Source organism: Zootoca vivipara, chromosome 2 (genome assembly GCF_963506605.1).
Source record: "Zootoca vivipara chromosome 2, rZooViv1.1, whole genome shotgun sequence".
NCBI lineage: Eukaryota > Metazoa > Chordata > Lepidosauria > Squamata > Lacertidae > Zootoca > Zootoca vivipara.
The window spans coordinates 90,099,696-90,355,834 of record NC_083277.1 but is presented as its reverse complement, the minus strand read 5'-3'; the positions used below and the strand labels follow the sequence as shown (position 1 = coordinate 90,355,834).

The 256,139-nt window shown below is 44.3% G+C and overlaps 8 protein-coding genes and 1 non-coding gene across 19 annotated transcripts; 3 read left to right on the top strand and 6 right to left on the bottom strand.

The window, feature by feature from the left end:
• Window positions 1-13,750: 13,750 nt before the first annotated feature.
• Window positions 13,751-13,831, top strand: LOC118081633 (small nucleolar RNA R38). The gene has a single exon (XR_004692100.1). It is a non-coding gene; the product is annotated as a small nucleolar RNA R38 (small nucleolar RNA).
• A 25,351-nt stretch (window positions 13,832-39,182) lies between these two features.
• ST6GALNAC2 (ST6 N-acetylgalactosaminide alpha-2,6-sialyltransferase 2) lies at window positions 39,183-71,421 on the bottom strand. The gene is made up of 10 exons (XM_035104555.2): window positions 70,799-71,421; window positions 54,040-54,132; window positions 52,599-52,656; window positions 48,837-49,038; window positions 44,879-45,044; window positions 44,425-44,563; window positions 44,110-44,213; window positions 42,542-42,625; window positions 41,054-41,153; window positions 39,183-40,423 (listed from the first exon to the last, which is right to left on the bottom strand). Exons 1-10 carry the CDS (start codon window positions 70,900-70,902, stop codon window positions 40,256-40,258), a joined length of 1,218 nt encoding a protein of 405 aa, XP_034960446.1. The 5' UTR covers window positions 70,903-71,421; the 3' UTR covers window positions 39,183-40,255.
• Window positions 71,422-77,695: 6,274 nt separating this feature from the next.
• Window positions 77,696-110,798, bottom strand: ST6GALNAC1 (ST6 N-acetylgalactosaminide alpha-2,6-sialyltransferase 1). Its single transcript, XM_035104556.2, has 9 exons — window positions 110,210-110,798; window positions 97,670-98,465; window positions 96,127-96,295; window positions 92,541-92,712; window positions 90,650-90,788; window positions 89,745-89,848; window positions 88,625-88,714; window positions 87,902-88,001; window positions 77,696-86,719 (listed from the first exon to the last, which is right to left on the bottom strand). The coding sequence occupies exons 1-9, from the start codon at window positions 110,323-110,325 to the stop codon at window positions 86,549-86,551; spliced, it is 1,857 nt and encodes a 618-aa protein (XP_034960447.1). The 5' UTR covers window positions 110,326-110,798; the 3' UTR covers window positions 77,696-86,548.
• Window positions 110,799-125,142: 14,344 nt separating this feature from the next.
• Window positions 125,143-134,464, bottom strand: LOC118079870 (uncharacterized). Its single transcript, XM_035104558.2, has 2 exons — window positions 132,968-134,464; window positions 125,143-129,280 (listed from the first exon to the last, which is right to left on the bottom strand). Exons 1-2 carry the CDS (start codon window positions 133,317-133,319, stop codon window positions 128,685-128,687), a joined length of 948 nt encoding a protein of 315 aa, XP_034960449.1. The 5' UTR covers window positions 133,320-134,464; the 3' UTR covers window positions 125,143-128,684.
• A 511-nt stretch (window positions 134,465-134,975) lies between these two features.
• MXRA7 (matrix remodeling associated 7) lies at window positions 134,976-200,325 on the bottom strand. 3 transcript variants are annotated; one of them, XM_035104560.2, is made up of 4 exons: window positions 196,529-200,324; window positions 169,903-169,963; window positions 157,852-157,948; window positions 134,976-136,697 (listed from the first exon to the last, which is right to left on the bottom strand). In XM_035104560.2, the coding sequence occupies exons 1-4, from the start codon at window positions 197,090-197,092 to the stop codon at window positions 136,583-136,585; spliced, it is 837 nt and encodes a 278-aa protein (XP_034960451.1). In that variant the 5' UTR covers window positions 197,093-200,324; the 3' UTR covers window positions 134,976-136,582. The 3 variants fall into 3 exon arrangements, with proteins under 3 accessions (XP_034960451.1, XP_034960452.1, XP_060127809.1); XM_035104561.2 differs by lacking the exon at window positions 134,976-136,697 and adding an exon at window positions 144,590-145,736 and having other exon boundaries at window positions 196,529-197,551; XM_060271826.1 differs by lacking the exon at window positions 134,976-136,697 and adding an exon at window positions 145,744-152,934 and having other exon boundaries at window positions 196,529-200,325.
• Window positions 200,326-205,776: 5,451 nt separating this feature from the next.
• JMJD6 (jumonji domain containing 6, arginine demethylase and lysine hydroxylase) lies at window positions 205,777-220,359 on the bottom strand. The gene is made up of 7 exons (XM_035104559.2): window positions 220,030-220,359; window positions 216,810-217,198; window positions 216,013-216,299; window positions 213,476-213,611; window positions 212,376-212,514; window positions 211,488-211,615; window positions 205,777-210,508 (listed from the first exon to the last, which is right to left on the bottom strand). The coding sequence occupies exons 1-7, from the start codon at window positions 220,156-220,158 to the stop codon at window positions 210,472-210,474; spliced, it is 1,245 nt and encodes a 414-aa protein (XP_034960450.1). The 5' UTR covers window positions 220,159-220,359; the 3' UTR covers window positions 205,777-210,471.
• Window positions 220,360-220,541: 182 nt separating this feature from the next.
• Window positions 220,542-229,148, top strand: METTL23 (methyltransferase 23, arginine). 2 transcript variants are annotated; one of them, XM_035104564.2, is made up of 5 exons: window positions 220,542-221,377; window positions 224,027-224,131; window positions 225,147-225,384; window positions 226,771-226,855; window positions 227,078-229,148. In XM_035104564.2, exons 1-5 carry the CDS (start codon window positions 221,372-221,374, stop codon window positions 227,259-227,261), a joined length of 618 nt encoding a protein of 205 aa, XP_034960455.1. In that variant the 5' UTR covers window positions 220,542-221,371; the 3' UTR covers window positions 227,262-229,148. The 2 variants fall into 2 exon arrangements, with proteins under 2 accessions (XP_034960455.1, XP_034960454.1); XM_035104563.2 differs by lacking the exon at window positions 220,542-221,377 and adding an exon at window positions 221,597-222,021.
• SRSF2 (serine and arginine rich splicing factor 2) lies at window positions 227,812-231,106 on the bottom strand. 8 transcript variants are annotated; one of them, XR_009557191.1, is made up of 4 exons: window positions 230,484-231,106; window positions 229,785-230,098; window positions 229,384-229,487; window positions 227,812-228,819 (listed from the first exon to the last, which is right to left on the bottom strand). XR_009557191.1 is itself a non-coding variant. In XM_060271828.1 (3 exons), the coding sequence occupies exons 1-2, from the start codon at window positions 230,843-230,845 to the stop codon at window positions 229,792-229,794; spliced, it is 669 nt and encodes a 222-aa protein (XP_060127811.1). In that variant the 5' UTR covers window positions 230,846-231,106; the 3' UTR covers window positions 227,812-229,487; window positions 229,785-229,791. The 8 variants fall into 8 exon arrangements, 3 of the variants coding, with proteins under 3 accessions (XP_060127811.1, XP_034960458.1, XP_034960456.1); XR_004691909.2 differs by having other exon boundaries at window positions 227,812-228,249; window positions 228,707-228,819; window positions 229,384-230,098; window positions 230,484-231,105; XR_004691908.2 differs by lacking the exon at window positions 229,384-229,487 and having other exon boundaries at window positions 227,812-228,249; window positions 228,707-228,819; window positions 230,484-231,104.
• A 2,578-nt stretch (window positions 231,107-233,684) lies between these two features.
• MFSD11 (major facilitator superfamily domain containing 11) lies at window positions 233,685-255,892 on the top strand. Its single transcript, XM_035104568.2, has 14 exons — window positions 233,685-233,890; window positions 234,050-234,222; window positions 236,022-236,077; window positions 237,795-237,902; window positions 238,928-239,007; window positions 241,649-241,745; window positions 244,267-244,325; window positions 245,273-245,417; window positions 246,708-246,748; window positions 247,552-247,617; window positions 249,028-249,153; window positions 251,145-251,319; window positions 251,892-252,027; window positions 253,001-255,892. The coding sequence occupies exons 2-14, from the start codon at window positions 234,127-234,129 to the stop codon at window positions 253,163-253,165; spliced, it is 1,350 nt and encodes a 449-aa protein (XP_034960459.1). The 5' UTR covers window positions 233,685-233,890; window positions 234,050-234,126; the 3' UTR covers window positions 253,166-255,892.
• The last annotated feature ends 247 nt before the right edge of the window (window positions 255,893-256,139 follow it).

Here is a 256,139-nt window from a genome sequence, read left to right as displayed (position 1 = left end):
TACATGATAAGACTATGCCAGATAGTTTTTAAAGATCGAAAGCTGGAATCTGGGGGTTGTGGTTCATCCTGTGGGACCAAGTGTGCCCTTGGTTCCCAGAGTCCCTGAGTCTCAGTGTAGGAGCAGCCAAGAGCTCTCAGTTCTCATCTGAAAGCAGGTGGCTAGAGAAGTCAGGACTGAAAATCCTTCCTTCATCCCACTCACCAACGTACAGGTTCTATATCTGAACAAATAAGCAAATAATAATTCGTCTACTCATCCTCCAGTTTATCTCTCCCTTTCCTTCAGAAGCACTAAAAAGAAAAGACAAGGAGCCCAAAGCCCAGAGCTGCCACGTTGTGAACCTGCCTTTCATGTTCCCTGACAATGTCAAGACATTCCCTTTATTTTTGTTTTCCCCGAACTGTCACGGGTTGTCGCATTCCTCTGCTCATGCCCTTGATCGAAAAACTTTTCTGAGCCTGAAGAAAGAATATGCAGGTTGTTATTGTGTTTATTTATTGCTTTTGCTTCTTCTCCTGCTGCTTGTTATTGTGTTTATTTGTTGCTTTCCCTTTCCCTCTTGAGAGCATCAGGAATTACAATGTATGCTCATATAAACATAGCAATGTATGCCTCTGCCCAATCCACTCCCAGCATATAGCCCATGAGGGAAGGCAGTTTGTGGGTTGACCACAGAGCAATCCCACGTGCAAAAGCAATTTTTTAAACAGCTCTCGTCCTCTCCCCCCCCCCGCCCCGGGCCTAGTGTGGGCCTAGCAGCCTGGCAGGGGCCTAGGGGTCTGATAATGGCCGCCTTGGTGGTTTCAGTTGCTTGGTTGATGATGTCATTTGGTTTGTGGGTGTGGCTTAGATTTCACAGGAAGGGAGGGGGTGGAGGAGGGTATAACGCCACTTGAGGGCGCTATTTGACTTGGTGGAAAACCAGGTTTCTACCTGCCGAGATGTGAGATGTCAGGGATTTTTGTCCCCAACAACGCTCGGGGAGTGGCCTGGATCGTTGTGTCAAAATTTCAGGACTATCGGTCAAGCGGTTACGGAGAAAAGTGCGGCCAACACTTTCAAGATTTTTACATTTTTATATATATATAGATAAGATAATGAATAACTGCAAGCAGACCACACTTCTTTCCAGGTTGCCTTGTTTGGAGGCGGGGGGTTGGGCAACCTGTAGAAAATTTTATGCAGCCCTTGCACTGGTTGATGAGAGACAATGAACTCTATTCACTTGGTAAGATTTGCTGAGTGTCTATGCATAATTTTTATTTTGCATACATATATTTTAAAAAACGCCATGTTTTCTTTTGCATGTTGTACATGCAGTGCAGCCAAATCATAGCTGCCAAGTCTCCCGTTTTTCTCGGGAAACCCCCGTATTTTAAACCGTTTCACGCTGGCAGCCCGGATTGGTAAAAATCCTGTAAATCCCCCAGATTTCCTACCTGCCAGGAAGGCTCCATTTTGGGTGCTGGCGCCGCCCGATTTCCAGTGCCCAGACATGGGTAGTTAGCACCGGAAGTCGCTTCTACGCATGTCTGGACATGTGTAGAAGCAACTTCCGGTGCCACTCTGCCCATGCCTGGGCACCAAAAATCGGGCAGAGCGGCACCAGAAGTTGCTTCCACGCATGTCCAGACATGCGTAGAAGCGATTTCCAGTGCCGTGCTACCCATGTCTGGGCACCAGAAATTGGGCGGCGCCGACACCGGAAGTTGCTTCTACGCATGTCCAGACATGCGTAGAAGCAACTTCTGGTGCCGCGCCGCTGCTGATCCCGCATTTTTCAGTGGGAGACTTGGCAGCTATGACCCAAATAGTTCCCAGAATTCCAATGGGATGGGGAGGGAGAGAGACATGTGTTTTAAACATATGGTGTGGATGTGACCTATGGCAGGGTAACAATGCCACAGAGTGAATGCTTACATTTTAAAGATTTTAAGAATCTTTGGAGGGTTACTAAAGGCCCGCCGTTCACGGCCCTATAGTTATGCCCCACTCTAGGGAGAGGAAGGATGGGAAGTGCATTCTTATGAGTGGGCTGCTGGCAGCCGTCAGCTTGTGTTTACAGGCGCCTCAGCCAAGTGCTTTCTCTTGGTGACCCTTTTATCCCGAGTAAGCCTGGTTTCCTGTATACATGCTGCACATTTATCCTCTCCCTCTCTCTTTCTTAGCCCCCACCCCCTCTCACTCACCTTCTTGCAGGGCATACTGCATCCTTCTCATTTTTTCCAACTCTACCTGTCAATCAGGCTTAGCAGCACTTTTGATTATTGAACTGTAAGGTGTTGGACTGAAAGCTCACCCTGCCTTCCCTCGCTTATACCACACAGAGGGCCAAGCAAGGCATTCTGGGTAAACATGTCATGCTGGCCTGACGTTCCTGTTTTAAAAGGAAAAAGCTCCTTCAGGAGAACATAGGAAGGCAGCAATAGATTTATAGTTAAGCATAGAAGTAGGGCCCCCACGCAGATGACGGTTCCCCCCTTTCCCCAAGTTCTTAGGATGCACCATTAAATTAGAGAATACCTTTGAAACAGGACTATAAGCAATGCCACTGCCATTGTTGAATTCTAGTGTTTTAGTTTGTTGCATTGTTCCTGCTCTTCATTTCTCCTGCTCCCTTATTAAACAGTAGCGGCCATGACAATGCATTTAATCAGGGCAGGTTTCCACAGCACAGCCAGCGGCACACAAAGGTTTTCATTAGACAGAAACGGGTCAGTATCGCACAGAACTTCATTCCTGCCATCAAGGTCAGATAGGATGCAAGTCTTTTATATGGCTCGCCACAAGATGCTGGTGACGCTACGGGAAGGAGTAGGATCTTGCAAGTTTACAGAGAATTGCTTTGCTGATGAACATTGCTTTGCCACTTAATTCCCCCTTAAATATCCCCTACAGGATCTGGGAAGTCTCCATTGCGACTGACCACTCTTCTTATGTATAAAGGTAAAGGTACACCTGACCATTAGGTCCAATCGTGGACGACTCTGGGGTTGCGGCGCCAGAACCGTCTTTAGCAGATGTGGCGCCGGGGTGCAAATATCCGCTCAGTGCCCCCAAATTGCCATGGATAGTAGGGGGGGGGGCGAAGTTGTGCACTGCCAGCCATTGGGGGGGGGGTGTGCACAACTCTCCCCCATGCTGCTGCAGGAGAGCAATCCCCGAAGAGGCTTGGGAGGAAAGCTGTGTGCCCACCAGCCATATGGTTGACAGGGCGCAGCTGGCAGGCGTGCAGGGAAAGTGGAGGCCGCTGGCAAAGCCACACAGCTCCCCCACTCGATGGGGCACCCCTGAGAGGCCTGCACCCTGGTGCAACACACCACTACGCCCTATGGGAAAGACGGCTCTGTGCAGCGCTCATCTCGCTCTATAGGCCAAGGGAGCCAGTGTTTGTCCACAGAAAGCTTCCAGGTCTTGTGGCAAGCATGACTAAGCCGCTTCTGGTGAACCAGAGCAGCGCACGGAAACACCATTTACCTTTCCACCGGAGCGGTACCTATTTATCTACTTGCCCTTTGACGTGCTTTCGAACTGCTAGGTTGCCAGGAGCTGGGACCAAACAACGGGAGCTCACCCCGTCGCAGGGATTCGAACCACCGACCTTCTGATCGGCAAGCCCTAGGCTCTGTGGTTTAGACCACAGCGCCACCCGTGTCCCTCTTCTTATGTATACAGAGCTATTAAATTGAGCTCATGCAGTAATACAAAATCTCCAGTGCCACCAGTGTTCTGAGGACACCCTGTCTTCATTCCCTCCCTTTCATTTATTTACTTTAGAAAATTTTCCTAATGGTTTAATATTCAAAATAATCTCAAAGTGATATATAAAGTAGAAATCAAATGCAATGCAAAAGAACTCAAAATGATATACAAAATAGAACTCAAATACGAATGAAAAAACCTATTGAAGTAACAGCCATATCCCTCAAGAAAATATCCCAGCCCATCACTTTCATATGATCCAGGTCCTGTAATTTCAGTGCTTCCCCAATATCTGGACACTATTTATTTTCTTACATTTATATCCCTCCTTTTCTTCCCCACTCAAGGTCTTCTAACCAAATCAGTCCAGAACTGCTTAGCTTCTCCAAGGTGGTGGCCTCATGCAGCCCGGCCTACTTAAACTGAATCTGGAGAAGACTGAAGCAAGGATTACCTTTACACCATGCAACTTGTTAGGACCCCATCATTGATGTGGTTCGGTCACCTCTAGACACTCAGCCATCTGAGTCTGAGTGTGCTCATGAATGCACTGCCAATTCTCAACACCCAGATTGTATCTATGTGCATGAAAAGTAGACTGCATCCTTTTCTTGCCATGTCATATACACAAGCAAATATCATTGGTAACTTTAGGGCTCGTCTACTGCAGGGCTCTCCATGGGGATGTCCTTGATGAGGTTGCAGCCTACCCTCTGAAAGGCATGCTGGGAATGCATGACACCAGCCTCTGGTACCATCTTCTTATGGCTCATGGTCTCTCCAGGCTTCAACGTCACTCACTAGGACAGCGGCTCTCCAATATTTCTATGGCAGATTGCTAGCGATAAAATGTTTGCTTTTCCTCAAAACCCGGCCATGGGTCCCTTGGCATTGTGGCTGTACATGATGGCCCCAATAGACCCACTGCTGGAAGATCAGCTGTCCATCTGTAAAGCACTGTCCGCATGACCCAGAGCTGAGGCTTGTCCACCCTTGGACAGGTGGGCTTGGAATCAATGCGCTAGCAAAGGGTTAAGTAGGACTCTTCACTCTCGTTTTCTTGTTTCTAATGATAGGGAAACAGAAGACAAAGATGTGGATTCTCCAAAGCTGAGCACCCAGCCAGAAGCCGGATTTTCTTATTCAAATCCTTGAGAGCATTTCTTGGAACAAACAGCATGAATGCGCAGTGCTGTTATTCCCCCAAAATGGCTATGCTGAGTGATAATTGTCAGGGCATTATTGGAGGGGGAGGGGGGAGAGAAAGAGAGGGGGAGAGAGAGGAGAGGAGAGGAAGGAGGATGCCACTTGTGAGTTATCCCCCTCTCCTTCACAAATAAACACAGATGCCAGAAAAGATCAGCCATCTCTTCACAATGCACATCTTTCCCTCCCTCCCACTCGTCTTCTGCAGGGAGACTTGCTTTAGATGACAGCTGTGGGAAACGAAAGGGGAAACGCTTGAATATATGGAAGGCCAGGAGCAGCTGGAGATATTTAGACCCTCTAAAGCTACACACAGCACTGTCTATTGCCGGATTTGTTTTTGTTTAAAAAGGAGAGACGTGGGGAAGTCTGACATTGGTTGCCCAGGGTGCTTGAAGTTAGGTTGTTGTTGTTTTTTGCAAAGCAAGCTAGAGAGGTCTTTTGCTAAACTCACACCTCCTGGATTCCATGAATGCCACTGGGAAGCCTGTCCATAGCCCTTTAGGTTAGTCAAAGTGGTTGTCTGCAAACCAGTGCTGGTCCGTGAGCCATTGGCTGCTGGTCCACGGTGACTCCACCAAACCCCAAGTTGAGTGGGATGCTTCAGGGACTAAATATGCAACTTGTCCCTGGCATGTTTGGAAAATTACCTGTCTACCACACCAGATCAGATAGTTTGAGAAGCACTGTGCTAGGTTTCTTGTGATGGAGCTGCTAAGCACTCCAGTTTATCAAGAAGATTAATCCTCTTGTTATAAGCAAAAATCTGCCCTTATTCCCTTATGGGGTACACAAGAGCCCTTATTGGGTTCTCCATCGGTCGGAGAATATAACAGAGGCCAACCAGAGAATTTTGAGAAGCAAAACCTTTATTTTTGCTGTTGCAACAGGGTCCTTCCCCTCACGCAGGAGAACAAGGAAGGAACCCAGAACAAAAGAGAACCTCCACTTTTATCAGTTTTCCCATCACCAAGAAACACCCCCAAAATACATCATTCCTACATCACAGCTACATAATCAATACCTCACAAAAAAGGAGGGTTCAAGGTAGAAATCTGAGCACCTTTGACACCTCTCCTAGTCCTCCTCTCATCCCTCCCAGGTGTGAATTCCTAAAGGCAAAGAGAAATTAACAGTTTCCTAAAAGTTGATCACTATCTTTTGTTGGAGGAGTCTTCCATTGTGAATGAGATGGCTAGCAGTCAGTCTGGCACCATTGATGGGGAAATGTCCAGTTGGCAGAGCCTCCGGCTTACAGGATTATGACTCCCAAGTTGATAGTCATGTGGAAATGTGTGTGTGATTCTGGTCAGAGAAAGTCAAAATGGTGTCAGTCAGGCCTGTCTTCCTGTGCTGCTTCAGGCATGTGCCTGTACATTCATGTACATGTTTATGAACAATTATTATATATATATATAACCTTAAAATTCTTATAACACTCTCTCCCCAGGGAACCCTGGGAACTGTAGTTCTTTGAGGGGGCTCAAAATCCTTGGTAGACAATTCCCAGCCTCCTCAACAAATTCCACTTTGCACGATTCTTTGGAGGAAACCATGACAAATTAGCTGGTATAAAGTCCATTTAAGGGTGTATTGTTGATCTGTCTGTATGAGTTTACTCTGTGGCATTTAGTTGTTTTTCCTTAGAAAAAAATTGCTTCAGATATATTGCCTTTTAAAAGTAGTGTCCTGGAAAGACCTCTTCCATGACCGTTTGCATAACCTTACAGAACAAATAATGTTAAATAGAGACCAACCTGCAAAAAAATCCACATCATATTTTGTACAGATTGTATGACAAGACTGGACAGGACTTTGGAATTGTTATCCAGACATTCAGTCCAAATGGCTGTTTCCGTGAAGTTGCTAATTCCTTAGCGATGAGCTATGGTGCATTCATTCATCCATCCATCCATTCATCCATCCATTACAGAATGCCTTGGGGATCTCAGTTATCCACAACCAATCCCACGAGCAATTATTCAGGAAATTGCTTATTAGGCTTCATGTCCACACCAGAATATGCTCTTGCAGAAAGTGAGGTCCAAGGCCCTTTGCAAGAACATATTGCCCTCCTTAGATGGTGAAGTGTCTGACTTCACTTATTTCCAAATGTGATAAGTCGGCTCTGCTACATGGGGGGGGGGGTGTCCTCCTGCTCATTCTGTTCAGATGCATGAAGCAGGAACTCCATGTGGAGTCTCTTTGTGATGACATCATTTGACACCACTTCCCCTGGTTCTCAAAGCCTAGTTAGCGTCTGCATCTGAGACCACCACCCTTTCTGTGCATCCAGGATAGAGCAGGCACCCCTAAACTCGGCCCCCCAGATGTTTTGGGACTACAATTCCCATCATCCCTGACCACTGGTCCTGTTAGCTAGGGATAATGGGAGTTGTAGTCCCAAAACATCTGGAGGGCCGAGTTTGGGGATGCCTGACGTAGAGCAATGGAGAACAGGAAAGTGTGTGAAAGAGGAAGGAAAACACAAGCACCATCTTCAAAAAAAAAAGCAGCCTTTTTTCTTGTCTGTTTTCCCTTCCTCCTTCAAGGAGAGGAAGGAGAAACGCACCGTTATTTCAGAATGACAACTTATCTAACTGCCTGCACGCCTATCAGCTACTGGTTTGTTTGCTCATTTGTTTGTTTTGTGCGTTTGAAATCTTTCCCAGCCTCACACATAAAAGGATTTCTGTGCAGCTGAGATAAAGAAGCTCGAGATGGTGGTGGTTGGGTTCCAGCTGGAATAATCCAGCCGGCAAGCCCAAATGGCTCATCTCCTGGAGTTATTGATTCTATCCCGGACTCAGCACTGCTTGCATGACCATTGGCAGATGTTGTTGGGCTCCAACTCCCACCAGCCTCAGTGAACATGGCCAATAGCTTGGGCTGATGGGAGTTGGAGTCCGACAACAGCTGGAGAGCCACATCACCTTGGTGCAGGCATGTCAAACCTGCGGCCCTCCAGATGTTTTGGACTACAATTCCCATCTTCCCCAACCACTGGTCCTGCTAGCTAGGGATCATGGGAGTTGTAGGCCAAAACATCTGGAGGGCCGCAGGTTTGACATGCCTGCCTTGGTGCTATTCAAGTGTGTGTGTGAGAGAGAGAGAGAGAGAGAAAGAGAAAGAGAGAGAGAGAGAGAGGAAGGAAGGAATAGTTATGGTGGAGAAGGACAAGGGCTCCATTACAGTGCTACCCTGGCCTAAACTGGTTTAGCTTTCAAGGTTTCCAAAAAGGGACCAATGGAAACTTTATTTTTGGAGTATACTCAGGAATCTCAAACAAGTCTACCCAGTTATCTGCTGGAGCTGTAATTCCCAGAATTCCCTGAGGAAATAACCTAAGGGTGCTTCCAGACTGTCATTATTTTCTGGTGGGATTCAGTCATATATTGGTAAATCCAGGTTGCACAGCTGAAGTGCATTGGGAGCTCTTGTGCAACATACTTGCTTTCTTCCCCCTGCCCAAGCAGCTGTCATCGTGGAGGCGCTGAGCTCTTCACAACCCATTTACCCACTTTGGCCATATGTTTAAAGAGATGGTCACTGCAGGAAGGCTGTCCTGGAATACTGCAATACAATTCCAAGGCTCCAAGTAAGCCTTCTCCATTTTTTAAAAAATAAATAAACTGCAAGAGGCAGCACTCTGCAAAGGAGCAGGCGTTATACGATTCTGTCGGCTTCTCCTTTAGAAGGTCCCAAATCCAATTCCCAGCATGTCCAGATAGTGGTATGAAAGACTCCCTGTCCAAAACTCTAGAGAGCCACTGCTGCTGTAGGTGATATTGAGCCTATTTTCTTCTTCAGTTGACCAACTGACGGGCGGAGGCAAAAACTAGGGGAAAGGAAATTGAATGGCGTTTCCAGAGAAAGGGTGTGGCTGGCAGGCATCCACAATGCAATCTTTTGCTTCTGATACTCCTGGTACAGGGCTGAACATGAAAGAGAAATCAAATATGCCATTGTAGGTGTAACTTTCGCATTGCAGACCTATTTGAGAAAAAGCCAATTCAAGCCCTAACCCTGAGTATTATCTTGGGCTCTGTGGCACTAAAATCATTTCTGTGTTTTCTCAGGCTTAAGGAACATCCTCAAGGCTGATATGAGGCGACTTTGGTTGCTTGTTAAAAGTAATGGCTGCCTGTCAAGTGATGATGAGCAGAATAAATATTCGTATGTCAAAACATTGTTATCTTCCACCCTTGCTTCAGTTTTTTAAACATAAGCACCCGTCCAGATGACCTGTTTATTGAGCAATCGTTCTGATTTGCTTGGCCAAAGCTTATGCAGAGCTTAGATTACATCAAGCCTTTATTGAGCATTCATGCTGGTTTGTTTGTGGGGAGGTTATATGACATTGAGCAGCCACCCTGCAACCACCCTGATTTGTTTGTGAGGTGTTTACACATCCTCCTGATCGTCTTTTGGTCCAAATCCAAAGCTGCGTCTGTGTTAGATGCAGCTGTAGTTGTTTTGTTATTATTTAATGCATTTCTAGTCTGCCAGAGAAACACAGAAAGACATGTGCACAATCACACACCCAGTCCCACAAAGACACATTTTACACACACACACACACACACAGGCATCGCAAGGTTAAAGGACGTGGCAGGGTAGGGACAGGGGGCAGGGAACAAACAAGGCTGTGGGCTGGGAGAGGGAGGAAGGTGGAGGTTAAGGGGAGGGTAGAAATTGTTAGGCCAGGTGCTGGGAACAGGGAGAATTTGTGAGATTTAGGGATGAGAAGGGGAGAAAAACCATGCCTCTAACACAGCATCTTTAGCAGTCTTGCAAAAACTTGTCATCTGCCTCCAGCCACAGCTTGCATGAGAGGGCAGGGTTAGCCCACCCAACCTAATGGTTTCTCTGCAGACTTGCTTGACCTATCAGTCTATTAAGCACTGGATAAAATGGTGTACTCAGACAAGCTGCAAAATGACACCCCCCCCACACACTTTCCTGAGGGGCCTCTGGTGGTTCTCACTGCAAGAAGTGAAATTACAGGGAACCAGGCAAAGGGCTTTCTCGGTAGTCACACCCACTCTATGGAATGCCCTCCTGGCAGAGGTCAAAGAGTTAAACAACCATATAACTTTTCATAGACATCTGGGAAGCTTTTAATGCTTAATGGTCCCCACCCCCTTTCTTTCCCTTTGTATTTTTGTAGGAAACTGCCCAGAGTGGCTGGGGCAACCTAGTCAGATGGGCAGGATATAAGAAATATTACTGCTGCTGCTACTACTACTACTACTACTAATAATAATAATAATAAATAGAGCATCAAGGTCCAAGTATGGGATGGGGGGCATATTTTATCAGTGTCCAGAGAGAATGTGGTGCAAGCACATGACCTTGTAGGAAAAAAAATCCCTCAACCCCCAAGTTGAAGGTTTGTAGATCAGCGGCAGACCACCTGCTTGAGATGCAGAAGGTCGCAGGTTCAATCCCAGTCATCTCCAGGTGGGGCTGAGAAAGATTCCTTTTCACAAGGCATAATGCATAAAAGTACCATTAAAATGTAACTGTGTACCAATTTTCCCTCAGTGTTGCTACATTTTGGGGCTATGCTATGCAAAATCCCTTTCCATATATACAGTAATGTAGAATAGCCAAGTTTATACCTTTCTCTCGTTTGGTCAGATATGGATGAGTTGGTAAAGAGTCCTGCTTACAGGAGACTTTTTATTTTTTATTTTTTTAAAAGCTCAATCTATATTTTATTTGCTTGTGATGTCCTTCAGCTGGACTGTAGTAAGACCGTTCATTTCATTTCCCCTTGAAATGTTAGCCAAGGGCTGCTGCTAAAAGTTTGTGTGTGGCTGGAGCACCCCCTAGTGGAAAAGTGTTCTCAGCATGCAAACAGCAGAATTTGCACATTTTCCAGAATCAGGAAAAAGTGCATTTCCAAATGGATGCACTGTCTATTCTGAGGGGCCTGATTTGCTTGCTGGTTCATCATTTAACGCTGTCAGTGGTCTTCTTAACAGGATGCCTCAAATAGTTTCACCTTCCACCACTGCCATCTCTGCCTTACTGAGTCACTTACCATATCCCTACCTACCTTTAGATTGGACCAAGGCACACCTCACTATCCCCATGGGGATGCTGCTGGGAGAGTGGGGAACAGCCTACCTATGGCAAGGGATTCCTGTCCCGGATGCAATATATTATTTCACTTGGATCTCCACTCATCATGAATCTCTACATCCCAATTCCATTGCTGCAGGAAAGTTAGAGGCATGGAGATGCAGAGCAATAATAATAATAATGATAATAATAATAATAATAATAATAATAATAATAATAATAATAATAATATCAAGCCATAGAATAAGCAATACATGCTTTATCTGGGATGAGGAACACCCAGCCCTGCCCAAGTGTCTCTTTTAACCAATACCCTCGTGGAAAACGCAGTATGTGCTCCAGCCTTAAAATTCTGTGTTCACAGTGCAGGAGCTAAAGCAAGCCAGCAAGGTGGATTGAATACTTGTGACCTGTATGCTGTTGGGCTCCATCTCTCATCATTCCTGGTCATTGGCCCCACGGGCTAGGGCTGCTGGGAGCTGGCAGGCCACACATTCCATCCCTGAGCTTAAGAAATGCAAAATGGTACAACTAGGCAGTGTGAATTAATGGTTAGAGTGCTGGTCTCTGAATACCAGTTTCTGGAAACGACAGGAGGGGAGAATGCTCTTGTGCTTGTGAGTTTCTGACTGGCCTCTTTGAGAACTAGAAGGATGCTGGACTAGAAGGGTCTTTAGTCTGATCCAGTAGAACTCTATTTGTGAACGTTCCTTTCCATCAACTTGAAAATGAAACAAAGGCTACCCTGGCCAAACAGCAGAACCTAGTGCCCATTCACTGGAGAGGGTGCCCCCTCCACACTCAGAAGCATTTTCTTTCGAGTAAATATTCAAGGATTGCATTTAACTCCACATTGCAATCACTGGGACGCACTCTGAATAAGCATGATTCATTGATTTGTGTAGTAAGGACGTCTGTGCCTATACAAAATAACAATTATACAAAATAATAATTATACAAAATAGTAATTGTGCAATTATGAATACTTAGTTTTTGCTAAAGGGAAAAGCAAACTCGACTCTGATGAATCACACATGTTGTTCCTGTCAGTTGCACCGCGGTATTTGCTTAGACAGGATCATAAACGCTCTTACTCAGAAGTAAGCCTCAATGATCTTCTTAAAACAGGTCTTTCTCTTTCGTTTTCAGTGCATTTAGGGTCTGCCCAAAGGAGGTGGCAAGTTCTGAAACGACGGAGAGGCTGTTTTTCTGCAGGCTGCATTAATTAAACTACAGTTCAGTGAAAAGTATTCCAGAGTATTTGCATTCTGTACTGAAGCGGAGGATTTAAGTTCTAAAAAAACAACATTTCCCGAAAAAGCTTTCAGTCTCGCGAGATGAGCTCTTCCCCTGCCCGCACCCCCGGGGGCGGGGAAACCTCGGTCAAAGTTTGCGCAGGCGCTTCTGCTCTCTCCTTCCTCGCTACCTGCTTCAGAGGTGCAGTAATGGTGAGTAACGCGGACTCTTTACGTAGGATCCCTTGTAATCCTCTACGGCTGCCGCTCCTAAGAAGAAGTGAGCTTGTGATATGTGTCCCGGGGGCGCTTGTGCACAGCCAGGAGCATTTATTTATTTATTGGTTGGCTCCTTTCTGTCTTGGCTTTTTTGTGATTTTAACTGCCTCCCCCGACTCTACACGGGTTGTTGGTGCGTAGCAGGCCTGTTTCTACCAGTGAAGCGAGCCTCTTCCCTGAAGGTTGAGAAAGACGAGTGTATTGATGAGTTGCACAGCCTTAAGCGTTTTGAATCGCATCCTTTATTTATTTATTTTTTGCAGGAGAAGAACACTCCGGCCTGTGCTTTACGAGCCTCTGGTCCCAATTGGAGCAAGTTGGTTGATTTAAAGGGGTGTGTATTTTGGGGCGCATATTGTACTGGTTGCAAAAAGTTAAGGGGAAAGAACAGGGAATCGCAAAAGGTAACGATGGATTTGTTTGCATTCCTGCGTGAAATATGCATAAGGTTTTTTTGTATGGGTAAGGTTTGCCGAGCATTCTTTTAAGTACAGTACACCAGGAAGTTACAGGTCCTATAAGTTCCTCTTCACTCCCTGCCCTCATGTATTTTGTGTGAAGGGTGTGGAGCCCCTTGTCTACATTCCTGCCCATCTGGCCCCCATTTCATGTGGTTGGCAAGGAGAGTAGAAAAGAGGATGCAGAGAGAGAAGGGGATTGCCAACTCTTGGCTCCAGCTTGCTTGTTTTTGATTGCCAATATGTGGTCCCCAACAAATTACCCCTGAGGAAAAGCAGCCTTTTGGTTTATTTGTAAGATTTATTTGCAAGATTAATATTCTGCCCTCCCTTCTAAAGGAGCTCAGGGGAGAAAGCAACAAGTGATAAAACTTGTTCAAAACAGATGGAGCCAGTAGGTGGTGAAAAAACCACAGAGAGGGCACCTGTCTAATTTTCAAGTGAAGGGAATTTCAAAGAGAAGGTGCCACCACACTAAATGCCCATGGCAGCAGATCTCCTGATAAGATGGGATTTGCAGAGAGCAGTGATCCATTGGGTATAGAAGGGGAGACAATCTGGTCTGATACAGTGTAGACACACTGAAATGAATGGAGCCAACTTAGTCATGTGTCTTATTTTCTGTGGGTCTACTCTGTATCTGGCCAGCACTGGATACCTACCACCCTTTGAAATGCCCACCCCAAGTAGGTTTTGTGCGTTGTCCGCTAGATGTCGCCACTAGGAAGAGAAATGAAGTTGCTTTTACCATTTGCATTTTGCCAGAGTTGTCTAGAGCTGAGCTTGTGATGATATAAAGTTATCCCTGTCTGAAAAGGAAATCTTTCTCATTGTGGAGTTGTGAATTCTGAAGCTCAGCTCCAGAGAAATCTGAGAGCCGCAGAATAGCTGAATTGTACAGCTGTCCCTAACCTTGCATTTCTCCTGTTCTCAGGCTGCATGTGACTTTTCAAGCAAACCAGTCAAGAAGACACAAAGTTTCTTTGTGTTGAGATGTAAACACCTGAGACCACTTCCCTTGAAAAGAAGTGAAGCCTGTGTTAGCCACTGTGTGGTTATCTGAGTCATATGCACAATGGTAAGCATGTGCCTGCAGTCTCGTCGGTTGCTTGATTCACTTCTTTATGGTTGCAGGTATAAAATCCCATGAGCCTGACTGATCCGATATGAGACTTTGTCTGAGTTCTGTCTACTACTGCATGTGACTTCCTCAGAAGAGTGTGTACACTGTTAGAATAGAATCGTAGAGTTGGAAGAGACCACAAGGGCCATCCAGTCCAACCCCCTGCCAAGCAGGAAACACCATCAAAGCATTCTTGACATATGCCTGTCAAGCCTCTGCTTAAAGACCTCCAAAGAAGGAGACTCCACCACACTCCTTGGGAGCAAATTCCACTGCCGAACAGCTCTTACTGTCAGGAAGTTCTTTCTAATGTTTAGGTGGAATCTTCTTTCTTGTAGTTTGAATCCATTGCTCCGTGTCCGCTTCTCTGGAGCAGCAGAAAACAACCTTTCTCCCTCCACTATATGACATCCTTTTATATATTTGAACATGGCTATCATATCACCCCTTAACCTTCTGTTCTCCAGGGGTGATATGATATGTTGCTATTGTGGAATCCAAATTAGTGCTTTTGCACACAGAAGGTCCCAAGTTCAAGCCACTTAAAAGGACATTGTTTAATAAATAATGAAATAATAATAAAGTCTCGCAATGTGCTAAAACGAGGAAGGCTACTAGAATGCACAGATTCCCATAGGGTTATGGTGAATTTACGAATGGCAATTGGAATGAATTAATCAAATGTGATTAGTTGTTTACACACTGACTATTTTTTATTATTTTGGGGTGGGTGGAGGACCATCTTTAAATGTCAAAAGATTGCCCTTCAAAATGGTCACTGGCATAGGATGTATCTTGTTAAATCTCTCCTACCCTTGGTTGCATAAAATACCAAGTGCATTGTCAAGTAGGGGTGAGTGGGAGACTTTGACACACCTATCACCAATTTGGAACTCTTGATTGCAGGTAAGGGTAGAAATGACTGGAGGTGATTGGGCAGCATACAACCTTTGCCCAATGCCTTGCTGTGGCCATTTGGAAGGGCAGTAGTTTTCTGCTTGGTCATTTTGGCCCCTGAAAATCACTACATAGGCAACACATCCCTCTTGCCTTGATGCATTGTGGTAGTCATTCAGAAATTCAGTATGTTCCTATGGCCAATAGCGTTCATTCAGAAATTCAGCATGTCCCTAAAATCTGCCCAACACCAGTTGGAGTAAACAATGCTGGGCTAGATGTACTGATGATCTGATTCAATATACGGTAAGATAGCTTCATGTTGAAATAGTTGTCTTTCATCTGCATGATACTGGTTGTGCAAAGTTGGGAGCATCTCTAGGACATGTAAAATACTTTCTGGGCTGCATGTTTCTTGCAGTGTTAAGTATGCACCCCAAAAAAAAGTAGGGGATTTTTTTCCCCTGTAAAAGAAGGTGTGCTTTGTCTGCTCGACCACATTGTTTGAATGCTCTGAAGCAAGTAAATGAATTCGCTAATATAGTGGTAATTTGATGCTGCTCCTCACGTGCAGATGAACACAATGGCAGCAGTTTGGTATGCTGCAGCTAGCAGATTATCATCTAGGGTCATTCCTTGGGAAGAGTGAGGGTCAAACTAAACGTGATTTAGAGCACTTTTTACAAAAATTCAGGGTTTTTTTTGCGGCAGCCAACTCCTTTTTGTTGACAAAGCAGCCAGGGGCTGCAGAGGAATCCAGATGAGGATTGGGAAAGAGGTTTAACCTTTTTCACCTTGCACTGTTTCTCCAACTTTAAATATTTTTAAAATTCTGACATAATAGCTTTGTGTATAGGGGGGTTGGGAGGGGAATTTTCACTTGGAAAATGACATTGGAGGAAAGCATTAACCATCCATGGCCCTGCAGTTGTTTTTGTAAACAAAGATGTTGACAGTTGCAGGCGCATGATGCAAAAATGTGCTTAAAGTCACGTCTACTTTCATCTGGAACTGGACAGACATGCCAGTGATGAATCCAGTTGGGGAAAGCAGATGGTAGGTTAACTGTCAGAGTACTGCTGTTTTTTAAATGCTCAAATATGTTTTGGAAGACAAGCTTTAGGCCTGATTCAGACACAGCAGTAATCTATGACTTGCTGCTGTCCCATGTGAAGATGAGCTGTGGGTTTGCACACTTCCCCTCCCACCCCCAGTCTTTTGTGGCTGTGTGGTTATCTGCACCATCTCTTTTAAAGGAAGCACACCTTCCCAACTTTGAACATAATGGGAACTGTGGTTAGTTTAAAAGTAGATGCATCTGACCTCCTTTCAGCTGCAAAAAGAAGAGGGAGGGAGAAGTGTGCAAGGCCAAGACTTGCCATGGATTGTTTGTGTCACTGCATTCCTGTGCAATATGTTGTAGAAATGGAAGTGGGCTTATTGGGTGAGTAGATTGCAATAAGAAATATATGATTTTGAAATGTCCTGTTATGTGAACCTTAGTAAGCCAGAAATCCCAGTTACCTGAAGTCATGTCTACAACACCACCCCAACAGATGTTGAACAGAATAACTTTGTGCCACGAGCTGTAATGTCTGGTTTTCCAAATGTCCGGTTTATCCCAGGAATGAAATGAGGCTGCTGAATTCACTAGAATTAAATGTGGGTCTTGATTTAATTCCGCATTGTCCTTATTTTGCACAGAACAGATGAACTCTCAAAGGCAAGATAATATTTTTTATCTAGTAACAAGATGATACCCTTTCCCTCTAAACTGGACTCTTGTTCCTTTTGTATAATAAATTGTCATGGTGATTGTGATTCAGTTGTTATTCAAGAAAATTGTCTGAAAGCAGTGTGCAAGTTTTGAAAGCAAAATGAAGAAATAAAATCGATATGTTTGGCTCCACAGGATGCAGACCATTTGCCTCTGGACTCAGAAGTACAGTTTGGAAACGGCTGCTCAGGGTAAGGAGCTCAGGGTAATGCTTATTCATTTGTTTGGCTTCTGACAAATTTGCTAATCCCTTCATGTCAGTGGGATGTGAGTTGCCAAGGACCAGACTCCCTCATTTCAGTGCAGCCTGAGAAGTTGTGACTGGAAGGGGTTTAGGTTTTGGCCTCAAAATCATGTGTAAGTGCTTATTTGTGACATTTAAAGCAATGCAGGTGGTTGGAAATAATCCCACCCTTCTTCCGAAAGTTCTGGGGCAATTTCATTTTAGCAGAGATTTACCTATACTTGGGTCTTACTAGTCAAAGTCCACCATTCTGTCCACAACAACACATGACTGAAAAATCCTGGGCAGGACTTGCTTGTTTGATAGAAATGGCAAGGGCTTAAAGGTTACCCTGATTTAACACCTCAACATTAAGCCAGAGGCCTCCATATTTTAAACACTGTTCCATATTCAGATTACAATGAGACCCAAGAAAAGAATAGGGGAGGTGGCCTTGAGGGTGCTGGCCTGGTGTATAATTGGTTGTGTCCGGCAGCTCACATAAATGGAGGAATCTCCATGCTACCGGGCAAGGAGAAAACTCCCGGAGAGTCTGGAAAGTATCTCTTTGAAACACAGCAATCAAATCCTCATCAAGGGGGCAAAATCCATCCATCAGCCAACACCAAAGAAACGTTTCCAATTTAAGACCCTTTCTAATTCTTTGGAGAATATGGAAAAATCCTGAACTCTTAAATGGAGGCGGAAGATATAATTTCATGATTTCAACAGGCGGTCGCTGAGAAACCAAGTGAACCAACTCATCACTCCCTAAACTTTGCATATTTCAGAATTGGCGTGGTGTAATGGCCAAGGTGCCAAACTAGAACTGGGATGACCAAAAGTTTCAGGTCCTCAACCTGGCCACAAAACTGCCTGGGTTACCTTGGACTTAGTCTCTTTCCCACCTCACAGGGTTGTTATGAGAACAAAAAGGCCATGTATGTAGCCTTGAATTCCTTGGAAGAAAGATTGAATATATTTTAGCCACCACAGGAAAATAGTTGAAGAACTTACAGCAGGCATCCCCAAACTTCGGCCCTCCAGATGTTTTGGACTACAATTCCCATCTTCCCTGACCACTGATCCTGTTAGCTAGGGATCATGGGTGTTGTAGGCCAAAACATCTGGAGGGCCACAGTTTGGGGATGCCTGACTTACAGCTTTTTTGGATCAGTCCTGATGTTGGCTTTTTCGTCTGTCACACTCCTCCTAAAAGCCTGTGATGTGATGTTATCCCTGTCTGAAAATTCAGCTATGAGGGAAAATAAATATCCACTGAGGCTTGCCCACTTTGACACCTCACAGTTGTCTTCAGTAGGAGTGATTTCTTTTGAGATAGGTGTGACCGCTGTATCCTTCCCTCAGCATCATGACTTAGCATTCAGCTGTTGGGCTACATTTTTCAGTATTTTCTTTCTCTGGCATTGATTTGAGATGGAAGGGTTTCTGAAAGCGGGCCTTTTGCAACACCGATTCCCTTCTGGAGGTTATTACAGCAGCCACAAGGTATTCCAAAGATGCCAGTCAAAGAGAGAACTATCTGTCATCTAGTTTTAAAGTTTCTTGAATCTGTTAGAGATTCAAAAATCCGAAGCTGGTATCAGAGGCAAAGAGCTAATGTATGCTTAGCTGGGAACAGGATAGACAAAACTGAATGTTCCTTGGGCCAGTATTTTGACATGGATGGAGGAGCTGCCTGGCCTCCTTGCCACACTAAAGTCATTGGAGCAAAAGAAAACGCCATTTTTCTACTGCCACTTTTATTGCGTTGTTGACTGGAAGGAAAGGCCTTGGCTGAGCAGCATGACAAATGTCCTGTGTTTGAGAACTCTGGAGAGTTGTTGCCAGTCAAAACACACAACCCTGGGCTTGATAAAAGACAGCTTCATATTCAATACGTTTGTCCTGAAAACAAAGTTGATCGGCTTTACAACGTCGTATCTTCAGGGTCACAGAGGCCTTTTCTGCATCTGCTTGTCTGCCATAAAACTCTTGAGCATTGTGGGGGGTTCTGGAGCATAAACTCTTCACATGGGGTGCTGGTCTAACAGTTGGGCCTCTGTGCCACCCTGAACAAACCACATGCACAAACACCCAACATTCCCCTGTGGCTGCACAGGCCGGTAATGATGATGAGCAAATTGTTTTCCTGCGTAGGCATTCCACCATCACTGATCCTCTCCCTGTGAACCTTCTGATAAGTTGTCAGGGTGCCACAGGGTGTCCTGAACATAGTTTGCGTCCTTTATGCCTGGGGGAGGGTGGTAGGGGTGGCATTGGTGGGTGGGCACGACACTTAAGTATGGAGCGCTCTTTCCACAGTTATGCATATAGCAAGCGGTTGTTGCTTTCTCATTGGCGAAGGGGCCTTGTTGATCACCTAATTCCCTCTGGTCTTTTAGAGTTACAGCTAAGAGGCGAAAAAATGGTGGAGAGAACATAGACCAGTTTTTCCATCATGCAATGATGTCTTTTCCTGCAAGAGGGTGAAGCTTCCTTGGAATCATACAAGCCCTTCAGCCATAATATTATAGGACAGAAGTAGAGGGATATCTTGTTTTGCCTTGGAACGTTGCCTCTCCATTAACTGCAAATGCCCTGGTAAGCAGTGTGTTCCTGGTTTTTTTGCTTCTTAAAAAACTTCCCTCTTGGGATATGATTGCTGTTGTTTCTTTTCTCTCTCTGTCCCCCACCCACCCACTTATGTGAAAAAGGAGCAGTGAACATTTGCCTGGGGAATAACAAAAGCCCATCAGCCCAGGATACAAAGCAGAACAGCCAAGCTTTCTGTTAGGACTCTCACCCAGCAGTAGGCGGGCGAGTAGAAGCCTCTGTGTGCACATCTTTGCAGAGGGAAGAGCGACAGTTTTGTTAACGCAAATGCCATGCCTGATGCAAACGCCTTGCAATGATGCCCTGAACATAGTTGCTCTTGTTGTCCCATGTGTAGGTGTCTTAAATGTCACATTATTGGCATATTCTCAGGGCTGTTTATACTAGAGGGTGTAATTGGTTCAGGGGTATAAAGCCTAACACTGTTAACTCTTTATAGACCACATGCACCATACAAGTGGAGACATACTTTTGTAAGGTGCAAGAAGAGCTGGTGCCAAGTTAGTAAGGGAGTTTTGGATCGCTCTTTACAGCATCAAAGCAATAGCATGTCACACTCAGGTTGGCGCAGAGAGGGTGACAAAACATCTGTCAAAGAGTGACAGATGAAGGTCTGTGGGCAACATGGATGCCGAAGAATTTCTATATGACATAAACATAGTTTGAGGGAAGTAACAAGCAAATAGTTTGAGGATGAAACGGTTTTTTATTTTAAAAAAAGAGCAACACGTTCCTTGAGGCCATTTAGCTCTGGTTTTGCTGTTAATGTTTAGTGCTTTTTTTATGGTTTTACTGCCTGCTTTGAGAAACTGCTGGGTTTTGGCGTTCTTTCACATTGAGCATGAAAAACCTGAGGAGCAAGGTAAAAATGAAAATATGAATGTAAAGGGGAAAAAATGTATTTCCAGTCCAAGCCCCATTTAGTGATTTTGGAAGGGTAGAGTTGACTTCTTTTAAAAACAAAACAAAGAACACCCCCAAACCTTTTGCTATTTTGCTGCAGGCGCAACTGTAAGAAGAATGCATTTCAAGAATGGAGAAGTTATATTTTTTTTATGGGTAAGTAAGCTGGACTAATTCTGTTTTCATGACCGAAAATAACTGGTTGAAGGACTCCATTTCATAGCTAACATTTGTTGCAGCTCTTAGTCCTTGGCTGTGTTGCCCATTCAGATTTCAATACAGTGGTACCTCGGTTTACGAACGCCGCGGACCCGGAAGTGTTTACATCCAAGTTCCGCGGCGTCGGATGCGCAGACGCAATCTGCACACATGCGCAGAAGCGTGCCTTCGGGGAGCGAACGCCTCCGTGGAACAGATCGCGTTCGTAAACCGAGGTTCCACTGTACTAGACTTTTGTGTGGGTCTCTGAAAATACCATTAGCTTTCTTTGCAGCAGTCCTTGATCTCTGGCAGCTCCCCTGTCCCCCTACCTGGGGAGCCTTTCTGGTTTCCTTTTCGACCTGAAATCATGTAGTGCTTGACCAAGTGCTGCTAGTAACACAATGTACTCAAGTAGTCTGTTGTAGAAATTAAACGGCCTGTTGTGATAAGCAGTTTTCAGCGGGGATGCCTTGCTTTGTCCCACCACTCCAATTTTACTAGGAGCAAAGCATTTGGTTACATCTCCAGCCCTTGCATGAGCAGCCCATAAGGATGGTGCTGGCTGCTCCACCTGTTTTCTCTTTCCCCCAACTGAAGAGGCGGAACAGTGCGGCTGCAGCAACATTAACACTTGCAGTAGCAGCAGAGGTTGGACTGGGGTACGAACATAAGAAGCAACCTTGCTGGGTCAGAACCGAGGGCCCATCTAGTCTACCAGCAGCCAGTGAGATGCTTCAAGAGGCTCATGGCAGATGTGGGTAGCCTTCCTCTGTCCTCTGCAAGCTATTGCTTTGCTGCCTGTTCACATTTGAATTAGTTTTCCTGGCAAACAACTGCTGCTAGTCCTAGCCTCCTTGAACGTGTCTAAATCAAACTAACGTAAGTCAGTCAACATTGAGGGAGAGTGTATTACACCATGTGTCGAAGAAGGCTGCCTTTTTGTTTGCCCTGAACATAATACATAAGGGCTTTGTTGGCTGCCAAGGAAGGAAGGAACCCAGCCACAGAGATACGGGGTGAATCATTTCTGCCCAGCTGCCCATGGGCCCTCTATGTCTCACCTTGCAAGCTGCTGGAGGTCATGAGATCAAGTGGTTCCAACACAGCTATTCTGGCCTCGTTCTCTTTTGCCAGCCTTATTCTTTCAGAGCCATCAATTTTTGATTCGTGTCCTCTGCCATCGTTTTATACCAGGGGTATGCAACCTAGGGGCCGGATGTGGCCCAATCGCCTTCTCAATATGGCCCGTAGACGGTCTGGGAATCAGCGTGTTTTTACATGAGTAGAATGTGTCCTTTTATTTAAAATGCATCTCTGGGTTATTTCTGGGGCATAGGAATTTGTTCATTTTTTTCCCCCTTCAAAATATAGTCCGGCCCACCACATGGTCTGAGGGATGGTGGACCAGCTCACAGCTGAAAAAGGTTGCTGACCCCTGTTTTATACCTTTTATAGGTGCTGGCTTTTAAGCAGAAGGGCCTGGAAGTGCCGAGCCACCCAGAAGGGGTTTCCCTGCGTTGAACAAGAAAGCAAACTTGATAATCAGTGGTGGAAAAGTGTAGTCTGCCTTGGTAGTGAACCAGGCCTTAAAGGAGGAAGCAATGGATTCTAAAGTAGCGTATCCAGCGTAACTGAGCACTTAGAAGTTTGGACTAGTCCATGAAGCTCACCAGGTGACCTTGGGCCAGTCACTGCCTCTCAAGTTAAGCTACCTCACAGGGATGTTGTGAGGATAAAATGGGGGAAGGGATAACCATGCACTTTTCCCACATCCTTGTAAAAAGAGAAGTATTCTGGGTTAGCGGAGTTTGTAACCTGAAGCATTTGTAACCCGGGGTTGCACTGTAAAATAAGAACAATAATAAAAACTCCCCCCCCCAACAAAAAACAACCTCATGGGGTGTGATGCTTGTGGGGAAAAGTGAGAAAGGTAATGTTTGTTTTTCAACCCTGAAGTTCTTCCCCCTCTAAAGCAAGCTTTGCATGTTTACTCAAAAGTAAGTCCTACTGTTCTCAATAGTGCTCGCTTCCAGGTGAATATGCATAGGAATTCAACCTTAATAACTTAACACTGATAGCAAGGTAGGCATCAGAACTGTTAACGTGGCAAGTGATCTTCAGGCTTCCTCGCCAGAGGGAATCCACATCAAACCTGTACATTGCAGAGGGCTCTGGGGCACTTTCCCACTGTGCCCACTGTTTGGATCAAGCCCTTAGCCAAAGTGCTCCCAAGAAAATACCCCACACTCCTCTGTGGCTGCACGATGCTGGGGAAGATGGATATGGGCAGACAAGTGAGCTTAAGGGAACTTTATCCACTTATTACAGTGCAGTCAGACCTCGGTTTAAGTACGCTTCGGTTTGAATACTTTCAGTTTAAGTACTCCGCGGACCCGTCTGGAACGGATTAATCCACTTTCCATTACTTTCAATGGGAAAGTACGCTTCAGGTTAAGTACAGACTTCCGGAACCAATTGTGTACTTAAACCGAGGTACCTCTAATGAATAGAAGAACATTGATAGACCCTCCTAGGAACACAGAAGACCACTGTTTTGAACCCTAAAATCACTCAGTTTTGGGCACAAGGAGCGGTCAGGAAAGTGATACTCCCTGTTACATGTGAACAAAATATGTTTGCCAGACTCAAGCCACCCACTTGCCCCTGCTTTTGATAGCAAGAGATTATGTGGAACAGTTAACACTTCCTAGAGTTTATACTTACATTTTACAGTCTTCATCTGCTTCTGCTGGTTTAACATTCATACAGTGCCAACAGTTTGTCAAGAATGCTATATCTGGTTGCTTTATCAAAGAAGGAAGTTCAGGCTGTCAACTCTTTCTGGATCAGTTCCTCCTAGTTTGATGCAGGCAAGAACCACTGATGAGAGACAGAACAAATGTTTGGTCTTGCACCTTGCCAGAAGGCAAGGCTTGTTTCCCACTACTCTATGGTGGGAAGGCCATACTAGATCCCCTTCTTCCTAGGACAGCCTAAAGTAGAGCCATTTTTTTCTGGAACAATAGAATTATGAAGTTGGAAGGGACCACAAGGATCCTCTAGTCCAACCCCCCTGCAATGCAGGAATCTTTTGCCCAATGTGGGGCTCGAACCCACGATTCTGGGGTTAAGTCTCAAACTCTTAAGGCATGAGCTATATTTCTAATTGCAGGGGAGCAGGAAGTAGGATAGTTGGTAACAAAGTTGTTTTGTGATGGGAAAGGGTGTCTCCTAACAATTTTGAGCACCCTTCACAAACTACAGGCCCCAGGATTCACTGGGGGAAGGCATGACTTTTGGAAGTTGCACAATGCTTGCTTTAAACAGTGCCGATTGGGGAAGTAGGCATTCTTTACAAAGCTGCATCCTACAAAACAGGTTTTTTTAAAAGGGTTTTGCAGGATATGTACAAAGCATATCTGTGAACATCTGCTCAAAGTTGTCAGTATTGCCTCATACATTTTTTGATGGTTTACTGTCTTTTCATAAAACTCCATAAAGGCAGTGCCATTCTGCTTCTTAGATTCAAAAGGAGCTGCCCCACCAAAGCCCTATAGGACTGCTAGGACAAGCTTTGGATCATTTGAAACTGTTCGTGTGGTCCAGTGTCCCAGTGGTCAGATGTTTGACAGGAGGTTGCAGCCTTCTTTCCTCCTAGATAATTTTACTAAAACTGCTTAATGCACAAGAGTCAACATAGCCAGTTTTTGCAAATTTACCATATTTGTAGCCTAAAGAAGTGTAACTTGTATCATCTATGTGATAAATCGGAGATGCATTTGAAGAGGTCATTGCTCAGGGTGTGAGCCTGACTGCATCCCCATTTGTTTCTCAAACAGATGCATGGATTCTGTTAATGGGCAACAGGGTACACAACTGACATGGGGTGCTTCCCGATAGGTATTTAATACTGCAACAAGGTCATTCAGATATTGCAAATAATACTGCAATTCTAGGATTCTATAAATACATTGTTGGCAACAGTTTGCCATTTTGATGCAGTGCTAGGTGGATGCTGTAGAAGTGCATGTGTTAGCAGTAAAGGTAAAGGGACCCCTGACCATTAGGTCCAGTTGCGGATGACTCTGGGGTTGCGGTGCTCATCTCGTGTTATTGGCCGAGGGAGTCGGCGTACAGCTTCCAGGTCATGTGGCCAGCATGACAAAGCCGCTCCTGGGGAACCAGAGCAGTGCACGGAAACACCGTTTACCTTCCTGCTGTAGCGGTACCTATTTATCTACTTGCACTTTGACGTGCTTTTGAACTGCTATGTTGGCAGGAGCTGGGACCAAGCAACGGGAGCTCACCCCGTCATGGGGATTTGAACCGCCGACCTTCTGATCGGCAAGCCCTAGGCTCTGTGGCTTAACCCATAGCGCCACCTGCGTCCCTTGTGTTAGCAGTACCCGTACTTAAATAGGCATCCATCTGGAAGCACCCTGTGTAGCCTCCCAGCTGGGAGGTATCTTGTAGACGGTGCAGAGTGTCCCAGAAATACACATGGGAACATAGGAAGCTGCCCTTTGCTGAGTCAAACCATTGGTCTATCTAGCCCCGCATTGTAGCTCTCAGATGAAGTCATCTCAAGTCCTTCCTGGAGATGGAAGGGATTGAACCCTGGACCTTCTGCATGCAAGGCTCTGTCACTGAGCCCCAGCCCAGCCTGTTATAAGCATTGTGTATCTTGCTGGTTTGTTGCTGTCAGAGCCTGCTTTTTATTTGACTAAACACAATGGTCAAACACACCTGTCAAGAAATTATTTGGATTTCAACATGGAACAAGAGAAACCTTAATCGGGATGGTGTGTTTTGCCATGAAGCATAACCAGCATCATCCTTTGCTTCTGTTCCTTGATTGTAAAGAGGGAGGGTAGTTGGCAAAAGAACTTGGGCTTCAGCTGTGTCGTGGAGTTTCCCTTATTCACATGAAAGATAAATGTTAGTCACGTAACCATGAAGGCTACTTGTTTCCTCCGATCTAGAACTGCTTCCCTATGATGGGCCAATTTCTACATTTAAAAAGACCTTGATTTTGGAAACCACAGAAGATTCAGTAAACATGGCCATGGTCAGCAAACTGCTTCCAAGTGCTGTGATCCTGTGTGTACACTTTCTTGGGAGTCAGTGCTGTTGAACACAGGGAATTGCTTCGGAGTCAGGGTGGGCCTAATGGTTGGGGGGTCCCTTTACATTTACCAGGGTATACAGGGTTGCACTGATGGTTGGGTGCCGTCAGGTTTCCTACAGTATGAAGGAAATATTCAGATACTCTTAGCACTGCCAAAGGTTCAGTTTGGGACTTACTGGCCCATTACAAAATCTCCACAAAGCATGTCCCCCCCCCCAAAAAAAGAAAACACACGTGTCTGATGGAAAAAAGTTCTGACTTCCTATTGTGGCGGAATTGGACCACACACTTCAGCATCCATTTGAAGAGTTGCTTTGATGTGGCAGCAGTATAATGGGGTGAGGTCCCACTGGCAACACTTAAATTTGGTACAGGTGTATTTGTTGAGTTCAGCTGACCCAAACTGCCCTGCGGTGTTCGCTTGCAATTCCAGCTTTGGCTGAAAACCTGGATTTGTGTCTTGCCTGGGTCACCTCCTGTCACCTGTGTACAAAGTCTGCACAGGTAGGGGTTTTCCTCTTCCTTAATGGTTACTTCTGACATTTCCTCTCAGGTATTTCTTCCTTCTCGACCTTCCATTTCACCTGTGTTTATACATACCCACTCTCAACTTTCACCTTAAGAGTTGCTCATTATATTTTGTTTGGTGTACACAAAACATGCTGTAAAAGCAGCACGCGAATGCCTCTGGAAAGGGTACTGCAGCGTTGGCTGTGGCTCCATGGTAAAGGACCCCTGGATGATTAAGTCCAGTCAAAGGTGACTATGGGGTTGTGGCACTCATCTTGCTTTGCAGGCCGAGGGAGCCAGTGTTTGTCCGCAGACAGCTTTCTGGGTCGTGGCCAGCAGGACTAAACTGCTTCTGGTGCAACGGAACACCGTGACGCAAACCAGAGCACACGGAAACGCCGTTTACCTTCCTGCTGCAGCAGTACCTATTTATCTACTTGCCCTGCTTTGCTTTCAAAATGCTAGGTTGGCAGGAGCTGAGGTAGAGCAATGGGAGCTCATCCCGTCACGGGGATCAAATCAAATCAAACTTTATTTGCATACATTACAAATATGGTTACCAATAAAACCTATTAAACCTGTTAAAACCCAAGGTAAAAGCTGTCGTCACGGGGATCCCAACCGCCAACCTTCTGTTCGGCAAGCCCAAGAAGCGCTGTGTTTTAGACCACAATGCCACCTGCATCCTTACCTTCGGTGTATACCTGTTCAATGGCAAGTGTGGGCTTGCTGTTGCATCCTGTGCAAGAGGCCCTTCAACTCTCCAAGCAGATTTTGGGTCTTGCTAACTGGGCTAGTTCCAATGTAAACTCTTGAAGTATTACGTCATATTTGGGCTACAGCCCTATTAAAGAAATCTTATGTGGTTGAAGGTAGGAAACTGAATGTTTAAGTTACACTACAATGCTAAGTGGGCCGTGGGTGGCACTGTGGGTTAAACCACAGAGCCTAGGGCTTGCTGATCAGAAGGTCAGCGGTTCGAATCCCCATGACGGGGTGAGCTCCTGTTGCTCAGTCCCAGCTCCTGCCAACCTAGCAGTTCGAAAGCACCTCAAAGTGCAAGTGGATAAATAGGTACCGCTACAGTGGGAAGGTAAACGGTATTTCCATGTGATGACCTGGAAGCTGTACGCCAGCTCCCTCGGCTAATAACGCGAGATGAGCGCCACAACCCCAGAGTCGGTCACGACTGGACCTAATAGTCAAGGGTCCCTTTACCTTTACAAGGCTAAATGACTACTTAGAAGTCCTATTGAATGGCTTACTCCCAGAATAGTGGGGTTAATCAGATTTGCAGACTACTAAAGCAATAGTTCTGAATATTTGTTTTGTTTTTGGAACATTGGTAACTTACTACCTTTTAAAAAACAAAACAAAAAACAACAAAAGCACCATTGCCTTAGCTAACCAGAGGCACCAATTTCATTTATGAATTGGCTCGATGCTGGAAATCCTGCTTCACATACCATCTGACCTATAGGGACACAGTGTGCAGCATTAACTGGGGTTTCAGTTTGCAGTGCTGCACCAAATATGATTCCGTAAAGCAGAGGAAGTGGAAATGAGAACAAGGCTCTTGGGAGAAAAAGGTGCTACCTCTGCTGCTGATCCTGTTGATAACTGCTGCTACGGTACTTCTACTCAGCACTTCACATTCCATCCTATATGTGAAGCGTTGGGGCATTTTACATAAATCTATCTCTTCTTCTTCTTCTTTGGCGATCACTCGTATCCAAGTAAGATTGTCTTCCATAAACACGGTTTTAACAATGAGTCCGTAAGTGACTGTGGAGATCAATTCTGGATCTGCACATTCTTCCACAGTGGGGACATTGGTTACCGGGCGGGAGTTGATCACGGTGTGGATTTGCCAAGCGTGCCTTCCTCTTGGCATGTTTCTCCCTTGCGTCCTGAGATCGAGTGTCTTCAAAGCCCATGACACCTTTGGTAAAGGCTGTTCTCCAACTGGAGTGCTCGCAGGCCAGGGTTTCCCAGTTGTCAGTGTTTATACTACATTTCTTAAATATTTGCCTTGAGACAGTCTTTAAACCTCTTTCGTTGGCCACCAGCATTACGCTTTCCGTTTTTAAGTTTGGAATAGAGTAGTTGCTTTGGAAGACGATCATCAAGCATCCGCACAACATGACCAGTCCAACGAATCTAGAATCCTTACAACAAGCATTCAAGTGAGCTCAGTTGCATCGCAGGGGAGTGACTTGCCTTTGGCAAATGGTGTGTCCATAACAAGCAAGATTTGAACCTGGAAATTTCTGGTCCATAGGCTGGTCACTTATCAGCTGTTGTTATGCTCTCAGGAGTGCATGAGGGCCTCTATTACACCTATGAGGAGAGTATTTGCTGCACAGTTGAGGTAGTCTGTCAAAAGCACTGGGGTGTTTATCTGTCTTTTCATGGAATCTCATGGAACAGGTGGCATGTCATCATGACGCCTCTTCTGCCGAGGCTGCCACTCATTCCCCAAATGCACACGGTTTAAAACAGTTTGTTCTCTTCTCCCATCCCCACCCATCCTCTGCACCAGCTTGGTCCTGCTTTTTACGCAACCAGCATCACTTGCTCCATTTCTCCCCCTACTGCTATTTCCCCCCACCTCACGCCCACACGACAAAAGGAAGACACAAAGGAGAAAAGATCATTCAACATTTATGCAATTATACAAAGTGGGAAAATGTTTCGGATTACACTCCACCTTCCCCCCATTGTGCGCCTGCAACCCTCCGTCTGTCACTAGCCACTGTAACTTTCCCCGCAGAACAAAACTGACCCGATGCTGATCTCTTGGTTGCTATTTACACTTAATTATCTTACAAACACCAGTGGGAGGCCTGCAAGGTTAACTGGTGTCAATAAGCCCGCTTTCTTTGCTTCTTGGTTGCTAATTGTGGCTTAATTAGCTGGAGAGGGAATCTTACCCCATTGTGCCAGAGGGACGGGAAGTCAAAGGGTCAAGGCGCCCCCTTTCTAGAAGGGCTGCATCCTCAGTTGCTGCCTCTGGCGTCACTGGCCTTCCTTAGTGCTAAGCAAGGCCACTGACCAAGCTGGCAAATGCCAGCATGAGAACAGCAGGTCGTCCTACACAAATGTTGTGGATGCCCGAAAACTCAAGAGGTGTGCTGCTGGCGTGTTGCTGGTTACCTGAATGTGACTTGTCATCAACAGGAAGGGATATGTACAGTCATACCTCGGTTTAAATACGCCTCGGTTTGAGTATTTTCAGTTTAAGTACTCCGCGGACCCATCTGGAATGGATTAATCCACTTTCCATTACTTTCAATGGGAAAGTTCGCTTCAGGTTAAGTACGCTTCAGGTTAAGTACGGACTTCCGGAACCAATTACACTCATACCTCGGGTTAAGTATGCTTCAGGTTGAGTACTCCGTGGACCCGTCTGGAACAGATTAATCCCCTTTCCATTACTTTCAATGGAAAATTTCGCTTCAGGTCAAGTACGCTTCAAGTTAAGTACAGATTTCCGGAACCAATTGTGTTTGTAAACCGAGGTACCACTGTATTGAAAAAGTGAGGCAATGCACGTTTTCACTTACAAAATTCATCTGGTGGTGTCGGCATTCCCATGAGACAAGATTTGAGCATTCCCTGTTAACACATGTATACTGAAGGCGAGTGTGCAGCTCTGCGTATGAAATTAATGGAACACCTTAGAAGCACTGTTGGCTTTTTAAACCATTTATCACACATCCGCTCTCTTTCATTCCAGTCCTCAAACCTGCCTTCTCTGATGGCATCAACAAGTGACCCAAGGAACTAAGCACACTTTTGTCGTGAAATTGTCCCAAGTTTGCTTTCTTTTTTTTTTAGATAATAATCTTTATTTACTTTACATATTTACAGCTGAATACATTTCACTTGTGTCAAATTTTCCATAACATTATTTTCCAGCAGTAAATAAAAGGAGAAAAAAGGGGAGAGGGAAAGGGGAAAAGAAAGGGGAAAAAAAGAAAAAGGAAAAAGAAGATAAAAAGGGGGGGAAAGGGGGGAAAAGGGAGGGAAAAAAAAAACCACATTAACTGTAAATCACATAATAATACATAAATTAAAATATGACTTCCACTCTGCCTTTGTTTGCCTTTTTTATAGACTACTTTACATTTGCGCGGTTTGTCTTTCTTTATGTTTATGATCCTAGTTCCATTATTATTAATTTCTTCACATCTGTACTCAATTTTCTTTCCATGTTTGTGTCAATCCAGTTTATATACTCTATGCATTTGTAAGTTTGTCTTATTGTCCAATACATTGTATTTATTATTCTACCTGAGTGCCAATAAAGAAATTTAAGCCATGGTTATGAGATTATGTTCATTTTGCTGAGCTCCTTATGATGTTAATATCCTATCCATATATTTCAAAAAATTTCCCCATTCTCTTTCATACGTTTCGTTATCTTGATGTCTTATTTTTGATGTTAGTCTAGCTACTTGCATGTACTCCACCATCTTTTTACGCCAATCCTCTATTGTAGGGATTTTGTCCTGCTTCCATACCTGGGCTAAGATCATTCTCGCTCCAGTTGTTGCGTAGAGGAAAAGTTTTATGTCATTTTTCTCTACATCTTCTCCCACCATTCCTAAGAGAAAGGCCTCTGGCTTCTTCTTTATTGTATATCTTAAGATCTTTTTTATTTCGTTATATATGTTCTCCCAATAATTCTTTACCTTTTGGCATTTCCACCACATATGTATAAAATCGCCCTCTTGGGTACCACACTTCCAGCATTTTTTATCCCCAGTTTTAAACAATTTGAACAATTTCATTGGTGTGAAATACCACCTGTACATCATTTTGTATAGATTTTCTTTCAATGATGTACAGGCTGTAAATTTTATTCTCACATTCCATAATTTCTGCCATTCTACATAGTTGATGTTGTATCCTAAGTCTATAGCCCATTTAATCATTACGGATTTGGTTTGTTCATCCTTGGTCTTCCACTCAAGTAAAAATTCGTAGATTTTTGATAGCTTTTTCGTATTATTATCCATAGCTAATTCCTCCAATATTGTCTTTGATTGCTCAAACCCTTTTACTCTTCTATCCTTTACAAATGAGCTATAGATCTGTTGGTATTCCCACCATCCTTGTAGTTTGTCTTTTAACTCTTCGTATGTCCTCATCTTAAAAGTATCGTCCTCTGCTGTTATTATGTCCCTGTATTTCAACCAAGTCCTCTCCATATTTAACTTCTTCACCGATAGGGCCTCTTGCATCGATAACCACCCTGGAGTCTTCCTTTCAAACCACTCCCTATACCTCAGCCAGACTTCCAGCAGTGGTTTCTTTATGGTATGTTGTGAAAAGCCTCTATGAACTTGTGCCTTGTCGCACCACAAGTATGCGTGCCAGCCAAATCGGTTTTGAAAGCCTTCAAGATCGAGTAGTTCTACATTCTCTAGTTTTATCCAGTCCATTAACCATAAAATACAGGCTGATTCATAATACAGACCAAGATCCGGTAAGGAGAAGCCGCCCCTTTCTTTTTTGTCCGTTAGTATTTTAAATTTTACCCTGGGCTTCTTCCCCTGCCATATGAACCTTGAGATTATCCTTTGCCATTCCTTAAATTGTATTGTGCCTGAGATAATGGGGATTGTTTGGAACAGGAAAAGTAATTTTGGCAAGATTGACATCTTTACGGCTGCCATTCTGCCACACCATGATAGATTCAATTTATTCCACGTTTCCAAACTAGATTTCACTTCCTTCCATGTTGGTATATAATTGTCTATAAAAAGAGTTGAGTTTTTTGGTGACAACCAGATACCTAGATATTTTGCTTTTTTAACTGCCGTTATTCCTGTTTCTAGTTGCAACTGGTCTGTTTGTGTACTACTCAAATTTTTTACCATCATTTTTGTCTTATTTCTATTCAGTTTCAAACCCGCTAGCGCCCCATACTCTTCTATTACTCTTAAGGCCTCCTTTAATGAAGTTTGTGGATCTTGCAACGTTAAGACTATATCGTCAGCGAAGGCCTTTAATTTGTATTCTCTTATTCCGTGCTTAATTCCTATTATATTTTCTGTTTTTCTTATTTTCTGTAATAGAACTTCTAGTGTGGCTATAAATAGTAGGGGCGAGAGCGGGCAGCCCTGCCTCGTACCTTTCGAGATACAGAATGCTTCAGTCAAATCGTTATTTATAATAATTTTGGCTTGTTGTTCTTTATATATTGCCTCCACACAGTTCATAAAACTCTTTCCTATCCCCATCACCTCCAAGTTCTTTTTCATAAAGCACCATATGACATTATCGAATGCCTTCTCGGCATCGATGAAAATAAGGGCTGCGTGTTTATTAATTTTGACGTCCAAGTAATCTATTATGTTTAGGACGTTTCTCATGTTCTCTCTAAGTTGTCGTCCGGGTAGGAAACCTTGTTGATCTAAGTGGATTTGTTGGTTCAATATTCTTTTAAGTCTCTGTGCCAGTATATTTGCAAAAATTTTATAGTCTGTGTTCAACAGAGATATTGGCCTGTAATTTTTAACATTGGATGGATCTGTCCCTTCTTTATGAATTAGTGTAATATAGGCCTCTTGCCATGTTTTAGGTAATTGGCTCTCTTTCATTATATTATTCATTATTTCTTTCATAGGTGGTACAATTTGTTGTTGGAGTTTTTTATAGTATTTTATTGTCAAGCCATCAGGCCCTGGGGCCTTCCCCTCCTTACCTTTTTTAATAGCTTCTAAAATTTCCTCTTCATCTATTGGTTTTTCTAGTTGAGCTGCCAATTCCTGCGGGATCTTATTTAATTTATGATCTTCTAAATAAGCTGTGATCTTCCCCATGTCTGGTTTCGGTGCTTTATATAATTCCCTAAAGAATTTAAGAAATGCCTTTTTTATCTCCTTCTGACTGTCTAATGTTTTGTCGTTTTGGGTAATTTTGTTTATGATGTTTTGCGATCTTCTTTTTTTCAATTGCCAGGCGAGCCACTTTCCAGTCTTATTGCCAAATTCAAAACTCTTCTGTTTTAAAATGTTTATTTTCCATTCTATCTCTTGACTAATTAGCCCCTCGAATTGTGTTTGCAGCATATTATATATTTCTTTTAATTTCTCGTCCTGCGGTTTTTTTGCCAATTTCTTTTCAGTCTCCTTGATTTTTGTTAGGATGATTTCTTTATTCCTTTCTTTTTCTCTCTTACGGATACAATTTTGTTGTATTAGGAGACCCCGCATGAACGCCTTACTGGCGTCCCACACTACTTTGATGTCTGTACCTTTGTTCCATCTAAATGCTTTTATTTCTTTAATCTTCCATTCTAATAGTACTGCTCTATGGTCTGATATAGTTTTTGGCATTATTTCCGTTTTAATTACCTTAGTTGTTAGCTCTTTTGGTACCCAAATGTGATCTATCCTGCTCCAACTCTGAAACTGTTGCGAGAAGAATGTAAAGTCTTTTTCTTTCGGATTTTTCCACCTCCATATGTCCACCAGCTCATTATTTTTTATTAGTGAATCAAATGAGGTTGGCAATTTCCCCTGTCTAATATTTGTTTTCTTTTTGGTTGATTTGTCCAGCTCTATGGATGTTACTCCATTAAAGTCTCCAGCTAAAATGATCTTATGTTCCATATATTCCTCCAAGATTTTATCTAGTTTCTTATAAAAATCTACTTTTGCGTCGTTAGGGGCGTACACCCCCACAACCATCAGTTTCTGCCCTTCTATTTCAATCTGTACTCCTAGAATCCTGCCTTCATTGTCTTTAAAAATTTGTTTTGCTTCATACTTGTCTTTTACGTAGATAACTACCCCTCTCTTTTTCTGGGTGTCTGAGGATGTAAATTCTTTCCCCAACTTCTTGTTTTTCAATACCCTATTATGTCTTTTAACTATGTGAGTTTCTTGTAGGCAGATTATATCTGCATTTTGTTTCTCTAATATATGGGCGATTTTATGTCTTTTAGATTTCTCGTTCATACCATTAATATTCCACGAAATTAATTTAAGAGTCATTTTGTTTATTAAATTAAATATCTTTATTATATATCCTCCAATTTAGTATTCCTCCTGGTTTAACTCTTGATCCTGATCTTGCTCCTGGTTTTCTTCCTCTGGTTCCTCTTCCACTCCTGTGATCTTCCCCAGTTCCTTATATTTCCTCCCAAATTTTAACATTTCATGTGCTGTCTCAATAGTAAACTTCTTCTCTTTATAGTAAAAGGTCACCCCCACTGGATATTCCCATCTAAACCTAATATTATTTTCTGTCAGGTTTCTCGTCAGTTCCTTAAAGGCATTCCTTTTGCGCAACAGCCGGTTTGGGATGTCTCTAAAGACGATTACTGGTTTTCCCTCTATGTTCCATTTACTCTCTCTACTTTTTCTCATTATTTCATCTCTGGCCTGTATCGAGTTCACAGTGATCAAACAGTCCCCGGGGTATTTTTTGGACCTTCCTTGCATTTGCTTGTTTCTAATTCTAAAAGCATTTGTTATCAAGTATTCTGCCTCTTCTTCTTCCTTAATGTCTAATAATGTAGCTATTTCCTTAGTCAATTTTCCTCTTAGGTTTTCTCCTTTTGTTTCAACCATGCCTCGTATTTTTAAATTATTCGCCCTCTGCGCTAGTTCTAGCATTGCCAAATTATCCAGCAAGGCTTCTTGTTTTTCTTCCATCTGTTCAAATTTAGTCTTCATTTGCTCCCCCTCTCTCTTATTCTCCCTCACCTCTTTTTGAACCCGCTTTGTCTGTTCTTCCACTGTATTAATCTTGTTATTCATTTCTTTCATTTGGCCTGATATTTCTGATATTTCTGTTACTATTCCTTCCAGTTTCCCTTCGATATTTTTCTCACTTTCTCTCATTTCCTTCCTAATTTCCCGTAACTCTATTAATATTTTAGCTAAGTCTCCTTCCCCTTCTACTTCTGGCTTTGAACCTCTTCTTTCACTAGTTGTTAGTGTTTTTCCTCCTCTGTTCGGCATTTTTGAGTCCAATTTAATTTTAACCTCTATTTCTTGATGCACAGTGACTAATGTTTCTCTAAATATGTTTACGTTACGTTTCTCTGCCACTGATGGTCCTTGGTTCTAAACCGGCATATATGTCTCCTTTTGCCACTAGGTGTCTCTTACATCTAATCCAAAAACACAATATTCACAATTCACAACTCCAGCCACAGCCCCGTCAATGAAGAAATAGAAATGAAATGAAAATCAATCCCCTTCAAATCTTAATTCCCCTTTGTTATATATCCCTCTAAACCCACTTCCCTCAAACTTGCTGATCTGCCCTCCCGTTTCCAATGAGTCGGCCAGTCCGAGCTTTCTCTCAGTGGTCAATTCAGAGCTTTAGTTCAATTGCCACCCAGCAGTTCAAAGTAGCAGTTCAAAGTAGCAGTTCAGAGAAGCAGTTCTGGCTTGGTGGAGTGCCTTTTAGGGTCTGTTTGTAGCTTGTTTCCTGTGGCAGGTTTCAATTTGTAGCAATTTGTAGCAAAGTTTGTAACCAGGATTTGTAGCCAATATTGAAAGGGCCACTTAGAGTCTTAAACTTGCCCCTTATCCGCCCAGTCACTTTATTAGGATGTTTCTAGCACCAAGTCTTTCCACTCAATAATAATTCGCCTCTGTGACAGTCTATAACAGCCTTAACCCACTGGTCTCTCTCTAATAGTTACTTTCAGGGTCCATTACCTCTCCTTTTCGATCTCAAATTAGATACAGTGTACTCACAGTCATCTCTATTACAGGAGTCTACTTCCCAGTATCAGTCTTATGTTAATATGTATCCCAAATTGTTAGCGCTCCGGTTTGAGAGTGTGTCATACCCTTTTGCCTTATCCACGCTCAGTGTCGTCCCAACTGCATTCGCCCCGCTCATTCCAACCCCAAAGGAAGCTGGAAAGGGCTAGAAAGGATGGGTTCCTCCGCTTAATAGATGCAAGGAGAGATAAACTTAATAAAAGTAAGTCCCTCTGTTTAGTAAAGTTCAGGATGGGGATATTTACTGGGGATTTCCCCCCTTTTATATTCTAGACTTTAATCTTCTCCTGTGGCAACCCACGAAACGTGTTTTTCACTCCCGTCGCCGTTGGCTTGTAAAAAACTGCTCCGCTGATTCTATCTCTCTTTACCTCCCTCGTAACTCCACGCCCAGCGCCATTTTAGCTAGCAGCCTCCGGTAGATCCCCTTTGAGCTTGTACCTTTGTTTCCCTTGGAGGGGGGGGTTGGTTTGCCCCTTCTCGTGTCTGTCTGTTCGTCTCTTTGCCCCAACCTTAGGAAACTCCGGGTTTGGGGGTGCTTCTCCGCTCTTCCGTGGAGCTTGTGGCAGCGCTTTGCAAGGCACGATGAATCTCGGCGTTCGCGACTTCAATCCCGCTCCCTCCAACTCCTGCAAAAAAGGAGCTGGTTTTCGAGCCGGAGAGTCGCTAGAACGCTGTAAGACTCTTAGACCCCAAGGATTTTATCCCTGGGTTTGGAGGTTTGCACAGCCCTAGCAAAAACCTCTTTTTTTGCCTTTGCAAAGCTCGGGGTTTCTCCGCAGAGCTTACCCGCGCTCCTTCCCGGTCAGCGGAGGAAACAGGAAGACCGGAGGAAACAGGAAGTCCCAAGTTTGCTTTCATGCTACACGTTGCCGTGACAATTTCCTATGAAACACCATTTAAAGCGCAAAGAGGCTGCATTCCCCTCTGCTGTTCTCATCCATCAGTAGTTACTGCCAGTCTTGGAGATCCTTGAGGAAAAACAGCTAGGGAGGAACTGTTTAGTTTGAGGTGATGGAGAGGATTCAGGCTCATGCAGTACTTTGAACAACACCTCTGGCCCCACTTTATATCTGCAACATCTGATTTGGCCCGGAATTGCCCTGGTGTGAAATCTTATGTTGCTCTGTGTACCAACACAGTAATCCTTAATGAATATGCTGGGCATCATGCTTTACAGCACGATTTCCCAAACCTGGGGTCTCCAGCTGTTTTTGGACTACAGTCCCCATCATCCCTGACCACTGGTCCTGCTAGCTGGGGATTGATGGGAGTTGTAGTCCAACAACAGCTGGAGACCCAAGTTTGCGAAACCCTACATTACAGCAAGGGTGGATACCCCTTGGTTCTCCACATGCTGCTGAACTACAAGTCCCAACCCCTTCCCTGATGGAAGTTGTGGTTCAGCACCATGTGGCGGGCCAAAAGGTTCCTGACACCTGATTTACAGGTTAAGAAATTTAGCATTCCCTATCTTGATCATCTGTCCTGTTCTCCGCTTCATGGACTCCTCCAGCTTCATAGTTCAGGTAGGAGGTGTTCTTTTTGAATGTTCTCTTGCACAGTATTTTATTTACTGGTATTTATTTATTTGACTTGTATAAGTGTCTCCCTATCAGTAGAAAACTAGGGGGAACGGTTCTAAGACAGGCCTCCTTCCTCCTTCCTTCTAAAAATGTGTTTCTTGCCAATGCTACAGTAAACGTGGCTCTGGTGAAATTTCAGAAGCCAAAGTTGGAGCATAATGGAAGCTCCTTGGTAAGAAGAAGCACAATTTACGCAAAGGTTAGCAATTCGTGAATTACGCAATTTTTTTCAAAATAAATTTTTAGCAGATGTAACCCTATGCCAAAACAAATTAACAATATAATATTGTTCCTTAAGCTTCAAAGAAGGAGAAGAACACTGGAGCAGAACTTTCCCACCACCTGCAACATTTTCTGAACCAAGCTGCAGCCACAAAGAGGTTTTCTTTGACACTTTGATAGGGCCTGAACAACTTGATTCAGGTCAGCAGTAAAGTAAAAGACAGATTGTTGGTAGTTATGCAATGTTGCCGTCAGACCTCTTTCGTTATCTTTGTAGCCGGATTTTCCTTGATTGACAGCATTGCAAAGACTTCCCTGCTTGGACTTCTTCACCCCACATAAGGAATCTTACACCACACAGACACAGAAATATCAATGGATTGTGGCTTTATTACGAGGATCATCTTGCCTCTGTCATCGTATGTGCACGCCTTTGTATTTACATTTAAATACAACACGTTAATAAGCAGTCTCTACTCTGTTAGACATTTTTGCGTGTACAGTGGTACCTCGGTTTATGAACACAATTGGTTCCGGAAGTCTGTTCATAAACTGAAGCATTCATAAACTGAAGCGAACTTTCCCATTGAAAGTAATGGAAAGTGGATTAATCTGTTCCAGACGGTCCGCGGAGTACTTCAACTGAAGCATTCATAATCTGAAGCAAACTTTCCCATTGAAAGTAATGGAAAGTGGATTAATCCGTTCCAGACGGGTCCGCGGAGTACTCAACCTTAAGCGTACTTAACCCGAAGCGTGGGTGTAATTGGTTCCGGAAGTCTGTTCATAAACTGAAGCGTTCATAAACTGAAGCGAACTTTCCCATTGAAAGTAATGGAAAGTGAATTAATCCATTCCAGATGGGTCCACGGCGTTCGTAAACCGAAAATTCGTAAACCGAGGCGTTCATAAACCGAGGTTCCACTGTATTGTTGCCTTTACAGTTGTCTTCACTGTCAGTCCCTGAGAGAAACCCAGCTTACAGAAACAGTCCCAAATGCACTGAATTAAACTTTTCTTGGCACAGCATTATTCATTTATTTTAACCGGAGAGTTAGACATGCAGCCTTGCACCTTACCCACAGGGGAGGGACGGCTCCATAGCAATGCTATAATTTCCCTGCTTATCCCTGCTTCCGCACAAAACCAGGGGGAACTCTTGCGAGGCAGCTAACTAGGCCAGCCCTGGCCCACTTGAAAGGGGTCCAAGAGACAGAGCTGGTGCTCAGGAGTGTGGGTGGTTGAGCTGTAGCATTTCACCGTGATGGAGATCTTCCTGTAAACACAAAAACGCTGCCTGGCTCTTTTGTCCAGTGCTGACTTTGGGACGAATTTACCAGTGACAGCTCTTCCCATCTCTTCAACTAACAGAGGAGATTTTTTGCGTGATCTGCCCGGAACGTAAAATAAACAGCCAGACTGGAGGAGGAAATTTGGAAGCAGGCTTTAGGAAAGGGAGTTGGGCTGTGTCACTGAGGAAAAGAGAGAATATAATAAAACAAGACACTGGCGAGTGGAGTGTGTATGCTCAGCACCCACATGAAGAACGTAGCTGGTAGCCTGAGCAGTGCAAGAACACTACCCTGTGTGAAAGGGGGAAGATCCAATCATTCTTGCCCGCAACTGCTTCTTAAAAAATCCCCTTGCAGGTTCCTATTTCACAGTACTGTCCGTTAATGTAGGCCAATAACATTGCATGAACTCAATGCCTGTTGTGTAGGGCTTTTTTTTCCTGAACAGGAGAGCTGTTCTGAGTGCCACGGGCTCCCACCGCGTTACGGAGCAAAGATTTGTGGCTTCACCGAGGCCATGGCAAACACAAGTGTGCTCCAGCCCTTGTGCCCCATTTCACAGTGAGTATTGCCAGGCAGCTCCTAACAGGAAGAGGCAAAGAGTGGGGCGACTTCAAGAACAGCCATTTTGTAAGGTGGGGCCAGTGTTCCAGGAAGACCAAGCCGCGCCTTGCCTCTGAGCAGAAGCCGCAGCAGAATGCCGGACGGAAACATCACCGGAAGTGTGAGAGGCGCTTGCAGAGCTGGGGATTGTTGCCGCATTGTCACAGCAGGATTGTGACTGTGCTGTCGCAGCTCCCAACTTCGCTGGGCCTTCCTTCTCGAACGGATTAGTACAGTGCAATTTGCTCTTTGTCATATCCCATGGAGATGATTTCTCCCCTGGCTGGCTGGTGCAGGACTTCCTTTGGCACATTTGGAAGCTGCGGCTTTTCAGTTTCGCTGCTGACCTAAAATAGAGGAAGGGCTGCCCAGGATCCACCTGAAGGATGGAGATCAGGTGGAGCTGCCCTCTCCCTTTCCATGCCCATGCGCCCAAGCTGCCTTCACCGTTGATACAGCTTCATGATGCCAGTCCGGTGCAGACTCTTCCACAGCTCAGCTTCCAGCAGCATATCGTGGTTGGCATAGAAGACCAATGGCTTCTTCTCCTGCTCAAAGTAGTGGTCGGAGAATGCCCTGTAGTTGTCGGTGATGAAACCATAGGCACTGACCTGTGGGAGGGGGAGAAGCAGAGGAGGACGACGACTTAGGGATGGGTGTGGACCTGAGGCCCAACCTCCCAGGCTCTGTCTGCCACCCCACCCTTGCCACGCACAGCGCCTTCTGGTGGTTCCCTCACTGCGAGAAGTGAGTTGACAGGGAGCCAAGCACAGGGTCTTCTGGGTAGTCGCTCTCCCATCAGATGTCAAGGAGATAAAGAACTACACAACTTCTGAAGGCAGCCCTGAATCAGGAAGTTTTTACGGTTTGGCATTTTATGTTTTTATATTCTGCTGGACGCTGCCCAGATTGCTTGGGGCAAACCAGTCAAATGGGTAAATAATAAAATAATAATAATTATTATTACTTGGCACCTAACAGTGTGCTTGCACTTTCAGAAGACCCATGAAAGTTGCCCCCTTTCTCCAGGCAGAGATACAGAGGTTCTAGCTGCAAGAGGAACAAGCACATCTTGTTGGGAGGAAAATGGATTGTGTTCCCCGTTGGCGCTAGGTGTGCGAGAATCACCTTCGCCACTTTCCACACAGTGTGAAGTCACTGTCACAACTAGTCTTTGATCTCCACCCCTTGATGCTGAGTTTATCAGGTGCCGGAAAAGTTAACAGTATAAAGACTCTTACCTGATCACAGGTATGAAGAGCTGTTAGAAGCATCAGGGCTCCAGTGCTGGGCATGTAGAGATGTCCAAACTGACTGTTTATTATTTCTGACCTTAAAAACCTGTAAATAGAATAGGGGCACAGGAGGGAAGTTTATGGGCTATTAACAAAAAAGAAGAAGTCTTTAACCAACTGGCTGTGTCAGGTGTGAATAATGGGCCATATAAGAATCTGGCAATCAGAAAGGTTTCAAATGTCCAGCCTGTTCTTCTCCCTGACATGCTAGCATTCCACACACAGGGAATTTTTGCCCGTTGGTACTGGCTCTCACATGATACAAAATGGAATGAAAGGCAAGATTCCTTCACAAATCCCCAGAAATTGTGTATCAGTCTTCCACTCAAATTACTCAGTGATTCATGGTTCCCTCTGTCCTTTCCGACAGCCAGAGATTCAAACACCACCAACAAAGAAGGGCAATCAGAATTCTACTACATATGTATGTACAAGTGTAGGGGAAGAGGACTGTTATTGTTACGATTATTTTACTTTTAGGCTGTCTGTCAGTATGCTTCTTACTATGTTTTTATTATATTTTTATCATTGATGTTTGGTAATTTGTTTCTAATGTTGTACAACCCCCTCCCCTGAGATCTTTTGATAAAGGGAGGTATATATATTGAATAATAATAAAAACATGCAAACAAACAGATGGTCAGTGGTGGGGGAATCTCTGGCCTGCTTGCCTAGTTAGGCCTGGCAGGGTCCTAATTTGGCCTAATTTCCCCAAAGCTACACCCACCCGCAGATGACGTCAGCTGCTGGGCCAGTAAAGGAACGAGTGCAAAGGAGTTGGTTCAGGAGCCTTCAAGTGCAAGTTCAATTGCTCCCTGATAAGTGGGGAATTGTACCCACGTCTTTTCAATTTGGTTCCAAACGCAACCCCCACTGGGATTCTTCCCACTCAGAAACTCCCAATCTGCACTCCAGAGTGAAGCCAATCCCTGCCAAAGGCAGGCACGATGGTGATTAGCTGACTGAAGGTGACTTCAAGCCAAGCTAGAATCGGCTACATTCCCGAGTTTCCACTCAGGATCTCTGGAATGTGGCCAATCCCTGCTGAAAGTGGGGCTTGCAGACAGCTCAGGATCTAGCCCACTGAGCTGAAAAGGTTCCCACCCCGGATGTGTTTTATGTGATAAAATGTGGGTTCCCCTTACTCCCACTGACATGATACAAGTAATACTCAGAGTGGACCCACTGAAATCAATGTGCTTATGTCTACTGATTTCAAGGGACCTACTCTTAGCATGACTTAAGTTAGATATCGCCCACTGAATATATTAAGGGTGGGAAAGCCATAGATCTCCAGATGTTGCTGGACTCCAGCCCCCATCAACCCCAGCTCCAACATGGCCAGTACACAAGGATAATGGGATTTGTGCTCCACCAACAGTGCTAAAAAAAAAACCAGGCTTTGCTGTGGTGTTCAAAGTCTCAAAACATTACCTCTCTGTTAGGTAGTGCACAAATTCAGGGTGCAGCAACTTGAACTTTCCGTCAGATGCCTCAGATCCAAAATATTGTTGTGGCCTGTGGAAGTAGATCAAATAGAAATAGTTTTGTTGCATGACAACAATTAGACAGCTCTCAACTGATCCCGTGACCGGGGGAGAAAAACAATACGGCACATGAAGCAGAAAAATTGTACCATTTGTGAAGCACCACGATGCCCAATAAAAATACTAAAAATGGATGGCGTAAAATTAAATAACTCTCCAGAAATCTGGAACAGGAAATCCAAATGCACCTGCTGCTGGAGGAGGTCCAGGAGAAGGGATTTCTGCGTATACCTCCTTCCCCCTGCCATTCCACCTGCTGTCCAGAGGTTGAGCTACTTAAATGGTGCTGAAAACCTTCCATCTCCCTGCATGCCTCAAGCTTCCAGCCTACCCAGTGCTTGCCCCTCTTAGATCACGAAGAGTTCAGGGAACGTGGGAGGGATTAAGCTTGCAATATTGGCAGTCAGAGCTTTTAAAGCAATCAAGGGATATTTTTGTGTGTGAGAGAAACACAGAGAGAGATGAGAGAGAGGTTAGAAAATTGCAGGCAATTGCAGAAAAGGAACCGGAAAGGTAAAATAAAAGGTAAGCTCCAGCCACAGGCTTGCAATCCATGCTTGTGCAAAGGAAGACCTCGTGCTTCTCGTTTGGAGGCAAGCATCTCGCCATGTGTCCTTGCACCCCCTAGACACATGACTCTTACAAAGCATCGAAAGAGAAAGCATGAGATCACTCGAGCTTCCTCCCAACAGTTTCCATGAAACTTCAAAAGATTCTTCAGTGCTTATGAGAACTCTGCAAGACCAGTGTCACACCACTGACTTGGGACTTCCACATGACATAGAATAAAATCTCATGATACAATAGCTCTGGTTGGGTGTTCTGGAAGTGAGGCTGCGTTGGGTAGCACCTCCCACTGTCATCTACACATATTGTGCAAACATCTGAAAGGAGGGAGCTATCATGTGTCTACAGGCTTCCATGTGACCTGGAACCCCACCCTCACACAATCAGGAACCATGAGCAACTGAGGTTCTACATTATGTAGAATCCTGTACCTGCAACAACTCCCTCCCCACTTCGCTGGATGCGAAGATACCTAATTCAGTGCAGCCTTGATTCCTGCTTGCAAATTCCCTTCAACTGTGAGTCGAATGCCTGAAAAATAGGCCTGGCATCACTGAAGACTGAAGGACTGGAGGAAGCACATCTACAGTTGCAGGGAGATGCGTTACAACTGCACTACGATCCCCAGAAGTGTGATTTTGCGAGAACAAGATAAAGCGATCATTTTTAGCAATGGGGTCTGGTAGCTTGCCAGCCTGAGCTGCCTCAGTAGGAACTGGAAGCACAGAGATATTAAGGCTGAACAGAAAGCAGAGTGCAAAAATGTGACCAAAGGGATGTCAACACTAAGAACTGACAGCGGCTGATGTTCCTAGCTGAATCTGCTCTGGGTGTCTCCAGGAGAACTGAATGCAAGGACAGAGAAGCACACAAGGAGCATCTACTTACTCATCGCCCTTGTCATACCCCTCTGGGACCGGGGTGCCCAATATGGCGGATTTCAGCATGATATAATCTCGTAGATCCGAGGGGATGAAAATGTAGCGGATGTCCTGAAGCAAAAACAGGGGAGGAATGCAAAACACAGAAGAGAAATTTAAGAATTACACGTGGCACCTACAACAAAATGTTGCTGTATGGGTTCCAGGGTGTCAGCCAGTCATATATAGAATCTTTTCCAGATGCTCCATCCATTCCTGGCTCCTGGTTTTCCATTCCCACTCTTCCCCTTTGAAGAACAGATAAGATTACTGATGTATGTACCTTGCCCTGTGGTATCTGCGTGAAGCCATATTCTGCATAAGCAATGAGGGAATTCTTCATGGTGTTTACTGTGAAACCATAGAAGGAGATTTTCGTCCCAACATCTTCCTCGAAGCCTTTGATCACGGCCCCATTAAGCCTGTAAGGGGAAAAGATCTTTTCAGACATACATAGGTGTTAACCAGAAGAAATAACCGATTCAATATTTTATTTTTGTTTGGCAAGCTCTCCGACAGGGGTTTGGGGGAAGCTTTTAACATCTATACCAGGCATCCCCAGACTCGGCCCTCCAGATGATTTGGGACTACAATTCCCATCATCCCTGACCACTAGTCCTGTTAGCTAGGGATGATGGGAGTTGTAGTCCCCAAACATCTGGAGGGCTGAGTTTGGGGATGCCTGATCTATACCCATCCGCAAATTGGATTTGGAGGGAATGCTGACCCCATTGTACCTGAAGACGAAGTCATGAGCATCTATCTCCTTGCCTTGACGAGAGCCATTCAGAATCCCACCGTTCCCAACCACAGCACAGCGGCTGCAGCCATCTGGTAGCCCGGTCTTGCTGAAGAGCCTACTGCTGGTGGAGTCATTGAGGAGCTGCACGGTGGATGCAATTGCTGCCAATCAGAACACATAGATGCACATCAGGCTGATGGATGTGTTCCTTCTCTGCCACCCCAATGTCTGCTTGTTTCATTCTTTGCTGCCAACCACTTTGGGCAAAGTGGATACAGAAGTAACTATGAATCTCAAAAACCAACTAGTTCAAAACAGATGATACGAGCTAGTTTGTTTAGCGTGCACTACATCAGGGAATTGAACATAAGGAGCTTCTGATCTGTTTGACTTCCACAGAGCCCTGAAGCATCCATGAATTGAATTTTGGAACAGCTTAATATACATAGTATGTTGAGGATGTCTTAACGCTATCTCCCCCAAATAAAACATTGCTTACTTATTTCCCCAGCATAAAGCAGCTTTTGGGGTGGGGGTTCTTTTGTTCAAAATCGGTGAGTTCATGATGAATCAATTGAGAACTGCAGCAAGTTGATTAATGGCTTTTTGAGTCATTGTTTTGAATAACTCATTTTGTGGTAGCTCGAACTCCTGCAGATAATAGAGATGAAGCGTTTGTTTGAGGTGTTTGAGGTGCCTTTGTTCCTTCTCTTCCCCCTTCTTCCAGATGGAGCTCCCCACTCTTTCCTCACAGTGGTACTGTCAGGGCAGGACTATGTGGGCAGAAGGCACAGGGCCCCACTTAGCAGGAGAAGCCTTCAAATGCATCATAGTGGGTGTCCATTTTGAAGTAATACACACCACCATCTAAGGCAAGGGTGGGGAACCCACATAAAATGTGGGTTCCTCTCACTACCACCTGTCCCACCAACATGAAACACGAAAGTAGGACATAAAGTGGGTCTCACCCTAGTAGAGCCAGGACACCGAGGTCCGGCTCCGAGGGCCTTCTGGCGGTTCCCTCACTGCGAGAAGCGAGGTTACAGGGAACCAGGCAGAGGGCCTTCTTGGTAGTGGCTCCCTCCCTGTGGAACACCCTCCCATCAGATGTCCAGGAAATAAACAAGAATCTGACTTTTAGAAGACATCTGAAAGCAGCCCGGTTTAGGGAAGTTTTTAATGTGTGATGTTCTATCATGTTTTTAATATTCTATTGGGAGCTGTCCAGGGTGGCTGGGGAAGCCCAGTCAGATGGGTGGGGTATAATAGTAATAATAGTAATAGTAATAGTAATAGTAATAGTAATAGTAATAATAATAATAATAATAATAATAATAATAATAATAATATACACAGAGTGGACCCACTGAACTAAATGAACTAAGTTGACTGATTTTGGTGCGTCAGCTCTGAGCATGACTTAAATTGAATGACATCCATTGAACAGCTGCAACCCTCCAGATGTTGCTGCACTCCAACTCTCAATACCCCCACCCAGAGTCCAAAATTGCTTAAATGCACCACAGTTCCCCATGCGACCGGTTACAGAGTGGGGTGCAGGGAGCTGGGGAACCCCAGAAAATGTCCTTTGCCAACATGTGGCTTCTGTGCTGAACTCATCTCAAGGCAGAAGCTTTCACACTTCCAAAAACTCTCTGCAGCCAGTTTCCCCACTACGCTGCTTCTTTGATTTGAAGCATGTCCCACATTCGCTTCCAGTCAAGAGATTCAGTACATCAGCTGGCCAGGCAGACAGCGTGCCTGGCAAGAAAAGGAAGAGTGGGCAATGCAGTAGGAAGTGAGATAATTCCCAAAAGCCAATGGCCACAAGCAGCAGCAGCAGCAGCGACAACAATGGAGTGGGTTGTGCCAGACCCTTTTGGTTCAAGTTAATCATCACAAAGACACTGGAACCTTTTATACGGGCAAATGTCACAAGGCGTTGATACCAGCGTTTTCAAAGGCTTCCTCTCCCTTCAGATCTAAGTCTTTAAAGAGATACCAGAGGCTGTGTGAAGCCCGCTGTCGAAATGACGGCACTTGCGCAAACGCTGGGACATTGCTGAGAAAGTAGAACGTTGAAAATTCATTTGGGTTTGAGCGGCTGATAGATGAAGAAAGACTTTCTTTTCCTTTTCTTCCGCTACCCTTCAGTTGTTGCTGGTTCAGAGAAGGCACCTTTTCTTATATAGGATGCTCAGTGAATACATGCAGAACGAGCTGAGAGGAAGGATGCCTCCTTTGGGTCACAGACATTGTTAACAACGTCACTCCTCACATCTGATCAGGGGAGGTATATCATTCCTGATAAGGATCAGTCCCCCCCTTCCCCATCACCTCAATCTGGATCAGGCAACCTGGATATGTGATGTACTCCACTGGCTGCGGGGCAGCTGCCATGTGGGAAGCACCAAGAAGTAGCAGTGGCATGTGGGCATAAAGGAGGAAAAAAGATTCTGGGCGCAGCTGCAGATAAGATGTGCGGAAACTACAGGCAACAACACTGATCCTGGGCTTTAGAGCCTTTAGGTGGGGAATGTTTGGCATGGCTCTGCCCTCTTTCTCCAAGCCAACAACAGCGATTCAGCTGCCTGGAAGCCAGGGAAGCACTGCTAACTTGCCCCGCTGTCCGTTACTGCAGTGTTTCCCAACCTTGTGCCTCCAGCTGTTTTTGGACTACAACTCCCATCATCCCTAGCTAGCAAGACCAGTGGTCAGGAATGATGGGAATTGTAGTCCGAAAACAGCTGGAGGCACAAGGTTGGGAAACACTGCGTTACTGGACTGGGTTACATGAGAAATCAGGGATAGGGGTCCATTTCAGCCCAATGGACCAGATCTTTATCTCTCAGGGCCAACTTTGACAGCTGGGTTGAGGAGAGGGGACTGTTTTCTTTTGGGGCAGGAATGTGTTTGGTTTTTTTAGGAGCCCACCTATGTCATCAAATCGTTCAGCACATGGGAATTCTCGGCATTATCACTGGTTGTGATCCACGGAAATAAACACAGATCAAAACGTAAAAATGTATGATTAGGCAGAAAGGGGATGTGCACACTGTGTTAAGGCACAAGCCATGGCTGATTGCACATGAGCAGCGCATGTGAGCAGCACACCCTGCCTTATCACTCTTCCCTTAGTGCAAGTGGAGCGAGGAATCTATGCCATGCAAACTTAATGCTCGTGGTTGGTTTATTTCTCTAAATAAAACAAACCATGACCGGGAAGCAAAAGAACAAAACATTGGCTTCAGATACAGTGGTACCTCGGGTTACAGACGCTTCAGGTTACAGACGCTGCTAACCCAGAAATAGTACCTCGGGTTAAGAACTTTGCTTCAGGATGAGAACAGAAATTGTGTGGTGGCGGCGGCAACAGCAGGAGGCCCCATTAGCTAAAGTGGTACCTTAGGTTAAGAACAGTTTCAGGTTAAGAACGGACCTCTGGAAAGAATTAAGTTCTTAACCCGAGGTACCACTGTACTGGTTTGTTTGGAGACAAACACCTGGCTTAGAGGTCCCAGCAAGGCAAGGGTCACGATGTGTTGGTCACGCTAGGGGATGAGTGAAGCGGGAGTGATTTGGCAGCAAGCTTTTATGGCTTACCATGTTATCCAAACATGGCTGCTGAGGTTATGAATACCAGCATCAATTAATGGAGTGTGCCAAGCACAAGGCCCCAAGAAAGGATGTATTCTTCCTTCATGTGTTCTGTTACCATCTGGCAGGCACCGGGTGGTATGAAGTTCCCTGGGCATTACAAAAAATTCCCATGGGCAATTGCTTGCTCTCACCAAGATTGCCTCATGTGTATTTATGGCACCAACACCTCCTGGAGCAGAGCAATGTGAGCCCAGTTTAGAGCTAGGGTAATTAGATCATAATGCATGCATCCGATGTAGCCCACCATACAACAGAGTAGCCCTCTAGACTGAGCTATGTCCCCAGTCCATTACCTGAATGTGACAAGCCACGCCAGCCGTAGGGGACCTTGTGCTCTTTTAGCTTCTCCCAGGTCTCTGGGGTGAAGTGCTGCTTCCCCATCAGCACCGGGATGCCAAAATCAAACTGCTTCCTCATCGTTGGGTCTACCTTTACTTTGGACTTCAGTGAGTGGGGACACAGACCGGACTGAGAAAGGTTTGGCGTGAGCAAATCCTAAAGCGGTAGAAGTTAATATCAATCAATACTTCTTTGGAATGTCTACTTAGGTAGGTCACAGAGAAGACTGGCAAAGAACATATAACAACCTTAACAAAACCCCAAATTATATACAGCAGTTCTCAATTACAACATTGTGTTCATTGATGAAAACGTTGCAATGCTGCAAACATTTCTGCACTCGGAAAACTCAAATGCTGAGATCGGGGGCAATTTTGCCAAATCAAGCAAAGAAGCAAGACTTGAAAGAGCCTGTTGACATCTTTGGTTCTTGCCCAATGGCAGTGATGGAACCACAACATACCACTGAACCCAAAGGGGAGGAAACGGTAGTCAGAGCAATGTTGTACAGGGGTTTGGGCTACACCCTCTGGGCTTGCTTAGCCTGACCAAGCTGTGTTAAACATAGTGTGGGATGAAGCCACGCAAGAGACTGGAACAGCCCCGGTGGGACAGGTGGGAAGTCAGGTGTGCTGAATCAGTGCATCTGATCTCTTAACGGTTTTTCTGTGTCCTGAGATTTCCGTTGCTGGATTTCAGTTGTCTGTTAAAGCTTCCAGTGGGCAGCAGCTACCAGGTCACTAGTCCAGGGAATTATGCCTGTACTGCAGGTACTGTACATTGTTTAATTAGTTGACTGTTAAGGGTTGATGCTGCTCAGGACTAAAGAAATATTCCACCCACACAGACACAATCCACGTGTGTAGCAGTTTTGCTTTGCTTTGCCCTTTCTCTGGGCTCAGCTCTTTCCTGCATCCCATAATACTTGATGGTACAGGAAGGAAGGGACCGTATGACTATTTTCAAGCTGCACTGAATATTGAACAAAGAAATGGTGGAGGAGTATTGCCAACACCAGAGTGGGGTGGGGGCAAGAATCAGGGTTTAGGGAACTGTTTTTCTTTCCTCCTTGTGGGCCAGAGGAGAAAGCCAAAGGTTTGTGGTTCTCCCTCCTTTGTTATGACTCATGAGAGGGGGAAAATACATGTTCTGGGATGTGGGGTTGGAGATTAATGCTTTGCCACTTCTTGATGACACTGTAAAATAGCTTTGCATACCGTCGTACAAGTCAGATAATTTAGTGCACTAAACGAAGCATTCAAAATTTACTTCTATGGATCGACATGAGCTTAAAGTCAGATGTTAAACAGCAGCGAAGAATCGTATTCTTAGCTCCCACTGTTTGATGCATTTGCACTGGCTATGTAAATACACTGCCCCTGATTAAAAGCCTGCCAGTAGCATCAAAAGCAGATTCACACGGGCTAGACGGATGATTTGAATGTCAAAATTTGAATTCCAATTTTGGGGGCCAAATACCCATTTTAAAAGTCAAATATGGATGGTATTTGAGTTCTGATGAGAACATCCAAGGCAAGCATCAGAATCCAAATATTGTGCAGCAGAGTCAACCTAAGCACACTTGTGGCTGGCTTTTTTTTTAAAATCAACTCATAGCCAAAAACATTTGCAGAAATTTATTTTGACGGAATACCTTTTCAGATGCCGCTCTTGCACAATGACCCTCAAAGTGGCCTACAATAAAAATAAAGTGAAGCAGCAGCCAAATTCTCTGATAATTTCTGTGATTGCAAGGAATGGGGCGAGGATAAGGATACTGCTGGCTGTCGGTCAGAGTGAAAAAAGCATTAACCAGGGAAAGTGATATCCCCCTTAGGAAAGGATCCGACAGATGGGAGGAATGGGTTCTTTTCAGACAAAGTTACTGGACAATACAGTTGTTCTCCATTTGCTGTGCACATTTCAAGGCTCCCTGTCTCTGGAGCTCTCTCCCCAAGGAAGTACACAAGGCCCCACCTTTGTTACCTTTGCAATATACCTTTTTTTTTAAAAAAAAAAAGGTTGCAGACTGTGTTTACTAAGCAGTGTTGTGTTGGGCTTTTAAACAGCTGTTGTGTGTATTTAGTTCTTTCACTGATTTGTTTCATAAATCTTTTTTTTTAAGCATGAAGGGCCTTGAAAGGCAGAATGTAGATTTGTAGGTAAATAAGATACATGAAATAGACATCCCTGCAGATTTTGCATCAGTCCTCGGAAATGGCCTTTTCCTTGCAAATTATAATCCTGAATTGACCAGGAAAATGTGAGATCTACGTTCAAAATCTACTTAAAGCATACTAGGAGATTTGGGGCATGTCACTGATCCCTTGCAGTAAGATGGGACTAGTAACCCTTTCTTCTTCTTCTTTTCTTTGTTTTTGTGTGTGTGTGTGTGTGTGTGTGTGTGTGTGTGAGAGAGAGAGAGAGAGAGAGAGAGAGAGAGAGAGAGAGAGAGAGAGAGAGAGAGAGAGAGAGAGAGAGAGAAGGGGCGTAGGAAGATAGGGGCAGTGGGGGCGGGCCGTCCCGAGCAGCGGGCTCCAAGGGGCGCCATCACGGGTGCCCGCCCCGCCTCAAAACGCGTGCCCCACCCCCGGAACGTGTGTCACGCCCCTCCGGGAGGCGCGCCCCGCCCCCAGAACAGGCGCCAGCCCCGCCCCGGAGCATGAAGCTCCGACACTGTGTGTGTGTGTGTGTGTGTGTGTGAGAGAGAGAGAGAGAGAGAGAGAGAGAGAGAGAGCAAAACATCCTAAAGTATTTTGTTTATTATGTTGAATCCACACTTAAGTCTTATTCAGAGTAGAACCGTTAGATCCCTTGAATTCAATGGCATTTAAATTAGTCACAACTAAGTCTAGCTCTAAGCAATTATTAATATATTTTTTCATTATAAATTCTAAACTATATATCTACTATATATTTCTCTGTTTTGTCTTAAGATATCATAACCAAATTCTGCATGATGGTTCCTGAGATCAAGGAAAAGGTTTTCATTTACTGTATTGTCTGGGGACATCAGGATGCCATTTTGAATTAAGCTGGCAGACTGAGCCTTTCAAAGCTTCACTGATTTTAACCAATGATTGCAAACCTGTGCTGGTTTGTTGTTGCTGTTGCTCTTTAGAATCCCCAAGGATTGCCAGGCATGAGGTATTCCGGCCCTGTGGATTTCAGTGGGTCTGCTCTAAACGTTATTTGAGTGAGACCATCAACTGATACGGTAAATTTTCACAGCACGACACCCTTTTCCACTAAGCACACATGACACTAAGGCACTCTGTGGCTTAGAAGTACAGAATTTCCTTTTCAGAGCTTGTTCCTCTTGATTGTGAACTAGCAAGCAAGAAAGTAAGGGAAATACCTGTGTTTGTGCCATGCCTGTTCCAGAGATATGTGGTCAACCTCTCTAACTCTGAATTAGAAACAAGTGTTGTGGAAGAATAACTCTTACGATGTGAGCCTTGAATAGTAAATAGCTTTATCTTTTTATTTTTATTTTTTGATGTTTTGCTATGTTTTTATGTGTGTTGTAAGCCGCCCAGAGTGGCTGGTGAAACCCAGCCAGATGGGTGGGGTATAAATAATAAAATTATTTATTATTATTATTATTATTATTATTATTATTATTATTATTATTATTATTATCTGGGTGCTGAACTGCTTTTGGGAAGGGGACAAAGGGCAAAGGAAGTCCTTAGAATGAAGGGTGGACTTGTTACCTTCTCCTTGGGATGATTAAGAATTCTTCTCTCAGGTGAATCTTTGGTTGGGTTCCCCCTAGAACGAAAACAACAGGAAAAGGAGACTGACTTTCACACACAAACATTTGTTCACTGTATACTGAGATGCATTCACTGTCCAACAACCCTTTCTGAGGGTTTGCTCAAATTGCTCAAATTCCAGTGATTTATATATGAAATCTAGACCCTTTTATAGCCATTGGACAGTTGCAGATTGATGAACCTGCCGTACTGGTTCTGTCCCATTGCCATCTAGCCCACAGGAAGCATTAAAGAGCACATATCAACATTGCAGTGCACTTATGAAGATGAAACCTGTGATACTGTTTGCTTGGTGTGACGATCAGAATGTTCAGTTGCGCAAGGAACTGAACACTTGGTAGTTGTACTTCTATGAGGAAAGGGGAAATTGTCAGCATGGCTGGAATTAAAAGGTCAGGCCAGAAGAACAATGGATTTCAAATATATCTTCACAAGGTTTTATTTGTGTGATGAAGAGTTCAAATAGGAATCAATCCCAGCATAGTAGGCAAATAAAAATAAATTCCAGTAAAAATCAGGGCAAGGCCCTGTTTCGACAGTTCTTCGTCAGCAAAGATTCACAGGTCAGAGTGTACCAAGTCTGTTTGCCTGACTCACTCAGACTTGGTACACTCTGACCTGTGAATCTTTGCTGACGAAGAATTGTCGAAACAGGGCCTTGCCCTGATTTTTACTGGAATTTATTTTTATTTGCCTACTATACTGGGATTGATTCCTATTTGAACTCTTCATCACACAAATAAAACCTTGTGAAGATATATTTGAAATCCATTGTTCTTCTGGCCTGAGTTCTTGCAATTTACTGTTTATTTCTGGACTTTACCAAGAACTCCAATTTCTACTGGAATTAAAAGGCTGTGTGTGGCAGGTTAGGAATTGAGAAGGAAACCTGGATGTTGGGAAGTCAAGGGCGAGGGAGTCCAAAGACAAGAAAGCTGAAGGAAGGAAAGGTGCAGGGCAAACAAATGGACTAAGAAAGGAATATGAAAGACAAAACTGGGAAGGGGGGGCTAGGGCTGCAAACTATTGTTGGAAGGGAAGTGGGCAAGCCTAGGATGCTGGGGAACTGTGGGTCAGGGAATCAAGAGGGAATTGGAATCAAGGGAATCAAGAGGGAATCAGGGAATCAAGAGGGTTATTAGCCAACATGGTGCCCTCAGAACCCTCTGGGCTACAACCCCCAGAAGCTCCAGCCTAAATCCTGACAGCGCAAATTGGCTGTCTGTGACTTATCTCAGCCCTGACGTCCCTCTGGGACCCAGAAGAAGTGGCTGGCTGAATTGAATGCATTGATTTTAAGTAACCATCTGGCATATTCCATTTCTGGAATACTCTGGCAACATTTCTGTGAGGAAGGGTCCACTCCAGCCTCGCTCACCTCTTTATGATGCTTTCTCTGGGCAGACTATGGTTCCTGACATCTCGGGGAAGTTCTGCTTGCGCTGGCCCCAGTGTCTCCTGCTGCAGCAGTCTGGAATACAGGAACCAAGCAGGTGGAGAAGTTATGCATGGAGTTCTCATTTCATGCCAGCGTTCCTATAGGTTTTGCCTCCAGAGACATTCATTTTATTCCACATTCATGATTATTTGTGCCCGTGACACTACTGGATCAGTCACACACAATCCCAGTATCAATACAGTTTGCATTTCTAAATGTTTTGGGATGGTTTGCCTGAAATAGTCCATGCATATCCCATAACCTCCTGCTGAAATCCCATAACCTATTGTCCCACAAATGTTCTGGATTAATTTTGTCCTAGGTTTGTTGTACCGTAGCCCCTACAGACAGCAATGACCACCTCCTAGTGGTGCAGCAATAAAACTGCTACCCTGTTTCTCATATTTTAAGACATACCCATAAAATAAGCCATAGCAGGATTTTTAAGCATTCAAGGAATATAAGCCATACCCCGAAAATAAGACATAGTGATAGGCGCAGCAGCAATGCCGGCCGCGGCAGGAGGAGGAGGAAAAAAATAAGACATCCCTTGAAAATAAGCCATAGTGTGTTTTTTTGAGGAAAAAATAAATATAAGACATGTCTTATAATATGAGAAACACGGTAGCACACTTGCAAAGCTAAGCAGGGTCCAGTATGGGTTTCAAATTGGATGGGCTACCATGTGTAGAGATTGCTGAATAGCAGGGGGTTGGGCTAGAAGACCCTCAGGGTCCCTTCCAATTCTATGATAGCACTGGGGAAGTATCACAGAAGAAACTCAAGCAAGATAAATCCACCACTAATGCGCTTATTATTGTGTCAAGAACGCGTTGCAAAGCGTGCCTGCAATAAAACACCAGTCTGGAGAGGCCCTCAATCTAAGCTGCCACATAGCTCAGCTCTTAGATCTTGCAAACTTTGTGTGACTTTAGCTCTGAGGTATGTAGCTGCCAGTGTTTAGCAAAACTCCTTAATTAACTCATAAATTAGATACTGAGGAATAATGTGTTCCACCATAACGCATGGCATCATGAAGCAATTCACACACACACACACACACACACACACACACACCAGTCTTTGCACAATGATACACTGAATTTAGATCTTAGAACACCAGTGCTGGTTTCCTTGTTTTTACATTGCAGGTGAAGTAGAAACAAGTATGCAGAATGTGGAGTTCAAATATAGGCACATTTTTTAAAAAAAACCTTCTCTGCTGGACTTCCCAGTGCTTGTAGGGATCCCAGTTTCCTCAAACTTGGTCTGAGTTGGTAAAAGGATCCACAAAGAAGGAGCAAAAGGAATTTGCAAGGGCATAAGGACGCGTTCCAACTTGCAACGACAGAGTCTTGTGGTAAAACTGAAACCGGCCCATCCACATTTTCCTAGCTTGAACTGGTATGATTTGGTAATCTCTTGCTTGGCGCAGTGCAGTTTCTCCACCATGCCTTTTGCAGAGGTAAGGTGGTTAGAGCGCCTGTCTATGGCTCCAATCCCCACTTCAGCAATGAAGCACACCGGGCTATTGAGAGGATAAAAAAGGAGGGGGTGAGGACAAAATGGGGAAGAGAATCAGAAATGTTGCCTTGAACTCCCTGGGAGTAAGGCAGAATATATCTGTGTAATGAATGAGCCAATGAATAAACAAATGCTATGAGAAAGATGTGTGGCAAACCTACATCTAATCAAACTTCTCTGCGCTGCCCAACTGCCTCTTATTATTAGGCAAGGCAGGAACGTTGTTGACTTGAATGGCAAGCCAGACTTCTTCCTGTTCCTACAAGGCTTAGTGGTCCAGAGACAAATGAGACATGCTGGCCCTGATTCAGGGACATCCCTGCACAACAGCAGGCTGCGTGCCTGAGGCTGTGCAGGATGATCCCCCTCCTTCTCCCCATCAAAGAGATGATTAATGCTGTCAGCTTAGATTGGAGCAGCCCTTAGACTTAGCCACACACAATCCGCGCATGGGAGATGCGAGCTGGCAGCTCTCACCCTCTGTCTGGCATTGCATCTGTGGCGAAGGAACACAACACCTGCACAACGCCTGGTCCAGGTGCTGGATCTAGGGATTTTGCATGCAGATCCGCTCCTCTGGACCTGAGTTCCCATACTTTGCCTTCAGCAGAATTCCAAACTCCAAGGAGTGTGAGTTTTTATGTCCAGCTGCTTAATATTGGTATTAAGTATTCAAAGCCTCCTTTGTGGGTCTGGGCCATTAACAACGGGTGAGAATTTATGGCTCAGATCAGTGCAGCAGCCATTTGGATCATGATGGATGTCTGTTGAGGGCTACTAGCCATGATGGCTATGTTCCCCCTCCACTGTCAGAGGCATTATGCCTCCAAAGGCCAGTTGCTGAATACCAACCCTATCCATGCTTCCCAATATCTGCAAATCACCGATTGGGAGAGTACTAATGCACGCAGGTCCTGCCTGTGGTTTTCCATGGGCCTCTGGTTGACCACAGGGGGGGAAAGATGGCGGACTAGAAGGGCCATGGGCCTGATCCAGCAGGGTGGCTCTTATGATCTTATCAGTGTTGGTGGCAGGGGTCAGCGCTCTTCTGCAGGGCCCCCACTTCCAATCTCTGGAACCCATCGGCCCCGCTTCTCCTCCCCTGTTCACCTACCTACCCCCTTTGACAATGCAAGTGGTGACTTGAGTGAGGAGACAGAGCAGCATGCTGTCCCTTGGGGTGGTTGTGAGGCTGCAGCCCAGAGAAAGAGGGCAAGCAAATGGAGGCACCAGTGAGGAAGACATGCCTCCCCCCGCAAACCTGGAACTGACGCTGACTTGGATGGTCAGCTCGTATCAACCTGCAGGATAGGAGCAGGTTGAATGGGATGAGGAGGGAGGGAGAGCTGCTGCGAGAAATTGTTTTGTTTTGCCATGGAGACCGCCCCACCAACCTCAGTCTCCCCTCAGTCAGCCCCTCACCCCATACCCCTGGTGGCATTGCTTGTAACCCTCCTCCTCCCTAGGTTGTGTACATACATTCAAAGCACATTCTTTCCCTCAAAGAATTCTGGGCACTGTGGTTTGTTAAGGGTTGCTATGAATTGTAATTCTGTGAGGGGTAAACTACACTACCCATAATTCTTTGAGGGGAAGAACGTGCTTTAAGAGTGTTGTGTGTACACAAGCTTAGTCTCAGTGTTGCCCTTGAGGATGGGGACAAAAACTAGAATTACCTGTCTCCACCTGTCTCTCATGGGCTGCGGTTGCATGCCCACTGTTGGTCACCCTGCCACTCTCAATGGGCATCAGCCCCCGCTGCTTATTTTAAATGTGCTATAGTTGCCTCAGAGATCTCTAGAGAAACCATATTTGCATTTTTGAACATTACTGTTTGTTACTACTGTATTTAAGGACTAATGTTGCTGCAACAGAAGTTAATCCTACTGTATTCAACAGGGCTTACCACAAGTAAACGTGGGATTGCAGCCACACAACCCCTAGCTATTTTGTTCCTACTTCTTCTTTTCCAGCTGCCTGTTTTGTCTTGGATCTTACCCAGCCACTGGTAAACCTGAGGTCAGGCAACTTGGCTAAACCCTTCTCAGTCAACAGCTCCACCTCCCTACATGGGTCATCTTGGCAGAAGAAGAAGAAGAAAGAGGCCCATTCATTGGGAAACAGAAGGTTGACTTCAAAGCAACTCTCACAGCAGCCTGCCCAAGTTCAGGTGGGTGGGGAAATCAATATTGCCATCGTGTATCTATGAAAAATGCTTTATTGTGGATTAGACAAGGCACATGTTGTTGAAGAGGCATTTACTGAAATACGAGCTCTTGCTGATAGTATACTCGCCATCCTGGCTTGAACTTTCTGCAAGGCGTCGCTCCAAACCTGGACTGGCTTTAGGGTTGAGTTTTGATGCGGCTCTGCCTAGTTAACACCTGCTTCCTGCTTAACAGAGCCCATCGAAACTAAACATGGGCACAACTGGAAGACAGAGATATGTACCTCCTTGCGGTAATCTGGAGCTGCCACATTCACTGCAAATGAAGCTCCAAGCACAGACTGCCTTGTTCATTGCAACAGAGACAGCCAACCTACATGTACAAAGAATGGAAGCACAGATTTTCTCCCTTCGGCAAAATGAATGGATTGGCTCTCTGTGTGAGGTGATTGTGTAGACCAGAGCTCCCACAACAATCAGGCATTGGGGAGCATGGCAAAATAATTTCGCTCTCCTTACCCCTGTCATAGGACGTAGAAATGTAGAGTTGGAAGGGACCACGAGGATCATCTAGTCCAGGCATCCCCAAACTTCGGCCCTCCAGATGTTTTGGACTACAGTTCCCATCTTCCCCGACCACTGGTCCTGTTAGCTAGGGATCATGGGAGTTGTAGGCCAAAACATCTGGAGGGCCGCAGTTTGGGGATGCCTGATCTAGTCCAACCCCCTGCAATGCAAGTATCTTCCACCCAGTGCGTGACTCGAACCCACGACCCTGAGATTAACAGTCTCATACTTTGCCAATTTAGCTATCGCTCAGATGCCCCTTCTCCAAAAATGGATTCTAGGGCTGTACAGTATATAAAAAGAAATGTAGAATTACAAAAATAAATAATGCAATAAAATGAAGAGGAATAAAACTATCCAACCAATGTGTGTGTGTTTTGGGTAAATAATAAAGTTGCAACCTGGCACCGAAAATAATAAACTGTTGGCATTGAGGTGCCAACCCAGTGAAAGTCATTTCTTTTGGACATACAGTACATACAATGTACTTTTCCTGCAGATGAAACAGACTTCCTCTGATGACCTGGGTGCACAGGCATTAAGAATTTAAGCCATTTCCCCCCACAATTGAAGTCAATGGGGCTTGATGGATTTACAACCCCGTCCATCTAGATGGACAGGTTGTGGCTTGGCCTTAATGAAAGGACTCCTACCCTTTGCACAATAAGCCTTTCCAGGAAGGTCTCCAGTATGCACAACCTTTCTCACAACAGAAATCACTTCTTTATGTGCATAATTCCACATCTAGTTCACCAGACCTTGCTCCGCTTGAATTCCAGGCCTCTGAGGCATGGCTTCAGAGGGATGTCTGCCACAGGCTACGCACATGCAGAAGTGAAGAAACACGACCTGCTTGCTCCTCTGTGTGAAAATCACCACTTGGGTGTCACAAAGGTTTCCTTGGCGGTTAGGCATTGGAATATGGAGTTGTCTGGTGTGTTTGAGGACTGGTTGTGGCCCTCATCCAGCCCTCCTCTTATAGGGGTATCCCCTTAAGGGATCCGGCGGTCGTGGATCCCGTCCGATGCCCTGCTGGGGCTGGGGCCATGGCACGACCCCCGGTGACACCAGGGGGAGCTTTCAGTTGTATTTGCATCAACAGGCTCCTCCCTCGGGGTGTTAACCTTATATGACCCCCTGCTGAGCGGGGTGGAGTCATGCTTGCTAGGGTGTCCAATGCCTAAGCCAATACCTCTCACTTGCTCTAACCAATAAAGTTGTGGCCTTATTTTACCCATTAACTCAAATCCATGTGTCACTGTGTCTTTATTTCTTGCGGGGGGCGGGTCCTCGAAGCGCAATCACCATTTGGGTGTCACAAAGGTTTCCTTGTCTCTCTCTCTGCTCCTTCAGACTGGCCCTGGCCAGAAGGTCAACCCCTTGAACTGCAACTATTGGAATGGATTCGAAAACATCCCCCCTCAGAGGTATCAGTCTCCACATGCTCAGAAATATAAACCTGAGACTTTTTCAAAGCAAAGGGGGTGGTTAAAACTTATCTGTGAACTGGAGCAGCCCTGTTTGTTTTTGCTCCGGTGTACAAGTCCAGAGATCCGGGTTCAAATCTCCACTCAGCCCTAAAGCTCACTAAAGTGACCTTGGGCCAGTAGCTTTCTCTCGGCCTAACCTACCTCACAGGGCTGTTGTGAGGATAAAATGAAGAAGCGGAGAAACTTATATGCTACCTCGAGCTCTTCGGATGAACATTTGAATCCTCAATAACCAGTATGCACAACCCTTCTCAACCTGTACACTTCATAGGCGTCAACTTCCAGATAGGAAAATAAGGGAAAATAAGGGATCAGCGGCGGCACGGCACCGGAAGTCGCTTCTGTGCATGTCCAGACATGCGCAGAAGCAACTTCCGGTGCCAGGCTGCCCGTGTCCGCATGTCTGGGCACCAGAAATCGCTTCTGCGCATGCTTGGGCATGCGCAGAGGCGATTTCCGAAGCCAAGTGAGCGAGCAGCCAGCCGGGAGCTGGGACATGGCTGCCGACGCCAGCAAGAGCTGCAAATCCGGGGGATTTACAGGATATTTTTCAATTCGGGAGACCAGCGGGAAATGGATTTAAATCCGGGGGTTTCCCGTGAAAAACGGGAGACTTGACAGCTATGGTACACTTATGTGTTTTGCAACATATGTATTTCTATGAATGGCTGGTTTTTGTTCTGCTACTGTTCTGCTTGTGAAAAGATACATTACTTCTGGTAAAGGACCCACCATAGCTGCTAGAGGGCCGTGAAAAATTGTGTTGTTTACAGCCAGTGTAAACAACGGCAACAGGGGCAAATGTGAGGCTCTGCCTAAGCTACTGGTGGGGCTAGAAAGGAGAAACACTAAGAAGGGAACCTCATGCAGAAGGGAGGAAAATCAACATAAGAGTTATGAGTTTGCTTATGAAGCCTGGAGGAGTAGGATATTGTGAGTGGTTTACCCAATGATTTCTAAACAGTGGCTTCGTACGATTGCAACCTTTTCTTCTAGGACTCCCAGGTCTTTCACTGCTGCATGGTAGGCAGCTCTTTTGGACATCTTTCTTACATGCCTAGACCAGGGGTGGCCAACCTGTGTGGCCCTCCAGATGTTGCTGGACACCTCCTGTCATACCTGATCAATGGCCATTGCTCGCTGGGGCTGATGGGAGTTGGAGTCCTACAACATCTGGAGGGTCACAGGTTAGCTATCCCTGGTCTAGACATTCACCAGACTCTTATTATGACTGCCGTGGGACTTCAGGAAGTCCATTTCAACAATTACCAAATAAAGGGGTTGAGAGGTAACAGCTACCCCATACCATCCAACATTTCTCCGATGAAAATAGGGACATCCTATTCTATTATTGTGGGATGCGGGTGGCGCTGTGGGTTAAGCCACAGAGCCTAGGGCTTGCCAATCAGAAGGTCGGAGGTTCAAATCCCCGCGATGGGGTGAGCTCCTGTTGCTCGGTCCCTGCTCCTGCCCACCTAGCAGTTCGAAAGCATGCAGTGCAAGTACAGTAGAGAAATAGGTACCGCTCCGGCAGGAAGGTAAACGGCATTTCCGTGCGCTGCTCTGGTTCGCCAGAAGCGTCTTAGTCATGCTGGCCACATGACCTGGAAGATGTACGCCAGCTCCCTTGGCCAGTATAGCGAGATGAGTGTCGCAACCCCAGAGTCGTCCACGACCGGACCTAATGGTCAGGGGTCCCTTTACCTTTATTATTCTATTATTATTATTATTATTATTATTATTATTATTATTATTATTATTATTATTCTATTTATACACAGCCCATCTGACTGGGTTGCCCCAGCCACTCATGGCTTCCAACATATATAAAAACATAATAAAACATTAAACATTAAAGAACTTCTCCATATAGGGCTGCCTTCAGATAGCTCGGGGGTTGGATAACTCCATACCCTCCAACATTTCTCCGATGAAAACAGGGACATCCAAAGGGAAAGCGGGACATTCCGGGATCAAATCAGAAACCAGGATGACTTCTGTAAATCTGGGACTGTCTCTGGAAAATAGGGAAACTTGGAGGGTCTGATACACTGAGCCTGAAAATAGCTATCCTGAGTGTCCCAGTTTGAACCTATGGTTTGCCTATTCTAGCCCATGAATGTGAAAGGTCACCCAAAGTAGTGACACAGCTACAAGGGAGATGCCACCCAGAATTGTCTCCAGCACTTAGCGGAGGAGACGTTCACATTTGGAGTTAATGATTTCAGATATCACAAAAATAAATGCAATATGTCCATCTGTTACAACTTGGCAGGCACCATCTTTATGCAAATGATGTGCAAAACCTGTTAATTACAATTAGCTCAAATATACAAATTAGATGCCGGCACCTGGATATCATATGTTGCCAATGCGGTTCTCAGAGCTGTTCACCCCTGATCTAAAGGGACCTGCAGCAGAAGTTTATACAACTGATGGAAACATGTATTTGGATTTAGCCTTGCAAAAATGACTTCTAACAAATCTGTCTCACTCAGACATGCCTTTCTCTTCCCCATCATCTCCCCTGCAAGCTTCTTTCGGACGTCAAATCCAACGAGAGCCAAAGCATCAATCAGATTTTCGCTGGAGCTGTCGCCAGGAAAGAATGTCTACTGATGTGGGTATTGTTATAGCTAACCTATATCTGTTTTCTTAAAATAAAAAACAGCAACAGCATTTTCACATTTAGAAAATGAGATACAAACCCATTGCAATAATGCATTTATTATTAAAAGGCTAAGAAAGGTAAAAACTATTATATTGCTTGACTTCCAGATTATGGATTAATTAAATTAAATTGATTTAATTAATTTCTTAAATTCTTATGGAGCAGCTAAATCATCAAATCAACCCTATGGTCCTTAATCTGTAACTACACACACACTCTGGACTTGACAATTTAAACATCCCTTATTTTCTTGCTTTCTCAACATCGTTGTTCATTTTATAATCCCAACCTCCTGCTATAACTTCCTTATCAGGTCTGTTTTACTTGGTCTTGCACTCTCCCCCCCCCAAAAAAAGTTTTTAGCATATCATATCGTGACCATGATGGGAATGCATAATACCAGCACTTGGTGGGTCGTTAGGATGCTATATTTTACATAATTAAATGAACAAAGCAAAGTGTCCATCTGAAATGCATCTTTAAGCATATTAATCACCATATGCTAAAAGCTCGCAGCCTTCTGGCATCTCCATCCAATTTGATATAAATCTTCCCTGACCAAGTGCGTTGCCTTGAGGTCAGATTCTAAGTTGGCTTTGTTGTTGTTGTTGTTGTTTAGTCGTTTAGTCGTGTCCGACTCTTCGTGACCCCATGGACCAGAGCACGCCAGGCACTCCTGTCTTGCACTGCCTCCCGCAGTTTGGTCAAACTCATGTTTGTAGCTTCAAGAACACTGTCCAGCCATCTCGTCCTCTGTCGTCCCCTTTTCCTAGTGCCCTCAATCTTTCCCAACATCAGGGTCTTTTCCAAGGATTCTTCTTTTCTCATGAGGTGGCCAAAGTATTGGAGCCTAAGCTTCAGGATCTGTCCTTCCAGTGAGCTCTCAGGGCCGATTTCCTTCAGAATGGATAGGTTCAATCTTCTTGCAGTCCATGGGACTCTCAAGAGTCTCCTCCAGCACCATAATTCAAAAGCATCAATTCTTCGGTGATCAGCCTTCTTTATGGTCCAGCTCTCACTTCCATACATCACTACTGGGGAAACCATAGCTTTAACTATATGGACCTTTGTCGGCAAGGTGATGTCTCTGCTTTTTAAGATGCTGTCTGGCTTCACCAAAAGTAAATTACTTGCATTTACAACTACCCTCCACATTCTACTTTTATTATGACACCATGTAATTCCGTTTTCATCTGTAAACTTGTTAAAAGCACACAATTAACTCAATTGCAAAACTCTGAACAAGTGGCTAATGTGTGGGGCAATTGAAGTTTTGTTGTGGTTACCTCTGTGGCGGTTCACAGTTACCATAGTTCCTTGAATTACAAAGCAATAAGGGCAGGTTTCGGCCCAGGTCATTTGTGTGAAAGACTTGTGCCAACAACAGTCTTTTTTTATGACTAGAAGAAAACAGGATTAGGAGCTGCATGTTAGATCTAGGGAGGGTTAGGAATAGTAGTCTAATTAAATGTATCAGGCAAAGACCCTAGAAATTACTGGTACATCCTGATTTCTGCCTGTGGAGATACTGGGTGATCTGTATGCAGAGCTGGGAATCCTGCAAAGACTGGAATCAGGCAGCAAATAAAAGAAGAAGTGGAAGCTAGAGGCATCTAAATCAGTAGGTTTTGAGCTGTGTTTTGAGATCTTTTGGGGGGCAGCTACAGATAGGCTCCTTGCCAAATGTTGTGGTGCTCTATTTAGACCAAGGTTCCCCAAACTTGGGTCTCCAGCCGCTTTTGGACTACAATTTCCAACATCCCTGACCAGAGGTCCTGCCAGCTAGGGATGATGGGAGCTGTAGTCCAAAAACAGCTGGAGAGACCCAAGTCTGGGAACCAAGTTTGTGAACCAAGTTTGTCCAAGGTACTGGACAGTCAGCATCAGGAAACATAGCAAAAACCAGTGTCTTATTTAGCAGATATTCAAAGGATCTGACCTGATTTCAGCTTCTGGACGTGGTCCCAGGAATGGCTGAGTGATGAGGGCAGCTGCCGCCAGGGGTGGGCTTTGATAACATGGTGCCCTGAGCGAGGACAAAAATTGCCCCCTACTTTAATATTTCTTATTTCCACAATAATTCCTTGTGGTACAGTTGCATTTTTATGGCTCTTCTCAGTAGGTGCCCGTATTAATAGAGGTATATTATTATTATTATTATTTTGCTCCCCTTTGGTTCAGCACCTTGTGCAGGGGAGACACCCACACTGCCCTAAATCTGGCGCAGCTCTTACACAGTTCCTCAAATATGACCCAGTGTCTGGTGAAAATTATTATTTTTGGTGTTATTTTTGGTTAAGTAGAATGTTAGCTAGGTCTACAAGGGAGCAAGGTGGCTGTTACCAAGCATCCTCAAAGGAAGTCTTTATTTCCTCCTGTCTTCTCCCCTAAGGCCTTGTGCCTCTGAAGGCATGGCTTCATTCCGAGAAAGGAGCTTCCACCTACAATTTATTGCTATTAGGGGCACAGTAAATGTTACATACAAATGTGTGTAATAAATCTTTCTTTCTGACAAACAACTGGCGGGGGGAGGCTGCTTAATCCTTTCCCCACAAGCCATTTCCCTGCTGAAAATAGTATCTCTCTCTCACCCCTCCCACCCACCAGCTTCTTTCTCATGGACTCATATAATTTTAGGATGAGAAGAGACCCCTGTGAGGTTCCATACACAAGCAAATGTGCACATAACTCTACAGGTGAACACCTTCCCCTTCACAGCTCATCTAATACAAATCCCAGCCTCCAAAGGCTGTGTTTCCCCAGGGCCGGCCCTCAGGCAAGGCTGGGTGGCGCAATGCGCCAGGGCGCCGGGCCGCTAGGGGGCGCCGCACTGCGCCCGCCAGACAGCCACGCTGGGAAACCGGAGGGATCTTCGCATCGCCGGAGGGATCTTCGCCAGATATGCTTAAGATGGCCCTGTGTTTCCCTGATGAAAAGCTCTAGTTTTCATTAGGAGCATTTAGCTTGCCCTTTGATGTATAAAAAGAAAGGGTTTATACACTTTGATGTATAAAAGGAAAGGGAGGGAAAAGAAGGAATGAGACCCGAATGTTTATTTTGCAACTAGAGTATATACCAGCAGGACAATGGTGTGGGAAATGGAAAGTTCTGCTAGTTGAGATGAAAAATTGAACTTTCCATCTCAATAAAGATAGGACACGGTATTACCTCCTATCAATCTGAAAAATGCTGGGGCAATTGCCATCCATCTTTCAATTGGAATGGTTGTGGGGTGGGGAGGGGAGGTTGGATAAGAGATATCAGAACTTCGACCCTCACAGACCCGACAAAATGTGTTGTTTGCTCAATTGAAAGGAAGAAGTTGGAAAACAGGCTGGGCCATTATGTCTCCTAAACTCCAAGGAGCTGCCCTGAAGGACAGGAACAGTAAAGAATTGCCCACAAACTCTAACTTTAGGGTTGCCATATTTCAATCAGTGAAAATCCAGACAGTTGTTGAGCTTTTTTTACCGTAGTTTTGCCCAAAGTGGTTGAGCTTTTTGGGCAAAATCGCTAAAAAAGAATGCCATTTTTGAACTACTTTTATTTTAAAAGGGCACTGCCGAAATCGGCTGCCATACGTCCGGATTTTCCAGGACATCAGCCGCGATTTCTGCCCGGACACTGCTGCTGACTGGAGTATTCTGGATATATCTGGCAAAATCTGGATGTATGGCAATTCTATAACTTAGAACTTTTCTGTTTTACAACAACGATAAATATGTCCATTTCACTGTGAACTTAGTCATGCTGAGAAGGTTGGGCCATAGCAGAAAAGCTGAGGAGGAGGAGAGAGCTCTTAAACCATACATAGCTTGGATATGGAATGCCTTTCAAGTTCTTGAGATAATGGGCAGTATTCAACTAAACAAGTTTGTGAGCAGAATGACTTTTCCTCATTGGTGGATGGGACTTTCCCTCCCCCCCCCCCCGTGCACGCCATGCCATCTCCTAATCTGCTCTGGAGGATTGGAGGAAACCATCCAATCCTAGCCCCGTTCATAGACTCATAGGAGTTGGAAGGGACCATGAGGGTCATCTAGTCCAACCCCCTGCAGTGCAGGAATCTCACCCAACATGGGGCTCGAACCCATGATCCTGGAATTAAGAGTTTCGTGCTCTGTCAACTGAGCTATCACGCCTGGCCATTGTGCAAGCAAAAGTTGTTCTGCGACTTAGCATTACATTGAATATGGCCCATTCAGTTCAGGAATGTCCCTCCTCCTATTGTATGCCTCAAAACATTTGGGGGTAAGGCTCCTCCATCAGCAGAGGCCAGCAGAGGTGGCTAAGGCTGCTTGGAGGGGACATCTGCACCCCCAAGACAAATACTGCCTCTGGCACAGGTGATCAGAGGTTTGGATTGCTCTGCAAGGAAAGGGGTACCTTTTTTTGCAGGCATTCCCATTTTCACTATGCCATGTCCCAGGCTTGCTCAGCAAAGGGGCCCAGCAGGGCCAGTTCTGGAGGGCCAGCTCAGGATCCAGTGGGTCCTTTACTGGCCTAGCTCAGCCACCTCTCCAGCGTGCAAGATGCTGTCTTTTGGGGGCTCCAGCGACTACCAGTGGTAACTTCCATCCACCTATTGGGGTCAGGATTCAGATTCAGGGTTTTGTGGTTAAAACCACAAACTGTGGGTGTCATTCAACATAAAGCCAATTAGGGTATCTGTGTGTGGAACAAGGTCTGCTCATACAGCAAGTCTTTTCCACCCTCTCCTTCCCCCAGGAGTGCTCTAGACCTGCTCTGGGGATTCCCCCAACCTGCCATCACAGATTTAGAGGTGCAAGGGGAAATCCCTGTTGCAGGAGTGGATCTCATTCCATGCACACAACAACTTAATTGAGTCCCACTCAAGTAAGAGTAACCCTTAGTTAGTGGGTTACACTCAACTAACTTATAAACTAACTCATAGTGGACCCAATGAATTTAAAGGAGCAAAGTTAGTCATAAGGGATGCGGGTGGCGCTGTGGTCTAAACCACTGAGCCTCTTGGGCTTGCCGATCGGAAGGTCGGCAGTTCAACGGGGTGAGCTCCCAGTGCTCGGTCCCTGCTCCTGCCCACCTAGCAGTTCAAAAGCACGTCAAGTGCAAGTAGATAAATAGGTACCACTCCGGCAGGATGGTAAACGGTGTTACCGTGCACTGCTCTGGTTTGCCAGAAGTGGCTTTGTCATGCTGGCCACTTGACCCGGAAGCTGTCTGTGGACGAACAGCGGCTCCCTCGGCCTATAGAGCGAGATGAGTGCCGCAACTCCAGTCATCCGTGACTGGACCTAACGGTCAGGGGTATCTTTACCTTTACATTTTTAAGTTGATCATGGTGATTAATTTTAATGAGTCTTTTTTCTTTTTTTAATTTCTAGTTTTCAAGTTTATACAGTTCACTAATTTTACCATCATTTTGACATTTCAAAGCTTGACTTCCTTCCCCCTCCTTCTGCGGTTCCTTAAATTTATTTTAAATATCTTCTGCATATCCAAATTAACTTAATTTGCTCATTTATTCATCTTCTTTAAATATAAACTCTTATGAAGCTGCAGGTTATTACAATAATCCTGCCAATATTCTTATCTGTTTACTATTTACAGTCATACCTCATGTTGCATCCGCTTCTGGTTACATACTTTCATGTTGCGTCCTGCGGCAACCCAGAAGTACCGGAACCGGTTACTTCCAGGTTTCGCCACATGCGCAGAAGCGCTAAATCACACCGCATGTGTGCGTAGGCACAGCGCTTCGCCTCGCGTCAGTTCTGTGTTACGGACAGGCCTCCAGAACAGATCCCGTCCGTAACAAGAGGTTCCACTGTACAGTGGTACCTTGGGTTACAAACGCTTCGGGTTACAAACACAAAAGTAGTACCTCGGGTTGCGAACTTTGCCCCAGGATGAGAACAGAAATGGCGCGCCAGCGGCACGGCGGCAGTGGGAGGCCCCACTAGCGAAAGCGCACCTCAGGTTAAGAACGGTTTCGGGTTAAGAACGGACCTCCAGAACGAATTAAGTTCATAACCCAAGATCTGTATCTGTAAATATTCAATAAACCATTTCCATTCTTTTATTTTAAAAGTTATCTTGATGAGTTTATTCTGAGAAAACATTTGTACAAAACAACCCCTATGCTCTGGCCACCCCTAACTCAAAGCTAAACTATGAACCTGCTGGGTGAAGTTAAGGAATTCACTATGTCTCACCTCCTGCAAGTATAATATGGAGATAGTCCTGGCCAACCCATCTAGAGCTTTAAAGATTATTGATGTATACAAAACACTTTATGGACTACATTTGGTATGGGGAACTTTTGGCCCTCTCGATGTAGCTGAACTACAACTCCCATCAGCCCCAGAAAGTATGGCAATAATGACAGGAGTTGTAGTTCAGCAACATCCAGACGGCCAAAGATATACACAACTAGACCTGAAATTCATAGAATATACTGCTACATTCAAAACTACTGAACACAAAGTGAAAATACAAAAAGGAAGGGAGGGTCTCACACTCAGATCTATGGGTCGTTGCGGGACGGGTGCCGTGTGAAACTTCATCCTTCTCCTTTCAAACATGGATGGGAGGACAGTATAAAGTAAAAGCTGAACTTCAGGATGAAATGAAGTGTGGAGCCTAAAGCAAGCTTGCCAAATGGTTTCGGATATCTGGGATCTGAGTTTTGGGTCCCAACCTGTTCCGAGAGAATCATCCCTTCTGAGCCCCTCATCCATCTCTTAGGCAGCAATGAAAGCAGATGACATCTGTATCTACTGCAGGAGCCCATGAGCTGTAGGGCAAGTGCTTTAAGCTTAGTGAACTTAATCTTGCAGGCACTTCACAGCATAGGCTTCGTCAAACTGGCGCCTGGCAGATGCTCTGAACTACAACTCCCACCAGCTGGCTGGGCCTGAGGGGAGCTATAGTCCAAAGCATCCGCAGGGTACCAGCTTGACAAGGGCTGCCGTAACATCTTTCCAGCCCCCTGTACTTCTCTGTTCCAACTTTCACACCACTGCTCTTAGCATAGATTACACAGCTTCACCGGCTTGCAAATGGGGGGCTTTAGTCTGCCACAAGCAGAGTAGGAAGCCTCTGAAGCAAAGGTAAGGGCAGTATATGTTCCCTGGGATCTGAAACTCATCACAGGACATAGCAGCTAAATGAATGGCAAAATCTGAGCTGCACTTTGCTCTCTTGTCCGTCTGTGTGTGTGTGTGTGACAACAGCACCCTGTATGTCTACAAACATGAAGACAGGACGTCTTGCAACCATGCACAGCACCCCATCTTCAAACTTGAAGCCATCTAGTGGCACCCTCCGAAGAACCCTGCATTCGCCTGCTTGGGCTTCCTGACCCCACTGTGTGGGAATGTGCCCTCATGGCTAGGAACCCTTGAACGCACAGGCGTCTGGAAGCCTCAACTCTCCGCTTCGCATGAATTACTCACTCCGCTGAACTTAATTAGCATGCCTGGCCTGCTTTTTATTCCTAGCCTTTTGGGAGCTGGGAGTACAATACCCTTCTTCTCTCCCAACACTCGCCTGCCCTTCCTCGCTCTCCAGGAGAGGTAGCGTTGTTGCTGTGTGCTTTGTTTCTGTAAATGCACACATATCTGCCTTCGCCTTGGAGGGCGTGTGTTCCATTGTAAAGCAACATGTGCAGTCACATCTCCGAAAGCAAGCTTTTAGGTTCTTCCAGGTTTAAAACTCCCCGCCCCCCCCCGCCGCCGCTTTAAAAATAAACGAGCTTGCACGATTTTTAGAGACAGCTGCGGTTTGGGTCGCGCAACCCCATCGGATCAAAACAAATCCCACGCAAACAAAAGAATATGAAGCAAGAGTCTTCGATTCCGAGGCTGGGTACACACACCATACCCTGAAAGCACATTTCTCTCCCCACCCCCAACCCAAAGAAGAATGGGAACTGTAGCTTGTTTAAGGGTATTGGGAACTATTGCCCTGCGAGATGTAAACTACAGTTCCCATGATTCTTTTTTTTCGGGAGCAAAGAAAACGCGCTTGGAATGTGCTTGAAAAGTGCGGTGTGCACGCCGCTCTTTCCTGTTCTGTTTCCAACACGATTGCCCGGTTCCCCTGGTTTTGATTTCTTTGGGGGGATTGCGCCTTTCCCCCAAACACCCTCGCACAACACACAAGGGATGCCCCTCATTTCTGAGCAGCCAGCTGCTAAGCATGCTAGGCAGGGCTGTGTTTTTCTCTCGCGACGCTGCTTTTGGGAACATTTCAATCTCCCCCCCCCACCGCGCCCCGCCCCCCCCCCCGACTTACCTGGATGAATCCGTCGTGGTGTAGTAGTGCCCGTAGAAGATGACCGAGAACGTTATCCCTATCAGGAACAAAAGGCAGAGCCTCTTCCACCGGGCAGACCCCATCCAGGAAAGTTTGGAGCACGCCAGCAGTAGCAGGAGGAGGAGGAAGAAGCCTTCCCCCAAAAAGGGTGGCCTCCCAATGCGCACTATCCTGGGCTCCGCCAAATGAAATCAGAGCCACCTTCGCTTCCCAAGCGATGCCGCCCTCCCTTGCAAAAAAGCAAAAGGGGGGAAAAGTGGGGAACTCTACAGTGGCTCTTTCAAGCTCTTTTGAAAAGTTCCCGAGTTGCTCTCCTGCCTGACTTTACCCTCTTGAGCCCAGCTGGAAGAGGTCCCCCAGGGCTTGGGTATTGTGCGGCGCGTAATAAAGACCTCCTTCTCTCTCTAGCGTCTCCTCCCTCTCCCTGCCCTTCCATCTGTTGATAGCTGCCAATGCACCTTCCCAGGGTAGCTAACTAAGGAGAGGGAGAAAGGCTGTGTAAAACAGTTGGGGAGGGGGGGTGGTAGGGTACTTTTCCCCTAACTGGTTTAGACTCGCTCGCTGGTGGAGGGGGCGACGGGAGGCGTCGGGAGGCGTGTGAGTTCCTACTCCTAAAACAGCTACTAATTCGCAGCTGGAGATTAAACATTTACTCGGGCAGGAAAGGAGCATGCTTGGAAGTTGATCATTCTTTAGCCTTGACCTAGGAACGTGGTTTATTTTGTTTTCTTATTTTTTTTCGTTTGGGGGGAGCAGGGAGCGGGTGGCGGAATTCATAAACGCTTATTTCAGATGAAACAGGAGCTTTTACGCACCAACGGAAGCGCGCGCACACCCCCATTTCACAGATATGTGAGAGGTTTCGGGCTGGGTTGGCGTTGGCAGGGTGGGGAGGGGTTGTTAGCGCGGATCCAAATCCGGAGTTACTCCTGCTGTGTTGTTGGGTAAACAGAAGAGCCCTGAAAGAGCGGCTGGGCTGCTGGGCTAAGTAAAGACCCTCCCACCTCCGCTGAAGAATGTATGGAAAAGATCCACGTCCCGCCCCCTCCAACCATTGCAGGTGCTACTCACTGAATTTCCATGGGGATTTGTCTCTCCTCTGCCCTTCCCTGAAGAAATCAGACCCCCACCCCACCCCTTGCAACTTCACTGGGCGAAGGCCGGCTCCAGAGGGTGACCGGGTTGGGCATTTTCCAGGGCTCCAAGACCAACTTTGCACAGAGAATACAACAAGATGCAATGTAGCCTAGGGCAGTTTGTGTGTCTTGTCTTCTCCATGGGGTGCTGTAGGTGGGGGCCCAAAATCCATGAATGCCTGATAAATTTGCATGGGATGGGGGTTGATTTAGTTTGGTTTTATTGTACAGTACTGTGTTATCTTTTCTAGAAGTAACCACCCTGGTTACTGGTTATGGCAACAAATACAATAAAGCAGGTTCTCCCCATAGAGGAGAACATGGGTTGCGGAAGGGTTAACAAGACATCCCAGGGTTGGAGAGGCGGGTCAGTTTGGATGGCCACATGTGTGATTGGTGGGTGTGCTGTTGCTGGGGAAATTTGCATGTAGCAAATGATTGATTGACAGCCTTGCCCTATATATGTTTAGCGAGCAGCGTTCAGTCCCACTTTTGCTGCTCGCAACGAATTTCCCGCCTGCCCTCCTCTAATTTTAGGCACAGGGGCCTGGTAGGAATTTTGCCACTTGGCTGATTGGCTGGTGCCAGGTGGTTTTTTCCTACTACGCTGCAATAAGTCACAACTTGTAAGGTTGGCGGTTAGGCATTGGTTCAAATTGGGTGGTGGAGGGGTACGAATTTTGGTTGGGCCTGCCCCTCATGGTTGCTGCTGCCTTTAGGGGTATTCCTTTAAAGGAATCCTGGGGCTCTACATGTTTGTTCATTTATTCCCGTTAGGGGCCAGGACTGCGCATGAGCCTCGGGGAGCATCTGCGGGATGAGGTCAAGGGCGTGGGCCCCTGCCCTGATCTCTCCCAGAGGGTGCTTACCTACTGGCTCCCCTACTAGGCTAATGGGAGTCAGATCTGTCCCAGGCGGGGGACAGATGGCAAGAACCAATGCCTAAACAACCACTCACATTCAGTTGTATTTAAATAAAGTTGTGGCCAAATTAATGCCAAAAACCTTAAACTTAAAATATTGTGTGAAGTGTGAGTTATTGGGGGGATGTCTTGGAACAAAAATAAAAATAATGGTGATAAAAATAATGGTGATAATAACAAACCCCCACGTCTGGGGTTTAAGGGGAGGGTTTACACTCAAAAGATATTTGCTTTCTGGTAAGCTTGAGTCCTAGCAATGCACTAAATAATCACTGGCTGAACTCTAAATAAATACATTATTAAGAAATGACTTGCAGTTAATGCAATGATGGTGCAGCCAAGGTCTGAATATGCCTCTGTGCAGCCATCCTATTCATGTGCTCACAATCAACATGACGCTTGGTCTTATGCACATTCACACCTAAAAACCTAGTTGTGGAATTGCAAATGAAAACCCTGGCAGCTTCCTAAATCCCTGTCAGTGGAGTTAGGTGAGCAAAAATTGCCTCCCGTAGAGTGGTACCTTGGTTTACGAACTTAATCCGTTCCGGAAGTCCGTTCTTGAACTGAAACCATTCTTAAACTGAGGCACGCTTTCCCTAATGAGGCCTCCTGCCACCGGTGCCCTTCCACTGTTCATATTCCGTTCTTAGACCGAGGTAAAGTTCTCAAACTGAGACACTACTTCCGGTTTTGCAGAGTTTGTAAACCGAATAGTTTGTAAATAGGGCTGTTCTTAAACTGAGGTACCACTGTATTCAACTTCCCAATAGCTTCATTCACGTTTACCCCCACTTGTGTCAAAACCGAGAGGTTTGCAGACATGATTTTTCTTACCACATCCATGTTGTCACATAAACTTGCTCTGAAAATACAAAGGACTGGATTAGCTATCAGACTAAATGATGCTGTTTTGTAGGAGGCTGTGTGTGTGTGTGTGTTTGTTTATTTCATAAAAAGTATATGTCGCTTGGTTTATAAAAAAGGATAAAACAATAAAATTATCACTAAAACTTTTTACAGCAATAATGTAAAACATAAAAAGTTACAACAATAGACTGAAACTAAAGAAAATTCACATCAGCTTTCTAAACATCTCTGTGGGCTTGTCTAAACCATGATGTTTTTAGCAGGCACCGAAAAGAATACAGCAGAGCAGGATCTGAATCCAGACCATCAGCTGCTGGCATATGAACCACCAACACTACTGGGATGTAAAATAAAGTGCTTTCATGTGACAGGACGTGTTCAGGTTACAAACCTGACTGAAATCCCTTTTGGGGGCCTTCATGAATGCCACTGTCTGCCAGTGGCACCGTGTCCCAGCTTAGCACTGTTAGCATTCTTCCATACGGAAGGAACACTTTGTATGAAGGACAGAAACTCAACAAATGCCATTTTCTCCCACTACATCTAATCCAATTGCTTGCATATAGCAAGAATATTCTTCAACCAGGCATTGGCTTGTCCACGATCCTGGCTACAACAGTCCATTACCCGCAAGTGGCGCTCACACCAGATGTCAAGGAGATAAATAACTACCGTATATAACTTTTAGAAGACATCTGAAGGCAGCCCTGTATAGGGAAGCTTTTAATGTTTGATGTTTTATTATGAGTGTTGGAAGCTGCCTAGAGTGGCTGGGGCAACCCAGTCAGATGGGTGGGGTACAAATAATAAAATTATTATTATTATTATTATTATTATTAGCAGATGAGGTGCACTGCAGGAAGCTGTTTAACTGGGCAGATAGCTTAAGGAAGAGAGGGATTTTCAAGGTGGATACCTGGGGTTCCTTGAAAGCTCATAAAAGGATCTTCAAGAGCAGTAATGGCAGTTCAGGTTCCACAAAGAAAGAAAAAACATTGTGATTCCTGTTTGATGTTTGAGGGGTCAGTCTGGATGTTACACAGGAATCCCTCCCAAACCTGTGACCCTGTATCTATTTAAGGGGAAACCAGCCAAACCACTTCCTTTGTTTGGGTAATGGCTTGAGCTAGCCATTTACATATCCAAAGAGGTTGCCCTGTTGCCATAGAAACAAATGGGTGGCCTTTTCCCAGCTAACCTGGCTGGCTGGCACATCATCCTAGGATGCAGAACAATAGGCAAAGAGTGCGTGTGTAAGTTTTGGATGATGCTGGAAGCTGGAGACACAGGCTTGTCTTGCTCTGTACTGGATCCAAAGTTTGGGGCTCCCCAGGAAACCTAGTGTTAATGCTGTGATCCCCTCCATCTTTAACTCAGGTTGTATATATGTGTACAGAAAATTATATAACCTGAAGACACCAGTGTCTCTTCATTTCAAGGAAACCAAACCCTGGGTAAATACTGGAACTCCTCGAGTCTCTAACCACTCGTATATTGGGGTGCATGATGCAGCATGACTATTACTGCTATAATAATAATAATAATAATAATAATAATAATAATAATAATAAATTTATTATTTATACCCTGCCCATCTGGCTGGGTTTCCTCAGGTTTAAAGACTGTCTCAAGGCAAATCTTTAAAAATGTAGTATAAACACTGACAACTGGGAAACATTGGCCTGCGACCGCTCCAGTTGGAGAACAGCCTTTACCAAAGGTGTCATGGGCTTTGAAGACACTCGATCTCAGGACGCAAGGGAGAAACGTGCTAAGAGGAAGGCACGCTTGGCAAATCCACACCATGATTAACTCCCTCCCGGAAACCAATGTCCCCACTGTGGAAGGATGTGTGGATTCAGAATTGACCTCCACAGTCTCTTACGGACTCATTGTGAAAACCGTGTTTATGGAAGACAATCTTACTTGGATACGAATGATCACCAAAGATGTTTGTACGAAGAGAGTTAGGCCCATCAGGCATGGCCCACAACCTGCTTGCACGGGCCTAGATTAGAATATACTGTACTAAATTCCTTTTGATGTAGAAAGGATTCCCTCGGTAGAGCATGAAACTCTTAATCTCGGGGCCGTGGGTTCGAGCCCCATGTTACATTGCAGGAGGTTGGACTAGATGACTCTCGTGGTCCCTTCCAACTCTGTGATTCTATGACCTCCATGTTTTAAGTCAGAAAGTTTTAAAACCACTTTTGTAGATATTTCAAACAGCCACGTTACATGCAATTTGGGTTTGCAAATCTTTGGATGTGGCCACAGCTCAAATATTTAGAATGCATATATGTTACCAGGAGTGAAAATGCATTGTGTGAAGGTACTATGGAATATTTGAGGGCTCTGCATCCTTTATCAGCTGAGGAATGGAAAAGAGAGAAGTTTGAGTACACTGACAATTCTCCTTTTCTCCCAGTGCCTCCTTTTGCTCCTCCATAGCTCTGCAAACGCCCCCTTTAACCACATCCACTTCCATCTGCCCTCTTTCCAATATCTCCTGACCCGCTTTTTCTCTGTGACCAGAACCCTTAAATTACCCCCTCTCTCACACATACCCTCCCTATCTCCCATATTTCCCCTCATTCTATGAAATGCCGTCTTTATCCCCACCCAACTGCACCTGACCCTTTTCTAGTTCCTCCTTCTCTTCCCCTTGTCACCAGAGGACTAAAACTGTCACACTGATTTAAAGGGCTTGAAATGCTCCCAATGATCAAATCTGGGGAAGGACACATGACCTCCCACCTTCCCTGGCCTTTTAAGCTTTGGGATCCTGGTGTTGCCCCCATGTCTCCAGACTTTTATGCTTCCCCAGCAAAACCAGCAGTGCCGGGAGAACTGCTCAAAACTCCACTATAATCAGGCCTATTACCTCCTAGATTTATTAACTCTGGAATGGATTTAATCCCGTTAGTTTAATTTGGTTGAGTTGGGCCAATTTCCTAATGTGAGAAAACAGCTGGACAAGCTGAGGAAAATTAATACCATGTAATATGTACGAATACTTGCATACTGAGCGAATAATTCTCTGTTTTGCCACAAAAGATAGCTCTGGTATCAATATAAGAGCTCGTCCACACTTTCCTTTGACTCGTATTTTGATTGTATTGTGTACCAATTAATCTATCCAGGTCCGAGAGTTTTTGTTGTTGTTTCACAGGGAAAATCTGATCTTACCTGCTGAATCGGATCTTATCAGATGTGTGGAAAATCTGGAGAGATTTTGCTTAACCAAATTTCAATTTAGTGGGTAGGATCAGTTTTCTCAAGGCACAGCCGTGGAACAATGAGAAAAGCTCTCCAACCCATGAGAATTAATCGGTACGCAATACGAACAAAATACAGGCCGAGCAAAAGTGTGTGGATGAGCCCTAAAACTGAACAGGGCCCAGTTTCCTGTGGTGGCAGTGCCAGTACAGTCGCGGAGGGTTTCTAGAAGCTGCTGTGGACACAGGAGGAAGAAGCGTAGAAGACCGATGAGAGGCAAATAAGAGTCTGACTAGTTCACCTCAAGTCTTGGACACAAATTGCAATGGCTAGTGGCTATTGCAAATAATAAATACCTACTGTCAGGGACTGGTCCGAAGAGGAGGAATAGTGGAGTCCGTTCCCCGCCTCCTCCTGCACTTCCCGGAGAAGAGGGAGACAGTATGGATTTAGAACAGTGGTTTGCAGAAGGTCATAGTTCAGAGACTGCAGAGGGGAGAAGCTGGGAAATATTGGGGGGTGATCAGGAGCAGGAAGCAGCAGCACCAGGGGAGAGACAGCTAACAGACTCAGTGTCTCTTGAAAGCATTCCCGACCCACCCACCCCCTTGCCCAGGACCATGGGTAGGCTGGGTGGTGGGGGGCGGCAGGGGGGCGCCGTGTGGCAAAGCCGTGCTGTGCGCTGCGCCCACCAGGGCGGGGGCGCCGGAGCGATCTCCGCACCACGGCGTCAGGGCGCCCGACATGCTTGAGATGGCCCTGACCAGGTGTGTCTTGAGTAGTAGAGCTCAGAGGCAGAGAGCACAGATCAGCCAGTGTAGGGGTGATGTAGAAAAGGAGGGACTGAGGGGGTGGGACTTTACATGGAGCAACGCCATTGAGAAACCACATTCCTTCATCTCTGTCTGTGAATATTGAATAAACTACTTGGTAAGAACTCTTCTCGTTTTTCTGCTTCTTGGCATCCCACTGTGGGAGGGATAGGATTCCCTGAAGTCTTGAAACCTACCATCTCAAGTCTCTGGAGAAGCTTACATCACCACAGTGGGCCCTGAGAATGGGAGGATATTAGTACTGTTACTTCAATTCCCTCTCCTGCACTCTGTACTGGCCACTGCCTTAGGCAGCATGGTGAGGGATGGCGAGAGCTGCAGTTCACCAACATCTGGAGGACCTTGTTTCCCTCTCCAGCGATAAAAAGTCTCCAGGCACATTTATGGACATGTTTAGAGCAGGACACATTTCTTCTCCATCTCTAGCAATCTAGTCCTGGCAGGAGAACCTTCCAGCACTTGCAAATATAGTGGATCATGCTGACCGTGTCCTTCCATCCAGCCAGATGTTTCTGCTTGAAATTAGATTATCTGAGTGAGATGACAATGCGCCATGTAGATTCAGGAAACATGAAGGCAAGAGGCAGTAATGAGATGATGGAGGCAAGTAATTAAATTTGTTCCGCTGGAAGCCCGGGGGGGCGGGGGGCAGATGTAACCACATGCCTGCTGTGCTGCCTTGATCAAACACCCTGAAATTGGTCCGAGGAGGCTGTTGTGTTTTTTTTAAAAGGAGTGCAGTGGTTTCCAGCGTTTCATGGGTATCAGCTCTTTGCCCTTGGCTTTGGATATGGATATGGCCTCAGGAAGTAACTCACCGTTGGGTACAACGGATGATCAGACGAGTCTCCTCTTCGTTAATACTTCTAAGCTAAGATGATGCATGTCAACGAGGCACATGCAAGGGTGAAATCCAGAAGCCCTGGCTCATAAGAGTGAATTTGTCAATTACAATCTTGGAGGAAGGCAAGATTAAGACAGCCAACAGGGGAGCATCCTTTAAATAAATATATAAATATATTTTTGGAATCAGAGCACGAAAGACCCACAGTATACAGGCGAAACTCGGAAAGTTAGAATATCGTCGAAAAGTGCATTTATTTCAGTATTTTTCTTGTAATTTTTTACAAATGCTTCCTTTTGGAAATTCCACAGTAATAAAACAAATAGTTGCAATAGTACAAAAATAAACATCGCTGTTACATTTCATTAATCACATTCCATTATAATTGACCCGCCTAATGACAAATAATGACAATTACAACAAATAAAGGCTTGATGTATCTTGCTTTGCATGTCATGCATCTATCTCGTATATTGGTTTCACCTTTTAAGCTGCATTACTGAAATAAATGCACATCTCAACGATATTCTAATTTTCCGAGTTTCACCTGTACATTTATAGCACACCCACCCCACACATTTAAAGCACATGGTTTTCCCCTCCCCCTCCCCTCTAGTTTTAAGGGGTCTCCTGGGAACTGTAGCTCTGTGAGAGGGAAAACTACAGATCCTGTGATTCTTTGAGCAGGAAACTCACGTGCTTTAAGTGTGCATTGGAAGTGCTTTAATTGCAGGAAGTGCATCTGCCTCATGTTTGCAAGTAGCCTTCTGCACACATTGCTGATACTTTATTAAATTAGTAGGATCTATGTGCAGCTTCATCTGAAAACAATGTCCTGAGGTTTGCATTAAATAGTATAAAATATTTGTTTAAAATAGCAATAAAAAGAGACTTTAAAAAACTGATAGGGGTGTTCATCTGGATGCCTGACATCCCTGCCAATATTGAGGTCCCAATGGAGTCTTATAAGCTTTCAGCCTCAGCGGACAACCTACTCGTACACCCAGCCTTTTGTGACGGAATCTGTGTCACTGTCCTTTGTTATTTGAAGGGGTGTTTGCTCTCTCTCTAGTTGTCCTGTTTTAATGTTTACTGACAGAATGTGTTTTTTTATATACTGTATTTTATTGGTACCATATCCTGCTTTCGGGTTACAGTATTTCCTAATGAAAAGTGGGCAACAACTTTTATATATAAATACGTCAATACCCTCAGCTCAGTTTGCAGCTTCCCCCTTATAAGCTGCAACTTGCAGCACATCCTGGGGCCAAGTTCAGCACCTCGGAGCCCTCTGCCAAAGCGCCACCCTGGCACCTTTGCCAAGCAAGCGTGGGCCGCCATCCCCAGAACAGGCACTCCAGCTACCCGGTGCTGAGAGTGGGCAGCTGCAGGAACAATTGGCCGAGAGAGGCTGCCATACGGTAGCTGCCCAGCCCAGCACTGAGCCCTTGAAATAAAAAACACACACCATACGCTGGCAGGGGGTGTAATCATTATACTGATCCCTAAGCTTACGGAGTGGGGAACATGTTTTCGGGAGGCAGGCACAGGCTCTGGCACAGCTTTTTGTTTTTCCTTTTAAGGATTCAGCTCCGAAAAAGGAATTCCAGGTCAGGCAGCTGCAGTGATGACCATCTTTGCTCCCCCCACAATGCCTTGGGGCCCAGAAGCTTTGGGTGGCTGGGTGTGATGTGTTGGTTTTTGTATTTTGGGTCATGGGGGGGGGAACCACTAGGTAAAATAAAAGAACTCCCTGGATGCTATAGATCAGGCATCCCCAAACTGCGGCCCTCCAGATGTTTTGGCCTACAACTCCTATTGATCCCTAGCTAACAGGACCAGTGGTTGGGGAAGATGGAAATTGTAGTCCAAAACATCTGGAGGGCCGAAGTTTGGGGATGCCTGCTATAGATGGAGGTTTGGATAAAGTACTCTTTGGTGAGAGAGAACTCCAACTAAAATTTAAAATCACAAAAATGCAGCAGAATAAAGTGTGGAAATCTAGTTGTTGGACCCTTACAATATCCCCTTCTAAGTTTCTTCCAAAGCTCCCCACTTCTTTTAGCACCAAAAGAGACCAAACATTTTGTAAGTTATAAATGGTTTACTTACAAACTCTTCAAAGGTCAGATTCATGTGCTTTTCCACACAGCATCAAGAAAAGACTTAAGCTCCCAAAATGGCAAACGTTTCTAAATTATTTGTCTAGGAACACAAAGATTGCTTACTTAAGCCCCACGGTCTAAGCTTGGAGGTTCCAGCTTTGTCCTCCTTACGGGTAGGGTTCACATGGTGAAAGAAAACGAACAAGAGTTTGGTAACCCGTCCTTCCAAGATCATGGGCAGGACTGCTTACTCTATGATCTTAACCCCTGCATGCATTTTATTATGTTTTTATACAGTATTTTGCTGGAAGCTGCCCAGAGTGGCTGGGGAAACTCAGCCAGATTGCATAATTAAATTATGATGGTGGTGGTGGTGATTCATTAGTTAAGCATGTTTGTTATATGAGGCTGGATAGCCCACATGATGGTTCCCCGCTTGATACTTCTCCTTTCAGTGCTGGGCCCTTTATGTATGAAAACAAATCAATCCTGGAAACAGCCCCAGTTTGCCCATTGAGGCCCATGGGTCATTGCCTTTGCCCCACTATGCTGGGTGCTGACGTCTATCCTGTTCTGGGGAAGGGGGTCTTCTCAGGCACTGAACTGCCCCACCCACCTAAATTAACCATTGGGGCCTTATAGGAGAGACTATAAGAGACTTCCTGTGTAGGCTTTGCCTGAGCAATTGTCTTCCTGCCCCTGGAGTGTTTCTGGGTCGTTGGCAACCAACTTCTTTCTCTGTTGCCTGTGGCTCACTTAGCCCTGATAATTGCAATGCTCATCCAAGCCCACTGACCTGGCTTTCAATAATATTTTTTATTAGAGAGGAAGGTGCACACCACACCTGTGTCAACCAGTTGCCACATCCACAGCTTTAGCTTTTCATCAATGGCTCGATCTTCGTTTGCAGCCAGAGCAGAAAATCCAAGCATGAGAAGTATACATTTCCCCATAAAGATCCCCGAGATGGTCTACAAAGCCTGTCATTCATCAACCCTGCCGAAGAACATGGAGCATATGGCAGTCTGGGAATCTGCAGCACATGGGCAGAGTAGATGCCTGGCATATGTCTCAGGAGACTTCACAAAATCCTTCCACAGTGAACACGATATGCTTAGGAGCAAAAGCAAATGTGCCTATATCTACTGTGGTACATGTCAAACTTTAGATGCCCATGGATTTAGGAGGAGGACCAGGAAAGAGCAGACTCGAGGGTGAGCTTATGGGAAGGAGGAAGCAATCTTGAGGTGCGATTCAAAGCAGAATTCAGGAACATCGGAACATGGAAAGTTGCCCTGAAACTGAGCCAAACTCAGCCGCTGGCAGCATCTCTCTAGGTTTGAGACACTTCCTTTCATAGGAGCTGCTGGAAGGCTGGAGTCAAAGACAGTTAGGGAGCTCGAGTAGCTTCAAGTGCATTCCAACAGCTCCTTGGTGATGGAAGAATCTCTCCACCCCTCAGAGAGGCCATACTTTTCTTCTTCTTCAAATGCTTCTTTTTATCCATTAAACAAATATCTAAGGTAAAGGTAAAGGGACCCCTGACCATTAGGTCCAGTCGTGACCGACTCTGGGCGCTCATCTCGCATTATTGGCCGAGGGAGCCGGCATACAGCTTCCAGGTCATGTGGCCAGGTCATGGCGAACGAGAGCAGCACACAGAAATGCCGTTTACCTTCCCACTGTAAAGGTAAAGGTAAAGGGGCCCCTGACCATCAGGTCCAGTCATGTCCGACTCTGGGGTTGTGGCACTCATCTCGCTCTATAGGCCGAGGGAGTTGGCATTTGTCCGCAGACAGCTTCCGGGTCATGTGGCCAGCATGACAAAGCTGCTTCTGGTGAACCAGAGCAGCGCACGGAAACGCTGTTTACCTTCCCACTGGAGTAGTCCCTATTTATCTACTTGCACTTTTGATGTGCTTTCGAACTGCTAGGTGGGCAGGAGCTGGGACCGAGCAACGGGAGCTTACCCCGTTGCAGGGATTTGAACTGCTGACCTTCTGATCAGCAAGCCCTAGACTCTGTGGTTTAACCCATAGCGCCACCTGGGTCCCTTTTAAAGGTAAAGGAGCACACGGCAAGCCCTAGGCTCTGTGGTTTAACCCACAGCGCCATCTGCGTCCCAAACAAATATCTATCTTTATACAAAACAACAACATGAATCTCATATGGCGAAAACAAAAATATCCAGAACATTAAAAATAATTTGCATAAAAATATAGAGAGGACGATTTGGGCCCAGTTGGCAAAAATATACAGTTTAAGTTTAACCAAAATGAAGTCTAGAGAAGAGGAACGCTTCATGCAGAGAGAGTCACAGATCTTAAGGCATGCTTGAAGCCAAATTGGTGGAAGACCTGTGGTTGATTCTCCTAACAACTTTTTCTTTACTTCACAGTGGCTGGTGCTTTCAGCAGAAAAGCCACTATTTATTTATTTCCTCAACTGAAATATCTGGAGTCAATCTACCTCAGGCACTGACTTTCAAATGCGCTTTCAAATGGCCACACTAGTTTCCTCTACTTTTATTATGTGGCATGGTGAAAACAGCAATGGACACAATGAGAGAGAGAGACCACAAACCATCCCCTTTTGTCTTGCTTTGTTATTCTAATGATATTGAAAGCAGACTGGATGTGCTAAATTAGGGATCACCAACCTTTCTGGGTCAAGGAGCAGAAGACCAGAGCATTGTCTGAGTGGCACAGGGCTTCCTCCTCCTGTTCTGATTCCCCCCCTGATTCCCTAATGCACTCGGAGAAAAGATTTGCATATGAGCAGAGCTTGGCTATTCTCTTTCCACTGCAGCACAAGTCAGATTGGATCACACACGCACTCCAACACACTTACAGTGTGACTGACAGCTGTACGAAAGATGGCACACCATAGTTCATATTGTGGCACTTTTGCAACATCACATATTGCAATGCTCTTTTGTGAAAAGAGTGCATTAAAAATAATAATCTATGAACACAGTTCTATATTGCTTTTCATAAACAACAGCCAGAAGTGTACAAAACCAAGACGTGAAACAAAACTACAATTGAGAATAAAATGTAGCTGCCAGGCAAACAGAAAGTTAAGTTAAAAAGAAACTACTGTAGCTGCTATTGGTGGCCAACAATGACCTCAGACAACAGAGGGGTTTGCAGCACATGCCAAAATTGCAACAGTGTGGGCAATTACTGCAATTCAGAGGGGAGGTGATTCTACAGAGCGGGTGCCACCACTAATAAGGCCTTTCCTCTTGTCACCTCTAAAAAAGCATTTGTAGGACACAGCATAGCCAGGAGGGATTCATCCAATGATCTTAGTGACTGGACAGACTGACAAAGGCACTCCTTTGAGTAAGCTGGTCACTAGTTTAGGGCTTTGCAGTGCAAAACTAAAACCTTAAACCTGGCCAGGTTTAAGAGTGGTATAACAGCTACATAATAGAATGCCTGGCTCAAGTACCTTAGCCCCTGGATTTTGGACCTGCTGCGGCTTTCAGACTGGTCCCTAAGGGCAGCCTCACACAGAACGCATTACTTTGGGCTTTGCTGTCAATAAATCATACAGCAACCTAAAGAGATGCTGCCACCTGATGGGCCAAAGCAGCATTGCAATTATGCAGGGAGAACATGGACATTCTTGCGCAGGTTCTTGGGACACCCTCATCCCATACATTGGTGTCCACACCACAGAGGTGGAAGAAAGTTTAGTCCCCCCACTTGAATGGGGAAAACCTCTTTCCTCTATCACTGTGGTTCACCTCACATGTGTGTCTGGTAGGTTTTGTGGAATATATAACCTTCTTTGACAAACAAACTTCCTGCCATATTGATGATGGGCATTTCACTAATGACTTGCTCATTGTAAGGGTCATAGTGGAATAGGCGAAAAGTCAGAACAAGCCAGTATCCTGCCTTTGGAAAGGAGATGTTTGAGGAATGATAGTAGATAGCAGATGAAACTCTCTGCAAAGATCTGCAAATGTAAAAAGAACGTTTCCCTGCTTTCTCCTTGTCAAGACGCCCATTCCTGTGCTGGCTAACCTAGGTATTTTTATATTTACATACATTCTGATCACGTTCTTGTATAAGCAAAAGCATTCAGGCTGCAGTGCTAAGTAGTAAGCTCAGTAGGCCTTTTTCTGAGTATTGCATTTAATAAGGTGTAAGTGTAAACATAGGTCTGTTTTTTTAAATAAAAAAAATGCACTATTTTTATATTGAGATATTAACTTACTCTGCCAGCTCCTGAAAAGTTTGTCTTGTAATTCTTACCTTACACTGCAATCCTATGCAGGTGTGTTCAGAAGAAAGTTACATTGAGTTTATTGAGGCTTACTGCCAGGTAAGAAATGCAACTTTAACTTCTTATAACACTGATTAAGAAATATCACTTAAGAAACAAGTACATGGTAGTACTTTGGGATAAGAGCAAACTACGTAGCAACAGACGCCAAGAACAATGGAGTGGCCATAGGAATGCTGTACAAGTAGATTTCCAGTACAACTGGGTAAACCAGCAATAAAAAGTACTTCACTTTCGTAACTTTTATTTTCTTTCCTCCATCTACTCCGGCTTTTCATAAATCAGAAAAAAAATATTTGATAGTATCTTTGCACTATCTTTTTAACAACTCTGTTAAACCAGTCAGCTGCTTCGTAAAAAATAAAATAAAAAATAGTGTCAATATCTATAGGCTACGATCTAAAGAGACAGAATGGATCCACCCTCCAGCCTGAACTTAAAGGAAATCCAGCATCTTAACCTTCTGTTTTCTGGATCCTAAGAGATCAGGATTTTTCTTCCAGTGAGGCTACAATGATTAATCCCAAACCAGTTCTATGGTCTTGTAGGAAAAAAGCAAGACAGGGGTGCAATCAGCTCCGGTCATGCAGACAGTTGATCTTTGTCCATGCCTCTGTGCCCTTGATTTTTCTTGGATTTGCAGCTGACTTTGTTGTTAAGGGAGAATTTTCCATCCCCTCCTGCTGATACGAAGGAGTTGGAAGGTAATCCCCTTTCCACAACAGAGAAGTGCAAGGGAGAAAGGGCCTCTGGAGAGAGAAACTTCAAAAACTTCTTGGGAACCGAAAAGGGTCCTATTCAGCTTTGAAGAATGCCAGCATGGAGATGGTCACCTAGCAACCTGGAGCAATGTGGCACAGCTTGGATTCCAGAGCGGGAGAAACAATGAGTCCTTGCGACCCTACTGAGAACTTAAAGCCCCAGGATCCTCTCGCAGAGCAGAGACAGAGCGCATCTAATGGGAAAACATCTAATGAGAGAATAGGCTTCACCAGAGCAATGGGCAGTGCATCAAGACATGTTGCCAACACACACACACACACACTTACACATACAGGAAAAAGCAAGGGCTGGTTGTTGAGCTTTGCTCTTCACTGATGTAAATCAAATGTTTAAGCTACTGTAGTAGAGACTGACTGGTGGAGAACTGAAACCAGGAAGGAGTAAAACTGACCAGAGAGTATAGTGGAAATGCTGTGTGAGGCCCCTTCCAGCCAACACAGGTAGCGGTAGCCAACTCGGCCCATTATACTCACAGTGGATTCTCAGGGAATAATTAGCCCCTTCAAAATGTTTTCAAGTAGTAATATCCTTCTTGTCTTTTGTTTTGTCCTGCAACCAACAAAACTGCATGTGCGGCGGAACGGATATTTGTTGTTGCGAGAACCAAGTCTTTAGTTGGCAAGGACCCGCTCAAATAAGATAATAATAGAAAATATGGCTCCGATCCATCTTAGCTTCCAAAACTTGCCATCAGCCAGGGCTTCGTTTTCATCTCGCTCAGGATCGCTGGTACAGCTTCATGATGCCCGAGTCGTGAAGTTTCTTCCATGTCCTCCGTTCCAAATCAAAGTCATGGTTGGCATAAAAGACTAAGCGATGCCATTTCTTGTCATAATAATGATCCGAATACTTCTGGTAGCCTTCGGTGATGTAGCCATAAGCACTTACCTGTGGAAAGCCAAGAGCCATAATTGGGGAGCTACAGGATAAAGGAGGGCTAAAATAACAACAACAACAAGAAGAAGAAGAAGAACAACAACAACAACAACGTGGCCCACACAGAGACGTGCTGTGGAAGATCCATGGTGACTACCGTAGGGTCTCCTGCAAGGCTGCAAAATTATTAGCAGCCCCAGGGAGGGGTCAGTTTTGAAGGCTGGGGAAGTAATGCATGGACAGAGAAGATTCTCAAACTTTTTCTTCCCTTGCCCTTTCCTCAACCTAAAGCAATCTCCATCCAAAGCTGTTATTCGTTACTGAAGAGTGTGTGTGTGTGTGTGTGTGTGTGTGTGTGTGTGTGTGTGTAGAGCAGGCATCCCCAAACTTTGGCCCTCTAGATGTTTTGGACTACAATTGCCATCACCCTTGACCACTGGTCCTGTTAGCTAGGGATCATGGGAGTTGTAGGCCAAAACATCTGGAGGGCCACAGGTTGGGGGTGCCTGGTGTAGAGCCTCTGTACTTCATCTGCCCTCCTCCCTCCCGCAAATAGAGCTAATAACACTGAGGTTTTGGCAGGGCAGGGAGAAGTAAGGGAGAAAGGGGTTAAGCTTCACCACCCTCAGCTGATACAACCCTAACATCCCCAAGGTATGGGGAGGAATTAAATGTCACACTAATGTGATTGTTCCATCAGCTTGGTAGAGAGAACAATCTCCACTTGCCTTGCTCCCATGCCCCACATGTTGTCCCTGGGGTTCTCCAGACCACCCCCAGCCAATTGGGAGGGGGCACGGAAGATGAGAAGGGGAAGAAGCCCCACAGCACAAGCGGAATTCCTGATGGGAATTATTAGATGAATCCTGCCCGCTGTGTGTTTGCAGCCCTTGCGGCTCAGATTATCACCTCTGGGCACTTCTAAACCCTCACTGGTTTTGGGGGGTGGGATTCAGCCACAGTCAAGTTCTGAAATTAATTTCTACCTCTTGTGCAACTAACTCGCTCCCCCACACCCAAAACAAAACTTCTTTGTTCAATGCCACATTGTATAAGCTCCCCGCAAACAAATCAGAACAAATGCTCAGCAAATAGCCGGCATGATCTACCGTCACCTCCCTGTAAACTTTGTGCAAACAAATCAGGAGGAAGATTCAACAAAAAGTAACCTTTGGGGCGCCTTTGAGTCCTTACCTGGTCACATAGATGAAGTGCAGTTAGAAGGAGAAAGGCACCTGTGGTGGGTCTATAGATCCGCCAGTAGGACTTGTCTAGGTTTTGGGATCTTAGAAACCTGAAGTAGGAGATATTTAAAAAAACATTTAATTTTTTTTCTTTTTATTGAGTTTTATCAACAGGATACAAAGGTAAATAAGATAGCTGGAGATGCTTTGTGGGCACAGAGGGTTTCTCTTATATCCTTATTTGACTGTGGGAGCACATCCTGCAATTTCTGATGGCGGCTTAGGCAGGTAAAAGAAGTGGCACTTTTACAATTTTAGCAATAAAGCCAACCTAACAATGGATGCGCCTCATTTGCAAAAGTTGCCACCTTCCATTCGGTCAAGGGGCCCTGTGCTTTTAAGAACTCTGCGGAAGAAATTCAGTGCTATGTTTCTAGAAAAAGAGGTGCCGGAACTCACCTTGTTCTCTTATAATGGCAATGGCACCCACCTGATAGGTGCCAGGACTCGGTACCAGTGAGTTCCAGCTGAAAAAAGCCCCGACTGTCAGTGGGTACAGCTTCTCTAACTACCATTGAAGACAGTGGCAGCTCTTCTTGTTTATAAATGATGACACTTATCACGCCAGGCCAAGGAGCCCTATCTCCTTCTTGAACCTGACAAGCCTGTTTATTTGGACCCTGCTAGCCCAGAGCATGCCTTATCGTTCAAGTTAACTTTACATACCACATACCTGTTTTTCATGTATCTGAGAAAATCGGGATGAATGACAAAGTAGTTATCCAGTGTGAAATTGCTACCAAATTTATCCCGAGGGTATGGCCTGGGAAAGGAAAAAAAAAACCTTTTAGGCCAAGCACGTGCCATTCAAGCAAGAACTAGTCCGGCCACTTCTCCTATGAGTTGGTGATGTGGTAGGCAGCCACCATTTTTCAGGGTGTGCTTAAGAACCATATGGGAAATGAACTTTCAAATGATCTTTATCTCGGCTGTTCGAACCCAAAAAAGGAAAAGACGCAAGGAGGACGTGGCTTTTAAAAGGGCAAGGGGGAGAAATGAAGCGTCATCAAGGGATGGGGAAAGGATGTTGTGTTTACCACTGAAATTGAACGAGGAGACCAAAGGTTCTCTTCTCACTGAGTTCAAATGCTGCTAAAGGAAAGCCCTGTGCTCATTCGCAGTCTCTTGGCTGACAATATTCCAGCCTGTCAGGTCTTCCTGTGACATATGATGTCCTCAATCAAGCCTTTATGTTGACATGGCTGTACCTGCAAGAGCACATACTACAATCTTTGGTGGGCATTCCCATATACACAGGAGTTCTGCTCGAAGATTCACCAACTACAGTGGAACCTCGGTTGTCAAATGCTTTGGAAGTTGAATGTTTCGGCTTTCGAACGTCGACAACCCGGAAGTGAATGCTTCCGTTTTTGAACGTGCCCCGGAAGTTGAACAGCTTCCGAGGCATGTTTCTCCATTTTTTTCAATGGATTTTGCCAACCAGCAATTGCGCCTCAGTTGTCGAACGTTTTGGAAGTCGAACGGCCTTCTGGAACGAATTACGTTTGACAACCGAGGTTCCACTGTACTTGTTAAAATAGCAGGAGAACCCAGTGCTTTAACTCTGGAATTGTTTTCACTATCCATGTTTGAAGAAGTCAACTGTAGTATTAAATAGAAGGGAGTGATACCTTATTTGTTGACTGCCACATGGAAATTTGAATGTACTTTAAATGAATGGCGTGGATCTGCACATGGTCTTCTGCAAATACAAACTGAAATGGCCAAACTCTTAAGGAACCTTGTCCTGAAATGGACTGAAAAACAAAAAGGGGGAAATCTGCTTCTCTTACCCATAGCCATCCAAAAATCCCTTCCTGACTCTCGTGTTCAGCAGAAGAGCTTTCAGCCACTCGTAATCTCTTGGCCCTTCCAGGAAATGAAGGTACTTGATCTCCTAGGAAACAAGCCGCACATACGCTGGTAGGGGTTGCAGCAGATGAAGCATAAGCGCTGCCAGAGCACAACTAATGAATGGGTAGGCTTGGGCATACTCTGTGCTGGCCAAACAAAATCCAAATTCTGATCCAGACCTCATTCTGAATAATTTATGTAAATGAGGCACGGCCAACCTCCGCTTTTCAGTGAAAGCGGAACAAGAGAGGCAAAACGACAGAAAATGGGAATGCTCTGCAAAAATTGGAGTGCTGATTTAAAAATCCAGAGACAACCCAGATTATTCAGGTTCAACACAAACTAGGTACTGTGTGGCTCTCCGAAGAAGTTCCACTGGCGGAGGAAGGGGGGTGCAGTGGGTGCGGGCTGCCCCGGGTATCATCCCTGAGGGAGGTGACATTGCTGCGCCGCCCCCCTGGGATGCTCCCCCCCCCCCCGCGGCTAGTCCCACCCCTGGGTGCACAGCACAGTCCCACTCCAGGTGCCGGAGCAGCTAGCTCCACCTCTGTGAAGAACTGAGCTGGGCACTTTAGTAACTGGACTGCTGTTCTGCAACATGAAACACACACTGGGACTAGGGTTAAAGGCTCATCTATTGTCAAGCCTAATATCAATAGATACCGGTAGTAAGTGGTCACAGACTGAGGAACCAGTGCTTGGATTTTAATGTGGAGCTTGGAGGGTGGGGGATAAACCTTTCCCCCCTTCACCATTTTTCTCATCTAAATGACCCCTCTCTAAAAACCCCACTAGCTATCCCACATGGGAGAAAACATCTAATATATGCCATAATCTGTGTTACCTTTCCCGTGGGGATCTTCTTGAATCCACGATTTCCCAGAATTGAGACAGAAGACACTAAGGAGTAGGCTGTGAATCCGTAGAAGGACGTTCTTGTTCCCACGTCTTCTTCAAAACCTTTGATCACGGCCCCACTCACCCTGGCCAAAAGTGACCATATAACATTGCAAAGTTAGCCTTGTAGCAGCTTCTCATTACTGGATTTCACAATGTGCTGCTGGGGTGGTTGGTTTTCAATATTTGATACAAAATAAGTGGCTTGGGCAAGTTTCTAGATGAAGGGAGCTCCAAAGGTTAAAGATATCTACCGGTAGGTGATTTCAATTTTCTATAAGCCAGAACAATGAAACTCAATCAGAACCATGACCTTTGCACATATGCACAGGGTTGGTGTATAATGGATACATGGTGTATAATGGATAGAAGACTCCAAATACCCTGGCATGGAATTTATATGTAGACACAAGCAATAAACTATACAGTATGTAAGGTGTGGGAATCCCCCATAACTTTTAATTTTAAAAAAGGTTGTCAATGATGTTGGCTCCGAAGACAGAGAAAAGGTCGTTTTGTGTGCATAGTATTTGGTTTAGGACCATCAGTTTCAGGTTTTTCAAACTACCTGGAAAGGAAACAGCATTGTTTCACCATCAGAAGATTCCCTACCTTTAGATGCCCCAACTATTCCTACATTATACATTGAAAGCACTTTCAAAAGACATTCTTTCGCTCAAAGAATTCTTGATGGAAGTTCACGTCGTGTGTGTGTGTGTGATTTTGGCTTATAACATTTTTTTTTAGTAGATGACCAAGAAGGCTTTGTGGTACTGTTGCAGGATTTCTCCCAGTCAATAACGATAGACACGGGTTCTTTCCAAGGAAGGACAGAATTTATTCACCTGCGCCCCTAGGGGCTGCAGTGGGATCTCTCCCAAAGAGCTGAGCCCCTCCTTGTTCTCCGAGGCTTCATTTTATAGTGACCAGTAAACAATTTCTGCAGGATTACCCATACAGGCAAAAAAGAGGAAGTTTACTCGAGCAGGCAAGAGAAACAGAACTTTTTTAGCTCCCCCCCCCCAATCTTGTCTGCCCCAAACTGCAAGCATGGGCAGGTTTAAAAACAGACACAGACATCAGTTAGCTCATTCCTTGTGACTGACATTCTGCCATAGATTGGCTTTACACAGCACTTTTCTGCCAATCTCCAGGGTGGGGACTGTTAAAGGGAGATAATCTCAACCCTTCGGTACTGAGAGAAGATGTCAGTTTTAATTCTGGCTTTATCCTTCTGGCACTCTCATGGATTATGCTTTCGTTGACTTCTGATATACGCAAACACACATTATGACACATATAGACGCACACACACACACGTTATTGTTTTAACAATGCTGTTAAGCTACCTTAGACTGTTTTTGTTGGCTTGTTTAGGAAGGACTCTTTTAAATAGGTAGACAGGCAGAAGAAGAACACAGGGAATTTGAATGTATGGAAAAATTTGGGGTATAAATTTGAGGCTAGGGGGAGAAATATAGAGGATAGGTGGATGGGAAAATAAATTTAGATTTGGACTAAGATGAATTATGGGTGGAAGACTGTCGATGCTTTTAAGAATAGAAATAGTTGTGAGATAATGAAAAAATGTGTTAGAATGATTTAAGATAATAAATGAAAATTGCTTAATTTGGAGTTAAAAATGGACCCAGTGTGAAGGGGAATCGAGGAAGTCTACAATGTTAATTAAAATGTTAGAATTGATATGTTTTTCTTTATGCTTTTATTCTTGTTTTTTGTTTTTGTGAATTTTTGTAATTTGTGATGTTTGAAAATCAATAAATATTATTTGAAAAAAGAAGAAGAGGAGGAACACAGGGAAGAGCAGTTCCTCTTACCGGAACACGTAATCATGGGAGTCGATCTCCTGGCCCATTTTGGAGTTGTTCAGTATCCCGCCATTCCCTACCACCGCACATCTGATACACCTAGAAGTCTGGCTGCTGTTGCGTGCAAAGAGAATTTGGTGGTACGGTTTAGGGGGAAGCAGGGTGATGACTTGTTTTACCACTGAAAGACAAAAGGCATCCTTATTCAGCATGAAGGGCAGGAAGTTAACACGCACAGCTCTAAACTGGTTGGGGCGTAGGATGGAACTTAAGGCAGAGGAACAGAACAGGATTAGAGCACTTTAAAGTCTGCCAGCTTGTCTTAGGCTTGGCCTCTGAAGCGCTGCCATTTGGGCTTTTCTATGATCACTTTTGTAGACATCGCTTCGTAAAAAGTCCATACCTGCAGACAGCGGAGCAGTTGCTGAATTGTTGCTATCTGTACACAGGGAGGGCATGTCTAGTGCACATTTAGACTCCTTGCTCCCTTCCCTTTCAATGCCCACTACACTTCTTTTAAATAAAAAATAAAAAAATCCTGCAAGCTTTTTGATATACCCAATGTGCAATAGCACAAACTGTGCTGGCTCAGTTTACAAATGGAGGTTCACATAGCTTTCAAATTCTGAAGCATCTCTGTTTTTGGTTTTTAAAAAATATTTACCGTAAGCTGCCTTGAGAATTCTTTAAAAAATAATAATACATGGAAAGGTGGGCTATACATTTTTAAACCAATAAGTGTTTGACCTGGATTACAAAGGAGCATAGAGATACTTTATATGAGGTGCGCATTTATTTTATCTCATGAAGCTCTTAAGTTTATAAAAGAACATTCTTCTGCAGCTTTTCCCAAGCAAAGCATTCCTTATATGGTGATCCCTTATCTAGACAGATAAGGCATTATTTCATTAAGGGCTTAAGAGCATAAGAATGTAGGTTCAAATCACCTCAGACACACCCATGACTTCTGCCCACAGTGGAGGCACTCATACATGTAGCAGACATTTCAAAGATCCCATAGATAACTTAGTTGGTACAGAAGGAGACTCTTAATTTCAGGGTTGTGGGTTCAAGCCCCATGCTGGGCAAAAAGATTCTTGCATTGCAGGGGGCTGGACTAGATCAGCGTTTCCCAACCTTGGGCCGCCAGCTGTTTTTGGACTACAACTCCCATCATCCCTAGCTAGCAAGACCAGTGGTCATAGAATCATAGAATCATAGAGTTGGAAGAGACCACAAGGGCCATCCAGTCCAACCCCCTGCCAAGCAGGAAACACCATCAAAGCATTCTTGACATATGCCTGTCAAGCCTCTGCTTAAAGACCTCCAAAGAAGGAGACTCCACCACACTCCTTGGTAGCAAATTCCACTGCCGAACAGCTCTTACTGTCAGGAAGTTCTTCCTAATGTTTAGGTGGAATCTTCTTTCTTGAAGTTTGAATCCATTGCTCCGTGTCCGCTTCTCTGGAGCAGCAGAAAACAATCTTTCTCCCTCTTCCATATGACATCCTTTCATATATTTGAACATGGCTATCATATCACCCCTTAACCTTCTCTTCTCCAGGCTAAACATACCCAGCTCCCTAAGCCATTCCTCATAAGGCATCGTTTCCAGGCCTTTGACCATTTTGGTTGCCCTCTTCTGGACACGTTCCAGCTTGTCAGTATCCTTCTTGAACTGTGGTGCCCAGAACTGGACACAGTACTCCAGGTGAGGTCTGACCAGAGCAGAATATAGTGGTACTATTACTTCCCTAGATCTAGATGTTATACTCCTATTGATGCAGCCCAGAATTGCATTGGCTTTTTTAGCTGCTGCATCACACTGCTGACTCATGTCAAGTTTGTGGTCTACCAAGACTCCTAGGTCCTTTTCACATGTACTGCTCTCAAGCCAGGTGTCACCCATCCTGTATTTGTGCCTTTCATTTTTTTTGCCCATCAGGAATGATGGAAATTGTAGTCCGAAAACAGCTGGAGGCCCAAGGTTGGGAAACACTGGACTAGATGACCCTCTGGATCCCTTCCAACTCTACTAGCCTATAATTCTATGAGAGCACTAGGGAACCCCACCCCCACCCCTCCTGGCATTCTACCTTAATTTAATTTAATTTAATACTCTTATAGACTGCTTAATCATCATCATTTTTAAGCAGTGTACCTTTAAAAAAAAACCATACAGAAAACGAAACAATAAAAATGTATCCTAAAACCAAACCCTAACTTAACATGCCTGCTGGGACAGGAAAGTCATAAATCATGTGCCTGAAGTTTAGCAAGTACATACGGCATTGCTGAATCCACAGTATTGTCGAGGGCACGCAACGGGTGTGCTCCCGAGGGGGGTGGGGCACAGAGGGTGCCCTCCCAGGAGCGGGATAGCTGCTCAGGTGCACAGAGCGGCTTGCACGCTCTGCAGCCGGGGGCACAGCAAGCCGCCCACGGGGGTGGAGCATAGCTGCCAAGTTATCCCTTTTTTACAGGGATTTTCCCTTATGCTGAATAGGCTTCCTCGCGAGAAAAGGGAAAACTTGGCAGCTATGGGGTGGAGTGAACCAACGATGGCAGGCATTTGTCGTGCAGCCCACTCGCGACTCCCAAGCCTCCCCCAGCCTGCATCCTTAAAGTAGAAGGCTATAGAGTAGGGTTTCCCAAACTTGGGTCTCCAGGGGGAAGGGGGGAAGGCCGCCAGCAAAGCGGCGCAGCTCTGCCCTCTTCACCTGACGGCTCAGGGTAGGCTTGGGAGTTGCAGACAGGCGGCGCGCCAAATGTCACCCCCCTCAGTGATTGCACCCGGGGCTGTCCACCCCCTTCCTCCACCCCTGGCCTAATCACTACCAGCATTCAGCTTAATGTAATGCAATACAGATTCCATTCTATATAACTGAATAATGGTGTGTGCCAAACCGAACTTTTTCTACAGTTTATTACCGCAGTTGGGTAAAAGTTGGCATACATTTTATCTAAAGGAGATCCCTATTATGAGCTTTCTTCACCCTGGTCTTTATCTGGAATGCTTCCCGAAAGACTTCCTGACCTTCTTCTTTAAGTAAAGACATTGGGCCAGATCCTGGGTTCTCCCACCCTCAGGAGGAAATTTTAGCAGGTGCCTGCTCACCTGTCAACCACCTGACTACCAGCTGACAGGCACTGACTTGGAGCTGGGATTGCCTTGGCAAACAGACTTGGTACACTCTGACCTGTGGATCTTTGCTGACAAAGAATTGTTGAAACAGGGCCTTGCCCTGATTTTTACTGGAATTTATTTTTATTTGCCTACTATACTGGGATTGATTCCTATTTGAACTCTTCATCACACAAATAAAACCTTGTGAAGATATATTTGAAATCCATGTTTCATCTGGCCTGAGTTCTTGCAATTTACTGTTTATTTCTAAATCTGGGTTTCTGCAAAAATCCTCAAAATTCTCAAAAATGGTGACTGTTCCTAGATCACATGACAGGGGGACAGGGAGGAGGTTCTCAGCTGGGAAATTTGAAAGAGGGTTGATCTTCTCAATGTGAGCACTTGTTCCAGAAAGAAGAACCCTTGACCCTTGGCTCTTTCTGTCGTCCCCTTCAAAGAGTTACTCACATGAGTAGTTCAGCTCCATGAAGCCATAGGGTGGGCCAAAATGCTCCAGACGCTCCCATTCGCTGCCACTGAAGTGAGTCTTGTCCATGAAAAGAGTGAGGTTGGGCAGGAAGAGATCCTTCAGCCAATCAGACTTGGCAGCCTTGACCCGCAGAGAATCGGGGCAGCTCTTGAAATAATAATTAAAAAAAGGTAAATGAAGCCGGGAGGTGTTTATTTGAGAGACTATATTTAGAGATCCATATTAACTGACACTGACAACAGTAACCACATCCTGTTAGTTACGTTAGCAAAATCCTGTTGGACAATTTCAGTCAAAGGGAGCTGCTATTCTCCGAATGATTTTTGGTTGTGTACACACCATGCTTTGCATGCATGCACACACCCACACCCCGAATCTTGGGTACTGTAGCTCTGTGAGGGCTAAAGTACAACTCCCAGGATTGTGGTGTGTACACAGTCAAAATGAGTTTTAGACCATCTCACTGGGCTGTTAAACCTGTGTGCAGGCCCGTCTTAGCCATAGAGGCTAGTGGCGCGGGGAACCACGGCACCGGGCACTGAAGGGTGCCAGGGAAGAGGTGTGGGGGCCACGGCTCGGTAGGGGCGGCAGCCTGCCTGCTGCCAGGGGGAAGGCAGGAGGAGGTGATCGGCGGCGGAGAGCTGGGCGCGTAGCGATCAGCCCTCCCTCCCTCCACCTGTCCCTCTCCGGCTGGTGTGCGCGCCCCGCCCGGAAGACAGGCGTTATCCCCAGCGGCCGCCCCTCCTCTCAGCGCCACAATTGGTGGCTGGAGTGCTTCTCTAGCCTGCCACCACAACAGCCAGCCAGCTCCCTCAGGGGTCGCCCTGCTGCTTCGTATAAATATATTATTATTATTATTATTATTATTATTATTATTATTACTATTATAGAAGTCTGGACAGGCCAGATAATCCGTTCAGTTCCCCATCTATCTCACTTTGGGATCTTATGGGAGAACTAAGGCAAAGATAAAGAAACACTGCCAAATGCAGGGTGTTATGTATGCATTAATTTATATTCATCATCTCAAAGCAGAACAGGTGTTTAAAACACTGTAGGAACCTAGGAGGAATCCTCATGCCAAAAAAGTTTACAGCCAAGATTAGAAGAGTAGGAAGAGAACAGGTGAGAATGTCACCTAGTAGAATCAGCTTCTACTCTTTTGTTTGGTTACGCCCCAGACCAGGGGTCAGAAACCTTTTTCAGCCATGGGCTGGTGCACCGTCCCTTAGACCATGTGGGGGGGGGGGCTGAACTATATTTTGAAGAAGAAGAAAAATGAACGAATTCCTATGCCCCACAAATAACCCAGAGATGCATCTTAAATAAAAGGACACATTCTACTCATGTAAAAACACGCTGATTCCCGGACGGGCCTTAGATTGCCTACCCCTGCGCCAGACTATAGATAACTGAAATAGCCCAAACCAGGTTTATACTTCGGTATTATTCTGTATGTGTAATAATGAAATGAAAGTATCTTTAGGATATCTAAGACCAGGTCATGTTGTATCAACTCACTGATGCTGGCGTTGAATTGTCCAGGAGATACTGGTCATCAAAGTCCCAATGGGGCTCAGATTTGAAGTCAGATGCTTTAAGCCTTTTCTTGGGGGTCGCTGCAGGAACTGGATGTGTGATAGAGACATTGTGACCTGCGACAACAGAATCAACTAAGCTCTGGCTCTTTTGAGCTACCGGTACATCCATTTCTCTGGAAAATTTCCCCTTGGTGTGGCTTGCAGTGGGTCGTGGTGTGGCATTTTGATTGGATGCCGGTTTTGCACCTCTTTCCTCATCCAGCTTTTGATTGGATGCTGGCGCTTCATATTTAGCCTCAGCTCGTTCATTTCCTTTGTGTTCCGGCTTATTTTTCTCTTCCTTTGGACTGGATGCTGATGTCGCATGCTTCTCACTTTTTTTCTTATACAAGGTGGGTGCTGCAATCATACCCCCAGCAAGGTTTTGACCAGCTGCAGGTGTCATAGTCTTGTGTTTAGCTTGATTCTCATTGGCTGTGGGCCTTAGTTTCTCCACAACTTGCTTTGGATTGGCTGCTATCACACCCCTCTCTCCGGCTTGCTTCTCAGTTGATTCTGATGGGCTGGTGTCCTCCACATGTGTCTCTCGGGTGTCCATGGCATTGCCACCACCTGCCAATCTCCTAACAGCATCTTTCTCCAGTGGGGAGCTTCCTGGGCCAAGTATTACATTGCGAGGCCTTGGTGTCTCCCTGTTGGCAGTCATCACTTCTGGGGTAGCAGGCCGGGTGTCCATTTGTGGCACGCTTCCGGCACGGCGAAAGTAAGGAAACTGGCTGAAAGGTAATTGAGAAAAGAGATAGTTGCAGCAAAAAATAACTATACAAATTATACCACTTGTATGAAGTGTACTAGACGGTTGCTTACACTTGACAATATCATGGAAGCCGTGTTATGGAGGCCCCAGCGAGATTTGAACTCGCGACCCCTTGTTTACAACCTTTAATAAGCCGTTATAATTAATTCTCCCCCAATGCGCTTGTGGACTGTAGATATTTGGATTTGTAGAAAGATGACAGGAAGATTCTATGGATTTAAACAAATAACAACTAAGCCCTCCCTGAGGCTGGGTTTTAACACGTTCAGACAAAAAAAGCCAACTGAATAAATACACTTTGGGCTGTGTACACATTGGCGGCATATACTGCAGTGAGATCATTTCAAATCGCATTTATACAGTGAGTGGGGATTATTTTCTCCTAATGTGCAATACCTGATTTGTTGTCCCCACCCCTGTAGCACCCCCTGCCGAACTTTTGTTCAAAAAAACCTTTGCCTGCGCATGTGCTGTCATCAGTGCATGTGCATTCGCAAAGACTGCACACACCTCAGATTTGCATTTTTAAATCAGACAGAAGCTGCTTTGAGGGGGAAACACATCCAACTGGAGTGTTTCTTGAGAAAGTAAGGATACAGATGGATTGTGGCTGTACTCATCTTCAAACACCAGCAGTGGAAGCACACTGGAGCCAAGGTAAACAGTAGTGGGTGCATAGCCTTGTTAGCATGGCATTATAGGTTTGGTTTTGTGGAAGGCTGTTAACATGCAAGGCGGCTAATTGGTCATGATAGCGATTTAAATTTAAAAGATTTGCATTTCACCCTTCATTAAAAAAAACCAAGTTTCCAGAGAAACATGTTAAAAGTTCGTAATTCAGCAGTTATTGCAACTTGCTACAATACACACATCTCTATGGAGAGCATGGACCTATTACGCCTGCTCCTTACTGTTCCTTTTTGTAACTGGCGCCCCAATAATATGTACTTCACGTGTTGTTGCTTTTTCATGTTATGTTTCTTTTGTTACTGTTGAAAGCCAATGAAACGCACATTTGTTTTAGAAATGAAACACAGCTCCAATAAAACCATAAATGCAGACATAAAGCCAAGAGTGCAAAGATAAACCACAAAATGCCTGGGTAAATAAATTAACTTTTGCCTGGCGCCATAAGGACTGTGACGTGGGTGCCAGCCAAAGGAGTCTCTTTGGGGAGAGCACCCTCTCCCTAGTTGTGACAGCCTGAAGGAGGTTGCACTAGAAGAAGGGCATAACTTTATAGCACAGCAAGATGAATATGAGAGTAGGCAGACACAGGAATACTTGGGTCTCGATCCATGTAGGGCACAAATGAGCAACTTGCAGGCCCCACCATGCCCCGAAGCTGTCCCGTTCTTCCATGCCATCAGGTTCCCTTCCTTCCAGTTCTGTTTCTTCCTTACCCCCACCCCCACCCTTTTAACAGTATTTCCCCCTCTTTCCATGGACTGCTTCCAAACTGGGCATTTACTGTGGAATAACAATGAGCCATCTGCATGTTTTTTTGGCGAACAAATCAAGCTCCTCCCATGTTGTCTGTGTTCATCTTCTTTCTTTTTTCGGAGCTCAGAAATGTAATCTTAAAAAACACAAAACCCTGCCACAGTGGAACAGCTGCAGTTTCCCTAAACAGGATGACCCATGTGGCACAGCAATTCTGGCTTGTTAGGGCTTGTGTAGATTGTTCTAGCCATTTCGTTCTCTACGAGGCATTTTTCCTCTCTGGGAAACATTCCCATTTCAAATGACATTGCATTCCCCCCCCTTCTTCTTCTTATCAGCTAGTTTTCTCCCATGCCATCCACAATTGCAGCCAGATGATGAAATAAGGATCTAGAGTCATTGTGTTTTAATATTCTGTCGGAAGCCGCCCAGAGCGGCTGGGGAAACTCAGCCAGATGGGTGGGGTATAAATAATAAAAATAATTTATTTTATATTATATTATTATTAGAAGATTCCACCTAAACATTAGGAAGAACTTCCTGACAGTAAGAGCTGTTCGGCAGTGGAATTTGCTGCCAAGGAATGTGGTGGAGTCTCCTTCTTTGGAGGTCTTTAAGCGGAGGCTTGACAGCCATCTGTCAGGAATGCTTTGATGGTGTTTCTGCTTGGCAGGGGGTTGGACTGGATGGCCAATGTGGTCTCTTCCAACTCTATGATTCTATTATTATTATTATTATTATTATTATTATTGAAGGGCAGCATGGTGGGAGCTGGGAGTCTGGCTCCCATGAAATTAGTCAACCTTCCCTCACAACACACACACACACACACACACACACACACACACACACACGTGTGGCCCTTAACAGATCACTCCCAAGGGAATACAGCCCTTGAGAAGACGAAAAAGTTGTTATGCCTAGTTTAAAGGTTCTAGGTAAATAATAGCACTTGGACTCTGCTCAGAAACAACCGGGCAACCAGCACAGATCTTTTTAACCTGTGCGACAAGATGTGATCTGAACAAGCTGGGACACATCAACATTTTGGCAAATGTATCCTGCCCTAACGGAAGCTTCTGAAGTGTTTTCAAAGGAAGTTCCGAATACAACTCATGGCAGGAATGCAACCATGACAATATGCTGTTATTTACCAGGCTTCCTGGAAAAAACAACAACCCATATTCTGCGTATGAACGCAACATGACTGCAGCACAACTTGTTTAATGCATTAAGAAAGAGTATGGGGTTAAAGGAATAATTATTTGGGGAAAGGACTTGCTGCAAAGTAGTAATATCACTTCACTGCTCTCGGCTCTTTGTGTCCTGCTAATGCAGAGCTTTCCAAACTTTTTGTTGTGCTGGCACAAATGTGCAAAGCGGCAGCTAGCCAGAAGATAATCCATCATAGCACATTGCCAGAGGATTTTAAAAAAAAAGGAAGTAAAATTCTATCCCCAAACAAAATAATGCTTCTGTGCATCAATAATCTCCCAGTTGCTGGGGCTCTGAATAAGAGCCAGGGCACACGATGTGCCCATGTCATTCAGCAAAGCATTAGAGAAATACTGCAGGTCTTTGGCCCCTTCATGGATCAATGCCTTGTCGTGGCGAAGGGGCTTGAATAACTCAGAGAAGCTATGAGCTATGCCATGCAGGGCCACCCAAGATGGACAGGTCATAGTGGAGAGTTTTGACTAAACGTGATCCACCTGGAGAAGGAACTGGCAAGCCACTCCAGTATCCCTGCCAAGAAAACTCCATGGACAAAGACAACAGGCATATAAAAGTTATGACGCTGGAAGATGAGCCCCTCAGGTCGGAAGGCGTCCAACATGCTACTGAGGAAGAGCGGAGGACAAGTACAAGTAGATTCAGAGCTGATGAAGCGGCTGGGCCAAAGCCGAAAGGACGCTCAGTTGCGGATATGCCTGGAAGCGAAAGGAAAGTCCGATGCTGTAAAGAAAAATATTGCATAGGAACCTGGAATGTAAGAACCATGAGTGGAGGTAAGCTGGATGTGGTCAAAAATGAGATGACAAGAATAAATATCGACATCCTGGGCATCAGTGAACTAAAATGGAAGGGAATGGGCGAATTCAGTTCGGATGACTATCATATCTACTACTGTGGGCAAGAATCCTGTAGCAGAAATGGAGTGGCCCTCATAGTCAACAAAAGAGTGGCAAAAGCTGTAATGGGATGCAATCTCAAAAATGACAGAATGATCTCGATACGAATCCAAGGCAGACCTTTTAACATCACAGTAATCCAAGTTTATGCACCAACTACCGGTGCTGAAGAAAGTGAAATTGACCAATTCTATGAAGACCTACAACACCTTCTAGAAATGACACCAAAGAAGGATGTTCTTCTCATTACAGGGGACTGGAATGCTAAAGTAGGGAATCAAGAGATAAAAGGAACAACTGGCAAGTTTGGCCTTGGAGTTCAAAATGAAGCAGGGCAAAGGCTAATAGAGTTCTGTCAAGAGAACAAGCTGGTCATCACAAACACTCTATTCCAACAACACAAGAGACGACTCTACACATGGATATCACCAAATGGACAGCATCGAAATCAGATTGATTATATTCTCTGCAGCCAAAGATGGAGAAGCTCCATACAGTCAGCAAAAACAAGACCTGGAGCTGACTGTAACTCAGATCATCAGCTTCTTATAGCAAAATTCCAGCTTAAACTGAAGAAAGTAGGAAAAACCACTGGGCCAGTAAGATACAATCTGAATCAAATCCCTTATGAATACACAGTGGAAGTGAGGAACAGGTTTAAGGATTTAGATTTGGTGGACAGAGTGCCTGAAGAACTATGGATGGAGGCTCGTAACATTATACAGGAGGCAGCAATGAAAACCATCCCAAGGAAAAGGAAATGCAAGAAAGCAAAATGGCTGTCCAACGAGGCCTTACAAATAGCGGAGGAGAGGAGGCAAGCAAAATGCAAGGGAGATAGGGAAAGATACAGGAAACTGAATGCAGATTTCCAAAAAACAGCAAGGAGAGACAAGAGGGTCTTCTTAAATGAGCAATGCAAAGAAATAGAGGAAAACAATAGAATGGGGAAAACCAGAGATCTGTTCAAGAAAATTGGAGATATGAAAGGAACATTTCGTACAAAGATTACCATAATCAAGGACAAAAGTGGTAAGGACCTAACAGAAGCAGAAGACATCAAGAAGAGGTGGCAAGAATACACAGAGGAATTATACCAGAAAGATACGGAGGTCTCGTACACCTCAGGTAGTGTGGTTGCTGACCTTGAGCCAGACATCTTGGAGAGTGAAGTCAAATGGGCCTTAGAAAGCATTGCTAATAACAAGGCCAGTGGAAGTGATGATATTCCAGCTGAACTGTTTAAAATTTTAAAAGATGATGCTGTTAAGGTGCTACACCCAATATGCCAGCAAGTTTGGAAAACTCAGCAATGGCCAGAGGATTGGAGAAGATCAGTCTACATCCCAATTCCAAAGAAGGGCAGTGCCAAAGAATGCTGCAACTACCGCACAATTGCGCTCATTTCACACGCTAGCAAGGTTATGCTTAAAATTCTACAAGGCAGGCTTAGGCAGTATGTGGACCGAGAACTCCCAGAAGTGCAAGCTGGATTTCGAAAGGGCAGAGGAACCAGAGACCAAATAGCAAACATGCGCTGGATTATGGAGAAAGCTAGAGAGTTCCAGAAAAACGTCTACTTCTGCTTCATTGACTATGCAAAAGCCTTTGACTGTGTCGACCACAGCAAACTATGGCAAGTTCTTAAAGAAATGGGAGTGCCTGATCACCTCATCTGTCTCCTGAGAAATCTCTATGTGGGACAAGAAGCTACAGTTAGAACTGGATATGGAACAACTGATTGGTTCAAAATTGGGAAAGGAGTACGACAAGGTTGTATATTGTCTCCCTGCTTATTTAACTTATATGCAGAATTCATCATGCGAAAGGCTGGACTAGATGAATCCCAAGCCGGAATTAAGATTGCTGGAAGAAATATCAACAACCTCAGATATGCAGATGACACAACCTTGATGGCAGAAAGCGAGGAGGAATTAAAGAACCTTTTAATGAGGGTGAAAGAGGAGAGCGCAAAATATGGTCTGAAGCTCAACATCAAAAAAACCAAGATCATGGCCACTGGTCCCATCACCTCCTGGCAAATAGAAGGGGAAGAAATGGAGGCAGTGAGAGATTTTACTTTCTTGGGCTCCTTGATCACTGCAGATGGTGACAGCAGTCACGAAATTAAAAGACGCCTGCTTCTTGGGAGAAAAGCAATGACAAACCTAGACAGCATCTTAAAAAGCAGAGACATCACCTTGCCGACAAAGGTCCGTATAGTTAAAGCTATGGTTTTCCCAGTAGTGATGTATGGAAGTGAGAGTTGGACCATAAAGAAGGCTGATCGCCGAAGAATTGATGCTTTTGAATTATGGTGCTGGAGGAGACTCTTGAGAGTCCCATGGACTGCAAGAAGATCAAACCTATCCATTCTTAAGGAAATCAGCCCTGAGTGCTCCCTGGAAGGACGGATCGTGAAGCTGAGGCTCCAATACTTTGGCCACCTCATGAGAAGAGAAGAATCCTTGGAAAAGACCCTGATGTTGGGAAAGATTGAGGGCACTAGGAGAAGGGGACGACAGAGGACAAGATGGTTGGACAGTGTTCTCGAAGCTACGAACATGAGTTTGACCAAACTGCGGGAGGCAGTGCAAGACAGGAGTGCCTGGCGTGCTATGGTCCATGGGGTCACGAAGAGTCGGACACGACTAAACGACTAAACAACAACAACAAGCAGGTCTTTGGTTAACGGGGCTGTGGTGCTGGCTTATTGGGAAACTTTCTGCCACTGAGAATTACTAAACTCCCACGGAACTGCAATCCTATGGGCATTTGTCACATATCTGTATCTCCATGACATCTCTGTAAGGACAAGGCCTTGATGACATCATAAGACTTCAATGTTGTTGCAGTTCGGGAAAAGCCACCCATGGCAGATTTTGTTTTTCGTTTGAGAAGGTTGGGAGAAAGAGGAGCAGAGATTTAACAGAACTGTTTGATAGAACCTGATGTTGAGAACAGGCACCCTCTACCATGTCACCTTGCCCCCCTACAGCTACAAGGAAGACTGTTTTGAGATTGACTGCCGGATCCCCAGCTTCAGTCGTGTCTTCTCTCTTGAAGCTCAAGAATTCGTTTTTGTTATTTCTTTCATTTTGTGGAGAGTATAAAGTGTCCTTAATGTTAAAGCACCCCAACTCCCTTCCCAAAAAATTATGTAAGCAATTGAAGAACGCTCCTGCATCACAGTGGTTGCCAGCACTGTTCACCCCAAGGACTTTCTCTACCCGGTGGCACAATTTGGAGTATATAAATAGCAAGTGGTGCCACTTGCTATGGCTTCTTCGTGGGGCTGCAACATGCCACCTGGCCCTGAATAACCCTTTCTAGGGAAGTGACCATTAAGCTTCCTTCCACACGAATGTTCGGAGGAGACTGGAGCTCTAAGTCGAAACAGGGATCCCTTCTAAACAACACGCTATTCTAATAACTTCTAGACTACAAGGACCAGCAGGACCAGCACAGGAGAGAGAACTATTAGCATGCCCCAAAACAACAATGGTAACTTTACCCATCACAGGACGTACTGCTCGAGCAACCCTTGATTTATATACAGGCCTTGCCTTTCCGCGTTATCTTCCGCCTCTTTTCAATAAACTTTAAAGGTTACCCTGTCTTTTGATATGTTCAACACAAGGTCTAAGCTCATGCACAACTCTGACCCTAAATTAAATCTCGGACACGCCTGAGTAAATGCAATTGTATGCACAGCCCTTCTGCAAACAGATCGAGCACCAGATGGCTGCCAAGTCCAGCAGCCTTAAAGTCGGGATAGCATTGTAAATAATTGTAGGTAATACGCCAGACTCCACCGCCTTAAAGAATCAACGGCTGAAAATCTTCAAGGGTGCCCAAAATCCAAGAATTAGCCAATGCCCTAAATATCATTTCCTGGAATCTGGCCGGTTGCTCTAGATGTTTATCACAATCTACAGATATTCCATTCTATCGCCAAAACTTTAACATCATCGCCCTTCAAGAGACTTGGGTGGCAGAAACTGTGCATCTTGATTGCTCAATGTAAAGAGCTGCCCTCCCTAGACCAACTAGCAATGGCCTTACTTATATTATGGGGAAGATGTAAAGTGTTACTTATAAATGTCTATATTCCTCCAACTAGCTTAAATATTGACATTGATAGCAAGTGGAAAAGATTAGAAACCTTTGTTAAGTTGCTGATTTCAGATTATCCGGGGGCAAAGGCCCGCTGGTGGGTGATCTAAACACAAGGCTAGGGCCAGTTCTGGAAGACTCCTATGGAAGAGTCCCTTCCGCACAGAGCTTTGTGCCTGCCCATTAGGGGAAATAGGAAGCTCCAAACATATATATTTTTATATGTCCTTTTTATGCTGAGATTCGTAGAGAAACCATCGACCCTTTGCTGAAGAGGCTCGCCGATCTACCAGAAAAGCCTAAACTTAATTCGCTCCTCTTAGGCAAAGATCACAAGACGACCTGGCTGGTAGCCAGATTCTGTGCCCAGATCTGTAGGCACCGATCGTCCCCTAGAATAAAATAGCTTACTAGGGAAAAGCTGAAGTCCCCTTTTGGGGTGCCTTAGGATCAATTTTTATGGTAGTCCAAATCTCAGCCATACAGATGTTGTATATATCTCAATTTTAACTCATGAGCTATTGTTGCAATCTACTCTTAATTATATATTTTATCTTCATGAATGCTGTCCCTATTGTGTTATGCAAGCTGGTCTTTGACCGTAATAAATTTTTATTATCATTATAATTGTAGGAATGCAATTAAAAGGAGGAATGGCTTGTACTGTAAAGTTACAAGCTTGAACCCTCTCTGCAAAGAATGATTTATTGATTTAAACTGTGCTGGACATCTGGTAATGATTAAAGCTTTAGGTTGAAAGTACAGTTTTGAAACAACAATAGGGTTGCCAGTTAATTATCAGTTGATCACCTGTCACTTGACCCAGTGGCGGAACTTCATGCTCCGGCACCGGGGGTGTGGCTGCTGGTGCCCGTTCTGGGGGCGTGATGCGCCTCCCGGAGGGGTGTGACACATGTTCCGGGGGCGGGGCGGGCATTTTGGGGGCGGGCGCCCGTGATGGCGCCCCTTGGAGCCCGCCGCTCGGGGCGGCCCACCCCTACCGCCCCAATCTTCCTATGCCCCTGACTTGACCACAGTCAACTATCGCATGAAACCAAGAAAGCCACCCCCCCCACCTTATGGGACCTTTCAGCCCCCCCCCCACCTTATGGGACCATGTTAGCAAAAGCATGTGAGAATTGCAGTACTTACCCTTTAGCTCTGTGGCTCCTAAAGCGGCTGGTACTGCCCCCTGGAGGGCAATGGGATTACCCAGGGGGCACTAGGAGGCGAGAGGGCAGCAGGGAATGGGACAGAGGTGGGCCCCTCCAAGCGCTTTGATCGCTTATTTACAATTGACCAGGCTAAACACCTTCCTCCCTTCATATTTAAAGTTTTACTGCTCTTATCCCTTTCAAGGCTGTTTCCTTTGGTCACGTTTGCATTTACAATTCTGAGTTGTCAGAAGTTACAAGATGGCTGCCAATTATTGGCAATAGCTGTTGATTTTCTTCTAAATTAGTTACTGTGCATCTGTGGTAGGTGAAGGTTGGTGCATGTTTGTCCTCGTTGCCCATCTGCTGGCAGGTGAATACATCTTTCCTGTTCAAACAGGCTTTGGGGGACTGACTGATTTTAATGAAAGTGATGGTGCTGTTCTGATTTTATTGTAATTATTTGTATGGTTTTTCATAGATTTTAGATATGTATACAGTTTTAGTCTATCAGTGTTCATTTTTTTTAAAAAAAATGATGGGTTCCCCTCTATGTATTTAGTGGTTCCACTTTTTATCTGTAAGCCACCATGAGTCCCATCAGGGGAAAAAGGCAGGATGTAAATCAATGTAATAATCAAGGCCAGCATGACCCATGGTCACAAATGATGGGATTTGTACTCCCAAACATCTGGAGAGCTGGAGAGCCCCAGGTCAGGGGGCCTAGGACTGCCCATACTATTTTGCTTGCAGCAAAAAAAAACCACACAAAAACAGAGGCTACCCCTCCTACACACCCAGGTCAAAAAATATTTTAGAATTCAGTTTCATTCTTTCAATAAACTGTTAAATAATTTGATTTGCAAATGATGCTTAGGCAATTGTTTCAACAGAGAAAGCATTTCCTCTTTCCAGGTGGAATGGTTTCCCCTTTCTCTCCCTGCACAGTGTTCTTCAGGTTCTCCCAACCTTCCAGAGCAGAGTTGGGGGAGGAGAGAGGGAGAAAGCCCCATTGCGCTGAAAGAAGCCCTTGAGCTGGCTTCCACTAGCAGAAAAGGTTATTTACTAGTTAATAACCAGTGCTTTTCCCCTGGGGGAATGCAGGGGTACACATACCCCTAAACATTTTGTGAATCTTTGTACTTTTGTCCGTTTACTGTATTTATTTTCCCCTGATTTGAACTATAAAATGGTGATTTTCTTGAGTCAAAATGAGAGTACCCCTAAACATTTGTTATTATAACAAGACTAATTTTATTATTTATACGCAGCCCATCTGACTGAGTCACTCTAGGCAGCTCCCAACAAAATATTAAAAGCACAATAAAACCTCAAACATTGAACACTCCCCTCTAAAGGGCTGCCTTCAGATGTCTCCTAAAAGTCATATAGTTGAATCCAGCTCTGTGTTATGTAAATAGATATATAATTTATCATTACTATTCAATGTTTATTTATATCACACCTTTTCACTTGACAGGGACTCAAGGCAGCTTACAAATAAAATAAGAACAGCTAAAAACATACCGGTAGAAGAAAAATCAACCATTAAAAAACAAGTCGAATTAAAACGATATAAATATATAAAATATTGATTAAAAACATACATATATAATTACAATAAAAACAGCACTATCTAATTTATGTTAAAAAGAGGACAGTGGAAGCACTAAGGGAGTATTTGGTAGAAACTGAGCTGCAGTGGAATGGAAACAGTGCTGATTGCGATGAATATGGATCGGAATGGAAACTGCTGCCTTCCTACATCCCTAGTTCTGTCCTTCCGTTATAGGCAGATGCAAGAAGTGTCAGCAGTGTTCTAGAACATTGTGCTGCTTCCTTTCTATCCCTTCAATCAAGGGGAACGGAGAGGAAGGAACCCCAGGAAATGGAACATAAAAACTGCACGCCTCAAATAATAGTAGCATGCACTTCTTGGCAGCATTGAGGGCTGCAACCACCACCAGGCAGCCAGCATTTTTTGTTTTCACGTGATAGCAGTAGGAGGCTTCAATTATCTTCAGCCACCCATCACAAATGGGTTAACTATGGGAAAGCTAAAGGGCGTTTCCAAGTGAGAGCTAAAAGGGCTTTATTGCAGCCAGTATGTACCCTTTTTTGTATTTCTCACCCTGTTTTTTTAAGCATGGGTGTGCAACATAAGATTAATCCCAAGCGCCTGAAAAAATTAAGGTGCACAGCTATTTTTTCCCACTTACTATTAGTTACAGCAAAAATAGTTTGCTTTAAATTTTTAGATACCTCACGTTTACTGCATATCCTTAATTCTTATCGGGGGGACGGGGACAGGCGACTCTTGTCATTTAACTCAATGGATTAGTAGTTGATTTTCCATTATATGTGGAGCTCTTATGTCCGCATAAATTCACTATAAATCTCCCCCTTCTGGACATTATTTCAGGAATCTAGTCATTATAAGTGAGTTGATGTGTTTCAGTTTACAAACAGCTGTTCTTATTCAACCTGTGTGTGATGCTAGGTGAGCCTTTTATAGATACAGACACAGATTAGGTGAAAGGGATATCAAAGTTGCTGTTGGTTATGATGAAGCCAACACTTCTGATTTAATTTATTTGAAGCCCTACCTGGAAATGCGGCAGTCAAGACTCCGCAAGGATGGCTGGCTATGGCCCTGCAGATAAAAGTGAGCCACTGACAGAGAAAATTATCTTAACTTTTATTACACAATAGTTTTACGTGTCCATAAGAGAGATTACAGTATATGGGTAGGTACGATACACTATGCATTTCAGTATAGAATAAGGAAAGACCAGCTAAGCTTATCAGAGGAAGCAACACATAAGGTTCATCTGAAAAGGAGACGGATCTCCTCTTACCTGTATGGATATTTTTCAGTAAAGCCAATGTAGGCAGCAAAAGAGAAAACAAGGAACAAGAAGCCTATGAGAAGCAGCCTGGTTCCCCTAGGACACCACCTTCTGATTGATCCCATGGTTTCACACTAGACATCCTAGGAAGTCTCTGCCTTCTTTGCCACAGGTGCTTTGCAGAATGACAAAAGCTACAGAACTGCTCCTCCGATATCCCGTGAACAGGGCAGGCAAGGCACACACTCCATTCAGGTGCTCAAGGGCAGCTCAGCCTCATTCCTCTGCCAAAAGGGCAGAGAAGGGTTACTTCCTCATGTCTTTCTTAGTGCTCTTGTGGTCAGAATTTGCAAGCAGAGGAACACCCACAAGTCAAACAGGTGGGTTTCACACATTTGCTTAGCCCCATAAACAGTGCTCTTTGATTACCATCTTGAAAAAGGCTTGTTTGCTGCAGGTAAATATTACCTGAACAGATAGAATGTGTTTAGAGGGGAGCAGATGGCGAAAGGAACAGGACTCTGTTCCCTTTAAAAAATTAAAGAGAAGAGGACATTTAGGCAGGTGTGGCTTTATCGTATCCCTGCAAAACAAGCTGCACCTGCCGAAGTTCCCTCTCTGAAACAGCTACCTGAAGACAACACAGGCATTCTGTCTTCTTTTCCTGTTAGTTTACCTCTCTGTCTCTCTGTGTGTAGGAAGAAGTAGTTGTGTTCACAAGGAAGGGAAACTAAGGATATACAGTGGTACCTTGGACTACAAACACTTCAGGTTACAGACTCCGCTAACCCAGAAATAGTACCTCGGGTTAAGAACTTTGCTTCAGGGTGAGAACAGAAATCGTGCGGTGGTGGTGCGGCAGCAGCGGGAGGCCCCATTAGCTAAAGTGGTACCTCTGGTTAAGAACAGTTTCAGGTTAAGAACGGACCTCTGGAAAGAATTAAGTTCTTAACCAGAGGTACCACTGTAATCCTGCACTCAGTTACTTGGCAGTAAGCCCCATTGAACTCAGTGGGACTTCCTTCTCTAATCAACATGCATAGATTTGGGCTGCATCAGATCTAAGGTGTAACACTTTTGGAGGGTTTGTAAAGAAATGTGCATTTTCATTAAGGAATTTCATTCATTTAGGGAGAGGGGGACCAGGTGGACAGGGGGACCCTCTACAGCACATTGGGGATGGGGGGGGGGCTGCAGTTGAGATGAGAGGAAGAGGAATTCATAGCTGCCAAGTTATCCCTTTTTTAAGGGATTTTCCCTTATGCTGAATAGGCTTCCTCGTGAGAAAAGGGAAAACTTGGCAGCTATGGGAATTATCAATGTGAAAGTCCACTGACACAGAATCTTTCTTTATTATACCAACACTATTATGTGGCACATTAAGTTTATCCATATTTACTGATCTATTTCTTCTTTCTCATTTGGATGGGTAAATACATTAGGTTTGTGATGGTGTCGTAGATTTTACTTAGGATCTGTGTTGGATATTCTTTCAACACCAGGATTTTAAAGTTAGTAAATACTCTTAGAAGACTATGGTTTGTGGTTGAATGTATGAGCAATAGATCTAAGCTGCAGACATTGAAAGGATTAAGGATGTTGTTCTTGCAGTTCAATAATTATTTCATTATATGTCATAAATTATTATCCTTAAATTATTTTCTTAGTTCTGTGAAACCATATGATTTCCATAAATAAAGATTTTCTAAATAATTCTTCCTCCTTCATCTGTGCATTATAAAACAATGCAGTAAGAGGTGATAAACCTGGGGCTATTTTTTTGCTTGTATTTACAGTATTATAGAAAGTGTTAAACATGGCTGATATGCATGGCTTATAGCCTTATCAAAATGTGAGCAATTCCAGAGTGTATTGTTTAGACTTGTCAAAACATTAATTTGGTCCAGTATTTAATATCTTTTTGGGTAAAATCTGATTTTTTAAATGGGCCAGCATAGCTGCCTCATAGTGTTTTCTAATTCATGGGAGAGCTATTCCTTTCTCCTTCATTCTGTTATGCAGAGTATTCAAAGTTACTCTGGGTCTTTTCTTTTGCCAGATGAAATCTATAAATATCTTTTGCCAATTATCAAAAATTTCAGGTGAACTCCTAATGGTAAATTAAAAAAAATACAATCGTATTTTTGACAATACTATCATTTTCAAGGCAGTGATTTCCCCCCAATTGTTATTTATTTGTGACCAGTGTTTTTATTCATTTTTGTCTTTGTTTTACTTCAGATAATATGATCATGTTTTAAAAGATTTAACACACTCATTTATTTATTAACAATGTGTGTTTATTACCTAACAACTAATATACAGGTGAATAATAAAGTTTAAAATGCATAAATATTTTTTAAAAAGCAACAAAACAAGCAATTAAACATTCACAGATAAAACAACAGCAAACCATGTAAAATAGTATAAAAAGAGGCATGGCAGATTGGACTATTGGAAATCTCGACAAATAAATTGAGACTTGCATGAGAATAAATTTAAAAAGGAAATTTCACTGCAACTTGCGTTAATTTATGAGTACTGTACAGCTGAACATGGCAACCTTCTGGCACCAGCTCTATTGTAGTTGATGTAACTCTCCTAACTCCCCTTCTTTGGTGAAGGAGGCTCACCTATGGAAAAAAGGGCAAGTTTTATTTTATATAATCCTTTTGTTATAACATCTCTTATACCAGGCACCCCCAAACTGTGGCCCTCCAGATGTTTTGGCCTACAACTCCCATGATCCCTGGCTAACAGGACCAGTGGTCAGGGAAGATGGGAATTGTAGTCCAAAACATCTGGAGGGCCGAAGTTTGGGGATGCCTGCTTTAGGCAAAGACAGGCTGAAGCAGATTGAGTGGATGAAACCAAAAAATGGTCAAGAAGGTGGTTTCTGCAGGTGCTGTAGAGGGAAGCCCCATCTGTCCCTCGCTTCCCTCTACAGCACCTGCAGAAACCACCTTCTTGACCATTTTTTGGTTTAGCACAGCGCACAAGTGGGTGACTCAGTTCAGGGGTGGCTCATGGGCCGGTCAAACGACCTCCGCGGACCGCTTCCAGCCCATGGGCCTTAGGTTGCTGACCCCTGGCTTAAAAGGTCTCAAGGAGATCCTGCGCTGCTCATCCAGGTGGGTAGAGCAACTCCAGGAAGACCTGCATGAATCTCTGCAATTCCCTCGAGGTGTATGCAGAGAAGAGCTGCAAGCAATTCAAAGCACAGTGTGACAGAGGACTGTGTTCTCACCCCAATTCCCTTTGACATATATTTCTATGTGTTGCTCTCATATGCCTTCAGCTTGACTGAAGACTGGGTGTACATCCATTCAAGGAGTCTGTTCAACCTTGCAGTCTCCACATCAAGAGAAAAGTGCAGTGGTTCTTTATGATGATGCAGTCTTCATAGCGCACTGTGAGGAAGCTCAATGGAGATCCACCAACCGTTTTACCCAAGCCTGCAGGGAGTTTGACTTTACCATCATCACCCTGACAAAGACCAATTTCCTGGGTCAGAACACTGCCAGCACTCCATGCGTCAGCACTGGCGACCACATGCTTGAGACGGTAGACGCTTTTGTCTACCTGGGCTCCACCATAACCCGCAACCTCTCATCGACGCTGAGCTGGACAAGCATATTGGTAGGACAGCTATGGCAACGGCTCCCCTCTCCAAAAGAGTATGGGAGAATGTGATGCTAATGACCAATAGCAAGATGAAGGTCTACCAGGCTTGCATGTTGAGCACGCTGCTTTATGGAAGTGAGTCACGGGCAGTGGCGGAGGAAGGGGGCAGGGGAGTGGGCCACCCTAGGTGCCAGCCTGGGGGGGTGACATCGCTGTGGGCGGGCACCTCCCCCTTGGGATGCTTGTCCGGGCAGGCACCACCCCATTGGGACAATGTTCGCCCAGACGGGTGCCTCTTCCTTGGGACGCTCACACGTGTGATGTGCCATGCCCCCACATGCAATGTGGCATGGCCCCACCACCCCGGGTACCGAAGCCCCTTCCTCCGCAACTGGTCACCGGCAACTTACACAAATGATACCTCAATGCCTTCCACATGTGCTGCATCAGGAAGATTTTGGGCATCACATGGCAGGACAGTGTCTCAAACAAAGATGTGCTCACCCAAGCCCATATTCCAAGCATGTTCACAATGATGTCTCAGCAACCTTTACAATGGCTTGGTCATGTCCACAGAATGGAAGATGGCAAGACTGTCTATGGGGAGCTGTCTTCAGGTACCAGGCCTGTTGGCAGACCAACTCTGCATTAGAAAGATGTCTGCAAGCATCTTGTGGAGCCTGGCTGCATTAACCGTACCATGTGGGAATCCCTTGCAGATGACCACAGCACCTTGAGACAGGCAGGTTGTGTATCCACAGCAGTGATGCGAGGAGGAATGACCCCCAGGAGGAGCACAGAAAGAAGAAACGCATAGCACATCTGCATCAGCACAACTGGATGCCTTCATCTGCCCCAGCTGCAACAAAACATGCCAATCTCTGTAGCCACAGCAGGTGCTGTAACTCTCCTATGCTTTGACTTCACCCCAAAGGTGCACTCTTCTATTGTCTCCTGAGAAAGGATGCCATCAACAAATAGCTTACACCTCGACTGTGAAGAAACGCTAATGTAAGCCTCATGTGAAAATGCCCTATATGCCTCCTCTTAAAGACAGATTGCCTCGCACGCCCTTAGTGTCTCTTGTAAGCAAAATCCTTTAATCATACTTTTAAGTACACATTGGGGAAAAACACAGGGTTTTTTTTGTCTTCTCAAAATAAACAAGGCAATAGATTTTGCATCCAATGCGAAAGGATTGAAAAAATCTGGTTGTTCAAGTCCTTACCTGGTTCAGGGAGAAAGTTCCATTAGCTTTCAAGTTCAAGTCGTTACCTGGTTCAGGGAGAAAGTTCCATTAGCTAAAACACTCTTTCTGCGCCCATCATAGTTCTAAAGAGTATGAAGCATTACACAGCTGCATTGACACTGACATGCATCACTGAACTTTGGAAGCACATCTTCATACTGCTAGAATGTGTGTATCAAGTGAGCCCTTCCAGTGAAGAGCAAAAGGAAGCAGGCCACAGCACCCATATTAGCTGATTTTTGAAACAGTGACCAGAAAATACAGGAGCCAACTCCTAGGGGCTGAGGTCCCTTCGGTCCCCCCAATAAAATATTTGAGGGGGCTGCCCTCCCACAGTTGATGGGCATTGCCATTCAAAAGGTGTGCATGCACCACAACTTGTGGAGGCAGGGCTTACCTCAGCCCCCCAAAAAAAATTTTATTGAAGTTGGACCATATTTTATTCACCCCTGGACTAGAAACACTGTGAGTTGCAGGGAAATGGCCTACAGCTATACCCAATTAAGGCGGGGGAAGATGGCGCAGTAAAATCAAAAGGCCCAGGTGGTTTCAGTGGCTACAGGTGCCAGCTGGTTTGCCAACTGATGACCCTTGCAGAAGCAGCTAAGGTGCTGGTGGGTACCACAGGCTAGGCACATGTTGCACCAGTTCTTAAAGACCTGCACTGGTTGCCTGTGTTTGTGTAAGCACAATTCCAGGTGCTTCAGGTATTTGTAGCCCTATACAACTTGGCCACTAAATATCTAGAGGATCCTCCTTTATAGGCCTGCCCATGTGTTGAGATCTGCAGGGGAGGCCCTGATGGCAGGTGTCTCCCTGTGATGTTCATAGGTTGGTGGTGCATGGACAGGACCTTCTCTGTGGTGACCCCCCCCCGATTGAGGTATGTCTGGCCTTATCATTGCAAACACTTCAGCATTAGTTCAAGATGTACCTTTTTGAATAGCCCTTTGAAGGGGAAAGATGAGATCAAAATACCCCTCTCATTGGAGTGGTGTTACTATTTCTGTTTATCAATTTGGTTGAATTTATGGTCTTGTCATGTCTACGTGTACTGAGTTGCATGTATCCCACCCTGGGACATGGTGATGGGTTGGGCTATAAATGCATACAAACAAACAGAATTAGCAAAATACTGGGAGTAGGGATAGATGAGGTGCATTTTCCTTCAGTCCTTCCTTCCCAGCAGGGAGAAATGTGTGGAGAACATAGAAGCAATAAAGGAAAACAAGAACAATAACCAACAGTCATCCTACCTTGAAAGAGCAAGAGGCCAGCAGCAAGTGGAGCTCAAGAAATAAATAAAGGTTTTATTTATTTATTGAGGTTTAGCCTCACACTACTGGATAGCAGGAGCTGTGAGATTATCTGTCCATATTAGTGAATGCCCATTGCCCACTGAGAAGTAGCTTTACTGTCCACATATTAAGACTGTCACCCTGGTCAGCACCACCACTCCTGGGGCAACACTTTTCAGTTGTGATGCTGGAGGAATTAATAGGTTGAAAACGGCAGGTGGTGATTACAACTGCCGTTAAAAGCAAAGGTTTATATTATTCTTACTTTCAGTAATGATGTGAGTCAGTTCCCTGCTGCTGATTGTACAGCAGTGGTGTCATGCACAAGGACTTTCATTTATTCGCTCCACTCCCAGTTTCTGTTTTGTCAAACTGCTCAGGACACTCAGCCATTTGCAGCAACAATTGTATTGTTAATGTTTTGTTAAAGCTCCCAGAAGCTTATAATTATGAACGCCAAGCAATTGCAATTACTGTTATAATCCAAGCTCTGCTCCAAGGCATGTGCTACAGCTAATAAAGAGGCAGAGTTCGCTCCAGATTTTCTAATGAGCTTGCCAGTTTGCCATCAAGCTGGACCCAAATAATTGAGCAGGGACCATCCCCGATTCAAGACAGGAAAAGCAAGAGAGAGTTTTGGAGCAGAGAAAGGATGTTCTAGTACAGTGGCAAATAAAGCAAAATAGCTTAAGGAAAACTTCCATGTTCTTTGACTGCAGAGACCAATTGTTATTAGAAGCATTAATTATTATTATTTTGGAAATATTTTTTATTAAAGGTTTCTTGATTTACAAAAGTATGTGTAATGTCTCTCTCTCATATTTTTTCCATTTATCATTTTAACCAGTCAGTTTCATTTGTTGAGACATTGGGAAGAAGAGGGGAAGAGAGGTAGATTGGGGGGGGGAGGTTGGGTGTTGATGCTTCTATTTTACTTAATATATGTAGTTTGATGTCAGCGTTGCTGTAGGTTCTCTTTGTTTGCTTGTGTTCCTTTCGTGATGAGAGAGGTTGGGATTGGCCTAGGGTGTGGGTGATCATTTGTGATTGGCTGTGGTGGTCTTTGTTTTCATGTGTGAGTGGGGTTGGTGGGTGTTTTGGATCAGGTTAGCCATTTTGATTTGTATGCTGTTGGTAGATGTTTGTCATTGTCTTGTTGGGCTGTATGTGTGCTGAAGGGGAGCAAGACTGGGGTGAAGGCGTCTTCTTCTGTTTGTCCCCTTGTCATTTTCCGCTTACAGTCATACCTCGGTTTAAGTACGCGTCGGTTTGAGTACTTTCAGTTTAAGTACTCCGCGTACCCATCTGGAATGGATTAATCCACTTTCCATTACTTTCAATGGGAAAGTTCACTTCAGGTTAAGTACGGACTTCCAGAACCAATTATACTCATACTTCGGGTTAAGTACGCTTCAGGTTGAGTACTCTGTAGACCCGTCTGGAACAGATTAATCCACTTTCCATTACTTTCAATGGGAAAGTTGGCTTCAGGTTAAGTACGATTAAGTTTAAGTACTCCGCGGACCGTCTGGAATGGATTAATCCACTTTCCATTACTTTCAATGGGAAAGTTTGCTTCAGGTTAAGTACGCTTCAGGTTAAGTACAGACTTCCGGAACCAATTGTGTACTTAAACTGAGGTACCACTGTTTTGGTTAATTTTTCTAGTAAGGCTGTTTCCCATACTGTTTGGTACCATTGGTCCATGTTTACTCCTGACAGGTCTCTCCAGTGTCTGGTGATGATGTTTCTGGTCGCTGAAAGTATGTGGGTTATGAGTTCTTTGTGGTGTAAGTGGGCATTATTGTCTTGGAATATGTTTAGTAAGGCCAATTCTGGGGTGATTTCTAATACTTGCTTGGTTATTTTACATATTTCTCATATGGTTGTTGTCCAGAATAGTTGGATTTTGGGGCACTCCCACCACATGTGGAGGTATGTGCCTGTGAAGGTGCACCCTCTCCAGCATTGTGTTGACAAAGGTTTGTTATTTTTATAGAAGTCCATTAGGCAATATAAGCCTCTGGATTGCCAGGTTTTAATCTGGAGGTTTTATGCTGCGTGGTGGAATAATGGGTGGTATGCCAGGGGGATTAGTAGGGATGGGCCTTCTCAGTAGTGGCGCCCGCCCTGTGGAACGCCCTTCCATCAGAGGTCAAGGAGATAAACAACTACCTGACATTTAGAAAACACCTAAAGGCAGCCCTGTTTAGGGAAGTTTTTAATCTGTGATATTTTAATGTATTTTGGTATTTGTTGGAAGCCGCCCAGAGTGGCAGGGGAAATCTAGCCAGATGGACGGGGTATTATTATTAATAATAATAATAATAATGGGGTTGGGGATAGTTTGCCTATTACTGTTTTCAATGTTTTGAGCATTGTCTGTGTGTACCTATTAAGTGTTGTGGGAATTTTCCTTAATTTGTTTGGGAGGAGAGGGTATGTTGTGGTGCAGGTATTTTCAATTGTGTCCTTCTCTAGGTGTGTCCATTGTTTCGTCTCATCTTCTAGTATATATGGGATTATATGGCGTATTTGGTTGGCCATGTAGTATGTTTCTATGTTGGGGATTCCCCATATTAGAAGCATTTTTCAAACAAGACTAATAACTTCTATACTTGGCAAGCTATCACAGTAGGATGCAGATTACCCGGAAACTTATAATATAGGGATTTGCAGCCTGAGGGATTCCAGGTTGAGACCAAGACAGAGAAACAATGTTCCAGTCTGGTCTTACACATCTTTATTTAGAGGGAAGTCCCACTGAGTTCAGTGGGGCTTATTTCCAAGTAAGTGTACATAGGGCTTCAGATTTAGTGACATGAACAGTATTTACTGAAAGACAGGACTGCTGACAACAATACCAGTGGAAAAGACATAAAATGGTGTATTTGTGAGCAGGGATTTAACCAGTCAAAAGGAATGGGACAACAAGAGGAAGCATTGCCCAACATTACAAAAACAAACGACAAAATCAGTGTCATTAGGATAACATTAGGCTATGGTGACCGGCCTATTTTTGTCCCTTAATATAGACTTCATGTTCACTTTTGTGGATTTTTTCTCCTTCCTGAGAGTTAGGCACTTGACTTTCTTTCCCAGCAGTATTATATGGTAGAGGCAGTGGAAGCAGCAGGAGGCTCAGGAAAGTGAATGGAGAGGGCAGCACTTGGCTGCAGGGTGCTTATTTCCCTGACCCCTTGCTCCCACTGCCTTCTGCTGGGCAAGAAAGCAACCCACAGCCAGGTGCCTGAGATAGAAGCAGCCTGTCTCAGGGAACTGGATCAAGGGCATATTGTTCTCCAACATTGTGGAATGGCCAGTCAGTGGCATGAGAATATCCACATTATTTTTGTAATAGGCCACAGCCACTCAAAGTGCATCCATGGTGTCATGGACAATAGTGGAAAACCTATAATAATAATAATAATAATAATAATAATAATAATAATAATAATAATAATAATAAATAATAATTTATTTGTACCTCGCCCATCCGGCTGGGCCCCCCAGCCACTCTGGGTGGCTTCCAACAAAGATTAAAATACATTAAAATGTCACACATTAAAAACTTCCCTAAACAGGGCTGCCTTCAGATGTTTTCTAAATGTCAGGTAGTTGTTTATCTCTTTGACATCTGATGGGAGTGCATTCCACAGGGCAGGCACCGCTACAAGGCCCTCTGCCTGGTTCCCGGTAGCTTTGCTTCTCGCAGTGAGGGAACTCACAGAAGGCCCTCGGTGCTGGATCTCAGTGTCTGGGCAAAACGATGGGGGTGGAGACGCTCCTTCAGGTATACTGGACCGAGGCCATTTAGAGCTTTGAAGGTCAGCACCAACACTTTGAATTGTGCTTGGAAACGTAATGGGAGTCAATGTAGGTCTTTCAGGACCGGTCTTATGTGGTCTCGGCGGCCGCTCCCAGTCACCAGTCTACCTGCTGCATTCTGGATTAGTTGTAGTTTCCGCGTCACCTTCAAAGGTAGCCCCACATAGAGTGTATTGCAGTAGTCCAAGCGGGAGATAACTATAGTATGCACCACTCTGGCGAGACAGTCTGTGGGCAGGGTCTCAGCCTGCGTACCAGATGGAGCTGGTAGACAGCTGCCCTGGATACAGAACTGAGCTGCGCCTCCATGGACAGCTGCGAGTCCAAAATGACTCCCAGGCTGTGCACCTGGTCTTTCAGGGGCACAGTTACCAGGGACACAGGGACACAGTTACCTCCACACCAGCCTGCCCCGTCCCCCCAAATCAGTACTTCTGTCTTGTCAGGATTCAACTTCAATCCATTAGCCACCTTCCACCCTCCAATTGCCTCCAGGCACTCACACAGGGCCTTCACTGGTTCCGATTTAAAAGAGAGGTAGAGTTGGGTATCTTCCGCATTATTGATGGACACCCAGCCCAACCCCCCTGATGATCTCTCCCAGTGGCTTCATGTAGATGTTCAAAAGCATGGGGGAGAGGACAGAACCTCGTGAGGCACCCCACAAGTGAGGGCCCAGGGGTCTGAACACTCATTGCCCACCTCCACTTTCTGGACCCGGCCCAGGAGGAAGGAGCGGAACTACTGTATAACAGTGCCTCCAGCTCCTCTAGATGGTCCGGAAGGATGTTATGATTGATTGTATCAAAAGTCACTGAGAGATCCAGCAGAACTAGGAAACAGCTCTCACCTTTGTCCCTAGCCTGCCGGAGATCATCAACCAGTGCGACCAAGGCAGTTTCAGTCCCATGATGAGGCCTGAATCCCAACCGGAAGGGATCCAAATGGTCCGCATCCTCCAGGCGTGCCTGGAGTTGTTCAGCAACCACCCACTCAGTCACCTTGCCCAAGAATGGAAGACTTGAGACGGGGCGATAGTTGGCCATATTGGCTGGGTCCAAAGATGTTTTTTTAAGAAGCAGTTCAATGACCGCCTCTTTCAGCGGGTTTGGGAATGCTCCCTCACAGAGGGAAGCATTCACTACCCCGCAGAGCCCATCGCCCAGCCCTTCCCGGCTTGCATTTATTAGCCAGGATGGGCAAGGATCAAGGAGACAGGTGGTTGGTTTCACGTGTCCAAGCAGCCTGTCCACATCCTCGGGGGTAACGGATGGAAATTGATTCCATGCAACTCAACCAGACAGAGCTCCAGCACTCTCCCACCTCGGCCCTGCTCCCACAGTGGTGTCTACCTCCTTCTGAATCTGAGCGACTTTATCTGCAAAAAACTTTGCAAAATCGTTTGCAAGGCCCCGATGGTAAAGGTGGTTCTGTTAATTTGTGAACCACCTGAAAAAGTCTCCTGCTACTATTTTCTGCAGATGCAATAGAGGCGGTGAAGAAAGTCTTCTTCACCGTCGCTGTTGCCACTTGGTAGACTCGACATTGAGCTCTAGCCTATGTCCGGTCTGATTCAAAGTGAGTTTTCTGCCACCAGCACTTTAGCCATCTCAGCGATTGTTTCATCACCCTCAGCTCCAGGGAAAACTACGGGGCTGTCTGGGCTCTATACAATCGGAGAGGGCGCTTCAGAGCCAGTCAGTCAATAGCCCTGGTTAACTCCATATTCCAATGGGTCACCAGGGAATCAGCTGAACGGCCATCAACATGGGATAAAGCATCCCCTACCACGCTCTGGAAACCATTTGGATCCATTAAGTGGCAGGGTGGACCATCTGAATTGGTCCCACCTCCCTGCAAAGGGGAAGGGTCATGGAGAAGTGCAGCACCAGGAAGTGATTTGACTGTGGCACTTCTTTTGTTTCACTTTTACTTAGTGTCAGATCACCCACGTCACTAGAGGTGAACATCAGGTCTAAGGCATGTTCATGACTATGAGTTGGGCCAAACTTATTCAGGGACAGCCCCATGGAGGCCATGCTTTCCACGAAGTCCCGAGCGGCCCCTTGTAAGGTCGTGTCAGCATGGATGTTAAAATGTCCTAGGACAACCAAACTAGGTGTCTCCAGGAGAACATCTGCCACAACTTGAAGCAGCTCAGACAGTGAATCCTTGGTGCAGTGGGGAGGTCAGTACACCAGAAGGAATCCTGTACTGCCCCTATTGCCCAACTTCCAGAACATGCACTCAGAGAACTGGGTCTTCCCAGTAGGACGCCTAATGCAAGCTAGTGACTTCCTAAAAATCACTGCAATCCCCCCCTCCCCGCCCACATGACCTGGAGGGGAAGGTCAGCTGTGTGACAAACAGGGCACTACCTATCAATTCAAAATAAACATGGGTTTGGGAATCAAGACAGTACTAAGGGCATGAGGGAGATCACAAAAGTTCATAAAACTGCATGTTTGAGAACTATAATTTGAGATTTATAAAAGGTTCTGCTATGGAATCTATGAATTGAGTTTCCAGATTCTGTTAAAGAATAATCCAATGTTACTTATTCTAATCTCTGCTTTTTTAATAAAAAAAATCCTCCATACTACTTATTCCTGACAAGTAGTCAATATAGTACATCCAGTGATATTGCAGTGGAACCAAGTGAAAAAAAGTACATTCAGATGGCTCAAAAAGGTGAGCTGTCACTAGGTACCCCTGACCGTTAGGTCCAGTCGCTGACGACTCTGGGGTTGTGGCGCTCATCTCGCTCTATAGGCCGAGGGAGCCGGCGTTTGTCCACAGACAGCTTCCGGGTCATGTGGCCAGCATTACTAAGCTGCTCCTGGTGAACCAGAGCAGCGCACGGAAACGCTGTTTATCTTTCCGCCGGTGCGGTACCTATTTATCTACTTGCACTTTGACGTGCTTTCGAACTGCTAAGTGGGCAGGAGCTGAGACCAAACAATGGGAGCTCACCCCATGGTGGGGATTCGAACCACTGACCTTCTGATCGGCAAGCCCTAGGCCCTGTGGTTTAGACCACAGCTCCACCCGCGTCACTATTATTTGCTAAATAGTTACAGGTAGGTAGCCGTGTTGGTCTGAGTTGAAGCAAAATAAAAAAATTCCTTCAGTAGCACCTTAAAGACCAACTAAGTTTATATTTTGGTATGAGCTTTCGTGTGCATGCACACTTCTTCAGATACCTTTCGTGTGCATGCACACTTCTTCAGATACCAGGTATCTGAAGAAGTGTGCATGCACACGAAAGCTCATACCAAAATATAAACTTAGTTGGTCTTTAAGGTGCTACTGAAGGAATTTTTTTATTTGCTAAATAGGAAAGACTGCCAAATACTATGCAAAACTCACATATGCAGTAACCGGGATATAGTGAAAATATTACTGAACTGCTTCATGGGAGTCCTACAATCTGGAATTTCTACATGATCAACAACTGGCAAAATGAGACAACCACAAACTTTAAAACGTTGGTTTAGTCATAGCACCATCTAGTGGAATACAAAGTTATCACTGGGAGTATCTCATACTGTAATACAAAAACAATTCTGCTCTTACAGAAATGAAATTACCATAGTAATAAACCTAAAACCAGCATGTAAATAAGTTACAGATAACATGAGTGATGCTCATGTTCTCCATGATTTAAATACTGGTTTTGGGTTAATTTTGTTTCTCAGATACAGTTACAAGACAGCCTGACATGCATCTAGACAAAAATAAGCTCCATTGAGTTCAATTGGGTTTATGCCCAGGTAAATGGGTATAGGATGTATAGAATGTAACCTATGTCTCATTTAACTGTATAAATGACTCATTTGTCCCCTTGCTTTCCCTCTCTCTCCAACGTTTAATAACTGGAATATTTAACAAATTCAAAGTGTGAACCCCCTGTGCTGACTTAATAAATCAAGTCAAAAATCTAAGTGTTGTAGTGTTGTAAGATGTGGCACTGAGTGAATATTTCCTTAGTTTAACTTGAACCCTATGCACATGTTTGCGCTAAACATGACTAAGAAAAAGTACCGTATAATCTTTTATAAACATCAACAGTGAAACACATTTTAGTTTTTCTAGGTGCAATAAAGAAAGATGCTTTATTTCCAGGGGGGGAAATGCTTTTGTCAGATAACTGGTCAAAACAATATCTTCATAAATTAAAGACTCCTAACAGGGAAGAATTAACTTGAGACATGAATGCCTGTGTCCACGATGAAAATAACTGAACCTGAAAATTAATTTCACATCTGTCTAAAAATTTCAGTCACTTTACTCTATTACACAAAGTTCCGTGTGTTTTATTCCAGGAATACTGATACCAACATCTTTGTCATGTCTATCAACATTGAGTAAGAATTCCACCCTGAAACACATTCAGGATATTACAATTGAAATGGTATGCAAGATTCAGAATAGACAAGATGTGCCACTGTTCTCATCTTTACAGTCCCCCAAACTACTTGCTTTTTGTTCTGGTGCACATGGTATGCCTTTTTGATGACATCAGTGGATTTCCTTTTGAGAATTCTTGCTCTAAATACAACTGGGTATAGTTGCTGAAGGAAGTGCATCTAACATTGGGGGCAGGACAGAAAATACAGCCCTACTCCCCAATATTGCCCCATATGTGAGTAATACATGTATAGGGCCTCAAGGTTGACAGCAGCATGTCCTCAAAAAGATGGTTTAGATCAGGTGTGGAGAACCTTTCATCCTCCAGATGCTATTTATCTACAACTCCCATTACCCCTGGTCACTGGACATGCTTACTAGGGCTGAAGGGAGCTGTAGTTCAGCAACCTCTGGAGGGCCAAAGGTTCTCGGTTCATGATTTAGATAAAACCCTTCCTTCTAGAGAAGAATCCTCATACAGTAGTATAAAGTAATGTCATCATTGCCTGTTGATAAAGGAACTGTTTCCAAAATCAGTTTGCAGCTGCCCTTTAATGAAGAATTATGTATTTATTTTGTTACAATTTCCAGAGGGACAACTGTGTGAGGCTGGTACACCAAAACCAATAAAGAGTCTTGTGGCAGCACAAGGACTAACAAATTCATTACAGGATCAGCTTTCATGGACCAGAATCCACTTAAGTAGATACATGAAGTGCAAGAGTGGGGAATCTGCTGCCGATCTGCAATTCCCATCCTGCCCGATCACAGGGCATGTTGGTTGGGGCTGATGGGAGTTGCAGCCCACTGGTTCCCCACCCCTGCTGAAGTGCAATCCCCAATTGGCGTGGTTGTGTGCATACATGGGGGAGATTGACAGGAGTTAGTCTAAGAGAAATGCAAAAGGACAGTGATAATAACGTAAAAGCAAAGTAAGTATTGTAACCATTAACAAGGCTGCATTGACAAAAGCATAAATACCCCATCCTTGGTTAGGTGCCACCACTCTTTGTTGTTTTCATTATCGTGCAGTTTAAAAACTGTGGTGAGGTATGACAGAAACAGGCTGAGAATCTCAACAAAATTAAGCAACAGTGCTGTGGATAGCAACTCAATCTAATGTATAAGAACAGATTTAGTTCCAAAGCAAGGCAATTGCTTTAACGTAACATGAAGAAACACAACAGTAGCAGGTCTACAGGACACAACCTTTGCCTGTATACAATTTTTTACATTCATATGTTGCAAAGTAATATAGTCACCACATGTTTGCATTTCCATCACAGTACAGTCATACCTCTGGTTGCGTCCGCTTCAGGTTGCGTATTTTCGGCTTAAGTACGTGGCGGACCCGGAAGTGTTTACTTCCGGGTTCCGCTGTCCGTGCATGCGCAGAAGTGTTCTGCACGCTTCGCGCACATACGTGGAAGCGCCACTCCAGATACGTACTTTTCGGGTTGAGAATGGCACCCTGGAACGGATCAGGTACGTATCCAGAGCATAGCTGTCAAGTGCTCCCTTTTTTAAAAGGGAACTCCCCTTATGCTGAATAGGCTTCCTCACAAGAAAAGGGAAAACTTGACAGCTATGATCCAGAGGCACCACTGTACAATTTTGATTCTTCAAATGTCTTCACAAGTTGCAATTCTCTCTAGACATCTTGGTTTAGAGATCCTTTCGCTTGCTCCTGTGGCCTTTGCTTCTGGCATATACCATCACATTTTGTAAAGATCCAATTCTGTAGATAGTTTAGGCAAAGCCTCATCCTACTCGAAGCAAAACAAAATACAGACTAAGTGTGTAACTCAAGTGTATATATAAAAAATTCACAAAAATAGCAGTTCCTTGGTTTTGCAGGCGTCTCCATTTTTTCCTGTTTCCGCTCACCTTTTATTCACAGATCCCCATGTCCACTTAAGTTCATGCAGTAATATGGCTATATCGAACAGCACGAGCCACAGGAAACATTTGCCTCCATCTTCATTCCAGATGGAGCAGTTTTTCTAGCAACTTACCTCTAACTCTGTTGCATCAGTCAACAGTAACTATTCTGATGTACCAAAAGCACTGCAAGGCACTACTGCACAAAGTCAAAGTTATGGTTCTATTGCAATATTTAAACTGAGATTCATGTTGCAAAAATAGATAATAAAAATTCAGGTAGCCAAACATAAACCCATTTCTCCTTCTGGCTTGGATGATTCCATGACGGCCAAAGAATTATCTGGAAGAGTATTGGCCTCTGCTGCTAATTCCATTTGATTATTTGCACAATACAGTTTAAGTTTTAAGCTCATCCTCAAGCTTAGACGAAACCCCAACAAACTGATGAATACGTTCTTTGGTCATAATACAGTTTACAACATTATCCTGACCTCCCTATACTAAATGATAGCTTGTGAATTCATTACAAAATAGTGAGGGGGAGAGAGAGAACATTACCCCTGGGCAAATCATTTATCATCATTCTGACAAAAAAGCACAGAAAAGTCCAATAGCAATTTCTATTAATTATGGAAACGGCAGCCATTTTACAATACTTAATTAGGAGTAACTAGATGTCACAAAATAAGTGGCTAGTTTTTCAAATTTCACAAATTTCCTCTTTGTCAGACAGGTTGTTAAACAAAACAAGGTGTCATGAAGAGAAGAGATCTGTTGCTGGTAAAGGGCATGGTAGAAGTGATATCACCAGTAAAGGATAAGCCCCTTGCAAATTGATTAGGTTAGTTTATGCCAAGTACAGATGGTTCAGGTTGCGCCAAAGCATATTGGGACAAAGAATCAATGGCCATTCCCCCTTTGAAAATACATGCAATACATGTCATAAACAGACATAATAATTTGGCAAACATTTTCCTGAATCGCTGTGCTAAGGCAATCACATATGGCACATGGGACTTCCACTGCGCTCTTACTAGCAACATCTTTTTCTCTTCTCTCCCTGACCTCTTCCTTTTTGCGTGTGCGTTCCATATTCAGCCCGATAAAGAGTTTTGTGAAACAAGAAGGTTAGTTCACTACTATGCAATCCTAATAACAGTATTATGATGCTGGGGTTGTCTGGATTTTCTCTCATGGTTCAATAGAGTTGACTGTAATTATAATTAATTATGGATACTGAAGAGGTAATATGGAGTTTCCCTGTACTTGTATTAAGCAAGTCTTTCCCACCAGATGTACGGTAATTCCATGTCCTTAAGGTAGTCAAAATGGGAAGACGTATATCAGAACTACAAATAGTAAGATTGGGGGGGGGGAGGAGATATAAACTGGTACAAATGGCAATAGGCAATGAATACTTCCTAAATGCCAACACACTAGGGAATGATGGTTGGGAATCACAGCCAACTATTGCTCCAAATGACCTATTCTAGACAGTGGAACTAGTCTGTGGCAGAAACTCAGCCCTCAAATGACTCACAACCCTCAAATGGCTTACTCTGGAATAGTGCATAGCATTCAATGACCAACTGGAGTAAGCAATTTGTTGACTGCAAGAGAATCAATGCAAATGCAAATACCCAATACTGAAAAACATGTATATGCATACTTTGTGTGGTCTCATTTCCCCTGTCTACCCAATACTCTTGCACATACAATTTGTTAACATCTGAAAAACTGTTTCACCTGTTTTTGCTTGGGTTCCTTATAATGACTAGTTACATACATGTGCCTCTCTGAATAATGCCTTGCACACAGAGCAGTAAGTAGATACCTGGTCCACAGCTTTTTTCATTATACCATCTTATAAATTTCCCTCAAAGAAATCAAAATGTACAGTTTCATTAAAAATGAGAGTATATTTAAAATCTTCATGATGTTAAAAGGGAACAGTTTCTTTCATCTGTTATTAGACAGTCCTATCGTTGCAGAGATTAGTCAAAGGAACATATCTACCAACCTGTGTCATCTATATATGTAAAATGCAGTTTAAAGCTACCTAGGAACAGGGAGCCCATATCCACTCGTATTCATCCAAGTGTACAATTTGTAAGACACTATATGATGGTCAAGCAGCAACAAACCCATTCTTTCTGACAAAAACAAACACATATTACTAGCATCTTCCCAACTATCCCAAAACCTGATAGAACCGCAGGACTTTCTTCAGGTCTGCCAAGAAGAAATCAGCTCCTGCATCAGATAGGTCATTGACATCAGGCAAGAACAGGTTTGCTTTATCAGGCGTAATCAAGTTATGCGACAGAAAGTGTACGCCAATTTCATTACAAAAGCTTACCATTTTTTTGTTAACAAACTTTTGAGATTTTGCCATGTGTTTAGGATTTTGGTCCTTCTTACAAAAACGTCTTGGCAACAGTGAAGACCAAACTATAGTAGCATTTGGGAATGCTCTTTTAAGAATGCCCAAGTCATTTTTCATGGATATAATGAGAGACAAGTTGTCGTTGGGATGTAGATCATCTTCTCCAACATGAATTATTATAAGCGATGGAGAAGAACGGAGATAATAAATTTCATGCAGAAGAGGCATGAGCTTTTCCCACTTCATTTTCTGTATCCCAATCCAATACAAATTTGCCTTTGAAACAGAGATGCCCAACTGCAATCCATCTGGTTGACTACTAGCTCTCTTCTTCGATGCAAAGATCACAGAATTGCCACATATCCAGATTTCCTTTGGGGAAGCTTGCTGTCCTCCAGCACCTAAAAGTAAAATGCCACATTAGTTCAACTCCTTCAGATTGACCCCTGCACTAGCTTACTGTAGTTAAAGACTGAAATTTAAAATCTATAAATATGTTAATATGCTAGAAAATTTGATCACCATTCTCGCAAGACCAAAATCAAGAGACCAAGCTAGCTGCACTTTTGAGAAGACAGAAGTCCACTAATATGCACCAGAATTAAAACATTCGCAGAAGCCCGTTAAGACAACTGACTGACAGGAAAATCCACTAAGAGGATCAAAGATGGGGTAGGGTGAACAGTGCAGCTGAGCTCAGCACACAAGGAAACACAAAAAACAGGATATCCCCCCTTCAGCTGTAAGCACTGGTTTTCAGGTATAGGTCATGGGACTATTACTGCTACAGGTCATGAAAAGAGCTGGCCTGCAGAACTAGTCTCAGCACCACTATTCCTTCCACTATGAGCAGCAGCCCAGATGATATGCAGGCAGGGAAGACAACAGGAGCTGAGTGATCCTGACATCTGCACTCACCCACTTATCAACCTGAGGCTATAGTGTACCTAGCTGTAGCAAATGCAGCTCAGTCTGACCTGAATTGGAGAAGGTGCAATAAAGTGTTTTTTCTCACCAAGAAAGGCCATTAAGCTGCTTTCACAGGAATAAGCATTCTGGGGCAATTTCCACCATAAGGAAAAGCCATACCAGAAACCAGCAAGTAGAGGCCATTTGGCATGCCTCATCTTCTTGCCATCCCAGAATTTTACCATGGCCAAAACATGGTAATCTTATGCTGCAATCCTTAGCATACATGCTAAGGAGTAACGCCCACTGGGCATATGAAACTGACTTTGGAGTTAACATGCTTAATTTTGTATTGTTAAACTACATTTTACATATTTAAATGGCAGAGAAAGGAGAAAGAGATAGTGCATTTGTATTTTGTTTGCACAGTTCAGTGAACTCTGTGTAGTTTTAACAGATTATCTCACTATTGCAATTTTCACAAACACATCTGTATGAATCAAAATTCAGGCAAACAGAAAAGATGCACCTCTCTCTTTTTTAAAAAGTCAAGCCCTGCACTCAAACCTGCCTCTCCTCCATCAGCAAACAAATACTGCAGGTATTGACAACTGCAGGTGACCAACTGCATTTTTCCATACAATTAATACAAAGAGTTTTATTAGCTAAGAGGGGAACCAGCATGATTAGTCTACTTACCTCTGTGATCAGACCAGTGTCATTTAGAATGGAGGAGGAGGATATAATCAACCACAGCAGCAAGAGTAGGAAGTTAGCAAAATTCAGTGAGAGATGAAAATAGTCAAGAGCACGGAAATGGCCATTTGAACGGCAGGTGGTGCTAAGAGCCTGGCTTGAGAGATTTTTAAAGTATCAAAACTGCAGTGACATAATGCAGTAGATTCTTTTTGGCTCTGTTAGCTTCAAATCCGCACACAGAGAAAAATAAGGGGCACAAGTTGAAATCATTATGCTTTGACATCTGTGGAATGTGAATTATACCTACCACCTGTAACTTAGTTCCATAGAAGTTTTGAAGAAAAGCACCAGAGAGGAAAAAGAACACTTCCAAAAACAGCATCTGACGGTAATTACCGTGTCTCCCCCAAAATAAGACACCGTCTTATATTTATTATTCCGCAAAGACACACTATGGCTTATTTTCAGAGGATGTCTTATTTTTTTTATTAAGTATGGGAACCTCCAAGCCTCTCCCACCACCCCGTTCAGAAAGGACCAGTAGCACGAGACAAAAAAACACCCCCAATCCCCCGAATCCATCTGTCTCTCGCATCTATGGGATGTTCCCACACTGCTGCGAAACCAGTGAAGCCAGCCCAGCGATGCACATCCACTGCGCCGCCGATTGGCTGTCACCGCCACCGCACCCACTCTGCGCCTTCCCCTCGACAAAGGCGCGTGCGTGCCACCCAGTCACCAGTTCTGGCCATGTCGGTGCTTCAGCAGCAGCAGCAGCAGCAGCAGCAGCAACCAGTTCCAAGTGCCGACCCAGCAGGCGTCTTTCTTCTCCTGCTGCGGCCAGCGTTGCTGCTGCTGGGTCCTGCTGGATCGGGGTGCTCTGCGCGGTGCTACTGGGCGCTGACCCGGCAAGCCGCCGCCTCCTCTTGCCACGGCCAGCATTGCTGCTGCTGGGTCCCGCTGGCTCGGGGCGCTCCGCGCGACACTGCTGGGTGCTTTGTTGGCGCTGCAGCAGCAGGTTCCAGGCACCGACCCAGCAAGCCTCCTCCTCCTGCTGCGGCCGGCGTTGCTGCTGTTGGGTCCCACTGGCTCGGGGCACTCCGCACGGCACTGCTGGGCACTTTGTCGGTGCTACAGCAGCAGCAGCCAGTTCCAGGCACCGACCCAGCAAGCCTGCTCCTCCTCCTGCCGTGGCCGGCTTGCTGCTGCTGGGTCCTGCTAGCTCGGGGCACTCCACGCGGCGCTGCTGGGTGCTTCCTCCTACTCGCGAGCTCACATGCTCTTCTTGGCGCCGCAGTAAAGAAGATAGACAGCAGCTGGAGGGCGGCTCCTCCAGCGGGAAGGAGGCTCAGAGGTGACCGAAGAGGTGCAGGCAGCCTCGCCTCTTCCTTGGCGCCCTCCAGAACTGCGCCTATCACTATGTCTTATTTTCGGGGTATGGCTTATATTGCACAAATGCGTAGAAATCCTGCTACGGCTTATTTTATGGGTATGTCTTATTTTAGGGGAAGCACGGTAGCTGGTTTCTTTTTATTAGATGCATTAATACTTAAGATCCAGGGTCCCCAAACTTACGTGGCCTTGGGCCGGTAAGTATAAGCCATATCCAAGTCTGAGTATGCACTGGATATGGCAGTCTTTTTTCTGGCAAAGCAGCAACATATTGTTGGTCTCAGTGTAAGGCAAACATATGACTGCTTTGTTAATACTGTACAGTATCTTTGGATCAGCTATAGGCAGAACCACATGCTAGACAAAGAGAGGCCAGAAGCACAAGACAATAAAGATCTTCTTCTACTTACATCTATTGTTCAGAAGTATAAGGACCTCCTGATCATGCATTGTCTGACTTGCTGTATGACACAATAACGTTAAAGCTTATCACATATAGTATGGTACCTATACTGATTCAGCAATTGCTTTTTCTAAATATTTCAGGATTTTATATACCATTGCATTTGTACCCATATTCTTTTTCAACTCTTTATTTACTATTTTCTGGTTTCGTAATGGGTATTCCATTGCATTGTTCCACTTGCCCACTTTAAGGCAAAGTCACTAAAAATCTGCATTATTTATTCACAAGTTTATGATGTGGGGTGCACAATCAATTTATACCACAAAATGTGTTTTCTGCATTTTCTAATATTCCACAATTAGTTATATCCTTTCTGGCCTTGCCAAAAGCCAAGGGACACAGAGACAAAACTTTCTGCTAAATAAAGAAAAATCTACCCTTGCTCTCAGTGAGTTGCCGCTAGATATATACCGTAGTTGGCACAATTACCACAGTCATGCCACACTAGGCAGCTGTGGTTTGGAAGCTTTTCCATCCTCGCTCATTTGCTGCCATTTTTTCCAAACAGGTGTGAGACAAGATACAGTGGCATGGAAATGGCAATCCCTGCAAGTTTGTGTTTCGGAGCATCTTGCTTGGGGTTGCGGCTCCACCATATTGGAGGGCGCCTTGTTTGACTTACCCTTCACCTGTTGCACGGCAGTTATCACAGGCGTACGCATCTCATTGAAGACCTTCTTCTTCTTTCCCCCTCCTGCCAAGCGGGGAATAGGATTCAGGCCTTCCGGAGGGTCTTTTGCCGGAGGGGCCACTCCGTTGCTGCCTCCTGGATTCAATTCCGGGGTGCCTCCCGCCGCCGCCATGGCTTCCGCGCCAAGCAAGCCACGCCGGCCAGCGATTAAAACCGCCTCCAAGGCTTTCATGAGGGACGAGTTGGAGGGACTGTCCTTAGGGTTAGGTCCCCTGGGAAACTTGTTTTCTGGAGCCCCGGAGACGACGAGGCTGTCGTCACTGGGCCTCTTGACTGGCTCCATGGCAGAAACAGCGGGAAGATGGGAGCAGGGCAGGGAACCTATGGGGTGCTCAAAAAGACCAAATTTTATTGCAGGTAGAAGGGAAACCCCAGCCCCCAAAATAACCTATAAATATAGGGTGCTGCCTGTCTCTTGGGGCAGGAGCTTTGCAGGCTCAGCACTGAGGTGCTTCAGGTCCAGCACTGAGGTGGCGGCGGGAGCACAAGTAAGCGGCCTTTTAAGGTGGGAGGCGAAATGTAAGGCCCTTCTAGACGGAAGGCAGAGGCGGCCGTTACTCTGCAGCCGGAAGAGGCGCCCCCCTCCCGCGAACTCCGCTAGGCCCCGGGCGCTTCCTCGCCGGAGAGGAGCGAACTGGCAAGGGGCCGTTGCCCTGGAAACGCTCGTCGTACCCCAGTCTCTCCCTCTCTCCGTCACCGCGAGCGCCGGACAACCGACGACAGCGGCGTGTGACCGCGAGCAGGAAGCAGCCTCCCATTTAACATCGAGCGGGAAATGGACCCACGCAGCCACCGTAGCCAATGGCCCTTCATCCCGGCCGAGGAGGGAAGCGCGCGTGCGCATCTGGCGCAGCGTGGCTCGCTGCTGTTTCCTAGACTCGCAATGGGTAGAGAGTCGCCTGGAGGCCTCAGTTCGTGGTTCAGTTTAGACCTCGCTTCCCTCTCCGCCCGGCGGAGGTGAGAGCTGCGCAGGACGGCAGATCATGCATGCGCGGTGTGGAGAGAGATGGCCAAGATATGCTGTACCTAAAATCTGCATGTGCTTTTATGTGCAAAAAAATGTGCCTGTGCTGATTTATATGTGATTTATATGCACATTTTTAAATAGTTATTGCGCCATAAACACAGTGGGCAGCCGCCCACTGTCTCATGGCTGCTAGGACTTTCACCTGTGCCATGGGACTTATAACTCTCTTTTCTGGCGCCCCTCATCTGCTCTGCGGGTGCCCTCAACCCTCCCACTTTAAGCAAGTTTACTACTTCCTAGTACGTGTGCTTAACCCTAACTCTACTTCCTTGGGGGAACTCACTGAATTCAATAGAACTTACATCTGAGTACAGTACAGTAGTTGACATGGTTAGCAGCATGAAAAGATTTACATAATTGCAAACATGACGAAAGTGGTCACATCAGCAATAACTCATCAGAAAGTGCCCAACCAAATGGGACGATTTCCACGTAAATCATAATGGGATCTTAAAAAAAATACAAGATACAAAAAGTTAATAGCTGTAACAGTTATTAAACAAGACCCCGGGGCCAAGAGTCTGTTCCGCAGCCTCAGCTTTTGTGGCTGGAGTGCAATCCAGTTAATTCATTGACACTGCAATTGTAGCACCTTCCTGACTTGTCTTAAATGTTCAAGATGACTTGAGGCTGGCAAATTATAAGCAAAAGTTGTTTTGTGGGGAATGGGGATAATGCTGCCTAATGGTGCAAGTAGTAGCCACTACTGAAACACTTATCTTCAAAAGGATTTCTTTTCTATTGATGAACGAAATAGCATAGAATACCGTTGAAAAAACATTTTGCCTATGCTCTTCACCAAACTACAGGTGGCAATCTTATGCTCACTTGCTTAGGAGGAAGTCCTATGAAATCAATGAAGCTTTCAGTGAGCAACCCTCAGTAAGATCACACTGTTATAATACATGAATTGACTATTATTTAATGAAGATATCCCAGCATGTGTTCTTACACCCACAAAGTCCCTTTGAACAAGATGCATTTCTCTCCCACTGCTTAACAAGCTGTGGATTCATTTCCACATTCATGTAGATGTTATGTGTTGATTTTATCTCTGCCTTAAATTCTAAGCGGGTAATATTACTCATTTTATGATGCAGGGGCACAAATTTTTTAATTTTGGATTTTATTAATTTGTTGATAGCTTGTGATGCTTCTCCTTCTGAACAGCCATACTGGACTGGAGAATTGCAATGTGGACATTTAAAATAAATAAGAGTCTCCATCTTACTGGAGAATGCTGGGTCAATACATAACTATATTTTGAGAGTTCTTAAATGTGTCGTGGAGCATTTAGTTCAAAGGCTGTATGGCTTATTCCTACCAGGGGAACGCACGTGAAATTTGAATTGAAAACTAGAATAAAGTGTTATTTTAATCCTAGCCTGAGATCTTGGGGCAATCTCCCCTCCCCACTTCCTTTCTGCTGGCCTTATATTGAATAGCAGGAGAACAAATGCAAAGCCCATAGATGGTCCTTCTCACCAACAGCACATGCACACTCAGTGTCCCCCCCCTTTTGTATGTTAAACAAGAATGCATTTATTTAAGATATCAAGAATACATTTATTTAAGAAAACATAACAGGAAAACACACTTTTCATAAAGTTTCCTAATGTGCTTTTAGCAGTAAGGTAAAAGGCAAAGGTAAAGGCAGTATATCCATTTGTTGTTGTTGTTTAGTTGTTTAAAGTTGTGTCCAACTCTTCGTGACCCCATGGACCAGAGCACTCCAGGCACTCCTGTCTTCCACTGCCTCCCGCAGTTTGGTCAGACTCATGTTTGTAGCTTTGAGAACACTGTCCAACCATCTCGTCCTCTGTCGTCCCCTTCTCCTAGTGCCCTCAATCTTTCCCAACATCAGGGTCTTTTCCAGGGAGTCTTCTCTTCATTTATCCATTTATTAAATATTGTTGAGCATAGATCTTTATTTGTGAAAGTTTTAAGTTAATGTTTATCATCAGCTTAAAAAGGGGGGGGGGGTTAGCCTTCCACAGCATCCATGAGAAAGTTTTGTCAACAAGTGTGTGAATTCTGGTAAATGCAATGCCAATTAAGAAAATGATATATTTGGAAATAAATGGGAGATAATATGTTGAGAAAGTAGCTGACATTATTTACTTTGCTGCCAGCAAATACAGTATATGTTTCTAACAACCATTTATTACCTAATTGGTTACATTATCTCAAAAGAGATTTCAAACAATTATCTTGTTTCAGCTGGGTTCGGAAACATTGAATCTTCATGCAGCACTAAGGTTATCTTCCCTCAATGCGAGTGTAACATTAATAATGTTGATTGGGACAGCAGTTGTTATATTCAAACAAAAAACCAGAGGACATTTTTCTTCTAGGAAAAATCAGTTCCCAAAATCAGAAAAAAAGCTAGTACTGAATATTTTAAATAGGTCAAACCGCAAACATTATCTTGTTCTATGCATTTTTGCTGAAAGTCCTGCAGCCTCCAGTGTGCTAAAGAATCAAAAAACAAACAGTGGTGAGGCTTGGTGACTTGTAGTCTACATGTCATAAAGTTTAAGCTGTTCTTTGATGTCAGTTTCAGACATCTCCCCAAAAGTTTCTGTTTTTTCCTTTAAGAGGGTGAAGATGGCAGTCAGTTGTTCTCTTTGGACCCTGCCAAGAAGAGAAGAACAATAACAGAGAGAGAAAATGGAGAAACCATTGCTTCATAAATTTACAATGCCTCTGAGCAGGGTTAATGGAGTCTGACACAATGCTTTCCAATACTACTACTTCTTCTGCAGTTGTATCTGGTGTCTCTGTGGTATGAGTACGATATCCCAGGGATATCCCCCATCCAGCATCAAAAGCAGGAATTGAGAACCTGTGGCCCTCCAGGTGTTGGACTCATCAGCCCCAGCCAGCTATCAACACCTGGATGGTACCATATTTCCCATCCCAGAACTAAAGTCTGCTTTATGGTAGGACATTTGAATGAAACCCTTCCCTAACATTCAGAATGGAAAATAGTAGGTGCCTCTGGGTGCGGGGGACCTTGGTTTCTAATCCCCACTCTGAGTGTGTTCATTTATAATAATTTATAATAATTATTATTATAAATTATAAATTATTATAAATTTATTATATAATAAATAATTATTACATAATTATTATAATAAATTATAAATTCCAGGTGGCGCTGTGGTTAAACCACTGAGCCTAGGGCTTGCTGATCAGAAGGTCAGCGGTTCGAATCCCTGTGACGGGGTGAGCTCCCGTTGCTTGGTCCCAGCTCCTGCCAACCTAGCAGTTCGAAAGCACGTCAAAATGCAAGTAGATAAATAGGAACCGCTACAGTGGGAAGGTAAACGGCGTTTCCATGTGCTGCTCTGGTTTGCCAGAAGCGGCTTTGTCATGCTGGCCACATGACCTGGAAGCTATACGCCGGCTCCCTCGGCCAATAATGCGAGATGAGCGCGCAACCCCAGAGTCGGTCACGACTGGACCTAATAGTCAGGGGTCCCTTTACCTTTATAATAATAATTTATTATTTATACCCCGCCAATCTGGCTGGGTTTCCCCAGCCACTCTGGGCAGCTCCCAGCCGAATGTTAAAAACACAATACAGCATTAAACATTAAAAACTTCCCTAAACAGGGATGCCTTTATTAACAGGAGGTGGTCTTTTCAGATACAAAAGGCTATTTCCCTGAATCCCACTGGTTCCAAAAAAACATGTTTATTTTTTAGTCTCAGAAATCATGGAAGCTAACCCATTAAGGTGCTATTTTACGTATCAAGGTGTTCACATAAAGAGATAGCTTCTTCAAGCAGAAAGAGAGGCACAACAGAGCAGTTGTTTACAGCAGGACTTCAGTTTAAAGGACAAATGTAATTTAGAGGGAAGTGATGGGATGTCTAAAAACATCTGTGACTTCAGGTTACTTCTCCCATCCCTTAGACCTTAGATGCTGGGCATGCTCTGTGACTTGTGGCATTTTTATATGTTCAGCTTGAACTTTACTTTGTAGAAACAAGCATCTCTGAAGTGTGTTACCCTTAAAAATAACTCTCGTCCCAAAACATACTTTTCTGATGGTCTCCTCCACTCTGAAACCTTGATGAACGGATCTAGCACTTATTCTTCATTGAAATTAGGGACAACTGGGGATTAATACTTTGCTATTCAGGAGTCAGTGAGCTTGCCATGAGGAGTTGAGCAGGGGTTCCAAAGGGATATGTGAGGTTGTTAGGGCAAAATTCTGGGTGCGAGAATGCTCAGCCACCCAGCTCATCAGGCAAGGGCCTGTGGTCGTTGCGGAGTATAAAAGGAAGGAGTCCAGCCACGATCCGGAGCAAACAGCAAGGTTTATTACTGCGCAGCAGGTTCAATGCCAGACTGAACACTATGAACAGGGCTGCAAGAACTTTTAAAAGTTCCCACCACCATCCCATAATGCACATCGAAAGCATCATACACACATCACTTGTGACAGGGTAAAATGTCAGAAAAGGGGAAGGTGCAAGGGGCATTAGCATACAGGTAAACAGGAGGTAAACAGGATTAACATAAGGTAACAATGCACGATGTCCCAGGACATTGATAAGCAAGTACCAGTAAGTATCCGGGAGGGGATCCTTGAGTACCTGGCCGGGGGGGGGGGGAACAATGGGTCCAGGTGTGTGTATTGCCTCTGGCTTTGGAGGGCCGGGAATGGCAGGAGATGGTACCTGTATGGATTATGGATATGCAGAGGAGCACCACCCTGGCTACGTGACCTCTTGCTTAAAGCATTATGGCTGTTCCCTGCATCCCTGAGAGCCCTTGGCCAGAGTTGCAAAAGGGGGTTTCATTTAGAAATACAGATACACGGTATTCATTCATAAAGAAATATGGTTACATAGAGTCTCAGGCAACAGAGAAAGGGTAGGAAAGGGAGCCTTTATTACACAGGGCTTGATCTTGAGGGGTTCGTGTTGGTGCGATACTAGAGTGGTGTTGTAGGATCAGGCGGGGTCCCCTTGAGGGCATTTGTGCCAATTTTGATTCCCAAATGAAGCCTCGTTTGGGTGCCCCCCCCTATAAAATTCCCTAACAGAGGTACAGAAGCAAGTTCAGTTTAAATGAACCTTCAAGGGTAAGAGGACATCTGCACAAAGTACTGTGATGCTTAAGTGCTGATATTTGCATATTTTATTTCAGAAAACCATAGATGTCTAACAGCACAGGTGAGATCTTTAATGTGGAACTCTCATTCTAAACATATTTTAGCAAAGGGGAGGGGAATACTAACAATAAGTCCTGCCCATTCGAAGTCCTGCCCAGTACAGTCATCTTTCCCACCCTCCCATATAAAGAGAGAAACTAGTTCTGTCCACACCCCACACCCCCATTATGGAACACAAGTCAATCTTAAGGCACATCTGAATGGATAAAGCAACAGACTTCTTTGGAATGTTTTAAAGTCTATTGAGATATGAACTTCTATGGGCAAGAATCTTGCAAAATTATTGGGTTACACATGGCAACTGTACTCGTGTAAGAACAAGTACATTCGTGAATCTGCAGTTCAGATGAATGTCGGTTTCTTGATGTGGCAAAAGATGAAATATTGGTAAATTCAGAAAAAGACTGGATTTGGAACTAAGAGGAACTTCTGTAATCAATAGCAATGGATTAGATTTTTTTTTAAAGACCTCTGGCTTAAAAATGGATTTTCCACGGTTATGTTCCAAAAGAAATGTAAGTTTTCTTGTTACTTTTTTTTCTTCACTAAAAAGAGGATGTAGAACAGGACTGTATGTGTTGTATCCAATGCTGTGAGTGCAGAGTTATGCTCATGCAATGGGACTTACCCTTCCTCTCCTTGCACGCCTTCAAAATTTGTTATGGGGTATTCTGCAATCCTCTGGAGCAAATTTTTCCGGCTGTATGCGGGGGATGGTTGAGGAGAGGAAGTATTGATTTGGAGGCTGAAGTCTCCTGTGCTAGTGGAAGAGCAGTCTAGGCTATGAGCAGAAGCCTATGGACCAGCCTATACAAAATGTGGTTTTCCCCTTGACATATTCTTCTACGGAATGAGTGGCAGAAGTTGCAAAAGCAGAGAGGAAGATGTGTGCAGGTGGACTGAGTGTGCCATGAGACAATAGTAGCTTGGGGGGTGGGGTGGGGTTAGTGTGGGAAAACAGAAAAGCATATCTCCTGTCATGCTCAATTTCAACAGCAGACATATTGGTGTGTGTGGTTTTAGCACACACACACACATGAAAACATAATGTGACTGAGCATCACATAGCTTGGCCCATAGCCATTGCTGTCTGAGAGAAATGGTTACCATTTTTAAAATACAGTAGTTTAGTAACTATCCCTGCTGAGGAGAACACACAGTGGTGGAACACTCTGTTCACAGCTACCCATTGCATAGATTTCATTATACCTGTGACTTGGGTTTAAAAGTTCATTGCCCTGATCATTCAGAAGACTTCTCTATTATAGCCAAGCCTCCAGTACTGATTCATGGTGACAGATACTCTTATACATTCCAGATTAGGTACTATGGGTGTAGCCAGGACTTTTATTTGGGGGGAGGGGCACCAGAGGTGTAGCAAGCCCTAGGTAGTACCCGGTGTGGAATTTTTTTTTGTCCCCCCCCCCCCCACGCAGCTCTGGCTTTGGTGAAAAGTGAAAAACATGAATTGCAAAAAACCCTAGAGCTTACAGGAAAAAACTGACTTCAGATATGAAATCAGAATTGAAAGAACATATAAGAACAGTTGAAAAATCTCATGCAACAGGGGGGGGGGGAAATGGTTCCCCAGTGGGGGACGCCGAGTGTCACCCCCCCTCCAGGGTGGCACCCGGGGTGACCCGCCCCCTTGCTACGCCACTGGGGGTGGCCAAAGTTGTTGGGCTTTTTTTATAAAAAAGGAAATAAAAGTTGTTGAGCTTTTCTTGGGAAATAATGGGTAAAAATACGCTGTACTGTAAATAGGACATGGGGTGGAGGGGGAGGCTTCTGCTGGGAGGGCAGAACCTCAGATAATTGAGCACTTTCAGTGCTTTACAATAATATTTGTGTATGCCTATGGGTACAGGAGATGGAGAGGACAGGGGGAGGAAATGAAGTGACAGGCAGTCTTTCATGTGAACACCACCAAATCCTTACCTACTTTGGAATGAGGCATCACTTATTTCCAGTTTTGGACTGCTCTTTTGTGCAAGCATGGTAGATCACAAAAGGTGTATGTGCACATATAAACAAATATCCATGGATCCACGGACGGACGGACGGCTGCTGTTTTGTGCAAATCTGATAGATTGAGGAAAAATAATAAGAAAGCTGTGTGCTTACAGGTAAACAAATACCAGTGTGCATGCTCATAGTGACCTCAGGCAAGGCCAGCCCACCCATGAAGTGGTGTGAAGTAGCTGCCTCAGGTAGCAGAAGCCAGCCTCATGGATGCCTCCTGCCACTCCCCCACCTCTGCCAGAACAGCGGTGCCAGTATAGCTGCTGATCTCCTGCTGGTTTCCTGCAAGATCTTGCAAGATCTCACCAAAGTCTTGCAAGATGTCAAGGAGAGCAAAAGTGCTCATGAGATCTGGGTGAGATCCTGCAAGCTCTTTCAGGGAATCGGCACCAATGCCAGCACTGCTTCTCCACAAGAGAAGGTGAGTGTCCCTCTGGTGGTGGTGTGGCAGAGCAGGGTGGCACTTCCTGTTTTGCCTGAAGTGGGAAAATGGGACGTACCACCCCTGACCTCAGGATTTCAGAACTTACAGCTGTCAGTTTTGAGGGAAGGCAGGCAAGAACCCACAGTCCAGGTGGGGCTCACTAGCTCGGGGAGGAGGTGTGTGATTCCTCAGCTGGAGTAGGCTTAGGACAGGTGAGGGTCACATGTGTCATCAAGCCCAGAAGGTATAAAAAGAAAGCCATCCTGGCCAGGCCAGCGTCTTTGCTGGGAATAGCTCTCTGGACAGATGATTTGGACTCGGATAATTCTATGCCCTTGTTGGCTACTCTCATTAAAAAAGAAGAAGACAGGAATAGGAATATCTCTTGTACTGCAACTTCAGGTTCTGGTCTTCATATTTTGTGTGCTATTCAATGCTACTTACAATAAGAGAAGATCTATTGAAATCTGTTTGTTATGGTTTATTTAGATGCTGCTTTTTGGCCCAAAAGCTTAAGTCTATGGATTTCAGTGGGCCTGCTCTGAGGATGACTTAACTGAATAGCATCCTTTGTGTGCTGATTCAGCATTTTTACATCCGGATGCGGAAGATTTAGCATCTACCAGTCACTGCTGCTCCACTAGAATGCCAGCTTGGTGTCTAGATTTTTGGAATCCAAATAACATTCTATAACTAAGTGATACTTCTTCCTTTCCTCAGCCCCAAATATTGGGGGGTGGAGAGATAATTTTTATTGGGACCTTGGAGTGGATGAAATGGGCTTACACTTTCTCTGCCTCTTGCTGTACTCCCAGTTATGATTGCCCCCACCCTTGCGACAGCTGTGTGGAGGTGGTGGTGGTGGAAGAAAAGAAGCAGATAAAAAGGTAGTACTATTTGGAAAGAGAAGGGTTAAAATGGTAGTCTTGAGTAGGAACAATGAAGCTGCTGGTCTATCCAGTAGCTGATGTCATCAGGTGGGTCCCTGCAGCTTACGCAGAAGAAGAGGCAATGGGGAGGTCGGCACTGTGCAAACACACTGGCGTGAGCATGGTATTAACTCCACTGATGCATTTGTGTGGAATCAACCTCCCTACAGCCTTGCCCTTCCCTCTCTCCCTCTTGCTAAGCAGCAGCAACAACAACAACTCACCTGCACAGAGATCAGGTAGTAAGCACTTCTGCCCACCACTGAAGCCATCTAACTCAATATTGTCCACACTGACTAGCAGCTCTTTCCAGGATTTCCAGTTGATGTTTCCCCAGCCTTATCTGAAGATGCCAGAGAATGAACCTGTCCTAGAACCTCTTGCATGCAAAACATGCGCTCTTCCACTGAGTTACCGTTCTTCCCACAAGAACCTAGAAAGATTCCTAAAGGGAGTGAGGGAGAAATCATAGAGAAGCCATAGCAAAAGAAATGACCAAAGCACCACTTAATCAGACCACACCCAGCCTATACAGGCCAGAGTAGCTGTGCAATGGGAACAGATGTTCCAGAAACATTTGGCCTTGTATGCCACTATTTTTTCCTTTCGGTGTTAGACTTTGTGTTTATTTTTAAGATGTTGTGTTAGTTAATCTAAATTGTTTTATGCAAAGTTGTATGGAGTGATCTTTTCATTGATGTAGTGATCATTGACACTAGGGTTATCTGTAACTGAGGGAAGGTCTTGTTCTCCTTCATCTTTCTGGTTTAACCCTATGTTCATTGAGCAGAGATGCCATCCAGATGCAGCCTTATTCTCTATTTCCAACTTTGCTTGGCTTGGTGCTGTCTCAACCTTCCCCCTCAACCACTTTTCGGCTGCCCAGAGGACAACCCATCCACATGTGCTCATATTCAGTCCACTGTTAACACTGCTCACCTATGCGAAATGTGAACAGGCCCAGAGAGCACATGTCATGCAAAAGCATGAAAGGAAGTTTTTGAGAGCTGCAGGGTGGTGGCGGGAAGAGATGCCTGTAACTTTGTGCCCTGCCTACTTTTAACCCAACATAAACTGATAGCTTGAATTTGCTCTTTTAGAATACCTACTTCTCATACCATTCCTTCAAAGATGAGACTGTCTTCTAGTTGTTAATCTTGGGCATTAATTATGGTATTGTTTTCCAAGGAGGATATAATGGATGCTCTTTGAAGTATTCCCACCCCACCCCCACCCCTGGGGTAATATTTGAAACAAACCAAGTAGTTCGAGGGTGGAAAGGCATGGAAACATTAACAAACACAATGACCATTCATATAAACTATTTAAAGGTTTATTGGACTGAATAATGGCAATATACATTTTAAGCCACTAGAAATTACAGCCCTATGTATATAAGATCCACCTTCACATTTAGAAAAAAAATGTAAAAAATACCCAGACAGCCATTTTTGTCATTATTGAGGAGATAGCTTTGCTCACTGCCACTAGTAATATTCCTTGTACAATAGACGTATTGCTGTATACTGAGACATTATATTGTATATAAGGCATTCTTTGCATAGTTAATGCTGTTTGGAACACTGAATCTGTCGATGTGAGTTGGAGGCAGAATGGTTGCTAACAGGTTTTTCAAAGCCGAGTGTCCTTATACATATCTGTATATATAAATAGGATTCAATTGCAAACTGTATTGCTAGTGAAAACATACAGAAGCAGAAGCTTAGACTTTAAAAAAAAAGCCAAACTTCCCACTGTTTCCTAAATAAGCCCTTGAAAAAGTTATGCTAGGGGGGGAAAAACATCCGCCCCAAACCTAGGTGCCCCAAAGAATGATTGACTAAACAATTTCAAGTATTGTCTGCATAAGTTATCATTTTTAAAAGCAGCTTGGGTTTGATATATTATTAAGCATCAAATCAGTCTGCCCTCAAAACATGAAGAAAAAACAGGAGTATGGGGGGGGAGAGAGAATTCCTGCCTAAAATGGTAATTCTACAAAACAGGAAGTGACATCAATATTGTCCTGAAATACTACCTTTGTGGAGGAAAAGACTTATAAAACCAGTGTAGGCTTACAGTAATTGATGGTTTCCAGCCACTAAGGCCCATCAAACGTTATTTTCTGTATGGGTTAATAATCTGATAAATCTTTCAGGGAAGTTAAAAAAAGATGTAACAGTGTGGTGTCAGGGAGAAAAGAAAACAAGGATCTTTGAGGTTACTCGGGAAGTTTATAATTAATATTTCAAGAGTTGCCTTATATTTCATGGATTACATTTTCTAACTCTGTTATTGGGGACAGGAAACAACCGCTAAGTAAACAGAGGTGTTGGCTATTGAGCATTAATGATGCTCAGACCTCATGATGAAAATCAGTCATGAACTATTACACTAAGGCGGCAATCCTGTATATCCATTTTGCTGGGAGTAAGCCCCATTGAGTACACATTCCTAGGAGTGCATTCTTATCTCTCAAGATTCATCCTACCTCAGATGGAGGACTGCTTCGTCTTCAAAGGGCTATGAAGCAAGACAGGCTAAACTAAAGTCTACATCCTTCCACCATCCACAAACCTTCACAATGCTTTATATCTCAATGCATTGTCTTCAAGGATATAAAGGGAGCTTTTGGTCCTAGGCGGAGGGGTGGAAAGGGACCAAATAGTTTGATATTGTATCTCTGGACTGGCTGATGCAATGGGCAACCTTTGTCCATGCTATCTAAACGGAATATCTCGGGTTTTAATTTTGGATACAGCGGATATGGAGTGGTTGTCACAACAAAGTGCATTCATGAGTTTTACTTTGACATCCAAGAACAGCACCCTCAAAATGTAACTTCTGTAACTTTCTCTAGCCCACATAACTCTTGGGATCAAGCCACACAGATTCTTTACGGTCTCAATATTACAAAGGTTTATTTCTGAGGAACTCAGCTTCGCTCAGCCAAAGAGAAAGTCCCGTATTTTGAGGGGTTATTTATTTTTCGGTTATGTATGTGTATCAGGTTGGTTTGGGGTTTGTTTGTTTGTTTCTCAAGCCTTTAATGATGCCCAAGGGAAAGCCTTAGGAAGAGTTTAGGGATAACTTCATATAGTCTTCAGTTCTGCAAGGGAAACAAGAAGAAAAATAAAGAGGATACATTTCAGTCATGTCGCCTTCTGTGGCTTGCTTTCTTACTACTACTTTCTGAGATAAGTGGAGGAAAAGAACCGAGTTTAGGGAGGGAATTTGAAGGAAAGTTTCTGAACCACCCAGGCACACACACACAGTGATTAGCAGAAGGGGTGCCTCAAGGTTTAAGGCATTTGCTTCATCATTTGCAGCAGGGTAGTCTATGCCCAAGAAAGTGAGAACTATACCTAGAAACCTCTTATTTTGTGCCAGGCATATTCCAAGTTCTAGCCCTGCAAACTGAAAACGTGCAAGGATCCATGTAAAACCAAATTAGTATGTCTCAGTGTCCCACCTCAAACATTTCCCCCTTTTGATATCCCAAGAAATGTGGGTCATTTGACCAAATAGCATGTTTCATAATATAGGTCTACGAAGAGATTCAGGCAGGCCATACATCGCTGGTGCCGGCACTTCTCACACATTACGGATTTGCGTTAGTCTTTCCGTGGTTGACAGAAGCAGTTTTTACTGACCCAGGAAACTGGAGCTTGCAACGGAGGGAATTACTGCAGCACATAGCTTTAACCAATCTCATTTCTGCTGGAAACCCTTTCCTAAAAATATGCACATCCCAGCATAATTTCCTTATCTCGCCCCCCCCCAACTGCATACATTTTTTATAAAAATAAAAAACTGACTTGGTTCATAAATATTTTGAGAGCACGTGGTTGCTAAGGTTTGCTGTTGAGGTAGTATGGATACTGGTAACCATTTATCATAGACAGCAGTGGACAAGATGTATACTCACCCATGTCTTATATATCAGACGAAATGAGTTTACACCCAATTGTCCAGTATAAAAAGATACAGGCTAGAATCTTCTTTATGCTGGAAATAATATCTTAATAATTTACAATGGGCAGCATAGTTCAGTCACACTCAGTTGTTTATTGTTACCCTTTTATAGATTGAATAAAAGAAAAAGAAGCAAAATGTATGAATCCAAGATCATTTATACCGGTGTTGACTTACTGAAGTTAATGAGGCTAAAGCAATGGAAATGATCATGAAATAGCTCCACTAGGTTGCAGTCAACATAATTAAGGAACTGGTGTGCCTGCCCTTAAACCACTTTTACCTCATTTGGGTCAAAGGAGCTTAATGGCTTAAGAGACAGGCAGACAGCATTTGAATGCCATTACACTCTTCAGAAATGGTCCTTTCCCCAAAGTAGCTTTGGGATCAACAGATTTAATGACCTCGGCCTGTCATGTCAAGTCTTTTTCAGCTGTTGGGCCACACAACAGTTCTCTTGATGCCATATACATTTGTGTAAGGCATTTTATTCACCTTGTCATTTCAGCTGAAACAATTCATCCCAATCTTAAGACAAACATTAATGTCAGCATCAGTTGGCTTGGCAATGTAAGCAGCATCATGCAAAAGTGAGTTCCACATGCTTTTTGATTCCAGCTTTGTGGACAGTCACTGACTTTCGTGTTTTAGGGAAACAAAATGACATTCAGTTCTATGAAATTCTTGGTGCATCTTCTCCATGCATAGGGAAAGGAGGGTACCTAAATACCACACTTTTAGGGAATACAGAAAAAATATTTTAACCATGATCACCCCAAAATGCACATTTCTGGACAATTCACTAACAGCCCAATCAAGCCAATATACTTAGATTTTACTACAGACATCAGGAATTGCATTAGCTAACATGTCGCTATACAAGCAATTCATCTGATGTAATGTTAGCTAACTTTGCATGGCATAGATCCAAAATATTGTACAAGTAGGGAGAGGAATATGAGATCATAGTCCCTTGATGGCTCCCAGTTCTCCCATTCAGTATTTTTCTGCAGCTCCCTAATCAATTCATCCCCTTCCCTATCACTTGTTGACACAGCAAAACACGCATAAGTTAGCAGATGGGGAATGACATCAACTGCCTGGAGAAGGATCAGTACAGCACAGAAGATATGAGAAGGAAATTCTGTGAAGGATTGCCAGGTGGGGCACAGATAAAGAACAAAAAGACCAGGAGAGAACTAGAAGCTGAGCAGAAATGGAAAATTTCCAAAGCTCAAAGCAGCAATCCCACTGCCCCTCTGTTTTCTCTATGCCTTCCAAGCACAATCGGAAAGAAGAGAAATTTTGGGCCACTAGCTAAAAGACACCATGAGTTGTATCCAATTAAATTATACTCAGAGGAGATCCATTGAAATAGATGCACCTATGTTAATTTCAGTGGGTGTTCTCTCATGATTCCCCCTTATATGAATGGTTTTATTTGAAAATTTGCATGCAGGTTAATTATAGTTTCTAGAGAAATGGCTATGCTGACTGCAGTAAGCCCCCGCCACCTTGGGTCTCAAGATTCCTGCTTCTTCCCCACCCTTGAGTGCTCTTACCGTGCTGCAAAAGATGAAAAGCAAAATAAGGAACAGAAACTTACCAGCCTCTCTTATCCCAAAGAAGCACCATGCTGGACAGGAAAGCAAAGCTGCTGATAAAGGACTGGGAGGAGAAGGACAAGGCAAGCAGCGAAAGGGCAAATGACGACAGGAAGAGAAGGTATTTACCATCCCAAGGCTACACACACACAAGGAATCAGCAAGCAGATATCACGGGAGGAGCAAGCACAGGGGGGAAGCATGCACTGGGGAGCAGGATTGGCAGAGGCCAAAAAGGCACCTGCTCCAATGTATTCCCTACCCCTTGGAAAGCCTAGCTGTGTTTGTGGAAGGGGGACTTGGCAAAAGCGCCTTAGCTGCTTTGATTGATTCTCTGCAACTGCTTCTTTCTTTTGGCATATTCGGAGGAGCTGTCTCATGATGACGTGTTTGTGCAGCCTGCAGTGACGCAACAGTGATGCTTTGTGTCCAGAAAGACAAACTTGTATGTTGTCCTTAAAAACAGGACACAAGCAGACCCCCAAATGGGAAATTCTTGCCCTACCCTGTGGGATTTCACCAAGAGGTTGTGGAGCACTAACATTTAGATCCAAAGCTGAGAGTTCTTCCTGTTGTATGAATTTTGAGTTTCAGAGTGTTGTGCACAAATCTGCTGCAAGCTTTGGCCAATGTATCATAAATGAAGGGCAGGTCAAGCAGGAGGGCTGCACCCACTCCATTCTCCTCTTCTTCACTTGGAGTTAAACTAGGGCAAACACACAGCTATTGGTGAGAGTAAACACAACCACCTTGCATCCATCTTCCCACTGTCGTAAATGTCTAGTAGAACGTATAAAGGCTGCAATCTGCAATGCCAAAATCATATTCATTCCCCAAGCTGCATAATTGGGAGGTAGGAAAACATGAGATCATGATGTCACAACACAAGGTACGTTCTACTACACATTAGAGAAAGAGAAGTGGAGCTAGATGCAGAGCTGCACGTTTCCTATGATGTCTAAGTCTGGCCGTCAGAAAACTGCTTTGGGGTTGTCCGTACCTGGAAACAACAGCACCTGATACTATCAAATGGTGCTTACATCAGAATGGCACTTTGTTGATATTTCCCAGGAGGGGTGACATTCAGAAAGCATCCTGACCTTTGTCGCTCTTTCAAAACTCACGGGACACTCGAATGTTGCCCTTCGCCTCTGGCTGACCCTAAAACTGTGCCAAGAATGTGCACACAGACATTCACCTCAAAATGGAAATTTCACAGGGGCCATCCGCAGACCTTCTTGTCCTTAGGCTTAGGCTCATACCCTTAGTGCTAGGGGGCCCCACTCTCCGTTTCTCTCATCTATGGAATGACAAGAAGATATTGTGGGTTGTATCAGCCCAGGTCCTGCCCAGAGCAGACCCGCTGAAATTAGTAAGTCACGGTCATTAATTTCAACAAGTCTACTCTGGTGACCAAGAAAACCTGTGTTTCTAGACCCTCGCTTAACTACACAGAACAACTTATGTTGGTTTATACCTTGTTAACTGCCTAGGCTTCCTCAAAGAAGGCTTGGAATTGTAGTATGGAGACACGGTGAGGAGAATTCTATGAAAGGTCCCCACCACATCTACCATCACCACCACCCTCAAGCTACAATGCCAAGGTTTCCCTGGGAAGAGGGACTGGTTGAGAAACCAGTTCCAATCTGGTGTGGATATGCCACCATAATACAAAAAAAGGTGAAGGGTTTTTGCAGAGATGCTTTCCAAGATCTACAGAGGGCGCCCCAACACCAGGAATCTCACATTCTCTTCCCGGGGGGGGGGGAGTAAAAATGAAGCGTAATAACTAGAAGACTGGAAAGGACAGAGTCCAAAATCATATCCTGCTTTGAATGGTTGCATCCTTCAGGATTAACTCCTAATATGACCAGAGATGCATAAAGTATAGTTCACAAATCACTTACTGAGGCTGTTTCTAAAATGCACCCTTTAGACTTCCAGATAGGCAGGTAGGTGGAAGTGCATAAGAGGAGAAAAGGTAATGCTTTATACGTAAATATAGAATGTGGAACCCATTTGAAATCATGAGCATTTCTAGGCTGGTTTGTTCCCTTGACACCGAAGGGACTACTAACTTAAGTGGAAGTGGAAGTTTGCCACTTGAAGCGGCTTCTGGGCTGCAGGCTTTGGCCACAACCTAGAACCTAGTCACTTACTGCAGGGCAGCTTCATAGATTTTTACTGGGGTATCTGCAACACTGAGAAGGTTGGCATCAAGGACGCTTGCTGAAGCCCATGCCCCAGCAGGAGGCTTGCTTCCAATCCCTGGCTGCTGTTTCTTCTTGCTGCCTGTTCACCTGCCCTCTTAGAGTGAGCAAGGAGAAGGGGCAGCAATGCCTTGCACTCATTCTCTTGGGCAGGGTTGCCTGTTGGGCCCCAAAGGAAAGGCGTGTTGTGGCAACAATGGCGAGGGAGAAAGGGGTGGGTGCGCTTAGGGAAGGGAGCCCACGGAGAGCATCTTGCCCCCTAGGGGCCCTTGAATTGGCACTGGACACAGATGCTGATCCTCAGCTACCATGACAAGTTATGAAATGGAGCTAAGCCAAGAGGACAAAAAGTATTGAGGAGCCAGGCAGGCAGAGCCTATGCAGTGCAGCTGGATTCCTTGCAGTCCTCTATTGTTTGCTTCTTCCCTAATCTTACCATTTGGCTTGTCACTGCTCTTGACCCCTGCTGGATCCTATGTCATAGCTTGCCCTTCATCTTCGGTTCTTACTCTCTATTCCTGGGGCTGTATCTTTCCCTGTTTGTGCTGCAATCTTGAAAGCTTTAACCTTGGCTTGATGTCCTGGCTGAGTAAACATTGGCATGATCATAATCCATAGTCTTCAGCTACCTTCAAGCTTTGCTGTTCCTGCCTATTTCCTTGGCCTCTGACTTGAACGAGTTCCAAACGCATCCCTTACATGTGAAGTGTTGAAACATTTTCCGTTTGTGCTTTAATGGTTAAATCAGAAAGCTGACATGACCAGGACACTCCTTGAATTTTCTCCCTGTTGCCAGATTTTGAACTGGCCCAGATAGTTGCCCCTTGAACAGCAGTTTTATGTGGAGCAATTAGCAGTGGATACTGATTAGCTCCATGACATGAAAAGCTTCACTTGCTGATGCCAAACCTACGTTAAAGGCAGAGAAGCAAGCCAGAGCTGCTGTAGCTGTGTGGCTAGGTTCAAGTCTCATTTCTACCATAGACTCAAAAGGCAAACAATTCTCTCATCTCTACTCTCCATCTCAAGAATACTATTGATCTTCCTTACTGGGTTGTTTCAAGGATTGTTGAGATAATGCATGTTTCTGAGCACTTGGGAAGTACTGTATGAATGCTAAACAATAATGATTTTCAGAAAAGCTTGTTCTTCAGTATGAGAATTTCTGGAGCTGTTGGGCAAATGGTCCCTTTAATAACTACCCTCTTGTTTTCATGACTGCACAGCAAGCTAAGCCCCAGATGTAGTTGTTGCGTAGTGTCTACATAAGGCAGCCGTCCCCAACATGGTGCCCTCCAGAGATTCTGGACTACACTTCCTATGATCCCTGACCACTGGCGTTGCTGATTCAGGCTGATGGGAGTTGTAGTCCAAAACACCTAGAGGGCACCAAGTTGGGAAAGGCTGATTTAAGCCAAAATTGCAACTATTAGATTGTAAACAACACAGCAAAACTGTGGCAAAGGATATTAGTGGACTGGGGTCAGTGTGTCCTATAATGCAAACACCTTTCAATATTGAAAACCCAGGGCCCAATCCGGTAAGCACCATAAAACCCCACTGGTGTCAATGGGAGAGATTTCAGCATGTGCATAGCTTTGGGGGTGCTACGGTAGTTAAAAGAGCACAAGCTCTGGAGTAGAAAATGGCCTTAGGCAAATGATTGTATCTCAGCCCCTAACTGATACAGTCGTACCTCAGAAGTCAAACGGAATCCATTCGGGAAGTCTGTTTGACTTCCAAAATGTTCGTAAACCAAGGCGCAGCTCCTGCAGCCAATCGGAAGCCGCAGAAACCGCATCGGATGTTCGGGTTCCAAAGGAAGTTCGCAAACCGGAACACTGACTTCCAGGTTTGCGGTGTTCGGAAGCCAAAACGTTTGACTTGCAAGGCGTTTGACTTCCGAGGTACGACTGTAATATCATCCTGCTGCATGTCTTTCATTTTGGGTGGACAGTTCTTTCAGGCAGAAAAGACGGCCATATTACTAAAATCAGAAACTCTACCTAATCCTGAATGGAAGGAAGTTCTGCCCAGCTCATAGCAATTTGATGTAAATGTTCATTTTCAAATTTGGGAGGCAAGTTTGCTGTACTCAAATGAAGTCAGAATGTGGATTCAGAGATCTGATTGTTATTTTTAATTCTGGCTGCTGCCTAGGAGGAGTAAGCCGCAGAATGGAAAATAAAGGCCAGTGAATGTCCCACTAGGGAAGGCCGGTGTATCCTGTTCCATCACATTGATTTGTGGTGCTCATGGTAAATGAAATGGGGCACAGAGGGGAAGGAGACTAATTCATTAGTTATGAGGAGGGAGGGGGGAAGTGGGAGGTGCGGGGACCGGGGGGGGGGGAGGAACATGGTCAACTTTAGTTTCAGATCACATTAGCAGAGGTTATAGGTGGTACCACTAATTCTAAGAAGCATCGTCTCCTTACCAAAAAGATTTGTAAGAATGTTTGTGGCCGAGGACCTAAGGTACTTGCTACAGGGATGTGAGGTCAGAGGTCAGCTCAATCCTGTAATATAAACGCAGCAAACCTGGGTCACATCAACATGGCAGCACTATCAGGCAGTCCTTGACTGGGGTGGGGCTGAGGGGTAAGGCCGTTGTGTTTGCACGCAAGGGATTGGGGGGGGAGGACTGGGTTTTCATGGCTTCCCTCATCTGATTCAGTGCATCTCCTTACCTGAGGGCAGCCCTGCCCCAACAAACCAGCTAGAAAGAAGGATTGTTTGAAGAAGCCTGAAATGAGAAATTGCTGATGCCACAGCCAGCACTCAGAGGTGGGGCAAGGACGGGGGAAGAAGAAAAGAAACAAAACCAAGAGCTTGGGAAAAACAACAACACAGACACACAAAATATGGCACATTGACAAGAAACAGAGAATCCGTTAGAAGAAATGCGACAATCTGCCAATGCCAATTAGTGCAGGAGGCTGGAGAGGGGTTTGCAAAGGGCTCTGCACGGAGGCAGCAAGCATCAAGGATCCCAGCCCAGGTGAATTCTAGAACGGAAAAGCGTGGCACAGGAGAAAATGCTGTCAACCAGGAAGCAAACCACCCTTTGTAACACTGACATTGCAACCCAGGACAGGGAGAGGTGGCAGGCCACATGCTCAGCCCTTAGGAAAAAGTTGTCCCGTAGAACCGCTTGCCTTCCTGTTAAATGGAAGGTCAGAGGAACAGTCACTGAACCACCTCCATGATGGAGGCAAGAGAATCTCACCTGGTTGTTCTTACATCAGTCCTCTTGCATTTTTGGTTAAATTAGCACCTGCAGGGATGGGAACATGATGGCCCTCCAGAGGTTGTCGGACCCACCAGCCTCAGACAGCAGGACCAGGGATGACTGGGGTTGGGAATCCAACAGGACTGGAAGGGTCATAGGGCTCCCCATCCTTGATCTACCCAATGAATGATTGTGGTCTATAAAGCAGACCTGCACATCATACAGGCTCTGGGTCATATGTGGTATATGGGGTGGCCATGTGTCCTACTCCACAGAGGATGGTCCTCTGTTTGAAGGTGTCCTCTAATTGAGAGTTTTCTGGTCCAAATCTGGTTTAAAGGTAAGGAACCAAAACAAGAGAGTGCAGTTACTTTGAAGTTGCCCATCAAGGGCCATCCCAGACTATAGTGAGAAGTATTGTATTTCTATTTAAATTATTTCTCTATCTATCTCTCCCCAGCAAAATTTTAGTCAGCAATGCAAGGTCAATAGAGCAATGGGATTCCAAAGTCAGTAGAGCAACACATTAGCCACCTGGAGCCTCTTTTACCTGCTGATGCATCCCTGAAAAGCTAGTTAAACAGTTGGATCTTTCATTTTGGTATTAATGGAAGAGGTAGAGAAAGCCTGGTATGAATGAGAGCCTAACAGGTACTTGAATTATTACCAACAGAGGAAGGAAAGGACATTATGTTCCTACATGTAAGCACAGCAACTTTGATTCCCTGGAAATGTGCAAGTTTACATTTTGTCTGTTAAAGATATGCATGAGGACAGAGGTGCCTCCGACTTGAACTTTCTGTATTTCTGCATGTCATGAATACAAAAAGGCAAGCTGCTCTGAGCGCTGAGACTTACAGTGGAAGGGCAGGATATAAATAGTTCTAATGAATAAATAAATGAAAGACTGCTCCAAAAACGGCTTAAATAACTTCTTCCAAAAATATATATGTTTAGGACTGAGGCAGAAGTTAACCTTACAGCGAAGCTTGCATCAAAATGAGTTGGGACTTCTCAAGGATGGATCGCAGCTATTGGAGACCACAAGTTTGATTCCTTTGTGGCTTGATTTTAACTTAACTGCCCAGATTACATAAAGATCTTCTTTCCAAAGAAACTCATTTCTAACTACATGCAGTTAAAAGCATCAAAGCGCACCAATGAATAGAGGCTTTTCTGAAGGACATTTGATGTAGGAGGCCATTTGTAAGAGTAGGACAACTCCAGGGCCTTTCTGTACCCACAGTAGTATGTATGAACGTAACAGCTAGCACTCCTATAGCACCCTACCCAGCTAATGGGTACATTCAAATTGCTACTTCACTGAGGGCTGTAAAGAATTGTCTTCTTCCAGCGGTATGCCTAATGAGCACGAAATGTTCCTGTTAGGTGAACTCCATCTCTTACCAAAAGGAGCTATATATTTGTGCCTGTTGCACACATTTTAAAAGCTTTAAATTAATCTACAAATTCATATTCAGTTCCCTTGAGCATTTGGCTTCCTGACCCGGTTACTCACCTGGCAAACAATGCCACAAGGCATCCTATGACACCCCCCCCCCCAACAATTCACATCTGTGTATTAGCCTGGTAATTCATTTATTCTGCTTGCTCACTTACACCACTCGGGTCAGCTTGTGGGGACAGGATAGGTGCATGAACTGGACGATAAAGCTCCCTCTCGTCTGTTATTAATTGATATGAAGGCCAAATATAGGCACCTTGCTGTGCTAACTAACATGGGCATGAAAAGCTGTGCATGCTGAAATTCCTTCGGCTACACAGCTATTCTACATAAAGGAGCCCTGTCCTGTTGCATTTGGTCACCCTATGTGGTGGTTGCAATCTACAACTGAAGCAAGCCGAAGCACTTCTACTGGGAGTCACTTGCTTTCAAGCTGGAATCAGCAGATCCAATGAGCCTATATGCAGTGATTTTCTCACAAGTGGATTTCCAGTTGGTCTATTGGAGAAAGCAGATCCAGACTGTTTAAGCTGCAATCCTATACACCAGGCACCCCCAAACTGCGGCCCTCCAGATGTTTTGGCCTACAACTCCCATGATCCCTAGCTAACAGGACCAGTGGTCGGGGAAGATGGGAATTGTAGTCCAAAACATCTGGAGGGCCGAAGTTTGGGGGTGCCTGCTATACACACTTATCCAGGAGTAACATCAAAGGAAAACAATGAGATCTGCTTCTGAGTAAACATGTCTAGGGTTGCAGGTTAACATTTTACAAACATAAATTTCAGTTCCAGAACTGGCTTCCTTTCTCCATCACAATGTTATTTGCGGACCCCTTGTGAAACCATAAGAGAATTCTGAACTGAGCTCCAACTGAAGAAGCAGGGCGTCCTTCTGCTACTTTAAATAATAGCAGTCTATAGTCCCTGTTTTTATTGGAACTAAGTGTGACTGCAGAGCAAAGTAAGTGCTCAAAAATAATGAATTTATCTCCCAGTAGCACCTTAGAGACCAACTAAGTTTGTTATTGGTATGAGCTTTCGTGTGCATGCACACGAAAGCTGATACCAATAACAAACTTAGTTGGTCTCTAAGGTGCTACTGGAAGGAATTTTTTTATTTTGTTTCAACTACGGCAGACCAACACGGCTACATACCTGTAACTAGAATTATTATCTGTATATGTATTTGAGTATGTATATAAAGACAAGTCCAGGATTTACGGAATTGCCAATTAAATATTTAGGCTTGCGAGCATGTGACCCATTCCTAGTCAGACTTCAGGTGTCCATTAGTAAGCTTGTTTCTACACAGCTCTGACTAAACAGACACAAAAAGGAAGGAAAAAGCAAAGCAAACTTTGCTGACCACGTCATAAAGCAACAACACGAGAGGGAATCGCTAAGCCATTAGCACAAGAAGGAAAGCTTTCTTTCTTTCTTTTTTGGCTATATTCCATTATTTTCTTACTTATTTTATTTAGGTTAAAACTGCCTTTTTATTTTAACAAGAAAGGCAGTGTTACAAGAACCCTTGCCCCCCTCCACCCCCAATGTTGTTGAACCACAGCTCCCATCAGCCCCACCAAGCATGACCAACGGCCAAGGATGATGGGAGATGTAGTTCAGCAGCATTTGGAGGGCCAATGGTTCTTCTCCAACACCTGCTTTGGCATGTAAACCATAATAACGATGCTGGTGATGCCATCTCCCAAATGGACGTAGGCAGCTGTTCCTGTATAGCTGCAATCCTAAATGCACATACAAGAGAGTAAGCTCCACTATAGTCAGTGGAGCATACTTCTGAGTAAACCTGCTTAGGCTCATGCTGGACATCTTCCAGTGCTAGTATTTAGCCAAGAGCCTTTTCAGCACTTGATTTTATGATCTTCAGTACTGGGGGGAACTTGCATTTTTTGTGGGGGTGGTGGTAACTTGCCATGGTAGATATGAGATGGCAGAAGGTACTGTATCAAGTGGTGGCGGACCTGTAATGAGCAGCGGCAGCTCCGCCTTCCTGAATGGGAACGATGCTATATTTTGATGAAGTACAGCCTTGGTGCCCTCCAGCTGCTTTGGGCTACAACTTCTATCAACCCCCCACTGATGCAGCTGCTAGTGGGAGTTGTCCCAACATCTGGAGGGCACCAGGTTGTGGAAGGCTGGTGAAGCACCATTCCCAGGGGCATTAGTGGAAATATGTATAGCCAATCCCACTGGCCATCTGCTCCCTGGTTGACAAGAGGTCTTACTACGCAGAAGTCCACAGCATGTGTAAGGAATGGAAGGGCAGAAATGGCGTCTATAAATTTTACATGATCCCTACCGTACTGGGTGGCTAAACTAAAAGAACTAAAAAGAAAAGAAAACCTGTTTGGAAAGTGATTTAAACTGAACTTGTTATCTGAGCCTGAGGGCAACCACAACAGGATGCCCACAGTATATCTTGTTCCTCTGAGAAATGCTGGCTAGTCATTGCTTGGATAACTTCGAGATCCCGCCTTGAAATAGGAGGCTAGAGCCATTCCTTGCCAGCAGAGCTGTTTCCAAGGAAGTGGACAGCGTATCTCAGAATGGGAATACCACATAGCCGTTAGCCAGTCTTTAATCCCCTGTCTTAGTCTTTTGAGAATGGATAAAATGCAGCAGCCATATAATTCTGAGTTACAACTTGTAACCAGAAGAAGATGGGTTACAATCCCCGCCTGATCTGCTTAATTTAAAAGGGTGCTCAGCTTACCTTTGTTCCTCTTCAAATTCTTCTTTGGTCATCATGGTTTTATACTGGTTTCCTCTCAGTTTTCCAGGACTGTATTTAAAGGAGAACTGTTCATCTGCTACAGAAGAAAGAGAGAGAGAAAGTCAGAACAGAGAAAGAGCTCGGTCCACAATTTTATGTTGTCATAGGAGGAAAGACTACATAACAGTGAGGCTTATGTCCAAGCAAAATGCAAAAGATCAGGCTATTGTTCTCTGAAGAATATTCCTTTCTCCTTGAATTAAGGGTTCGCTTCCATATTAGGAAGAAGCAAATGCTATTTTGATTACCCTACGTTATTCTGATTCTGCCTTCCTTCCAGACAGAGATTTATCAGTTTCCCTTGTGAGCTGTTTAATGCTTTAGTTTTGCATGCAATCTATAATCACACAGAAAGAAAAATGAGCTGGGCCAAAAATGCTCATCACATAGAAATCTAGTTGCATCTTGAATTCCACTCCAGATTTTTCAATTCTGAAATTTCAAAATCAGAAGAAACATTTTTTTTAAAAAAAATATTAAAGGTGTGAGCTGGTCATATTTGGCCATCTCTTATACTGTAGGTGCAAGACATGTTTCCTATGCATAGTTCAGAGAATGGCGGATAAATTGTCCTGAGGCAATCACTTTATTCTCACTTTTATCAACATTCCCTAACCTCTCCTCACACAATAGGCTCTAGCATGTCGAATTCTGTGTTGAATTGTGTACCCATTAAGCATGTTACATATATGACTCAAACGTGTGTGCACAGTCCAATATTTTATGGGGCAGCAGTTTTCTTTGTTACCATGTGATGGTGAGGATGATAGATGATTGTATTTTAATACAGTGGTACCTCTACTTACGAATTTAATGCGTTCCGAACGCACATTTGTAAGTCGAAAAAAATTGTAAGTCAAATCCCATAGGAATGCATTGGGAGAAAAAATTCGTAAGTCGAAGCAACCCTATCTAAAAATTCGTAAGTAGAAAAAATCCTATCTAAACCGCATCCAAGATGGCAGGCGGAGCTCCGTTCGTAAGTAGAAACATTCGTAAGTAGAGTTATTCGTAAGTAGAGGTACCACTGTATTCTGTTATAAGCCGCCCAGAGGGGCTGGGGAAACCCAGCCAGATGGGCGGGGTATAAAAATATATTTTATTTTAATTTAATTTACCAACCACCCATCTGACTGGGTTGCCCCAGCCATTCTGGGCACCTCCCAACAAAATCTTTAAAACACAAGAGGATTCCTAAGTTGTAAATTGGGTTTGCTGCCTTTCTTTACAGCATTGAATGATGCTTTATTTCTCTGGAATCCTGTAGACATAATTAAAGCTCTAACTAGTAGGCAAAGACCCGGGGTTTATCTATTCAAAGCAGGTTTTTGCTAGAGCTCTTTGTTTATGTTTTAAACCGCAGTTCCGGGTTATCTTCCTACAAGAGCCCCAGTAAATGATAGGCCTGGAAGTCAATTAAAGGCCCCAGGGCAAGGGGGAGGCACCTGTGCCTGTCAGCTTCTCTTCTCTTAAGCGTGCATACATAAAAGGTTGCATTTAAATAAACTCTGCACCAGGCGGACGATGGAGCAATGCTGTCTCATCGCTGGACTCTCCAGTGGGGCACAGGTTGTACTCCGTGTGCGGGGAGCAGTGGGACACCGTCTATTCTTAGAGCTTTATTTCTAACTGCAGGGAGGAGGGTATTGTTGTAAAGCAGACTTTCTCGCCATTGAGAGAGGCAACTCATCAGGAGCTGAAGGGCTTCATTTGTATATGCTAATGTCACGCCATCAGCATAATGACATGCTGTCGGCAATTTGCATCTCATTTGGAAAGAGCCAAACAGTGCATTCTGCATCTCCAGCAATACATCTTCACGAGGAATTGTCACGCTGTTTGTATTACTGCTCCTAGCGGTGCTTGTCTTTGGCGAGGGGTCGGAAACAGATGGGGAGGGAGCGCTCCAGGGTTTCCCTCAGAGCCACCTAGGCTGCCTTGCACCCCCCACCCCCAGTGGCTTCAGGTGAGCCCAACTGCCAAAGGGAAAGGCCCCGTGCTGAGCCAACCGTATGGAATTCTGATGGTGTCGGGTAAAAGGGCAGGAATTAAATTTCTGCTTCAACCAGTTAATCAATTCATTAGCCAATTGCGGCACCAGTTAAGAGCCCTAGAGGTGGTTGCTCACCCCGCCTCCCAAAAGTGGTAGTGCTCAAAGCTCTGCCTCAGATATAGCCAATGCAAGGCGGCCTCCAGATGTTGCTGGATCGCAGCTCCCATCATCCCTGGCCATTGGGCATGTTGGTTGGGGCTGATGGAAGCTGGAGTCCAACATATCAAGGGCATCCCTTTAGCTACCACTTCTCTGACTCAACCCAGTGGCGTAGTAATAGGGGGCGGGGGGCGCACTGCCCCGGGCAGCAGGCTGGGCGGGGGACAGCAGGCTGGACGGGGCTGACCACCTCCGACGGCCTCATCCATGGAGGAGAAGCCCCAATGCAACCAAGACTGCCTTCCGGGGTGCCTTTGGGTTTGCCGCCCTGGGCAGCCAGGCGGCTAGCTACGCCGCTGATTCAACCCCTATATTTAATACCCTCCATATTGCTCTATCTCCCAGTTCAAACCACCTGAGAAAACTACTTACCTCAAGGTAGGGGGGGGGATCCATCTGCCAAACCTATATATGCAGAAGTAAAAATTGCTGGACCCTTCTATCATACCCATGCTTTTGTCTCCCTCCTCTATTTTGGATCAGTCATCCTCAGAAACTATAGTTTCTGGAGCAATCTGTGGATAAGTAAAGCAGGCATTAGCAAACTCGGCCCCCCAGATGTTTTGGGACTACAACTCCCATCATTCCTAGCTAACAGGACCAGTGGTCAGGGTTGATGGGAATTGTAGTCTCAAAAACATCTGGAGGGCCGAGTTTGCCTGTGCCTGAACTAAAAAGTATATACTGGGACACAAGGAGGGAAAACTGCCAACCAGCTCCATAGCACATCTTTTATATTTTCTGGGACTGAGAAGAAAGAGCAGTCCACAAAAGGTAAACTATGAAATTTGCTTGCAGCATTGGAGTAAAACTACTGGAAAGTAGCACTATGCAAATTCACTCCCTTCCCACATGCCACACACTTTCAGCAACAGCAACCACCCTGAACGGCAAAGCCTTGGCTCAGCAGCCTCGAGGAATATGAAGTTTCATGAAATCTCATTTCCCCTCATGGAAAAACCAACAGTGTCCCCTGACAATGGCAGGCACACAAGTCTGATCGACTGGAAGTGTGCAGAACATCAGCTCATTTAATTATCACACACTACCAGAGAGCTTGAAAAGGCAGTTTAATGGGTCACTGATCTTGAAGTTCCTGGGTAAATGCTACCGAGACCATCCATTGAGAGAAATCAGCAGTAACGCCACGATTTATGAAAGGAACTGAATAAGGAACGGAGAAAGGATTTGTTGTTTCTGTACTTAGGGTTAGCCTGGCCACTGGCATATTCAGAAAGCTCTGAAGTACAGAGTTTTGTTTGTTTTCGTTCCCAGTGGAATGTCCAGGGAGGCCATGATATTTTCAGTTGCCTCTTGTGGAAGGAGTAACAGAAACCGGAGGTCGCTTTGCAATCATTCCCTCTGTTGCCGATGTTCAGGTGAGAGGGCCAGTGCTTATGTAATCATTTGACATATGAATTAGAATGTGCTTGGACAAGAGAGAGTATATGTTCGGAGGAAGGATTGCAAGAAATACAAAAGGGTCAGCTTTAAAAGCAGCCAGGTCGTCCCCACCTCGTTGCATTTCAAATCATATTTGCATGTCATTGCATACATCCATATTGGTGTTTGTGTGTGTGTGTTTCCAAGTTGCACACCGTTTGAGTTCACAACAGTGGACAGAGAGCGTGTGTGGATGTGTTCATACGGTTATGTTTTCAAATAGGATCAAAGCTGGTTTGAGAGGAAAAGCATCAAAACTTAGTATTTCTCAAGAAACCACAGGAGAGCTGTTGATTTGAGGCCGATGTTGTTGTGTGTACACATATCCACAAACCAGCAGTGGAAAAGTGCACGGGATACAGGCCAATTTTTTAAAAAAAGAAATAGCACCATGTGTGCTCATTAACCACAAAATGCTGACAATCTGTTGGGGATGGAGGGACAAAACAGCAACAATATAAAACTGGATTTGGGAGAACGGGACTGAATAAAAAAGGGAACAGGCACGCTATAATAGCTGATGAATCTACCAAGGACTGCTTTCTTCCACTTCTTTCCATAGTCAGGGCCGGCCCGAGACATGTTGCAGCTGCAGGCAAAACCCCCCAACGCTGTCCCCACCTGCACCATGGTGCCCCCCCACCCACAGATCCTTGTCCCCTACCTGCCTCTGCCATGGCCCCCATGCTGCTGCCAACTGCATTACTGCAACTGTACCCTCATCTGCAGCTGCGCTTGTGCCGCCACCGCAATACAGGGCCAGTGGGCGCAGAGGCACAGGCAATGGCGTTGGGTTGGTGGCATAGCTAAAGCCCTAGCGGGACTGACAGTGGCACAATGGCAGGTGCGGGGGCAGAGAGGGGGAGGGATCTGTCACCCGAGGCAAATGGCTTCCCCTCAACCGCATGCATGGAAGGCCCCTGTCTGTAGTGCAGGGATGGGGAACTTGCGCTTCTCCCGATGACGTTGGACTTCCGCCAGCTGCAGCCGCAGATCCCTCCACCCCTGCTCTAATGCTGTTGGGAGGATAGGATGAAGCTGGGTAGGATGCAGCTAGACCTAGCTGCCCAGACACAAGTGGAAGAGGATAGGGCTGTGGGGGGGCCAAGTCCTGATGCTCTGGCATTCAGATGGTAGATGATGAGCAGGGCCGTCTTAAGAATGTCGGGCACCCTGGCGGCGTGGTACGGAGATCACTCTGGCGCCCCCGCCCCCCGTTTCTTGCCACGGCTGGTGGGCGGGCTCCACACGCCGCACGGCACCCCCCTGGCAGCCCAGCGCCCTGGCGCCCCGCGCCACCCAGCCTTCCCCTAGAGCCGGCCCTGATGATGAGTGACCATCAACATACCATGCCATTTTTCAAAACAAAAATTTAAAATAAAACACTTTCAGAGTGATCAAGCTGCACTAAAGCTGCTGCTGTTCCTTCAAGCACAAATGAAAGTTTACTGAACAAAGTCGTGGGTCATCTATCCAAGCTTGCAACTTAACTCTTATTTCTCTAGTTTTTGCTTCTTCTTCTCTCGCTGGAGAGCCTTCCACATGACCTGTTTATTGAGCGTTCATCCTGATTTATTGAGCATTTATTCTCATTAGACAATATTCACTATTTAATGTGCATTCATTCTGATTTGTCTGCAGGGAGGTTAGATGACGTTGCCTCGAAGCACGTGTTATCCCTCACTTTCCTTATTGCAAAAAGTCCAAACTTTTAGGGAAGCGGGTTTGTTGCATGAGACCTCCCAATCAAATACAATTGAGCAACCTGAATTTGTGGTTGGGTCTCCCTCAAAAATAACAACAGTCTGGAAGCACCCCCAACCCCTACATAACCTAAGTTTAATTTATCCATAGATGCTGTCAAGAATTCTAAATATGGCAAAGCAAGCTTTCCAAGTGTTCATAGGAATTGGGCTGAAATGAAAAGGCCTACCGATATTTATATCTTCCCTGCCTCCAGCAAACTACAGGAAACACCTTTCAAGTTCTGGGCATGAGACTTGTTGCAAAATATGTGAGGGGAGTGGAATGGCCTACTTTAAACAAAGCAGCTGGAAATACAATTTTAAAAGGCATTTAGCTAAACTCACTCCTTTGCCCTCACCCACCGCATCATGAGCCTGCCAGATGTCATGGGACTCTGCCTCAAAAGGTCATCTTCTTCCATGAAGTCATTTTTAAATTATTTTTTTAAAATAGAGAACTGTAAATGCTTTTCCATCCTATGCTCCTCGCAATCTGATCCTATGCAAGTCATTTTCTCAGAAAGTCAGCCCAATTAGTTTGATAGGACTTATTTCCAAGTTTTTAACCTGTGAATCCTATAGCCTACTGGAGATTCTTGTGTGGCAATGTCACACCTTTTAGGAGGATGAAGAGGGATGCTTGGGGTGGGGGCAGTCTCAGCTTGTTGAAAGCTTCATTTCTGGCTACACCCAAATGGATACGACGATGTGAAACATGAAGCTTTGGTTTCTAACATTCAGCATGCAAAGTCAGTGGCAGATTTGCCAAGTCATTCATCTCCTGCTATATGCAGTCTACAAAAAACTTAAAGTATATCGGCTCCTAAATCTGCATGGCCCATAGCTGCCAAGTTTCCCCTTTACTCGCGAGGAAGCCTATTCAGCATAAGGGAAAATCCCTTTAAAAAAGGGATAACTTGGCAGCTATGGCATGGCCATGGTATTTTGAAATGAAGTGATATTGAGAATTACATATTAGCTTAACTGGTTTTGGATGTTAATGGTTGAGACAAGAAAGGAAAAGTGAGCATAGCAGAGATTTGTGTTAGGTTAACCAAAGAAGAAAAAGAAATGAACGGTGTCTCCAACAGCATTGGGTATCAGAAGGTAAAGAAGAGTAAGCAATGCTATTGAGACCTGTCTTATTTTGTCAAATTTGCATCCGGTTTCCAGGCCTCAGAAGTTAAAGGACTTCCTGACCAAGACCTGTATATCTTCCATATCACAGGGTGTCTTCTGAGCCTGAAAGTCCATGATGGCAACAACCTTGCTGAAGTTAAGCAGCTCTGTGCTTGGAATGGGAAACTGCCTTAGAAGAAACACTATGGTCTGATATGCGCACAGTGTTAAGCCCTAGTTTAAAATAAACTGAGGTTTAAAACTCACAAGTTCTCTGCTCCTCCTCCACTTCTGACCGGGGGGGGGGGGGGCAGGCAGACTGAAAAAAAGCCCAAGTCTGGCTTGTGGTGTGATGTGCAAACCTGGGCTTTTGAGCAGTCGGGAGCAGGTAATGAGCAACGTGCTCATGCATGTTAAATCATAGCTTATGTTAACTATGGTTTAACATGGTGTGCAAACATGGCATGCCATTTTGAGGCACATCATGAAATAACGGCAAGATATAAATTTAAATGCTTCTAAGCTCTCTCCCAGTTAGTTTTAAAAGCTGGTTACAGGTGACAAAGTTCAGGAATCAAATGTGATAAAATAATATTGATACTGCAGCAGCACTACATATTTGAATAGCAACACTGAAGTGGGCAGCCTTGCCGCCCAAATCTGATGAAGCACAAGGCTGCAGTTCTGAAATGGGGCAGAAATCTCCCGCTGATTCTGTCTGGAAGCAGACTTGAGTTCACGTTGCCGAAAAGAAGTAGATGAAGAAGTGAACCCAGAGTCAGATTGCAAAAGAAAAAGGGAAGTGGAAAGAGAAAATAGTTGAACTATAAAAATGGGCACTCTTCCACAAAGATGGGAACTGGGGAGAGAGGCATCCATTTATGTCAGAGAAACACTCAGAAGACTGGATGCTGCAGGCAGGGGCATAAAATGCATTAGCGAAGTACAAAATTTGCTGGCTAACAATTCAAGTCCCACATGGTTGCCAGGGGCCTCCACCTTCTTGGCCTTCCCAATTCTATTAATACGCCTGAATTATATAATACCTTTCTTCATGGTTGGGAGGGGACGAGGGTATGAACCGAGGCAGCCGCAGCACCAGAGTCCCATATGGCAAAGATCTTGTATGACCTCAAGTTTCCCAAGCCTTGGAATCCTGTCTGCCCCCACTAACTGCTATTGGCATTTTACATGGATCTTTTAAGCTATTCCAGTAAATGGTATCTCAGGTTCGTGAAATGAATAAATTCCAACAAACCCAGGGATCACGTCGCCTCCTTCTTAGGACAGTAATAGTTTTCCTTCTAGCTTCCTTCTTTAATTTGGAAGTCCCTTAATCAATGCTGGATGCAGAGCTGGAGATCTTATTTTCACTCAGTGATGCCTATTCAGGTGTGTCTGCATACATATGTAGTATCAGGGAGTGGGACAAACCAGAAGGGAAGGAAGACTGGGCTCCTGTAGCTTTTGTAGTAGTGCAAGGGTGGAAATTTCAGGAGGTGCAGCTATTCTTACCTTCGCAAGGCAGACAGCACCTGCTTTTTTTGGGGGGGGAATGCCATTTTACAAATGGTTAAATGTCCCTGTCCTCCTTTGCATCTGATCACCCTAAAAATCACCACTCTGAGCCTTACTAGGTGAAAAAAAATAGCTCTGTAGCCTTGTGTCAGAGCCCTGGTTGGCTACTAGTCTCTAGTATTGCTCTTAGAAACCTCACCATCACAGAGCCAGACTGGTGGTGTTTTGCAACATGCCACTGGTGCAATGAAAGTGGTGGTGGACTGAACCACCCACCCACCCGCCCTTCTGCTTTCTTGGCCGTTCTGTGATAATCCCCCAATGTTATTGCATGACTGCTTTCTGGAGGAGCATATAATGTTGCGATGAAAGCGAGGGCAAAGAACAAATGAAGCTGGAACGTTTGTGGTACAAAGAGTTACAGGATGTTGGCAGGAAGCTAAGGGGCACACACCAATTGGAAACAAAGCACCACAATATTTTTGCAGGCACAAACACTACTGCGTATAACCATCCCAATGCCACCATGAACACACAGCAAAAAGGACGCCAGGTGAGGTCCAGTCTGCATTGGCTCTGTGATTTGTTTATCTAGAGCTGCCACCTTTTGGCAGGACTCATGTGCCTTTAAAAGCTATGGAGCAGGCAGAAATTCAGCCGCTGGGACTGTTAAATGCTTTGGCATGCAACTTTACAGTCCATCTGGAAACCTAGTGCCAACCTCCTCCCGGGCTTTGTTTCGTAGGTGCTACAAGGTGAGGACAAGCTACACCTGACACAACTATTATTCAGGACTACACATTACATTTTTATGCATACAGGAAGATATAAAGGGTGGGAAGATACAATCCAGTAGTAGGCGATACTTTTGTGTGTGAAAGGATCATAGCTCTACACAGCAAAGGACACGCTTTGTAGAAAATCTCTAGTTCCAATTTTGTTTCTTTTAAAGGATCAGATAGTGCTCTCAAAAGACCTCAAAAACTGCTGCCAGTCAGAATATACAATATTGGTCTAGATAACTGGTTTCATCCAGTTTAAGGCAGTTTCTTATGTCTCTCTCTCTCTCCCCCCCCCCCTTTTAAACTGGTCTTCGTCCTGTGCCTTTAACCAGCCAAACCTTTCCTGGTACAGAGATACAATGAAGGGAAAGGATTCACCTGCTTAGCGTCTGTGTGCCAGACTGCTGTCAAAGGCACAGGAGCAGTGCCTATAAAGAAATGTGGCAGCTCCACTTCTTATTTCTCAAAAAACAAAAAACAAAACAAAACACCATGCCTTGCTGTGTGAGCTTCAGCAAATGGCACTATAAAACAGGGATGATAATCACTCCCCCTGCCTTGCGGACATGATTTGTGAGGATTAAAGATTGTTTATAAGGGTGATAAGTGTAATCCTCCTGAGCCAATAGGATTGTTGCTGTGACATGGGGCCTTGAGGGACAGCAAGAAAGTGGGACACACGGATGTGTCCCACTTGCTGTAACCACCAGACAAGCTGCAAACAGCACCGTGGCAACTTTCTGTAAACTTCTTCAAATGATCCTCCAACCCCCAAAAGTAATACAGCACTTTTAAAAGTAAGCCAAGTTACATTTCAGAAAGATTATCAGGCTTGCCAACTGCAAAAGCAACCCCCAGTAAATCTGGCGTGTTCCTATTGCTTGAACTGCAGGAACCACCTGCCAATTGACGCAGATTGCAGCACTGCTGAAAGCACAGCTACAAGGGCCAGTTGAAAAGTTGGCAACCCTAACTGGACACTGGAATTTGAGCCACTGGTGCTGGATCATGGCATAAAATCCAAAGGGTTTTTTTTTCCTTCCAAATTTAGCTGGAAAGGCCTCAAGGCACACGTTTCTGTCTGCCTTGCTTTACGCTGTGTTCTCCAATTAGTCAATTAATCATTTGCAAATCAACTGATGGACCACTTAAACAGGGCTCCGTATGAACCTCTTCAGAGATGCCCTCTAGGCCTGGCAAGGAGCTCTAGGCCCGGCTTCCAAAGTTGTTGTAAAGCAAGGGCAGGTGGAGGCAGAAATAGAAAGCAGATCTGTGCTGAATGGCGAAGGTCGTGTGTTGGTGAGCTACACTGCCATGCTAGTGTACTGCTTTATTTTTAAATGTATTATCATTTCAGGTGTGCAATTTGTTCCATGCTGAGGTCTGCTCTGGCGGTTGGTGTGGAGGGGGGGAAACACACCATTTGCTGGAGGTCTGCATCTAAAAACGCCTGCAATTAATATAAATTGCCTAGCATTTTCATGAACAGTGAAGGATGCCAGCTGATACAACTGGTGGACACACTGTGCTAATTTGACAATCTTCTTCTTACAAGGTTTCATTGACAAATCCCCCCCCCCCGCTTGTCTTTTGTTCTCCCCCCTGCTTTGCATCTCTTCCTGAAAAGAATTAACAGCCTGATAATCAGGAGGAGGAAGCAGCTGCTTGGGGGGGCAGGCAGCTAATCCACTGCCCTCCCCCAGAAGGGATGGGAGAGTGAATGCAATGCGCCCAGGACTTCTTCACCGGAGGCCTTATTGATAGGATGTGACAGCCTTGCCTTAGCCCTTCATCAGACCGCCTTATAACTGGGCTCAGACTCTCCAATTCACATCCTTCAAGAAGCAGGGTTCTTGCCAGGCTGCTTTAGTCCTCCCTCTCTGGCTCCCCCTTCCCCCCACCTCTGCTAATATAGGAGAGAACTGGAAATGGAAAGTGAAAGCCACCTGGATTTTCATGTTTGCTGGGTCAGAAGGGGAGAGGACGAAAGTGTAGTACTGTACTTGCTGGGTTCCGATTGTCAGCGCCAGAGTTCTTTGTCAGCCTCTTCCATTGTATCGCAAGGGGTGAGTTCACATCCAATAATAAGCCATCAAATCCCACCCAGGTGTGTATGTCATCCCTGATTTAGTAAGGATGCAGATATTGTTTGCTTTTAAATTCTAAGGGTACTGTGGCTGAGGTGCGCTACTACGGAGCTTTCTGTTCACATTTAAATATGATGGAGCGATATTCCCACAATGCACTGCACAATCTTCTTGTGCAACAAAGCCAGATAGAGGTGGAAGGCAAGCCTCATATTTTCAGAAATGTGCCCATTCCCCCCAAGGTTGCTTAGAGGGCCAAAAATAAGGAAGCAGTTCAGGTAAGGCTGCGGGGTGGGTAGGTGGGTCTACAGAAGTTGGAATCAACAGACAGGAGAATTCCTAAAGTAAGAAACAATGGGAAGTTGGGAGCTGCCTCTCTCTCATGATCTAGTGCTAATCTACATGTAGGTGTAAAAAGGTAAAGGTAAAGGGACCCCTGACCATTAGGTCCAGTCGTGACGGACTCTGGGGTTGCGCGCTCATCTCGCATTATTGGCCGAGGGAGCCGGCGTATAGCTTCCAGGTCATGTGGCCAGCATGACAAAGCTGCTTCTGGCGAACCAGAGCAGCACACAGAAACGCCGTTTAAATGTATACACATTTAAAATGTACTTTGTTTACGTTATGATTGGAACTGAATAGACTAACATTTAGAAATTGGATTGCAAAAGAGAGTCAGGAAAATCAGCAGGAAAACCAACCATGTGGCAATGCAATGTGGCATTTGTCTAGTTTTCCCTAGAACTGCAGTCTACTGGAAATAGAAGGCATCTTACTCTAAAGTTCACATTTTCAGTTTGGCTCTGATTTTCACAAGTGATCCCTATACCTTCAATCCACATACAAAAACCTTGCACTAGCTGGAATGTGCATTCCATTTTAAAATTGCCCTTTTTGCTCTGTCACAGGCTCTAATGGTTAAGAATTTCAAACAAAATAAATTTAAAAAATGGCTTTCTTCCAGTCTTACATTAAGAACATTAAAAAATGATGGTCTCCAGACTAAATGATGCTCTTTGCATCACTCGCACAGTCTTTTATCGCCAACGTTTCTCCCTCCAGCCATCATGCATCTCCAAACTTACCATCTTCAGTCTCGGGTTCCCTCACCACTAGTTTCTCATTTTCTGATTCCTGATCTTCTTCCTGGAACAGATGAATTAAACATAAATCTGTTGTATAAGATGCTGGCGGCAAGACCTCCTTACAAAACAAACAGAGGAGCACACTGCAGAATCACAAGGGAATGATAGGCATAATAGCTCAAAGACAGAATTTTAGTTGGATCTCACTGAAAGGCATCTTTCATTAAATAAATCTTAAATTCATTTACACTTTCTTCCCCATTGCTCTTCGGAGGAACAGGCACAGGAGGATGGAATTTAAAGGCTTATAAATGCATGATAGAATTTCATGCAGCTTATACTCACAGCACATGTAAAAATGGTTGGCACAAGATTGTTAAAAGATAAAAATAAATTAAAAAATAAATGACACCTTTTTTGGCACAGGGAATTCATTTAGTGCTCCCCCCCCTAAAATTGCCCTCTTCAAAACTTGATTTGGCTAGCATGTACATTCTGTTTTAAAATGTTATTCATCCACTTCCTGTCCTGTGTTAATAGCACACGCATACATATTCCAGGAGAAGGTGAGATAAGGTTACCAGACGTCCTCATACAAAATCCATTGAAGCTGAAAAGTGTCCCCGGATTCATTGGAAAAAATCTGGTAACCTTAAGGTGAGAGCCTGATTCTTTCCTGGTAGCAGCTTATGTGTGTGACAAAAGGAACTACTGTACCTCTATTATAAAAGGGGAAAAAACAACGTTTGGAGGAAACTTTGGTCTTGGAATTAAAGACTCACCCCTTCTAGTTTAAGCATGTTCATTTTGATCCACCTCATTCCATCTTTGGTCATGCCTATACATATATATATATGTATATATATATATATATATATATATGTATATATATGTATATATATATATATATATATATATATATATATATATATATACATACACACACACACACACAGAGAGAGAGCACAGTACCTCTGAGCATCTGCAGAGTGCCTGCATATGTTCAGAGGCAGGGGGCTTGGAAAACACCAAGGGGAGGGGGATGCCTGATGGTGCTCCAACTACAAAAGCTGAGGCAGCTGAGGAGGCCAGAGATCACCTTGGCTGTGAGTCCTGGAAGACCTGCTCCCTGCCTTACAGGCTTTTTCCACTGGCCTGGGAGTGTGGGGCCCTGACTGACTCCAACTACAAAAGCTGATGCTGCTGAACAGACTCTTGGGCTGGGGTGTTGTTGGGAGGGGCGGCTCAGTTATCGCTGTTGGTTTTTTTGTAACTTTATTTTAGATCTTGTTGCGATGTATGTGGAAAGGGTTCAGTTTGGTTGTGTGTTTTTCAGTGCTTTACTTATTGTTTATAACTACTTTTGTTATGTAGTAGTTATGTAATCCTCGGGATTCTTCAGGAAATAAATGCTGTGACAATTGTTATTGAACTGATTCTCTGTTTGGGTTTGGATTTCAAGTTATTGCCATTGGAGAAGCTGGTGGCTCAACCTGCTAGTCTCCCTTCAACAGACACACATGCCCACACGCCCACACTTACTTTTCCATTAACACATAGGTGCTGGAATGCATAACAGGGCAGCCAGCAGCAGCAGCACATATTCCCTCTCCGTACCTCTGCATCCCTGGAGAGGAGCGGAATAGCCAGTCAGATTCCAGATGGTGTGTGGGCCTGTCGGCTGTCTCCTCCCCACCTCATCTAATCTCCCATGCTTGATTCAAGAGGACAGAGCCTTTACAGTGGCTACCATTTGCTCTATTTGTAAATGATGGTGTGTGTGTGTGTGTGTGTGTGTGTGTGTGTGTGTGTGTGTGTAGAGGAAGAGCCACGGGAGGCTGCCAGCCTTGATTACGAAGATGGAGTCAAGTTGGAGAAGAGACAAAGGGAGCTATTGCAGACATCTCAGGGTCAAGAGCTTGGAGAGAGGAGAGATAAAACAGGAGTGCTCTCCCGGCAGGAAGGGTCTTGGGAATTCAGAAAGCAGCTTTATAGAAACCAGAAATTTGCTGTTGTTACCCAGAGGTCAGATCTGGATGGAAAGTGTCACCACTGAGGAATGTGTGCTATTCACCAGCCTTTTTGGGTGCATCTCGCATTCTCTAGTCTCTGACTCACCAACCAGCCGGAGCCGGAGCCGGACACGGACACACACAGCCAGCATCTCCTACACACACATCTATTTTAGTCCATGCTTCCAAAAATGGAAACTCCTTTCACCACTTCATTCATTTATTTCTCAACAGCCCTTATTTGGGGTGGGGAGAGGAAGCATGACCCAGCAAGCTGGGGTTTTCTTATGCATAGAGAGAATGCCAGAAAGGTGGCTTGGTCTGGTTGTCTTGCATAGATGGGGGCAGACCAGACCAGAGAAATTCTGTCTCCTTGAATGGGGGATTGTTATATGATCTTCTGGATGCAATAGAGCACTATGCCATGGGTAGGCAAAGTAAGACCTGGAGGCCGGATCTGGCCCAATCACCTTCTAAATCTGGCCCGCGGACGGTCCGGGAATCAGTGTGTTTTTACATGAGTGGAATGTGTGCTTTTATTTAAAATGCATCTCTGGATTATTTGTGGGGCATAGGGATTCGTTCATTCCCCCCCCCAAAAAAATAGTCCGGCCCCCCACAAGGTCTGAGGGACAGTGGACCAGCCCTGCTGAAAAAGTTTGCTGACCCCTGCAATATGTCATCCACTATTCTCCCATCCACACATCTAAAGCACTATTATACCACTTTTAACAATCATGACTTCCCTCAAAGAATTATTGGAACTGTAGTTTGAGGGCGTCGACTGCACAGACCTACAATTCCTAGGACCCTTAGCAGACTACAATTCCCAGGATTCCCCATGACTTAAAGTGGTACAATTGTGTTTTAAACATATGCTGTGGTCGTGATCAGTGTTTGGGTCCTTGAACTCAGCCTGTAAGATCGTTTAAATCTGCACTACTGTCTTGTTTTCTCTATTACCCATCTCTCCTGGTGGGTGGGTGTACATGAGGGAGAGGTTTAGACCAATAGACAGAGCTAAGACTGATGGAAGCTAAGTAAGTCTGGGCTTAGCTGTCAACCTCCAGATTTAAAGATAAGGAATCCTATGGTGCTGTCAACTCCTGGATATGAAAGTAAGGGAATTTCCTGCAAAAAAAGGGAAAGTTGACAGTACTGAGTCTGGGTCTGGTCAGAGCCAGGGCGGGAGACCTTCTCAGAAACCAATGTATGCTGCCTTCAATCCAGTGATGCAAGAACGGTGGAATATATCAACATAGTAAAAGAAGTAAGTATTGTAGAACTCTGGAAGAGCAAATGAGAACTTTAGATACCTAGATGGACATCTGTCTGCCTGGGCCTATGTGTGGGATTAACACACGGGAAAGAGTCCAATGGGACTCTTCTGCTAAGTATAAAATACCAATTTAAAAATAAACTTAAAAAGGTAAAGGTAAAGGACCATTAATGTTTTAGCCTGGATAGCTCAGTTCATGCACCCCCAAACTTCGGCCCTCCAGATGTTTTGGACTACAATTCCCATCTTCCCCAACCACTGGCCCTGTTAGCTAGGGATCATGGGGAGTTGTAGGCCAAAACATCTGGAGGGCCGCAGTTTGGGGGTGCCTGGCTCAGTTGGCAAGAGCATGGTGCTGATAATGGCAAGGTAGGTTTGATCCCCGTATGGGACAACTGCATATTCCTGCATTGCAGGCGTTGAACTAGATGATCCTCAGGGTCCCTTCCAAATCTGTGATTCCAGGAAATCTCTTCTTTTTTTGTTATGTTCAGCATTATGATAAAGTTAAACCATTTTCTGACCCTCTTGCATTTGCAGGTTTCTGATCTGACTTCTAATCAGCAGGTGTTCCTTGGCCATTGTTTTTAGCAGATCAGGGTGTACGTTTCAGTTGTCCGAAAGTTGTGCACAGGACTGTTTGTCCTGAACATCTTTTCATGAGGTCATATAATATGGCTGGGGCGGCGGCGGCAGGGGGTATTCACAACATATTTCTATCTCATCTCTCTATTCCTTTGCCAATGGTAAGAGTGCCTCTCTCCGAAGCATGTCCCAACCAAACCTAAACTGGGCAGTGCAGATGGCCTTTCTCAGGAGGAATCCAGCAGCTTCTCAGGGCCTGGTGGAACTTGCTTTACATGTTTGCCTGACAGAGTAACACAGCAAGGTGGAGGCACAGGTGAGCAGGAGGTTCACAGAATATCACAGCGAGTTTATTTAACCATGGTGGGAGGGGGCGGGGAATGATTTCCCCAAGTCATAACTAAAGCAAAATGGTCATATTTGCAATGGGGTTAATATAAGAAAGCACTGGATCCTCAGGAATGTTATAATTTTTGCTCATTATCATCTCTGCTGGAGACCATCATTTGGGGTACATGCACTAAACTGCAGTTGTTGCTCGGTTACTGCAGAGAATTCAAATGACTTTCCCCAAGGTAGTGTTTCCACTGCAAAATAAAATAATATATATATATATAAATGTAGAAGGTCCATGTTTGTTAAAGTCCACTCTTCTCCGACTGCTTGACCGATTACATTCAAATTTGGCCACAACGTCACATGGGAATACGCGAGTGTTTGCGTGCACTTAGATTGGACAGATGCCATACCTTTAAGACAAAAACCTGAATTTGTCTTAAAAAACATAGCGCCCTCCAGTGGAGGTCAAAGAAACAGACGCCATTCTGTAGCAATAGGGCCATAATCCTGCCCACAGCAACGCGTGGCTGGGTGCAGCTAGTAATAATAATACAGTAAATTGCATCATTTTGTGCTGGGAGGGGACATGCTGTATTCCTCTACTCCCGGTGTTTTCATTGCAATTGTGTGAGGTGTGTGATGCCGCAATGCAAGACAATGGCTGTGGCAGTGCCAATGAACTATTGATTCCTTCCTCCTGCTGCAAAAGTCAGCACGAAGTCAGGGAAAGATCACCCCATAGTACTGCAGAATAGGGCTAAATGAAAGTGTGTGTGGTGTTGGGAGCGCCTGCTGCTGCAATACCACCCCTTCTGCCTTACAGTCATTCATTAAACATGTGGAGCACAGCAAGAACATCTGAACAGGGCGCTCCTTTGAATTATAAAGCACCACAGAACCCTCACTTCTGCTTTCTGCTGTGTTGGAACAGCGGGACAGGAGATTTAAGACATTTCCTAATGGCACATCTGTCTGGGAGACCTTCTTGCACTTCAGCACACAACCAGAAATATGGGAAGCAGTCTCAGAAACAGGAAGCACAGTTTGGTGCTGAATTATCTCATGTGAATGTTGCACCTTCCTCTGTGATGCCTGGATTGTATCGGGTTGGGCGAGAAGTCCTTTTGGGTTCCTTCCAACCTTACATTCTATGATCCTATGTGTAGACTGTGGCACTCATGCCCATGGCTTGCTGTTGTTGCAATCAAGGTGTGTGCTGTTGAGCACTAGCTTTGGGGCCTCCACGGGGAGAGCACCACTTCTATTATAACGTCAAGGTTGCAGGTTCGATCCCCGTATGGGACAGCTGCCTATTCCTGCATCGCAGGGGGTTTGGACCAGATGATCCTCAGGGTCCCTTCCAGCTCCACAGTGCAATGATGCTATGCCACACAGAGGGTCCCTAAGAGTTATCAACTCAAGCCACTTTTCTGTAAGATGGAACAGCTGTTTGAATGATGGGCAAAACAAGAGGACAGAAAGGCCCATCGGGAGAAAAGCCTCGACCCAGTTGGCAAGCGGCAGGCAAAGGAGCATCAGCGCAGCTTTTATGGGGTCATGAAGGCCATGGTACCCCGGGAGGCTTATGTTCTCCCAGTGTTCACTGACTGTGGCTTGGAGAGTGACATCAGCAGGGGCGGCAAGGAGGTTTCCCTTTAGGAAAGAGGGCAGTGGAAAGCTCCTTGCTTGAGGGCAAACAGAGGCACAGATCTGGGAGCATCTGGGGGAACTGCTGCATACATAGGCAGTTTGGGCAGCTGCTGTAACTGACAAAGATTCATTCATTGGAGGATTATATTATTTTTGCTTCATGAATATTGCAACCTTGTCCCCCCCCCCTTCCTTTCCTCTGTGCATTCACTCTGTGCATGCGATGGGGACATTAATGTCATAAGGAGCGGTGAATTTTGGGGCGAGAGAAGCCAGGCTCTGACTCTTCTGGTCACTTTCAAAGTTGGGCAGTTATGGGAACATGACAGAGAGGGGCATGGTGGGCCAAAGCCCCCCCTTTAGTTTCTGTGCTAAATCCATCTATTACTACCTGTAACTTGGACTATATAGATCAGACTTAAGGTCCGTATAGTTAAAGCTATGGTTTTCCCAGTAGTGATGTATGGAAGTGAGAGCTGGACCATAAAGAAGGCTGATCGCCGAAGAGTTGATGCTTTTGAATTATGGTGCTGGAGGAGACTCTTGAGAGTCCCATGGACTGCAAGAAGATCAAACCTATCCATTCTGAAGGAAATCAGCCCTGAGTGCTCACTGGAAGGACAGATCATGAAGCTGAGGCTCCAATACTTTGGCCACCTCGTGAGAAGACTCCCTGGAAAAGACCCTGATGTTGGGAAAGATTGAGGGCACTAGGAGAAGGGGACGACAGAGGACGAGATGGTTGGACAGTGTTCTCGAAGCTACGAACATGAGTTTGACCAAACTGCGGGAGGCAGTGGAAGACAGGAGTGCCTGGCGTGCTATGGTCCATGGGGTCACGAAGAGTCGGACACGACTAAACGACTAAACAACAACAACAACAACAACAACATAGATCAGACTGTTTTTAAGCGCAGCTCTGGCTAGGGAGGCCCATGATATTGCCTTGTTTATTTCCTACAAGTTCATTTCCCTTGTCCCCCAAACACAGGCCACCATCTAACAGGTAAAGTTGCCAGATGATCCTTGCAAAAGAAAAACAAGAAGAAAAAGCAGGTAAGGCCTGCCAGATGCTTGATTTTTGTTTTTTTTATTAAAAGTGAAAGAGCAATCCCAAGCCCACAGAGGCTGGAGGAGGAATCTGTGTGATCTCTACTCTGAGGGAGAAGAAGGGTGTGAAGGGAATGTAAACACCGAGCTCTGAAGAGGAAAACCACAGCTTGGAAAATAACTCTTGGCTTACAGCGCTGAAGCCAGTAACACGCTGCCATTTATGGCTTTGCTTTCTGACCCAAGCCTGATGCAAGATGCTGCAAGAGGAAAAGGGAAAGAACAAAGTCTGGAAGAAAGGCACACTCCACAAACATGGCCAGAGAGACAATTACATCATGCCCTGTTCCTTTTCACCCATATTCCACATCTACCCTGTTTCTCCTATTTTAAGACATACCCATAAAATAAGCCATAGCAGGATTTTTAAGCATTCAAGGAATATAAGCCATACCCCGAAAATAAGACATAGTGATAGGCGCAGCAGCAATGCTGGCCGCGGCAGGAGGAGGAGGAAAAAAATAAGACATCCCTTGAAAATAAGCCATAGTGTGTTTTTTTGAGGAAAAAATAAATATAAGACATGTCTTATAATATGAGAAACACGGTAGAACTCTGCCTCCTTGTATTGAAGGAAACAGCTGTGAAGGCAAACACCTCTCCAGACAGTTGAAATAACCACAGCTGAAGTCTCTTCTTGTCCAGCATGGAAAAAAGTGGATAGCCAATATGTAGAGTCAGTGGGGGAGAGCATGTTCAGCTGAGAGGTCTTGAATATCCTGTATGTGCATGTGCACATTATGTCCCGTGTGCATCAATGCGCCTACTGAAGAAGGAATGCCGTGGCAAACAGGGGAAGAGATACACTCTGCCGATTTGCTTTGGCGGACAAAATTATGAATGGTTACTAACCCGAATGGCCAAGTTCTGCTTCCATTGTAAAGGTAAAGGTAAAGGGACCCCTGACCATTAGGTCCAGTCATGACCGACTCTGGGGTTGCGGTGCTCATCTCGCATTATTGGCCGAGGGAGCCTGCGTACAGCTTCCAGGTCATATGGCCAGCATGACAAAGCCGCTTCTGGCAAACCTGAACAGTGCATGGAAACGTTGTTTACCTTCCCGCTGTAGCGATACCTATTTATCTACTTGCACTTTGACGTGCTTTCGAACTGCTAGGTTGGCAGGAGCTGAGACCGAGCAACGGGAGCTCACCCTGTGGTTTAACCCACAGAGTAGGCTTCTCCTAATACCATGGCTGGGGAGCACAAGCGTGAAGAGAGTTGTTGTGCTTGTGTTCTTTCCAGAGGCATTTGGTTGGCCACTGTGAGAACAGGATGCTGGACTAGATGGGCCTTTGGTCTGATCCTGCATTCAGGTGTTCAGCTTGTGGTTCCAGCTTCTGAGGGCTCCCTACACAACCAGGTTCTAAACTGTGCAGGGAACCTATGCAAGACAGGGGTGCCAACTTGAATAAAATATTGGGAGGGCCTAGGTAAGCCCCACCCCACATAATCTATCACAAGATGTGGTGCACACACATCATTTGAATGGCAATGCCCATCAACTTTGCGGGGGCCTGGCCCCCTCAAATATTTTATTGGGGAACCGAAGGGAGCTTGGCCCCTAGGAGTTGGCTCCTATGGCTTTAGAGGTTCACCTTCCAGCATGCTGAGAGTGGCGACAGACAGGGATATGGCAGGAGGCAAGGACGGCAACTGGGGTCCCCTTCTCCCCACATCGTATGATGTACAGCTTTCTGTTTCCCGATTGCCCGTGAACACAGGCAACCAAATAACTGTCTACAGGGCTCCAGTGCCTTTAAGTGTGGTTTCAAAGAAGTGACTTGAGCCACTTCCATGGTTTTAACATCTTGTACTTTTCAGTTGTTATGCTGTTTAAACTGGGTGGTTATTTTAAATGTTTGGTTTGCATTGCTAGCCGCTGTGGCAACCCTTTTAGGCTTGAAGTGGAGGGTAGAAATTGCCTGTAACCAACCAGCAAACGTATTGTAAAACATCAGCTGGTGTAAGGTCAATGCTTGGTTGCTTAGCTCCTGGCTATCTCAGTCTTGTCTTCGACCTGCTTGGTTGCTCTGATTCTTAGCTTCTCATACCTTAACCTTTAACTGCATGACAAGCTCTTGCCTGGGACTTCTTCTTGGAGCTTGAAGCCCTTCTATGAACATCTGTTCTTGAGTCCTGATAGAGAAAGAAAGGTTGAGGCATGCCTTGCCTCCTCCTCCCAACTGGCATCACTGGCATTTGAGCCCAAATGCCTCATGCCACTGATCAGCAGCAGGGCAAGAAGGAAGTCTTTCGTTATATTCTAAACTTATTGACAGAAGTTGGCCTGATAGGCAAGGCGAGATGTTCTACTTGCTATCTCTCATGCTGTGATCTTGACTCTCTAATTTAAAAGGAAAGGTGGCGTATTCTCTGTCAATAACTCATATCCTGAAATGGGTCTCAAGGGCTTTCATACAGATATGATACATTGACCAGGTCAATGATGAATGAAAGTAGGTTAGGACATCACCAACTCTTGCTCCACACATACTGCCTTCACAGTGACTTAGACTTTTCACACATTGCATCAGGGGCGGACTTTGGTAACATGGCACCCTGAGCGAGGACAAAATTTGGTGCCCTCTTCCCTGCAAATATTTTTTATTTTTCACAATAATTGCTTTTGGTACAGTTTACCCATATAGCTATGGGACGCAGGTGGCTCTGTGGGTTAAACCACTGAGCCTAGGGCTTGCTGATCAGATGGTCAGTGGTTCGAATCCCTGCGATGGGGTGAGCTCCCGTTGCTCGGTCCCAGCTCCTGCCAACCTAGCAGTTCGAAAGCACGTAAAAGTGTAAGTAGATAAATAGGTACCGCTCCAAGTGGGAAGGTAAATGGCGTTTCTGTGCGCTGCTCTGGTTCGCCAGAAGCGGCTTTGTCATGCTGGCCACATGACCCAGAAGCTGTACACCAGCTCCCTTGGCCAATAATGCGAGATGAGCACCACAAACCCAGAGTCGGTCACGACTGGGCCTAATGGTCAGGGGTCCCTTTACCTTTAACTTACCCATATAGCTACCTATATAAATATTTGTTGTTGTTATTGTTGTTGTTGCTGCTGCTGCTGCTGCTACTGTTTTTCACCCCCTTGACTTGGCACCCACACTGCTTTAAATCCAGCGCTGATTACACTGACGACAGACCCAAGCTGTCTCTATACATGTACAGACAGGGTGCACACTTGTCGATGTGTACGACCCCACTATTGTGTACACAGACTGTACACTCCTTGAATGCTGCGTGCAAATAAATGTACAGCTCAACTATTTGTGTACACAGACGGTGCAATTATTGAATGTAATATATGTGACACACACACCCCAGCGTGATCTGAGGAGGACCGTGAGGGATGGAGGGTTGGACTTCACATCTCTGCCTGCCCATGAAATCATGGGGTGGTTCAGAAAGTTCTCCCTCTCCCAGCCTCAATCCCATCATCTGTAAAATGGGCATAATGATTACTTCTCTTTCACAGTGATGTTGTGTGGGTGAATGAGATTACTTTTTAAATGAGTTATATAAAAAGATAATTGTTTGATCATTCTCCACAGTGAACAAGGCTGAGGCTGCAGGGATAATTTATAATTATGCAATGAAAAAAAGTTGTGGCTAGTACAGGATTATTCCCCTCTTTTTTTTATCTAGCTCACAAAACTATACCTATGAAGATCTTTAAAAGGGAAGAAAATGACCTGGGGACCACAGTTCTCAGGAGCTAGTCACCTGCAATTGCACCAAGGTGTCAACATCCCTAGACAGACAATTAAAACCACTCCCAGACAAATTTTAGGCCTACCCAGCATATAGCTGCCGGATCTGCTATTTATTCACCCTCTACATTTATCCCTGCTCTGAATGTAGTAATAATAAGGGAATGAGTTAACAAAGGGCTCCCAGCCTCACCCTGCCCATCCTCCTGGGATGCTTTGCAAGGTTGTTTGAGTCTGCTGTTTTTAACAACATTTCTAATCTGTCTCATTAATACCAGACCTCCAACTGCATCGGCCTGATAATATATGATGTAATTATTATGAATAGATTTCAACTAATCTTAGAAACAGCAGGAATTGTTGGCTACAGTGTTAACTTGAAGTCCAAACGCGAAGTTATACTCCATTATTCCTTTGGACTTGAAGTCCAAGCCTCATTTCAAATTTCTTTGTTTCTGTTTCCTTACCAAGAATAAAAATGACGCTTTTCTCAATAAGCACAATAGGAATATCTCGCCCCCCTCCCCCGGAAATGAGAGAGTTCTGTTTCCACTCGTTTGTCTTACACACATTATGCATGTCATTCCATATATATTTTAATCCCTTTGCTTATTAGACTCTTCTACTTAACACTCCTTTGGGTAGTGATAAAGCAGGATATCAAATCCAAACTCTTCTAGCTCAACAAAGAAGAAGAAGAAGAGTTTGGATTTGATATCCTGCTTTATCACTACCCAAAGGAGTCTCAAAGCAGCTAACATTCTCCTTTCCCTTCCTCCCCCACAACAAACACTCTGTGAGGTGGGTGGGGCTGAGAGACTTCTAAGAAATGTGACTAGCCCAAGGTCACCCAGCAGATGCATGTGGAAGAGCAGGGAATCGAACCCAGTTCACCAGATTACGAGTCCACCGCTCTTAACCACTACACCACACTGGCATTGCACGGTAATTGTTTTAGGCAATTTCAGAGCCATAAGCAATGTTCCCAACCAGGAAAAGTATCTTCTGCTTACAACGGGGAATATTGTGTGCACAAATGCTATTTCAGATGGGAAAGCAAGACTATAGTTCTTTGTTCTTTGGAGAGCATGTCCATGTTAACATGCTCTGTTCTGTACCTTACCCAACGATGGGGCCGGATCCACATTACGGCTCCTTGTGTTTGCAATGCAATGCTGCACTGATTATTATTTTTTAATAAACACAATTGCTATGCATGGGGCACATTGCATTGGGTACCACCCTATAAGCCCCTTGTTAATGGCACAAGCCCATGGCATGTAGCACGGACTCACATTATAAACAAGGGACTTACGGCATGGTACTCCATACAACGTGCTCTCTGACCAGCAAATGTGTTTGCAAAGGTATGTTGCGAGTCCATGCTACAAGTCCCAGGGAACTGTAGTAAGAGAACATACACCAGGCACCCCCAAACTTTGGCCCTCCAGATGTTTTGGACTACAATTCCAATCTTCCCTGACCACTGATCGTGTTAGCTAGGGATCATGGGAATTGTAGGCCAAAACATCTGGAGGGCCGCAGTTTGGGGATGCCTGACATACACAATGTTTGACAAGAACACGTCCATTTGCACAGGCAGTGGGTGTCTCCCTCTCCCAAGCCATTTTTTCCTCATCTACAGTTTCAAAAACCTATTTGAGGTTCCTTTCACGAAACGTAGGCTTGTGTGCCAGCTCTGTAACAACAGTCACCAGAGCTGCCTTTACATTACGCAAGAGATATTTGCCATCGGTCAGTGAGCAGCACCTGGTCTGCACCTGGCTCCAGCCCCAACAGTCCCCGAGGGCGTCCCCCAACCCCAGGCAAGGTGTACAATATGTTCCCTGCCATTGCCAATTCTCCACTTCCCTCGGTGTCTTAAGTTGCTTGTTATGCTTCTCTCCCAGGGCCGGATTTAGGTTTGACGAGGCCCTAAGCTACTGAAGGCAATGGGGCCCTTTATATGTCCAGCTGTCCTTTGTCAACAACAAATTGCTATATGGTAATTTGGGGACCTAATAGATATCTAAAGCCATTTGCACATGTTGCCATGCAACCAGTCCATGCAGAATGTAGGCACCCTATATATAGAAATGAGCAAAGCAGTGATATTTTAGGGAGCAGGCTAGCAGGCGGGACCCATTACTTACATCCTAGGAGCCTACACAACACAAAACACTGTTGCTGTATGTAGGTTTTATTTTATTTGTTTTTTACAAATAAAAGGGGGCCCCCAAGAGAGTCAGGTCCTAAGCTATAGCTTGTTTAGCTTATACATAAATCTGGCACTGTTCTCTCCCCATGTGCTTTTTTGCCCCCTTCCATCCCTGGCAGAGTGAACAGTTCACCCTGCACCCAGGATTCACTCAAGGAAGCAGCACAGGTAGCAGTATTCTTGACGGAACACTTACATTTGGAATTCTGCAGATATGCAGGTACACATGGAGAAGAAGCATTCCCCCCCCCAAACAAAAGAAATATAAATCTTGCAACCACAGCACCCCTGACAGATGTCTGTCTGAATCTCTGGTTAAATACATCCAGCAAAGGGGATCTGAACCTACCAGCACCTCCCAAGCCAGTTGGCTGCACCGTCAAGTTAAGAGGGTTCTCCCACTGCGTTGCCAAAATCTGCTCCCTTGCCATTCCCATCTATTCATTCTGGACCTGTCAGCTGGAGTAGCAGAAGATAAGTACAGTATGCTCCCAGTAAACAAAAGGTGTCACAAGAGCTTGAGCATGTGGACTGAGTTCCTAACTTTATGTGGCAGCCCTTTAAGCCTTCGAAGAGAACCACTGTCTATAAAAACTGCAGGATTCCAGGAAGAATCAGAACCAGATAATTCATGCTGCCTAGGGGCACAGCTGTGCTGTCATTCCACACAGTTTGATGGAGGCTTTAGTGCAGGGGTCAGCAACCTTTTTCAGCCGTGGGCCGGACCCCCGTCCCTCAGACCATGTGGTGGGCCTGACTATACTTGGGGGGGGGGAAGAATATGAACGAATTCCTATGCCTTACCAATAACCCAGAGATGCATTTTAAATATATTGGTACCTCGGGTTAAGAACTTAATTCGTTCTGGAGGTCCGTTCTTAACCTGCAACTGTTCTTAACCTGAGGTACCACTTTAGCTAATGGGGCCTCCCACTGCTGCCACACGATTTCTGTTCTCATCCTGAAGCAAAGTTATTAACCCAAGGTACTATTTCTGGGTTAGCGGAGTCTGTAACCTGAAAGCACATATTCTACTCATGTAAAAACACACTGATTCCTGGACCGCCCACGTGCCGGATTGAGAAGGCGATTGGGCCACATCTGGCCCCCGGGCCTTAGTTTGCCTACCCCTGCTTTAGTGCAAGGATGATGCTACCATCCACCCCAAATGACAGGAAGTACCAGAGGTAGAAAATAATATTGAAATGTGAAGTATTGGAGTTAGGTTTTTGGGTTGTTTAAGTGTTTTTAAATGTTATATGTTATTTTGGATTTTTGTATATGTATTTATGGGCTGGACTGAGTATTGCTTAGGGGCTTTTGTTGGGGAATAGATTGTTTATTATTAGTGCGTATACCTTTGTATCAATAATGGCTTTGATCATTTTTATTATGTATTTTGAGCTTTGTGTAATGTAACTTTGGGTTGTAAGGTATACAAATTTAATAAATAAAATAAATATTGTCAGAAAAGGGGGAGGGGATGAGGAGACACATGTGTCCAAAGAAAGCAAAAAATGTGTGCATGAACGGAAGCAGGGATAGCCAACATGGTGCCCTCCAGATGTTGTAGACTCCAACTCCCATCAGCCCCAGTCAGCATGGTCCATGGTCAGGAATGATGTAGTCCACTAAAGGAATAACACAGTCAGGTTTAGCTCGTTCTACCAAATGGCTGCTTGCTACTTTGGGAAATGCTTCTGGGAAGATGCTGTTTGTTTTTCTCACTATTAATGTCACATACCACACTAGCAAAGGCTGAAACCTGCAGGACAGGTTTGTTGAGCTCTGGGCCCCTAAAATAGAACTGACAGGAGCCTATTAAGGCCCCTCTAATTGGACCAGCTGTAAATATGTCATCTGATCCAGCAGCTCCAGTAAACAAAAGGTGTCACAAGAGCTTGAGCATGTGGACTGAGTTCCTGACTTTATAGTTGGGGAGGGGGGATGTTGACTTGTTTGCAGTGGGAGGTTTAAAAATATTATTCCATTGCCTTTCCGAGGAATTCAAGAACCTAGTGCACAAAGGAAAAGGAAAATGCAAAACAGAACACTGTAGATCGGGGTTGTTGTTTCTTTTGCTTACAGATGACAATAATGCAGTATGAGCTGCACCTGATATTGCCAAATCTCCCCCCCCCTTTGGTCAGTTTTTTTGCGGGGGGGGGGAGGAGGCTCCCACAAATTTATAGGACTGAATGAGATGTTTTAAGGTTAAATTCCGGACCGCTTTTGAAAGCCTGCATTGGGATTCTATAAACCTAAAATGCAGCCTCTATATAATTAGCTAGACTGTGTGTGTGTGTTTTGAAACCCAGCATATGCACATGATAATGACAGCTCTTAATTGAGCTTCTACTCTCAGTCCAATTACTACCCCTTCATTCCTCCCCCCTCTCATCCTTTCTTGGTTTTCCACAAGAGCTGATCTGTGCGCAGCTTAATGCTGAGAGAATAATCCCCATATCTCCTCCCCCCACTAGAATCCAAGAGCAGGAAGAGCTCCCATGGAAACCTTTCCTTTTTAAACTCCAGTGCATCTATTGTGTTTTAATTTCTTTAAAAGGTGGTGAGGAACAAGGACTAACCTCCTGCCCCCCCACCCACCCACTAAGGATGCTTTTCTTAAAATTAAGGAACATCTGGCAACTCCGCTCCTCGCAGCTACCCCACCCGAAACTCCTGCAGGGCAGCTGGGATAACATCCATCCTCTGCCCATTAATCAGGATCTTGTCGGCTTGAAAAGCAAAACATGAGTTAGGAGGCAGCTGACTCTGCAGGGGGAAGTGTCAGTTTACTGGGTGAATAGGACCGCTGTTGTCTAGCACAATTCGTTTCCCACATGGCTGTGCCTGTCGGAGGCGGCCCCTGCTCTGAGGAACTAAGACTGCCGCACTGTGATCTTGACATCTTTGCTTGCTTGGCGACAGGCACCGTCCAGATCTTCTCTCCCCACAAAAGGAACCCTCAACAAAGCAGGAAGAGTTATCTGAGGACTGGTCTACATGCACACGTGCACAGCACTCCATCAATCTGTTCTGATGACTCAGATGACATGGGGAACTGCCTCCCTCCGGTGAAATATATTGTCAAAATGATGCCAGATGATAAGAATGCTCTGCCTGCGGTTCAGAACAACTAACTGGGCTTAGAAGAGTTGCAAGTGAGGTTGTAAAGGAAAATACCTTTGATGTGAAACCCAGACTCCCTTTTTTCATATGTAAGGGGAAAATAAAATAAAGCTTTTCCACCAGCCTCACAAACCTGTCCGTGGAGAAGCTATATAGACTGCCAATGTTTTAAGATCATGTAAAATGACACCATGGGCTTGGTGCTATGTTCTTTTATTTGCTGTGACTGTATTGTGTGTGTGTGTGTGTGTGTGTGTGTGTGTGTACACACAAAAAACGATGTCAGGAGATAATAATGCTCTGCGTTATTTTAATATGGGGTGGCTATTTCAAGTGTACAAATCATCGCTTGATGTTGCAGTTCCATGTCTGAATGAATACTAAGCTCCACCGACAGCAGCAGCAAAATAATAATCCAGATTTCAGTTACTTCAGGTTTGCAAGGACCCCGAGCAATCCACAATGCTTGGACACAGAGGACTGACAATGGCAGGAGGTTGTATATTATACTGCCAAATAGGCCCACAGGGAGATGAGAAAGACTTGGATCTTTTAAGCGTGTACCTAACTGGGAAGAGGAAATGATAAATTAAGTCAGAGAAGAAGTCCCATGGAAGCGACTGCACTGTACCACTGGTTTTCTTCTGTATATTTTCTGAAATGGATGCCTCTTCCATTCCTGTTTCTTGAATTGGCTTGTAGGATGATGTGTAGGAGTGAGAGGAGGGAGCTGCAATTTTTAAATTTGCTCATATGTGCCCTCTCTCTTGCCCTGCCATTTCCTGCCCTGAGCCATTCCAAGGCACGTATGACAATAGAGGGAAGGAGGAAAGGCAAGGAATGGCCTCACTCTTTCATACACCTAGAGATGCAAGAGAAGCCTTTGCCATTGTGAACTCTTCAGGAATCTCGAGTAGGGATTTGCCAAAATCAGGCAGCATTTCAATAGCTTGTCATGCATATGTAGAAATCTCCTGTATTGGTTGACAATAGCATCAACCCATATCAGGGACATTGTAAATTCACAATGAAGTCTAGCCCATTCTGGGTTCCAGACTCCTGGAGAGTTCTGGAAACAGTTCCAGAAGTTTAAGAGAAATCCAGATGGGAAATTTAAAGTCATCAGATGCCAAGCAAATTTCTCATACACAAGCCAAAGCCTAGGGGCTAAGCAACTGGATTGGGACTCCGAGAGCTGGATGCTCCATTCTTGCTCAAAGCATCTAATACTTAAATTTACACACACACACACACACACACACACACACACACACCATAACCACTATAGGTTCATCATCTGCAAATGGGAGTAACATTATAATCCTCCTGTGTGATATTAAGTAGGTAGGGTTTCTACATAGCAGGGCTAATTTGTGTGTGAATACTCATAAAGACAACCGAACGTCTGATGGGTGATGATCAGGGCCTCATCTATGGTAACTGAATATATTAAGGCGGCGGCAAGGGTAGCCAAAAGCATTTTGGGGTCTGCGGTAATACGGCACTTCCTCTCCCCACCCCGATTCCACATTCAGAAGTTGGCGAGAATGGCAGGTGAATTTTCTTGCAACACTGGTGATGGGGCACTCTCATCTTCTAAGACCCCCAGGTTTGGTTAGAGGTTGAGGGGAGGTCCCATGGTCCTCTAATGTGTCACCTGTCCCTTTAAGAGGCAAGCCCAGAAGGCCTCATGCTAGCAGTCCATGCAAGAGGAATAGAACAGGACAGAGATGGAGGGAGGGAGGGAGGGAGGCTGCAAAAAATAAGAAAGGGGGGGGAAAGGCCTGGGATATTTTTGCCAAGATAATCAGAATCTGGATATTATTCAGCAAAGTTGTTTATGTTGCTCTTTAATGTCAAAAATTGTTGCTCTGTACGTTTTAATAAAGATTTGTTGAGTTTGATGATGTGGTGTAACTTACTGTTTCCCATATACAAGATCACCACTCACCACTCTGCTTCCCCATTATCAGCCACCTGAAGCAGTCCCCTCAGTCTGTCTAAAGGTAGGGCCGGCCCTGGGAAGCTTGAAAAGAGCCTGTTTTACAAGCATGTTGTTTCCTTCCCATAACTTCAGCTGAAAGAGAATGCCTAGCAGGCCAGTGAAAGAAAGGCCTTTAAGATCCACAGCTGTATTCAATCCCATCTAGTCTCTGCTTCTGGTCAGGCTCCCTTCTTATCTGAACTGCAAAACCTTTTTAGCTGGATGTCAGGTCCTTTTAAAAATGGCTCCCATGTTAAAGCTTTACAGCCTGATGAGCAGATGGGATGCACAAACCTACTTCTGATCCAGTTCACAGGGCAGGAGAGGATTTAAGGATTTTATCCACAAAACACTGCCGGCTACAGCTCTATCAGTTGCAAAGAACTTCTGCAATACATGCCACTATTATTATATGCATCCCAAAGCAAGGACCTACTTCACCAACAGAAATAGACTGTTACTGTTCTTGGCGGAAAGGCACCCCCCAAAAAATAACCATTCTCCCAAGCAACTGGGAGCCTCAGCCAGTCATGGTGGGAGTTGGGACTTGGCGGCAATTTAAAATTTGCTGCCGAGCTCCTTTAAGAAGAAGGGTGGGATAGACATGTAATATCTACAAAATACAGTGCATGAACTGTTGGGTTATCAAGTGATGAGGAATCCAGTGTTTGGTATCAAGGGGGGGGGGGAGTGGAGAGAGACAAATGTGGTCAACTAGCCAATAGGCTGGAATTTGCTCCAAAAACTTGGTTTGACTGCCAAGCCCAGTCTTTTCAGTACATTGCTTAGCATCTGGGGATGCTGCTGATTCTCATTCTCAGAGGTGGTTTTCACAGTCACATGGAAATCAGCTTGATTTCCTCATTTGTGATGACTTTTGATGTGTAGGTGGGTTCCCACGAGGCAAGACACAGTGATAACAGCAAGAAGCTTTATTGAACTACATAACTGGAAAACAGGGGGCAAAGCCAACTGCTTATATACATTTCTGAAAGCCTGGGCCACTCCCACTCCCAACACGATTGGCTGTCTAAACTTCCAAGCAGCGAATCACAACTCAGAGTTCAAGGGCCAATGGCAGAGGCCCAAATCCTTAAATGTTCTGTGATGTCTCAAATCAGAACACAGGAGCTCAGAATCCTTAGTCCAGACTCAAGCTCGAATACATAACAACTTTGAGCTGAGCTAAACAAGTGAAGTGATTCGATTCAAAACTATTGCTTTTATGTGAAGTCAGGCAGTGAAAGTTTGTCTGTAGTGTTAAGATATGTGACCACTCGTTCACATCATCACTTGATGCTACATGTTACCATTCAATACTGCAATGTGCAGACAGAATCTGTTTGTGTGTCTGTGTGTACGTTTGCTTGTGTTACTCTGTAACGATGCAAAAAAAAAAACATCGCAATGAAGTTACCAAGTGACAAACAGTCATGGGCGGGCCAACCCTTGGTTCCCTTGGTTTGTGAAGGTGAACAGGATAAGGATGCCAGCAACAAACAGCCTATCAGCACACTGAGAGCACCTTTTATCAATGAACATTTTAGTTGGCTGATTAATATTTGCACGGAATCCAGCCACGTCCTGATGCATGATGCATCCAGGCAGTTGAAGGGGAAAGAGGCCATCATCCTTGCTTTTCTGCCATTCCTGATGTAGCGATTCAATTAAAAGGGCCTTCTGCCTGCTTAGGAAACCCCCGAGGTGGCTACAGAATGGACAGCTGAGCTCACAGTGTCTCGGAAACCCAGGTAGCGGACATTTCTAGAGCTTTCCTGATTAGATAAGATTATTTTAATAAATCATGCCTGCCACAGATTAAAAATTAGCCAGGAGGCAAGGAATGTCATTATTTTCAAGGTATCTACAACTTTCTCCAGATTCCTCTTGGCATTTAGGGGCAGCTGTGTAGTCAACAACCTCTTCCTAGGTGGCCTTCCGAACAGCAGTGGCTCAGCTCCCTGACCAAATCTCTAGTGTCAGGCAGACAGGAGGAGTTTTACAAAACTCCAAGAATCAGCATGTTTTAAAGGCAAATGCTTGCTTAATACTTCTTCCATTTTTCCCCCTTCCAATTTTTTTTTGCAAGGCAGCCATCAGAGAAACAGCTCAACAACATCTCCTTTCTGGGAGTAAGGACAAATAAATCCAATCACTGACAGCTGAACTAGATATTTATTTGCATCCAAGTCCGCCTCTCTCAAATACCGTTGACTCACACAGCCCTGATCAGATTTCCTGTACAATCTGATGACACATGTCTACTCAGAAGCAAGTCCCCTTGAGTTCAACGGGGCTTGCTCCCTAGTAAGGGAGTATACCATAGCAGCCTAAGTATCTTCTCTGGAGTTGCAAATTTCATAGCAACAGCAATGACATTCTCAAATAGGAGAATTTTTCACGAGAAAATGGGCTGGATGAATCAGACAAACCAGTGAGCTGTACCAAAATGCAAGCTGATAAGAATTCACAGGGCTAGCCCGGATAATATGGTATAATGAAAGTGACCAAAAGATCAAGAAAGAGAGAGAGAGACCATAGCTCAGTTTAAGGCATATTATTTGCATGTAGAACATGCCAGGTTCAATCCCCAGCAGCTCCAAAACAGAGATCCCGAACAGCTGCTGCCTGTCAGAGCAGACAATACTAGGATAGTTGGACAAATGGTTTGCCCTGACATAAAGCTAACCCCTAAGTTCCAAACCCATGATCCAATAATCAAATGAGTTAGTATTTGTTCAAAGGCTCCCTTATTTCTGCTCTAGCAGGGATACGAGAGACATCATAGACCAGTTTTCAAGGACTAAAGGGCAGTGCTAATGACTGCCACCCATCTTGAATTCTGTGGGCACCATTTACTTTAATGCTCAGAGAGCAGCCTGGACACATGCCTAGTCTCCTATGCGCTGTGCCAGCCCAGTCCTGTCAAGCACTTGCTCAGTACAGAAATGGGCTCAGTACAGAAACATCTCTCTCCCTCTAGACACCGCTCAAGCACAGCTTCGCCTCCCTCCGAGACCAGCCAAAAGAAGCTATGCAAAGCAAGTAAACTCAATGGGGCCATTCTTCCCACAAACAACATGTGGTGAGTGGCAGAGAAGTAATAATCAGACTATTCCGGCTTGCTTTAACAATCTAATATGGGGTGGGTGGGATAAAATGAAATGGGGAGACCGTGACGTGAAGTCCGCCCATCATGCAACCCTGAGCTGTTTAACAAACAAAAGAAAACTGGAGGTAGCTTGCTGGTAGGCAGAGGAGAATGTATCAGCTGCTCCTTGGAAGTTGTGTGTGCAAAAAAAAATAAATGCTCGACTTTTGACTTGTAGGTGATTTGCAGAATTCTGGCTGAGAACTTAAAAAACAAGGGATGTTGGAATGGGTAGGTACTGTACTCTACAGGCTGTGGGGTTCTGAAACATGACATTTTCTTTACAATGCAAGGCATCTTCCCACCTAATATCCTTCCAATATATTGCCTTGAGAATGCGTGGTATGCAGTTTGCATAAATGAACATAATAAGAAATAATAAAAACGACAATGTACAGCACAAGGCAGTTAGGCCAGTGAGCTCCTCTGTGTGTTACTTCTGCCTCAAAGCATTCTGACTAGGATCCCAGCCAAGCCCATCACTTATTAAACCCCTCTGGACCTGGTAGACTCACACTTAACCAGGCATTGGTTTCCTGTGGTGGTTCTAATCAAAAGGCCTGATAACTCTCCCTTAAAAAAAACAACCCCACACCAAATGGGAGTTTGCTTATTGGCATAGGACCGGGGTAATCAATACGATGTCTTCCAGGTGTTTGTTGGATTCCAGCTTCCTCCAGGCCCTGGTAGCATGACCAACAAACAGTGGCGATAGAAGATGTAGTCCAGCAATAACTGGAGGGAGTCAACTTAGGGACCATATTTTGTTTTTGAGGCAATTTAGTGGGCACTGTTCAGGGAGTAACGTGGGTTCAAATTTAGTTGCCCCCCCAAAAAAACACAGCACGTGAAATTTAACAGAGTTAGAATGTGTGGATTCGTTTTGGTGCAGATGTGCATTCTTCATTTGCAGTTTGAGTTTGCACAGATTTTGTGATTACTGTACAGGTAACAAGAAAAAAAATGGAGCGACAGAGTTATGATGGTGGTGGTGAGAGGTGATTATGATTCTGAGGGGAAGGGAGGGAGACATGATAGGAGACCCACTGACGGAGGGGGGGGGGCCCAGGTAGCTTTACAATGTACAAAAGGTCTTTCCCCCAAATGGTAGTCTTCCCTTTTCTAAAATTATCTCCAAAAACATGCAGTCACCAAAATGGTCAACATATTCACAAGACAACTAGGAGTCACAGGAAAGTGCCCATTAATCTGCACAGATGGTTATCACACAATAAACATGGGAACACCCTATGGACGTATTTGGGTACAAACAGCAAAAAAAGGCAGTAAAATGAGGTGACCTTATGTACAAAGCAGGCATAAATGTTGCTTTTGTAGATACTCTTAGAAAGCGTAGATAAGCTGTAGCTAATACAGAGACAGAAGAATAGGGGGAAAGGCAGAGAAGGGTGTACGCTAGCCAGAAAGGAGCCCAGCCCCACCTCAGAGAAATAAAAGTAATTCTTCCTGAACCAAGAGACGCCCATCATGCCACGACAGTGGGGAGGCTCCCACCAAGCACACTGTTAGGCTGCTGTCCGAGGCCAGCTATTTATTTATTTTTTTAGATGCTGTATATTTCCACCCAGAGAAGCCAGCATGTGCTCTGTATGCTGGGAAACCCAGCTGGCTTAACAGAAGCTATCTCCTGATCAGCAGGCCTGCTTAGGGCAACTTCTCCCTCTCGCCAATGTTTCCCCGGGGAAATTACAAAACAAGGTACGGTAAAAGGGTGCCCAAAGGCATAAACAGGCACAGGAGCTAAGCAAGGGATGTGGAAGGTAATCACCGGGTCCAGGGATGAAAATAATAATCACAATAGCATCAACAAACACATCCTTCCCTCTGCACTCTGGCACCTGGGCTGTAAGGGGCCTGTTTCTAAGATGTGCTGACTCTGCACTGCTTCCATTTACTTTGCAAAAGAAACAACAAAGGTAGCATTTCTCCTAAAGAGATGCCGCAATGGCAAGCAGCATATGAACCAGAAAACAAAATGAGCAGAGTAAACGCAGGACTCATTTGCCAGGCCCTTTACTAATCTTATTCACTACTCCGCACTGGCTTTTGTACCAAGTGAGACCTCAGATGGAGATCTGAAGCGATTTTAACCAAGAACAGGCCCCCCATTTGTTATTACTGACTAGTTGGAGAAGGTAGCAGTTCGACTCTCAGACTAAGACCACATACCCTTTGGTCAGTCATCACTTCTCAACCTAGCCTACCGCACAGGGTTGTTGTGAGGATAAAATGGGGGGTATTATATCTTGAGCCCACTGCGGGAAAGGGGGGATATAAATGGAATAAATAATACTTATATAGCACTTTTTGTGGGTTCAAAGAACTTCAGCAATCCTTACCACAACTTGTAAGCAGGTCAGTATTATTCCCCCATTAGAGATGGGAGAGGGGGACTGGAAGATTTGTATGAGGCAGTGAACGGCACAAACTAGTTAAAGACAGTGTCGTCACAGAGATTAAATAATGTTAAATCGAAGTCTTCTGGGTTGGATCCCAGTCAAGCACCTAGACAGGCTCACTGCTCATTAATCTCCTCTGGGCCTGCCACGCTCCTGCACACACTTAACCAGGCACCAGCCCTTTTAGTTGTTCTAACCATGAGCAGAGTTCAGGGGTGATGGGAATTATATTCCAACACCATTTGGAAGGAGACACAAGTTTGGTGTTCCCACTGCTATTCCAAACCAAATTGGGGAAAAACAACACACTTATAAATTACTTTAATTTAGTAAATCCCCTCCAAAATCACATTTCATTCGGGGAATTATTCAGCTTTGGTGTCTGCAGTAATTCAGGAAGCAATGATGATGATATAGCAATGCCTACTGGTAGTGAGATCCATCATGGAGAGGAGTAGGTTTGAATTGGAAGCGTTCTGGACTGCAGCTCATGTCGTCAGTTGTCTAGCCACTACAACACAACAGCTCTTTTAATAGCGCTATTTCTATGGAGTTGAAAAGATTACACCCAACATAACGGAGGAATCCGCATCCTCCCTCCCCAATGCTGAGTCATGGCCACGGTGGTGACGATGTTAGACTTGGGCTCTTGATGAGACTTTACACGCACTTTCTATAGGCAGTAGATTTTCCTCAACAACCAAGCCAATGTTAGGCAGCACACATTCGGTGTTGTACTTAGGCGAAAGTGTTGATGTGGGAAGGGCTGTGCACTGCTTCCCTCTTTTCAAGCCCTCATGGCAGCCCCTTTCTTCAGCAAAGGAATTGTTCTTGGCCTTGTACATGTGGGTGACAACAGTGACTCATCTATCTGGACAGAGTGCACTCCAACCGGAGTAGGGGGGGGATGACCAGTGCTATTTTTATGGAAGAAGAGGTGCTGGAACTCACCATAAACACCTCACTTGTTCTCTTAGAATGGCAACGGAGCCCACCTGCAGGGGGCCAGAACTCAGTTCCAGCAAGTTCCTGCTAAAAAAAGCCGTGGAAATGACCTTAACACAGGGTGCAGCGTTAAGAATGAGGGGCTCCCCTCAAATGAACCCTCCTTAGACTTCCAGCGTCTTAAAAAAAGGTCTGCCTGGATCCATCTGTTGTGATACTTCAGTGTGCCTCTGTAATAATCCTATATGCTAATGGCACATTCATTCATTGAATGTGAATGCCTCTATAGCCAAAATGGCCCAGGAGGCGATGTGCAGAAGTACTTGCAGACAGAGAAAAGTACAAAATAGTCTGCAGAAAAATAAAATCTAAGTAGCAGCCCTGCATAGAACAACCCCACAGGCACTGAACATGTTCAGTGGCCATGGGAATGCTGACTGTTGAGGAGGGGACAGGAAAGGGGGGATGGAGTGGAAATGGAATGGAGTATCCTAGAAAAAGCATGGCCAAATGTTGCTGCAAGTCCCACTTGTCTGGACTATATTTGAGCTACTTCAAGGAATACGGCTCCAGTGCCAGTCTAGAAGCGAGTGAAGTAATGGGGCATATTTTAGATATTAAGGATTTTAAGCACAACAACACGTGGTTTATAGCCTAACTAGAACAATGGTAGGTTGAGAAAGCAGGCAGTGTGTCACCTCTTTGTGTTTTGAAGATGGCTCATTTATTTTTAATCAGAAGCCATCCAGGGCTGAATGCAGAGAAGAGTATTTTTTACCTTTGCTGCATGCCAGTGCCTCCTGCCCTATGCATATCCAGGGCGCACCCCTGGGAAAATAGGGGACATCACAATGTGTCTCACTATAAGGAAAACGTGAGACTGCAGAAGGAGATAGGAAGCCAGACCTATCCTTCTTAAAGGCTGGAGAAGGCACCATCCATGGGGATTTCACCTTCATGTATAAAAGTTGCATCAGGAACAAGGAGAAGACTTTCCAAGGCGCCCTCTAGCATTTAGGCTACCAACAGAAAAGACAAAACGCCAAAAGCAGATTCCCAAAGTGAGCACAAGCAACTACTGTAAAGGTAAAAGGTAATGCTTGCATTTCCCTTATTTTCATCAAGCTATTTCAGAAATAAATAAATTTCTTTGGGAATCTGAAAAGTCTCTCTTCTGAATGAGGCCTGCGACATTTACAGCAGCAGCAAGCAGTCATTGCTCACACTTTCTGAAGCAACAGGTGGGCTTCCTGAGCCAGTTTCACAAATGTGAGACAGGGGGATGGAAAGCTTTTCGGGGTCTCCCTTCGGTAGATGCACTGGGATGTACAAAGAGTGAAACCAAGGCAGCTTGTTTTGTTACAATCAAAGTTTGGGTTGATGCTGTTAAGAGATCGAGGATCCTGGGCCGCTCTCCCCCGTTTGTTACCTCTTTGACTCGCGGTCTTTACAAGATGCGGGCTAGGGCAGTGCAAGTATTAGAAGGGATAGCGCTGCATGAAACGTGGCATCGCTACGTCTGGAGCTGCGCCTGCCCATTGCCTGGAATGCTGAACGGGCACGAAACGCAGAGCAACAAAGGCGAGGTGCGGCGAGGGGAGTCCTCGGCAGGAGGCGATCCGCGCCTTGATTGGCTGCGGCGGGAGGCTTCGCTCGGCCTTCGGAAGGAAAGGAAGGCCGAGCGAATTGACCTCCCCACCAAATACCCGCACAGTTCAAGTCGCCGGGGACCCGGACGGCTTGCAGAATGAGCTTGCCTTACACGCACAAGTCGAGGCAAACGCGCACAAAATGCAAAAGCAGTGCATTATGGAGAAGAATTGCAAAATGCAAAGCAGTGCATTCCGGACACACACACACACAAGGAATGCTTTCGTGGAGAGTCCTGCATTGCAGGGGGTTGGACTAGATGACTCTCGGGATCCCTTCCTTACACACACACACACACACACACACACAGAGAGAGAGAGAGAGAGAGAGAGAGAGAGAGAGAGAGAGAGAGAGAGAGAGAGAGAGACCTGGATCTTACAAGACTCCCCAAGCACACACTTCTCCCTGGCTCCCCCCAGTAGCATCTCCTTTACCTTGCTCTCCTCCTCCTCTTCTTCTTCCTCCTCTTCTTCCTCCTCCTCTTCCTCCTGCTCTTCTTCTACCGCCACCGGAGCGGCAGCGACAGCCGCCGCCGCCGCCGCCTGGCTGGGGATCTTGACCTCCTGCGGGTGGCTCTGCTGTCCGGCTTGGGCAGTCCTACAGGCGGCGTCGGCGGCGTCCTCGTCCTCCTCGCCGCCTCTCTCCTGGCGCTGCTCTTTCTCCTCCTCGTCCCCTTTTTCTTCAGCAGCCCCGATCTCCTCCTCGCGGCGCCTTCTCCCCTCGCCCTTCACTTCCCCGCCTCCCTCCTCATGAAGCCGAGGAAGCCCCGCTGCGCCCGGCTCCTCCGCTCCCGCTTCGCCGTCCTCTGCCCCGTCCGCCGGCTCTGCCGCAGCGCACTCCTCAGCGGCCTCTCGGGGCTCGCCTCCTCCCGGGGCAGCCGCCGCTTTGTCGCCCTCCGAGCCGGTCCTCAGCTTCACAAAGACCGAGGCGAGGATCACGGCCAAGACGGTGAAGAGCAGCGGGACGGCCAGGTAGTACAACTCCGACGCTACATCCATCCCTCCTTCGGCAGCAGCGCCGCCGCCGCCGCCGCAGTCCCTACACTGGGGGCTCCGACCGCAGCACCGCCTGCAACGCACCAGCAAGGAGCTGCCGCCGCTAGCAGGGAAGAACCGCGTTATTAAGGATAAGAGCGGCAGGCAGCTCCCTCCAATATCTCGCCTCTCCTGGTTCTGCTGCTGCCGCGAATTCCACAGTCCCCACGCGCGCCGCGCAACAGCCTGACAGCAGCAGCACTGGGCGGAATCCCGCCTCTCCTCAAGCTGGGTCGGGTTTCACAACACGCGCGTCACGGCCCTGCGCCCCGCCCACCACCGCGCGCTCCCGCCTCTCAGACCCCTGATGCGGGGGGCGCGCGTTCTCTTTGCTCCTCCCCAGCTGGTATGGGTTGTTGGCTATTATTATTATTATTATTTATTACTATTATTATTATTATTTGCTACTTTATATTCTTAAGCAAAACAAAAAACAAAAAAACCTCACAGTGGTTTGCAACCTTAATTAAAACATCAAATAAAACAATCCAGAATAAAACATTATTGAAGAAAGTGAAATATTATATCATAAAACATCTTACAATATCATCAAATCATAATAGAAACATGGGCGTAACCAGGGGACAGACCCCCCTCATCAAGTAAATAAAAATACTTAACTAACTGACCAATCGTGTCACAGATAGCTTGGTCCTATCCCCCCCATCCTGCCCCCAATATAAATCCTGGTTATGCCGATGAATAGATAAGCACTATGATCAAGCAATCATAAAATCATATTGTGCAATCATCTCCCGAGGCCTTTCTTCCTGTGCCTCTTCCACAAGAGGTCCATAGGGTGACAACACAACATTTGTGGAATGCTCTGTTCTACTTCTCCCTTTCAAACTGTGTATATGTGTGTGGGGTGGGGGAATTGTTTCTGTTTGTTATTATGGTATGCATGTGTTTTTACAGTATATTGAAAACTGACCTGTGATCTTTGGATGAAGGGTGGTGTAGAAATGAAATAAGTAAGAATAATAAGTGTGATGGCCTGGGACTCGGGCTCGGGCTCGGAACCAGAGGAGTCGCAGTCTGCACCGGATCCTCTGCCTTGGACATAAGCTGAACCAAGTCTGGGGCCTGATTCTGATGAGCCTGAGTCTGCACAGATTCCCCTGCAACAGGCACCAGCTGAGCCAAGTCAGGGGCCTGACTGAGCCTGTCCTGGCTCCAGATGCGGGGAATACTTCATTGCTGTCAGCTGAGTCATCATGGACAGCTGGTCCATTACCTACTGGGTCAGGAGAGGCTGAGGCGGCTCCTGGGTCTAGTAACCCACCGGCGTCTCCCAAGCTGCAGAGACTCAGGTCTGAGAGAAGGAGAGACCTGAGTACTCGCAGGAGGAGTGCTCACCTTTGGGAGAGACAGGGTGGTGAGTCGTCAGGGGATCAGGACCGGCCATTACCCCATCAGAGATAAAGGCCAGTCAGACCCCGCCCCAGGTTGCGGGAGCAACAGTGCTGCTTGCCAGATCCTGCCCTGCCCGGCTTCGCCTACATCGGACTGACTCTACGTTGACTCTTTGGACCGTGGATCGGACCTGGACCTTGCTTCTCAGATTACCCACGGGACCAGCACAATAAGCCTCTTTCCAACAATGAATTGCACTTGCTCGGTTAAGACAACTGGGTGGCCCTGAATCAATCACTCAACCTCTGCCTCAGTTGCTTACTCATAAAATGGGGACATCAAGCACTTATTTTACGGAAATGAGGAAATATTAAAATTGTTAAACACTTGGTCCATTAAGAGTGCTACTGGTGCACTCTCTCACATGCAGCCAGACCTTCACCACTGTAGCAGAACTAAGCTCCAACCCATCTCCCACTTAAATATGCTGTCTGCTATGGATTCTCTCCTTCCACCCAGCAAGGAAGGTTCTTTCTGTCCATAATATCCAAAGCCAAGCAACAATTAAGGTTGGTTTATCAATTAAGTTGTTTTGTTCCTCAGTATACAAGGGAACATCTTGCAAGAGGAAATCTCTTTTACACCTTCTCCAGAGATTTCCCTGGCCTAGCGCTAAGTGCTTTTCCAGCCTGTATGTTGCCCTAAGTGAACATCCAAAAACTTCTCTGCTCACCTTCCCCCATTCCTAGAACTCCTTATTAAAATACTTAATACAGCTGGGCTGTCTCCCTCTATTTGCCTTCGGCAGAAGTTGGTCAGGATCAGGTCCAGAGACCTCCCTCATGAATGGAGATGGTCAGTCTATTAAAACAAGTTAGGAATGAAGGTGAGCAGTGGACTGAGAAGTGTTGTTTCCCTGTTCTTGAAAAGTAACACAGCTGAAGAGCCTTTGGCTTCAAAGTAAGGTAGAATCTGAAGTGCTGGCACAGAGGTACAGCTTCCCTAAGAGACACCTGTGCCATTTGTCACAAGCACCCACTTTTTGCAGAAGAACAATCCTTGATGCACCATGAAAGGAGCACAAGGTGACAGTAAACATCTCTGGACAATAGGGCCGTGCTTTTTGATTAAGCCCTACAAGGTTTGTAAGGCTGGTAGCAGATTGCTGCCCAGAAGTAAAATTTATCTGTGTCATTACAGACTCTCCCCCCCCCCCCCAACAAGCTATCAGGATAGATAACTATACCCTGACTTGCCAACAGGAAAGGGAAATGAAAGCTCGCATGCCAGACTCGTATCCTAGGGCTGCTTGGTGCTGGCCTGTAAACAGAGAGATTATTCCTGCAGTTCTCCATCCTGCTTCAGTCATAAAAGGGGGAGGGGGGAGGGAGAGAGAGACTGCATCATAACCTTGCAGTCCACACAGCTGCAGACTTCACTGATGTTTACCGGTCTTGAGTCATTGCCAGGAAGCTGGATGGCCAGATATGGTTTGCACAGCCTTGGGGGAAAAGATACGGTACAGGGTGGCTGCTAGAAGCGGCAGAAGTTTTACCCACCTCTCCATTTTATCTTGTTTCTTTTGTAAAAACAGAAAACCACAAAGAGGTCAGCTTCAGTCTTCTTTGGTTCATTTTAAAGTTCTGAAGTTTGTATGTAACATCAGAACTCTGATAGGATAAGAGAGGGTCGCTAAACATTAAGGAACTAAATCCCCCAATTTTTCAATAGATGTATAAATGAATCAGTGTAGGTGTTCAGCATAGGGCTGTCTCTGTGGCAGAGCTTCATGCTCCGGCACCAGGGGCAGGGGCGGGGCTGGCGCACGTTCCGGGGTGGGGCACGCCTCCTGGAGGGCCGTGGCGTGCGTTCCAGGGCCGTGGCGCGCCTCCCAGAGGTATGCCGCACCTCCCGGAGGGGCGTGACACGCATTCTGGGGGTGGAGCACGCTTCCCGGAGGGCCGTGGTGCGCGTTTTGGGGGCTGGCGCCGATGGCTCCCCTTGGAGCCCGGCGCTCGGGGCGCCCCCACCGCCCCTATCTTCCTACGCCCCTGGGCTGTCTTCAACCAAGTCCCCTGACTAGGACAAGGGCTTCTGCCTATGAAACAGGACGTTCTCTTCCCACATCTGCTCTGGGGGTTTAAGGAACCCCTAGAATAGATCAGGAGGAATACATGGGGAGGAAAGAGGAGGAAGTACCTTTGTGTAGTAGGTGGTGGAAGTATTTGTGCTACTGGGACAAATTTGCTGGATAGAACTCAGTCTCTACAGTAGATCATGTTACAGTTCCCAGTTTTGTGTGAAGTCTTGAGGGGTCCAGTGAACGCAATACTTTGTACTGAGACAGCAAGGCAGGAATGGGGAACTCTGTGGCCCTCCAGGTATAGCTGAACTTCAACCCCCCCCATCAGCCCCAGCAGCATGGCCAATAGTCGGAGATGGTGGGAGTTGTAGTTCAATAACATAGAGCCACAGGTTACCCCCATCTCTGTACTCAAACAGCTTGTGAGACTTCACCAAAGGCTTGAATTGGTAGAGTCTGCATTTTGACAGATCCAGGACCCATATTTAACCCAGGCATGCACCTGGGGATCCTTTACTTTTCTTTTTAATAATAATAATAATAATAATAATAATAATAATTTTTCTTTATGGGTAAAGGACCCCTGACAGTTAAGTCTAGTCGCGATCAACTCTGGGGTTGCGGCGCTCAGCTCACTTTACTAGCTGAGGGAGCCGGTGTTTGTCCGCAGACAGTTTTTCTGGGTCATGTGGCCAGCATGACTAAGCCGCTTCTGGCGAAACGAGAGCAGCGAACGGAAATGCCATTTACCTTCCCGCTGGAGGGGTACCTATTTATCTACTTGAACTTTGACTTGCTTTTGAACTGCTAGGTTGGCAGGACCTGGGACTGAGCAACGGGAGCTCACCCTGTCGCGGGGATTCAAACCGCCGACCTTCTGATCGGCAAGCCCTAGGCTCAGTGGTTTAGACCACAGCGCCACCCGCTTCCCTCTTATTTATACCCAGTCCATATTTGTATGGTGGTAGTACTACTGTTATGACGCACCTTAGATCACCTTTGTTGAAGACAAAGGGTTTAAATGGTCCTGGCATTGAGCAGTCCGGACTCATGCGAGTGCCCGATGGGCTAAGCAGTTAGAGGTCTCTGTACGCACAATTTGATTCTATGCCATCAGAGAAAAAGTGAGTCATCATCAGTAATAAGAAATGATGGGTGCCAGGCCTCTCCCATTTTCTAAAATATATGAATAGAAGTTGCCAGTTGGCGTTTGGGACTACCGGTACTTCAGCCTTTAAGAGTTGTAAACAACAAACCAACCCACCAAATCACATCCCCACAGGTTTGCATTGCTTCACCTTCCTTTACAGCAGAAGGCAGAGGCGTCCCAGCCACCAGGCAGGGGAGGCCATTGTTTCAGGCAGCAGAAATTCCTCGGGCAGTATGCCTGTGGGTGCCTTGCTTACCGCATGGGAGAAGCCCCACCATAATCAGCACCGATTTAGGGCAAGGTCTCACCTGAAATCAGTGCAACCGTACCCCAAATCAGCACTGATAGTGGTGCCACTCCTCTGACAAAGGATGCATGGTGGTGGCAGAACAGGTGGCAGTAGGAGAAGGTAGGAGATGGCAGGAGCAGAACTTCCCATTTAATCTCAAGTGACAAAACGGGACACACCACCCCTGGCAGAGGGCATTAATCAAGCTCACCTCTGGAGACAAGGGTCACAATCCAGCGTGCCTTTAAAGGGCAGGGTTTGTTTTCTTTTGATTTTGTCCTACTTAAGTCAACAGAGCCATTATAAATTCTCTCTAAGCTCTAAATGTGACCTTTATAAATTAATATTTTATGCATTGCCTGGGATAGGGAGACCAAGTAAATCCACTTAAAAGAACAGTGGACTGGCCAAGGCAATGTCTCCAAGATTGTAGCTGGGATTGTCTTTCGGGCTAATCCTATCAAGACAGTGATCATTAGCATGCGGATAATTATATTCTTAGTAACAAACAGCCATAACACCTAATCTCCTCCTCCATACAGCTTTATATCTCACAGGGAAGGGATTAGCAGAGTTGGACTGTTAGCGATCACTCCCTTTTGGACGGTGCTAAGGCACATCTAGGAAGCATTGTCAGCTGGCTGGTATTGCTTCCCTTTTGTTAGACAATATACAGTTGCTAGATATGTCAGTGTTATTATTCTGAACTGACTGTGACAGAAATGGGAAGTGAATTCTCTTTAAATCTTTAGCGTTAGAACATCTCTGCTTGACTCGAATCTTTGGGAAGGTCTGGGCTAGTTGCCTCCAAGTTTCATTTTGGCAGGTAAAAGTAATAGGTGACAGAACTGGCACCTGATATAGTTTTCAAGTTCTTTGATTTAATCAGAGTAGGTCCCACACTGACTACTTCTGTGTGCAAGAGGGAGCAATTGGTACAAGTGAGCCAATATATACAGCACATCAGTGATAGGTCATAGCCTCTGTTTTATTTGTTGCTTAAATTTCCACTTTGCAGAAGTGCTTATATGGACACACGCAATGCGGACATTTCTGGATTTTGAGTACCTATCTAAGAAACACCCAAAACTTTTATTATTTTTTAAAAGGGAGTACAATATAAGAACATAAAAAGAGCCCGCTGGATGAGGCCAGTGGCCCAGCTAAACCCAGCATCCTGTTCTCACAGTGGCCAACCAGATGCCCATGCGAAGCATGCAGCCAGGAACCAAGTATAACTTATATAGTCTTATGTGACTGAATATTTTGGTTCTCAGAACCTCTGACAAAAAAGGAAATCTATGGGCTGGGAATCTGTTTGAAGATTCACCGATGAAGAGCCATAGATCTGTAGATCTGTACAAAGGGTTGATGTGGCAGTCCATTTCAAGAAGGGTTAGGGAACCTGGTACCCTGCAGATGTTGCTGCTCTGCAACTCTCATCATCCCTGAAAATGAACCATGCTAACTGGAACGGATGGGAATTGGAAGAAAACGTCCTGAGGATCACAGGTTTACCTCTCCTGATTATAAGGAAATGGTAGCATGGTTTGCCAAGATCCTCCCCCCTCCCCCTTACTTATCAGGTTGTTGTTGTCTGCTCTCCTTAGTCCAGATCAACCCATTATTGGAGATAAGGGCCAGTTCTTAACCAAACGGCATCTAATTTTCAACAGACCAAGCTCTTCCACAGAACACTTGGCTAATTTCAGCAGTTTGCTGCCCTCTACTGGAAAAGGGTGGTCCTACAAATATCTAAGCAGGAAATTGACAGCACCGACAACTGCAACTATGGTGGCGATATGCAAACTCAATCGCTTTAGGAAGGAATGGACCTTATTGAGAAAAACAAGATAGGAAAGGATAGCTAGCTCAGTGCCAGCACTACTTCCAATGCACAAAGACACGTCAACCTAATTTGTAAACAACCAGTGTGTGTTTGGATAGCCAATGCACAACTAAACCATGGAATGGTAACAGAGCAAATCAGTTGAACATCTGAAGTGAGAGAGGAAATCCCTCTTCCCTTCTCACTATTATGATTATTTGATAATTAGGGAATTGCCTTCCACATACATGTCCCGGGTGACCTACAGCCATGTCCTTAAAAGGCAGAAAAGAACAACCCAGTGTAGGTTTCAAATCACAAAATGAAGACCTAAAGCAGGTAACTTTTCAATTAGCTGAAAAGGCTTGCTGAAACAAAAATGGTACCAGTTGTTTCTAGAAAGCATACATAGTGGGCACCTGCTATTATCTCAGCAGGAATGCTGCTCCATAGAATAGGGGCAGCTATACTGAAAGCCCTGGTCTGAGTTACTTTTGGTACCTTTGGAACTTTTCAAGACAAACTTCTACAGAATGCAGTATATAAGAGATATATATATATTAGGGGAAAGTGCCTGGTAGCAGACGGAGAGCCAATGCAAATCCCGCAAACAAGATGGTACCATACAAAAGGGATTCTAAGGACAGTGAAACTTTCCCCACCAATGCTGCAGAGGGAGACCATGAAGATGAAGGCAAAGCTGCAAATAAGCTGTTGTTCAGGTTCAAGTATCTAAATCCTGTACCACAGAATTGTAAGAATTTGCAAAGCCTTAAGAAACTGATGTAGGTGGCTTCCTACAGAGTTCAATTGGGCTTACTTTCTAGTAACCATGTATAGTTGGATCCCAGCTTCAGCCATTTCCTGGGCTGGCTATTGTAGGACCCTGCGACTACCATTCAACTATCAGACTCTGCTGTCTTGAAGTTAAATAAGAGTATTATTCATAGCTGCTGGCAGAAACAAGAAAGGCCAAATTTTATAGTGGGCTGCACAAGAGGCAAACATTGTTCATTGTTGAATGCACCTAACTGAATTAGAAAAAAGTAGAAGTGAATACTAGACCCATCAAGGATATAGGGTATCGTAAAAATTGACCACGTTGATACACTGGTATATTAAGCTGGAGCAAGTTTGGGAAAAGAAGAACTAGTGGAACTAGTAGCAAACAGAACAAGGGATATACAGTATATGCAATCTCAAACAGACACAGAACACAGACAGGAAAGTGTGTTAAATGTTTAGGGTTTTGATTTGGACATCTGGTGAATATTTTAAAGGACCATAACAGGGAATTGTATTATTTTCAGAAATCTCAGCAAGACCAGGTGAACACATAACTGGGACGAGCTCATGGTGGGAAAGGCTATTGAATTCTGCAGTGTAGATCAAAGTCACATGTGGAGAAAGAGGGAGAATCAGAGAGGCATTGTGTTTGAGATAGCCACCTTATATGGAACCCAAGGTTCAAGACTATATAAAAAGGGCCAAAAGCATGATGTAAGGGTGGGTGCGATTCTTTGTGATTTGGAGCACCAAAGCTGTGGGTGCATATGCAACTCTGGGCTGACAGGTCAGCACTGCTACCTTTAATCTCTACTATTTACGAAATGCCTCGTGTTTCTTCTTTTAAATATTTGTGTGGCTTTATTGTTTCAAATGTTTGTAAGAAATTGTGTGAAACTTGTTTAAACCATAACCACATTTGTTCCGATTGCACTCTAAATCCAGCGAACGACCAAGGTCAGTAAAAAGGTGATAGGAAAGCTTTGTAGGAGCTCCCAGATCAAACGCTGGTAACTAATTAAAAGTCTCCTAAAATTAAATTCCTACAATATAATTGCAGAGGTTGGATGTCAACCTGCCATACATGATCTAGTTGAGATTCTTGCATTGTAGGCGGTTGGACTAGATGACCCCAGGGTACCTTCCACCTGTACAATTCTATGATAATACAGATTCTTCCCTGTTTTTTTTTTTTTACTATTGAGGAGTTTTCTAGTAAAACATAACTAATTCCTCTCAGCCACATAACTATAGCCTAGCACTGAGTAAGCAGCATACCGCCTACTATGCATAGAGAGTAAAGCAGAGATTCACAACTTCTTTTCATATCTATGTGGTTGCTCTGGCTAAGTAAAAGGGTGTTGTAACTTCCAGTTAAGCCATATCAAACTTATGTTTAATTTGTCTGATATGGCTTAACCAAAAGTTACAAGTTAATTAAAGGCAATCTGTTCTGTCTCTGATATCCTTATCGAGGCTATACGGGTTGATTAAAAAGTATTACACAAAACTAAAGGCCAATTCACTGTCGCTTTGAAATGTAAGTATTGCAGAAGCACAAAGTCACATTGGGCTTCTGATTTCCTCTATGCAGAAGGGTGCAATAACATCTAAAGCATTTCCTAGAAAATGCAAGGCAGTATTCGGGATACAAATTCAATAAGAAGTTGAAGCTCTAGTAGAAGATATATTCCAGTTAGCAAGCTGCACTGCATCAAGTATTTCAGAATCCTACAAATTGTGACACTGCAAGTTAGTTACCGCACATAAGGTAAAAAGATTATCACCCAATGTTTAGATGAAAGTTAAGTGCAAATGAAGTAATGGAAAATAAGGCTTTATTTTTAAAAATTTAAAAACGAAAAACATGAAAATCATTCAGAGAACAATTCAGAGCACTCCCACCCTGGTTCCATTAAATGATTAGACTTAACGAGTAGTTAGCAGAAGTGGCACTTTAAATGTTGCTGAAACAGTCCAGAGAGACTTCGCCCCTCACAAAAGGGAAGAATGGAGCTCTAAGGGCCTCTCATGTATCCTCAACACAATGACACAGTTATTAGGAATTCAAGAAAGAAAAGGTTTTAGCACATTTCCCCAAGTAAGTAGTGGCTGTTGCTGAAAGCTGTTCAGAAAAAAAAGGCTGATCCAGTTTAACTGAAATATGCAAGAGCTAATAAACCCAGGACTTTCTTTGATGCAATCACAAGCTCTCAGTGAAATTTTTCATCGGATGGGTAACTGAAAAACATGCATCCTTTTAAAATGCATAAAGTGCCTCTATTAACAGAAAGAGATGTTCTAATAACAGTACAGCATTAAGGACCTGAAAATAAAGTCTGAGCTAGAGATATATTGATTTGTAAAGCCCCTGTTGCTTAATTAGTGTTTAAATGATCCTGGCAAGCCCCAGGAGCGTCTCCACCTCCATCGTTCTGCCCGGACACTGAGGTCCAGTGCCGAGGGCCTTCTGGCGGTTCCCTCACTGCAAGAAGCCAAGTTACAGGGAACCAGGCAGAGGGCCTTCTCGGTAGTGGCGTCCGCCCTGTGGAATGCCCTCCCACCAGATGTCAAAGATAAAAACAACTACCAGACTTTTAGAGGACATCTGAAGGCAGCCCTGTTTAGGGAAGCTTTTAATGTTTAATAAATTATTGTATTTTAATATATCTGTTGGAAGCCGCCCAGAGTGGCTGGGGAAACCCAGCCAGATGGGCGGGGTATAAATAAATTATTATTATTATTAATTTATCTCATAAGTTTTTAGGTATCATAGTTATAAAAAAGGCAAGTATTAGCCATTGGACTTTTAGGCAGCAACTTCAGGTCTAACTGCAGCTGGCATAATATAAACACTGCATTGGTTTTCAAAGAGGCACATTAAGGGGGGGAAAGTTTGTGAAAAGCAGTATCTTTAAAATAAGAGTTGTGATTTAAACAATGATCAGCTGTAAATTTTCTCTGCAAGGATTATTTAGAAGCAATATTGCAGTTTTCACACTCTTGTCACCCCATCACAAAGGAATCATTAAACTAGAAGCTTGGAGTTATTTACTTCTGCTTGCAACCCTGGGCAAGTAGAGAATTCAGGATCCTTATTCCCAACCCATGGCTATCTGAATGCTTGGTACTTAACAAAACCAATTTGCTTTCCTCCAGCATGACAGCTGCCTGGCTTCAACTCCGCAGAACAGGAATATAGTTGGCATCTGGCAAAACAATGAAAATGACAACAAACACTGAAAGAGTGCAACTGAAAGGAGCTAGTCAGCTACTCAGATGCAAGATGTATATTCCTATGAATAAAATCTACAACTTTTTAAAAGAAAGAAAGCCCAAGTTTAATGTGGATTTGTTTCATCAGTTTGGGAGATCTGGAATAAAAATATTCCCTAGTACAGTAAGAGGCAAATAGCATCTATAAATGAATAAATCCCACTTGTGGAAGATATACATTTAAAAAGGACACTGATTGTAGCTGAACACTGTTGCTTGTGGTTGCTATTCCTAAAAAATATAACTGGATTAACCCTGAAATGCCAAATATCCATCAGTTTTTGATACAAAGAGAAAAGCCACCCAAGTTTGTGTTTTAATGGCATATTTGATACAAGACAGAGAAAGTTAGCATATTGTACCCAAATGGTGGGGCTCTTCAGCCTCACCCACCAAGCATACTTAGCCCCCAACTTCCAGATGAATTTTACTGATCAACTCAGTGAAGGTTTGTAATCCAAGTTCAAATAAATGTACATGGCTGAACAAATGTATCTGCATCTCAGTATGACAAACAGGAATTAGGTAAAGATGACACTCCCTGCAAACCTAGTGCATAAAGGCCACACAGAATGTATAACACAAGTCTCCTTTTATAAACATAGAAAGCAAAACAAATTCAATATTCTAAATCTCATGGTTGCAAGGAATACTTTAACAGGACGAGCAGATTTTGCCAAATTCTGTTTGGCATGCCGAAGGTTATTGGTGCAATCCACGGTTGTCAAACAATGTAATAGCAGGAAGCAAGGCTAGAAAAGACCTTTGCCCAAGATATTGAAAATGCTGCTGCCAATGAGTACCGTAAATACTGGGCTGACTCAGGCTGCTTCAAATGTTCTGGTCAATGTTATGATATCTATACTAGTCCTAATTCCTTTCCTGTTGCTGTTCATCTGCCTCCAGAGTTACAAGTTCTGCAAGGTAAATTCAAACAAAATTACCTGGTTACTTTCATCTGCTGTAAATTTTGGAAAGCTATTTGTGTGTTCGCTATGCATTTGGATACTTCTTAAGATATTGTAACCAAACTTTGCATGATGGTTCCTGAGTTCAGACATCAGGTTCTCCTCAATGTTTCGATGCAATTTTGAATCAAGATAGTAGACTGAACCTTACAAACGACACTGATTTTAACTGCACTGGCTGAGCAGCATCAGGTACAAGTCTGCTAGTTTAACCTAAGTGTTTTAAGGGGAAAGAGCCTGGGAGAAAACAGTTATGGGGTACAGAAGGCAGCCATCCTTTTAACACATACTGTTGGCATTCACAAAAAAATGATACTTTTGTGCAAGTATGGAGTTAAGGCTGGCAAGTGACATGTGGATCCCTGCCTGAGTGATATGGTAGTATTTTGGAAATGAGTAATCAGTACTTTCACAATGCATCGGCCAGTAGATGTGAATTCTCCCTAGGTTCCTGGTAATGGGGTAAGTAGAAAAACAAGAAGAGAATTGAGAAGCACACCCAATTAACCATTAAACTTGCTTTTAAGTGGTTATTGGGGCATCAGATCTTTTCACTATGTTGCAAACCTTCAGGGTAGAGACAGTTGGGTATGGAGGTACAAGGCCCCTCTTAACACATAACACCCATCTCCATTAACGAAACAAAAAACCTTGAAGCAGCAACATATCCTGAAAGAATACAGCTACCTTAAGATAAACACAACCACATCTTATTTCAAGACAAAACGCACAACGTAAAAATACCTGCCATATTACAACAGCAGATACAAGTAGGAAGTTTCTGGGCTGCAGAGAAGCAGTTCTTCATAAAATGGGATTTTTATTGTATTTTTTTCAGACTCCAGACACTCCATATAAAAAAACTTTACCTTCATATAATGTTTCCAGAAGCTCCCACAGGGAGAGGTAAAAGAGGCAACTACAGCTTCTTCCATGCCTACTTTTTCTGGGGCAAAATCACAAACTTACTGCAAAAATCCAGCAGCTTTTCTTTAAAATAGAAAGCATATGTAATTGTGGAAATGAACTGCTGGTTCAGACATTACATATCTCACGAATCTTATTAGTCCATGGTTGGTTTGGTGTCATCAACAAATTAAGAACTACAAAAACGTGTTTCTTACAAGGTGATCATTTTTTACACAACAGAAGGGTCCTTAGTTGGATATAACTAACACAATGTCTCTTCTTGTGCTCTAGTTAAAGGATCTGCTGACAAGTTACATGCAGCAGAGGTTATAGTTCTGACCTCCAGTTGTAGTGCACGAGAATTCAACTTGTAAACATATGACAATGTTGGAACTTGACACAGGCTTTCAGGAGCTACCTGCTTATTTTTAAGATTACGTTTTGAATAGATATTCCCCATTTTCTTTTGCCGACAGCTTGTTTGATGGAGTGCAGAAAGTGTTGAGAACATAGAAATCTCTAGTTTCCTCCTTTAGTAAGCAAGAAGTCAGCAGGTAATGGCAAGTAGAAGATTGGATTTTTAAAAAATAATAAAAAGGAGTGGTGAAGACTTGAGAAAGCTCCAAGCATACAGCTGATAGGAAGAATAGAAGACTGCTGGCTGGCTGCAACTGCCTTTAGATGGGTCTTGTTATCTTTCAGGGATGAGCACGGCTTCCGCAAGATTCCCTAATCCTGTCAAAAATAACAACAAAAATAAAAACACAACTTCCTGTCATGTCAGGGCATGCATCTTTTTAGCTTATGCAAGATGGCAGTAAAAAAAACTTTAGAGAATCTGATGCACCCTCAAGCTTCTTGGAATACAACATTAACTGCAGTGGAATCAGAAGTGGCTAGCCAATCATATGAATATCTGAGAAAAGTACCGACATAAATAGCTGGGGAAAAGCCTTTAATTACCCAACAATTCCGATTCCTGCTAGCCTTCAGACCACACAAGCAAGAGAGATGAGATGCCATCTTAAGATGTTTACCTCAGCCACAAGCCTTACCAAGAGCAGGACAACAGCTCTTCAGAGATCCACTTTTTTGTCTTAAAAGCAGAAACTCATAAGCTTTATATCAACAGGATCTACCAATAGATAGTATGGTCAGAATCCACCTGCTGTCTCTGAAGAATGACCCAGTGGAACGAGAAACACCATTTCTTTTCCTTTGTTACCTATTGGAAGCTTACCAGGCATAAGCTCTGACCTACTATTTGAACATCAACATCTACAACACTGGAGATCCATGAAGTCAAGGCTACAAAAAACTACAAGAAACCTGAGAAGTATCTTCCAAGATATGATTAGCTATTCAAGTCTCACTCCTCAGTTGCCAGCTCTAGCACTTAACACCCCTATAAGCATGGAATCTGATTCTCTCTCCTAGAAGTAGAATTTTTATACCTCAACAACATTACTATTTTCAAGTTAAGGAGTTCTGAGTTGGACAAGCAATCAAAAGTGAAGAAATCTAGGCACTTTTGATAAAGAGAAGTCCCAGTTTAGAGCATTAGACATGAACAAGGAGATGTGTGGGGTAAGGTGGGTTACAAGCACATGGTGAAGCTGCCTCCCCTTGTGGGCAATTCCCTTACACTCCCCTTGTCTGTAATTAGCAGCCCAGCCCCACAGATCTGATGAGCTTCTATAATTTGTTTGGTCACCTGGAGGAGCTGCGCTCTTTGCTCACGCAGTCATCGTGGGAGCTTGTATCGCCATTCCCCATCATGCTGCATGTCCTTCGCTTTTTCCTTCTATGCATCATTCCTTCCGTCTCAGAGCTAGAATCACACTAAACAAGAAATGACAGTAATAAATCCTGACTATCAAAATAGCAATTCTGGCCACTGATTAGTAATAATGTCTACATTGTCTGAGGAACAGCATTATTTCATGGTGACATCTGAAGTGATTAGGAGGCTCCTAGAATCTGAGCTGTTAAGAGGCTATTATATTCCTATTTAGATGTCCAAAGATAGGGTAGAATGCAATTAAGTCTAATTTTTGAACATGTTGGCTACACTTCTAGAATCTAGGCATTCCTGGAGGTGGAACCATATCAGTTGGATTTTGGCCCAAGACTTGGAAAGTAAGCCACTTCAGTATTTCTTGGTGGACTGTGCCTGGAGACTGACTTTTTCAACTCCCTAGATCTTACAGTGAAATATCACATGTACAAAATTAGAATTAGAAAAAACAAGCATAGCTCAATGGTGACTGAGTGTGCTCACTGCCCACAGAATGTTGCTGTCTAATCAAGAGGGGGGGGGGGGAAATGAAAAAAGTGATGGTTGACCCTGAACAGGAACATCCCACGCTGCCACCTTTTGCTGAAGATTCACTTGTTGATACTACTGACCATCAAAACCTTTTAGATCATCTGCCGGGGTTGGGGAATATAGAAACCATTTATATATGGGACCAGCACTAGTGATACAATAGTTTTTGCTAAAGCACACCACCTGAAAGTTAACATCCCCCACTCCACAACTGTTGTCATACAACCCCACCCATGACTTACAACTTGTGGCATGTCTGATGTAGTAACTTACCTCTGAATCAGAGTCTGAAGAACTGGAACTTGAAGAGCTGGACGAATCACTAGAACTATCGGAAGCAATGCCTGTTGATTCTTGTAAGTCAACAGAATCTGCTAGTGCAGCCAGCTCAGGATGCTCCTGTTTCAGGACCCTTGAAGACAAATTTTCAAGAAATAATGGTTGGCAAACAAACTAATGGATATACACACAGATGGCAAAATTATTGTGCATTTTGCATCTTCAGCCCGTATGACACAGCAGACTATTTCACTAGCCAAATGCATCAGCTACAATTCTGGAGTCTGTGTTTACATGCAACTTGGAGTGTTTATTAAAAGTAATTTAACAATATTGCCTGGGGTTCTTATGTATCTAGGTAAAATAAGAAATGGGATACAGATGTTCTCAATTCCCAATATGCTGCTTAAATGTGATCCAAATTCACTCAACAGTTCAAGCAGGCTTGTTCCCATCAGTGTAACCATTGCAACTTTGAGCTTGCCAACAAAAAAACCAGTTGCTGGAAACAACGGGAGAGGGCTATTGTCCATATGTCCTGCTTGTAAGCTTCTCAAAAGGTATCTGAAAGGCGAAAATGAGAAACAGGATGCTGGACTAGATGGGCCTTTCCTTTTGATCAGTTCAATGGGAAGCCAGATCAGACTACTCACATAGGTAATCTGAGAAATGAGTACTCACAACAGAGTGAGAATGTATCTGTTTCTAGAATAACTTTAACTGCTGCTCAAAAACATCCTTTTTCACCATGATAATACATTTCAACTACTGAACTAGCATTTTTATTTGATAGTTAGTAATTGTATGTTTAAACAAAGTATTCAAATGCATTCCCTGTATATGTTTTGAAACACAGTTGAGTCACCTTATTGAATCTTGAAATCCAGAAGCCTAATTCTCCTTCTGGACTCCATGCAAGATGTTGCTATTAGAAAGCCACAATATTTTTCCAAAATGCAAAAACAAGTACACCTTCATCACTTCTGTCTTTCAGATATTCTGTCAAGCATCATTCCAGGCGTACTCAGGAAGCAACATTTAGCTTGCACCGCCAGCATCTGGGAAACCACAGAAGTAATGATCACATCTCTCACCTGTACCATTTTCTTGATAATTTTGGTCTTCCCCTTACTGTCTTGTGCCACACCACAGGGAAATTTGTACAGCTGGCAAAGTTCTGAGTGACAGCAATAGTTGTGTCAAGATTGAGAACTACATGCCACCAGCCACCTACAAATGCAACACCACATAAGGTTATAAACAACCAACCGAAGGAAGCACATTAACTATGCTATTTTTAAATGTAGGCTTGAAAATATGGAAGAACATGTTTGGAAACAGAGGTGTATAAGAAGCATCTTTGAAACCCATGTCCCCTGTACAATACTCATTCTAATAATGTCTTGGGATAAACACAAGGAAAGGGAGGAATTTTTCACCTTTCCTTGTGAGGAAAGGGAGAAATTTTTCACCTTTCTAAAAAGCAGTGAGAGGTTGGCAAGGCCCTCTGCAAAAGCTACTCCCCAAGTACTTTGTAATGTGCAAGAAACTCAGGGGTGGGGTCTTTTCTAAATCACTTCAGGCCAGGCTTTAGCAGACAACAAAAAGAAGTTGAGACTTTTCCTGCTTTTATAGAGAACCCGTTCCTAGACAGTGGTCATCTTCACACATTGTGATAAACCATGCAGTGTTTAGCTAAAGTGAAACTGAACAATGTCAAAATCTTCCTCCCAGACATGGAGGACAGAGAAGAAGTATGTAGACCAAAGGCTTACAACCATAAAAACAATAATGAAGAACAGTATCCTACTGCATTAAAAACAAACTGAAAAAGGAAAAAAAACAATCTACTTTGGGAGGGAAGGCAGGGTATAAATTTAATAAATAAAACAAACCCATATATGGGAATGAAAATGAGTATTTTTGTCCCCAAATCAACCCATGACTGATATCACAATGAAGAAAATTCAGAGCAGCAGAGCATGACACTATATAAGAAGAGGAAAGGGGACTGCTTAGCAAACAATGGATGAAATAAAAGGGTTTTTGTATACTCCGGGACTGTTCACCTGATGAGCCATCCCTCTAGGACAGCCTTCCCCAACTTGGTGTCCTCCAAATAATTTACACTACAAATCTCATCAGCCCCAGCCAGCATGGCTGATGGTCAGGGCTGATCTGGATCAACTCCATATGTTCTCCACAGAGAGAACATGCTATGCAGTCTGGTCCCTTGCAGATTTACCTGGAAGTACGCCTAACTGGGTTCAATAGGATTTAGAGTGTTTACTTACTAGGAAAGCCTGCCAAACACAGTGAGACTTGCTTCCAAATAAATCTGTGGAAGGCTGGGCTGTTAGCCACAGCATCCAATCAATATATCAAGTAAGACATAAGATGCAATGAAGCTTAAATGATAAATGAAATGGAAGCACAATAGCTTGGTTTTTATTTGGGATCTTATTGTTTCAACAAAATAAAACTATTGTATTTAAACAAAACTGTTTTGTTTTGGTTCAGTATAGTTTTAAAAGAACAAAGGACTCACAGAAGAATGGAATTCTGTTTCCTCCACTGTTAGTGGCATACTTAATATGTAATCTATGTTGCACAGAAACTCTGTGTCAAATACCAGAGATCTATTTTTAAGCTGATTTTTGTGACGAGAATATTAATTTCACTCACATATGACGCTACGATTAAAGACATGATCAACTGATTACATACACACATTTCTTATGAAAGTTATAAGCACCTAAGACAAAAACAGTTTACAGGGTATAAGGGAAACTGAAAAGGCAACTCATGTTAACTGAAGACTGTAATATATTTCTGATACGGAATCAACAGTTCTACAAAGACAATTGTCAACTGACCAAAAACCCTCCAAACACAAGAGACAGAGGCCTACTCCAGTCTGGTTATTATTAGACATCTGGCTCACGTCCTAGAAGTGTGCATTTAAAAGCCAAAAACCTGACCTGGTCCACAGATCACAGTACCAGTATTTGCAATTGGGTCAGCCCCAACCTGCCAGAGACCATAATACCCATGTACTTGAGTTTCTGAAGTTGGAGACAGAGGGAGAGAAATTATTTCCCAAAGGAACAAATTGAAATGAGGGTCCAAGTGTTTACTTCCCTGCTTCTTTTCTGGAGAGATGCAGGTTTGTACAGATGTGACAAGAGGTGCTAGGCCTTTTGTTAGAGACGCAACGCAAAAGTGATTTTAAGAAGCAAGATCAAGTGGAGTCCACTTGTCCACGTTCATTTTCTGCTTCCATTTCACCGTAGAAGTCTCAAAGCTGACAAATTCTCTCACCTATTGTGCTAGTTAATCTGCTTGGAACTGAAAGGACATTATTCATGGGGCTTCCTCCCACTTCCTAATCTTCAAAGGTTTAGCACATCTCCATCTTGATTGCCTTGCTAAAGTATATATTATTTCAGGATTACCTCCCATCACATTTGCTATGCATCTTTCTTGTTCAACACACACAGCCTAACATAACAGAATCTATGAAGAACTCTTATGACACTTTGTTTCGTATCTGTCCACGCTTGGATACTGCACCAGAAGTGTATCTTCTATAACTTCACACTTCAACACGAAACTTAATAAAAGCCTTTACCTGGTACAAAGACAGTCTCTCCTGGTTTTTGCACAATTTCCAAGGGTTTGAACTCAGAAGGCCAAGTGGGAAGCTGAGTCCTTGGGTATATTACTCTGAACCAAGTGATGGCTTCATCTTGTTGGTTCCCTCCTTCCTCACGAGTCACTTTGATCAACTCTCTGGGAGTGCTGGTAGGGAAGAGGCACCAGCGCTTGTATCCTTGGACTAAGGAATTCCAGGCACTGGTTCCCAGAGGGTCAATGTGGATGCCTGTACCTGATCGAGGTGGACCCATCACAAACCATCTGCACAAAGGAAAAACCCAGCAGCGTTACAAACAACCCCGCTATTTTCCTTAATGTGTTTCTCAAAAGCAAGTGTTTTCTTTCCGTTTCCAAAGCAGTCTGAGATAAGTTTGCTTTAGCTTTTGTTTGTATTGGAGGAGAGATGAAAGTAAAGAGAAGAAAGAACACTAAATATTACGCTGCTCTATACAAGTCAGACCATTAGTTCAGTATTGCCTAGATTGACCAGCAGCTTTCTCCAAGCTCTCCAGAGGCCTTTCCCAGCCTGCTATTCATTTAACTAGAAATTGCATTATTCCGCCTCCCATCCAAGACAAACCCTTCTTCAACCCATCTGGCTGATTTATCCCAGAAACTGGAGAGAGGTCTCCATAGAAATGTTACAAAGGCAGGTAAAAGGTTGACGGCATATAAAAATTAAATTAAAATCCGCTGATGGACTGTGCATCTGTTTGAAAAGCACTGCCCTTTGCTGTTTCTATCCTGAGGCATCAAATAACCAATTTATACCTGTAAGGTGGCCGCCTCTTCTCGCCTGCATACTTGAACAGGTCATCTGTGAAAAACTTGGGCACTCTGTAATCCTCCAAGAGTTTTCTACGCTTTGGGTGCTCCCCATAGCTGCTGTCGAATATATAGAGGGGACTGTCATCTCGCGTGGTATCCATGTATTCAATGTAATATTTCATTTTCATCTTCACAGAGTACCCATCATTGTCCTCCCCACACTTGAATTTCTGGTTCCTGTATTTGCGTTTCAAACGCTCCAGGGTCCATTTCTCTTGAGCTGGCCATCCTGCCTGAGCATTTAAGAGGACAACTGGCTTGTAAGGCTTCTCAAAACGTTCAATAAATTCTTCCACTGACAAATGGAGTGCATCTGCTCTTTCCACATTGTCCTGAAAGATGGATAAAGTGTTCTAAATGCAAGAAAATGAACATTTAATACAGCAGAATTATAGTGACCATGTTAAGTTCCACGGAACAAGTGCAGAGCAAGTCTTATACTGAATCAACCAGTCAATAAGAAATATACATTAAGCAGTCTTTAAAATCCCGCCACCCAAAAAAGCTTCCTTAGTTCTACAAGGACCTAGAGTCATGCTGGCAACCAATAGGCAGTGGATTTTATTCTGAATGCACCTGAATAATATCACTATGTGATCCACTCTTTTAAGCATATGTTTTTAAATGGCCAGATAATCTGAAATGCTTAATGAAATACAAAAGATTCTCAAGGAAAAACATTGTGTATGGCAATAATTATTTTAATCTAATTTCTACAACACTTTAACAGTGCAACCATATACATGTCTATTGAAATGTAAGCCCCATTGATTTCAGCAGGACTTACTCTCAGATAAACAAATACAGGAGGGCAGCCTCAGTGTACAAAGAAATTTAAAATATAGTATAAAACTAACAATTACAGATCCCCTTTAGATATGAAAGCTTCAAAACACCTAAATTTTGTTCTACACTGAAAACATGCAGTTCCAAATGATTCTATTCTTATTCCTCATCAAAATGAGGCACAGCACTAACATTATCCTAATTGTTGAACAGTATACCTGAATCATCACCATGAAGCAATGAGTGAAATCAGAAGGATAGAGAAAACATTGCAACTTAATCCAAAGGCACCCAAGATTCTTGCTACAGCTAAAAGTTCTCTGTACAAATAGTGAAGTAATTGAATGGAAATTTCCATTCCTCTTCATGTCTAAATTGCTATGCATTAAGATATTACTTTGTGTTTCAACATACATCAACAGATTCCACACACCCCTACATTTATGTCACACCATAAAGGTTCCAAAGTTTCAAGATAACCAAGTTATGACAAACGGTCAGATCTGTAAACATCTGCAACACATGAAGCCTGATCATGGAGATTTGCTCAGAAGCCCCACCAAGTTCAATGTGCAGAGGACTGCATCTTATGAGTAATTTTATGGTCCATAATATTCTTGGAAACAGACTATTTTTGGTGTGCTTATGATTTGAATTTTAAATGGACGCTTTCCAGTCTGAGAGTAGAGTTACAGTTACAAAAAATAGAACGAGACAAGAAGCCTTAGATTCATGTTTCCTTGATAACTACCCACTGTAAAGATGACACAGGATTCTATGTCACATAAAGAAACTTGTCACCATGAGCCTTTGAAAATGGTTTCCCTTATTCAGTGTTAGAAACTCTATATATACGCTAGGCGGCAAATGACTCCTTAAACCAGGGTTACAGTCACCCAAACAGAATGCCTAGCTGCCATTTCTGTGCCAGACAACTCAAAAGTTGTATTTTTCAGTAAGACTTTTTGATTCTTAAAATTCATTCTAATTATGCAGATAAAATATAATGGATAGAATTCAACTGGATGTGTTTTTCCTAGTGTGTGAAGACAGTCAAGATCCAAGGATCCCCAGGCTTGCACCTCCAGATGGCGGAGATGTCAGGTGCCATCCTGGCATTTGGGCATCTTCACTTGGTCACAACTGCTCTTGGCACCTGGCAAATTTAGAATGCTGTATACAACAAGTTCTACTTTGTGTCACTTCCCTTCCAAGACTATTGAGACAAGATTTATAGTGTTTCTTGAGAATACGGATGTTCTTGAGTTAACAACCAATTTATTTCCCAGATCACCAGCAACAAGTGTTCTACCACTTTTCACAGCATACACTCATAAACTCACTCTCTCTGGGTCATTGTACCATATAAAATAAAGAACCATGGATGGCAGGACAGTCCCAAATGGCTTTCTGCTTCCAGGGTGTGCTCTGAAGGCACATAGCTGAAGCTATAGAGGTGTTCAGTCTAGCCATTGCCTCAATACGACACTGCCTGGCAACCACTTATATGCCACCTTAGGTTCCATGGTCAGAGAAAGCAGGACAAAAATGGAAGAAAATATGGAAAGAGCAACTACTTATGATCTTGCAAAGTACTTTTTAAAAAAATGCCAATGGGAAAAACCATAAAATCTACAGCAACAGTTGCACTGACAAGGCTAAAGCCTTATCCCCATTTACGTGAAAGTAGACCCCACTGAACAACGTACAGTAGCTTGCTTCTGAGCTGACATCTATCAGTTTGCGCCAGAGAGTTAAGTGAAGCATGCAAGTGCATACAAGCAGCCTCTGGTGATTGTGGGTTCTAGTCCAGGAACGTTCACACCACAATACACCTTAGTCTTCAAGGGATCACAAGACTTCTGCTTTCCCCATACCTATATACATATTATATACAGTACCGTGTTTCTCATATTATAAGACACGTCTTATATTTATTTTTTCCTCAAAAAAACACACTATGGCTTATTTTCAAGGGATGTCTTATTTTTTTCCTCCTCCTCCTGCCGCGGCCAGCATTGCTGCTGCTCCTATCACTATGTCTTATTTTCGGGGTATGGCTTATATTCCTTGAATGCTTAAAAATCCTGCTATGGCTTATTTTATGGGGATGCCTTAAAATATGAGAAACAGGGTATATATGTACACTCCCTATGTTGTTTTATTATGACTCAAAAGGAAAACGGGCACGCATTCACGGGGTGGCTGCTGTGCGTTAAGTCTCTTTGCCCCTAGGTAGGACTGGCACCGCACCTGCCTAACCTTGCCTGCTTTCACGCAGGATCCGGCCTTGAGCCTCTCCCCGACTCCCCGCGCCCCACAGCCCTTCTCCCACGCCATTTTCCTGCCCCTTTTCACCTCCCCGCGCCCGCTTCACCTTGCAGGCTGCGGGGCTAAGCGGGAAGCTCTCGCAGTAGTTGTGCCGGGTCCAGTCGAGGGAGTCCTTGAGCTCCGGCCGGGCGCTCCGCTTCGCCTCGCGGATGCGCTTCTTGCTCTTGTGGTTCATGCTCCCGCTGCCGGCGCCTTCGCCGCCGCCGTCTCCTCCTCCTCCTTCGTCCGCCGTCTCTTCAGGCTACGGATTCGCCGCGGAGACACCCCGCCCGAAGGAGCAGCGCCCCGCAGCTTCCAGAAACCTCACGCCCGCGCCTCCTGGCTCAGCCGCCAAACACAGCTGCCTCCTCAGCCTCCTTCCAGACATTGCGCTCCTTCCCATTGGCCGGCGCTTCTCGGCCCTCCCTCGCGCAGGCAGCACCGATTGGCTGACTCTGGCAGCGGAAAGAGGGCGCCGAGAGGGAAGGATTGGAGGAGGCGGAGGAAGCGCCTCCGCCTCCGCCGCCATCTTGAGGAGTCAATCGCCCACCTTCAAGGGGCTGCGTCGCCGCAGTGAAATATGCAAAAGTTGTGGCAGGCTCTTGTTGTTGTTTTATTAAAAAAAAATCAAACAAACAAACGGGAACTGCACTGCCGTTTAAGGAGGAATGGTGCATAAGTTGTGGCTGGCTGGCTGGCTGGCTGGCTGGGGTGGGTCAGAAAGCCCATCCCCAATGTCAGTCTGAACTGGAAGAGAGGAGAGGCTGAAAGAAGAGAAACAATCACACAGCCAAGTGGCACCGTGAAGACTTAATCCTAACGCATAAGGTTTCGTGGACTCAAGATTCCTCTAATGCACCGTGAAGCGGCCTTGAGGTTACGAAAGCTTTTGCCCCATGTTCACTCTTTGTGTTCACTCTTTGGGTGGTATTCAACTCAGGGTAGACCCACTGAAATGCAAGAACAATTTAATTTCAAGTTAATTTCAATAGGTGTACTCTGAGTAAAACTTCGTCGAATCCCACCCTTCGTTTTTGCTTCACGACAGTTACCCCTTCCAGGAAAGAAAGAGGCGCATTAAAGCAGCCATCGCTCGAGGAGATGGTTAAACAATGCCATCGCTCGAGGAGCCATCGCTCGAGGAGATGGTTAAACAATGCATGTTTAATAAGACTTAAAGTCAGTGGCTCAGCCCCAGCAAGTGTGCAAACGACTGCAGCAATTTATGAACAAAGCATGCTGGATATGCTCAGTCAGTGGGAGGTGCTTTATATTTCTTGGAAACAATATGTGGCATTCCTTATTTGCTTCCAACCCATAAACATTGCCGGACTCTGCGCAGGGATGAGGATCATGTCGCAAGACTCGCAACGTGGGTCTGATCACAGGTGCCTGATATCGTGCATCGGATGGAAGTAGGTCCCACCAAAGTGCCAAGAACTAAAAACTTCCATGCATCTAAGTGGGCTTCCTCTGATCCACGAAAGCTCCTGGCCATTATCAGTCAGCTGCTCTTCGCTGTGCGTTGGTTCGGGTGTTCTGTCCCCGCATTCCACCTCATCATATTTTGATTTTTTTATTTTAACTCCGGAGTAGTAATGCATTAATTGAACCAACAGGGGTACTCCAGGGGAACGGCTGAGAAGCACATCCTGCCGAACCATGAAAACTGAGTAACACAAGAATTAAAAGGCGCGGGACCTTTGCTGCAGCAGAAATTCCATCGCCCCGTCTGCTGCTTTTACTAAATCCCACCCTCCTCGTAACTGTCTGCGATAGGGTGCTTTGCCGGAAGACGCCTTTAACGTTCTTGACTGCGAATGGTCCACTTAGACATCAGTCGATACCGAGTATGATACAGTACAGCCGAAGCTCAGGAAGCACTGCATGGTTGTCTGTCTACGTACCGGGACCGGGAGCTTTCCTTCTTGCGGGGAAAAGGGTTCCCATGTGCGAGCCGGAGTGCAAATTCAGTGTGAGGGAGTACAGGTTTTCAGGAGAGCGTCAGGAGGAGGAGGAGGAAGAAGAAAGAGATCAGCTAGTGGTGCTTATTCCTGAGGTGCTGATGATCCATTATCATAATATTTTTAATGCGTATTTGTATGCAATTGAAAGCAGAATAAGTTAGGGGCAGGAGATACATATACTGTATATAAATACTGTATATGTATCAAATGGGTCTGCATTTACGGTACTAGTAAATTGCACACGAATCATTTGTTGTTGCTCCCCACTTAGAGACATTTTCATGAAAGCCGCTTAATTTATTTTGATAGGCAAAATCACCTAAGTTGTTTTCATGTTAACTCCTAGGAGAAAACTAAGGGCAATGTTGTAGGATTTTTTAAATGTTATTTTTGTGTGTGATGAGCTTCGTTTTAAAATAAAACGAATTGTGAAGATGGAAAGGTAGCTTTGTTAGTTTAGTCCCACTCTGCAAAAGGTTTGTCTGTTGCAAAAGAAAAGTAATCCCCCCCCCCAAATCTGTTTACAAGGAGGTAACAATGACATTTCATCTTAGTTCAGGACTATTTAAATTTCAAGTATTGATCTGAAAGTGGAGACCACTTAGGTTGCAGTCTTGTGTCCACCTATGTGGGCATAAATCCCATTGAACTAAATGGAGCATTCTACTGAGTAGAGACTGCACTGTTAGTCCATTATGCTGATTTTTCCCCCCTTAGCACCCACCAACAGCTGGAAATCTGATGGCTCTTCCATAATGTTCCTGTGATCCATTGGCACAATTTGTTCCATTATTTGTGAATCACTGAAGTAAGAGTACAGGTGATCATTATGTAGGACAAATCAATGAATTCAGGAATCCCCCCCCATCTCTTTAGTATCTCAAGCTTCTATTTGCTCTGCAGATCTTTTCCACTTCTACTGTCTCACAACTAAACAAATCACAGCATGTGTGTACTGTCTCAACCATTTGTGCATGTTTATGTATGCTGCATGCCTCAGTGATGTGCCAGAACTGGGTTGAAACTTCAGCAGTTTGCAATTATGTTTTTAAAAAATAATAGGAAGAGTATGTGTGTTTGTCTATGCGTATTTGTCCTTTATGGACAAGTGCTTTATAGGTAATTTGACTTCTATGTGTTAATTTAGCAAATACAATGGCTGACAAATGCTTCTATAACACATCTTTTCTTTTATTGACGTTGACTATAACCAGTGCTTTTTTTCTGGGGGGGAACGCATACCTCTAAACATTTTGTGAATACTTTTGTATATTTACTGTATTTATTTTCCCATTTAAACTATAAAATGGTGATTTTCTTTAGTCAAAATGAGAGTACCCCCTAAACATTTTTTATAGAAAAAAAGCACTGACTATAACTATGATAAAGTTACAAGAATGTTGCTGGTGGAATAATAGTGGCAACACTGAAATTCTTTAAAATGTGCAAATGTTCAATGCGGCTGCTAGCCTCTTTTGTTTAAGACTGTAACAGCACTTTAGATTACATAGACTCTAATGCAGGCATCCCCAAACTGCGGCCCTCCAGATGTTTTGGCCTACAACTCCCATGATCCCTAGCTATCAGGAACAGTGGTCGGGGAAGATGGGAATTGTAGTCCAAAACATCTGGAGGGCCGAAGTTTGGGGATACCTGCTCTAATGAATCCTGGAGAATACCATGCTACACATGGTAGCATGGTAGTGTTGCTTGGCCATCTAAATAAGAGTTAACGGTCTCAGTTGTTGTGTTACGTCACTTTTTAAATTGGTTACGTGTCGGGTCTCTATCCTGGCAACCAGCAACCATCATTTTGCTTCACTGAATTTCACTGGCACTGTATAGCTGATCAATGACAGCAACTCCTTTTATGGACACCTATAAACAAATTGTCTTCTACAAAACAAGCATGATTTCCCCTTGACCTTACACAATTACACAATTGCAATTGCAGCTCTCTCTCAGTATGTGGTTTCTAATGAAAAATCCCATTATAGAAAAGAAAACTGATGAAAACTTAAAATGCACTTGTATCATGTTTCTTCAAAAGATGTTTCTGAAGCAACCATGTTTTACAGCAAGATGTCCTTTTTTCAGGTCCTTGATCCCCAATATGGCATGTACGTTTGGCCCTGTGCAGTGGTTCTGGCCCAATATGTGTGGTTTCATAGAAGACTAGTCTGCGGCAAGAGAATTTTGGAGGTAAATCACCGTAATCATTTTATTATCACCTTCATCATTTAAAAATTTACCCGCCCTTTGCCAGCAGGTCCCAGTGTGGGTTAGAATTAAGAAGTGAAAACAGATTAGTCACAGGAATAGGGTAGGCCCTGAAAACACACATGGAAATGCAACACCTTGGATTATAGGTTTATAGTATGAAATTACAATTTTAAAATAAAGTAAAACTATGTATTTAAAACATGGGTGTGACCGTTCAGATGTTATCTAGCTCTCTGCAACACAGAGGGCTTTGACAGGATCAACTCTTATCCACTGGAAAATCCTCTATAGCAGGGGTGGCCAACTCCCAAGAGACTGCAATCTACTCAGAGTGTTAAGGACTGGCAGTGATCTACCCCCTTTTTGGGGGGTTCAGGTCAAAGTTGTTAAGCATTTTTTAGGAAGAAAAGCCCATGGGGGGGGGGGTTGGGTCAAAGTTGTTGAGTTTTTTCAGGGAAGAGGTAAAATGTTGAGCTTTTTTAAGGGGAGCCACAGTTGTTCAGCTTCTTTGAGGGGAGCCAATGATCTACCAGTGATCTACCAGTAGATCACGATCTACCTGTTGAACATGCCTGCTCTATAGTTTTCAGGAATCTCTAGTTCTATAAATCTCTGGGACGTGGACCATATGAATAGGGTAGCAGACCATGCAACTATTATACCTGCTTCCCCATTCAAGCTTTCATGCTAAAGAACTGCAACAAGCAAATATAGACCAGACCACAACTGTTGACACAGTTCATTTATGAAGGAAACACTTAAAGATTAAATTACTGCTTTCTAGAATGGTTTTAAGTAGAAAAAGACCTTAGAAATCGGATTGTGCAATGAAACACCAGAGGCTTCTAGTGAGTAAACTGCTGGTATGTTTTCATTTGTGTCATTTAGCAGTTATTGATGGTCATGAGGGAAAAAAAACCACCCAAGCTGTAGTAAAATTCTGAACTTGTTACACATGTATTTGGTGTTAAAAATCAGATTTTACTCTGTTTAGATTGGAGCAGGCGTGAGTCTTCCTGGGATAGTGGCAGCAAAATGTGGAGCAGAAATTATATTGTCAGATAATGCAGAATCCCCTCAGTGTTTGGACAACTGTCGAAGAAGCTGCCTGATGAATAACCTCTCAGGAGTATATGTCACAGGACTCACCTGGGGTCATGTATCACCCAGTCTACTGGCCTTACCTCCAGTGGACATTATTTTGGCATCCGACGTTTTTTTTGAACCAGAAGGTAATTCTAAAGTTTTATCTACTGCTGTGCATATTCTGAGCATCCGTATGAATATACCAGTAGCACAGCATAGAATTTGACACCAAATAAAATTGGTGTGAATGGTGGCTACAAAAACCTGAGTAGTTCCTCAGCTCTCCAGACCACTCCTGTCTGCTATGTGTTATCCAAATTGCTGAAGAAAATATTCTTCCCTTTGATTTATATATTTTCTTTTACAGAGGCTGTGGTTAACAGCACAAATGTTGGAAGTGTGGTTCCACATGCAAATTACATGCACTGATAATAATGGCCACGCAGTAAAATATTAGTGATGTGGAAACTAGCAAAGGAAATTAAAAGGAATAAAAAGGACATTCCTTCCTGCTTTAAGGTCCAGGTGTCATTCTTAGAATATTTGCGAATTAAGTATTTGACATGAGCTTTGATGTGGTCTCCCAATATATTGAAATTCCTAAAACATTTGAGAGCACTTAGAGGGTATCATTAAAACACAGTGTCTACTCCATCATCAAGCCATGGCCCACTCGCCTATAAACTATAATACCGTTGATTCAATTGTTGTTCAAGTGATAGCACGATGAATCGGGCACCTGCCTGTCTTTAAGGCTGCAAAATTCTGCATACTATATGGCAGCTGACGCAAATAGGACAGCAACACACCCTCCTCACTCTTTCATGTGCTTGTAACCATTTTAATTTTTACAATCGTAGGAGCTGCAAATAACCATTATCATGGCAGTATGGAAACATACACTGTGGCCTTTTATTGGCATGTTGTAGATAAGGCAGAATATCCACCTGCCTTTTCTTCAAAAAAGGAGTCCAGACCAGTAAAGGCCATGTAAAGCTACCTGATACACACACCCACACACGTGTACATGTGTGTGTGTGTGGACAGTGTAAAATTATTCTGTACTTGTCACACTGGAACAGTTTATTTTAAAATGGGAATCGGATACAATGGTAGGGAACCTTTGGTTCCCCAACTCCCATTAGCCTAAGCCAGTATAGCCATGGGCCAATGATGCGGTTGGCAGACCCATTCACTACCGATTCTGTAGAAACTTGGTCAAGATCTGAAAAACAGACAGAACTCATGTGCAAAACTGGATGAAAGCCCCAAACGCTCTAAAAGAACGAAGCCTATATGAAGAGGCTTTTTAGAATAGATGTTACAACTCTTATACTTCTGATAACAGTATTTATGCCATTGTACAGCAAAATATAGTGCACACAATTTACAAACTTCTACATCTCTCTTCTCCAACAAGGAATAAACGGCAGCTTAGATTTTTTAAAAAGACTCTAGTAAAAAAGGCACAAAAGTAAAATGCCACCACTTTACAGTATTATTGCATTAAATACTTCTGTTATTTCATACAGACTTTGAAGACGTTATTAGTACAGTGCACTACCTAATGGAAAAGAATCCACACGCTCAGTTCTGGACTACACATCAAATCAGAAGGTATGCTTACAAATTTCCCACTTTGGTATTTTGTTTCAAGCATTTTCACAGGGCATACTGATGGACCCAGATCTAAAATGTGCACACTATTAGTTTATTACAATTTTTGTATTTTTACAAGGTGTTTTGCGACTTGTAACCTTGAAGTGTTACTGAGGAGCCAGCTTTAAAAAGCCTAGGTATTGAATGAAAGATTCAAGTGCTGACTGGTGTTTCTTTCAGTGCTGACTGGACTATTGAAGGACTGCTTCACAAATGGGAAATGGAAAGCATCTGTGTGCCCTTGCAATCCTTTGAGGCCAACAAGGAACAACTGGCAGGCTCTACTCTTCCGGGGAGACATACTATTGAAATGCTGATCCTCACAACAAATAAAGCAACCAAGTCAGGTCCTGTTACTGTTTAAGGGAGAGGTTTGCTTTAATGTGTTCTAACACACTTGGGTTGGATATACTAGCAAGCTGTACATTCAGCCAGTTTACAATAGATGCTCTTAAGTAAATGGAGTGTTATGTGGCACCATGAGGTGGTGCTTTTCCTTGCATTTCAAGGGTTCCCCCTAGTCTTCTTCCCCAGACATTAAGCAGTGAAGTAGCAGTTGCCCCCAACATAGCTGTCAATGTACACAGCATGTTTAATAAAGTTTTAGTGCAGCCATTCTCACATTAAGATAAGACTATTCTGCTTAGTCAGTTTAGTTTCCAATTTCTTGTATCTACCCAGAAAACACCTCCAATGACTTATGTGCAATATTCCCTTCTGTGTGCTCTACTATATAGTGTGAACTGTAGAGGTACATTGTTGACTCCTATCCTGCAAATAATCTAACAATTTATACGAATTTCAAAGGAAAAGTACTCCAAATGTGATTTGTTATATATAAACACATGAGCTACTGTTCTGAAATAGGACGACAGATTTTGTTCTCTTCTAACACACAAAGCAGAGTCAGGATATAAGAGTTCAAAAAACTGAACACCAAGTAAGTGTTTTTATTAAACTACAGACACAGTGGTTATAGTATAGAATGTTGTAAGAGATACTCCAAATCAGTACTTACAGAGGAATGAATCAAATGCTTTTAAACATTACATTTGTTTATATCCAAGTTCACATATGTAGATGGTCTAATTTACCATACTGGAAAAAAATAAGGTGTGTTTATCACCAGCTAGATGTGCTCACTGTATGCTCCGTTATTTTTATGCAAGGCCCGGGTGACTGGAAGTGCAGTTGTCAGGCAATTATAATTAACTGGACAGCCATTTGTTTCTGCACGACAAGGCATCGTTACAGGAGCAATCAGGAGAAAACAGGAAACAGCCAAGCACTCTGCACTGCAACACGCCACCTTAACAGCTAACCAGCATTACTCAACTGCTACACAACTGCGCCTAGTGCACAAAAATACATAAGAGAAGAGATTAGAATTTTGTCTGATAAAAACAAATTGTTCAAAATAATTGTCAGCTGTAAAGTTTAACTTGTAGATACTATTTCAACGAAGTATTTGCAAATGCATTTGAATTAAAAATTTCAGAATTTGAGACTAAAGGCAAAAATTGAGCATGTGGACAGCATTAAGCTATTCAGCATATCACAGCTGCATAGTTCTTTAATAAACTTGAGGAAGCAAGTTAGTTATCAGTTTTATTTGCAAAATCAGCACTACATGAACAAAAATGAAAATTTTACCTCACATATCCAAGCCAATAATGAAATCTGTAGTCGTTCACTTCACTAAATTACAAGAAATTTGAATAATAGCAACAAAATGGCACATAAATGTAAAAGTCTGCCATTTGAGGCTCAAAAGTAAAGTAAAAGTTAGACAAAGTGTTACAAAATAACCTTTTCAACAGCTGGTTGGTTGTGTCGGGATCTCTCCAATGGACTGGCGATTCAAACGATCGTACTTCCTCCAAGGCTTCCTTTATGTAGGTTTCTCATGTTTTTGACGTTATCTAGGTTTGAAAAAGGTATAGTTCAGCAAGGTACTTTTTTGTATGTCCTCCATATTTTATGGATGCTCCCAGATTCCTAGTAATACTGGCCTTGCCACTGTTTTAGAAATGTGCAGTGCCCACCTCCCACCATGATACTGGATACTAATGTAGACAGCATGAGAACTTTTTTGATACTGTTGAATCTCCATTATTGATGTTACATAGTGTCGGGATAAGATCGAACTACCCTTAACCTGAATCCAGCCCAATTCACATTAGGCATTAGTTCTTATTCAAAACCTTGAAGAATCATTAAATGGTTGTGTAACTTAACAATTCTAGGCCCACTTCCGTTGAAAAAACAGGACCAAACAATTTGAGGGAGGTTAAAGACACACTATCCATTTTTCCCACCCAACATATCCTTAGAAGCCCACAATCGTACTTTAGATAAAACTGATTTCCATAAACTCTTGCAATTCACCTTCCACTTTTAAAAATATTTGATGCCGTTCAGCATTGTAAACACAGGACTGATTGGTCATTAACAGGATAGTGTATCTTTAACGTTTAAAGACAAACCTGCTCCAATACACGCCCACAGAAACTGGTCCCTGGAGGATCAGCCAAATCAGTTAAAATCTGCAATACTGGCCAATATTCTTTAAGCAAACAGGAGACCGCAGCTTTAAAGGGGAAAATGCAGATGTTGGGTAAGAACAGTAAGAAATAGTCATTTCAGAAATAGGTTGCGTCTCAAACAATAGATATTAAAAAGCAAGCTATTAATTGCAACAAAACACAAATATAGTCTCTGTAAAAAATTGCATTTTATTTTATTAGCCATAAGCTAAAATGCCCTCCTCAGAAACGAACATGCCCCATTAGGATTTACTTACGCTAGAATCCTGTCTCAAGAACCCAATACCCACTAGAGAGCTACAATACAGCATGCAAATACAGCAGGCTGCCAGACACGTTACCATATTCTTAAGATGACACGGCTCCTTCTTCTTCGGGAGACTTAGGAGGGCTCTTAGAACGGGACCTCGACTTCGATTCCCTCTTTGAAACAGGCGGGGGGCTTCTTGGTGACCTGGACCTGGACCTCGATCGGGAGCGAGATCTGGAGGCAGAGGAGGACTTGGACTTCGATCTCCTGGCAGACCTGGACTTGGAAGTGGAACGAGACCGGGATCGTGTGCGGGATCTGGACTTGGAGCGGCTGTAGCGCGATCTGCTCCGGGACCTGGAGCGGCTCCTGCTTCGGGACCGGCTGCGACGCCGTCTTCTAGGACTGCGGCGGGCGGGTTAGAGGAAGGATTGAGAAGGGAGAAAAGGGGCGGAATGAATAATGGCTAGAAACTTGCAATGCTATTTCCCGGCCAGATCTCGTTTATGACGCCTAAAGGGGAAAACTCCGCGCCGCCCATTCGATCCCTCGCCTTCGGGGATCACGTGGCCCAGCTCTTTTCCCGCCGACCTGAGCCAAAGCGATACGCAAAGAACACAGGCCTTTCGTTTGCCATCTCAAGTTACTCGCAACAATCGCTCCCTTTACCGTTGCTTTCCTTCACACGCCAAAGATCCCACCTTACATCCACACCCCCCACCCGCAGGCCGCTCTTCCCGACCAGGCTCGGCCTCCGGAGCAGCCGCGCGGCCTTCTCCCCGCCCCTCACCTTCTGCTCCGACGTCCGTAGCCTCCGCTGCCGTACCGGCGCGGAGGGGGCCCCCGGCGGCTGTGGTGGGAATCGGGCGGCCGCCCGTAGCGGGCCATCTGGACGCGCAGTTCCCGTCCGTCGAGCACGGCCCCGTCCATGGCGTCCATGGCATCCTCCGCGTCGCGCTTGTCGTGGAAGCGCACGAAGGCGAAGCCGCGGCTCTCTTTGGTGTAGCGGTCGCGGGGGATGTAGACGTCCCCGACGCGGCCGTACTTCTCGAAGACGCGCCGCAGCGTGTCCGGGGAGGTGCGGTAAGTCAGGTTGTCTACCTTCAACGAAGTCATGCCTTCTACGTCCGGCGGCGGCCGCCCGTAACTCATAGCAGCGGGAAGGGAAAGGGAGGAGGGGAAGGGAGGGGATGACGCCGGAGAAACGGAGCGGGGGGGGGGCAGAGAAGGCGCGTGACGGGAGGGGTGGGGGTTAGGAGTAGCGGCGGGAGGCCTCTTCCGTTGGGGCTGCAGGTGTCGGGACCTGCGGTCGGGTCTCAAGCTCGCGGACAGGGCCTCACTCGCTCACCACCATCTCCGCGCAGCCACGAGCAAATGAACGAGGTACCGCCCTTCCCCGAACACTTAAGCGCCACAAAATGGCCGCCGGTGACCCGGAAGGAAACAGCGAGACCACCCTCCCCCCTCCTCCGAGAGCTGGGCCGATTCAAATTAAAAATCCGTTTTAGTTTTCCCAACCGAAAAAGTCACGGAAACGCGCTGGCGGCGCAACTGGGCCGTCAAGGGAGATAAACTTAATTACTGTACAGGGTTTTGGACGCTCAGGCGCCGTTAGGTTTGAAACCCCGGAAGAGATTACACACATATATTATACCTATCATACATAAATGTCTGTTCCTGAGGGCTATGCAATGTTTTTAAATTTGATGAATCAAATATGAAATATGCTGTTTAAGATTCTGTTTATTACAAGTTGCGCGGGTTTGGGTTTTTTTACGCGTTCAAATAGCGCTTGTAGAAAAAGAGGAAGTATTGGATTCAAAATGGCGAAGGGAGAGCGGAAACTGATCTTTAGGGAGCGCGTGCGCGAAATCTATAGTACGCACGTAGCGTGCACGAGAGCCTTGGACGGTTTAAGGATGTGAGGCGGAGCGATGATGTCCTTCCTGCCGCAGTGAAGAGGCGCGAACTAAGGTCGAGGGCGTGACTACCTTATGCCCCGCCCATTGCTATTAGCGCCGTGTTAGGGGGAGGGGGAGATGTTGATAGGAGCCGTGCTGCGTTGGTGTGATGTGGTGGTGGAATCAGAAAACAATAGCCCGGCAGCGTCTTTTATGAGAAGCAATCAAGACACCATAAAGCAAGCTTTTTGCTAAGGGGACTGCAGATTACAGTACAACTGGTAAAATAAATAGTACAACTGGCAAAAATAAAAGTTTGGCATTTAAAAAAACAATCCATATTATGGAAGCATAGAACCTATGCTACTGTATTTTGTTCTATGGAGTTTTATAGCCATTATTGCAACCTAACCTACCAAATTGTGTTCTGTACAAAAGTATTACACTGAAGTAAACAGATTTAAAGGTAAAGGGACTCCTGAACATTAGGTCCAGTCGTGACTGACTGGGGTTGCGGCGCTCATCTCATGTTACTGTCCGAGGGAGCCGGCATACAGCTTCCAGGTCGTGTGGCCAGCATGACAAAGCCGCTTCTGGCGAACCAGAGCAACACACGGAAACGCTGTTTACCTTCCCGCTGGAGCAGTACCTACTTATCTACTTGCACTTTGACGTGTTTTCGAACTGCTAGGTTGGCAGGAGCTGGGACTTAAAGACATGTTAATTAGTAGTGCTCCCAAACGGAATATCTTTTTCTTGGGGCAATGCACTAGTGAGTTGACAAGGCACCCCTTTTTGGTTCGGCTACGAACAAAAATAGTGTTTGGCTACTGATATAAGCAAAAATCTGCCCTTATGGGGTTCTCCATCGGTCGGAGAATATAACAGAGGCCAACCAGAGAATTTTGAGAAGCAAAGCCTTTATTTTTACTGTTGCAACAGGGTCCTTCCCCTCAAGCAGGAGAACAAGGAAGGAACCCCAAACAAAGGTGTCCTGCCCTTAAATAGAAATTTAAAATTGGTTTCAGCCCACCCCCCAGAAGCATCACCCATATGTCACAGAAGGGGTGTAGCCCAAGACCGCCCTCCCTAGATTCATCATAGGTACATCATGAAAGGGGAGGTCTGGTGGCAGTAATCTGAACATCCTGGACCTTGGACCCTGCCCCCTGCCCCCAAAACCTAATCAACAAAAAAAGGAGATATTTACATTTCCCTGTTTCCCAGCCAAGTTAATCACACCTGTCTAGCACTCAGGTATCAGGATGCCTGAGACAATGAGAAGGTTTTCCCCACCCCCTTCTTCCTTGCAGAGGAACACCTGGTCAGAGAGAGTCAAAATGGTGTCAGTCAGGCCTGTCTTCCTGTGCTGCTTCAGACATGTGCCTGTACATTCATGTACATGTTTATGAACAATTATTATATATATATATATATATATATATATATATATATAACCTTAAAATTTACAACAGTGAAATGTTTAGCTGACAAAATTCTGAAATATTAGAGGTCGTCACTCTGATTTATGAAATGATGGTAGAAGCATCTAAAAACAATGCCTCCCAGCCATTTTATGCACCAGCAATATCTTGCCCACATTCCAAACATACCACTGACCCAGAATGTATCACCACCTAATTGTTGTGCTGCATTGTCACCAAAAAGCTGCATGGGGATTTGTAACGGTTAATTAAGAAAGTGGTTTCCCTGTGTGATATGGAAGAATAAAGTAATAGAAATTATTACTGTATTACAGTACATGTTATATCCGAGTACTTCACATTCTAGTACAGTATGGAGAAAGTACCTAAATTAAAACACTGACACACATAACTTGCATGCCCAATTTGAAGTAAATGATACAGTACTTAGATATCTAACCTCTTTTTACCACTCATTGAGATTATATAAATATATGAAGCAGAAATGTATGCTTTTTAAAGGGAGTTAACAATTCCTTATTAAATGTATCATTTAAACAACTAAGCAAGTCCTTTTCATGCTTGCCTTTTCTGGGTTGACTAAGACTGTTCAGAACTGCATTTCCCAGAATTCATCAGGGCTTTCTTCCTTTTGGTCAGCTGACCTGACTTCTATACTGCTCTTTAGTTCCTGTCCAGCTTGAACGGAATGCTCTCTCTGCAGGAGTTCCCTTTGTCACCACGTGATTTAAAGTCTTTTGGCCAAAAACTGACTCAGAAGATATGATGAGGAACTAAAATGTCAAAGAAGATCAGCTGGGGCAGAATGCTTCATTTTTTGGGAGAGCCTGCTGTTGTTCACTGTGTGAAAGGTAGTATTTTAATTCCTGTTGCTTGGAGTTTTTTCTTTGCTATTATTCTGCTTAGCTACGGTTGTATATGATTTCCCTTCGTTTGTCAGAATATATCTGTCAACGCCACAGTCAGTTTTTAAATATATGCTTATTGTGGTATTTGTGTTGTCTTGACAGATTTTTTTCAAAAAGAAGCTTAAAGGGTAGCGACCCTGCCCTAACTTTAGCCGGAAAGCTTTTTGAGGAAACACAAAATGAATCCCGAGACAAAAAAACTGTTGAACATCATTGTCCTAGGAACAGCCTTTATGTTTATGTTCACTGCTTTCCAAACATGTGGAAATGTTGCGGTAAGTGAATATACGAGCCTACCCCTTCCTACCTTCCCCTGAGTGCATCCCTTTCCTTTCTTCATGGTGCTTCAGTCTGAATGGTTATACTGTATTGTTTTGGGGCTTCAAGCACATGTAATGAGATAACTCTTGTTTTGTTTCTTCTAATCTCTAGATTTAGAAATATTTCTGAAGCTATCTGCTGCTTTTAGTGATACTGTAGTAAAATGCTAACACAGAAAATGATTAGGGTTGGAATCCTAACCTCATTGCCTGCAAGGATAGTAGATCTCAACGAGCTTCCAAGTGAAAAAGCATGCGATTCCCCACACTGCTCTGTGTAGCATTCAGATGATCTTTCAGAATGTAATGCTTGAGGCATAATCATCTTTACTCTGTCTCTCTGTGTGTTTGTGTCTGTGTGAATGCAAGGCAGAATAATAACCAATTCTATAGCCTTGCCAGGACTGATATATACCCCCCCCCCAATATTCCAGGAGCATGCCAAAGGTACATGCCAGGAGCGTCCCAGAGGCTTGAGATTCATCCCAACATTCCTCTCCAAACCCCACTGGGGAGGAGCCGTGTCAGTGGCCTTTTTAGTGGGAACGAGGGGAAAGGTTCTGGGGGTGGATGCCCCCCTCTGAGGATGGACCTCTCTCTTTGGCCAAGGAAAGGAAGATCTGCAAATTCCTATGGCCCTGGGACACCCTCCCATGGACTATAGCAGGCATCCCCAAACTTCGGCCCTCCAGATGTTTTGGACTACAATTCCCATCTTCCCTGACCACTGGTTCTGTTAGCTAGGGATCATGGGGGGTGTAGGCCAAAACATCTGGAGGGCCACAGTTTGGGGATGCCTGGACTATAGGATTGTATTCTTAACTGCCAGCAATTGCACATCTCTTTTATAGAGAGAAACCCATGCCTCTTTTATCATCCCTGACCATTAGCTATGCTGAGGTTAATGGGAGAAGGATTCTAACAACATTAGGAGGTTACCATGTTGCCCATCCCTTTGTGCAAAATTCCTTTTTTTTAATCACTCCACCTCGCCCCAATCCCATGCGTGAGGTTTCCTAGGGATAAGGGGTAGAATTCAATTTAGTGCTAATGAAGCATACATACACACAACATGGTCCAGTCTCACAACAAGACACCTCCTCATGTGCCCTCCAAACCAGTTCTGGCCTTTCATCCAACACTCCAGAGCAGGCATGTGGGGGGAGGGTGGTGGGAATTCCTGTTGTGCAATAAGATCTTATTCCATGCATGCAACACCAATCCTGTCCTCAATAAGCAGGAGTGTGAGAGAAAGGCTTGTTATTCCCTTCCTAGTTCGCTGTGGATGATACGTAATCAAGGACACTTCCCACTCACCAGTTAGATGTTCCATTGCAATCTTATTAGTGTTACCTGTTCAAATGTAGGTTTCAGAACATCTGTTTGTTAAAGTAATGTGTAGTTTTGCTTTCAGGAGAAGGGAAGAGAAAAACTCGGGGAGCTCAGAAAACCAATGTGCAAAACTCTTAATTTACTCAGGCTATCGACTTTCCTTTGCATCCTTGCTTTCTGTGTTGCAACATTAGTGATTATGAAAACCTGTGTTCACGTGTTGAATGAGTCATTGCCTTTATCAATGAAATGAGTATTACAATAGCAACTACCTAATTCAAGGAGTTGCTTTGAAGTTTAGTGTTTTAATTGCTGTAAATCTGTAGTTTGATTTCTAGTTCTGTTAGGCATCTCAAGTATTTATCATTTAAAAAAATCTTTAGATACCATATTTTAATTTTTTAAAAATTCTTTCCGTACAGCAAACCGTTATCACAAATTTAAATCACACTGATTTCCATGGCAGTGGCTATACAAGGTACTCTTCACTGATACTTTTCTCTTTTTGTTGCTTTTGAGTCACACTGGGTGCTGGGTTCAGACATAATGGAAAACAGTCATTCTCCCTATCAATACCCTGAGTTCCTCCTCTTTGTTTGGAGGTCCCAAACAGAGTTTCAGAGCTAGGCATTTCAAGCTAAACAGCTAATGCAATGTGTCAGAAGGCTAGTCCCCATCTGTAAAGCAGTGAAAAAAGTGTATGAAGAAGACTAGACTTGCACCGAAGTGTCAAAAAATAGAAACCCCTCCATTTTGTCCCCTTATGTGCATGCCTCTCTTGCGGAGGAAGGGGTTTGTGAGAGAAGGCAAGCATAACTCGATCTTTTCCCTATGCATTTCACTGACGGAGCTATGTAAATAAATTGGTGATACCCTGCAAAGCAAACTCTGCTCATTACACAGACGCTATTTGTCTCTTCCAAAGTTGAAAGTCCTTTACAAAGAAGGTGTTATAAACATCCAGAAAAAGTAAGGATTAGCCTATGGATAAGAAGTTACAATGTGCTGACAGCATTTCAGCTTAAGATACAAATGATACAGTCCTAGTTATTTTCATCTTGCAGTGTGAGGTAATTGCTAAAATACAGTAACTCTAACTTAAGTAAAAATGCATATATCGGCTTGTTTTAAACATATTCTGCTTCCATAATTGAGCTCTCCCAATGTGGGTTAAACCACAGAGCCTAGGGCTTGTCGATCAGAAGGTTGGCGGTTCAAATCCCTGCTATGGGGTGAGCTCCTGTTGCTGGGTCCCTGCTCCTGTCAACCTAGCAGTTCGAAAGCACATCAAAGTGCAAGTAGATAAATAGGTACCGCTCCAGCGGGAAGGTAAACAGCGTTTCTGTGCGCTGCTCTGGTTCTCCAGAGGCGGCTTAGTCATGCTGGCCACATGACCTGGAAGCTGTACGCCGGCTCCCTTGGCCAGTAAAGCGAGATGAGCGCCGCAACCCCAGAGTCTGCGACTGGACCTAATGGTCAGGGGTTGCTTTACCTTTTACCGGTACCTTTATGGAAGGGAAGAACAATGAAAATGGCTAAAAGGGCAAATAATATTTGGCATCCTTTGACAACTAATGGCTAAATCAGATTTGTCATTGGATATGTGTGAATACAACTTTCTACATGTCCTGTTTTGTTTTGTGTTGTTTTTGTAAAGGGACCTAAAAATTGATTGGATTGGACCTGATTCCTTTTGATCTGCTATTAACCAAGGATTCCCCTCCTTTTGTGTTGTGAGGTCGAACTCCTGCCTCCCACATGACTGCTTTTATTAAAAAATGAAAAGATGTCGTGTTTGGCTTAGTCCTGAGCCAGATTTCCTGTTACATTGCAAATCTATGAAGGCATACAGTCTTCATGACATTAATTAATAGATACAGTTGAGGAAGGCAAATAATGGCCAAACTGGACATTACATAACTGAGCAAACTAAACCTTCTGATGTATATTCTGCTCCAGTTCACACTACTGTAAATACATTACTTATGGTAAATGAGCCACCATAGCTACTAGAGGGTCATCTACCCATCTACCCATGTACTATCAGAAACCAAAGTGGCACATTGGTTGCCATATGTGAAATAAGTTGGCATTATTTTCATCTCTCCTACCCCACTATTAAAACATTTAAAAATTCTGAAATGACATTGAACGGTATCCTAATATTTATTAATAATTAGTGTTACTTTCCGTAGCATGGCTGTTATTTATGGGGTGTTTTCGGCATCCAATCTTATCTCGCCTTCGGTGGTTGCCATCATAGGACCGCAATTGTCCATGTTTGTTAGCGGTATCTTTTACAGGTAAGTCCTTGGTATTTCCTTCTGGCTGCCTACCTTTTATTCATCTACTGTATTTTCGTTCCATAAGACACACTTCTTCCTCCTAAAAAGTAAGAGGAAATGTCTGTGTGTCTTATGGACCAAATGCATGGTCCCTGGAGCCGAATTGCTCAGGGGCGAAAAGCAGATCGTGTTTTTTTTTTTTAAAGAAAGAGCTAAAGGCCAACAAGAGGGAAAGAGAACCCGCTCAGCAGCTGTTTGCAAGAGATTGGGAGGGAGATAAGAGAAGCTAGCTCCCTTCCAGGCCCCATCCCCTTGCTCAGGCCTCCATTGTTGTGTTTCCCCAGCAACATGTGACTGGCTGATTAGATTATCTGTCTGGAAACTGTAGAAATTGCTTCCTTTCCTTTCCTTTCCTTTCCTTTCCTTTCCTAAAGAAGCTGCAGAACTGTGAGTTGAACTCCATCAAAATAGGATTTTTTCCCCCTTTGCAAAAAAGCTGCACAACTGTGAGCTGATCCAAAAAACCCAGGGCTTTCCCCATTCCTCCTTTAAAAATTAGGTGCATCTTTTGGTCAGGTGCGTCTTATGGAGCAAAAAATATGGTACCTTTGAAAGGCTTATTGTGCTCATGTGCAGCATCAGCAGGTGAAGAACTGAGGAACATGGGATAGTGGTTAGTGTGCTGGCTTTGGACACAGGATGTACAAGTTAAAATCCCTGTGCAACCTTGAATCTTGCTTGGGAGCCCTGATCAAGTCATCTTCTCACAGCTTAAATCGACCTCTCGGGGTTGCTGTGAGGCTAATATTTTAAACTCAGCTTCTTGAGCGGGGTACTGTGTAAGAAAATAGTGGTTGTTAGATTGCATGATTGAAACAGCATGTCATGATGTGCTTTAGTGATATGTAAAACTTTCAAATATATTGAGCTGTAGTATTTTTTGCAGTTTGAGTAAGAAATTGATATAAAGTACCAATATAAAGTATTGCAGTTGTGGCACCAGCCATTTTAAAACTGAATCCCATATGTTGCCATCTTTTCAGCATATATATTGCCGTTTTTATCCAGCCTTCTACTTGGAGCTTCTACACAGCGTCTGTTTTCCTTGGAATAGCAGCTGCTGGTAAGCCTTTCCCCACCATGCCTTGGTTCTTGTGGAACTTTAAAGCATAGTTTAGTGCTACGTTGGTGAGGCTTCATGAGCCCAAGCAAAGCGTTTGGCTTGCGTACTTCTCCCTCCCCTCTCGCACACAGTTTGTGAGTTTTGCTTTCAAATAATCTTGGCCAACTGTTAGCAGTGAATCGGGGATTCTGGCTTAAAATAAACAGTGGTTTGCTAAACAACCCAACTTCATAACCTATGGTTGGAAGTTGGTTTGTATCAAAACTGACCAGAGCTTGTTTTATTTCAGGGTCCTGGGTTTGTGTGCAATGTTTAGCCAAGATTTTTTAAAACTGAAGCTAAGTTTGGCAGAACTCCTCCTGACTGTGCAGGAGAGATGAGGTAGGAGCATGCAAGCCCAGCAGATCACTCGGGCTCTGGGAGGCTCGCCTGTGTAGCACTAAACTATGGTTTTAACGGAATGTGTGAATGAGGCCTTTCTGTATGCTGTTCCCAACTTTGTATCGGAAAGATCTGGGAATGTTTAGGTTGGACTTGGGGTCTTGGTAGGATCTTGAGATCGAGGCCAAGATGCCCAGAGCATATAGGCACATAATGTGCCCTTTGGAACTGTTGGTTTTTTTCAGCTTCCCCATCTTCCAAATGACAACTTTGCTTTTTAAACTCCTTTCAGTTTAAAAAGAGGTGTGCCATGTAGCATGAGGATATCCTGTTTGAGATGACGAAGTCCAAAGCTCCTTCAGACATGCAGAAGAACTACATGTGGTCTTTGCATCCAAACTTTAGCGTTTCTATTTTTAAAAAGCTCTTTAGCATCCCCACTTTTCTAGTAAAGATAGTTGTTGTTTTTAAATAGGTTTTATTAATTTATTTCTTTAAAAACATAGACACACAACATATATACATACATTTGATTTTCTTCTCTCTCATAACATTTTACAAAAACGGAAATAGAAAAGGAAAGAGTTAAAGTAAAGGAAGAAAAAAGATAAAGAAAGAGGAAAAAAATACTATTAAATAAATAAATAAATGTAAACAGAAATCCAGAATTGTGCGATAAAATAAGGTTAATATATGGATTACAGAGAGAAAAATTGGAAGTCATCACAAAGAAGATGTTAATGGTTTTTTATTGGCTTTTTTTGTATACAGATTGTCGGGGTGTTTTGTTTTTTCTTTAGTAATGATAGTTGTAAAGAAACATTAGAGAACTTTTATACCTGCTAGTTTGGAGCTGGAAGAAGAATGAATGAATTCAAAGTTGAATGTAAAAGATCCCCAATATTATTCTGTTAGCAAATCTCTTGATTTCTTAAGCTCAGCCTTTAAAAATGAAATGAAGTGGTCCATGGTTTTGAAGTTTGTGATTATTGATGTTCCAACTTAGTAGGAATCTTAAAAGCCAAGTGAGATGTTATATTAAATGTGTCACGTGTTATCTGTTTCTTTTTGAATTGCTAACAGCCAGTGTGTGTGGATTTTTATTTTTTTTAACAGTTGCATCAGGGGAAGAAAGGGCTAAACCCCCTCTCCTTGGCACCATGGTTTCAACGAGTTCTCTGTGCCTCCGTTTATGAATTAAGATGCAAAAGGCACAAGAACAAGTGACATGGCTAGTTTGGCTTTAAGCACGCGACAGTACGTTTGTTGCATTTTTGCAGCTCAAGCTGAGAATTATCAAGTTGGTATATCTTGAAAACGAAATATTTACACAAAGCATACACTCAGGCATGAATATGGTTTGTGTGAAAGGTTCCCACAGGAATTATTATTATTATTATTATTATTATTCCCTTAGGCTGCAAACCTAACACATTATCTAGAAAGCAAGCCCAGTTGAATTTAGAGAGATTTACTTAGGATCACCTTGTTCAAAGTAGTTAGCATTATAATTAACTTGTGGTTTTTTTTTTTGGCTGTGTCATTTGGAGACGCCCTAAAGTGGTACTCAAAGTCCAGATTAGAACTATGACCGTAGTTGAAGTGGCATCCACTCTGAAAGTCATACCTTATGGATCTTAAAAAGTACACATGGTTCAGATTTGTTGCTGCCAGCAGCCTGTGATAAATCAGAAACTAACCCTTAGTGCTGCAGAGGCTGGCTGCGTTGCCAGCAAGGGGAGAAATGCCTAGAATACATTCTAGTAATGTTTTATGTTATTTGGTATATATTAATTGTTGATGCTTGCAAGTGTGTAATTATTTTCACATTTTGAAGCTGGGTGATAAATGTTGTTTCACACATGGCAACAAATTCTATTTGGTATTTGAGATTTGTTGATGCTTGCAAATGTGTCATTATTTTCACATTTTGAAGATGGGGGATAAGTGTTGTTTCATCACATGGCAACAAACTCAGCAAGGAGCTGCTGCCAATTCCAGCCTTGTAGTATATGAAGTATGATATTTGTGTTTCAGACAGAACTTTGTTACATTCACACTTGACATTTTTATTAGTACTGTACACTTAAAAACATCTTAGGTATAGTCCTAAAAATCTGTGAAGTACCCCAAATAGGCATTTTAAAAATACTTACATGAACTAACTATCCTGGGCACTCAAACTCAGACACACATAAAATGTCAGCAAATCCTAAATAATTTTCTTTCCTTGTTTACCTTTGAATGATTTAAATTTCAGTACTGTGGACTGCTCAGGGAAACTGTCTGACAATAAATTCCAACGAAAACACCATTGGCAGAAACAGTGGCATCTTCTGGGCATTACTACAATCCAGGTAGGAAACAAAATTAGCACCTTTACTTATATCTTACCCAATAAGATCTTGACCTCTCCCTAGTTGTTGTTGTTGTTGTTGTTGGTAAAAAGCCAATAAAAGGTTTGTCTGTCTATCTACCTGGCACTTGTTAGCTTTTTTGACATGAGGGTGACGCTTTTCTTTAGAGAATGCTGCGCTTGTGTCATTTAACACCAAATGTCTAGTTTTATGAATTCTGTCTCTTCTGAAATATCCATAGTTAATTGGAACAAAACATTGCAGTTCAGTAGCAATTCTGTGCTCACTCATTTTCTTCCAAGAAAACATTGGATAGGATTGGGTTGAATAACAGCTTCCAGGCAATTCTGTGTTCCAAAAGGCTTATTTAGAAATGGCCTTCTATATTGGAAGGAGTGCTTTGGTCTAAGGCTGTTCTGAGTCAGCATCACTTCTGTGTCATGGGAAATGATCTGCCTTGTTCCTGCAGGCTAGCACTAAGAATTTCCCATGAACTTAGCTAGTGCCCTGGAATCTTAAGGGTAGTAGTCAGAAATTCAGGGAAGGCTGCAGAGGATGCTGTCTAGCTTATGTGACCAGTCTTTTATATAAGCTTTATTCCAGCCTTCCGTCACACTAACCCACAAAACTGTTCACCTGCTGTCATGTTCAAACATGCATATGGTTGTCACTTGTCTCTAAAAGAGGAAAATAACCAATTTCCTTCCAGTTCATGCGAGCTCCCTTGTCTGGTTGACTGGAAGGCAATTCCTATTCATTTTTTAGACAACCTGCTTCATCTGGGAGGCACCAGTGGCAGAGGAAGAGGAGTGCGGGGGGTGTACACCACCCCTGGCAGCGCGATCCCAGTGGGTTGGCCCCCCCCCATGCTGGGCGCCACACCTCTGCAGGCGGTGTGGCATGCCCCCAGGACGCACGCCACGCCCCTGCGGGCGGCGCGTCATGCCCCTGGGACGCGTGCCAGCCCCGCCCCCGCCTGCTCTCTGCCCCCCCCCCCCCGTGCCAGAGCATGAAGCTCCGCCACTAGGAGGCATGCTGGCTTTGAAAGAAATTATTCTCATTCTTATATGTTGTCCATCTGACTGGGTTGTCCCAGCCACTCTGGGTGGCTTCTACCAAAATACAGAAACACAGTAAAACATCAAACATTAAAACCTTCCCTATACAGGGTTGCCTTCAGATGTCTTCCAACAGTCTTAGAGTTGTTTATCTGTTTGACATCTGAAGGGAGGGCATTCCACAGGGCGAGTACCACTGTCAAGAAGGCCCTCTGCCTGGTTCTCTGTAACTTCACTTCTTGCAGTGAGGGAATCGGTAGAAGGCCCTTGGAGCTGGACCTCCGTGTCTGGGTTGGGTGATGGGGGTGGAGATGCTCCCTGTTTGCTTTTTAATGAGCAGACCTCTGATTTAAATTTGTCCAACAAATGTCAAGAACTCTTTAGAAGTGCGAGTTGATATAGCGGCTAGTGGGGATTTGAATCCCCACCAGGAGGAAGTTAAAGAGTCACAGTGCCAACACTGAGAAGGTCCTGTCTATCACATGTCCCTGCCTGATTTTGTGTAGGAGTGGCACAGGAAGCAGAGGCTGTGACGTCAGTCAAGTTCCTGTGTGAGTGGGCAGTTGCCAAGGTAACCGGTCCCTAAGTTGCCTTAGATATAATTAATTAGATATCCGCAGCTTTATTTTTTAATTAATTAATTAATTAAAAACATTTACAAACTGCTTAACATTTAAAAAAATCTCCCAAGTGGTGTACAATATAAAACATTAATACAAAAACGCCCTATAAAACAGCTATAAAAGGATATAAGAATAAGTAAAACAGGAATTCAGGGAATATAAACATAGAAAACAGGGCCCAATTTCATGAGTCAGGGAAAGCCTGGTCAGAAAGGTAAAGTTTTCACAAGATGTCTGAAGAAACCAATGCTTGCTGATTCCTATATGGCAGAGTTTAGAGGTTTCGCCGCCCAGAGTGGCGGGGGAGACCCGGCCAGATGGGTGGGGTATAAATAATAAATTATTATTATAGTTTAAACTTAGTCCAGAAACTCTGGACTCTGGAATTAACTCTGAGATCTGGTGGTGGTGGTGGTGGTAGAAAATGAAGAAAGAAGAGCAACTATATAAGCAGATCCGGACAAAATCCATTCTTCTTTTGGATCAGTTTTTGTGATGTAGATGTATATCACCATTGTTGGAAGCAACTTGTTGGGTTCTTTATCCAGCCAAGAAGTATTCTTGCTTTAACTTCATTACACTTTTTGTGTGGGTGTAGCAGGAGAACAAAGAGACCAAGCTCTTTGTTATCTTATGTTGTCCAGATATGTTCAACTATGCCTGGAAATCCAACATAATTTAACTTTTTACAAGGAAATCCTTGGGCTTGTTTCAGGTTCGCTAGGATTTGCAGTCTTCTCTTCTGACAGTGTAAAGGAAATTGCAGTCTACATTTCCCCCCCCTTCTTTTGCGATTCAAGTACCTTGCTTAACCAATTATGTGCTTTCTTTTTTTCACAGTTTGTTTTTTGGAAATCTATATATATACTTTGCCTGGCAAGGGAAAATTCATATATCAGGTTGGTCTTTTTAATATATCCTTCTTCTTTTTTTAAAGATAAGCAGGTTGTGAATGAAATAATAAGGGGAAATTGCTGTGTTGATGAGGGGACAAACAGAAATAAAAAAAGCAGTGGAGATAGCCACAGCTTATTTTAAATAGTGCTTTAAAAGTCCTTGGAGGCTATTTTTAACTTCATGTGTAGCAGCATAATTGTAAACACTACAGTGTTTCCCTTCTGTTTGCTGTATTTTGGTTCCATGTGTACAGCTGGCTCGTATTCCCATCTATGTCTTCAAACTGTGATCCTCGCCGAAACAAATCTACTTTGACATATATCTGGGTGTTGCTTAGCTTCCTCTTTTATTGACCTTGCCTTGACCCAATTTTTGGTTCTTACCAAGTGCATTGCAGGCGGTTGGATGAGATGACCCTTTGGGTCCCTTCCAACTCTACAGTTTTGTGATTCTATGATTCCATGTCTCAGTGTTTATCATTCAAACCTCAAAAAAGCACTGTCATCCTTGAACTTCCCTCCTACATTATTCCCCTTGCTCTGGCTCCCAGATTCTGCAACTGAGCTCATGGCAGTTTTCACAAGCTTCAATAAAGTTTTGCATTTATTTTGTCTGTGAATCAGATGTGATATATTAGCTAGAATTCACAGTTGATTTTGAAATCGAATAAGGTTCAGAATTAAAACACGCTACTGGCATGTGGTTCCCAGAAAGTTACTCAGAGGGAACTGGCCCTTAGGTTGAAAAAGGTTCCCCACTTCTATTGTATAGGTAACTTTGGATATAGAACTTGAGTTTCATTGATAGAGAACTTGACTAGTATATGGGAGAGTACACCTTATTTTATATGCTGTATTTAATCACAACACAGAAATGTCCTAGGTATAGAATGAATGGATATGCTATTGCTGGTTTATGAAGTTGACGCACACTTCTTTTTCTTTCCCAGAAAACGACCGTAGGACCGTCTTCATTGCTCTGACAGTGATTAGTCTTGTGGGGACTGTTCTGTTTTTTCTCATTAGGACCCCAGAAGAATCAAATTCAGAGGAAGAAGAAGCTGATGCCTCTACTGACAACCTCATAGAACGCACGTAGGTCTTTATGGCGATACGACTCCCAAATCCGTATGCTTAGCCATTTCTACTCCTCTGTGAATAAGATAGATGACTAATTTGTATTATGAAGGATGGTTATGCACACTATTTTCCCATTAATCAATTTGTTTTGGGGGGGAGTAGAAGAGTTTGTGGGAAATACTCCATTTAGTTCTTCCTAATGCGACACTAATCCAGGCTGAAGTGTGTGGCTAAAGTAAGAATTAAGTCCTTCTGATACTTTAGGAGTTGCCATAGAATGCAGTAGTCATGCATCTGGGCAGCAGAAATTAACTTGGGCTTGGGTAGAGACAATAAACAACGTAATGTCCAGCCATAACATAATATCAGTAAAATACAACAGTTCAGAGGCAGCTGGCTGGCTGGGGTGCAGCTGCTACACAAGCTTCTTGGCAGGTGGGTTTGCTGTTGCGTAGTGGGAGGTAGAGACGGAGTGGTGGGGAGGTCAGCAGAGTGCACATGCGCCAGCAGAGCCAACCTGGCACACCTGCCAGGGTGTTTGCACTGCACTGACCTCCCTGCCACATTACGCTTCTCCTGTTATAAGCAACCGTGACTCCCCCGCCAGGAAGCTAGTGGAGTGGTTTCGCCCCAGCCGGCAAGCTTATTCTGAAATATGGTTAATAATCATAAGCAATACATAATAAGTAGTTCGTTTCTGAACGGGTTATTTCCCATATTGGTACTGTCAGGGGGACTCCCTACAGGGAGCCTCCTCCCATCATCCTGACCAGCACTTCGCCCAGCGACAGTGCTAGCAGCGGGTCAGGGGGAAGCAGAATGGAGGAGGGAAGGCTCAGCGAGGCACCAGAGCCCCTGCACCACTCTGACCAACAAGGGAAGGAGGGACGGCTCAGGGAGGCGTTGGAGCCCAGGCACCGCCCCAGCCAGCAAGGGGAAGAAGGGGCACCGCTCCGTCCGGCGCCCGAATTGAGGTGCACGCCCAAACGCAGGGCTAAGGGGTGGCGTTTCGGGGTGCCCGGGTTATTATGCTGGCCCTGAAGCAGACGGGCGCCATTGCCAGATTCTGAGAGTGACTAGGAGGCCATGTTTTCTGCTATCTCTGCACTGTAAATAGTATGCACAATAAAACCTTTAAAGACACAACGGACTGGAGTGTCTTTACTCGGGAGTAGCCGCAACAACTCCCGGACAGGTACGGTAAAATTTCTAATGGCATTGTCATGTAAAGATTAATAATCATGACAACTTAAATTCACCATTTGTAAATTTATTTTCTCATTTTAAAACGTTTGTTTTAACCAGGTCTGGCCAAAGCAACATGACAAGGGCCGTCGATGCATTTAGTAAGTAAAATCCCATGGAAGTATTAGATTTTCCAGCATGCCAAGCCATAGTCATGCATGGATGCCTCACGTTAAAAACTCACCTCCAGGTGTTTCTTTTTTTAAATAAAAAGGACAGGCAATATGCATTATTTTCCTGTGTTGTATGATCATCTCTTCTTACCACCCAGACACCAATGCTTTGCATCACCCAGGACCACAGTTAAGCATCATTGTCTGAGATTCTTACCCCTAGGGAGGAAAAGATGCTTTTAATTCCCCGTGCTAGGGGTTCCTTGAAAGTTTCATCCTCCTTGGAGCATGGTGGCTGTTCTCTTAAGGGAGCAGTGGATGTGTTCTCTGTGGGGTAAGGGGAATTGAAAGATGGTTTGCCTAATATTAGCATCAGGATTACTACATTCGCTGTAATGTGGGTTGCTTCAGATATGAAGTAGGCAGGAAGGTAGGCTCTTAAGGTGTCTTCTCCTGCCTAGGAAGCTGCCTTCTTCTGACCATTGATCCATCTAGCTCAGTATTTTCCACCCCCACCTGGAGACCCCTACCTGGATTGAACCTGGGGCTTTCTGTATACAAGCAGCTGCTCTACCAGTGAGCAATGGTCTAGGCTTACAAAGCTGGAATCTATAAGCCTATAGTTCTGTGTTCCTGTATGCAACTGTGAATATTAATTCAGAAGTCGTTATTGTGATTGTGGGAGGGGATAATATAGTTCAGCCCATTCCACCTCCCCCCACTTTAATTCAGCATCCGGCGAGGATTCTCATGGTGTGCATTCATGTATTTTAATTGTGGCTTCTTTGCAGAAAGATCCATCAAGCTGTGTGTCACAAAAGAGATTCTGCTGCTTAGCATCACAACGGCCTATACAGGTAACTAACTGGATAAGGATAGAATCACTAGCCTCAGGAATTTGCATGGGACTTGTGCACAGTACCTTTTCTTTGGCCCAGACTGACTGTCTTACTGCTCAGCAGTCCTATCCCAAATCCATTGCTTTTGGCTGCATCATGCAAATCCCCCCAAGTGCTTTTCTTTTCATGGTATCTCCCAAAGCATTTGTTAGTCTGAGTTTCTGCTCTCATTCTGAGCCTGTGGGAGAACCATGCACAGAGCTGGGGATTTCTTTTAAAGATTTTTCTGCATCCAAAAAAAGACAATCTGCTCTTTCTAATGAACTGCCGCCCATATTGCTGGCTGGAGCTACTTCGGACAAAAGCCTTGGCTGCTTGGATGATTCCCTTGTACACATCTGCAGATGCTTTTTGGATTGTGGTCCTTGCCCTGCATTAAGACACTCCATTCCAGCATCTTCAGTTTTCTCTTCCATCATATTTTCCTCTCCCTCTCTCCCCCCACAGCAACTTTCAGTGCTCCTCTTCCTATATCTTCCCTTTGGTAGCCGAATACAGTACTTGTGTTGCAGATTGCCACCTGGTGGTTGCAGCTGAGAGTATCTGTACCTTTCATAGCCTGCAGTCATTCCCCCCACCTCCGCCCAATTTTTTGGGCTTTAAAGTGAAAGTGGAGATTTTCAGAATTTTGCTTTTATTTCAGTCCCATTTTTTGCGGACTTTAGTTGTCCCGACCACCACATTTTTATATTCTTGCTTTAAACTTGGAGGCCTATCTCCGGTTCCTTCACCAAGTTGTGTTTTTGGGGAGTTTGCCTGCAGTTCCATGGGTCGGTGGAAGTATTGGCCCATAGCAGGCTCTCAGTGGGTCATATGCCTCATTTACTTCACTTGGTTAAGATTTTTTTGTTATTTAATTTACGTTCTACTTTTCCTCAAAAGAAATCCAGGCATGTGGTACATATGATCCTTTTAACCATCATTATATAGAACCAGACAGCTCTGAAGTAAGATGTTTCATGACTACTTCTTGGGAGTTGTTAGTAAAGCTAACACTTAGTGTTCCATAGGTGCCTTGGTTGTTGTAGCTGAATCCTGCACAAACATTCTTAAAATTTAATATCTGCGCCAATGGTATTTGAAATACCTTGGTGGTTTATATGGTTGGATCCTACGCAGGCATTTTTCCTACCAGCTGCTTCCTCCAGATAATCAAAGTACTGTATGCAATGCCACCGCTGGTCAGCTTGACTTGCATTGCATAAATACAGTTATGAAAAGTTCTCCTAAAAGACCAGTGTATCATTCAGTCTACTGATATCTTTTGGCAGCTCCATGTTGCAATTCTATCTTAAACTGTAGACTTTAATAAAGCTCTAACAAGGAACTTTCTCCTTTCGTGTTTGTAATATTGCTGTTTCTTTCTAGGTCTGGAGTTAACGTTCTTCTCTGGAGTGTATGGGACCTGTATAGGTGCGGTAAATAAATTTGGTACTGAAGAAAAAAGTCTAATTGGACTCTCTGGTATTTTTATTGGTATTGGAGAAATATTAGGTGAGTCATAGGAACAAAGGGAATTCCTTTGTGCAGGTTAGGCCTTTGGTTCATCTAGCTCAGTATTGTTGACATAGAGCAGGCATCCCCAAACTTCGGCCCTCCAGATGTTTTGGACTACAATTCCCATCATCCCTGACCACTGGTCCTGTTAGCTAGGGATCATGGGAGTTGTAGGCCAAAACATCTGGAGGGCCACAGTTTGGCGATGCCTGACATAGAGACTCATAGCAAATCTCCAGGGTTTCAGACAGACATCTGAAAAGGTGCTGGGGATTGAATCTGGGCCCTCCTGCATGCAAGGCAGATGCCTTACCATTGCCCTATGGCTTCTCCCCAAACTGGATTTGAAAAGCAGGAAATAAATTTTGCCTACAGTTGTATAATACATATTCAATCATGCCTTGGTTTAAGTACACTTCGGTTTGAGTACTTTCAGTTTAAGTACTCTGCGGACCCGTATGGAATGGATTAATCCACTTTCCATTACTTTCAATGTGAAAGTTCATTTCAGGTTAAGTACGCTTCAGGTTAAGTACAGACTTCCGGAACCAATTGTGTACTTAAACCGAGGTACCACTGTACAGCTCAAAACAAGACAACAAATAAATTAATAATGATGATGATGACATTGATATACCACATATGCCAAAATGGCTTCTATGTGGTTAAGTGAGACCGACCTGTTTTAAATGCTTATGAAGTGCATTAATATGAACAGCTACAACAGTTTGTTTAATCCTCAGGAGCTAAGACTATCCACACCAGTTTAATGCATCAGGAAGTTAAAAGGTTTTTTTATATAAAAAAAGGTAAAGGAGCCCTGGACAGTAAAGTCCAGTCAAAGGCAACTATGGGGTTGTGGCGCTCATCTCGCTTTCAGGCCGAGGTAGCCTGCGCTTGTCCACAGACAGTTTTTCGGGTCATGCGGCCAGCATGACTAAACTGCTTCTGTCGCAACGGGAGACTGTGATGGAAGCCAGAGTGCATGGAAATGCCGTTTACCTTCCCGCCGCAGCAGTGCCTATTTATCTAACTGCACTGGCATGCTTTTGAACTGCTAGGTTGGCAGATCAGGAAGTTAATACTTATTTATAGTGGTGATGGAGTAGCAGCAGTGTTTTGCTGATTTTAGACTATGCAAACTCTGGAGTATAGGACTTCTGACAGCCAAGGCAAGCAGCTGTTGGGTATAAAAAGCAGATTGCATTTTTGGCCGTTGGAGCCACTGCAGATAGCAATGTTTGTGACATAATTAGTCCTAGTTCTCAGAAATAGCAGTAAATCATTGAAGTGCATACCTTCAGATACAGACTTACATGAGTGAATATGTTTCTGTGAAAGAGAGAAAAACAATCCTTGGCATAACAGACTAGGTTCCAGGGAGAAGGATACAAGCTTTGTCCTTTTCCTGACATGCTAGCGTTCTCTTTACAGGGATGTTTATTTAACCGTATGGAGGAGCATGTGAGCTCCGACCCTCTTGAGGTCTCAGGTGATACAGTGGTGACACAGTTTGCCTCCTGATTTGCTCCTGTGAGAGGCCAGGTCACGGTTTCCACTTGTGGATCAGGTAGTGGTGCCATGTGGGGGAGAGAGGATGGAGCGTTAGCTCGACACTTTGCCATAGTCAATCATCTGGTGGGGGTTTGCTTCTCCCCCCCCCCCAACAGTGTTGCCTGCTTTCTAGTATGTTGGACTGTGGGTAGAGCCACCACCACAAGACATAACGCCCAGGAAGGAAGTTGCCTCTGCTGGATTTTCCGGAATCCGTCCTTCACTCAGCCTCCCAAGCCAGAGAACACACAATTTAGCAGGATCCTCTCATCCTTTAGCGAGGCTTTTTAGCGGGGTGGGATGCTGCTGAGCAGAGTAGGGGGTCAAATAAGTCCATTTCCACCAGTCCCTTCCATGACATACGAGAGAAGTGATTTAACCCTCCACCCCACCCTGTTTTCTTACTCGCAACAATGATGCGTTCTCTATTACAGGTGGAGGAATCTTTGGCCTTCTGAGCAAAAACAGTCGTTTTGGCAGGAACCCAGTGGTGATGTTAGGCATTGTGGTCCATTTTGCAGCCTTCTATTTGATTTTCTACAACATGCCAAACGATGCCCCCATCGCCTCCATCCATGGCACAGACAGCATAGCATTCATGGAACCAAGGTAACGAGTTACTTTACTTCCTTCTCATGAGCAGGCAGATCCAGTTTACACAGGGTGCTAAGCCAAACCATGGCTTAATACGAACAGGCAAACATGTTGGTTACAGGACCAAAGATAATGGCTGGGGTGCTCCTCCTTCCCTTTCTGGGGCCAAGGCATGATTTGCCTTACTGTGATGGCCAAACTTAGGCTCATGGTTTGTCTTGCTCCAGACAAACCATGAACTGTAAACGTAAGATTTGCTCTTGGTTTACCACTCATGGGGAAGACAAACCATAAGCCCAGGTTTGGATGGAATGCTAAGTCAAAGAATATTTAAAACATTAAATAATACAGGCAAAGTGCCTTTGACATATTTAATTGCAACGCAGAAATGCCCGAAATGAGAATTCTCAAAATGAAGCAGCTCTTTGGTAACAATCTGGACCTTGCCAATTTTTTCTCCATTATTTCTCAGTAAACTTAGACAAAAATAATATGAATGGTAGGGTTGTACCTAATTTTTCATTCGTAGTTGTGTATATTTTTTATTAGTTACAGTGTGGTTAATGTTGGCATCTCTTTATTTTCAGCAAAGAACTGGCAATTTTCTGCAGCTTCTTACTGGGTCTAGGTGACAGCTGTTTCAACACTCAACTCCTCAGTATTTTGGGATTCCTATATTCAGAAGACAGTGCACCTGCCTTTGCAGTCTTTAAATTCATCCAGGTATTATTGGTTGCCAAATGTCAGAGCCAGACATTATATAATCAGTAGTCTACTGAAATACTACAGTAGTTTATTCATTATGCAAACAAAGAGCTTTGTGTAAAATTGGAAGGAATTTGAAAGTCATCTACTTTTGACAAGGACACTGGGTAAGGCAAGAACATAGAAGCCTTTTCAGTAATGCAGGATGTTTGGTTAACCAAAATACATGCTACAGTCCTGTGTTTAAGCCCCAGTGAAGACACTGAAATTTAATTCTGTTTAAACATAAACATTTTTGTGATATAATATTTGTGTGTGATGAAACAATGGTTAATATAACAATTATTTTTAAAGAATAAATATTTGGAGTAGTCATAAGTGGAATACGTGCATTAGTAGGTGTGCTATATAGAAAATGCTACCTTCTATCTCAATGCAATAAATGATATTAATGGAACAATAGCATTCTGTATCAGTTTAAATTAATATAGCTAAGTGGATGAAGTGGAAAAGATAGAGGCAAAAACCGCCATGTTCCAACTCAATCTACAAGTCACTGTGATGGCTCAGTTGGTAGAGCATGAGACCCTTAATCTCTACATTGGGCAAAAGATTCCTGTATTGCAGGGGGTTGGACTAGATGACCTTTGTGGTCCCTTTCAACTCTACAATTCTAGGAATTTGGGAGTCTCTACTTTCCTGGATTTGGTGCAGTTGAGCCGTCTGTAGACGCAGCAAGGAATTTAGGAATTAGGAATGACCTTGGATCAGGAAGAGTCAAAGCTGATATGAAAGGCCATTTGATGCTAAGCTGTTCACTTTGAAATAGGCAGATTGTAGAAGAGCTAAGTAAGGCAGTTAATTAGAAAAACAACTTGGACTGGGGAATTTATGCTCTGGAAATCACAAAAAGTTGGAATGTTACTAAAGCTGAATGGCACTGAAGCCAAGATGAAATGTCACTAACGCCCTTCCTTGCTTCCCTTTTCAGTCTATCTGTGCCGCCATCGCGTACTTCTACAGCAACTACCTGCTTCTTCAGTGGCAGCTTCTGATTATGGCCGTGGTGGGGTTCTTTGGGACACTTTCCTTCTTCACCGTGGAGTGGGAGGCCCCAGCCTTTGTGGCCAAAAACACAGATTACAGCACCATTTGACGGAGGCGGTTTCAGCGGCCCGCAACAGTATTCACATGCAGAGACACAAGGACGTGCTCCTTGGAAAAGACTTGATAGCATCTTCTGTTATAGAACACAGGGAAGACTGAACTCCAAAGTTTAAAAAGCTTCCCCTCCCCTTATCAACTTGTTGTGATGGGTATTGCATACTACAATGTGGAAGAATAGCCTGGCCATTGGGGCAGCGAAGCCTCTTCTTAATTATTTCCACTTGCCAAGTGCCTGCATCTTATGCTTATGCCCACCTATTGTGGAGACCCTTTATTCTTTTTAATTTCATTCCTTTTTCATTTTTTACTTGACTGTCTCTGAAGCAAACAGTCTTTTCAGAACACCCCCTGCCCAAGTAGATGAGGATATTTTTTCACAAGATGGAAGGCCAGTTCACTTTGTGGATTTATACGGAAATCCATGGAGGGTTTCCAATGCTTTTAAAATAACCCCAGTTCCATTTTTCTCCAAATAACTCTAATGTTCTTACATTATAATGTGAATGAGCGTCAGTTTTTTAAAAGAGGAGCTATATATTATGGGATAATAGCATAAGGGAATGAAATGCATTGGCACAAGCTATTTTAGCTAATTTTAGCTGAGTCTCATCTGAGGTAAAAATGATTATGGTCCAGAACCCCCGTAGTCCCCATATTCCTGTGTGCTCTGAGACTATTTATATTATATTTTCTCAGGATCAAGTTTATAATGATATTTGCTGCTTTGAAACTGTGTAGGAAATGCACTCCAGAGACTCCCAAATACTTTACCATAGTGATCCCACAAATATTCAAATACCCTGGTGTTCTGCATGGCTTGCAGCAGGCATAAAATTTCTCAGCTGCACAGGTAGGGACCTGATTACGGAAAGTGCTGTGCTGGATTCTAGCCTCATTCTTTTACTTTACTGGCAACATCATTTGGGGAAATTTGCCACCACAGACTTTTAATATGTTTTTTTTAATGCTTGCTTGGAAGAATAAGATCTCATGACTTTAGCATTGTCAGGATCCCAGGGAGGAACAGTGCTCTCCTGTGCATGTTTACTCAGAAGTAGGGCTTACGCCCCAGTAACTATGTTCATAGCTGCCAAGTTATCCCTTTTTTAAAGGGATTTTCCATTATGCTGAATAGGCTTCCTCGCAAGAAAAGGGAAAACTTGGCAGCTATGACTATGTTACAGATTGCAGCCTTAAAATGTAAATGTAGGGAAAAGTAGTGTGAAAACCATATGTGACAATCATGGTGTCTGTGTACAGATAGTGTCTGCATATACACAACTAGAGACATTGAATTGCATACAGTGATACCTCGGTTTACAAACACAATTGGTTCCGGAAGTCTGTACTTAACCTGAAGCGTACTTAACCTGAAGCGAACTTTCCCATTGAAAGTAATGGAAAGTGGATTAATCCGTTCCAGATGGGTCTGCGGAGTACTTAAACTGAAAATACTCAAACTGAGGTGTACTTAAACCGAGGTATGACTGTACTCTGTGCTTAAAGGGACAAGTGGAAAAATGCAGTACACTAAGCCCACAACGTATGCACATTTGACATTCAGTTTTACGTGCTTGGCAATTTTTTTTTTAAAGGGGTATCCAGGAAAAAATACTTTGGCAATTCCACTTGCATTGCACACAATGGGTATTGACTACGGTATATGCAATTTTGACATTAGGCATGATACCTGGAACAAACCCCCGATGTAAATTGTGGGCTTACTTGGCTGGCATCCTCGAGTTCATTGTCGGGAATTTGGTGAGATTACTATTGAATAAACTACTTGGGGGTTAATCACATTTTCCAAGGGAATAATTTTCCAAGAGCATTGCTGAGAGTAAAGAGCTTATTGTTTGGGGCAATGGGTGAGGAATCAAAAGGATAATTCTAGTACTATGAACTTCTCAATGCAAAGCCTTGTTGAACTTGATTAGTTAATTTTAGTGGGGCTTGTGTAGATGTGCACAGTGAATTGTATTCAGAAATTTTCAAATAGTTGCTGCAAGGTAACCCCATTGGATAGTACCTAGTGTTGCATGACCAGGAGTTTGCTCATGCAATGGCGGAATCTCATGCCGGAGGAAAACAATATCCTTTCCCTCTGTATGGGGCGCTTCTCCCCTCACACTGGAGTCCTGCATGATGCAGTCTGCAGAGTTTGGTGGACATCCTCTGGGTAGGCTTGTCAGAGGGTAGAGAGGCTGCAGGGGGAGGAAAGGAAGCTTGTGCTATCTGAGCTTCTTCAAACTGTTGGTCTGACCCAGAAGTGGAGGCTAAGGATGTCAAGGGACAAATGCCAAATGAAGCAAAAGGATTCCAGAAATAGGGCATTGGTCCCATCAGCCATTGTCTGTCTCGGAGGGGAGAGACACAGCTGCCCACATGCAGAACCTGGCACATCTTTTTAAAAAATCTCATTTGAGAAGAGACATCACCACCACCACCAAAGGTAATTAGTTAGGGTAATTAGATGTTGCTGACATAAATTTTGCAATACACATGCCTTGCTGCCCCAGATTATTTCCATTCATGAAATGATTTTGTGATCAGCCATTCTAGTTTATTGTCATACTTTTGTTATTTTTTTTTAAAAAAAATGATGACTCAAAGTATTCTCATTTTTATGGCACCAGTTTTGAGAGTATTGAGAATAGCTCCTTGTTTCATTTCTTTCTGTGATTACATCATCTGAATAAAAGTGAACTTCAACCAATACCTATATTTTGCAAATGTGCTTAGTGATTTTTGAGTTACTTGCGTGGCGTGGATTATCTGCAAAATTCCTTGCTTTTTCTTTATGGTAGAACAATTGCGTCTTGTCTTACGGAAATAATTCATGACAGCCATGGTGGATGTCCCTCTTTCCTGATAATGGTGAAGAGGGTCCTTACCTTAGAATTCTTGCAAGCCATTTTATAACAATTGATACTGTTCAGTGGGTTAGTAAGAGCAAGCCATGA

Bases quoted from the DNA above. Each gene is read 5' to 3' on its own strand.
- LOC118079870 (XM_035104558.2), bottom strand. From the start codon at position 133,319: ATGGAGCCAGTCAAGAGGCCCAGTGACGACAGCCTCGTCGTCTCCGGG. The intron at 129,281-132,967 runs GTAAGTCAAACA...TTTTACTTTTAG, and splicing joins TGCCGTGCAACAGGTGAAGG to GTGCTGGAGGACAGCAAGCT.
- JMJD6 (XM_035104559.2), bottom strand. From the start codon at position 220,158: ATGAACCACAAGAGCAAGAAGCGCATCCGCGAGGCGAAGCGGAGCGCC. The intron at 211,616-212,375 runs GTAAGTTACTAC...TTTCTTGTTTAG, and splicing joins CTTCAGACTCTGATTCAGAG to TGTGATTCTAGCTCTGAGAC. The intron at 210,509-211,487 runs GTGACCAAACAA...TATTTTTGACAG, and splicing joins AAAGAGCGCAGCTCCTCCAG to GATTAGGGAATCTTGCGGAA.
- ST6GALNAC2 (XM_035104555.2), bottom strand. From the start codon at position 70,902: ATGGGGTCTGCCCGGTGGAAGAGGCTCTGCCTTTTGTTCCTGATAGGG. The intron at 49,039-52,598 runs GTAACAAGTCCA...CTACCGCTTTAG, and splicing joins TTAATCATCCCAAGGAGAAG to GATTTGCTCACGCCAAACCT. The intron at 45,045-48,836 runs GTAATGGACTGG...TCTGATTGGCAG, and splicing joins GCGTGGCTTGTCACATTCAG to CAATTGCATCCACCGTGCAG.
- MXRA7 (XM_035104560.2), bottom strand. From the start codon at position 197,092: ATGGATGTAGCGTCGGAGTTGTACTACCTGGCCGTCCCGCTGCTCTTC. The intron at 169,964-196,528 runs GTAAAGGAGATG...CATCTGTTCCAG, and splicing joins AAGAGGAGGAGGAGAGCAAG to GAAGAAGATCAGGAATCAGA. The intron at 136,698-157,851 runs GTAAGCTGAGCA...TCTTCTTGGCAG, and splicing joins GAATTTGAAGAGGAACAAAG to GGTCCAAAGAGAACAACTGA.
- MFSD11 (XM_035104568.2), top strand. From the start codon at position 234,127: ATGAATCCCGAGACAAAAAAACTGTTGAACATCATTGTCCTAGGAACA. The intron at 234,223-236,021 runs GTAAGTGAATAT...CTTTCCGTACAG, and splicing joins AAACATGTGGAAATGTTGCG to CAAACCGTTATCACAAATTT. The intron at 251,320-251,891 runs GTAACGAGTTAC...CTTTATTTTCAG, and splicing joins ATAGCATTCATGGAACCAAG to CAAAGAACTGGCAATTTTCT.
- SRSF2 (XM_060271828.1), bottom strand. From the start codon at position 230,845: ATGAGTTACGGGCGGCCGCCGCCGGACGTAGAAGGCATGACTTCGTTG. The intron at 230,099-230,483 runs GTGAGGGGCGGG...CGCCCGCCGCAG, and splicing joins TACGGACGTCGGAGCAGAAG to TCCTAGAAGACGGCGTCGCA.
- ST6GALNAC1 (XM_035104556.2), bottom strand. From the start codon at position 110,325: ATGGGATCAATCAGAAGGTGGTGTCCTAGGGGAACCAGGCTGCTTCTC. The intron at 96,296-97,669 runs GTGAGTTGATAC...TATTATTTCAAG, and splicing joins ACAATTCAACGCCAGCATCA to AGCTGCCCCGATTCTCTGCG. The intron at 92,713-96,126 runs GTGAGTAACTCT...TTTGTCTTTCAG, and splicing joins CATGGAGCTGAACTACTCAT to TGGTAAAACAAGTCATCACC.
- METTL23 (XM_035104563.2), top strand. From the start codon at position 221,815: ATGATACAGTACAGCCGAAGCTCAGGAAGCACTGCATGGTTGTCTGTC. The intron at 224,132-225,146 runs GTAAATCACCGT...TACTCTGTTTAG, and splicing joins GCGGCAAGAGAATTTTGGAG to ATTGGAGCAGGCGTGAGTCT. The intron at 226,856-227,077 runs GTATGCTTACAA...TGTTTCTTTCAG, and splicing joins ACTACACATCAAATCAGAAG to TGCTGACTGGACTATTGAAG.